This window comes from Tachyglossus aculeatus, chromosome X1 (assembly GCF_015852505.1).
Source record: "Tachyglossus aculeatus isolate mTacAcu1 chromosome X1, mTacAcu1.pri, whole genome shotgun sequence".
Classification (NCBI taxonomy): domain Eukaryota; kingdom Metazoa; phylum Chordata; class Mammalia; order Monotremata; family Tachyglossidae; genus Tachyglossus; species Tachyglossus aculeatus.
In genome coordinates, this window is record NC_052101.1 from 84,913,514 (window position 1) to 85,159,550 (window position 246,037).

Here is a 246,037-nt window from a genome sequence, read left to right on the forward strand (position 1 = left end):
GGGGGCTCAGAGAAGCCAGAAAGAGCATGGGCTCTTAGGTGAGAGGGGGAAGGAGGGGGGAACCCAGGGGACATTAGTGCTAATGAGACAGGCAGCCCGGAGAGCATTTTAATCTGCAGAGGTTCTACCCCTCCCACCCACACTCCTTGGATCCTCAATCAGGGCTGGGCGCAGCCTGTCCCCCGCTTCCAGGAAATGGTGCAGGGGCAGTGGGGGAGAAAACTACTTTACGGGGAGGGTTTCAACCTGGCTCCTGGGCCGGGGGGGGGGGGGGCGGGGGCGGGAGCGTGGGGGAGATGGTCACGGTCTTGTTTTTGGGGTGGGAAAGCTGCTCTCTTTTCATCCCCAGGGCCCCATCTCCCAACAAGATTTCCTGGAAGCTGAGGAACAGGCTGCACTGGCCCCCTGATTGAGGATCCGAGGAGTGCAGGAGAGTGCAGGCCGCCTGGTGGAAGCAGATGCAGATTTAAAAGCTCTCCAGGCCGCCTGCCTCATTAGTGCTAATATCTCTAGCGGAACCTATTTCCCTTCTTTCTCCCCCACCTCCCCTCCAACTGGCCACCTCCCTGCCTCTTCCCCAAGGGCAGGGAACTAAGGTTTTAACTGGGGGATTTCCCCTCCTCCCCCCACCACACGCACTGTCAAAGTTAAGCGCACCCTGTAGCGACCCACTCCTTGATCCTCACTCCCTCCTGCTGCCTGGAGTTGCCCCTGAGGGGCAGTGGAGCCTTGAGCTGGGAAAGGTCCCAAAGGGGCTGGGACTTCCTCGTTCCCAGGGTTGACACAGAGGCCTATAGGTGGTAGGGCATGGCAGTCATTCAGGGCAGTGCTAAGCCCAGGACCCGGCCAAGTCAAGGGAGAGGGCAGTTTAAGGAGTGGAAGGACCAGCACCACAAATTAGTTCTGCTTTAAAACCCTCACCCGCTCGGCCCAGGACACTGCAATGCCAGCTTTTCTACCCCTGAGGCTTTGTGCCCTGGGCAGCCACCCAACTCACACCACCCGGGTTAAGTCCTATCCTGAGGGCACCAATCTTTCAGTGCTTGGAACACCAAGGGCATTTAATAACACTTGACTGATTTAACAGCTCCTGCCAACTGCTCACTGGAGAGAATAAAACTGAGAAATCCTAGTTCTTGTCTCCCTGTGACCTGGGAGGGGTAAACGGCAAAAAGGTATTTTCCTCAGAAATAAGGAAGCCAAGCCAGAGACTTCCTGAGAAGAAGTGAAATTAGAGCAAAGGGAAGGCAAATAGAAGCCAAAACGGGACGTAGATAGGAGGAATTGAAACCAATGCAGAAATTTAAAAATTCTGGAGTTGAGATAGCTGAGCCCTTTCCCCCTGAATCCCCAACCCGGCCTTGGTATTTACTGAGTACTTACTGTGTGCAGAGCGCTATACTAAGTCCTTGCAAGCAGACATACAACAGAGTTGGTAGACATGTTCCCTGGGGTTATCCTGACTTTTATTTCAGAAATCAGAAGCATCTTACAAATACATCCTGGGCCTTGGCTTCTGTGTTCTGAGTGTGAATCTAACTGAATAAGCCCAGGCTCTTGGCTGCATTTCTTCAGTCTCCCAGTGGCAGGCGCATGTCACCTACAGTGTTATTGTCCTCATATTCATATTAACATTTGATGCTATGCAGAGCTAGTTTTACTTGGGGGGCGGGTGAGGGGGGAGAGAAAACAGCTGCCCAGGGTCACTATTTTTCAGGGATCCCCCGACTGGGGACAATCCAGTGAGTGATCCCCAGGAGTATGATTTGAGATGGCAAGTAGTTCTGGTCCTGAATATCCGTTATAATGATAAGGCTCTTTGGGGGATAAACCTCTTTGGGGTTAAACTTCTGTTTATCTTGCATATTACCATTACTTGAATGTACATATGGAAAGACTTGCCTTTGTATTGCAAAATAATCCCAAAATTTCCATGGGCCTGGAAGTGGCTCCTAGTCAACAGGCTGCTAAGGACAAGAGGGATGGGGAGGGCCTGAAGGTCCTAAGCCAATTCACAGGCTCAAATATCTGCCTGATCTAAAGTGAACAAAAAGCTTCCTTACAGAGTCTCAAAACTGGTGATATTGCCAGAGGCTGAGCCAATACCGGTTTAGGAATTGGGACTGTTTTCTGGGACTGGGGAAGAGAGTTAAATAGAAGGGAGACAGGAAGTTCAATGCATCTTGCTAGGAAAATGCCAAGGTGAGGGGGTCTACGTCGATGGAGCTGGTGAGACAAGTCACGAACAGCACATGAAAAAGGAGAACGAGCGAGAGAGACAGAGACCATGCTGCCAATGCTGGACTAGCTGATGAGCCGCTGAAACTTAGACTGTAGAACCCTAATACGGGAGAAGTCTAGGGAAGGAAAAGTCCAGGTCATTTATTTTATGTCATTTTGACTTAGTCCTTAGGCTGAATGATTTTCTGGTATAAATTTGTTGAATGCTAATTGCTGTTGGTGAATTTACCTAACACTCAAGCCTCATTTACTCTAGTAAAATGCATTTCATCTCTTCGTATGTAAGCTGATGTATCTGGGCCTCTTGAGTTCTGAGTATCCCTGCCCCTATTAGGGCCACGCTACTGCGGAAGGGGAAAGAAAACCCCGTAGGCCATAGAGCAGGACTTGGTAGTGAACCCCAGCTATTTTCAGGGCTGATTTGGGTGGGATGGCGTTCAAGATGCTGGATGGTGAGGGTGAATACTTAAAGGGTATAGAAAGCTAAGGACTGTGGGGGTGAAAAAACTCGTACAGGTTTGGAGTGGGGGATGTCCTGGCTGGTTCAGGCTGAGAATAGGTCAGGTGAGACCTTTGGGGATTCTAGCCTAGAAACCCCCACAAGTACAGCCCGTACCGTCAATTCTCCCCTCTAGCAAGCAGCGGGCTTCAGAGAATCCCCCCTGAACAAGATGTCCGGGCCTCGACTCACCCCCTAACTCCGGAAAAGCCCCTTCACTAGTGGTGCCAGTTCTGTGGGGTGGAGCCACAGGCCAAGCCTCTTTAGGAGAGGGCAACACTGATGCAAATACTAGAGGGTTAGGGCAGAACTATCCCGCCTTGTGAGTACCCACCAAAGTCCCTGGAGCCCAGAAGGAGAATTCAAGGGATTGCTTCAGTTCTGACCCCAGAGCCTACTGGATTGAATGCTTCTCCACCCAGATGGCAGGAGCTGGGATTTGGACCTGCGTGCATAGACATAGAAGTATCCCCATGGCTCTAGAGAGCAGCTGAGGGCCCTGAGGGAGAGGCCAGTCATCAATCAATCTATCATTCAATGTATCTACCTGGCCTACTGGATACAGAATGGGCCTGGGAATCACAAGGACCTGGGTTCTAATCCCAGCTCTGCCACTTGTCTGCTGCGTGACCTTGGGCAAGTCATTTCACTTTTTGGTGCCTCAGTTCCCTCATCTGTAAAATGGGGATTAAGACTGTGAGCCCCACATGGGCTCCAGTCTGATAACCTTGTATCTACCCCAGAGCTTAGAACAGTACTCGACATATGGTAAATGCATAACAAATACCATCATTATTGTTATATCGTACTCTCCCAAGTGCTTATTACGGTACTATGCATCCCAGAAGTGCTCAATATATATGAACTGATTCACTGAATGGTAATTATTGAGGGCTTACTCTGTGCAGAGCACTGTACCAAGCCCCTGGGAGGGAACAATAAATGTAATAGACATGATCCCTGCCATCAAGACTTTACCATTTAGTGGGGGAGACAGACACTAAGATAAATACAGGTTGGGGAAAACAATAGAGTTTAAAGATATGTACATAAGGGCTGTAGGAGGGAGGAGCTGGGGACTCAAGGGTATAGGTGACAGAGAAGTGCTGAAGAGGCAGGATGGGGGGATGGAGGGGTAATGACAGATTAGTCAGGGAAGGCTTCCTGAAGGAGATGTGATTTTCATAAAGGTATGGGAATACAGCCAAGGGGCCTTGGGGCAGCAGAATGATCAATCGAGCTATTTTTGAGGCCATTCAGGATGGGGGAGCAAGCTACTGGAGCCTGGAGGCCCATATCTGGTGTCACTGCCCATGCAAGAACCAGTTTAGTCCAGGAGGCTCCCAACCTCTTCAGACTAGAGGGCCCTGGGTTCATGGTTCATGTTTGCATAGAGCCCTTCTTTTGCAGTCTTACCAGATGGTACCTCTATTTAGCCCCAGATTCCTGCAAGGACAGATTTTGCACCAGTATCATTGCCAGAGTCATAGTGAATTCAGTTCAACGTCAAAACATAAATTGTCCATTTCTGTATTTTCAAAAACCAATTTTAAAATCAAGAATTGAATCTAAAAACAGTAATGTTTCTAATCAGTGATGCCAGAGAAAGTCAATATACAGAAAGAATGAAAACTGTCATGCCTTCTTATCTTCTTATGTAAAGCAGTGCCATTACTAGATTGGACCAAATGTCCACGTCATCTCTGGCAGAGGTGACAGATTGCAGTGGGACCCACAGGCTTGAGATTTACGGATGCCCTTTAATCAAGTACACTAACGTTTCTTCAACTGTTCATTGTCTTCCTTTTTCCTTACATTGGTGGAAGTCACACACCGCTTCATCCATGTCAGCTTTAAGATATCAAAGACAAAAAGCAACTCCCCAAATCCTGGACCACAGTTTAAGTGGAATGTGATTCTTGTGATTACTGACAGCCGATTTCCAAAAACAAAAAAGTCACACGTGCTGGAAGGTGCAGACTCAGGAAATATGACCGGTTAGGGTGGAGAAAGTGACTCAAGATCTCTGAACACTGGCAAAGCCATATGACAAGGAGTCTCTTCCCTAACTTTCATCATCTGTGTTCACCTCCTGATCAAGCTCCCTGACACTACTTCAGCACCTCTCCGAACCCTGCAATCTGCCCCAGCCCTCAGAAAGTTCTGGGTTAGAACCGTTTGAGAGTCCTCCTGCTGCTTACCATTAGAGGCCCTGAGAAAACTCCAACACGTCTATTTGTCCATATCTGTCTATCTGCCTCATCTCTTCCTTTTCTCCCTCCCCCACAACTCTCTCCCTCTTTCCCTCCCTCCCTCCCTCCCTCTCTTCTCACAGAGCACTGCAGTGTGTGCTTGGGAGACTACAATAGAGGTAAAAATACAAACCCTACTCTCAAAGAGCTTACAAACTAATGGGGGAGATGGACACCTAATTATTTACAGGTAGGAGGCAAAAGAGAATAGAAAGGTGGATAAGTGATTTAGATGTCTAAATATTAGAGCAGATAAAAATGGTGTGTGCCAAAGTTCTATGGATGGCTACGAGCATATCAATACTGAGGTAGGGGTAGGAGGGGTATGATCTGGGGAGAAGAAAAATTAGGGAAAGCCTCCTGGGGAGGTAGTATTTCAGGAGGGCTTTGAAGATCATGAGAACCATAGCCTGGCAGACTTGAAAGGGGAGAGAGTTCAAAGCAGGGGGCTGGGTAGGAGCAAAGGGGTTGGAGGTGAGAGAGACAAGAATGAGGGACAGTGAGAAGGTTTGCTTAGGAGGAATGGGAGAAGGGGGCAGCTAAGTAAGAAGGCGAGAGGAAGAAGAGCAGCCCAGCCATTCCAGGAGGTAGAGCCCTGCCAGCTCCAGGGTGGAGGGGTGGGGGGTTGGCGGGAGGCACAGAGCAACCTGGCACCAAAGGCAGAGAGAGCAGCCCAGTAGCTCCAGCCCCACTTGAAGAGGCCCTGGGTGGGATTGCTTCTCAAGCCCCTCAAAGCAGGAAAGAGACCTGGAGTGAAAGGGAAGCTGGCTCTGCGGAGTCTCAGGAGATATGTAGGATGGGCAGTGGAGGACTCAGGAGCGGTGATGCCTCTGTGGTCCTTCGGAATTGTGCAGACCCAGGAAGCTCTCAGACCCTGGCAGAGGCTACATCACGGTGGCAGTTCCCAGCCTCCCGTCTCCAGGAGACTTGGGCAGTGGCTCCTCCTCCCGCGGCTCATTCATCTGCCCAAAAAACTTGGCCAACTGCGTGGCCCTGAGCCCCTCCCGGAAATGCCAGGCAAAGAAGGCATAGAGCACGGGGTTGAGACTGCTGCTGAAGAAGGCAAGGGCTGTGGCCAGAGGCCTGTGGGACTCCACTGCCTTCTGCAGGGTGAGGGCCAAGGCTGCAGCTGAGGGCTCCAACAACAGGGAAGAGATGACTGTGAGGTTGCAGATGTGGAAGGGAGCCCAGCACAGGAAGAAAGCCACTACCACAGCTGCTACTAGCCTCTCTGCCCGACCGCTGCGTGGAGATCTGACCTGTCGGACCCTGCGGGCCACGCAGGTGGAGCACACGAGCAGGATGGAGAGGGGAAGGATAAAGCCAAACAACGTCTCTGCCACGTTGACTGCCAGACGCTGGGCCCCGCTATCATACACCTGCCTGGGACACCGGCCCTGCCCGGATGGCTCCACAGGAACGAGGAACACAAGGACGGGGCCAGCACACCCTGCGGCCAGGACCCAGGTGGCCCCCACCACGCCTGAGACCACCTTCGGCCTCTGCCACTGCTGCCAGGCCAATGGGCACCGCAGGGCCAAGCAGCGGTGCAGGCTGATGAGGGTGATAAGGAAGACACTGGCGTACATGCACAGGTAGACGAGGTAGGTGAGCAGGCGGCACAGCCACGAGCCCAGCACCCAGTGGCCACCGAAGACAAAGATCCAGAGGGGCAGCGTGAGCAGGGCCAGGAGGTCAGCCACGGCCAGGTGCAGGAGGAGGCGGATGGTGGTCGAGTGCTGGCGGAGCTGGGCTACGATGGTCCATATGACCAGCGCATTCCCAGGAATCCCCACCAGGAAGCAGGCCCCGAGGAACAGGCGGAAAACCAAGATGACTTCGGCCCGAGAGGTGGCTGGGAGGGCGGAGCTGCCCACTGTGGTGGTCGCATTGGAAAAGGCCATGCAGTCCCCTCCTGCTGGCCCACGGCAGGGAGGTTGGAGGAAGGGGAAAGAGGCAGAGCTGGCTTCCGGGCAGCTGATCCGGGCCTTCTCTCCGCGTCCTTCCGTGCAGGAGAGGCACAGTCCAACCGCAGAGGGCTCTGCTCTGGCCACAGGAAGAGATTCTGGCTGCAGATGCTCCAGCTCGGAGATTTCTCTGGCCAGGAGAGAGACAATCTGGTGTGGTTGCAGATGCTCTGGTTGAGGGGGAAGATCGTCTGGACTCAGTCATTCGACCCCTCTGAGGGGACTGGCGGAGGGGAAGGGCGTTTGAATTGGCTCTAATGTTCTCAGGAACGTGAACTTTCTCTCAGTTCCCTCTCCACCGGATGCTGTTCGTTGGGTGGCTGGGATCCAGGGGACAGAGAGAGGGGTGAAAGTGATGGGGGTAGGGGAGTGTCTTTTCTGGGCAACTATCTCCACACCCAGCCAGGGTGTGGAGTGGGACAGTAGTCCTGAGTCTCACTGATTATTCCCAGGCCCTTCTCATCTCCCCATCTACTGCTACAAGAGACTTCTGGGCCACCTAAACACTTGGGTAGTCATGCCTCCCTCAGCACTTGCATAGCTTTAAATGCCATGGCCTCCCCGTCTCTGAGATTCATCTGAGTGTCCATCTCCTCCACTAGGTTGTAAGCTCTTTGAAGGCAGAGATCGTATCTATTAATTCTTTTGTACTGTACTCTCCCAATTGCTTCCTCCAGAGCTCTGCACTCAGTAAGTGCTCAATGAACACTACTGCTTGATCAATTTCCCCTCCACCTGCAAGAAGGGCTTTCTGAAGCCGTACAGGTCTAGACAGAGCCACTCAAATAGGTCCATCCTGCTCTCCCCGCCCTGCCCTGCTCCCACCTCAACTTTATCTCACCCTCCTGGGCCTTACCTCACCCTGCCCAGTTGTGCCCTCCCTGCGACTCCTTGCTTGCTTCTCTCTGTCTTGCTTTATCTTATCCAACTCTGTCCCAACTTGCCCTGTCCTCCAGGAGCTTCCAGCCCGAACTGGGTGACTTTGACAGAGAGATACAATGACAACCAGAGACCTGCACAAACGCTAATCAATGTGAGCTGAGGTCACAGATGATTGGTCCTTAGGGTGGGGTGGGCCTGGCAGAAGAGGTGGGAGGGCACTATCCAGTGATCTCCCCAAGTCAGGAGGAGGAGGGCTTACCAGAGGAGGGGAGAGAGGGTGAATTGGGCACAGGGGGTACATTGGGCACACACACTACCCAATTATATGCCCCCTTCAGGTAGGGCCGCCCTTCCGCTCACCCTGGGGTCGGGGGCAGAGGGTGGTACTGAGGATAAGGGTGTTGGACTGAAGAGCAGGAACCAGGCATGAGTGAGGAATTTCCTCCCGCTTCATATCTGACAGACCACCATTCTCCCCATCTTCAAAATCACATCTCCTTCAAGAGGTCTTCCCGGACTAAACCCTCATTTCCCATAATCCCTTCCCCTTCTGCATCATCCTTGCAATTTAATTTGTACCATTTATTCACTGCACCCTCAGCTCTACAAACGCTTGTGTCCATACCCGTAATTTATTTTAAAGTCTGTCTCCACACCTAGAATGTAAGCTCTTTGTGGGCAGGGAACAGGTCTACCAACTCAGTTGTATTGTACTCTCCCTAGCACTTAGTACAGTGCTCTGCACACGGTAAATGCTCAATAAATATAATTGATTAATTGATCCACTGGCCCATGCCACTCTTTTCCTATTGTCTGCTTGTCTGTCTGCCTGGTTCTCTGGACTTTAAATTCATCTCTAGACTGTAAGCTCGTTGTGGGCAGGGAATGTGTCTTTCCCAAGTGCTCTGCACACAGTAAGTGATCAATAAATATGATTAAATGAATAGCTCCCCAACTGGCCTGCTATGTAGGTAATACTTCCCAATTCTCTTCTTTCAGATCCAATCCCAGCTTCCTGCTCCACTGGGACTTCCCTCTGGGGGAAGCCCCTCTGTTTCTGCCAGAAGCCTGGGACATCTGATTCCATTTCCCTTTATTTAAGCCCCAGACCAACCAGGTTTGTTTCTCTAAAGGTCAAACGAGGCCTCAAATGCCCTGCCCATCTTGCTTTGAGGAAAAATCCAGAACAAATTAACAGCAGGCAGTGCCAGGGAAATCAACCAGTCTGTTTCTTTATTTTCCATCTGCGTGCTTAGCATGCAGTAATTGCTCAATAAGTATGATTGATTGAGAAGCAGCAAGGCCTAGTGGAAATCAGAGGACCTGGGTTCTAATCCTGTCTCTTCCAATTACTTGCTGTGTGACTTCGGGCAAGTCACTTAACTTCTCTGTGCCTCGGTTTCCTCATCTGTAAAATGGGGGTTAAATAGCCATCCTCCCTCCTACTTAGACTACGAGCCTCATGTTGGGCAGGGACCATGTCCAAATTGCTGTGTGGTGACTGCCCTCAGAGGAACACACCCACAAGAGTAAACCACTTAACTAAGTCAATCAGGTGCTTTGGACTGATAATAAGCCTGAAGAAAGCTGAATTGCTCAGGCTGTGTCAGGTGGCCAAGGTTCTTGGGAGAGGGAGATGGAGTACCCTAGGAAATTAAGTGGTGATGTAAGCAGGGACCACCCCTGCTTCCTAGGGAGACAGACCTTTGTGAGGAAGTTGCGGGGGTAGGGCGGTCCAGTCCTGTCTCCAGCTCTCAATTCCCTTTCTGAGCAGTGGGGAATACTACTCCTCATTAGTCGGGGGTGAGACCCTGGAACCTTCCCGAGGGGATTGAACCCTCCCAGGAGCCAGAGGTGGCCACTGATCACAAGGACACGAGCGTGGGGCTGCACAGCTTCCAGCTTTATTGAAGTTCGCATGATGGAGTTTCAGTCCTTTACCCCCTTCTACTGCCTCCATCTTGGGCGGAGGGAACACAGCTAATCCGAGTCTGTAGTAGACCAGCACGGTTCACTGGAGCTGTCACGAGGACTCTGGGTTGTAGTGGAAATATCAGAGCCACTGTCCGGGGACTCTGAGCCAGGCTCCTCGACTCCTGTTTCTCCCCTCCCGGGGGTCGGATGCCCCTGGACGCGCTTCCTCCGCAGGCGCAGGCCGAAGCCGATGCAAAGTTTGAAGCGAACCGTCTCGGAGCTTAAGCTCTGGCCCGGGGGCCAGGGCTGCAGCTGGGGAAAGGCCAAGAGCCAGGCTCCCGGCTGGCGGCTGGCCAGGTGACTAGTGGGGCCCTGGAACTGGAAACAGGTTAGACACACTGGGTAAGCCAAGATGGGCGCCGCTTCCTGGCGGCCACTCCACAGCTGCTGCAGCAACAGTAGTTTTAGGTCACGGGAGATACGCCGGTGGCCGAGCGACTCCACCAGGCTCGCTATCAGGGTGGTGGGATCCCCAAGCTCCCGGAGATCCCCGATCTCCCAGGGCTCTGCCCCGCAGGCGCAACAGCCGTAAGCCCCATGCTGCCGACCGGCCCCCTGGCTCTGGTGTGGGAGCCCCTCCTGTCCCCTGGGGCTGGCCAAGGGATCACAGGGGAGTGGAAGGGGCTGGAGAGGAGGAAGCTGATCTTGCCGAGGGCAAGGTTCCAGGGGGATTGGTGCGATCTCCTGCTGGGGTTCGGCAGCCTGGGGTGGCATTTGCGAGAGACTCGAGTTGAATTCCAAACTTGGGGCTGGCTCAATTTGCAGCAGCTGGCTTGCGCCTGAAGATTGCACCTGCAGGAGAGGGGAGAGAGAGGCCCGGGGTCTGAGAAACTTGCAGTGATGGTGGTGGTGGGAAACGTGGGGATTGAGGGAGGACCCGGAGACCGAAATGCGTCGGGTGCCGGGGGAGGAGACCCGGAGACCAAAACGCATCAGGGGCAAGAGGGAAGTCTGGAAACAGAGGAATTTAGGAGGGTGGCAGTGGCAGAGGCAGAACGACCTGGGACGGTGGGAGTTCACTGGCCAGAAAAGCTTGGGATGGCGGCGAGTCCGGGATTGAAGAAACTTGGGTCTCGACGTGGCATTCTGGGTTCTGGAGGGCCTCGGAGCTGAGCGGCTGTGAACCTTGGGAGCTCTCGTTCCAGGAAGGGCCCGGAGACGGGAGGTAATGCCAAGCTAGGGAAAGGGGTAGGACCCCCGTGCAGCAGCCGAATCTCGGTCCTGGTTTGGCTTGCACTCCTCCGAGGAGCCGGAGCTGTGACTGGCTCTCAAGTTCCTTTCTCTTGCAATTTCTGGGTTGTTGCTCTGGGACTCGCTCCTCTGGGCAGGCCTGTTGGTTTTGGGAGTCTAGCGTCGAGAAACGGCGGAGCAGGCAAAGAAGACGCAGGAACCTGCTGGGGAAGATCCGAGGACCCCAGGCAGTTGGCTCAGATTCCTAACGCCACCACGCCAACTTCAGGATCGTCTGTGTTTCTTTCCCCCACCCCTTCCCTCCTCGTTTTGGGCCCCTTTCAACTTTCTTCCTGCTTGTGTGGCCCTCCCCTTCCAAACCTCTCTATTACTCACTCAAGGACTCCCCAAATCAGGCTCCTCAATTCTCCAGTGGATCCCAGAAACGCAACTGCTGGAGGGGAGAGAAAGAGAGTGCGACAAATGGAGAGACAGACCAAAGGACGAGGTCGCTAGGGGAGAAACACTGCCCTGTAGGGCCTGGTTCAAGAAAGGTGGAGGTGTCCAGGTGGCCGGGAAAAAAGAGGGATTGAAGCTGAGTGAGGTTCGAGACTGCTTGGGTAACACAGGGAGAGAGAAAAGGTGGCCCGAAGTTGTAGGTGATCAGAAGCCAGAGACCCTTACCCAATTGTTGATTCCTTCGTTTCCGTTTCCGAGTTTTCGGTGCCACATGACTCTGGAGGAGAGGAGGAGCCGGATCACTGAGCCGCCGCATGCCCAAACTCAGACCACCCTACCCATAGTGCACCTAGCCCCCAGCTTGTTCTCTACTCTTTAGCCATCACCATTTGTTCCCATAAATTCCTTATCCAGTCTCCTCGCCCCACCCCGCCCATATCCCACTGCTGGGTAGGGACTGTCTCTTTATGTTGCCAACTTGTACTTCCCAAGCGCTTAGTACAGTGCTCTGCACACAGTAAGCGCTCAATAAATACGATTGATGAAATCCTGCTCCCTTGGGGTCCTCAAATCCCAGGTTCCCTGCCTTCTTTCGCCACAGCTCAAGCAGTATTTCGAGTACGATAAGCAGGATTATGCACAGCACAAGGAAGCGAAAGGCTCCGGAGTTCAGGTTCTCTTCCTGAGGAAGAGGCCTCCACTCCGGGTCCATCTGGAGCTGCCAACTGCTGACTAGCCCACAGCGCGGGCACTGCAGCCTCCCAACGGTGACATCATAGGACCCCTGTGTTGACGTCACAGAGATCCATCACAAAAATGGCCCTGCGCTCTCCGAAGACTGAGCGTGTCTCATACAGAAAGACCCTCTTTCTGAACATCAATCGATAGTATTTATTGAGCGCTTACTATGGGCAGAGCACTTTACTAAGCGCTTGGGAGTGTACAATGCGGCAGAATTAGCAGGCACGTTCCCTGCCCATAATGAGTTTACAATCTAGAGGGGGAGCTTCCGTAAATCTTCCTGGATTTGTAGAGTATTTTGAGACTCTTTTATATGGTATGTGTTAAGAGCTTACTGTGTCAAGCACTGTTCTGAGAGCTTGGGTAGATGCAAGTTAATCAGATAGGACACAGTCCCTGTCCTACATGGGGTTCACAGTCGAAGTAGGAGGAAGAACCAGATTGAATCCCCATTTTGCAGTTGAGGAAACTGAGGCACAGAGAAGCAAAGTGACTTGCCCAGGGTCATACGGCAGGCAACTGGTAGTGCCAGGATTATTAGATCCCAGGTCCTCTGGCCCCCAGAATCCTGCTTGATCCACTCGACCATGCTGCTTCCTGATAAAATGTGATTTCTCTACCTAGGGATATCTGGATTTTTGGCTTTATACTACAAATATTGGTGAAACTACAATTCTGGCCCAATTTGCTTTCAGTATGAGCATTTGAGACCAAGCCCATTAGAATTTGAAATAGTTAATCTAGTAACACTACTAGTTTCTCCAAAACTCATTACAGAAGATGAGCTTCTCAGTTCATTCATCTTTACTCATCTGTGGGAAATAACTGCTTTTGACCGCATAGGCCTTGCTCCAATGTTCCTATTGTTTTCCTGCTCCAATCTGCCTAGTTGTGTGGGGGTCAACTGTTTGTTTTGAGGTGTTGTTGGTGGGTTTTTATTTGCTGTTAATGTTCTTTGTGGGTTTTGTTTTTGCTGTCCCTTTGATTTTCACAAGAAAGTGGAACGCCTCCCCCCCCACCACACACACACACAAGCACACAGCACCCAACCTGCAGCCCACAACCCCCCAGATAGACCAGCATTATTTATCCTGATATCAGATTATCAGGAGAGGAGGAGCTGTTATTTTCCTGGTCTTTAATGTTATTTTGGCGGGGGGTGGGGGGGGGGGTGTTCATTTCATGTTTCCTTATGTATTCATCACCAATCCTCCCCCACCCCCCTTATCCTTAGATGGTGAACCCTTTAAGGGGACAGGGTCTGTATCTAATTCTCTCCCATGCTTTCTTTCCCTAGCATATAGTTCAATGCTTTGCACACAATAGGTGCTTAATAAATGCTATATTGTTATTATGCTGTTGGAGCTGAAGCCCTGAGTACAAAGGACAACTATATGTGTATTGGTTTTATTAAGCAGGTGCTCAATAAATGGTTTTGATGATATAGAAGATAGGGATAGTAATATTGGGGATGATGATGGTGATGATCTTGATGCTAGGGATCGTCATGACGGTGGTGGTGATGAAGAAGATGGTGAGAAGCAGCGTGGCTCAGTGGAAAGAGCACAGGCTTTGGAGTCAGAGGTCATGGGTTCAAATCCCGGATCCGCCAATTGCTAGCTGTGTGACTTTGGGCAAGTCACTTAACTTCTCTGTGCCTCAGTTCCCTCATCTGTAAAATGGGGATGAAGACTGTGAGCCCCCCGTGGGACAGCCTGATCACCTTGTCACCTCCCCAGCGCTTAGAACAGTGCTTTGCACATAGTAAGTGCTTAATAAATGCTCTCATTATTATTATTATGATAGGGGTCATTTTGCTATCTCTCATCCCTCACTCAGGGCCCTCAGAAGGAGCGTTTGGGTCAAGAGAACCTATTTTCCCTGCCTAGGGTGAGGCCCTTTTCATCATCATCATCATCATATCAATAATCATATTTATTGAGTGCTTACTGTGTGTAGAGCACTGTACTAACCACTTGGGAGAGTACAGTATAACAGACACATTCCCTGCCCACAATGAGCTTACAGTCTAGAGGGGAGATGTCAGCTGTGTGACTCTGGGCAAGTCACTTAACTTCTCTGTGCCTCAGTTACCTCACCTGTAAAATGGGGATTGACTGTGAGCCCCCTGTGGAACAACCTGATCACCTTGCATCTCCCCAGTGCTTAGAACAGTACTTTGCACATAGTAAGCACTTGATAAATGCTATCATTATTATTATTATTAACATAAATACGTAAATTACAGATATGTACATAAGTGCTGTGGGGGTGGGAGGGGGGATGAATAAAGGGTGAAAGTCAGTGCAACATAGAAAAGAGTGGAAGAAAAAGGAAAGAGAGCTTAGTTGGGGAAGGTCTCTTGCAGGAGATGTGCCTTTAATAAGGCTTTGAAAGAGAATAATTGTCGAATATGAAGAGAGAGAGTGTTCCAGCCAGAGGCAGGACGTGGGCAAGAAGTCGGTGAGATAGACAAGATCGAGGTACAGTGAGTAGGTTGACATTAGAGGAGCGAAGTATGTGGGCTGAGTTATAGTAAGAGAGTACTGAAGTGAGATAGGAGGGGGCAAGGTGATGGAGTGCTTTAAAACCAATGGTAAGGAGTTTCCGTTTGCTGTGGAGGTGGATGGGCAACAACTGGAAGTTCTTGAAGAGTGGGGAAACATGGACTGAACGTTTTTGTAGAAAAATGATCTGGCAGCAGAGTGAAGTGTGGACTGGCATGGGGAGAGACAGGTGGCAGGGAGGGCAGCAAGGAGGCTGACACAATAATCAAGATGCAATAGGATGAGTGTTTGGATTGATGTGGTAGCAGTTTGGAGAGGAAAGGGTGGATTTTAGCCACGTTGCGAAGGTTGAACCAACAGGATTTCGTGAGTGGGTGAGCTGGAGTGGAGCAGTAGGTCATCATCATCATCATCATCATGGCCAGCTTCAGACATTTGGTAGTCTGGAGGCTGCTCCTTGACCAAGCACTCTGCTGCTGCCATCTTAGGGGCAGGAGGACATGAAATCCTGACCTCTGCCATCTTTATTTGGGACAGCACAGCCACCATTTTTGTGAGGGGCAGCACAGCTGCCATTGTCATTAGGGGCAAAGAAGCCACCATTTTTTTGAGGGGCTGCACCACTGTCACCACCATACTATGCCCTGAGGCAGTGTCTTCCCTCATTTAGTATTTGAAGTTGGCTCTGTTCATCATCATTGCAGTCAGTATTAATTGAACCCCTACCATGAGCAAGGCACTGTACTAGGTACATACAATAGAAGTAAAGCAAGCAGTCCCTGTCTTCAAGGAGCTCATAATCTAATGGGGGAGACAAATGGATATAAAATGCCAATAAACAATAGTAACAAGAATCATAGCATGGATAGAAATGATGAAAACAGACCTGGGGAAATTCAGAAATAAATGTGCATATAAGTGCTAAGGGGGTTGATAGGCTGACGTGGCCTGGAAGATGGGGAATTTTCAAAGAATCCAGGAATCTTGGGAGTTGGACTGGAGATGGAAACTTGGGGTGAGAGACTGGTATGATGGCATTTACTAAGCGCTTACTATGTGCAAAGCACTGTTCTAAGCGCTGGGGAGGTTACAAGGTGATCAGATTGTCCCAGGGGGCTCACAGTCTTAATCCCCATTTTATAGATGAGGGAACTGAGGCCCAGAGAAGTTAAGTGACTTGCCCAAAGTCACACAGCTGACAGTTGGTGGAGCCGGGATTTGAACCTGTGACCTCTGGCTCCAAAGCCTGGGCTCTTTCCACTGAGCCACGCTGGGAATCAGAGGAGTAGAACGGCCTAGTAGAAAGGACTGGGAGGCGGAGGACCTTGTTTTATTAAAAAAAAAAAAAGCATTAAATGCGTGCTGTGTGACGCTTCTTTAGATTATAAACCCAGCCCTGCCACTTGGCTGCTGTGTGACCTTGAGCAAACCACTTAACTTTTCCGTGGATCAGTTGCCTCACTTGTAAAATGGGGATTAAATATGTGTCGTTCCCCTTCCTTAGATTGCGAACCTCATATGGGCCTGATTATCTTGTATCTACCCCAGTGCTTAGTACAGTGCTTGCCGTTGTTGGGTAGGGATTGTCTCTGTTGCCGAATTGTACTTTCCAAGCGCTTAGTACAGTGCTCTGCGCACAGTAAGTGCTCAATAAATACAATTGAATGAATGAATAATAAGTGCTTAAATTATTACGACTGGGGGGCTGGGACCTTTGTGACAGGGTTAGAGTGAGGCTGAAGATGTGGTCATAGAAAAAGGACTGGGATGCAGATCCAGAGACAGGGCCAAGTTAGGGCTCTGGCAGGCCCTAGGCAGTGAAAGCCAGGGGGCTCCTAGGCCAAAGTTCATGGCCACCCTACTCCCCAGATTGCAATTAGCACCCTATGCACCCTTTCTTCCATGACATTGTAAAGGCTACTTATAAATGAGACAAGAGGCACTGTGGAGGTAAAAGTGGAGGGAAAGGGCGCTGTTAAAATTGGCCAGACAGCCAAAGAGTAGGAGAGTCAAGAGCTTTAGATGAGGCAAGAGATTGGATGCAACCACTGGACACAGTCCCATGAAACCACACCAACATGGTCCCTTGGGCCTGACAGCTGATGTGACTTTCTGGAAAGTGATCCTCATATTGGGCGGATTCCCCGGCTGATTTCTTTAATTGGAGGATTCCGCCAAACAAAAGTTGCCTGGAGGTCTTCCGTGGCTGAGGGAGTCATGAGTTGGCAAGCCACACTCCCCTTTACCTGGCACAAGCTCCGCAGAAAAGTTGGGGAAGGAAAGCGGGAGAGAGCACGACCTTGGCTGGGGGGGGTGGGGGCTGCTGCCAAGCAGTCTTTGGAAATGAACCCTGGTGTGAGGGTCCACCTGGCTCCTCTTGACGGATCAGCCCTATCCCAATTCATCCACCTTTCCAAGGACCTGCATAAGGGAGATAGTCCTGCCAGAGAAGTGGCGGCAGTGAATAGCAGCTCCACCAAATTGCTCTGTGATGTCACATGAAAGGGGAAGCAACAACACCAGCTTCTGTTTCACATCCTTGCCGACCTCCTCCCTTCCCACGCAAACATCCCCGACCACCATTTTCTGTTCTCCGCCTTCACATCCACTCTCTCTTGCCTGTTGATGGTAGCAATGGCATAGGGCTCTGCCTGCAGGTTTCCTCTGACAGGACGATCCGGCTACCAATGCAACCGGTGGGAGAGGTGCGGGAGGGCTTTATACTGACACACAAAGTTTCCAAGGCAGGTGGTGTCAGGAGCTTAGATGAGGTGTACTGACAGCCATCTCCTCTCACTCTTGCAGCCCCATTTCCCCTTGGTACATCCGTTCTCTGAGCAAGCCACGTTCTCCTCAGACCACTCTCTGGAAAAGGGCTGGATCAAATTCTCAGAGGTCATGGGAGGCCAGGCAGAGGGCAGTCCAAGGTAGCAGATCATAGGATCCAAAGATGGGAGGGAACATAAGAGAACAGCTGATCTACTGTCCTGCCTCTGGGCATGTGAATGCCTCAACCATCCAAATGGTGAGTTGTCTAAAAATATTGATCCTACCTTTCATCTGATGGCACCACGCGTGTGAAATATACTATGCACCCAATGCTCACCATCAACTAGTACAAAATGTAATAAAAAGATCCAAGAATGTTTGAAAACATAAAAATCTGGCATGGAGCTGTCATATTGAAATCAGTACTACAGTTGAAATCCCAACTCCTCCAGGAGACGCTTCCTGATTAATCTTCCTCCCCCTTATTGCCACTACACCACATTCATTCATTCACTTAATTGTATTTATTGAGCGCTTACTGTGTGCAGAGCACTGTAGGAAGCGCTTGGAAAGTGCAATTCGGCAACAGATGGAGAAAGTCCCTACCCAACAACGGCCTCACAGTCTAGAAGGGGGAGACAGACAGCAAAACAGAACAAGTAGACAGGTGTCAATACCGTCAAAATAAATAGAATTATAAATATATACATATCATTAATCAAATAGAGTAATAAATATGTACAAATATATACAAGTGCTGTGGGGAGGGGAAGGGGGAAGGGCAGGGGGAGGGAGTGGGGGCGATGGGGAGGGAAGGAGGAGAAGAGGATAAGGGGGGGCTCAGTCTGGGAAGGCCTCCTGGAGGAGGTGAGCTCTCAGTAGGGCTTTGAAGGGTGGAAGACAGCTAGTTTGGCGGATGTGTGGAGGGAGGGCATTGCAGGCCAGAGGTAGGACGTGGGCCAGGGGTCGACAGCGGGACAGGCAAGAACGAGATACAGTGAGGACGTTAGCGGCAAAGCAGTGGAGTGTGTGGGCTGGGCTGTAGAAGGAGAGAAGGAAGGTGAGGTAGGAGGGGGAGAGGTGATGGAGAGCTTTGAAGCCAATAGTGAGGAGTTTTTGTTTCATGCAAAGGTTGATAGGCAACCACTGGAGATTTTTGAGGAGGGGAGTGACATGCCAAGAACATTTCTGTAGAAAGATAATCCGGGCAGCAGAGTGAAGTATAGACCGAAGCGGGGAGAGACAGAGGGATGGGAGATCAGAAAGGAGGCTGATGCAGTAATCCAGTCGGGGTAGGATGAGAGATCGAACCAGCAAGGTAGTGGTTTGGATGGAGTGGAAAGGGCAGATCTTGGCGATGTTGTGAAGGTGAGACCGGCAGATTTTGGTGATGGATTGGATGTGTGGGGTGAATGAGAGACCAGAGTCAAGGATGACACCAAGGTTGGGGGCTTGTGAGATGGGAAGGATGGTAGTGCCGTCCACAGTGACAGGAACAACTACCACTAAAGCACTTATGCACATATCTCTATGCACCATTGCTCCCTCCTACCTGTTTTTAATTTTAGTGTATCCCCCCCCTGCCAGAATGTAAACTCCCTGAGGGCAGGGATCATGTCTACTAAGCGCTATTGTATTCTCCCAAGTACTTAGCACAGCGCTCTGCCCAGAATAGGTGCTCAGTCAATACTATTGATTGATTCATAGACTTTACTCTCTTGATGGCCTGCTGGGTGACCTTGGACCAGGCTTCAATTTCCTCATTGGTAAAATGGGATTAATAATGATGGTATTTGTTAAGCACTTACCATTAATGATATCTGCCTCTTCCAACCCTCAGAGGGTTGTTGTGAGGCTAAAAGGAAATAACTGATGGGAAAGTGCTTCAGAAAAATAGACAAATACCTGGCTAATTCAAGGTATTAATGTGATGTCAAGGCCCTGCTGAGAGCTCACCTCCTCCAAGAGGCCTTCCCAGACTGAGCCCCTTCCTTCCTCTCCCCCTTGTCCCCCTCTCCATCCCCCCCTTCTTACCTCCTTCCCTTCCCCACAGCATCTGTATATACGTATATATGTTTGTACATATTTATTACTCTATTTATTTATTTATTTTATTTGTACATATCTATTCTATTTATTTTATTTTGTTAGTATGTTTGGTTTTGTTCTCTGTCTCCCCCTTTTAGACTGTGAGCCCACTGTTGGGTAGGGACTGTCTCTATATGTTGCCAATTTGTGCTTCCCAATCGCTTAGTACAGTGCTCTGCACATAGTAAGCGCTCAATAAATACGATTGATTAATTGATTGATTGATTGATGATTACACTGTGGGACAAGACAGGGCTGAGGTTGCTGCTGCGGAAGACCAGGTGCTGACATTCCAGCTCAGCTACTTTGGCTCCTCCAGGCCTAAGACATTCCCACCTGTGCCAAATGTGACTGTGGATGAAGAGAGAACATATACAAAAACACCACTGTGGCAGCCATCAATCTCTCCATCCTGCTCTTCCTCTGATGCCACACATGTCAGATCCTCTTCCCTCACCCTAAAGAGCCCTTAGCCAGAGAAGCAGCATGGTCTAGTGGACAGAGCACAGGTCTGGGAATCAGAAGGACCTGGATTTTAATCCCAGCTCTGCCACTTGTCTGCCATGTGACCTTGGGCAAGTTACTTCACTTCTCTGTGTGTGTTATCTCACCTGTCAAATGGGGTTTAAGACTGTGAGCCCCATGTGGGACAGAGACTGTTCCCAACTTGATTTGCTTGTATCAATCCCAGAGCTTAGTATAGTGCCTGGCACATAATAAGCACTTAACAAATACCACCTTTTTTTTAGAGGGGAAGAGTGGAGGCGTTGTTAGTGATGGGTTCCTACTACAACCCAGCCCACCCACATCATTCCCCTAACATCAACCTACTCACTGTACCTCGATCTTGTCCATCTCGCTGCCGACCCCTTGACTATATCATGCCCCTGGCCTGGAACTCCCTCCCGCTTCATATCTGAAAGTCTACCACTCTTCCTTCTTTCAAAGCCCTCCTAAAATCACATGTCCTCAAAGAGGCCTTCCTTGACTAAGCCCTCATTTCCCTTAATTCCCCTCCCTTCTGCATCCCCTACGCAATTGCTCCAGGTCTGGAACATTAGGGGCCACATCCCTGCCATATGAGTGGCAGAACCACTCCAGCCAGGACATATAAGGTGGTGTGGGATCCACAGAACCAATAACTCACAGGTTCACTTTGGGGTGGCAGTGTTGCCTGGTGGAAAGAGAATGGGACTGGGCATCAGGAGGACTGAGTTCTAGTCCCAACTCTGCCTCTGGAATGCTGTGTGACCTTGGGAAAGTCTCTTAACCTCTCTGAGCCTCAGTTTGCTCTGCACATAGTAAGTGCTCAATAAATATGATTGATTGATTGATTGATTGATTTCCTCACCTGTAAAATGGGCATAAACTATGCCCAAGTGTGTTGTCCAGTGCTCTCCACACATTAAGCAGTCAATAAAAAATATAGTTGATTGATTGATACCTATTCTCCCTACCTTTCCTATATTCTCCCTACCTTTCAATCACATTTATTGAGTGCTTACTGTGTGCAGAGCACTGTACTAAGCGCTTGGGAGAATGTAATACAATACTAAACAGACACATTCCCTTCCCACAATGAGCTTACAGTCTAGAGGGACAAGCTTACAGTCTAGAGGGGAACTGATGCAGAAGGAAGGGCAAATAGAGGAAATGAGGGCTTAGTCAGTGAAGGGGGCCATGACAGGGATGTGATTTACATGAGGCTTGGAAGTCAGAAAGACCTGGGTTCTAATCCCTGCTCTGCCACTCACATGCTGTGTGACCTTGGGCAAGTCATTTAACTTCTCCATTCCTCATTTCCCTCATCTGCGAAAATAGGGATTCAACCTGTTATCCCTCCTACTTAGACTGTGAACCCCTTGAGGGACCGGACTACCTTGTATCTACCTCTGCTTCGTATAGTGCTTGGTCCACATACTCAACAAATACCACAGTTATTCTTAGGAAAGGATATGCTTTGGTAGATTTGAGGGTGGATTTGCATTGTCACATTGGGTTACCAATTTCCCCCAAAGACATAATGATTGTTTCAATTCAGTTTTTTACTTCTTTGTCTATTGATGGTTGCATCATTGGACAGGGTGCTGCCTAGGTAGATGAACTCAGAGACAGCTTTCAGCTCCATTCATGTGGCCCCCACCTTGGTTCTGGCATTTGTCATGTCCCTGCTTGACTCCTGTAACAGCCTCCTCACTGATCTTCCTGCTTTCACTCTCTCCTCTCTCCAGTGCGCACTTGGCTCTGCTGCCTGGATCATTTTTCAAAAGCAACGTTCTGCTTACATTTCCCCACTTCTCAAGAATCTTCATTGGTCATCCATTCCTCTCTGCCACATGCAGAAACTCCTAATCATTGGTTTCAACGTATTCCATCAGCTTTCTCCCTCTTACTTCTCCACACTCTTCTCCGACTCCACCTCAGTTTGCCCTCTTCATTCCTCTCTAGATAAGCTACTTAACTGTGCCTCATTCTTGTCTCTCCTTCCTCTGACCCCTTGCTCATCCACTTCAGTGGCAGTGGCAGCAGTAATTGTGGACGGGAGGGAGGAGGGAACGAGTGGGCCATCGGCACCTCCTTGGCCCCGGAAGCAGCACGATGGCCGGGCTCAGAGCAGGGGTGGGGGGGCAGGGAGTGAGGCAAGGCACTCAGTGGGTAGCTAAGTGACTGGGCAGGTGGTGAGTTGTGGATGGAGGGGCCGGGCTGAACCGGGCCAGGCTGGAGAGGTGCCCGGTGGGGCCATCGTGTCAACTCCAGCCCGCTGCCCTTCAAGGCTCGCTCTCCTCATGTCCATTGCCGAGGGAAGTCCGGTGCAGTCATGGCAAAGCTAGGTTCAGTGCCTCTGAACTGTTTCTGTTGGGACACCCACGCTGCATCTTATCTGCTTACCAGAGCCGTGTTTCAGTCAGTCTCAGTTTCCTCTCAGCACCGATAGGGAGTCAGATATCTCCTACATTCCCTCCTTTGACTGCCTTCCTGCTCTTTCTTGCCTTTCAGTGTCCCATTTTCCCCTCAAGAGCTCAGTTCCAGCCTCCAGTGCTCCCTTCTCAGCCGGCTCCCACTCAGCTGGTTTTCTTTGCTCTAGCCGTCTCCCTCTCAGATTTTTTCCAGTTTTATCTCCCCAAAGGCTGTATTTCTCCAGGAGGGGTGGCGGTCCCTGAGCCCAGGTAAGAAGGGGGCTTGAGGAGCCTCTTAAAGGGGAATTCCCCAAATTCCTAGTCTCAGGAGAATGTAGAGGAAGCTACCTTAGCCCACACCCTGCCGGTCATGTAGTCTGTCATCTCCGGGGAAGGAGAGAGTCAGGCAGGGAGAGGTAAGAAGAGGAGTCAACATGCTCCTTTCTTCCCAGATTCATCCCTCAGTTACCTCCTGTGTTGCTGCAACTCTGGGCACCATAGCTATCTGGTCAATGTGAGGGAGCATGAGACCTAACTACTGACTAGACTTTTAAGGGACATCTAGCTAGGAAGAGAGTCTAGCTGAGAGCAGAGAAGAGGTAGGCAGAAAGAGGAGGAGGAGGAAGCTGCAGCTAGGAGAGAATTCAGAGTAGGAAGAGGGGCTGCAGGAGCTGATCAGAGTCCCAGGACTAGTTCCTGCCTTTCCTCCTCACTTTTCAGACCTGCCCAGTTCAGCATGGGAAAACAGCAGGGAGGAATATGCATATTATTTGTCCTTGGGACCCCAGAGTTTGACTCTGTTCCTAAGTATGTGACCTATCCAACCCATAGAAACCTTGAGCAAGTCACGTAACCTTTTTATGCCTCCATTTCCTCATCTGTAAAATGGAGGCTCAATACATGTTCCCCCTCCAACTTGGACTGTGAGCCCCATGTGAGACAGGGACTGTGTCCAACCTGATTAATTTGCTTCTACCTCAGTACGTAGTATGGTGCTTGGCACTTAGTAAATGTTTAACAAATATCATTTTAAAAACCTGTTTTTATTATAGCTATTATTATAAGATGGCTACAAGGAGAATCCTGACCCCTATGAATAAGTTTGGGTTCAGCTTTCCCTCTCAGGACTTAGGGTATGGACATGAAAACAGGATCACCCTGTGAGGGGAATGGGCAATCTGATGAACCCCTGCGGTGAGGGAGTGGGCCAGCCCCACCCCCACCAAGAGATGAACCAACTGCTACATGCCCAGCCACTAAAACCACAGATTTAACTTCCTTTTCTCCTCATGAAATGGAAGAAACTGAAACTTTTTCAGCCTTCTTGGCTAGAACTTGGATTTCACTCCTGGAGCTCATGGCATTTCAGGGCTGAAATGGGGGCTCACAAACTTCAAGAGAGACTCCTGCCTTATCTGCATGATTCCACTGCTCATGGAAGGGGTCTGGAAGAAAAGGGTAGGGGGTTAGGATCCCAGAACTTCAGGAAGAGCTCCAGGCTATGGAATGGTGTGTGTTGGGGGTGGTCAGGGGAGGCGGTGTTGTTGTGGAGACATAATCCTTTCTGGGGAGATGCCAGGAAGTGGAAGGGGTTTTGAGCTCTTTCCCCATCATGTCTTTTGGGGGCTGTCAGGCTCCTCAGATAGCCCTGAGGCCCTGGTAAGGCTCGAATGCATGGAAGTGAGGGGGAGGAAAGGGAGAGTTGTTTGTTGTGGTGGTTTCATGTTCACGTTCTGGAGAGCATGTGCATATCTTCCCCACCCTCCCCAATTCCTGGGCATCCAGCCCTGTGAACTCCTCTCAAGGTTTCATTGCCAGATGTGCTCTCTGCCCTTTGGCCTCTCCGTCCTGTGTTCAGCACGCAGCTGTCTTAATGCACTATCTGATACTTTCTTCTTTCCTTTTTAGCCCTGCTCAGATCTCATCATCTCCCTGGGGCCCCTAAGCCTTCCTGGTGAAACTGAAGGAATGGAAAAGAGCCACCTGGCCCCTTGGTCCCCTCCCTCCCTGACAGGGCCCCTGTTGCCCCTAGCCCCACTACTACTCTCCCTGAAAGACTCCCTGAGCTGAGGCCCCAGAAAGGGGAGTGGGAGAGCAGGACTCTGAAAGGGCATGCCTGGCTCCCCTCCTCTGGCTGTTGATTCCAAGAATCCTCTCTCAGGTGAATGCTGTCCAACAATATTCCCCTGCTCATGCCCTGTGGAGCAGGGAGAAAGCTGGAGACTTGGAGAGACTGTAACTGACTGCTCCTATAGAGTATCAGGCCACAGCAGAGGCCCAGCCTCTAGGGCTGAGGGGGAAATGGCAGGTCTGAATATGGCAGGGACTAATTGTACAACTGGGCAGAATGACCAGGTCCCTTGGAGGGAAGACCACCAAAGCCCCCACCTAGAGGGCCACCTGTCCCCCAAGTCCAGGTAGGCTTACCCTGACACTGTCAGTCCAGGTCCCGGATCACACTTAGCTGTTCTTACCCTGAAGAGTGGCTGGATATTGGGTTGTCAAGAGCTCATCTCTCTCCTGCACCTCTGCCTTTTCCTCACTCTCTCTCTCTCCCCTGCCTCTTTTCCTTTCCCCCATCCTTGTTCCACTCCCTCTCTTCACCTGAACTGTGCCTTTTGTAATTGCTATTAAGGAACACGATCTCCTGGGCTAACAGTGTTCTTGCTATTTTTCTCTCTTTTCTTTCCTAGTGGGGGACTTCAGTATCATTTTGGTTGGCCGCTAAGACTCAGAACCGTTCCAGCATAAGATCAGGAAGTGCTGGAGCAGAGAGCATAGTGGGCAGAGGAGCAGCGGAAACTGGTTTGTAAACAGTTTAAAACTCTGTCAATTAAAGGAGTCATCCGCTGCGGCATCAAATCTGCCATGCTTGGTTTTGATCCATTTTGCCGACATCGAGGGGTCCCTGGCACCTGGGAATTCCCACCCTTCTGTCTGCTGCCTCATTCTCACACCAGCACTCCTCCCATTCTCTTGTCCCAAGTGGATCACCAATCCAGTGCAGATCAACAAACTCCCACCACCTAGCCCAAACACAGCCCAGGAACCCAACAAATCCCCTGAGGTAAGGTTAAAGAAGTGGAGGCCATTTCTTCTGGAAAAAAAGAGGCCTAAACAGGTCCGTTTGTCCACCTAGTAAAGGTGGCCAGCAGGGGTTCTAGGGAGATAAGGTAAGGAGAAGGGAGGATCTTCAGCAGGCAGACGGGCAGAGGTTCCACTCGTTAAGACAAGGCTGGAGCATATGCTTTGTGGCTGGGAAATTGCCCGGGTGTGCTAAATCCAGGGTATGACTGGGCATTACAAAGGCAGAACTGGATGGTGTCAAGAGTCAGGCAGACCAGTATGGCCCTGTGGCCATATGTACATAGATATGTACACATCTATAAATTATATATTATAAATTATTTGTATTAATGTCTGATCCCCCTCTAGACTGTAAGCTCTTTGTGGACAGGGAACGTGTCTACCAACTCTACTGTATCATACTCTCCCAGGCACTTAGTACAGCTCTCTGAACATAGTCAGCGCTCAGTCAATATGATTGATTGATTGATTGATTGATTGGGGCTGCAGACAGAAAACCAGCCAGCAGTCAGCCATTCAGCTCCATGGTTTCAGCTTCTTTTCAAGCTGCCCCTGCAATTAGCCCTGAGTAAAGCAAGCTGTGGCTCAATAAAGTCCCCTGGTATATGTTTTTCCTGACTAAGGGTCAGCTCGTGAATGCTGACAAATGCAAGAACAAATAAATTCAATACACGTGGGATGGCAGGGCAGCTTGATCTGTTCCTTCTACATCATTCTGGGAGAATAACTCTGAATGTGGTGGAATGAACTTCCCTATCGGGGAACCCAGAGAACCATGGTGCATATTTCCACTAGACGTTTGGGATGGAACATTGTTGGGGAATTCAGGAAGGTTCTTATGACATCAAATAATAGCATGTACTGGGCACCTATGGTATGCAGAGCCTGTACTGAGTGCTTGGGAGAGTACAATAAGAGTTAGCAGACATGATCTCTGCCCTCAAGGAGCTTCTAGTCTAGCGGGTATAGAGCACTGTTCTCAGCATTTGGGAGAATACAATAAGACCTAGTAGACCCGATTCCTGTACTCAAGGAGCTTACAGTGTAGAGAGACCATTTGGGTAGGAAACAGTAAAAAGTCAGAAGAACTGGTTATTCACATGCACATGCTATTGGTTAAGGCAGCATGATGGATTGGAAAGATCAAGGAGCTGAGAGTTGGGAGATCTGGGTTCTAGTCTCAGCTCTGCCATTGGCCTGCTGCTGCTGCTGCTGTTGCTAATTGTTAAGCGCTTCCTATGTGTCAGAATTATTCTAAGCACTGGGGTAGATTTACGTTAATCAGGTCAGACACAGTATCTGTCCCACATAGGGCTCCCAGTCTAAGTAGAAGGGAGAAGAGGCATTGAATCCCCATTTTACAGTTGAGGAAACTGTGACACAGAGAAGTTAAGTGACTTGTCCAAGGTCACACAGCAGGCAAGTGGTAGAGCCCTGGTCCTCTGACTAGGCCTCCACTAGGCCACACATCTCCTCAAGAGCAGCACGTTCTGTAAAGACCCAGAGGATGAGTGATTTTTCCAAGATAAAACAGAAGAAGATGCTGGAGATCATTTAGAAATGAAGTGCAACTGCACAGCATTGAAAGCATAATGTGCCCCCTCTGGTGGCCAAATGACTTACTGCGCTCCGTGACCTTGAACAAGTCACTTAGTTTCTGAATCTCACTTGTAGAAGATTCCAGCTCTCCCTACCTCTTAGCACACAGTAAGTGCTTAAAAGATAGTTGGTTTTTTTGAAAAAAAAAAAAACCGGAAGTACTACAGCACATGTTTTCCTTGTCACAGGATTGGTCAAGAGTGTCATTCCCGCCCCCACATGCTATAAAACTGACCAATCCAAAGGATCATCTCATCTGAGGGAGAGGAGGAGCCATGGGTGCACACTGACCTACTGAAAGAAGTGGCCTTCTTGACCTAATGACCGATGTCATATGCTCAGAAATGGTAGCTGCTGGCAGAGTCTAGTTGTGGAAATGTTCAGTACTGTATTAGAGGGAAGACTAGGGTGATCTCTGATGGACCTCACAAAATCTGGACAAGGAGATGCACGTGACATCACAAGCATCATGCCAGGCATTGCACATTCATTCATTCAATCGTATTTATTAAGTGCTTACTGTATCCACAGCACAGTACTAAGCACTTGGGAAGGTACACTACAACAATAAACAGTGATATTCCCTGCTCACAACGAGTTCACAGTCTAGAAGGGAGAGACAGACATCAATACAAATAAATGAAATGGCAGCTATATACATAAGTGCTGGGGGGCTGGGAGGGGGCATGACTTGATAACAACACAGGTGCTATTTTGCATAAGTAATTCTGAGTTTGACTGATGCTAAGAACGTATCCCGGGGAAGTCTCTGTGCCCCCCAGCCACTTGCCTCCTAGATCTGAATGAATTCCAGCGCCGTGCCACAGAATTCGGCTGCGGTTGCTGGTTGCTGTGAGAAAGGGAGGCTTGCCACTTCCAATGAATAGCTCAGTTGCAAAAGTGCCCAGTGTTCAATATCATTCAGGCCAGTGGACAGGCCAGCAGAAAACCAGACTGTCTTGTCTAAATCTGGACAAATGACCATTCAAGATGGAACTGAGATCAAAGCTACTGAAACTTTTCCTCTCAGGATTTGCTGGCTGGGAACAACATTTCCCAGACTCCAGAGACTTCTATTTCACTGAATCTTCTGGAAAGAGGTCCAATCAACAAGCAGGCAAGAGCCTTTAATTCCAAAGAGGGGCCTCTTCCACTTCTTTGTCCTACTTCCTCTTGCAGCCTGGTTGGTCATAGTCTGGGAGCCTGCCCCAGGTGGTGAATTGTTCAGGCCCCAGAGGGCAGGGATCATGTCTGAGATCAATAGAATGATAATAATAATAATGGTAGTATTTGTTAAATGCTGCCTCTGTGCCGAGGATTGGGAAAGATACAAGTTCATCAGATTGGACACAGTCCCTATCCCTCATCAGGCTCTCAGTCTAAGTAGTCAAGAGAACAGGCATTTAGAGCTTTGGGAATTTATGCAAGTCTCTGTATGTATTGATCCCTGGATAAATTAGTGGCTTCTAAGTTTGGAGATCTAGTTTAACTTTCCCCTTTTCCTCTCCCTGTGCATTAAACTAAACTTCTGAATCTGAGTTCTGAGCTCTCAAGATGAATTTCTCTCTTTTCCTCCCCGACTAACCCTGGTAGACCAGTTTTCACTGGACACCACGTGGATAGTAATTACAGTCCCGTGTCTTGAAATCTTGATTCAGACATTTTAAAGGACTCTAAGAATGCAGCACTAGTTTGTAAAATCAGGCTCTTTTTTTTCTGCCAAATCTTTCAGGTCTCATCAGATTGTGAGAAAACTGAGACCCAAGATGTTTTATTCTCACAATACTCACAAGTCACAGTCCTGTGACCCAGCTGCTCAATCATTTTTTATGGTGCTGTGGGGCCATCTCAATTATTTTCACCAAAATTTGACAGGAAGTATTAGGTTAGGCCCAAGAAGATGGAAACAGAAAAAAACATGGGATTTGGTTTTGAGAAAAGCAGTATGTATGGTCTAGGGGAGAGAACACTGGCCTGAGAGTCAGAGGACCTGGTTTCGAATCCCAACTCCACCGCTTATCTGCTGGGTGACCTGGGTCTAGTCACTTTGCTTCTCTGTGCCTTAGTTCTTTCATCTGTAAAATGGGGGTGAAATACTTGTTCTCCTTTCCTTGCGAGCCCCATGTAGAACAGGGACTGTGTCCAATCTGATTCTTCTGTATCTGCCCACAGAGCTTAGCACAATGCTTGACACAAAGTAAGCTCTTAACAAATACCACAATTATTATTACTCAAAAAAGGAGACCCCCTCAACCCCACCTTTAAGTGTCCTCTATAAGGTAGGGTGCCTGTCTGAACTGAAAACTATTAAAATTGGAAATGTGCTGGAATGGCCCTAAATCAGGAATGCACAAAGAAAGAGAGATGGAAGGAAAAGAGTGGAGTTGGATAATGAACTTGTACTTCCCAAGTGCTTAGTACAGTGCTCTACACATAGTAAGTGCTCAATAAATACAATTGAATGAATGAACTCAGAATTTAGGCCTACCCTAATTTGCAAGAGCTTGCCAGAACATACAAGGTGAAGTGAAATATTGTGCTTGGCTAAATTTAGGCACAAAAAACGAACCATAAAGCTTCCCAAGGTGAGCTATTTGAAAGCTATTCAGACATTTCAGTAAAAAGGGTTAATTCCTATTGATTTTCCGGGTGTTCTTTTGGACTCAGCATGGCCTAGTGGCCTGGAAGTCAGAAGGACTTGGGTTCTAAACCGGCTTTGCCATTTGTCTGCTGTATGACTTTGGGCAAGTCATTTAACTTCTTTGTGCTTCAGTTACCTCATCTGTAAAATGGGGATTCAGAATGTGAGCCCCATGTGGGACAGGGACTGTGTCCAACCTGATTAGCTTGTATCTACCCCAGCGCTTAGAACAGTGCCTGACACATAGTAAGCGCTTAACAAATACCATCACCATTATTATTATATATATGAGGCAATAGGCATTAGGCAATCCTGGAACTTGAGCTCACCTTGTAACCGATGACCTACACACAGATTATCTTAGAACCCTGACTTAATTTTTTTTTTCACATTATCAATCTGATTTCTATTTGTTGGGCATATTGATTAAGCGCCCACTGGGTGCAATGTAATGTACTAAGTGCTTGGGAAAAGCTTTTAAATGGGCCAAGAGGTCTTGGATGGGTGTGAGCAAGAGAGTGATGGCTGTGGTCCTGAGACAATGTCCAAACTGAACCTATCAATCAATTAATCAATCATATTTATTGAGCATTTACTGTGTGCAGGGCATTTGAGAGAGTACAATACAGCAGAGTTGGTAGACATGTTCCTTGCCCACAAGAAGCTTACAATCTAGTGGGGGGAGACGGTCAGTAAAATAAATTATAGATAGGACTGGCTGAGGCTCATTCTGCCAGTGTCTCTTCATTCATTCATTCAATTACATTTATTGAGCACTTACTGTGTGCAGAGCACTGTACTAAGCGCTTAGGAAAGTACAATACAACAATAAACAGACATATTCCCTGTCCAGGACAGACAGGGAATATGCCCACAACAAGCTTCACCCTGAGGGCCAGGAGAAGGAACTGCTGGGAGACCTAATAATAATAATAATAATAATGGCATGTGTTAAGTGCTTACTATGTGCAGAGCACTGTTCTAAGCGCTGAGGGGGGATACAAGGTGATCAAGTTGTCCCACATGGGGTTCACAGTCTTAATCCCCATTTTACAGATGGGGTAACTGAGGCTCAGAGAAGTTAAGTGACTTGCCCAAGGTCCCACAGCAGACCTGTGGCGGAGCCGGGCCTTGAACTCATGACCTCTGACTCCAAAGCCGGTGCTCTTTCCACTGAGCCACACTGCTTAATGGCATGGGGGTTGGGCAGCTTCTCTTCTAGGAGGCAAACTGGGCTGTCTGATGTTAAGGGAGCCACTGGAGCTCATGCTGCTAGTGTCCCTTGCCCCTGGGCATCAGGAGAAGGAGCTCCATGGCATGGGGGCTGGGCAGCAGAATGGATGGTTAATTGACTCCAATCAATCAATCAATCAATCGTATTTATTGAGCGCTTACTGTGTGCAGAGCACTGTACTAAGCGCTTGGGAAGTACAAGTTGGTAACATATAGAGACAGTCCCTACCCAACAGTGGGCTCACAGTCTGAAAGAGAACAAAACAAAACATATCTCCAGACATGCAGACATTAACAGACAGACAAACACAACTTCCTCAGTGCTACTGGCTTGATAACAGCCCTTCTACCACTGCAGTCTGGGCAGTTGGAAACCCAGCTACTGCTTTGCCCTGCAGGATTGGCTGAGGATACCCACCAGTTCCCCTGCCGGGTGCTTCCCGGAAGCTTCCTTTGCTGCACTGCCCCGTCAGAGTGGCTGTCCAGGGGAGCTTTGGGAAACAGCCTGGAAGTGGCCGTTCTGCCCGCTGAGGAAGAAGAAGAGTGGAGGGAGAGGCTCTCCAGACTCCTCCACCACTCCTCCACTCTCTGCTGCTGTCAGGTCCCTCCTCCAACCCGGTCCAAAGCCGAGTCCTAGTGGGTCTTGTCAGAGACTTCTCAGGTGGCAGCACGGAATCCCCAAATCTGTGGTCACCCTGCTTAAGGTGAGACAATGTCACGCTATGGAGACCAAAAAAGTTGTGTGGCATTGCATTAGTGATTTCCTCCCCCAACTCCCCCACCCCCACCTCCTCTCCCGCACTGCCTAAAACCTCTGCTGCCAAATGGCCTAGGGTAGATCCCAGACCCATAGGAGGGGTCAGATGCAATGCAAACATGATCCACAGAGTCCAAGGAACTTCAGCTATGTTCTTGAGGGAGCACAGAATCCATCCCTTTGGCACAGGATAGCTTCAGGGTCACGAAAATTGTTGTTACTCCAGAAGGGGCCCCGATGAGGTCATCTTATGGGAAAATGGAGAAAATGTAAATGACCAACCCCTGATATCAAATGGAAAATTCAGAATTAATGTCCTGAGGGAGGTTGTCATGGAAACAAAAATATTCTATATCTCTGAGATGGATTTAAACCACACTCCCATTGAGTTGCCGGAATCAATTATCTAAATCCAAGAAATCCTAGTCACAAACATGCTTATAGGCCTGATTTAGTTTAAAAAATACATTTTGCGATTTAACTAAGCAAATTGGATAACCAGGGTGGACATTCAGCATCTCACAAATGAGTTGAGACATTTGGCTGAGAAAGGAAAAGAGGCCAGGGTGAGGTTAAAGACTAAAGACTCCCTCACAGATGCCATAGATGTGAAAAAGGAGCCAAGCTTGATAGAATTGTTCAGGGGGTGATAAAATGGTTTAAAACATTATGAACTCAGGAGCCAGATTTATAAGAATATAATATTTACCTGACTTGGGAACTGGGATTAACCTTAACATCTTACACTTAAGTTATATGCAAAAACATTTCCCCTCCTTCAAATGCTGTCAGTACTTAAGGAATGCACTTATCTTGTCTCAAAGTGAACTGAGTAGCAGTTTGCCAGAAATAACTCTGAGCAGCTACAATATGATACTTATTACCTGTTTTTTTATGGTATTTGTTAAGTGCTTACTATGTGCCAGGCACTGTACTAAGTGCTGGGGTAGATAGGAGCTAGTCAGGTTGGACACAGTCCAAGGCCCACATGGAGCTCACTGTCTTAATGTCCATTTTGCAGTTAGTCAGTCATATTTATTGAGCACTTATTTTAGACAGAGCACCGTATTAAGCTCTTGGGAGAGTACAATATAACTATATAACAGACACATTCCCTGCTCTCAGTGAGCTTACAATCTAGAGGGAGAGACAGACAATATAAATAAATAAAATTACAGATATGTTGTCCTGAAATAGGGGACACAAGAACCTGGATTACTTGGATTCTGAAGTACTGTGCATGTGAGATAGAGTTGCAAAGATCATAACACACCCAACACAGTTAAGCAAGCATTTGACTTTATAATACTACTGCTACAGGGATTCAAGAGGGATTTGTTAGGAAAATTGCAGTCAATCCATAAACAGGGAGTTAGGAGAATAGGTCATAAAGAGATAGCTATAAAGGAGAAATAATACCATAGCAGCGTCCTTCCAGTTTGAGGGAACCCCAGGTTCTCAAGCGGATCTTCTGTTCTCAAACTGTTCCAGTCCCAGTTGTCCGGTTGGTTCTGGACCCAAGACTGAGGCTCAACTTCTTAGATCTTCCCACGGTCTTGTATATCATTTGACTGCCCAGCATGCCTGTGCAGCTGGGCCTCCAAGAGATCGACATCTCTTCCTGCCCTTGGCCCAGCGACTCTCTGCAGGACTGATAAGTGCTTTTGTGTAAGGCCAGAAATCAAAGTGTTAAGCAAAGTATGTGTTGGGCCCCCCAGGATGAATGGTCAGTACTCAGGCACAACACCCCACATTCCTCTGGTTAACCTTATATTTTCTTCCTGGAGTACAATGTTCTTGCGCAAAGCTGAGGCCTACATACGTATGTATATAAGTGCTGTGGGCCTGGGAGGGGGGATGAGTAAAGGGAGCAAATCAAGGCACCGACACAGAAGGGAGTGGGAGAGGAGGAAACGAGGCCTTAGTCAGGGAAGGCCTCTTGTAGATCTGCCTTCAATAAGGCTTTGAAGGAGGGTAGAGTAATTGTCTGTCGGATATGAAGAGGGAGGACATTCTGGGCCAGAGGCAGGATGGGGGCGAGGGGTCAGCAGTGAGATAGATGAGATCAAGGTACAGTGAGAAGGTTGGGATGAGAGGAGCGAAATGTGCTGGTTGGGTTGTAGTAGGAGAGTAGCGAGGTGGAGGGGGGCAAGGTAATTGAGTGCTTTGAAGCTGCTGATAAGGAGTTTCTGTTTGTTGTAGAGGTGGATGGGCATCCACTAGAGGTTCTTGAAGAGTGGAGAAACTTGACCTGAACATTTTTGTAGAAAAGTGATCCAGGCGCTGAGTGAAATATGGACTGGAGTGGGGAGAGACAGAAGGCAGGGAAGTCAGCAAGGAGGCTGATAGGTGGGATAACATAAGTGCTTGGATTAACATGGTAGCAGTTTGGATGGAGAGGAAAGAGAGGATTTTAGCAATGTCGTGAAGGGCAAACTGACAGGATTTAGTGATGGATTGAACATATGGGTTGAATGAGAAAGAGGAGTTGAGGATAATGCCAAGGTTACGGGCTTGTGAGATAAGAAGGATGATGGTGCTGTCTACAGCGATGGGAAAGTCAGGGGAAGAATAGGGTTTGGGTGGGAAGATAAGAAGTTCTGTTTCTGCAGATGAGGTAAGTGAGGCACAAAGAAGTTGAGCAATTTGCCCAAGGTCACACAGCAGACAAGTGGCAGAGCCAGGATTAGAACCCAGGTCCTTCTGACTCCCAGCCTCATGCTCTATCCACTAGGCCATGCTGTTTCTCGACCAAGCCTCTCCTTCACTCAAACGAAAATAGAGTGGATTGTACACAGGGGTTCTTTATTGCTGTTACATTTTTCATTGAGATCACCAGGTTGGGTTTGTGGAGACAAGGTTTCAGACAAGGCGTTAGCTTTCTAATGTGTGGCTCCTGATTGCCCTGAGAGTTTACATGATTGACAGCCTGAGGCTACTACTGGCCTTGCCTTTTCCCCTCATTTTACCTCCAGCCCTCTGGGGTTCTAAGGACTTCCTGTAAACCACCTAAGCCAATAGAAGGGTGTGGGGGCAGGATTGGAATGGCGGGAAAGTCTAGGATGCTCTCTGAATCAGGTTGCTGTGCTGCCAGCCAGGTTCCTGGGGTGGACTTTGAGGTGTGGATAAAGCACAGTTCTGGAAGTCAGAAGGACCTGGGTCTAATCCCGGCTGTGCCACGTGTCTGCTGTGTGTCCTTAGGCAAGTCATTTCACTTTTCTGTGCCTCAGTTACCTCGTCTGTAGAATGGGATGAAGACTGTGAGCCCCATGTGGGACAACCCGATTACCTTGTATCTACTCCAGCATTTAGAACAGTGCTTGGTGCATAGTAAGCACTTAACAAATACCAACATTATTATTATTATTATTATTCTTTGGGCCTCAGTTACCTCATCTGTAAAATGGGAATTAAGAGTGTGAACCCCATGGGGACAGGGACTGTGTCCAACCTAGTTAAACTTGAAGCTCCTCCAGTGCTTAGAACAGTGCTTGGCCCATAGTAAGTGCAAGTACCATAATGAATTCATTATTATTAGGTGGAAATAGTTGTTCATGACTCTTCTATTGTTTGTGGCATCTACACAGCTCCAACCCTCCCCTTCTAGACCGTAAACTAGTTGTGGGCAGGGAATGTGTCTGTTTATTGTTATATCATACTCTCCCAAGTACTTACTACAATGCTCTGCACACAGTAAGTGTTTAATAAATTGAATGAATGAATGAACCCTCAGTGTTAGATCGACCTTGAGGCTTTGGTTGGGCTCGTGGGGAAATGTGGCCCAAATGGAAAATTCTTTTAAAGCACTTCCCCGGACACCATTGTCTTATATAGGTACATCCTTTGAATTTCATATTTATTAGTATAATCAATCAATGGTACTTATTGAGCATTTACTGTGTGCAGAGCAATGTACTAAGCACTTGGGAGAGTATAGTACAACAGAGTTGGTAGACGTGTTCCCTACCTGCAATGAGCTTACAGTCTAGAGTATACATTCAATATGAGAAGCAACATGGTTTAGTGTCAAGATCACGAGCCTAGGAGTTAGAGGTTGTGGGTTCTAATCCCGGCTCTGCCACTTGTCAGCTGTGTGACTTTGGGCAAGTCACAAGTCACTTGGCTTCTCTGTGCCTCAATTACCTCATCTGTAAAATGGGGATTAAGACTGTGAGCCCCAAATGGGACAACTTGTTAACCTTGTGTCTTTCCCAGCTCTTAGAACAGTGCTTGGCACATAGTAAGCGCCTAACAAATACCATCATTGTTGTTATCATTATAATTCGGGACATTTTAATATATCCCAACTATAATTTTACAATGCAATCATTGAAAGCAACAGAACAAGAAGCAAAAGAAGCAGGTAAGAATGGTATATTTCCAGCTCATGTAGGGAGTTCATTCCTCCTACCAGAGAGAAGTTCAGAACACTGTTTGTTTTAAGGAAGCCCCTGGGATTGTAGAAAGGTAAAGATGGAACTAGAGTCCTCTTAGGGCTGTAAGAGCGCAAGGGCCCCTCTCTCACTGCTTTGGATGCAAGGGTGGGTAGCTGAGGCTCCAGAAGTGTAGGTCCCTGTGGCAGCTAGTTGGGCCTCTGAGGACTAAATAAGGTCCCAGTTCTTCTACAGGACACAGAGCTTGGATATTTTCTTCCTTCTCCTCCAGGGTGATCTACTGGTACCCAAAGCCGATGGGCTGTGGCAGCTGATGTGGGAGGTTGGTGGGCAAGACTGGGTTCTTGAGGCTGGGAGAAGCTTCATTTTTCAGATATGCCCTGGGGTGAAGGGGTGGGAGAGAGGGTGCTTGCTCCCCAATCACCGACAAGAGGTCTTTTAGCATTTGCTTAAATGATTGTTATTTGTGTACCTGCATCTGGGCTGAATATCCCAGATGGGAAGCTCCAGGAAGGCAAGATCTGGGCCTCACCTCCTAAAATAGTATGAAACCCGCTTAACCTCCGCAAACTCATAAAAATGGTGAACACCATGAAAATCAGCAACAAGACAGCTGTCTCCTAATTCCATACCAGCACTTGGCCTCTGGGCTGGAGACAGGAAGTCCTTAAAACATAATGAAAGAATGCCCGGGCTCACATGAGCAGCAGTGCAATACTCCAGACCTTAACACAAAAACAGCAAGCCCAGATGTGCCAGAGCTATGAACTGCCAAGACCAAAAGTGCCAAGGTTAAATCCGGCCAAGTCCCAACACAAATTAAGCACTGGAGATGGGATAGACTGCCAAGGTCTCCCTGCCAGCTTCCCCTCTCACATCCTCTGTGTTTGCCTGTGTCCAAGGGGAGAGAGAGGAAATTTCCTAGAGCTCAATCTCAAGAGAGGATAGAGAAACCTTGCCCGGGCTGCTACTGTGACCCAGTTGGTTTGAAGGTCTTTGGGGACCTAGGCTTGTCTCCCTTCCAGATAGGAGACAACAAAGAGGGTGTATGTGTCTAATACTCTTCTCCCCTCCTGTGTAAACATTTGTCTTCCCCATTCAATTGTGAGCTCCTTGAGGGCAGGGATCATCACATCATTATTTCTGTTGTTTGTTCTTCAGCACCTAATTCAGTGGCTCTGAACATAGTAGACACTCAATAAACACTGTTATCAATGATGATGAAACTCAGGACTCCAAGAGTTGTATAAGACTCAGAGAGAGGGGCCAGGGGCCAGAGAAATCCTCTTAATGAGCAATCCTCAGGCCTCTTTATAAGCACTTAAGGTCCAATGACTGGAAGTGACCTCCAGATGTCCTACAGGCAGGACTGCACTCAAGCCTTCCCAGACAAACAGCTGCCTGCACTTTTCTTAAGCATCTTGTAAGAAGGAAATTACCACATTATTCATTCATTCAATCATATGTATTGAGCACTTACTATGTGCACAGCACTGTACTAAGCACTTGGGAGAGTACAAACCAATAATTCCCTGCCCACAATGAGCTTATAGTCTAGACTGGGGAGACAGACATTAATATAAATGAATAAATTACAGATATGTACATAAGTGCTGTGGGGCTGGGAGGGGGGATGATTAAGGGAGCAAGGCAGGGCGATGCAGAAGGGAGTGGGTGGAAAGGAAAGAGGGGCCTAGACAGGGAAGGCCTTTTGGAGAAGATGTGCCTTCAATAAGGCTTTGAAGGAGGGAGAGTAACTGTCAGATTTGGAGAGGGAGGGCATTTCAGGACAGAGGTAGGAGGTGGGCAGCGGTGAGATAGATGAGATTGAGGCATAGTGAGAAGGTTAGCATTAGAGGAGCCAAGTGTGCAGCCTGGTTTGTGGTAGGAGAGTAGCTAGGTGAGGTAGGAGGGGCCATAGTGATTGAATGCTTTAAAGTCAATGGTGAGGAGTTTTTGTTTGATGTGGAGGTGGATGGACAACTATTGAAGTTTTCTGAGGACTGGAAACATGTCCTGAACATTTTTGTAGAAAAATGATTGGGACAGCAGTCCAGTTTGGGAAGAGACAGAAGGCTGGGAGGTCAGCAAGGAGGCCGATGCAGTTATCCAGGAGGGATAAAATGAGTGATTGGATAAATATGGTAGCAGTTTTGGATGGAGAGGAAAGGGTGGATTGAAGTTGGTTTGAAGGTCTTTGGGGACCTAGGCTTGTCTCCCTTCCAGATAGGAGACAACAAAAGAGGGTGTATGTGTCTAATACTCTTCTCCCCTCCTGTGTAAACATTTGTCTTCCCCATTCAATTGTGAGCTCCTTGAGGGCAGGGATCATCACATCATTATTTCTGTTGTTTGTTCTTCAGCATCTAATTCAGTGGCTCATCAACAGCCATTATAACCTTCATCAACAGCTTTTTGGGAGAATTTACTGTGTGCATGGTGCTAGAGAACACGCAATTGCAATCAATCAAATCAATCAATCGTATTTATTAAACACTTATCTTGTGTATAGCACTGTACTAAGTGCTTGGGAGAGTACAATGTAACAGATTTGGTAGACATGTACCCTGCCCACAAGGAGCTTACAGTCTAGAGAGGAAGACAGACATTAAAATAAATTATGGATATGTTCATAATTTCTGTGGGGCTGAGGGTGGAGTGAATAAAAGGTACAAACCCAAGTTCAAGGGAGACAGGGAGTAGGGAAATGAGGGCTTAGTCAAGGAAGGCTTCTTCGAGGAAATGTGATGTTAATAAGAGTTTGAAGATGAGGAGAGTGATTGTCAGATATGAAGGGGAAGGGAGTAAGTTGGCATTGGAGGAGCAAAGTGAATGTGCTGGGACATAGAAGGAATCAGGGTAAGATAGGAGGGGAGCAAGATGATTTAGTGCTTTAAAGCCAATGGTAAGGAGTTTCTGTTTGATGCCAAGGTGGATGGGCAACAACTGGAGGTGCTTGACGAGTGGGGAAACCGACCAAACGGTTTTGTAGAAAAATGATCTACAAATGATCCAGGGGAGAGACAGGAGTCAGAGAGGTCAGTGATGAGGCTGATATAGTAATCAAGGATGGAGAGGATAATTGCTAGGATCAACAAGGTAGCAATTTGGATGGAGAGGAAAGGGTGGATTTTAGTGACGTTGTGAAGGTGAAACCGACAGGATTTGGTGACATATTAAAATGACACCGTCCTTGCCTTTGAGGAAATTCCAGTCTCTGAGAGCTTTCATCTACCTTCCTTGGCAATGTCTTCTAGTGTCTGACAACTCATACTGTGAGGAAGTTCTTCTTGGTGTCTAACCTACAGTTCTCCTGCTGCAACTTAAGCACATTCTGCCTTGACTGGATCTCCATGCAAACTGAGAAAAACTGCACAAATCCTTTTCACAGTTGCCTTGCCAAGGTTCAAAGGCTGAAATTAAGTCCACCCTCAGGCTTCTTTTCTCTAATTAAATAGCAAGCCGAGCCTTTAATCTGTCCTTGAGGGGCTCATTTCCATCCTTTCAACCTTTCAAATATTCTCCAGCTCTTTCTGTAGCCAAGTGGCCACTGGGGACTTCCTCCAAGGAAGGCCTGGATAAGGTTAACCACAGAATGAGTTTCACTCTGTTGTTACTTGGGCACCCTGCTTATGTACCTAATGGACCACCTGTTGGAGGAAGCTAAGAGCTGCTGGATCCAAAGTGGAGATCTAAAATAACAACACAGCAAACTTTAACAGCAAATCATCCCTTTAACTTAAAAAGACATATCAGCTAAAGCAAGCCAGTAGCCAATAACCCTCATCCTTTCTTAGCGAAGCCAAAACAACAGTGTTTTCCCTAAAGGGCTTGAGTTGTCACTGTGCCTGAACAGACAGGGGACTGCGACTCTCAACACTGCCTGAGGGAAATCCTTCCTAATCCAGGGAACAAAAAGGCAGTCATCCAGGATCCTGGGGTAAGGTGGCGGGGAGACAGGAGAGACTGGGCCATCTGTCATTTCCTCTTGCCTCCAGAGGCAAGAAGCTAGCCGTTCTCCTTCCAAACTTCTCCCTAAATAGGTGGCAAGACCTATTCCTCAGAGATCCCCAAAGCTGTCTCACAGTGGATAGAGTGGTAGCCAGAAGAAATTGGGAAGACACTGAATCTGCTCCTCCTTTCCCTGAAAAGGCCCTTCTCATTGAGTTGGACTCCTTCTGTCCTCCTGCAGTCCTTTGAAGGGGCGACAACTAAAATTCCTGGGAGCCACTGAGAAACATTTACATTCAGATGAAGTCATTTTTGATGTAAATATGATAACAATAATGCCACAACGCATACATTTTCTTTCAAAATGACACATTTTCTTGAAAATCCTGAGCCTAGGGCGGCTGACTCTGTCATGTTCAGTGCTTGCAGGCTACCAGTTGGACAACCCAGCTCAATCAATAAATCAATTATATTTATTGAAGGCTTACTGGGTGGGTGCAGACTACTGTATTAAGTGCTTGGATGTGTACAATATAACAATAGAACAGACACATTCCCTGCTCACAATGAGCTTACAGTCTAGAGGGCTCAAATTAATGGTTTTGCACTGGCAGGTCTTGTTGCCAGAGGTCATGGAAGTTCAAGGGGCCCTAACAGTGCCGTTCCCCTCTCAAAGTGGGATCCTTGAGTCTGTGTGGACTAGGAGGGAAGAGCCTCTCCCCTGGTGAAAGAGGATCACCCCATTTAGGGGAGCCAAAGACCATCCAGACTGAGGCCCTTGGGTCAGAGTCCTGAGATCTGACTGGAAGAGGTGGTAAACGCTCACCAGACAGCTTTGGGGCCATTCAGGAGAGGCCAGAAGAGGACTGACTTTGGTTCCCAATGGCTGCCTAACCTTTCCTGAGCCTCAACCAGATAGGGTTTTTCAGACTGACCATGGGAAAGTTCTGAGATGATATGGCTGATCTGGGGCCCCCTTGGGCTCACCCCCTATTTGTCTGGCTATGTGGGACCAGTTTGAAGCCTATGAAGCCCGGATCTTTCCAGCTGTTCTCAGAAATTCCAATCAGTTTATGCCTCCTGGGAATAAAAAAGTAAAAAAATTTGTTTCCCACATTAGAGGATGGGCTCTGGGATAGGATAAATCCAAGTTCCTTGATCACTCCTTTTCCTTCTGAATCCTTCAATGGCTAATATCCTAGTCCCCTCAGCTGCTAGCTTATTGGTTTTTATTTATTTCATTTTCTTTGTTTATGATTTATGCCTACTTTCACTTTTCAGCTATTCTGTATTTATCAACGTGTGTCTCCTTGGCACCCCCATTAGACTGTAAACCCCTCAAGGGTAGTGATTGCTTCCTACATTCCTTCTGTATGTCTCAAAATGCTTGGTGCTTAATAAATACAGTTGATGATGATGATATAATTCTTCCAGATTCTGAGTGTTCACTTTTCCTCAATTGTTCTCCTCATCCCACTTACCCATCTTGGACCCTGCTGTTGGTCCAGCAAAAGGAGCACTGCTCTGGGAATCAGAAGACCTGGGTTCTAATCTTAGGTCCGGCTGTAGCTGATCAATCAATCAATCATATTTATTGAGCGCTTACTATGTGCAGAGCACTGTACTAAGCGCTTGGGAAGTACAAATTGGCAACACATAGAGACAGTCCCTACCCAACAGTGGGCTCACAGTCTGAAAGGGGGAGACAGAGAACAAAACCAAACATACCAACAAAATAAAATAAATAGGATAGAAATGTACAAGTAAAATAAATAAATAAATAAATAAATAGAGTAATAAATATGTGCAACCATATATACATATATACAGGTGCTGTGGGGAAGGGAAGGAGGTAAGATGGGGGGATGGAGAGGGGGACGAGGGGGAGAGGAAGGAAGGGGCTCAGTCTGGGAAGGCCTCATGGAGGAGGTGAGCTCTCAGCAGGGCCTTGAAGGGAGGAAGAGAGCTAGCTTGGCGGAGGGGCAGAGGGAGGGCATTCCAGGCCCGGGGGATGACGTGTGCTGGGGGTCGATGGCGGGACAGGCGAGAACGAGGTACAGTGAGGAGATTAGCGGTGGAGGAGCGGAGTGTGCGGGCTGGGCAGTAGAAGGAGAGAAGGGAGGTGAGGTAGGAGGGGGCGAGGTGATGGACAGCCTTGAAGCCCAGGGTGAGGAGTTTCTGCCTGATGCGCAGATTGATTGGTAGCCATTGGAGGTTTTTGAGGAGGGGAGTAATATGCCCAGAGCGTTTCTGGACAAGGATAATCCGGGCAGCAGCATGAAGTATGGATTGAAGTGGAGAGAGACACGAGGATGGGAGATCAGAGAGAAGGCTGGTGCAGTAGTCCAGACGGGATAGGATGAGAGCTTGAATGAGCAGGGTAGCGGTTTGGATGGAGAGGAAAGGGCAGATCTTGGCAATGTTGCGGAGCTGAGACCGGCAGGTTTTGGTGATGGCTTGGATGTGAGGGGTGAATGAGAGAGCGGAGTCGAGGATGACACCAAGGTTGTGGGCTTGTGAGACGGGAAGGATGGTAGTGCCGTCAACAGAGATGGGAAAGTCAGGGAGAGGACAAGGTTTGGGAGGGAAGACAAGGAGCTCAGTCTTCAACATGTTGAGCTTTAGGTGGCGGGCAGACATCCAGATGGAGATGTCCTGAAGGCAGGAGGAGATGCGAGCCTGGAGGGAGGGGGAGAGAGCAGGGGCAGAGATGTAGATCTGGGTGTCATCAGCGTAGAGGTGATAGTTGAAGCCGTGGGAGCGAATGAGGTCACCAAGGGAGTGAGTGTAGATTGAGAACAGAAGGGGACCAAGCACTGAACCTTGGGGAACTCCCACAGTAAGAGGATGGGAGGGGGAGGAGGAGCCTGCAAAAGAGACTGAGAAAGAACGACCGGAGAGATAAGAGGAGAACCAGGAGAGGACGGAGTCTGTGAAGCCAAGGTCAGATAACGTGTTGAGGAGAAGGGGGTGGTCCACAGTGTCAAAGGCAGCTGAGAGGTCGAGGAGGATTAGGACAGAGTATGAGCCGTTGGATTTGGCAAGCAGGAGGTCATTGGTGACCTTTGAGAGCGCAGTTTCCGTGGAATGAAGGGGACGGAAGCCAGACTGGAGGGGGTCGAGGAGAGAGTTGTTGTTGAGGAATTCTAGGCAGCGCGTGTAGACAACTCGTTCAACGTGGGTGAAGACTGCACAAGCACCCCTGACCGCCTACTCACTTGCTGCACTCTGTGACCAAATGGGAACATGACTGGCAAGGAAGAGAGTGGGCAAGTGGCTCTGTTCAAGCCATTAGCACTATCATCAGTTCCTCCATGCAGCTTCTTGGCCTAGAAGTCCCAGGACCAAAACTCACCTGTCGTTCAATGGGGATTAAGAATGTGAGTCCCACGTGGGACAACCTTATTACCTTGTATCTACCCCTTAGAACAGTGTGTGGCACATAGTAAGCACTTAATAAATACCATCTTTATTATTATTATTATTACTACTACTACAGGAGTGGCAAGGGTCAGAGGTAGGGACAATGAGGAGGGTGGGTAGAGGAGAGCTGCCTCCAGGCTCTGGATAAGTGCCTCAATTTCCCCCCACTGCCAAAGTAGCCAAGACCTCATGCCACCACCCTCGGGGCCCAAACAGGTTGGAGACAATTAACCTCGTGGGCTCTGTGTGCCCCCAGTCCCAAGGGCAGAGATCACACCTGCCTACTCTGCTACTCTTCTTTGTTGTCTGTCTCCCCATTCTAGACTGTGAGCCCGTTGTTGGGTAGGGACTGTCTCTATATGTTGCCAACTTGTACTTCCCAAGAGCTTAGTACAGTGCTCTGCACACAGTAAGCGCTCAATAAATACGATTGAATGAATGAATGAATGTGAGACTCACCTCTCTTGGGGCAAGCCATTCAAACCTTAGTCACCATGAAAGGTCTGGGTTATTCAAATCTGGCTCACAAAGCTCAATGGGATGACTTCTGACAGATTCACTGTGCCACCTCAGGGAAGATAATAATAATAATAATAATTTTGGTATTTATTAAGTGCTTACTATGTGTCGGACAGACACATGGTCCCACATGAGGCTCACTGTGAATGCCGTATGGGACGTGGACTGTGTCCAACCTCATATCTATCCCAGCACTTAGTAGAGTGCCTGGGACATAGTAAGTGCTTAACAAATACCACTGAAAGAAAAAAAACCACAGGGTAGAGAAGCGAGTCTTCCCATCCTGTCTTTCTCCAGAGTGACAAGGAGAAGCTGATGCAGCAGTGAGTGGCCCTAGCTGCTCCTCCAACATCAGAGCACTGAGACCCTTCACTCAGAGGACAGGCTACTCACCCCTCATACTGTCTGGGGCTTCCATCCTGCTTTGCTCCAGCGAGGTGAGGACAAGCTGATGCAGAAGTTTTTGGTATGTTGGAAAGGCTTGTTGCTGCTGAGTTGGTTGTCACTGTTGGAAAGTGGGCAGATGGGGCTGTCTGAGTGGCCAAGACCTTTAAATTCAGCTCCTTCAACCACAGTGCTCTGAAGCTTTTATGGTGTTTATTGTTGACATTTGACATCTTATGTTGTTTTTAACATTTCAAGATTTCCTTTTGTGTCCATTGCCAATCCCTTCCCCCTCCATTTTTAGATTATTGACCCCTGGGGGCCAGGGATGGTGTCTCATTCTCACGTGTGTATTTTTTTCTCGGCACTTACTACAGTGTTCTGCTGACAATAGGTGCTTAATAAATACTATTGAATGAATGGATGGATGGATGAATGAATGAATGAATGAATCCCAATCCAAGACTGTCTTGAGTAACTCAGTTTTGGCCCCCTGATCTTAACTGCTTGCCTCAGGCTATCTGCAACAAGCAATAACCCTCCTGGAGCTCATCACTCTCCCTCCTGCTCCACTGCCCCCCCCCCCCCCACCTTACTAAACTGTAATCTTGAGAGCAAAAAATCTGATCCACCATATCTACTGTACTGTATTCTCCCAAACAGTAAAGTGCTACGCCCACAGTAAATGCTCAGTAAGTACCTAAGCTCCTGTGCCCTCCCAAAATATGGATTTCAGTTAATAGAAACAAAGTCCAGACCTCTGGGGGAAAGATCAGCTTCACTGACACTCCTCCTATCTCTCTGACTGCTAAGTCTCAGTCTCTTTCGTGGGCTCCTCCTCTGCCTCCCACCCCTTAACTGTGGGTGTCCCTCAAGGTTCAGTTCGAAGTCCCCTTCTATTCTCCATCTACACACACTCCCTTAGAGAACTCATTCGCTCATACAGCTTCAACTACCACCTCTATGAGGATGATAACCAAATCTACATCTCCAGCCCTGATCTCTCTCCCTCTCTGCAGTCTAACATTTCCTCCTACCTTCAAGACAACTCTACTTGGTGTCCTCCCATCAGCTCAAATTTAATATGTCTAAAACAGAACTTCTTATCTTGCCACCCAAACCCTGTCCTCCTCATGACTTTTCCATTACTGTTAGACATCACCACCAACCTTCATGTCTCCCAAGCCTCTAAACCTTGGCATTATCCTTGACTCCTCTCTCTCATTCAACCCACATATTCAATCTTTCACGAAGTCCTGTCAGTTTGACTTCAGAACATTGCTAAAGTCTGCCCTTTCCTCTCCATCCAAACTGCTACCACATTAATCTAATCACTTATCTTATCCCACCTAGATTATTACATCAGCCTCCTCGCTGACATCCCAGCCTCCTGTCTCTCCACACTCTGCTCACACTCTCCATTCTTCACTCTGCTACCTGGATTATTTTTCTACAAAATCGTTCATGACCACATTTCCCACTACGCAAGAACCTCCAGTGGTTGCCCATTCACCTTCGCATCAAACAGAAACTCCTTACTCCTTACCATCGGCCTTAAAGCACTCAATCACCTTGCCCCCTCCTAGGTCTTTTACTACCACCCAGTCGGCACACTTCACTCCTCTAACACTAACCTCACTATACCTTGATCTCATCTATCTCACTGCCTACCTCTTACCCACGTCCTGCCTCTGGCCTGGAATGCCCTCCCTCATATCTGACGCACAATTGCTCTCCCTGCTTCAAAGCCAAAGATGAAGGCGCATCACCTCCAAGAGGCCTTCCCTGACTAAGCCCTCCATTTCTCTTCTTCCACTCCCTTCTACGTCATCCTGACTTGCTCCCTTTATTCATCCCCCCCTCCAAGCCCCATAGCACTTATGTACATATAGGGACCATCTCTATATGTTGCTAATTTGTACTTCCCAAGCACTTAGTACAGTGCTCTGCACACAGTAAGCGCTCAATAAATATGATTGAATGAATGAATATCTGTAATTTAATATATTTATATTAATATCTGTCTCCCACCTCTAGACTGTAAGCTCATTGTTATATTGTACTCTCCCAAGTGCTTAGTACAGTGTTCTGCACACAGTAAGCACTCAATAAATGTGATTGATTGACTGACTGACTGACTAGAAAGAAATCCTACTTCCTTTTCTTGGCTTCCTCCTACCAAACTATTTGGAAACCAATGAGTATTCTATCTTGCATCAGGAGCCCAGTGCAAACATCAAGTCACTGTTTCAGGACCTTCCTGATACCGTGGGGCCAAAGTCCTGACCTGAGAAACCAGAGACCACCAGGCTTCCCCCTTCCAACTCTTGATAAATTACCTCAGGAGTGACCATTCTTCCCCAGGCCAGTGTATTCTCAGGCAAAGATAAAGCTTTCAACCACTCACTTGCCTAGCCAAGAGAAGAGTTCTTAATCAAAATTTCAACTGCATTAGTTACAAGTTCTTAGGGGGAGAGGGAACTTGGTCAGCTGGAACACCCTCTCAGGAATCCTCCTTCCTTCACTGAGCAGTCATTTTAGAAAGTGATGAATTTCTGGAGAAAGGTCCTTCGCATATCAGAGCATGAAGTGACAACACAGAAGCCCTTAGGGTGAATAAAGGATGAATTTGTTTACATCGGTTTAAGCATCAGTAAAATCATTCCCATTCCAGTTCTTTAGTTGTGATTTATGTACACCATCTGCTTGTCCCCTCAAGACATGGACTTATTTCTCATACTCTGTGCATATAGGTGACACATGTCCATTCTGTAAGGTTTGGCATCCTTGTGTCTTTGTTCCCAGTTTTCCTAGCTGCAGTCATGTATCAAAGGAGTTTGTATCCTACTCTCTTTGTTCCAAATTGTATTTGGTTCCTGTGATTGGGCTCCCGTCTGGCTCCAAATAGTTTCTTAAGAGAGAATGGAATTTACTGTTTCCTTCTGGATTTGATAGGGTTTTTATAGCTGCCCTCCTGCCAGCTTCAAATTTAACTACACTGTATTCCCTAGTTCCCATTTGCAATTACATTCCTGCCTGATTCCCAATAACCTCTTCAGGGAATTTGGCCCATATTTCTTCCACCCCGTAACCAATTGACTAAACAGAAAATTTACTTTCAGAATCCAATAAAATAATGACTCTGAATAACTATTCCTCGATGATTACAGATTGAGAATGTTCCAAACACCATTCCATTTCCCACATAGAACAAAATGGAAGTGGTGCCAATTCGGCAATTGCACCAAGATATCTTACACCCCACTTTCCTCCCATCTCGTCCAACCACCAACTGAATGAAAATGAAATGTCCAACTCTTTTGAGTATAGGACATGCCAGAGAGCTTTTCACTGTCCTGGAGCACTGGCTTTGGAGTGCACGGGACCTTTCCTGAGGTTGTGCATTGTTGGGTTGTTTCTGTGTCCGAATATGTATGGATGTGTATGTGTTTGTGTTTGTATGTGTTTGTGCCTGTTGCCCTGCCTTCCCTGCTCCCTTCTCATTCATTCATTCATTCATTCATTCATTCATTCATCAGCATTTATTGAGTGCCTACAGAGAAAAAGTGAGGCCTAGTGGAAAGAATATGAGCCTTGGAGTCAGAGGACCTGGGTTTCAAACCTGGCTCCACCACTTACCAGCTGTGTGACCTTGGGCCTGTTACTTCACTTCTCTGAGCCTCAATTTCCTCATTAGTAAAATGGAGCTTCAATCCCTGTTCTCCCTCCCATTTAGACTGTGAGGCCCATGCGGGACAGGGACTGTATCCAACCTGATTATCCTGTATCTACCCCAGCACTGTACTAAGTGCACACACCACATACCACAATTACTATTATTGTTACTGTGTGCCAAGCACTGTACTAAGTGCTAGGAAAATATACAGTGAGCATTAGACATGGTCCCTAAACCCCATGGGGTTTACAATGGAATAAACCCAGGGGGAAAGGTGTTGACAGACACATATGGAAAGAATGAAATCATAAAAACAGCAAAACAAGATAAATCTTTGTCTCCCCTTTGTCTTTCTCTTGCTCTCTCTCTTTTACCCTTTCTCTTTACTCTGTGTCTCTGATTCTGTTCTCTAGCACATAGTAAGCGGTTAACAAATGCTATGGTAATTATTAATAATGTTATTTTTATCTTTCTGTCTTCAATCGTGCCTTTCGGGCCCCATCCCCCAAGAGACTCCTCTCCCTAAGCCCCCACTCCTGTCACACTTTGAGCTCCCGAAAATACAGTCACTTTACATCTAGGCCCCTCCCCCTCTGGACTGTAAGCTCCGGCAGGGAACGTGCCTACCAACTCTGTTATACTGTACTTTCCCAAGCACTTAGTACAGTGCTCTGCAGACAGTAAACACTCAATGAATACGATTGATTGACTGATTTGCCACCTTCCAAAGCATTGCTACTGCTTCGTGTCATGGATCTGCGCAACAAGACACAACTAAGGCAAAGGAGGCTCCATTGTACATTCTAGTCCCAGGGAGATCCTCTGCTATTATGTCTCTTTATGAAAACCAGTGGGTCAGGATTCATATTTTCATGGAAACTCCCTGATTGACTCAAATAAAATCCATCCTCGCAGGCTCACCACAGAACTGGTGGGCGTCCGGGGAGTTGGGAGTTGAAGGGAAAGCGAGATCCCATACATCCAGAGGATGAGAGTACAGAAGTGGAGGAGGCAGTGAGGGTGCTGAGCATTCAGGGCCTGCTAGTGACTGGATCCAATTGGGGCATCAGGCTGGAGCTGGTCCAGCAGCTGCTGGAGAAATCAAAACCACCAGAGTGGTTCTCAGCCACTTCCTGCAGAGGCCTGGGGCCAAGTTAACAATGGGGTTTACTGTCTCTTAAAGGAGAATAACTCTGATTCCCAGACACAGGAGGGGAAAGAGCAGAGCTGCCCCCTCATGGGGACCTCAGAGCTGCATCCACTGTGGGGGAATCTACAATGGGAAGCAAGAAATAAGATAAGGTAATCAATCAATTGTATTGATGGAGCCCTTTCTCTGTGCAGAGCACTGTATTCAATGCTTGGGATAGTACACTATAACAGAGTTGGTAGACATATTCCCTGCCTGAAGAGAGTTCATAGTCTATAGGGGGAGCCAGACATTAATATAAATATAATATAATTAATATAAATATAATATTAATATGTACATAAGTGCTGTGGGAGCATGGGGGGTGGGGTAAGGATAAGGAACTTTCTCCCCACATGGAACTCCCACCTTACTCAGTTCCACCAAACTACTCCCTCCCTTCCAAGTCCCCCTGTAAAGTTACCCTGCTCCAGAAGACATTCCCTGATTAATGCCCCCTCCTTCATCAGCCATCTTAGGCTGTATATATCTATTTATCTATTTGTTTGTTGGGAATTTATCTGTAATCATAGCAGTAAGTGCCATATTTGTTAAAGCACTTAGTATGTGCCAAGCACTGTACTAAGTGCTGGGGTAAATACAAGATAAATCAGGTCAGACACTGCAGCTGTCGCACATGGTGCTCACAGTCTAACTAGGAAGGAGAATGGGTATTGAATCCCCATTTTATAGGTGAGGAGACTGAGCCCCAGAAAAGTAAAGTGACTTGCCTAAAGACACACAGCAAGCAAGTGGCAGAGACAGGATTAGAACCCAGCTCCTCTGTCTCCCAGACCTGTGCTCTTTCCACTAGGGCACGCTGCGTCCTTATGATTTTGGCCATATCTATCTTTTCTATTATTCTTATACCTATTGCATCAACTTGTACTTCCCAAACGCTTAGTACAGTGCTCTGCACACAGTAAGCGCTCAATAAATATGATTGAATGAATGGATATTTAGCAATTTATGCCTAGGGAATACTGAAATGTCCAAAAGTGATACATAGGGTGGGAAATTCCCAATCTCCCTTCTCAGGAATCAGGCTCAGGCTTCCCAAGAACAGGCCAGGCCCCTGGACTCAGTACAGTTTGTCTAGGAGGTGCAGAGCTGAAACAGGAAATGCATTCAGAAAGCAGCACCTAGTTTGTCCAGAGAAGGATGTAGTTGGTGTCAACTGCCTGTCTGGGTCCTAGCAGCAGCTAAACTATACAAACAGGAGAGTCCCAGAGATGAGTCCCAAAACATGACCAGGAGGAAATCCCAAAGCTCAGTGCTCTCAAAGGAACCTGTTCTACCCCTGAGGCCCTCAAAACCCTGGTTCTAATCTCTAGGAGTGTCATTATTTGCTCAAGCATCTGGGTTAAATGAACCTGTTGGGACCAAAGGTCCTCGAAATCTGGATTGTTAGCCAGGGCAAGATTGGTGTAGAAGACCAAAGAGTTGGACATCACGATCCTGCGTCCCTTGAAAACTGAGAGGGCAACTTTGGATAAAAGAACTAGAGACACCAAGGGCAGCTGGTTTCTTGGGGAAACCATAAAGACAAACACCCTGCCCCTGCCTTAAATCAAGAGAACCCAAAATCTGACCCAAAGCATCCATGTGGACAAATCCTCCCAACATCCTTGTGAGTCAGTACAAAAGGATTATCTTCTCCCCACTTCCCAGACAGGTAAATTGAAGCCCAGAGAGCTGAATCGGTGCGGGGGTGGGGCAGATGCCCTAGATCATACAGCAAGTAGAGGGCAGTTGTAAAGAATACTCAGAACTTATCTCCCAGTTGTGAGCATTGTCTGATAGATGAGTGGTTCTCAATCAATCAATCAATCAATCGCATTTATTGAGCACTTACTGTGTGCAGAGCACTGTACTAAGTGCTTGGGAAGTACAAGTTGGCAACATATAGAGACGGTCCCTACCCAACAGTGGGCTCACAGTCTAGAAGTCTCTTGGCGGGGGTTGGCATGTGGGGGCTGGGAGTCCTCTGGTTTGGGGAGGGGAGGTGGGTGAGGGCAAGCAGATTGTCTAGTTTTTGAGGGGTACTCAGGGCTGTAGGATGCTGATCCAGTTCTCCTTGGGGTGATTATACTGAATGGGGCCTTAGCCTTCTCAGACATGGAGTTGGATGGGTGAGAATTGTCCCAAGAAACCAAAGGAATCCTTGCCTTAGACCTTTCAACATCCAAAAACATCCAAGTAGTACCAGCTTAAAGTGCAGAGTCTTCTGAAGGGGAAGAGGCTCAGCCTTCTTGAATCCTACCTACCCTTCCTGGGCCCAGTAACTACTGCATTCCTGCAGACAAAGGAATTGCCTAAGGAACTAACATGGTGGGGGTCCTGGAGGTGACCCAGATCAGGCCCACCTGAGGAAAGGTTCGTATTTCTCTGAGAAGATTGACTGAAGGATGTTTACTGGGGGCCTTGGGAGCTGGGAATGGAAGGGACTTCAGAGACCTGAGAAGCAGCTTTATTAATCAATCAATCAATCAATCAATCAATCATATTTATTGAGCACTTACTGTGTGCAGAGCACTGTACTAAGCACTTGGGAAGTACAAGTTAACAACATATAGAAATGGTCCCTACCCAACAGTGGCCTCACAGTCTAGAAGACTGTAATACTAATTATAATAATGGTATTTGTTAAGCGCTTACTATATGCCAAGCACTGTTCTGGTAATCAGGTTATCCCATGTGGGGCTCGCAGTCTCAATCTCCATTCTACAGATGAGGTAACTGAGGCACAGAGAAGTGAAGTGACTTGCCCAAGGTCACACAGCAGACAAGTGGCCGAGCCGGGATTAGGACCCATGACCTCTGACTCCCCAGGCGGTGCTTTTTCCACTAAGCCACGCTGCTTCTCTGTATATAGAGAGGTGCTATCTCATCACTACCTAATCCCAACTCAACAACCCCAAAATGCACTTCCAAGAGCTAAGGGGGCAGGGAACTATGGCAATGATTCCTTTGGGAGGGAGTAACTCAGTGGTTGCAAGCAATTGGACAAAGATGTGAGGAGCCCCTGAGAGTCTTGGACGTGAAGGATCAGCTCAGTCAGTGGGGCTAACCAAGATCAGGATTGCAGATGTCCTCAGTGACTCTGAATTTGCACAATTACCATGAAGTGAATCACCATGATGAGAGGTCCTTGGGGTCTGCTCCTCTCTCCTGAGACTCTCTCCTCCCTGCTCCTCTGGCTGTGGATCTTCCTTGCACTTGGATCCGTACCCTTTAAGCACTTGGTAGTCACCCCACCCTCAGTCCCTCAGCACTATGTACATATCCGTAATATATTTAATGTCTGTCTCCCCTGTAGACTGTAAGCTCCTTGTGGTCAGGGAACATGTCTACCAACTCTGTATATAACTGTAATTTATTTATCTATTTATGTATATTATGTCTGTCTCCCCCTCTAGACTGTGAGCTCATTGTGGGCAGGAATGTGTCTATTATATTGTATTCTCCCAAGCATTTAGTACAGTGCTTTGCACACAGTAAGTGCTCAATACTGAATGAATTAATTGAACTCTGTTGTATTGTACTTGCCCAAGCGCTCAGTATAGTGCTCAGCACACAGTAAGCGCTCAATAAATACCATCGGGTGATTGAATGATTGATTGGCAGTTCACATCCCCACAGTGATCCAGGATCTCCTCTCCTTTATCCATTCATTCATTCATTCATTCAATTGTATTTATTGAGCGCTTACTGTGTGTAGAGCACTGTACTAAGCGCTTGGGAAGTACAAGATGGCAACATATAGAGACGGTCCCTACCCAACAGTGGGCTCACAGTCTAGAAGGGGGAGACAGAGAACAAAACAAAACATATTAAAATAAATAGAATAAATATGTACAAGTAAAATAAATAAATAGAGTAATAAATACATACAAACATATATACATATATACAGGTGCTGTGGGGAAGGGAAGGAGAGGTAAGGCGGGAGGGTGGAGAAGGGGAGGAGGGGGAGAGGAAGGAGGGGGCTCAGTCTGAGAAGGCCTCCTGGAGGAGGTGAGCTCTCAGTAGGGCCTTGAAGGGAGGAAGAGAGCTAGCTTGGCAGATGGGCAGAGGGAGGGCATTCCAGGCCATGGGGATGACGTGGGCAGGGGGTCGACGGCGGGAGAGGCGAGAATGAGGCACGGTGAGGAGATTAGCGGCAGAGGAGCGGAGGGTGTGGGCTGGGCTGTAGAAGGAGAGAAGGGAGGAGAGGTAGGAGGGGGCGAGGTGATGGAGAGCCTTGAAGCCGAGGGTGAGGAGTTTCTGCCTGATGCGTAGGTTGATTGGTAGCTACTGGAGATTTTTGAGGAGGGGAGTAACATGCCCAGAGCGTTTCTGGACAAAGACAATCCGGGCAGCAGCGTGAAGTATGGATTGAAGTGGGGAGAGACAGGAGGATGGAAGATCGGAGAGGAGGTTGATACAGTAGTCCAGATGGGATAGGATGAGAGCTTGAATGATCAGGGTAGCAGTTTGGATGGAGAGGAAAGGGCTGATCTTGGCAATGTTGCAGAGCTGAGACCTGCAGGTTTTGGTGATGGCTTGGATGTGAGGGGTGAATGAAAGAGCGGAGTCGAGGATGACGCCAAGGTTGCGGGCTTGTGAGACGGGAAGGATGGTAGTGCCGTCAACAGTGAGTAGTGCCGTCCCCAGGCATCCCTGCTGCTTCTACTCCAGAAGAGCCCCCAGGACCAGGCTGAGCTCTATCTGAGCTGCCAGTACTGACCTCTCCAGAATCGCCAGGTCCTATCAATCAGTCCATCAAGCCATCTAAGTATTTATTGACCATAAGCTCCTTGTGGGCAGGGATCGGTCTAGCAACTGGATTGTATTGTACTTTCCCAAGCACTTCATAGAGAGTGCTGCATACAGTAACCAGTCAATAAATACCATTGACTGATTGAGGGCCTTCTGAGTGCAGAGAGCACTGAACTAAGCACTTGGGCAAATGCTAGAAAGTAAGAGACATGGTACCTGTCCTCAAAAGCCTCCCAATTTAACAACAGGGAAGAGTGACACACTAGCTGTCTACAAAAATTGAAAGAAACAAGCAACACTACAGCTGATGATAGCAGTATATGGGAGGATAAATAGAGATGTAAAGAATTATAAGTTAATGTGTCAAGAATGAACAAAAGGGTGTATAAACCTAAGGTGTAAGTGTAGCTGTTGAATGGACCCTCTCTGGGAAGGTGGAGCTTAATCGAAGAATGCCTTCTGGAGGACATAGGTTTTCGGGAGGACTTTGAAAATGGGGAGAGCAGTGGTCTGATGGATTTGCAGCGGGAGGGTGTTCCGGCTGGAGAAAGGGTCAGAGGGACAGTGAAGCTGCTTGAGAGCAATAAAGAGTGCAAGCTGAAATGTAGTAGAAGGAGAGTTGATAAGTGAGAGAGAGTCGATAAGTGGAGAGCTGATAGAAGGCCTTAAGGCTAATGATCAGGAGTTTCTGCTTGATGAGGAGAAGGATGGGCAACCACTGGAGGTTTTTGAGGGGTGGGGAGACGAGAGCAGAATCACTTTTAAGAAAGACGATCTAGGCAGCAAAGTGAAATATGTTCTAGGGAAGGGAGAGACTGGAGACAAGGAGGTCTGCATTTCTCAGAATCTGCAGTCTCCGACCTAGTCTATGTGGTTAGAGGATGATCAAATCTGGTGAGCGACTTGGTTTTTGTCCTGAGGGAGTTAAAACTGATGCCCCTCCACTGAAATCAAAGGCAATTCTGATGAGTGTTGGAAAGGCACACATACCAAGAAATATAATTCCCACTAAACTCAGCAGAGCATCAATTGGCAGAGGCCCCGGTCATGTCAGGATCAGCAATTCTCCATGGATCATGGAGAATGCTCCACAGACCCTGATTTGCCTTCCAAGAAGAAAATCAGGAAACCCAAAGGAATGGAGTAAATATTCCTGCCTTTATCTCTCCCTGCTTCTGTCCCCCACATCAAGTCACTGAGTTGCTCACAATTCCTTGGAGAAAACTCTGGGCTTAAAGGGCTTCAAGACTTGCCTGGCTCCCTCTTCTTTTATTCCATCCCAGCTCCTGCTTGCTGTTCTGCACAAACTAATCTCCTTATTGGCTCTCCCAGGGAATATTTTCTTGCCATCAATCCACTGCTCACATTATCCCACTTTGTCCTCCTCTCCCACCTCCTTCTGGTTTCTGGTCACCTTAGGTTTGAGTGTGTGGGTTACCAGCACTGAACTTTCAGATATATACAGGTGGCTTCTTGGTCTGTGATTGGACTCCTCTTAAAGAAAGGCAAATTCACTAAAACCCTAGAATATCCTCAAGCCACAATTGGCTGCCAGCAGAAGGCCGGTGTGTGAAATTGTGGACCAGGTAAGAATCAGGTAAGACCAGGTAAGTGCAGCGCATCAGCATCATTGTAAAACAGGTCAAGCACATGCCTTGAACTTACTTCCACCGAACTGCCACTTTAGCACTTAAGTACTCATAATAATAATAATAATAATAATGGCATTTATTAAGCACTTACTTTGTGCAAAGCACTGTTCTAAGCACTGGGGAGGTCCCACAGGGGGCTCACAGTCTTAATCCCCATTTTACAGATGAGGTAACTGAGGCACAGAGAAGTTAAGTGACTTGCCCAAAGTCACACAGCTGACAGTTGGCAGAGCCGGAATTTGAATCCATGACCTCTGACTCCAAAGCCCGGGCTCTTTCCACTAAGCCATGCTGCTCACAATCTCAGTAGCACTTATACACATATCTTACACATCCTATTACTTAAGCACTCACTCATGTAGTGTACATATCGCCATTTCCTTCCTCCTCCCATTGCTTCCGGGTAACTACTTCCTCTTTACCATCAGCTTTAAGGTACTCTATCAGCTCTCCCTCCTACCTTAGCTCACTGATCTCCAACTGCAAGCCAACCCACATACTCCACTCCTCAAATGCCAATCTACTCCCTGTACCTAGGTGTCATCAATCCCTCCACCGATCCCTTAGCAACATTTTCCCTGGGGCCTGGAACTCCCTCCCACTTCATATGTGACAGTCCACCACTCTCCCCACCTTCAAAACCCACCTAAAGTCACTTCTCCTCCAAGATGCCTACCCTAAGGCCTCATTTCTCCTACCAACCCCTCCCCCCTGTAGCCACAATGCACTTAGGTTTTATGGTGTTCGTTAAGCACTTACTATGTGTCAACCACTGTTCTAAGCACTGGGGAAGATACAAGTTAATTAGGTTGGCACTCCTTAAGCACATAAATACTCAGCCCAACATCACAGCACTTATGCACATATCTTTATACACTTTTATTTCCCCATCACTTATTTTAATGTCTGTCTCCCCCGTACACTGACAGTAAACTCCTTGTGGGTAGAGATTACCTTTATTAACTCTGTTGTATTGTACTTTCCCAAGTACTTAGTACAGTGCTCTGCACTCAGTAAGCAATAAATATCAGTGATGGATTGGTATTAAGTGCTTCCTAAGTGCCGAGCACTGGGTTAACCGCTGAGGTAGATACAATACAATTAGATTAGGCACAGTCCCTGCCCAACATAGGGCTTACAAATTTAATTTATCCCCATTTTACAGATGAGGAAACCGAGACACAGAGAGGTTAAGTGACTTGCCCAAGGTCAAACAGCAAGAGGCAGGGCTGAGATTAGAACCCAGGTCTCCCGACTTCCAGTCCCATTCTCTTTCCACTAGGCCATCCTGCTTCTGCAGTGTATGTATGTCTATGTCTCAGTCAATCAGTGGTATTTATTGAGAGTTTACAGTGTGCAAAGCACTGTACTAAGCGCTTGGAAAAGTAGAATCTAATAGATTTGTTAGATGTGACTCCTGACCACAGGGAGCTTAAATTATACATTACAAATAGGAGAAACTGTACAGCAGGGTGGGTATCAAAATGCTTAAGGGGACCAGGCAACAGATACATTCATCAAACTGAAGATGAGAATGATGATGATTTATTCTTCAGCAACAAGTTAAAGGTCGAGACTGACAAGAGAGTAAAACTAAATGTAATTAGCAAACAGAACTGGCAGTGGTATTGAGAAAAGAACTACAAGCTAAGACCCAAAGAAGCCAAAGACAGAGTACATCTGATGAATGAGTCACATTTGGCAGGCTAACGGAGCCAAATTCATGGAGCCCTGAGTTTGAGCCTGGCATCTGTATGGGTGACTGACCGGGAGAGACAGAGAGGGAGGAGAACACCGTCTTTTTAACCCACTGGCAGTAAAGACTGGTTGGCCCCTGAGTGCCTTGCCCCTGCCCCCACCCCCCCCTTGCCCCTCTCCTCAGTCCTGTCAGTACCCCTTCCTACATTCATCTTACCCCTCTCCTGTCCCTGTCAGTGCTCCTGCTCCACACCCACCTTCCCCCTCTCCTCATTTGTTACTGCCCCTGCCCCTTCCCCACTTTGCCCCCTCCTCATCCCTGTTGGTGTCCCAGTCCAACTCCCATCTTGTCCCTTTCCTCATCCCTGTCAAGGCCCCTGCCCACCCCCACTCACCTTGCTCCTCTCCTCATCCCTCATCCCCCACGGCCGTCCCTCCCATTGTCCCTTCTGCAGCCAGGCTCCCAGAGGAGGGTGGCTCTGCTGCTCTTCTCTCCCCCAGCTACTCCAATGGCTATAGGCTCTCAGGCTCTGGCTTTCCAGCTTCCGAATGCCACCTTCTCTCCTGCTCCTGATCCTGCTCTTCCTCCTCCTTCATAAAGACATAAAGGATGTCTTTATCTAGGGTAGACATCCATCTGCTTTTATAAGATGTATTGGCCTGTACCAAGTCACACACACCACCAAAAATTCATGTTGATGAAACAGAGCTAACTACTTACAGAATTCTGTTCCCTAGGTAGAACACGGAACAACAATGCAGTGGTAAACAAGGAAGGAGAAAAATGAATCATGAAAGCCAGCATATACTCTGGCAGAAAGTTAAACAGAGTGTGGCAGCAGCTTATCAAGCTCCATACCAAACTCAAGGCCTCCTGAGCTGTCGTTTGTACAGCAGCTGTGAGGCTATAGGTTCCTTGTGGACTGTTTTATCGTAGTCAGTCAGTCAATTGTATTTATTAAGAGCTTACTGTGTGAAGAGCACTGTAATAATAATAATAATTGTGGTATTTGTTAAGTACTTACTATGTGCCAGGCACTGTTCTAAGTGCAGAGGTGGATGCAAGCAAATTGGGTTGGACACAGTCCCCATCCCACATGGGGCTCACAGTCTTAATCCCCATTTTACAGCTGAGGGAACTGAGGCACAGAGAATTGAAGTGACTTACCCAAGGTCACACAGCAGGCAAGTGGCAGAGTTGGGATTAGAACCCACGTCCTTCTGGCTTCCAGGCCCATTCTCTATCCACTAGGCCACGTTGCTTCTCATCTGTTGTACTCTCCTAAGCACTTAGTACAGTTCCCTGCACACAGTAAGCACTGAATAAATACCACTGATTGAGACCTAGACCCCACATAGGTGCCGCATCCAGCCCCCTGAGTGGTTCTACTGCCAGCATTCAATTTCACAGTAAAATCATGAAGAACAAAGCATATGTGTGCGAACCACACAGCAAGTGAAGAACAGGGGCATGTGACTTGTGCCAGCTGAAATTTGGCCACCCCCAACTAGAACCACCCCTGGAAAGTGTTTCTGGGAGAAGGGTGAGTAAGTGGGGGCTAGCTGCTCAGGAAAGGGAGGGACAAGTGAGGTGGTGCTTCTCTACCTCACTTTCAGCTCTGCCACTTGTCTGCTGTGTGATCTTGGGCAAGTCACTTAACTTCTCTGTGCCTCAGTTATCTCACCTATAAAATGGAGATTAATACTGTGAGCCCTATTTGGGACAGGTACTGTGTCCAACCTGATTTTCTAGCATCTACCTATGTGACAGTGCCTGGCACATAGTAAGTGCTTAACAAATACTAGAGGGGTGAAGGTTAGGTAGGGAGTATAGACCCCTCTCCCTCCAAGAGAAGAAAGTTTACAGGAATACCGTCCTCTGATAGGGATGTCCCAGTGGACCTACCACATGGGATTTGTCCTCAAGATTTTCACACCCTAAATAGCCTGCCCCAGGGGATAGTGTGGTTCAACGAGTTATGGCCATGGGCTGAGAGTCAGAACCCCAGAGAGCCTGACTCCTTCTCTGACTCCTGACTGTTCCCTGGGCATGTCTCTTTCCATCTTCTTCCCTACTCCTCCTAATAATAATGGTGTAAGCGCTAACTATGTGCCAAGCATTGTGCTAAGCACTGGGGCAGATACAAGATAATCAGATCAGACATAGTATCTGTCTCACATGGGGCTCACAGTCTAAGGAGTAGGGAGAACAGGAATTGAATCCCCATTTTACAGATGAGGGAGTTTGAGGCACAGAGAAACTGACTTGCCTAAGGTCACGCAACAGCCCGGTGGTAGAGCTGGGATTAGAACCCAGGTCCTCTGACTTCCAAGCCTGTGTTCTTTCCTCCTCCCCTTCCTGACTTCCCCGGCAGGAGGGAAGAGAGACTTTGAGATCCAGAGGGGGAGGAGGCTGCAGACACACAAACAGATTCTCTCTCAGAGCAACTGTTCCTCTCACTCCCAGGTGTCCTGAGATCCAGGATTTGCCAAAATCTCAATGTTCACTATGGAACAACTGTAAGCCTGGCTTCAAAGAGAGGACGATCCAACCCAAGGGTCTCTCCCTCCACCCCGGGAAGATAGATGTCCTGAAGCACCTCAAGCCTGGGTTTCTGGCGCTCTCTGCTGGCTACTGATTTTTTTAAATGGTATTTGTTAAGCGCTTACTCTGTGCCGCGCACTGTATTAAGCACTGGGATAGATACAAGACAATCAGGTTGGACACAGATTTCTTCGTCATCATTTTTGCAGCAGTTAATTCTGGCAGAAATCCCCTCGATAGTGGACCCATCGCTCAAGTTTCATTGCTAAAGGCAGCAGATTCCCAACAGAGCTGGGAAGATGGGACAATAATAATTGTGGTATTTCATTCATTCATTCATTCAATCGTATTTATTGAGCGCTTACTGTGTGCAGAGCACTGTACTAAGCGCTTGGGAAGTACAAGTTGGCAACACATAGAGACGGTCCCTACCCAACAACAGGCTCACGGTCTAGAATGGGGAGACAGACAACAAAACAAAACATGTGGACAGGTGTCAAGTCACCAAAATAAATAGAAGTAAAGCTAGATGCACATCATTAACAAAATAAATAGAATAGTAAATACATACAAGTAAAATAAATAGAGTAATAAATCTGTACAAACATATATACACGTGCTGTGGGGAGGGGAAGGAGGTAGGATGGGGGGATGAGGAGGAGGAGAGGAAAAAGGGGGCTAAGTCTGGGAAGGCCTCCTGGAGGAGGTGAGCTCTCAGTAGGGCTTTGAAGGGAGGAAGAGAGCTAGCTTGGCGGATGTGCGGAGGAAGAGCATTCCAGGCCAGGGGGAGGACATGAGCCGGAGGTCGACGGCGGGACAGGTGAGAACAAGGTACAGTGAGGAGGTTAGCAGCAGAGGAGCAGAGGGTGTGGGCTGGGCTGTAGAAGGAGAGAAGGGAGGTGAGGTAGGAGGGGGCGAGGTGATGGAGAGCCTTGAAGCCGAGAGTGAGGAGTTTTTGCTTGATGCGTAGGTTGACTGGTAGCCACTGGAGATTTTTGAGGAGGGGAGTAACATGCCCAGAGTGTTTCTGCACAGAGATGAGCCGGACAGCAGCATGAAGTATAGACTGAATTGGGGGGAGACAAGAGAATGAGAGATCAGAGAGGAGGCTGATACAGTAATCCAGTCAGGATAGGATGAGAGATTGAACCAGCAAGGTAGTGGTCTGGATGGAGAGGAAAGGGCAGATCTTGGCGATTTTGCGGAGGTGAGACCAGCAGGTTTTGGTGACGGATTGGATGTGAGGGGTGAATGAGAGAGCAGAGTCGAGGATGACACCAAGGTTGCGGGCTTGTGAGACGGGAAGGATGGTAGTGCCTTGGTAGTGCCTAGGTATTTGTTAAGTGCTTACTATGTGCCAGGCACTGTACTAAGTACTGGGGTGGACACAAGCAAATAGGGTTGGACATAGTGCCTGCCCCCCATGGGGCTCACAGTCTCAATCCCCATTTTACAGATGTGGTACCTGGGGCACAGAGAAGTGACTGTTCACATTGAGTCAAGGCCAATGGTACCAATCCGGAAAAGATCCCCAGAATTTGGAGATTAATGTGGGATTAGCCAACCCCAGTGGCCACAAAACCCAATCTCTGTATAACACCTTCAACATTTACAGTTTGTGTACATGTGAGGGTACATACAGCATATCATATATTATATAATGTATATTTTATATATATATATAGTGTGTGTATTTGAGGACATATAAATTACTATTATTATAGCATTTATTAAGTGCTTACTATGTGTTAAGCACTGTTCTAAGCGCTAGGGTAGGTACAAATTAATCAGGTCAGATGTAGTCCCTATCCCACGTGGGGCTCACAGGTAATTGAATTCCCATCTTACAGTTGGGGAAATGGAGGCACAGAGAAGTTAAGTGACTTGCCCAAGGTCACACAGAAAAGCAATTGGCAGAGCTGGGTTTAGAACCCAGGAGTTCTAACTCCCAGGCCCATGCTCTTTCCAGGATCCCTGCCCTCAAGGAGTTTATGACCTAGCAGGGGAGACGGACACTAAAATTAATTACAGGTAAGAGGAAGCAATAGAATGTAAAGCTATGTACATAAATGCAGCGGTGAATGAAGTGAGTACCCAAGTGCTTAAGTGAGGCAAAAGGGCTGAAGTAGCAGTTGGGGGAGTAATAAGGTGTGAAGATGAGAGATTAATCAGGGAAGGCCTCCAGTGAATTCAGAAGGGCCTTAAAGATAGGGCGAGCAGTGGTCTGCTGAAGCAAAGGGAAAAGGTGTTGCAGTTAGGAAGAAGGACATGAGCAAGAGGTCACAATGGTGGGAGAGATGAGAATGAGGCATAGTGAGGAATGCAGTATGCAAGTTGGGGTCTCATGGGAGAGGAGCAAGAATAAAAAGAGAGGGAGAGTGGTGATTGAGGGCCTTAAAACCACTGGGTCAGGAGTTTCTGCTTGCTGTGGGACGGGATTCATTCATTCAATCATATTTATTGAGTGTTTACTGTGTGCAGAGCACTGTATGAAGAGCTTGGGAAGTACAGTTTGGCAACAGAGACAATCCCTACCCAACAACGGGGTCACAATCTAGATGGGCAACAACTGGAGGCTTTTGAGAAGTGGGGAGACTTGCGCACAGTGATGGTTTAGTAAATGATCTGGGCAGCAAAGTGAAGTATGGACTGGAAGGAGGAGAGGCTGGAAGCAGGGAGGTCAGCTAAGAAGCTGATAATAATAATAATAATAATTATGCTATTTGTTAAGTGCTTACTATGTGCCAAGTACTGTTCTAAGCACTGGGGTAGAAACAAGGTAATCAGGTTGTCCCGCATGGGGCTCGCAGTCTTAATCCCCATTTTACATATGAGGTAACTGAGGCACAGAGAAGTGAAGGGACTTGCCCAAGGTCACACAGCAGACAAGTGGTGGAGCCAGGATTAGAACCCACGTCCTCTGACTCCCATGCCCATGTTCTTGCCACTAGTCCATGCTGTAGTTGAGGTGGGATTTGACAAGTGACTAGACCATCTCAGTAGCTGTTTGGAGAGCGGGGGGCTCTGCAGGTGTTGGGGAGGAAAAAATGACAAGGTTTGCCAACAAACTGACTATGGGGATTGAGAGAGAAAGAGGAGCCAAGGAAAATTCCAAGGTTACAGGCTTCAGAGACAGGAAGAATGGTGGTGTTGTCAACTGAGATGGGAAAGTTAGGTGGAAGGGAGGAATTTGGAGGGAAGATGAGGAATCTAATTTTGGACAGACATCCATGTAGACATTTTGGCAAGATATCCCTGTAGAAATGTCCTGGAAGCAGGAGGAGATGGGAGACTGCAGAGGAGAGGTCAAGGCTGGCAAAGTAGATTTTGAAGTCATTCACATAGCTGTGGTAGTTGAAGCTCTTGCACACAGTAAGTGCTTAACAGATACCATAATAATTATTATTATTAAGTGCTTAGTACAGTGCTCTGCACACAGTAAGAGCTCAATAAATATAATTCACTGACTGATTGATCTGTTGGTTATAAAGGGGAAGGGAGTTCCTGGTGGGAGGGAGGATTGAGCCATACTAAGCGCTGGGTGGATACAAGCAAATTGGATTGGACACAGTCCCTGTCCCACGTGGGGCTCACAGTCTCAGTCCCCATTTTACAGAGGAGGTAACTGAGGCCCAGAGAAGTGAAGTGATTTGCCCAAGGTCACACAGCAGCAAGTGGCAGAACTGGGATTAGAATGCATGATCTTGGGAGAGTACAATATAACAGAATTGGTAGACATGTTCCCTGCCTGCATCAAGTTTACAATCTCGAGGGATCAGCACTCTTCCCTGTCTTCAAAGCCTTATGAAAATCACATTTCCATTAAGAACCATTCACTGACTAATCTTCCACATCACCACCCTATTCTCCAGCCTTAGTCCTTAGTCCTACTCCCTAATCAGGTAAGTACTCTTCCCTTCTGCCAATATATCCTTATACTCAGTTGTTTCCCATACCTGTAATTTATTTTAATGTCCATCTCCCACACTAGACCGTAAGGTCTTTGAGGGTATGGATTATGTCTACTTAAGCTATTGAACTTTTCCAAGCACTAAGTACAGTATTCTGCACACCCCAAGTGCTAAATTCCACTGATTGATTGATTGATTGATTGGGAAGGAGCTATCAGAGAGTGAACATTTGAAGAAGAGTATCAGGTAGGAAGAAGAGTACATGCAAGTGTTTTTATAGGGTGTGAAGAGATGAGACCAGAGGTGCAGGTGGATGGGATAAATTTCAAAAGCAAGCAGGAGATGTCCTCTTGAGAGAAGTACAGTGCTCTGCACAAACTAAGCTCTCAAAAAATATGATTGAATGAATTAATGAAGGAAGGAAGGCCAGGAAAGATGGAAGTGGATCAAAGTGGATTGAGGGAGGTGGCAGGTAAGGAGAAACTTGGGAAGGGAGGCTCATCAAGATATTGGGGATTTCGATTTTGTCAGCAAGTAGTTGGCAAGGTCACTGAGGTTAGAGAGCAGGGTGGTGGTGGAACTGGAGGTTTAAGAGGAAGTTAAATATCTGGAACGGTAGGTGTGGGCAGTGGACATGAGAGTCAATAACGAATTGCAATAAGCAATTAGATATACTGTTTGTATATCTAAATACATACTTATGTAGAGAGTATGTATTTGAGCGTTTATATATGTATATATATATATATATATATAGGGGAGACTGATGCTGAAGTAATTTGCAGGGAGGAAGAAGGAAGTGAGAGAGCTTGAGAACATAAGTGCTTGTGAGTGGCACAGAGTAAGAACTGAGAAGCAGCTTGGCTCAGTGGCAAGATCCTGGGCTTGGGGGTCAGATGTCATGGGTTCTAATCCCGGCTCTGCCACTTGTCAGCTGTATGACTTTGGGCAAATCACTTAACTTCTCTGGGCCTCAGTTCCCTCATCTGTAAAATGGGGATGAAGACTCTGAGCCCCACGTGGGACAACCTGATGACCTTGTATCTCTCCCAGTGCTTGGAACAGTGCTTGGCACATAGTAAGTGCTTAACAAATACCATCATCATCAACTGGGGAAAGCTTAGGTTGTGACTGGACTCTGGAACTTAGGCAACTTCACTGTTAGATCTCTGCAGGTGAGAATGAGTTTCAGATGGCCAAGGTCAGCCTGATGCTGGAGTTCCACTAACAGTGCTCTGCAGCCCTAACACAGGATTGGAGAAAGAAAAGGATTTGGTGGTGTGAGATTGACAGAGGAACAGGGGTGCAGAGGTGTTGAGTTTGGCAGAGAGGGTGGAGTTGAGGGTGGTCAGAAGAGAGGAATTTCAGAGTTGATGAGGTTGGGGATTGTACAGTGACTAGAAATGATGAGATTGAGCATGTATACAAGTTGGTGAATGGATGAGGTGAGGTGGGGTGGAGCAGAAGGTCAGTAGTGTTGAAGAGTGAGAGGAGGTGAATGGCTGGACGGTCATTGGGAGCATCCACGTAGATATTGAAGTCCCGGAGGATCGATGTAGAAATGAAGAAAGAAAGAGGGAATGTGAGAAAGTGGTCAAAATTATTCAGAAAGTTAGAGGAGGTAGATGATGTTGACCATGACCAGAACGGGTGGTAATAATACTAATAATAGTAATGGCATTTATTAAGCACTTAGTATGTGCAAAGTACTGTTCTAAGCACTGGAGGCAGATGGTATAGACTTTGAAGGAAGAGAGAGGGATTGAGGGGCTTCATGCAAAAGTAGTATTGGGGGGGCAAAGAAGCAGGCCAACTCCTCCCCCTTTCTCAGTCAGGGGAGGTGAGGCTCCCCCTAGATAGAGCAGCAGGTGAGACATCGTCACCCAGAGTTAGTCAGGTCTCATAGATGGTGAGGAGGAGCAGTTGAGTGGGTCAGGAACTGGTTGAGGATGAAGGGGAGTTTGCCCACAATGGAGCCAGGGTTCATCAGGCCACCTCTGGATGGGGTGGTGGGGCAGGGACAGGTAGAATAGAAATGAGCTGGCAGCACACACCCTCCATGCCTGATATTTAACTGAGAATATGTGTCACCAAGTATCGCACACATTGTTCAGATGGTTCCCAATAATATGGCTCTCCAGGGACGGGGACAGACAGTGAAGCCTGGAGGGAAGAAGTGAAGGAACCAGGCAGGGGAGAGCAGAGCAATTGATATACCAATCAATTGTATTTATTGAACACCTACTGTGTGCAGAGCACTGTACCAAGCTCTTCATTCATTCAATCATATTTATTGAGCACTTACTGTGTGCAGAGCGCTGTACTAAGTGCTTGGGAAGTACAATTCAGCAACAAATAGAGGCAATCCCTGCCCAAAATGGGTTCACATTGTGAAGGGGGAGACAGACATCAAAACAAATAAACAGGCATCAGTAGCATTATTATAAATAAAAAGAATTACAGATATATACACATAATTAATAAAAATAAATAGCATTATAATTATAAATATGTACCTATATACACAAGTGCTGTGGGGTTGGGGGGTAGAGCAAAGGGAGAGAGTCGGGGCAACGGGGAGGGGAGGGGGAGCAGAGGAAAAGGGGGGCTTAGTCTGGAAAGGCCTCCTGCAGGAGGTGGGCTTTCACTGGGGCTTTGAAGGGGGGAAGTGTGCTAATTTGGCGGATTTGAGGAGGGAGGGCATTCCAGGACGGAGGTAGGACGTGGGCCAGTGGTCAAAGGCGGGACCGGCAAGAACGAGGCACTAGAAGGTTAGTGCCAGAGGAGCGGGGTGTGCTGGCTGGGATGTAGAAGGAGAGAAGGGAGGTGAGGTAAGAAGGGGTAAGGTGATGGAGAGCTTTGAAGCCGATATCGAGGAGTTTGGGGAGCTCTTGGGACAGTACAATATAGCAGAGTTGGTAGAAACGTTCCCTGTCCACAATGAGTATAATGTGGGTTTGTGTGTATGTATCTAAATATGTATATATAGTACAGTATTGTGTGTGTGCGTGTGTGTGTGTGTGTGTGTGTGTGTGTGTGTGTATTTGAGGGCATATACAAGGGAGACTGATACTAAAATAAATCACAGAGAGGAAGGAAGGAAAGTGGCCATTTAAACGAGAGAGTTTGAGGGCATAAGTGTGTGATTGGCACAAAGTGAGAATTGGGGGAAACGTAGGTTGTGACTGGACTCTGGAACTTGGATGGCTTCACTGTTAGGCCCCTGCTGATCCCCCGTATCACAAGACTTGTTGGACTCTAAGCTTTATCTTTGATGTTGTTTTGAGTTCATTTATCATTTTGCCTTTCCTAGTGTGCCCGTTTCTAAACCCCTCCTCACCTTATCCTTAGATTGTGAGCCCCAGGAGGGTCAGAGGCCATGTCTAATTCTCACCAATGTTCCTGGACCCCAAGGGATTCCAAATCTAAGAATACAAAATGGATTCATAAACCTGTGAGCAACTTGTGAATGGAATGTCATTCTTTCTGAAGGCACAAGTGCTTCACCAGGCATTTCTCACACTGAGCAGAAGGCTCTACTTTGTGAGCAAGAAAAGATATCGGATTAAAGCAGTGAGCATGAAAGAATAGCAGATTGAAGCAGGAGTTTTCCATCTGTTTTAGAAACTATGCCCTTGAAGTCTGAAGGTGTCACCTGAAGACTGTGAGCCCCATGTGAGACAGAGACTGTGTCTGGGCTGGATTAACTTGAATCTACCCTAGCGCTTAGTAGAGTACTTAACACATGGTAAGCACTTAACAAACACATTTGTTAATTTCTTATTAAGTATCCTCCAAACATTTCCCCTTCTCTCCCTACCTATTACTTGGGGACACTGGCAGCAGTAGTAACAGTTTCCCTTTTCACTTGTTCCAGCTGCTCAAACTCCCTGGAGTTCTAAGCTCCTTTGGGAACTCGTCAAGAAACACTGCCAGGCAGCATGGCTAAGTGTGAAGATACTGGGAGTCAGAGGACCTGGGTCTTCATCCCAGCTCCACTACTTGCCTGTCGTATGACCTTAGGCAAGTCACTTCACTTTTCTGGGCCTCAGTTTCCACATCTCTAAAATGGGGATTTGATGCCTGTTCTCCCTCCTATTTAGACTGTAGACTAGGGGACAATAATTGTTACTGTATGACCAAAGAGAGGCTCAGGCCAGGATCCAGCCCCAGATTGAAATTCCAGTGTGTGAGCGGGGGTGGGAGGGAGGGAGAGAGAGAGAGAGAGAGAGAGAGAGAGAGAGAGAGAGACAGAAGCATTAACTCTGATTGTGGTCACCTTCAAAAGAAAGTCCCAAAATCAACTGTGCTTAGTGAAAAACACTAAGACCTAAATGCCTGCTCAGTGCTTTCTCAGGGCTGTATCTCCCCACCTTCAAACCCTTATTGAAGCCACATCTCCTCCAAGAAGCCTTCCCTGGTTAAGCCTTCCTCTCCTCTTCTCCTACTCCCTTCTGCATGGCCCTGACTTGCTCCCTTCATTCATCTTCCCTCCCAGCCCCACAGCACTTATGTATATATCTGTAACTTATTTATGTATGTATAGATATTAATGTCTGTTGCCCACATCTAGACTGTGAGCTCCTTGTGGGTAGGGAATGTGTCTGTTTATTGCTGTATTGTACTCTCCCAAGTGCTTAGTACAGTGCTTTGCACACAGTAAGTGCTCAATAAACACGACTGAATGAATGAATTAGACCTGTAACTCCCTGTAGAATGCCTACTGGACAGCAATTAAATTTAACTTCCTCTTCCACTGGACAATTCCCTTTTGAATTTCAGTGTTGGGAATGATTGCTGGCTGGAGAGACCTATGTGAGTTCCAGTGTCATGCAATGGAGAGAAGGCAGTATGTTATTTTTAGAAGAATGATACAGACAGCATAGTGAAATATGGTCTGGAGTGGGGAGAGACAGGAGGCAGGGAGGTCAACAAGGAGGCTGATACAGTAGAAGAGGCCAGATAGGATAAGTGTTTGGTGACACCGTGGTGACTGTGTGGATGGAGAGGAAGGGGCGGATTCTTGAGACATTATGAAGGTAGAACTGATAGGATCTGGTGACAGACTGAATATGTGGGTTGAATGAGAGAGATGAGTTGAGGATAATGCAAGGTTATATGCTTGTGAAACAGGTTGCTGATGTGGTCTACAGTGATGGAAAAATCAGGAGAAGGAGTCGATTTGGGTGGGAAAACAAGGACTTCTGTTGTGGACATGTTAAGTTTGAGGTACCAGTGGGAGATACAAGAAGAGCTGTCCTGGAAGCAGGGGTCAAAACCACTTTGGGCAAAACCATCCTTAGCATTTCTGTACACGATGATTTGCATTAATTACCAATTAAGCGCTTAATCATCTATATTGTCTTATGCTGTCGAGTCGTCTATGACCCATAGTGACGCCATGGACACATCTCTCCCAGAACCCCCCACCTCCATCTGCAATCATCCTAGTAGTGTAGCCAGAGAGTTTCCTTGGTAAAACTACGGAAGTGGTTTACCAGTGCCTCCTTTCCTGCAGTAAACTTGAGTCTCTGCCCTCGACTCTCTCCTGTGCCGCTGCTGCCCAGCACAGGTGAGTTTTGATTTGTAGCACAGTTTAGTGGAAAGATCGTGGGCTTGGGCGTCAGAGGAGTCAGGAGTCAGAGAGTCTGTGTAACCTTGGACAAGTCACAACTTCTCTGTACCTTAGTTAGCTCATCTGTAAAATGGGGATTAAGACTGTGAGCCCCGTGTGGGACAACTTGATTACCTTGTATCTACCCCAGCACTTAGAACAGTGCTCAGCACATAGTGAGTGCTTAACAAATACCATCATTATTATTAGCAGATTGCCTTCCACTCACTAGCCACTACTCAAGCAAGGAATGGAATGGGTATGCCTCTGCTTGTCTCTTCCTCCCAGAGCCGAGACTGGTAAAGTACTGGAAACTCTCCAGGTGCGACCCTGAGAGGGGAATCATCCATATATCCTCTTTCTATTCAGTTCTTTCTATCTGTAATTTATTTTGTAACTGTCTCCTCTGCTAGATTGTAAGCTTCTTGAAGGAAGGGATTGGGTAATCAAATTCTACTGAACTTTCCCAAGTGCTTAGTACAGTGCTGTGCACACAGTAGTTGCTCAGTAATTACTATTGAATGATTGATGGACTCATTGACTCAGTTTTAAACATGTTGCATTTAAGGTGCTGGCTTTCTCTTGCTCCATCCAAATCACCACCAAGATAGTTCAAGCATTTGTCATAGATCAGCCCTCCCCCTCTCCCACTCCATAGTATTTATGTACATGTCATTATGCTCTATTAATTCCTTCTATCTGTAATTTATTTTAATGTCTGTCTCCCGGTCTAGATTGTAAACTCCTTTGAGGGAAGGGATGATGTCTACTCATTCTATTGTACTCTCCCAAGCACTAAGTACAGTGTTCTGCACATAGTAGAAGCACCATACTATTAAATGATAGAAGCTCCCCACAAGGTGTGACTAGGTATAGTGCCTGCGTTCATTACACTCTGGATTTCGGGGTCTCTTCAACCATAAATATGCAACTATTGATGCCTCCCACCTCTCTCAACCTCTCCCTGACCGCCCTCCTCCCCCCTCTCTCCCTCTCTCTCCCCCCTCCTCTCTTTCTCTTCCTCTCCCTTCCACCCTCTCTCCCATCTCTGTGAAGTTACTGGTGGTTTTCAGCCCTAAATCCTGGCCCAAAACCCCCCCACTAGAATCACTTTAGGAGTGCCTGGACCCCAGTCAGCCTCCAATGGACCCTGAAGCCCTCCAATTCTCCCATTCTTCTAATGCAGATTTTGGAGGTGCCCTACCCACTGCTCCCCAAGTCCCTGCATCCCTATCACTGCCACCACTCTACAGCTGAAGCCCAGGCAGCTCCCTGAAGGCATAGAGGTCATGAGGGACAATCTTACCACCCTCATCCCGGGGCCAGCTCCTTCCTGTGTCCATGATTCCCCAGTCCACCTCTCCCCGGCTCCTGAGCTTGTCCTCCAGCCCCCACTTCAGGCGGACACCAAGATCCGATATCTCAACAATGCTTAATAAGTTCTTAACAAGTAACGAATGCTAACAAATCATTCACTCATTTATTCAATCATATTTATTGAGCGCTGACTGTGTGCAAAGCACTTGGGAGAGTACAGTATAACAACAAACAGACACATTCCTGCTCACAAAGAGCTCACAGTCTAGAGAGGGAGACAGACATTAACATAAATAAATAAATAGATGAATAAATTACAGATATATACATATGTGCTGTTCTAGTTCAGACCACCTTTTCTTGCATCTACTACTCCCCTCTGCTCCTCCCCCTCTCCCAGAACCCTTGATACCTCCCTGTAGGTATCCAGGGGCTCAGTTCTTCTCCACCTCAGGGGCAGGAGCCTCGCTTCCCCGGAGTCCTGGCTGCTGGGCCCTGAAACTCCAGGGATCCTCCCAGATCCCTCCCTGTGCCCTGTGTCTGTCCGGTTTCCACAGCACAAGCTCTCCCTGTGTCCTGCTCTCTCCCCTCAAGATGTAGTTATAATTTTATTTATTTATACTGTTGCTACTGATGCCTGTTTACTTGTGATGATGTCTGTCTCCCCCCTTCTAGACTGTGAGCCAGTTGTGGGCAGGGACTGTCTCTATATGTTGCCATCTTGTACTTCCCAAGCACTTAGTACAGTGCTCTGCACACCGTAAGTGCTCAATAAATATGTTGAATGAATGAATGAAGATGGCCAAGGTACTCTTTCTTCCCCCAATTTGGCCCCTCTACTTCCTCCCCAATCCCTCTCTCTGTTTGGTTCGGCTATGTCTTCAAGGAGGGGGGCCCCCTGAAGTGACTTTCCTGATTTCTCCCTCTTTCTCTGAATAATTATGGTTCTTGTTAAGCACTTAGTATGTGCCAAGCCCTGGACTAAGCACTGGGGTAGGTAGAAGATAATCAGGTGAGAAACCACTTGAGCTAATGGATGAAGCACAGTTCTGGGAATCAGAGGACCTGGGTTCTTATCCTGGTTCCACCACTTGTCTGTGTGTGACCTTGGGCAAGTAATAATAATAATAACAAGTTCCCTTCACTTCTCTGGGTCTCAGTTACCTCATCTATAAAATGGGGATTAAGAATGTGAGCCCCCGATTAGTTAATATCTACCTCAGTGCTTAGTAATAATAATAATGATGATGACAGCATTTGTTAAGCACTTACTATGTGCCAGGCACTGTACTAAGTGCTGGGTGGATACAAGCAAACTGAGTTAGACATAGTCCCTGTCCCACGTGGGGCTTATAGTCTCAATCCCCATTCTACAGATGAGGTAACTGAGGCGCAGAGAAGTTAAGTGACTGGCCCAAGGTCACACAGCAGACAAATGGCAGAGCCGGGATTAGAATCCAGGTCTTTCTGACTCCCAGCCCCGTGCTCTATCCACTACACCATACTGCTTCTCAGTACAGTGCCTAGCACGTAGTAAGAGCTTAACAAATGCCAATTTTTTAAAAAAAGGTTGAACACAGTTCCTGTCTCACACGGGGCTCAGAGTCTAAGTAGGAGGGAATAGGATTTAATGCTCATTTTACAGATCAGAAACTGAGGCACTGAGAAGTGAAGTGACTTGCCCAAGCTCACGCAGCAGACAAGGGATAGAGCTGAGATTAGAACCGAGGTCCTCTGGCTCCCAGGCCCGAGCTCTTTCCACTAGGCCACACTGCTACCCAAGTGTAGGGGCCACACTTGCTCATCACTGCGCTTCTGAGCCTTGTAAAAACCCATGCAGGATCACAACCAGACACATAATAATAACAACAATAATAATAATAATAATAATAATAATATTTGTTAAGCTCTTACTATATGCCAAGCGCTGTTCTAAGCACTGTAGTAGTACAAGGTTGTCAGATTGGACGCAGTTCCGGTCCCACGAGGGGCTCACAGTCTTATTCCCCATTTTACAGATGAGGTAACTGAGGCCCAGAGAAGTGAGATGACTTGTCCAAGGTCATGCAGTAGGCAAGTGGCATGCTCACAGTCACACCACACACGAATGCACTCATACACACACAAACACACTCAGTACATGCAGTCACAGTACACACGCATGCACTCATGCACAGTGACATAACACTCTTGCAAGCACACACACACTTACCCGCAGTATATGCACAGCCACACCACACACACATGCTTTCATGCATTCACACAGATACTAACTCACTCAACTCGCTCCCCCACAGTACATGAGGATGACCTAGCAGGGAGGCCAATTCGGGGTTGAGCTCTCTCTCATTCTTCTCCTCCAATCCAGTGTCCTCAAAACCCTCCCAGCTCCATGTCAGAGCATGACTGACTCGTGCCCCACCCTGGAAGTGTCTCTCGGCTGATGGGGCACGTAAACCCTGCCCACTCCACCCACGATTCCAGAGAGAGGGAGAAAAGGAGAGGGCCAAGACTCTGGAAGGGAATAGATCATTAGATCAGGGGCTGCAACTGCCCCATAAACTGCATCTGTCTGTGTGTTTTGAAGTCCGAGCTGTAGTCAGGATATTCCACAACTGCGATGTGCTGGAGACGGGCTCCAACTGAGCTATTGGGTTGGAGTTGGTGAAGCAGTTTTTAAAGGTGCCCAATGCCCACAAGTCCATCTTCACTACCTGCCACCATCCTCAGGGCCAGCGGGGCCTGGTTAATGCCTGAGGTCGCCCACAGTCTGTTTGAGCCTGATTATCCTAGAAGCCAGCACTTTGGGCTTGAAGAATGAAAACCCAAAGTCATCCCCCTCTTAATTCCTCCCAGGGCCTTGGGGAGAGGGTGCCAAGATGAGGTGAGGGGCAGGGACCCCAGAGAGGCAAACTGAAGGCCAGATCTGGGATAGGACTGGAAGCCAAGAGGTCCGGCTAATCCGAGGACCCTCCCTGGCTTGAGCGTTCCGGAGGGGCTGGGTCAGCTCTTGGGCTGGTTTAGAGGCTGCCTTCAGTGGGGCTTTAGAGACCAGTTCAGTCTGGGAACCCCAAGGCCACCGAATCCTATCCTAGCCCCCTTCTCCACCTCCAATCAATCAGGGATTTTTCTAGCCTGGGGAGACCAAGGTTCACCAATTGGCTTCCTGAACTGGCTTGGATGTTAGGAGCCTGGCTTACCCCTGAGTAATCAGCCCTGTTACAGATCAGATGTGAGAGAGGGGCTAGGAGGGTTAGGACCTCTTATCCCTCAGGCTTCCCAGGGCTCCCTCCAAACCCACCAGGGACTGTCTGCCCCAGTGATCTGGCTGGTGCCTCACCTATCAGCTCCTGCTCTCTCTCCCCAGGTGTTGAAGGAATTGAACTCCAAATACCCACAGGTCATCCTGATGCAATTAGGTAAGTCTCAGCCTGCAGGCCCTCCGTATCCCTGACCTTGGGATGGGGTAGAAGGATGGAGGGGTGCAGTGTGGGGATCAGACCACACTTTCCTTGGCTTTTCTATGTCCTCGGACTTTGGGTTCCTGTGCCAAAGAGGCTATTTCAGTGCTCTGCACACAGTAAGTGCTCAGTAAAATACCACTAATTGATTAACTAGCAAAAAGCAAGCTTCCCCCAACCATGGAAGTGATGCCTCTGGGAATACAGGGCATAGTGGTCTGGGCATTTTCTTTTGCAGTCGCATCTGAGACACTTCTTCTGTCAGCCCTACCCTCTGAACAGGGAAATAGGTCCCAGAGCAGCCTGTAATAATAATAATTATGGTACTTAAGTGCCTATTATGTGCCAAGCACTGTTCTAGATACTAAGATAGATAATAATAATAATGATGATGATGGTATTTGTTAAGTTCTTACTATGTGCCAAGCACTGTTCTAAACACTGGGGTAGGTACAAGGTAATCAGGTTGTCCCACGTGGGGCTCACAGTCTTAATCCCCATTTTACAGATGAGGTAATTGAGGCAGAGAGAAGTTAAGTGACCCGCCCAGTCACACAGATGACAAATGGCGGAGCCGGGATTAGAACCCACAACCTCTGACTCCCAACCCCGTGCTCTATCCCCTAAGCCACGCTGCGGTTGGACACAGTCCATGTCCCACCTGGGGCTCACAGTCAATCTCCATTTTACAGATGAGGTAAGTGAGGCAGAGACGTGAAGTGACTTGCCCAAGGTCACACAGCAGACACGTGGCAGAGCCAGGATTCGAACCCAGGTCCTTCTGACCCCCAGGACCGTGCTTTATCCACTAAGCCACACTGTTATCGTCTCAACCTCTGTTCCCTGGGCTGAAGTAGGACTCACACTCTGGAACCTTGGCCTGCTATACCACCCGTTATGGGAAGCCAAGATGAGGCCCATAGGAATGCAGAAGCAGCGAGGCCTAGTGGAAAGAGCACAGGCCTGAGAGTTAGAGGACCTGGGGTCTACTTCTACACTGTGAGCCCATTGTTGGGTAGGGACCGCCTCTATATGGTGCCGATTTGTACTTCCCAAGCGCTTAGTACAGTGCTCTGCACACAGTAAGCGCTCGATAAATACAATTGAATGAATGAATTAATAATCCCGGCTCCTTCACTTGTCAGTCGTGTGACCTTGGCCAAGTCACTGCACTTCTCTGTGCCTACATTTCCTCATCTGTAAAATGGGTGTGATATACCTGTTCACCCTCCTATTTAGACTGTGAGCAGCCATGTGGGGCAAGGATGGTGTCCAACCTGATTAACTTGTATGTACCGCGGTATTTAGAACAGTGTTTGACCCCTGGCAAGCATTTTGCAAATAAAATAGGAAAAAAATAGGTTTCAAGGAGGATGTCCTCTCTCTCTCCTTTTCTCCCTCCCTCAAGGTTCATGGGGGATCCTATATCTCCTGCTTCCCCTAAGATGTCACAGATGCAGCAAGTGTGCAAGCAGCAGGCCAGGCGGTGAGTGAGCAACTCTGCAGCTCTGGCCTCAATCTCCTGGTGAATAATGCAACAAAGAGAAGCAGCGTGGTCTAGAGGATAGAGCACAGGCCTGGAAATCAGAAGGACCTGGGTTCTAATCCTGACTCCACCACTTGCCTGCTGTGTGACTTTGAGCAAGTCACTTCAGTTCTCTGTGCCTCGCTTTCTCCTCTGTAAAATGGAGATTAAGACAGGGAGCCCCAGGTGGGACATGGACTGTGTCCAACCTGATTATCTTGTATCTGCTCCAGCGCTTAGTACACTGCCTGGCACATAGTAAGCGCTTAACAGATACCATAAAAAAAAATGCTGGCGTCTTCCTGAAGTTATCGCCGGAGGCCATCACTGAGCAGAATGTAGCCTAGTCCTACGACATCAATATCATGGGTCACCTGCTGTTGAGCCAGGTGAGTTGTGTACACTGCTGGAGAAGGGACACTGTTTAGGGACCAGCCACAACACTCTGACATTACACTGTATGATCTCCCACCTACTAGGGCAGAGCCCTGAACTGGAGGGAGGTAGAATAATAATAATAATGATGGCATTTGTTAAGCACTTACTATGTGCCAAGCACTGTTCTAAGCGCTGGGGAGGTTACAAGGTGATCAGGTTGTCCCACGGGAGGCTCACAGTCTTCATCCCCACTTTCCAGATGAGGTCACCGAGGCCCAGAGAATAATAATAATGATGGCATTTGTTAAGCGCTTACTATGTGCCAAGCACTGTTCTAAGCACTGGGGAGGTTACAAGGTGATCAGGTTGTCCCACGGGAGGCTCACAGTCTTCATCCCCATTTTCCAGATGAGGTCACTGAAGCCCAGAGAAGTGAAGCCACTTGCCCAGAGTCACACAGCTGACAATTGGCGGAGCCGGGATTTGAACCCATGACCTCTGACTCCAAAGCCCGGGCTCTTTCCACTGAGCCACGCTGCTTCTCTAATTCATTCCATCATATTTATTGAGTGCTTACTGTGTGCAGAGCTCTGTACTAAGTGCTTAGAAGGTACAATTCGGCAATAAGCGCTAAGCGTTAGGTGCTTTCTATGTGCCAAGCCTGTTCTAAGCACCGGGGTAGATACATTCATTCATTCAATCATATTTATTGAGTGCTCACTGTGTGCAGAGAACTGTACTAAGCGCTTGGAAAGTACAATTTGGCAATAAGCGCTAAGTGTTAAGAGCGTTCTATGAGCCAGGCCCGTTCTAAGCGCTAGGGTAGATCAATCCATTAATTCATTCATTCATTCAATCATTTATTGAGCACCTACTGTGTGCAGAGCACTGTACTAAGCACTTGGAAAGTACAATTTGGCAATAAGCGCTAAGCATTAGGCACTTTCTATGCACTAGGCTTGTTCAAAGCGCCGGGGTATTCATTCATTCAATCGTATTTATTGAGCGGTTATTGTGTGCAGAGCACTGTACTAGGCGCTTGGAAAATATAATTCTCTAACTGCTTCTCTAATTCATTCAATCGTATTTATTGAGTGCTTACTGTGTGCGGAGCACTGGACTAAGTGCTTGGAAGGTACAATTCGGCAATAAGCACTAAGCGCTAGGCACTTTCTATGTGCCAGGCCTGTTCTAAGCGCCAGGGTGGATACGTTCATTCATTCAATCATATTTATTGAGTGCTTACTGTGTGCAGAGCACTGTACTAAGCGCTTGGAAAGTACAATTCGTCCATAAGCACTAAGTGTTAAGAGCTTTCTATGTGGCAGGCCCGTTCTAAGCGCTGGGGTAGATAAATCCATTCATTCATTCATTCAATCATTTATTTAGTGCTTACTGTGTGCAGAGCACTGTACTAAGCGCTTGGAAAGTACAATTAGGCAATAAGTGCTAAGCATTTGGCACATTCTACGCGCCGAGCTCGTTCAAAGCGCCTGAGTATTCATTCATTCATTCAATCGTATTTATTGAGCGCTTACTGTGTGCAGTAGGGAGGAACTGGTGGGAAGGGCAGAGGATAAAGAAGAAACAGCCCCTGCCTAGAGCTAGGTAAAGGCATCATTTAGGAGGTGGGGTTTTTAGGTAAAGTGTCAAAGGAGGCGAGGGATGAGGTTTGATTAAGTGGGGATAGGGCATTGCAGGTCCCGGGGAATGCCATGTGCAGCAGCTTGGAGACAAGGGACTTTGTTTCGTTCATTCAATCAATCAATCAATGGATCAGTAAGCAGATTGGTCTGCTCAGAGCACAGAGCAAGAGGAGAGGTTTAGGTCTTGTGTCCCAAAATAGGAGGTAGGGGGGTAGTGGATGGAAGAGGGGAAGATCATGTCCCTGAGAAACAGCCCAGAAGGACATGAGGGTGGGGAGGGAACACTGGGGTGGAGGAAGATGTTTGAGAGGGTCAGAGATCGAGGTCTGGGCTACTGATGAGGTTTTGTGTCATCTTCTTCTCTCCCCCACCCCCACCTGCCATTAGGTGTTCCTGCCCCTGCTGCAGAAGGCTGCCCGGACGAGCCCCCAGGCCAAGCTGAGCTGTGCCCAGGCTGCCATCATCAACACCTCCTCTAGTATGGGCTCTACTGCTGTGGTAGGAGAATTGGCTGCCCAATATGCTCTCCCCTACTGCTGCAGCAAGGTGTGGGGGCTGGAGAGGGTGGAGGCCGGGGGAAACGCTGAATGGACTTTGCAGAACATTTTCCAAGGTCCCTCTGGGGCACTTCACCCCATTATTCAAGGTCCAGGGGACAAACCCTCCCCACTGGAGAAACAGAGACTGACTGAGGGCCTGAGGTGCTGAGGCCAGGAATAAAACACCGGTGTCCTGATTCCCCATCCTATACCCTGCCCACCCCTTCCTGACTGTCCCCTCCTCAGGGATACAGGGCCTCTCTCCACCCCCCTGGTAGTACCTTGCCACCAGAGTTCCCTAGAGAGGACAGGTTCCTGAAAGGGAGGTGCTCTGGATTGGGGGTGGGGGGAGGCCCTCTAGTCTAAGGTGGGCTCTGTTTGCTCTGAGAATATGGGACGGGGGGAGGTGACGAGACTGCTCTCCAATCCCATAGTCCACCTCCAGTCCGACTGGAGATCAGGGGATTGGGACCCATCGACCCCCGGCCCACGTCATCCCCCGGGCCTGGAATGCCCTCCCTCTGCCCATCCGCCAAGCTAGCTCTCTTCCTCCCTTCAAGGCCCTACTGAGAGCTCACCTCCTCCAGGAGGCCTTCCCACACTCAGCCCCTTCCTTCCTCTCCCCCTCGTCCCCCTCTCCATCTCCCCCAACTTACCTCCTTCCCTTCCCCGCAGCACCTGTATATATGTATATATGTTTGTACATATTTATTACTCTATTTATTTATTTATCTTACTTGTACATATCTATTCTCTTTATTTTATTTTGTTAGTATGTTTGGTTTTGTTCTCTGTCTCCCCCTTCTGGACTGTAAGCCCGCTGTTGGGTAGGGACTGTCTCTATGCGTTGCCGACTTGTACTTCCCAAGCGCTTAGTACAGTGCTCTGCACACAGTAAGCGCTCAATAAATACGATTGATTGATTGATTGATTGACTGAGATTTGATGGGGAATAGTGGGGGGCGGTGCAGTGGACGTGTCTAACCACAAGGTAGCGCCAACGTCCCTTACTTTAACAGACGGGTGGGGCGTTCGGGGGGGGGCGGCAAGAGAGCAGAATATCTGTATTACTGGTCAAATCATTGATCATCATCATCAATCGTATTTATTGAGCGCTTACTGTGTGCAGAGCACTGTACTAAGCGCTTGGGAAGTACAAGTCGGCAACATATAGAGACAGTCCCTACCCAACAGTGGGCTCACAGTCTAAAAGGGGGAGACAGAGAACAAAACCAAACATACTAACAAAATAAAATAAATAGAATAGATACGTACAAGTAAAATAAATAAATAAATAAGTAGAGTAACAAATATGTACAAACATATATACATATATACAGGTGCTGTGGGGAAGGGAAGGAGGTAAGATGAGGGGGATGGAGAGGGGGACGAGGGGGAGAGGAAGGAAGGGGCTCAGTCTGGGAAGGCCTCCTGGAGGAGGTGAGCTCTCAGTAGGGCCTTGAAGGAAGGCCCTACTTGTCCAAGTTGCCAACTTGTACCTCCCAAGCGCCCAGTCCAGCACTCTGCACACAGTAAGTGCTCAATAAATACGATTAAATGAATGAATGAATGAATGAGCGCTTACTGTGTGCAGAGCACTGTACCAAGCGCTTGGGAAGTCCAAGTTGGCAACACATGGAGACGGTCCCTACCCAACAGCGGGCTCCCAGTCTAGAAGGGGGAGACAGGGAACAAAACAAAACATATTAACAAAATAAAATAGAATGTGTACAAGTAAAATAGAGTAATAAATACATGCAGATATATACATATATACAGGTGCTGTGGGGAAGGGAAGGAGGTAAGGCGGGGGGGGGGGGGGGGATGGGGAGGAAGGCCTCCTGGAGGAGGTGAGCTCTCAGTAGGGCCTTGAAGGGAGGCCTTACTTGCCCAAGTTGCCAACTTGGACTTCCCAAGCGCTCAGTACAGTGCTCTGCACACAGTAAGCGCTCCATTCATTCATTCCATCGTATTTATTGAATCGTATCAATACACGGGATTGAATGAATGAATGAAGGCACGCCCTCCAGCCCGCCGGGGAAACGATGGTGGAGGGTGAGGGCCTCACTGTCGATGTCCTCGATGAGGCTGGCGGTCCCGGGCATGTAGTTCATCTTGTCCGGGCGACCGCCCGGCCCGCCTCGGGACCATCCAGCCCACTACTCTAGATAATAATAATAATAATAATAATAATAATAATAATAATAATAATAATAATGTTGGTATTCGTTAAGCGCTTACTATGTGCCAAGCACTGTAACTGGATGCCGGGAGAAACGTGTGCTGGTGGCCCACCTGGGCATCAGCAGGGTTGGCCCAGTGGAAAGAGCACGGTCTTGGGAGTCAGAGGTCATGGGTTCTAATCCCAGCACTGCCACTTGTCTGCTGTGTGACCTTGGGGTAAGTCACTTAACTTCTCTGTGCCTCGGTTCCCTCATTTGGAAAATGGGGATTAAGACTGTGAGCCCCATGTGGGACAACCTGATTACCTTGTATCTACTCCAGCGCTTAGAACAGTGCTTGGCACATAGTAAGCGCTTAACAAATACCATTACTATTATTATCAACACTAATGGTTTGGGGTGGATCGTCAAACAGCTTTCCTTCTAGTAACCCAGATTAGACCTTTTGTCTAGTCATTCAATCGTATTTATTAAGTGCTAATTGTGTGCAGAACACTGTACTAAGCACTTGGAAAGTACAATTCAGCAATTCAACCCTATTTATTGAGCGCTTATTGTGTGCAGAGAAAGAGAGACAGTCCCTGCCCACAGTGGACATCTATGAATTGATCCAAACCTCTGCTGATATTTTGGGCCTGTTCAACTTCCTGTAGTAACAAATTCCAAATGCTTACCACATGCTGTAGTATGTGGTAGACTGTGGTAGTGGTAGACTGTAGCCTGTGGTAAACTCACAGTCCTCCAGAAAGTGAGCTCATTGTGGGCAGGGAATGTGTTTGATGTTATACTGTACTCTCCCAAGCACTTAGTACAGTGCTTTGCACACAGTAAGCACTCAATAAATATGATTAATAATAATAATGCTGTAGACTGTAAGTTCCTGTTGACAGGAGTTGTGTCTACCAACTCTGTTGTACTGTCCTTTCCCAGGAACTTAGCACAATCCTCAGCACACAGTAAGCACTCAGTAAATACCTTTGATTTGATTGATTGCTGTGTGAAGAAGTGTTTCCATTGTATTGAATCTATCATTTTCAGGCCTCAACAGGTGTCTGTCTTCTTGGTGGTGTGGAATTTAGGAAAGAATTCTAGGTTCACCCTGTCCACCCCTGCATGATACTGTAGACTTCAATTCATTCAACTGTATTTCATTCGATCATATTACTGTGCGCAGGTCACTGTACTAAGTGCTTGAATCATGTCATCTCTCAGCCAGAAACTTTCCAGACTGAACAGTCCAAACTCTGTTACTCTCTCCTCATACAGAAGCTTCTCCATCCTCCTTGTCTTGATTGCCCTTCCCTGTACCTTCTCTGGATCTTTTCTGGTTCTATATCCAGAACTGCCCCCAGTGTTGCAGGTAGGTGCGTGCCATGGTTTTATGTAGTGGCCAAACTCGGCCTTTTATTTCATTTTCATTGTCTTCTGGATGATGTCCAGCATTTTGGTGGGCTTTTGGGCTGTTACTGCTGCTGCATATTGGACTGATATGAAAGAACAGTCAACAGTCACTCCAAGATGTTCCTCTTTCCTGAATCGTGACTAAGTGCTCTGAGCCTATCATTATGCATTTTTAATTTGGATTATTTTTCTCTTGGTGCAATTACTCTGCACTTGCCTACACTGAAGTTCATTCTGCCATTTTTTTTCAGCCTACTCACTCAGTTTGGAGGCCTTTCTGCAGTTTATCTCCACTTTTCTGTTATCTTTTCCACTTTTCTGTTACTTTTCTGTTCTCACCAATCTAAGGGTCTCCTATTGAGCAGGTCCCTCTGAACCCCAGCTTCTCGGCCTCTCTAACCCCACAGTGTGGCCTAGCGGAAAGAGCACTGGATTGGGAGTCAGGTGACCTGGGTTCTAATCCCAGCCCTGCCACTTGCCTGCTGTGTGACCTTGGGTAAATCACTTAACTTCTCTGAGCCTCAGTTTCCTCATAAGTAAAATAGGGATTAATTACCTGTTCTTCCTCCCCATTAGACTGTGAGCTCCATGTGGAACAGGGACTGTCTGATCTGATTGTATTCTATCTATCTGTGCTTAGCACAGTGCTTGGCACATAGTAAGTGCTTTAACCAATACCACAAACAGGGTAGGTGGCCCCTGTGAAGGAGCCTCAGAACCCTGGGTACGAACTCCACAGGGACTCCTAAGAGTTTCCAGCTGAGGGGCAAAGCCATTGTCTTCACCCACACAGTTTTTTAGGCTGGACTTCCAACCTCGCTCATTTCAGGTCTTCAGTAAAACCTGAGAACTTCCAAGCGGGACAGAAAAGAGCAAAGAGTTTCCAAATAAATAAGACTAATTATTGTTACTATATGTCAAGAAGTGTGCTAAATTCAGGGTAGATACAATACAATCAAACCACCATCCCTGCCCCATATGGGGTTCTTAGTCTAAGTAGGAGGGAGAAAGGTATTTCAACCCCTACTCCCTCTCCCTTCTGCCTCAGGCCCACAACACTTGTGTCCATATCCATAATTTATTTTAATGTCTGTCTCCCCCTCTAGACTATGAGTGTCTTGTGGGCAGGAAACATCCAGCAACTCTTGTACTCTCCCAAGAAATTAGTACAGTGCTCTGCACACAGTAAGCACTCAATAAGAATGATTGATCCATTTTACAGATGAGGGAACTGAGGCACAGAGAAATCAAGTGATGATGATAGTGCAGTGCTCCTGCACACAGTAGGCTCTCAAAAAATTTGATTGATCCATTTTACAGATGAGGGAACTGAGGCACAGAGAAATCAAGTGACTTGCCCAAGGTCACACAGCTGATAAGTGGTGGAGCTGCGATTAGGACCTGGTCCATGCTCTTTCTACTAGACCACTCTGCTTCAGTGAAACCGAAAAGACCCAAAATCTGGACCGACGTGCTAATTCTTCTAAGTCTTCCTTCTGCCACAAATGCCGTTCCTTTTTCTCCTCCTCACTCAAAATGAAGAGCTGGTACAGAGCCATCCCCCTCTGCCACTTCCCTTCAATCACTGAGGGTTTGAAAGTATCCTCAAGGAATGGCTGACTGTTGGAGAAAAACCTAGACCCATCCAACTAAATCCCAGTGCTGTGCTCCAGCAACCTGAAACCCTCAACTCATGACCCTACTGAGGGGCAGAAGACAGGTCCCCAGCTGGAAGAAATACTTTGGGCTTGCTGCTAATGTACCACAAACCAAAAGAAATCTAAAATTTCCTATTTATACTTTCTTCTCCAGTTACGAATCATTTAAAGACCGTAAACAGTTCCAAAGTATTAATTTGCCTACAAGTGGGGGTGGGGACTGTTCTGTAGGCAGGTTCAGCAGCTGAACATGCCACATGACGTGACTAAGGGAGCCCAGCTGTGTGCGCAGGCGCAGATATCAGTTGAGGCGGGTTAGATTGCAGATTTGGACTCGGTGGTTTGGTTATTGCATCGATGGCAACGGAAATATGCTTTTTCTGCCATTCAGCTGAATTTTTGGGCCCAGAGGTTTATTGGGTAAAATTTCAATTGCGATTTTTTTTTTTAAAGCTTCCACCCTGCCGTATTGAGGGGACCGGGACAATAACCCTTGGGAAGAGAGTTAAGATCTCCCCTGCAAAAAACCTTGTCAGCAGTCCAGGCTGGTCCTCTTGGCCAGCCCCCACAGTCAGAGCTGTTTTAGGGGGTCTTGTTTACGGATTTATGCCTCGTGTTCTCTGGCCCGGTAGGTGTCAAATCTAGGCAGCCCTGGGGTGACTGGAGTTAGGGTTAGTGGACCAGGGCCTACAAGATGGTGTGGGTTTGGCTTCCTGCACTGTCCTCCCAGGCCTCTCAGGGACCCCTAGCAAAGCCGGGGGTGGGGGTTGGGGGAGCAGGTGTATCCTCCCACAGCCTAGTCCGCGCTCCCCAGGGACGCTCAAGCGTTGGCTTGGAGGAACCCGTAGCCCTGCAGCTGCGTAAACTGGGGGAAGGGACTGGGGGTGGGGGGGTCCAAGCAACTGGGGGGGGGGGGGAGGGCAGCCCCTGGGAGGAGCTGGGTCTCCAACCCACCGATATAAACATGCACACACACAAAGCCCCCAACCCCCCCCGCCTACGGATGGGAACGGAAAACTCTGTGCAACCCAGGAGAGCGAGGTTGCTCCTTCCCAATGCCCTCCCCCAGCTTCCCATCCCTGCAGCCACTTCCTCTCTCGGGCCCAGGTTCATCTCTGTCACAACAAACATAGTTTAGGCCGGAGCAGCGAGGGGCGGCCAAGGGGCGGAGGGATGGCCAGGCGCCCAGAGTGCCTGATCCCCTCCCTGCTTCGGGGTTCACTAAGCTTGCTTCCTTCCCAGGGAGAGGAGGGTGGGGGCGGATTGGGTGGGGAGGGAAGGGGACCAAGGACCGCTTCCTCTGAGCCGGGGGAATTCTAGCTCCCAGTGTCTTCCCACTCCCCCCCCCAACCCCCTTCCACAAACTGTTGGGCTGGCCTGAAGCGCATTCATTAAGTCAATCGTATTTATTGAGAGCTTACTGTGTGCAGAGCACTGTACTAAGTGCTTGGAAAGTACAATTCAGCCAGAGAGAGAGAGAATCCCTGCCCACACCGGGCTTACAGGCTAGAAGGGGGAAGACAGACATCAAAACAAGTAAACAGGCATCAATGTAAAGATATAGAATTATAGATATATACACAAGTGCTATGGGGTGGGGGGGGGAGAACAAAGGGAGCAAGTTGAGGTGATGCGGAAGGGAGGGGGAGCTAAGGATAAGTGGGGCTTAGTCTGGGAAGGCCTCTTGGAGGAGGTGAGCCTTTAATAGGGCTTTGAAGGGGGTAAGAGTGATTGGCGGATTTGAGGAGGGAGGGCATTCCAGGCCAGAGGTAGTACATAGGCCATGGGCCGACGGCGGGACAGGCGAGATGGAGGCACAACGAGAAGGTTAGCACCACAGGAGCAGAGTGTGTGGATTGTGATGTAAAAGGAGAGAAGGGAGGTGAGGTAAGAAGGGGCAAAGTGATGGGGGAGCTTCAAAGCCAATAATGAGTAGTTTTTTGTTTGATACAGAGGTTGAAGACAACCACCAGAGATCTCTTGGATCACCTAGCAATGTGGGAGTCAGCCTGGCGTCATCCCATGGGGCTAAGGACCCAAAGCCCCAACATTTCCCTTTCCCTCCGGGGCCCCTCCCTCCCTCTCTTGTTCCTCCCCAGTTTATAAAGATAAAATCATTGAATTATATGTATTATACTATATTCTATCCAGTAGGTTCAAAAGGTGGTAATCAAACTTGAGTCTTTCCAATCCGTCCCTGCACGCACCAGCAGCAGGAGAAGCAGCTGGAAAGAGCATGGACCTGGAAATTAGAGGACCTGGCTTCCAATTCTACCTCCATTACTTGTCTGCTGTGTGACTTGTCCTCTGTGTGACCTTGGGTAAGCCACTTAGCTTAACTGTGCCTCAGTTTCCTCATCTGTGAAATAGGGATTCAATACCTGTTCTCCCTCCTACTTAGACTGCGAACCCCATGTGGGAAAGGGACTGTGTCCAACCTGATTATCTTGTGGTTAATACAGTGTTTGGTGCATAGTATTGAGAAGCAGTGTGGCTCAGTGGAAAAAGCACAGGCTTTGGAGTCAGAAGTCATGGGTTCAAATTCCAGCTCCGTTGCTTGTCAGCTTTGTGACTGGGCAAGTCACGTAACTTCTCTGTGCCTCAGTTACCTCATCTGGAAAATGGGGATTAAGACTGTGAGCACCCCGTGGGACAACCTGATCACCTTATAACCTTCCCAGCACTTAGAACAGTGCTTTGCACATAGTAAGCGCTTAATAAATGCCATCATTAGTAGTAGTAGTAGTAGTAAATGTTTAGCATATTAATTTGCAGCAGTATTTTGGAGCATGAAGGATCATGTCATAAACATTACTGATATTGTACAGTGTGTTACAAAACACTAGATCTTTCTCTAAATTGTGCCCTTTCTTCTGCAATGGTATTTCCTAGCTCTGCCCCTTCCTCTTCATCATTACAATCAGTTGGACCATGGCAACAGTCTCCCTACTGTCCTTCCCGCTTCCAGCCTCTTCCGTTTTCAGGCTCCGTCAGTCTCATGTGAATAGTTGTCTTGTGTGTTCAAAGACTCCACCACTGATGGTGAAGTTCACCAGTGGGCTTGTGGAAGACTGAAAAGGCCAGTGCGGGACCCACAGTCTGTCACACTGTGCACACACATAGACAGTCCCTTATGCTGTCACATTTGTAGCTTTGCAGTGCCTGGTGCTGTTTTCACTTAAGCCATTTTGTTCCACAATCCTTACAAAGCTACTGCTCCTTTCTGTGGCAACTATGACTCCCGGTCTTCAGCTACAATACCACATTATCTGATGCTTTGCTTTACTGTATACTTAAAAGGTTTCCTCTGCCCTTCTTGCTTTCGGTTTCCTAATTTCAGCTGTTTGGGCTGTTCGGAACATATTACTCCCATCCTTGAAAGTCTCCAATAGCTCCCTATTGCCTCTCACGTAGAGTAAAAACTCTTGACCATCATTTCAAGTCTCCCGAACAATTGGCTCCTTCACCTGCTATACCCCAGCTGGAGCTCTTTGCTCTTCATAAGAAAACCTAGCTATCCCTCGCCCTTGACTTTCCCACTTCCACTCCATTGCTCATGCCTTGCCCCCACCTTCTGGAATGCCCTTTCCACCCCTCAGCTCTGCCAAAACATGTCCTTTTCCACCTTTAGAACCCTCTGAAACAGCCACCTTCACCAGAGATATTTCCCGATTAATCTCCTAACTATTCCCACAAGTGCCTTAGCACTTATCTATCACTTTGTATATTTACTAAGTTTTTATTTATCCACTTGGATTGTTCGTTTTATCTCAGCTCATATTTTGTTAACTACGGTATGTTCTTTGTTGGAGTTTTCTGCTAACCTGGTTAAGTCTAAGATCCTTGATGTGCATATAGCTTTAATTCTATTTGTTCTGATAATTTTGACACCTGTCTACAGGTTTTGTTTTGTTGTCTGTCTCCCCCTTCTAGACTGTGAGCCCGTTGTTGGGTAAGAACCGTCTCTATATGTTGCTGACTTGTGCTTCCCAAGCGCTTAGTACAGTGCTCTGCACACAGTAAGTGCTCAGTAAATACGATTGAATAAATCCTGAAATATATTTCTGGGTTTGGATCCCTCACTCTTCTTCCCCCTACTCCACCCCTTTTCATCACCAGGTCTTCTTCCTTCCTCTGCCCACCTATAGACAGTAAGCTCATTGTGGGCAGGGAACGCATCTACCAACTCTGTTGTAGTGTACTCTCCCAAGCACTTAGTACAGTGCTCTGCATACAATAAGTGCTCACGGTTGATTGACTGATCGATTGCCCCTCTTGCATCCTTACTGGAAGCAGGCAGAGAGGAGCCTTGGCCTTGGGAAGGATGAGACTGAAATCTCACGTCCAGGGGGAGATTAGTATAGGTTGAGTTGGGAGGGTTGAGAAGGGACAGGTATTAAAGCCCCCCATCCTCAAATGTAAATGCCCCAGGCACACTCTCCTCACTATCCTGCTCTTCCAGGATCACTCAGACAGGGATAGAGGGTAGGTTCTTGGGAAAGTATACTTTTTCCCTGGGTGGCTACCCGACTCCCATAGCTGCTCAGCCCCAGTTTCCCCAGGCTACCTCCAAAAACACCCACCCACTAACCCACCTACACCCATGCATACACACACACACACACACCCCACACCTATGAGGAACCTAGTCAGGAGTCTGGCGTGGAAGGAGAGGGGAGGGAGCGGTAACGGCCCCTTTAATGCAGCAGGCGCCGGAGTGGCCAGAGGGGAGGTGGGGAGGTGGAACGAAGAGGAGGAATTGTGTCCGGGCAGCTGTGGGGCTGAGTCCGAATCGGCAGAGTCTGCAGATCAAGGAAGCAGCATCCAGCCTAGGAGGGGGCCAGAGCTGGGGTCGGCAGAACCGGTGACCAGGTGCAAAGAGATCCAGACAGAATCAGGCCTGGAGAACTCACAGTCACGGTGAGTGTGTGCCCACCCAAACTTGCCCAATCCATCGTCCTGGGGAGTTGTGTCTCCTCCCCACCGGGACAGGGAATGGCTGAAGGTGATAGGGGCCTTCAGGGGAGTGAGGGGGAGAGGCCCCTGGGCCAAAAGGTGTCATTTGTTGTTCAGTGAGGCTGTGGGCAGAGAGGGATGTAAGGTTCACTTGGGGAAGCCTGGTGCCCCAAACCAGTATTGAACCCCACGGAGCTGGACCCAGGAGACAAGGGCAGCCTGGGCTTACTGGCCCCCAAAGGCCATGGGAATGTGGTTGTCATGGTGAGATCAACTGTGGGAAGGGGAGTAGCAGGGGGAGAAGGTCACTGTAGAGTCCAGTCAGGTTTCCTGCAGCTGTTTGCTCTGCATGGGGCTGGACAGGCTAGGCTCCCACTCGGGGCGGTAATTCACTTCTGGACCCTCCTACCGAATCAGCCTTTTAGCCGGGAGGGGAGCTATATAAGCAGCATTTCCGATCTGTGCTATGCCGACGTGGTTGTGTGTTTTGGGGGAAGGGTCAGAACTGGACCCCAATCTTATCCTCCCACCCCCCAGGTCTGCCCCCAACTCTCAGACCCCTTCCAAAGCAGGAGAAATCTAAGGTCTGGTATTCCAGCAAGAGAGTTTGAGGGAACTCCTCTAAGTCTGATGAGGAAGGAGGAAGAGGGAGTGTTTTGTGGGGGGGCGGAAAGGGGGGGTAGGAAGGAAGGATGGATGGATGGACACAGTGTCCACCACACCCAGATCTCAGGCCAGAGTCTCCCCACCTACAAACACACTAGACAGGCCAGCTTCTCTGGGAAAGGGAACAGACTAGACCCCAGAGGAATAGCCTGGGACAGCTCTGATTTATCAGGGCTCCCTCTGGCTCTTCCATACTCCTCCCCATCTTCCTCACTGAGTGGTTCACCCAGTTCCAGCCTGGAATTTTAGTTCCAAATACCTGACCTCCTCCAAAGACATTCATGACCCCCCATCCCTACCTCCTTAGATATCTGCTACAATCCCCCTCACCTTGCCCGGGTCCCAATAAATAAGGGTTTTGAAACTAGTCAGGCTTGAGAACAGAACATATGCCCCAGCAGGATAGGGACATTCAGATGTTGTTTCTACAACACCATGTTCCCGATGCCATAGCTCATTATCTATTCAGCCTTCCCCACTGAGCCAAGAAAATATTGGCCTGGCTGGGAACCAGATCACCTAGGCAATCCTGCTCTGGGGGTCTCAGTTTCCCCAGCTGAAAAATGGGAAGGCTCTTTCCATAAATCTCTAAAGCCAAGAGAAGAAATGTGAGCCTGAGCTTCTAGGGGAAAGATCCCATGGAGCAAAAATAAGCATCAAGCTGCAGGACTCTACTAAACCTTTTTTTCTACAGGCTTTCCAGGAGCAGGACCAGGGTGAGGGGGAGATCTTGGACCTTAGCATTCTTTAGTCCAGGATGTGCCATGGACAGAGAGAGAGAGAGATATCTCCTTGGGGCTTTATGCAAAGTCTCTGCCCACGAGGCCCCTAGGATTGTCTGTACTAAAAGGGAGATCCTGGCAGAGAAGGGAGAGCTCCAGAATGGAGAGAAAGCTAAGCCCTGGGCCAGGCATCAGGAATGGTGGTGGTGGTAAGAGGCGGGTGGTGGTGGTAAGAGGGGAGTGGTGGTGGTGTCTTTTTCCCTTACCTCTAGGGTAGGCAGACCAAGGGTGTATATCAGTCTGCAGCCCCCTGGGGCAGGCAGGGTGCCAGGATCTTGGGTAAACACACTGCTGTTCCAACACCAATAACTTCACATTCTCTGCATGCCGACCCCATCCCTCCCTGTGACACACAAACACTCTCTCTCTCTCTCTCTCTCTCTCTCTCTCTCTCTCTCTCTCTCTCTCTCTCTCTCTCTCTCTCTCTCTCTCCCTCCCTCTCCCTCTCTCCTCCTCCTCCCCCCCCCCCCCCCCCCGCCCCGTACTAGAGTCTCCCATGCTGCACTCAAGGCTGTCCAGGGAGAGAGGGGGGAAGAGAAGACAAGAAGTAGATTCAGCTCAGGGGGCAGGGACACAGGCAGAGATGACCAAGGGGCCACCCCCCACAATGCCCAGCTTTGCCCTCACGGGGGCCTGAATGGGGTGGGAGCAACCAGAGTTTAACCCCAAGAATTTCATTCAATCGTATTTATTGAGCGCTTACTGTGTGCAGAGCACTGTGCTGAGCGCTTGGGAAGTACAAGTTGGCGACATAAGAATGCCTTGAATGAGCTTCCTGACCCAGATCTAAACCTCAGTTTCACAGGACTGAGCAGGAAGAGGCATACTGGAGTCGGGGTGGAGGGCAAGAGGGAACTTGAGGGATCCAGGACCAGCTTCCCTCTCCTTCCCCACAGAATCAAACCAGTCCCTAGGTATCAGAACAGGAAGGGGAGAGAAGAGAGAGGGCTACAGGGCCTAGAGTGTGTGCTGCCTGAAGAAAAGGGACACATCCACGCCATTGACTCTGCTGGGACCCCTGACTCCGTCCCCAAGCCCCCACTCTCTCAAAGTCCTGTCCACTCTGGTTCCACCCAACCCTACCCTCTGCCATCTCGCAAGAGGTCCCCTAGGCATCCAGCAGGTGGCAGCACTGGCCTGGAGAATGGGAGGGGCCTGTAGGGAAAGCCCTGGAAAGTGGGGTAGCAGGATGGGGAGGGAAGAAATGATCAGGGTGGCTAGCTGGTGGGACAGCGGAGGAGGGCAAGGCCTGAAAATGGAGGAACCGGGCCTGGGGAGGCGAGAAAAGGGGGGGGGGAAAGGGAGAGAAAGGGAGATTGTCTCCGTGAGGGAATAATTGGGGGGGGGGGGGGGTGTAGGAAGTGCTCTGTGGTATGGGGAGAGGGAGGCAGTCCTTGAGGGAAGGAGCTGCACCTCCCAGCCCCTGCATGTCCTCTTCTCTCTGCCTAGCCTCCCACAGCTCCCAGATATTTTTATTCATCTGCAGTGCTACCCTCCCCCTCCCCTCCCCACCCACTGCCTCCCCCCCCAGCCCCGACTCTTTCTCTGAGTCACCTGCCGCCACACTTAACCTTTTCCCTGCCACAGTCCCAGCCTGAGATCATCATCAATCGTATTTATTGAGCGCTTACTATGTGCAGAGCACTGTACTAAGCGCTTGGGAAGTACAAATTGGCAATATATAGAGACAGTCCCTACCCAACAGTGGGCTCACAGTCTAAAAGGGGGAGACAGAGAACAAAGCCAAACATACTAACAAAATAAAATAAATAGAATAGATATGTGCAAGTAAAATAAATAGAGTAATAAATATGTACAAACATATATACATATGAGATCTGTGGCAAGGGAAGGGAAATCGGCTGGACTTTCCGGGGAAAAGAGAGTCTTCTGCTGGACTAGATGGGACTACCTGACCTCCCACTCCAGGGGATCTAGGGATGGGGGCAGGAACACAGCAAAGCACCCACACAGCTCCCAGAGGCCTGGGGGTACAGGGAGGGGGCAGTAGTTTGAGAGCTGGGAGCCTGGCTCACAAAGTTTAAGCCAACCTAATGGAAAGAGCCCGGGCTTTGGAGTCAGAGGATCTGGGTTCTAATCCCAGTTCCACACCTTGTCTGCTGTGTGATCTTGGGCATTTCACTTAGTAATACCAATCAATCTGCGCATCAGGCAGGAACTCCTCACTCCCAGCTTCAAGGCTGTCCATCACCTCACCCCCTCCTACCTCACCTCCCTTCTCTCATTCTACAGCCCACCCCACACCCCCCACTCCTCTGCCGCTAATCTCCTCACCGTGCCTCGTTCTCGCCTATCCCGCTGTCGACCCCTGGCCCACGTCATCCCCCGGGCCTGGAATGCCCTCCCTCTGCCCATCCGCCAAGCTAGCTCTCTTCTCCCTTCAAGGCCCTACTGAGAGCTTACCTCCTCCAGGAGGCCTTCCCAGACTGAGCCCCTTCCTTCCTCTCCCCCTCGTCCCCCTCTCCATCCCCCATCTTACCTCCTTCCCTTCCCCACAGCGCCTGTATATAGGTATATATGCCTGTACATATTTATTACTCTATTTTACTTGTACATATCTATTCTATTTATTTTATTAGTATGTTTGGTTTTGTTCTCTGTCTCCCCCTTTTAGACTGTGAGCCCACTGTTGGGTAGGGACTGTCTCTATATGTTGCCATCTTGTACTTCCCAAGCGCTTAGTACAGTGCTCTGAACACAGTAAGCGCTCAATAAATACGATTGATTGATTGATTGATAATAATGGCATTTGTTAAGCACTTACTATGTGCCAAGCACTGTTCTCTGTGCCTCAGCTTCCTTATGGGGATTAACTCCTACTCCCTCCTACTTAGACCGTGAGCCCCATGTGGGAAAGATACTGTACCCAACCTGATGATTTGTATCTACCCCAGTGCTTAGTGCAGTGTCGGGTTATATAGTAAGTGCTTAACAAGTGCCCCCAAAAACAAAAAAGCCAGGAATGACCTTTCCAGCCTTCTCCCTGCCCCCTACCTTGCCCTGAGGGCCTCCTTGAAGGGGGGGGGAGGAAGTCACTGACTCTGGGATGGGCTGGGAGCTTCCTGTTGGGCAGCTAATCCTGACCTCTCCCCGCCAGTCAGGAGCCAGGACAGCACCTCAGGCCCATCCTCCAATCTGGGGCTTCTCAGAGTGCCAGGGAGTCCTTAAGCCTAAAGTCCCCAACTTGTCCTCCCTCATGCGAAGCCACTTTAACAACTGGGTCAGTGAAGGAGCTGCCCTGGGTACCCCTGCAACCTTCTCGACAGCCATACCCCTTCTCCAGTCTTAACACAGTGCGGCCACTGTCTGGGCTAAAACTAGCCCCAGCAAGTTGAGGAGGAGAAGCCATGCTCAGAGGCAGAGACGAACGTGTGTTCTGGGGAGCATGTTGGGGATCCAGGGGTGCAGACTTTGACTTCAAGGAGTCCCCTGGGCTTCCACTACCTTGGGCAACAGGGGAGCAACCTAGTGGAGAGAGCACAGCATTAGGAGTCAGGAGACCTGGGTTCTAATCCCAGCTCCATCATCATCATCATCAATCGTATTTATTGAGCGCTTACTGTGTGCAGAGCACGGTACTAAGCGCTTGGGAAGTACAAGTTGGCAACATATAGAGACAGTCCCTACCCATGCTTGACTGTTGGATGACCTTGGGCAAGTCACTTGATTTATAAAATGGAGATGAAATACCTGCTCTCCATCCTATTTTGAGTGCAAGCTCCATGAGGGACAGGGACTATGCCTGATCTGATTATACTGCATAATAATAATATGATGGCATTTATTAAGCGCTTACTATGTGCAAAGCACTGTTCTAGGCGCTAGGGAGGTTACAAGGTGATCAGGTTGTCCCACGGGGGGCTCACAGTTTTAATGGCCATTTTACAGATGAAGTAACTAAGGCACAGAGAAGTTAAATGACTTGGCCAAAGTCACACAGCTGACAGTTGGCGGAGCCGGGATCTGAACCCATGACCTCTGACTCCAAAGCCCGTGCTCTTTCCACTGAGCCACGCTGCATCTACCCCAGTGCTTTGCACAGTGTTTGGCACATCAAAAATGCTTAACAAATACCCCAATTATTATTACTGTGGTTGTTGTTATTGTTATTAGAACTTTAATTTGGCCCTACTCCCAAGACCTGACACTGGGTTTTCAACCTAGCTGAACTGCTAACTTCCTGGGTAAGCTGGTAGAACCTTGAGTCTCAGTTTTCCAGGTTTTGATCACTGCCACAGAGCAGGGAGGATAAAGAAGAGCTAGCCCAAGCTAGGGGTCAGGACCAGAAAGTAACATCACCACAGGGGTCCCATCTGAGAAGGGTAGTGGCAAAGGAGATAATATTCATTCATTCATTCATTCAATGATATTTACTGAGTGCTTACTGTGTGCAGAGCACTGAGCTAAGCGCTTGGGAAGTACAAGTCGGCAACATATAAGATGGTCCGTACCCAACAACGGGCTCACAATTTAGAAGGGGGAGACAGGCATCAAAAACAAAACTTGTAGACAGGTGTCAAAACCATCAGAATAAATAGAATCATAGCTATAATGCACATCATTAATAAAATAGAGTAGTAAATATGTACAAGTAAAATAGAGTAATAAATCTGTACAAATAATAATAATGGTATTTGTTAAGTGCTTATTATGTGCCAGGCACTGTACCAAGCACTGGAGTGGATACAAGTAAATTGGGTTGGACACAGTCCCTGTCCCACATGGGACTCACGGTCTTAATCCCCATTTTACAGATGAGGTAACTGAGGCACAGAGAAGTGAAACGACTTGCCCAAGGCCACACAGCAGACAAGTGGTGGAGCAGGATTAGAACCCATGACCTTCCGACTCCCAGGCCCGTGCTCCATCCACTATGCCATGCTGCTTCCCTGATCAATTCCCCTGGCCGCACATACACCTGCACAGTTATTCATTCATTCATTCAATCGTATTTATTGAGCGCTTACTGTGTGCAGAGCACTGTACTAAGTGCTTGGGAAGTACAAGTTGGCAACATAATACAAATATACATGAGAAACAGCATGTCCTAAAAGGGAAAGAGCACAGGGCTGGGAGTCAGGAGACCTGGATTCTAATCCTGGCTCCACCACATGCTTACTGTGGGACTTTGGGCCAGTCACTTCACTTCTCTGTCTGTAGTATGGGGATTCAATGCCTGTTCTCCCTCCTGCTTAGACTGTGAGCCCCATGTGGGAAACAGTGGGTCTAATCTGATTATTTTATATCTACCCCAGCACTTAACATAGTAGTTGTCACATAGTAAGTGCTTAATAAATACCACTATTATTATTATTGATAATAATAATCATGATAGGTAATTACACGTGTGCTGATCCAGTCAGACACAGAGAAACACATATGCCACCTGATACTCACAGACATGCAGCAGAGAAAGGCAGACTCGGGAGTTTTGGAAATGCCCTTTTGCCTCTCTTCCACCACCCTGCATTCCTGCCTAGATGGGGCTCAGCCAAAACCCTACCCTGCTAAAGGAAGTTGAGAAGCAGTATGGCCTGGTAGAAAGAGCACAAACCTGGGAGTTAGAAAACCCAAGTTCTAATTCTGACTGCCAATTTCCTGCTGCGTAACCTTGGACAAGTTACTTTAACATCTCTGGGCTTCAGTTTCCCCATCTGTAAAATGGGGATTAAATACCCATTCTCCCTCTCTCTTAGTCTGTGAGCCCCATGTAGGACCAGGACTGTGTCCACCCTGATTATTTTTATCTACCCCAAAGTTTAGTACAGTGCTTGGCACATAAGAGCTTAACGAGTATTGTTATTGTTAAAGACTGATACTTCTCATGTCATCGTGGCTCAGTGGAAAGAGCACGGGTTTTGGAGTCAGAGTTCATGGGTTCGAATCCCGGCTCTGCCAATTGTCAGCTGGGTGACTTTGGGCAAGTCACTTAACTTCTCTGTGCCTCAGTTACCTCATCTGTAAAACGGGGATTGGCTGTGAGCCCCCAGTGGGACAGCCTGATCACCTTGTAACCTCCCCAGTGCTTAGAACAGTGCTTTGCACATAGTAAGCGCTTAATAAATGCCATCATTATGGAGAAGCAGCGTGGCTCAGTGGAAAGAGCACGGGCTTTGGAGTCAGAGGTCAGGGGTTTGAATCCCGGCTCTGCCAAATGTCTGCTGTGTGACCTTGGGCAAGTCACTTAGCTTCTCTGAGTCTGTTACCTCATCTGTAAAATGGGGATTTACTGTGTGCCCCACGTGGGACAACTTAATCACCTTGTATCCTCCCCAGCGCTTAGAACAGTGCTTTGCACATAGTAAGCGCTTAACAAATGCCATTATTATTATTGCTATTTTGCCTTACTGGGAAGGGGAGCCCTGGATTAAGGTCCCCGAGAAGGGGAGTGAATCTCCCTGGGAAGAACAGGATCCAAGAGAGAAAGACAAAGTACAATTTGACAAAGGATTTGAAAGGACTAGCAGGGGTTTGGTCTCTCAGGTCCCTGAGGAACATATGGCGAGGGAGGAAGGGAGTGGAGTGGGCAAGAGCTGATGACCGGTTGCCTACTCTGCCTATTCCCATTCTCCATCCCAGGCAGGCTGGGTTGGGCAGTTCCTTCCTCTGACTAATGCCCACCATGCCTTGCATCACCCTGAAAAGCTGGACCCTCCCCTCCCACTTTGGCTAACTTTGGGTCTCCCAGGTTACCACCACCACCAAATATATATATATATATATATATAATATATATATTATAATATATATTATAATATATATTATATATAATATATAATATAACTTTTATATATATATATATATATATATATATATCAGAGTCCTGAATTCCTTCCCCTAGAGGATCTGCAAGAGATCAGAGAGTAATGGGCATGAGGTCCCCCTTAAACTTTCTTCAGACATCTCCTGTCTTGACATCCTGTTCTCAGCCCCAGCCTCAACTCTGTTAGCTTAGTTCCCTTGTTTCCTCTCCCTGGGCAGCCCCCTATCCACTCTCAAACCAAACCAGAGGGTAATAGGGAAGTCTGAGGAACTGGAAGCCGATCAGATCAACTATTCTGAGCCCCCTGGGGTAGGGAAGGGAGGAGTTTATCTGTTTGCCTGTGCTCATGGGAGTGTTTACATTTGTGGATGCATATGCATGGATGAGCATCTGTGGGCTTACACATATGTGTTTGCATTGTAGACTTGGATGGTTGCAGAAACATGAGTATGATGTGGGGGATTGTGTGTTTGCATATATATATATAAATGCACGGATGCAAGTGCATGAAGTGAAAGGAGCGGGTGGATCTCTGAGCAGCCCGTGGGAGGGAGTACCAAGACAGCCAACAATGCAGTCCTCTCCCTGGCGACTGGGTGGGCAGGGAGCTGGCGGAGGGTGCTATAAATAGCACCACTGCGGAGGGATATCTATCCCTCACACAGTTGGAAGAACCTCCCGCAACCCTGCATCAGTCACGAGTCTGGGGCTTGGCTGGAGGCCATGGCCTGCAGGGCTGGAGGCAGGGAGGGGGGAAGAGGCAGGAGGGGGTTTGCTCAAATGCAGAGACAATAGGTATCAAAGTGCATACAGCTAAGCCGGGAGGTCAGGGGCCCACACTGACTTCAGTACAATTGTCCAGATCCCAACAAGGAGCAGGGACTCCAACTTGAGGATACCCTCTCCAAGCCCTCACGGGTGTCCTCTCCCTCCACCTACTTTTACCAATGGAAACCAAGGTCAGGGGAGCTGGCTTGTGTGTGCCCCACAGTGAAGCCCAACTGGGTCATTGAACTCAGGCATCCAAGTCCCCAGAGTGGCCCACTGCCCTTAGCTCGGACTGTACCTTTCAGACCTTATTTGGGATTGAATCCTTTCCTGTCCGCACCCTGTCCCCACCTCCCCTTGGGCTCGCACCCCTGCACTCCCTCTTTCCTTCTATCCCAAGGACTTTCCCTGCTAGCCTCCCCCAGCCCACCGAGGCTCTCCTGCCCAGCCCCCCCGGTTTCCTGAGGCCTGGGCTGACGTTTCCGGCGGTGACCAAGACGGGGGAAGAGGCAGGGAGGGCCACAGAGACAGAAGCCTTTATCTGAGCGGGGCGGGAGGGGGCCTGCAGTGCTACTGGCTCCTCTCCTTTCTGGCTCCCTCCACCCGCCTCCCTAATGCTGGGGAAAAAGACAGAGGACAAATGGGGGAGGGGACCCAAGGGAGCTGCCTGAAGGGGCGGAGGAGGGGAAAGGCGATCCAACCAGAGCTGGAACCTGGGCCCAGGAGTTTGGGGGAGGCCCAGTCCTGGGATCAGAGCCTTTTAGACTGTGAGCCCACTGTTGGGTAGGGACTGGCTCTATATGTTGCCAACTTGTACTTCCCAAGCGCTTTTGTACGGTGCTCTGCACGCCGTAAGCGCTCAATAAATACGATTGATTTCGGTTGCTCCTGGAACCTGGGTGGGGGCAATAGGATGGAGGAGGCAGAATTTGGTTTTTCACCGATGCAGCCAGTCCCGGGCCGGAACAGGCCAGAGGGAGGGGCGTCGTCTTGTGTAGCCTGCTTCCCAAGCGCTTTGTACAGTGCTCTGCACGCAGTAAGCGCTCAATAAATACGATTGATTTCGGTTGCTCCTGGAACCTGGGTGGGGGCAATAGGATGGAGGAGGGAGAGTTTGGTGGGTGTCTGTAATTTCCCAGGTTTTTCACCGATGCAGCCAGTCCCGGGCCGGAACAGGCCAGAGGGAGGGGCGTCGTCTTGTGTAGCCTGCAGTCCCTTTATTTGGGGAAGGCGGAGCTGAGAGAGGCAGGGGTCGGGGGGCCCGGTGGGCGGCCCGCTTTGGGAGCTGGAGCTGGAGCAGAGGGCGGTGCTGCGGCGGCGGGAGGAGGGAGCGGGGAGGAGCAGGGGGAGAGGGAGGGGCTGGCCGTGGTGGCGGTAGCAGCAGCAGCAGCTGCGGCGCGGCAACGACAAGGCCTCGGAGCCGGCGGCGGGGCTGGCCGAGCAACGGGGGGCCGAACCCGGACGGGCCCAGAGGAAGGCGCTGAGCCGAACGCAGCACAGCCATGTGAGTTGCAAGGGCCGGGGGGCGGTGGGCTCGGCCTGGAGCGTCCCGGGGGCAGGAGCCATGGTGGGCCGGGGGCGGCGGTTCCGGTATGTATCCCCCGCCCGGCCTCCAGCGCCAATCCTCGCCGCTTCCCCCCTCTCTCTCTCCGGCTGATTCCCTTCTGTACCGTATCCCCCATCTCTTCTCCCCACCCCGGCGCCGTAGGATGGGGGTGAAGCTGGTGTGGGTGGGGTTGGTCATTGGCCAGCGATTGCCCCTCCTACGACCAAAAAGAGCTTCCAAAGCGGGCGGATCGTGGCCCCGCAGGCGTAGCGGTAGATCCGGTGAGAAGCGGAGAGGGAAAGGTGTCAACCGAACCAGCGGCTAACGGAGGCCCGGGTTTGGGGGTGTAGCCAAGCGGAAGTTTCCCCCCACCCGATCCCGGCTTCGGTGGCCGCAGCACCCCACCCTACGGATCCCTTAGCTGTAGGCTGGCTTTATGATGTGGGCCGAAGAGGGGGGAACGTTCTCCGGCAGGGCTATCAAGCTGGAGAGACAACTCTCTTGGTTTCATGCCAGGTTGTTCTGGAGGAAGGAGTGAGTCCCTTCTTGCCCTCACCCTCTTCCCGTGTTACCCACCCCTTCGCAGCATCCAGGCGCTAAGCAACTTGAGGGGCCAGGATGCTGTGTCCCATTACCTCCCCCACAGGCAGTGAAGGGCTCCCCTGCCCCCACTCCCCTCTGCAGTTCTCTTTGCAGAACTCCTTATCCCCTGTAGCAGCAGCTGGCAGGGCTGCGTGGGAGGCATAGCTTGCTGGAGAGACTGAGGGAGGTTTGGATCTTGTTCTCTTCCTCCCCCTATCTGGGTGGCACGGGGTTTGGGGGACATCTGTGACTGCTGGGGTGTCAAAAAGGTCACTCATTCCAAGCCAGAGATCTGAGCGGGAAGGCCGCCATCCACCCCTTCATCCTGGATGTAAGGCCCTCCATGGATTAGCTATGTCCCCCATTCCTGCCAGCCCAGGGAAAGGAGGAGGCAGGGATGAGCTAGCTCAGCTCCAAAGCCCAAGTCCCTTAAGCTGCGTGACGAGCCTGCAGGGAAGAGCCTGGGGTAGTAATTTAGGTGGGAGGACATAGGGAAGGGGTTGGTTGAAGTGAGGAATCTGGGGACACAAGGTCCCTCTGGTGAGGGAGGAAGCCAGAGTATCTGGGTCCATAGGAGAGAGATGGTTTTAAATCTCAGGACCTTCAGACAAAAAGGTTCTCTTATTCCCTGCCTACCCTGTGGCCCCGCTCCTCCCCCCGCCCCTCACTGCCCCCAGGGGTAGGTAGAGGGTTTCTCCAAACTGGGCTCTTAAGACTGGGCCTGACTTCAGGTGGTGGAAGAGGGTTGATGGGGAGGGCACATGTGCATATATGTGTCTCAAGGCTACATTGTGTGGGTGTGTTTACGTGTGAATGCGTCCAGCCTGCAGAGTGGAGGGTGGCACCATTAGGGGCTCTTCACAATTCCACTTCCTGCTCTAGGCGCCAGGGCCCATCCAGCATTAAACTGCCCCTCCCTTCCCCCATATCCCTCAGTGAGAAGCTTGCAGAGAAGGCTGGGCTGCCCCTTCCCACTGCCCTGGGGATAAACGAGCAGAGGGTAGGGTAGGGTAAAGCTAGAGTTGCTTTTACTTTTACACAAAGCTCCAATCACCTCACCCCCTTGGTGGGAGCTGTTCCACCTGCCAGCTCCCAGCTCCTTCTCCAGCCCACCTCCCTTCATTCCCCTCCCTTTAATGTGGGTGGGTGGAAAAATAGCATGGGAACCAGCAAAAAGCCCGAGAAAAAGAGGCCCATCCAGCCTCTTGAGAGCTCTGGGATCTCCCTTCCTTTGAATGGTCAACCCTGGGAGCAAGAAGGGAGCCTGCAAGAAACTGAGGCAGGGGGAGACCGTATTGAAGCCAAGTCTGGGTTCCCACCCCTCACTGTTTACTGAAGTTATTTCTCCCTTTCAAGGTTTTGTGCAGCCCAAGGGTTTAAGGGAGTAGGGTCTGGGCAGCTCAGCCCCTTCCCTCCCCCCATGTCTGGTCAGTCTCTGGCTCTGGGCTGAGGCCTGCAGCCTGGACTCTGAGCCTGGAAGGAGGGGACTAACAAGAGAAAAGAGGGAGGAGGGAGAAGCCGTGGGGTGGATGGGAAATGCACACGGCCAGAGTGTTAACCAGTTGAATTCCCCTCTGCTCTGCCTGCAAAGATTGCCAGCCTTCTCCCTCCCTCCCTCCCACACTCCTTCCTCACTGTTGGCTAAAGGCAGGAGGCAAAGCTGGGGAGGTGGGGAACAGTTGGGTGGCTAGGCCAAGGACTAAAAAGCTTTCGTGCTCCTCACTTTCTGCTCCAGCCAACTTGGCTCCGCCTCCTTCCCCCAATCTCTTTCCCTCAATGCCAGGTCACTTGCCTGTGATGTCTCTGTGCTGCCTCTCCCTCTGGCCCAACGTTCTTGTAGCAGGGGGGGGCATGGAAAAGCTGATGGACTGGGAGGGGTCTCTGCCACCTGGAGCCTCCGGCGTTGAGTCACCAGCTAGGCTTCTTATTGCTGGGCTTGAGCGCAGGAGACATCTCCATTTTGGAGGCCCTCGGCCAAGACCCCTTTTCTCCCTCCCTCCCTCTCTCTCCTTCCCTCCCTCCCCCACCCCCTCAGTACTGCCCCAGACAGAATGTGTGCAAGCAGGGGGATCTGAACCCTGACTGAAGCAGCAATCGGGTTGCATCAAAGCCTTTCTGACTTGGGCTTGGCCACCCAGCTGTTCCCCACCTCCCTGTCCCTGGAAACCAACCCTCAACCTTTCCGACAGCTATCCTCCCGCCCTGTGAACCTAGTTAATGGTGGAGGTGCTCAAGGCCTAGGCCCCGGAGTTAGGGTCTCTGCCAACAAGGCCAACTCTCCAGCTGGACCGACCTAGTGGAGGTTGGTAGTAATCGTATTAAGCACGTACTGTGTGCAGAGCACTGAACTAAGCTCTGGGAAATAATACCCAGGTGGGAATTAGACACGGTCCCTGGCCCTCAAGGGGCTCACAATCTAAAATACGAAGGGAGAGAGGGGACTGGTGACAGCTACATAAGGAGAGATAAAGACAATATAAAAACAAAAACAAAGATCAGTAGGGTACTGTGGCTAGAGGAACAGAATTTCAGGCTCCTCGAGGCTCAGAGTTCAGTCACAGTCACGGCCATAATATCTGCTCTGGCAACAGCTGCCACGGTCTTCCTGAAGTTTTGTGAAGACAGAAAGTCGATAGGACCCATGTGGACTGTTCTGGAAGGCGAGGGGGTGGAATGTGGAAACGCTTTGGACAGAAAGGTGCTCTGCCTATGTACGGTATTATTGTTATTAACTAAGTCTTATGAGTCCAGAACTTCACATCCTGCCAGGGACAGAATCTGGACTAGGATTTGGGCATCTTGCAGCCCACCCTGGCTGTTTGGTGAATGATGAAGATGTTGTAAAATGTTTCCAACCCAGTGCTTAGTGCAGTACCTGGCACATAGTAAATGCTATTTATTTACTTATATTACTTTCTGTCTCCTCCTCTCAACTGTGAGCTTATTGTGGGCAGGAATGTTTCTGTTGTTATATTGTAGTCTCCCAAGCACTTAGTACAGTGCTTTGCACACATTAAGTGCTCAGTAAATAGAATTGAATGAAGGAATGAAGGCTTAGAGAAGCAGCGTGACCTAGTGGATAGAGCATGGGTCTGGGGGCCAGAGGACCTGGGTTCTAATCCCAGCTCCGCCACTTGTCTGCTGTGTGATCTCGGGCAAGCCACTTAATTTATCTGTGCTTCAGTTACCTCATCTGTAAGATGTGGTTTAAGATTGGGAGTCCCGTGTGGGATATGGACTGTGTCCAATCTGATTAGCTTGAATCTGAATCTACCCCAGTGCTTAGTACAGTGCCTGGCACACAGTAAGCACTTAACAAATACTATTATTATTTTCATTAGAGGGCCGGAGGCTGGACCATGTTTCTGGTGTATTCAGGAAGTGGGGAAGGGGACTTAAACTCTATCTTGGAGTCTAGCATTGTGGGGAGTGGCTCCTGCTATACCCACCCCTAACCAAAGGCTGAGAGGGAAAAGTTTGTTTGCTGCCCCCTCCGCCTCCCAGATTTTGCTGCATGTCAATCACAGGGTTTGGGGAAGTCGCCATGGAGACGGAGCGGAAGAGAGACCAGGGGTCGCTGGGGTGGGAGGCAGTGCAGGCGGGGATCTGCGACTACTTGCCAGCCAGGCGGTTCCGGGAGCAGTGGACAAAGGGTCCGGGGCTCAAGAGCCTCTGCCCTGGCCTTGTGACTTGGGGTTTAACCCCAAGAGACTGGAGTCCTATCCCCGTTGTTACAGGCTCGGAGATCTGGGCACTTAACCACCCTACCGTCCTTCGCCTCCTTGGGACAGACTTCGGTCTCTGTCAATCAGAATCTCCCTTGACTGCAGTTTGGGGTTAGAAGTTAAATCAATCAGTGGTAGTTATTGAACGCTTACAGTGTACAGTACAGCAGAGTTGGTGGACACGTTCTCTGCCCACAACGAACTGACAGTCTAGAGGACGGGCTAAATCAGGACGCCTGTGTTCTGTCTTGTGCTCATTCCCAGGGAAAGGCCATCCATACCCCGCCCCTCACTCCCTCAACCCATGCAGGAGACGTCAGTGCTGGATTACCCGGGGTCTAGCCTGCGAATAAGGGACCGGATTCGAATCCGCTTTACCGTGCCTGCTGGGAGGGGAGGGAACTCCGGCGAAAAGGCTACGCGCCCACGCTTGTCTTATAAATAGTGGCCTCTGTTTATATCCAGCTCCGGCCCGCCTCCTGGGTGGGGCCAGAATTCTGTAATTAGACCTTCCCCCAAACCCCTCGGGTCCTTTAAGGGGAAGAGACCTCAACCTGGCCCTACTATTCGAGGGGCCTGTGCATAACTGGGAGAGATGGGTAAACCCTCTCCCCACCCGCAGGCCGTGGCCGGATAAGTGGGCAACGACAATGCTTTTGCCAGGCTCTTGGCTCCGTACCCGGCACTCCCGCTGCCACATTGCAGGCGGCAGGTGGCGGTTCCTCCCATGCGGCGCGTGCGGGTGGCACTGGGCTCAGGCGGTCTGCCAACTGTTACGTGATTAGGGGCCGGGATGGGGGGGGGGAGGCCGGGCACCCGGGAGGCAGCGAAACCATTGACTTCTCGAACTCCTCTCCTCGAGCACCAGGACCTCCTTGCTTTCACTCCAGGAGTCTAACCCAGGGGCAGGGAAGTGAAAAGCAACAAGGGACAGGTATCCTACTGCCGCCTCCCCGGTTCCATCTGGGATCCGAGGTCCGCGGGAGGAAGAGGAAGGGGGACCCCTTCCCTTTGATCGCTCCTCCCCACCCTGGGCACTGCCACCCGGCCTTTGGTCCAGTCTCCAGCCCCTTGTTTAAACTGCCTACTTAAATTACCTCAGTCAGAGAAGGATTGGTGACTTCAAGACTTGGTGACCAGAAGGAAGGCAGCTGTGCCTACTCCCATTTCCATCCCTGTTCCTTTCTTTGGGGCTTAAGGATGCAGCCATCATCCGTACCCCACAAAAATTCTGATCCCCCCCCCAGCCACCCCGCACACATACACCTCACCCTATGCCCATTAATACTCAATCCCATCTCCAAAGGCCATGTACCCCAAGCACCAGACCCAGTTATTTCTTCACCTGGCCCCTGCCCTTTTGCCCCCTCACACTGCACTTTCTTCACCTCACTCTGTCCACCCCTACACACACAGGCACGCCTACTGATTTTGGAAGTTTAACTTTCAACCCTCCTTTCTTCCATGTAGGCTCGGGAAAGATTAGGTTTGACTATGGTCATTTCAGAAAGAGAAACCAGGCTCCCCAGCTTCTAGTCTTCGACCCAAAAGGGACTATTAATCCAACCCAGTTGACAGCGTCATTTCCCCCCCCTCCCCTTTCTCCTTCTGGTTCTTCCCGCGTGTTTCCCCCCCTTCGCCCCCCCACCCTCCCTTCCTCCTTGTCTGCCCTTGTCACCTTCTGGCCTCCTGCCCCACGCCCCTCGGGCCTCCCTGGAGCCTAAAGGGTCTGAGTCAGGCTAGGAACAGCAGGAACTGGGCGGGGGTGGGGGGTTGGGTTAAGTCGGAGAAGAGAGGAGGAGCCAGATCCAAAGCTGAGTTGTGCTGGGCCAAGACTAGAAGAGGGCCAGGGAGAGGGCACTGCCAGGCCGGGGGCACTGCTGGGACAGGCAGGGCTGCCACCCAACCCCACCATGAACGGGAGGAAGAGAGGTAACTGCTTTGTGGACACCCCCTCCCCCTCTGCTCCCGGCCCGGGGCGATGGCTCACAGCCAGAGAAGCTTGGGAGCCAAGGCTTTGGATGGGCAGTAGCTCCAGGGGGTAGGAGTAGGGCCCAGCAGAGTGATTTAGGGGATCTCAGCCTGGAGGACCCTTTGGGAAGAGAGAGGCTAAGGGTGCCTCTCCTGTTGGGGTGAGGGGGGCTGGTGGTGCTCGTCAAAGTCCCGGGAGTCCCGGCACACCCACCCCGACCCTTTCTGATCTGATTTGGGTTTTGGGGCTCTAATACTCCCTGCGACCCTAGAGAGTTGCCAGACCCCTCCCGTTCCTAGATCCCAGAGGAAGGGTCTCTTGTTTCAGGGTAGGAAGGGGGATTCCCCCAGCAGAGCCCATTTCCCCGGGTCTGACTCCCCACGTCCCCGCATCCTGTCAGGCAGGTCTGGAAACTTAGGGGTCCCAGCAGCTGGGGTAGGGGAACCATCCTGCTTTTGGGGTGGGGAAATCCGCAGAAGGGGAGGGTGTCTCTCCCGGAGCTGTAACTGGAGCCAATCCAGGAGCAGGGAGAAGTCCGGCCGGTTTCGGGAAACCCGCCCCGGCCTGCTCCTCAGGTCCAGAGCTGACTGGCTTCCCTCCAAACCTGGGTGGGGGGCGGGGGGGGACGCTGCTCCCCCGTTTTTGCCCCCTACACTCACACAGAGCAGGGGAATGGGGTCCCTGTTGAGGGCTTCTGAGTGGGACCAAAAATCCACTCCCTCAGGACTATGTTCTTGCTCCAGGGAGGCAGAAAGTCGGGCGGAGAGGGGCTGTGCTCCTATAACAACCCGGAACCTCCTGGGATCTGTGAGCGGTATAGTTGGGGGCTCCCTCCACCTCTACTCCCAGATACTGGGTGGTGGTGGGGGGGGGGGGGGAGAGAGATCCCCACTCCTCCGAAGCCTCTGCAACTCCGAACATGTCAGATAGGTGACAGAAGTCGAGGGGTGCTGAAGGGGTTGGGGTTCGGTTCTGGGTTTCCCCCATCTGTCCCTACATACACACACCCACACACACATACATATCCACCGCGCGCCCCCCTCACCCCTCCCCGTAAACACACGTTTCCTCCCATTCTTCAGCTTCACGTCCGCTCCTTCCCTTTCCTGCTCTCCCTCTGACCCGCTGTTGTGCCTCCCCTCCCACCCGCCCAACCCCAACCAACCCTTTGGTTGGCGGGGGGGGGGGGTTACTTGGGGAAGGGGGAAGGGATCATACTTCCACCCCCTCCCCACCTTCGACTCCGCTTCGGTCAGTGTTCCCACCTGCCCCGCTTCCACAGGTAACCAGGTTTCCAATCCCCAGAGCACCCCCGCCACCCCCATCCCACCTCTCTCTCCATTGCAAACCCCACCTCTTCCCCCCAACTCCCTCCCTCCAGGGCTCCGGGAAGCAGCACTGAAGAAGTGGGGGGGGGGGGGGCTGCTGAGGGCAACTGAGAAGGCCCTCACACTCCAGCTGGAGAGTGCCCAGGTCTGGGCACTTGAGGCGGGGGGGCAGCTAGGCTGGGCGGGGTTGTTGTTATTTGGGAGCCCCGTGTGAGGCAGGAAGTAGAGCCTGGGAGGGCCTGGGAGGGGCTGTGCAGTTTGGTGGCTTCGCTGCCCAGCCGGCCCTATGATTACCTCCTTACCATACTGACTTTGTTACTGCCACTTGTCAGCTTCCGTCATTCGTACTTCCTTACCTGACCCCCTCCCTCAAACAGGTAGGGAAACTGAGGTAGAAGGCAGCTGCAGCCAGTCGGACCTGGAGCTGCAGCTACCACCCCAGAGTGGTGAAAAGGGTGCTGGGGAGCGGGGAAGAAGGGTTTGGGGGATGGGAGCCTTGGCTCCTAATCTGCCTTCTGGGATTTGGGGAACTGGGGTCCTAATGCCTCCAGCTCCAGAGCATCCCTCCCACCTTGCTTCCCCACCGCTCTTCCTCTCCCTGAGCACTCTTCCTCTCCCTGAGCGGATTACCCCTCCTAATACCAAGGAAGGTGGGGATTAAGCTCAGAGCTGGAGGGGGACAGTTGGCTTGGAAATGGGAGAGCTGGACAGGAGTGAAATCTGCTGCTACCCACAACCTTTTTTACTCCGTACCTAATGGGAGAGAAGAGTGACAGCTGAAGTTGGAAACTGCCTGCCCCTCCCCTTGAACCTCGAGCCCTCTTCCTGCCCCACAGCCCTGTGAGAGAAGAGGCTCCAGCCAGGATGAAGGGATCCTCGGATTTACTCTTGATTTCTGGGTGGGTATGTCGGGGATGAGAAAGGCTCTCCAGTTCAGCCACCTCACTCCAGCCTCTCCCCCCCTCCAACCCAGGGAGTCCCTCCCGAACCCACTCTATGATGTCCCTGTCTGTGCGGCCTCAGCGTCGGCTTCTCAGCGCTCGGATCAGTAGGAGCCAGTCCTTCGCCGGGGTTGTCAGCACCCAGGAACGAGGGCCCAGGTATAGTGGCAAAGCAGGGGAGCAGGAGGGGGACCAGGAACTGGGCTGGGGCAACCATGCCACAAAGCCAAGCATGGGATGGGGCTAGGGAAACAGGTAAGGGGTGAGATTGGGCTAAGTGAGGGAATCGGGAGGGTATGTGGGGGTCACGACCAGGAGGAAAGGTACAAAGGGGTACAAAAGTTTGGGCGGGGGGCTGAAGGCAGATAGAAAAGGATAGACGTGGGACTCAGGAAACTGGGAGGGTGAGGCAGAAGCATCAATTAGTGGTATTGAGTACTTATGGGCAGGGCACTGTTCTAAGCGCTTAGGGGAGTACAATTCGTCCTTTTTTGTATGGGGAAGGAAAGGTAGGCTGGAGAGGTTGAAGAAGATTTACCTCCAGTGTGTGCTCTCCCTGCTCACCTCCCTCCACCCAGGAGCCTGCCTGTCTTCAGTCCACCTATACCCCCGCGCAAGCCTCCTGTAGTTTCGCGGGTCTCCAGAATGTTCTCCATGGCCCACAAGACCCCACCACCAAAGGTGCCACAGCCTGAGCGGCTGGACCAAGTGTACGAAGCACTCAAGAGGGGACTAACGTAAGCACCAGGGATCTTCAAGACCCCCTCTTCAGCACACCCTATTACCTCACATATCTGAGATCTCTCCCTTTTCAAAACCTATCTAGGGGAGGCCCTCCTACCCAGCATCTTTTCTCACCCCTGATGGGGTCCCAGAAGCCTGGACCCCAAGGAGGCCCCCTCAGTTAGTCAGAATTGTGCCTTAATTTCCCCTCTGGGAAGCAGAAATTGGGTGGGGGGATCAGAAAGGGGCACATTAGCCCCTGGGGTGGGAGACTGTGCTGCAGAAGCTGTCCCTGTCACCCCCCACCCCCAATTCTCCTTCCCCCCAGAATTCTGTTCCTGTTCTTCCCCACCCTGATACCCTCACCCCCTGCCCAGGGCCTATCTGGAAGTCCATCAGTTGGAGCAGGAGAAGCTGAACATCCAGATCCGTGAATCCAAGAGGAATTCCCGGCTGGTAAGTGAGTTGCCTGAACCCCATCCAAATCTAATACCAGGGAATCCAGGCGCCTGGAAAAAGCAAGTGATTTCCTGCAGATACATAGGGCCTGTTGGGTTCACTTGGGGAGCAGCACCCCCACACCCCTTTCCAGCCAGGGCTGGAGTCTGAGGAAACCTCCCCACCTTGGGTGAGACTTCTTTACCCAGAATTGCTCCCCACGTGCGCGCACACACACACTGTGAGCCTGTTATTGGGTAGGGACCATCTCTGTGTGTTGCCAACTTGTACTTCCCAAGCGCTTAATACAGTGCTCTGCACACAGTACATGCTCAATAAATACGATTGAATGAATGAACACACACACAAACACACACACACACACACACACACTACCCCCCCCCATCAACCCCACTCCTTATGTCCCTCCCCGTCAGATCCTGATTACAGCTCTGTTCTTTCCTACCACAGGGCTTTGTCTATGATCTTGACAAGGTGAGTAGGGCGAGTGGAAGGGCAAGGGGGTGAATGTCAGAGGGGTCGGGGGAGGTGAAGACTTCTTCCGCACCCCATCCCCGCCCCCCAGTGCCTATTTCTCTTCCCAGCAAGTCAAATCCGTTGAGCGCTTCCTGCGACGGCTTGAGTTTCACGCCAGCAAGGTGAGGGATGGGAAGAACCTGTGGAGCTGAAGCCAGTCGTCTCATGTCTGAGTTCCTTCCCCATCATCCCTTCCCTCCCTGTCCGTCGGGGCCTTGCACAGACAACTGCAGCCCCAGACAGGATGGACAGGGGGCTTCCTTGGGCTGCTCTGTGCCCTCCCCACTCCCTGCCCCTGCAGCCAACTGCCGCCTCACTGCACTGAGAGGGGCCTGGCCAGCAGAGGAGGAGAGGACAAAGGGGGATGGAGGGATAGGGACATCTACTCTGAGCCCTGCCCTCCCCCCCGCCCCCCGACCTTCCCTCTCCCCGCCAGATCGATGAGCTTTACGAAGGATACTGCATTCAGCGAAGACTTCGGGATGGGGCCCAAAACATGGTGCGGGCATACAGCACGGGCTCCCCTGGGAGCAGGGAGGCCCGGGACAGCCTGGCAGAGGCTAGCAGGGGCCATCGTGAGTACATGGAGGTGAGGAGGGGCTCGGGACCCTGAGGTGAGGAGGAGCTCGGGACCCTGTGAGATCAGATATGTGGGGGTGAATATTCTGATTGGAGGTCAAAGTTGGGACAGGAGAGTAACACTAAAAATAAGGAGATTGGTGTGGGGAATGGGGGGCAGGCAATATAAGGAGATGTTGGGGCTGAAGAGAGCAAGCCCTGATATCACTTCTCCCCCCTCCCCCTGCCCTCTAGAGCATGTGCCTCCTGGAGAGTGAGCTGGAGGGTCAGCTAGGGGAGTTCCACATCAAAATGAAAGGTAATTTTGGCCAAGGGGAGGAACTGGGGGAAGGGCCAGAAAAACACTTGGAAGGGAAAGGGGCTCCTTGGGCCCACCCCCACACCCTCACTTGGTTCTCTTTCTCTCTCACTCTCACTCTCTTTCTATCTCTCTCTCCATTAGACTATAAGCTCCTTAAGGAGCTTACCTTAGTGTTTACCAACTCTGTTGTACTGTCTTCTCCCAAACGCATAGTTCAGTGCTCTGCGCAAACAGTCCATGCTCATTAAATACCATCGATTGGTTGGCTGATTGATTTTACTCTCTTTCTCTCCACAGGCCTGGCTGGCTTTGCCCGGCTTTGTGCTGGGGACCAGTATGAGGTACGGAGAAAGCTCGGCCCCTGTGTGTCTGGATGCCCCTGTCTGTGGGTTTCTAGTCTACCTGTGCCTTGTCACTCTGAGACCCTGGGCTCTGAATCCTCAGCTGCTCCCTTTTCTGGGGTGGGAGGCAATGAAGAGAGGGGAGGGATTCATTGACTTTCTCACATAGCCTCCCCCCTCATTTTTTCCTCAGGTCGGTCCTATAAGTAGGAGGAGCTACCCTTAACCTCCTCTTGCATGATTTTTTTGTGTCCGCCACCAGATCTGCATGAAGTACGGGCGGCAGCGCTGGAAGCTGCGAGGCCGCATTGAGGGCAGCGGGAAGCAGGTGTGGGACAGTGAAGAGATGGTCTTTCTGCCTCTGCTCACCGAGTTCCTCTCCATCAAGGTAATGGCTTGCCTTCAACTCCGCCCCAGCCCGACTCCAGACCTCCCTTTTCACCTAGGTCACACCCTCCTTCCACCAAGGTTACCCACTGCCTCCTCGTTCTCACCCATGTGCCTTTCCAATTTATACTTCCCTCCCCCACTTTCTCCCTTCCTCAAGCCCAGTACCCTGTTTCTGCTCCTCATTTTACGCCCCTTGGACTCCAATATGGACCTCAAGAACCCTAGACTCTGCTTTGCCACCCACCCACAGGTCTTCCTCCAAACTGACCCCTCCCCATTCTCCCAGTAAGCTGCCTTCACTCTTCAGCCCTAACTAACCTCAAGCCTCCCTTCTATCCCTCTTCCACCACGCTGTGCAGGTGACGGAGCTGAAGAGCCTGGCAAACCACGTAGTGGTGGGCAGTGTGGCTTGTGAGACCAGGGATCTATTTGCGGCCCGACCGCAAGTGGTGGCTGTGGACATCAATGACCTGGGCACTATCAAGCTCAGCTTAGAAGTCACCTGGAAGTGAGGATCCACCTGAGGGGGACTGACCCTGGGAAGAAGGGGCGAGGACGGGTGGCGTTGGCTGGGGGGCGGGAGCAGGCACAGGGAACATAGTTGGTCTGAGGGGAATAGAGCAGGGAAGGAGTGAGATGGGTGGGAAGAGGAACCCCAGGAGGAGAGGCAGAAGGCCTGGGGAGACTGGTCTGTTGCAAGGGACAGGAGTGAGAGAGGCCCCGGGGAGTCGGGCCCCAGTTGGGTCAGGAACCGCTGCCCTTGACGTTCCCATCTCTCTCCCCAACCAGCCCCTTCGACAAAGACGACCAGCCTTCAGCTGCCAGCACAGTCACCAAGGCCTCCACGGTCAGCAAGCGCCTCTCCGCCTACAGCCAGAGCCCCCCTGACACTCCCTCCCTGAGAGAACAGGCCTTTTATGTGAGTGCGCCCCCTCCCCCCCACATCCCTGAAACCTGCTCATCCCCACTGCCTTGCCCACTCCCCCGTTTTAGGAACAGCCTCCAATGTGTTGCTCTCAAATCAGCTTTGTCCCTTGGGGTGGTAACGGAGCCTATGGAGACATCAACTTAGAAGCCTCTAACTCTAACTCCTTTGGCTCCAGTGACCTCAGTTCCTCTCTCTTTCTCCTGTAATGTCCCTAGAAATCAGCTATGAGGTGGAAGGGAAGGGTGATTTAGCTAAATCCAAGGGTAGGAAGAGGGAGGGAGGAACCTGTCCCTGCTCTCCACCCTCCCACCCCCCACGCCTTGGGTCTCCCTTTCTTCTAGAACATGCTGCGACGTCAGGAGGAGTTGGAGAACGGAGCAGCCTGGTCCCTGTCATCTGAGTCATCTGATGACTCGTCCAGCCCCCAGCTCTCTGGGGCTGCTCGCCTGGCTCCACCTCCCCGGCCGCTGGTCCAGCAGGCTGCACCTCCTGCCATCCATATTGCCTTCTCGCGGCCCGAGCCCATCCAACCCAAGGGTCAAGGGGTTACCCCGGAGGAGGAAGAGGAAGAGGAAGAGTCTCCAAGCGCAGCTCCAGTCACCGGGATGGCCAATGGGCATGCGCCCTACAGCCGGACACTGAGCCACATCAGTGAAGTCAGCTTGGATGCTGTACTGACCGACACCCACCTAGGATTGGAGCCCAGCACCACTGAGAGCTTAGCCAGAGGGGAGCCAGACTGGGGCCCTGCTCTCGTGCACCATGTTCCCTTACCCTTGGACCCTGCCCCCCTGCACACTGCCCCCTCTCACCCAGACCCTGCCACCCTGCACACCGCCTCCACTCACCCAAACCCTGCCCCCCAGCACACTGCCCCTTCTCACTCAGACTCTGCCCCCCTGCCCAACGCCCCCTCTCACTCAAACTCTGCCCCCCTGCCCAACGCCCCCTCTCACTCAGGCTGTGCCCCACTGACCACCACCCCCTCTCACCCAGATTCTGCCCCACCCACTGCCCCCTCTCACTCAGGCTCTGCCCCCTCGCCCACCACCCCTTCTCACCCGGACCCTGCTCTCCCGACCACCTTCTCCTCTCACCCAGACCCTGCCCCCCTGACCACAGCCCCCTCTCACCCAGACCCTGCCCCCCTAACCACAGCCCCCTCTCACCCAGGCCCTGCCCCTCTGACTACTGCCCCCTCTCACCCAGACCCTGCCCCCCCGACGACTGCCCCCTCTCACCCAAGCCCTGCTCCCTCAAAGCCAGATTCTGTCCCTCCGCATGCAGGCCCTGTCCTCTCACTCTCAGAACCTGCTACCTTGAGCCTGGGCCCTACCTCTTCACCCCCAGGCCCCTCCAAACATGAGTCTTCCCACTCAGACTCTGCTACTTTGCATGCAAGCTCTGTTCCCTCATACCCTGTCCCCTCAGAACCTACAGACACCTGCCGGGACCCCTCCCCCTTTCACCTAAATCCTGCCCCCTCTCCCTGTCTCCCAGAGCCTGGCTTCTCCCTGTGCCTTGGGGCTCCAGGAGAGCAGGAGGAAGCTCAGGAGGCCGCTGTAGAGGCCGGAGCCCCCCTCCTCCCCATTTCCCCTAGCGGGACAGCTGAGAAGGGGGTCAGAGAGGGCTTGGCTCCCATTCCCTCCCCTTTCCAGGCGGGGCCAGTGTCCCCAGGAAGGACCCAGGCTGGGCCGGCGGACACCCCCCGGGTGAAACCTGCAGACTTAGGGCTGGAGGAGGCCCTGAGCACCCTGAGCTCAGCCCTGGATGACTATCGGGGCCAGTTCCCCGAGTTGCAGGGCCTAGAGCAGGAGGTCAAGCGGCTGGAAGGCATTCTCATGGTATGGCCAGGGAGAGCAAAGCGAGCAAGAGGGGGCAGGGGAGGGAGAGGGCTCTGGGGTACAGACTCAGCCCTGATTGTTCCCGCCCGTCCCTCCAGCAGAGACAGGGAACGTCCCGCAGCCGAGCCTCCAGCCTCAGCCTCACTGTGGAGCATGCCTTGGAAAGTTTCAGTTTTCTCAACACCCCCGATTCGGACTCTGATGCTGACCTCAACACCGAGGAAGATGGGCTGGGAGCCCCGGCGGACCCGTGAGTAGGGGCTGGGTGGGGTAGAGGTGCGGAGGGGCTGAGGCAGCCCAGGAAGGGTGGAGGGGCAGAACATCTTGACTTAATTCATTTGCTGGCACAGTCTGAACACTGATCCTGCTCAGTCCCTGCAGCCCCCGCCAACCCCCGGGCCCCTCTCTCACCCATTTAGCACCCAAACTGGATTTTTGGTCTTTTCCACTCCCATTCCCCCATCATCCACCTTGGCCTTGCCCCTTGGTTCCCCTTCTTCCTGATTGCTCCGAAGGGATCCCAACACCACCCTCACCCCCACCCCCACCGTATTCACCCCTCTCCTCTCTTGCTGGCTTACCCTGCTGCCTGCAGACATGGCCAGACCTCCCTCTCTTCCTCAGTCCTGTTCTGGACCTCTCGCCACCTGCCAGACATCATCACCCAGGTGTCCTGCCTCCAACTACCAGAGACCGAGCTCTTCACCTGCCTCCTGAGACCCTCCCATCCCTTCCCCAGCCCGGCCCTGTTGATTGGAAGCCATGGCCCCTGAGCTCAGCTCCCCAGAGCTGGCTCCATCTTCTACCCAGCACACACCCTGGCAGTTATCAGGCTCCCCCGTTCCTGACCTCAAGACACCTTTCCATGCCGTCCCTCTCGTTACGGCCCCACCGCCCCACCCTCCTCAGGTTCACCGGCCCCCTGCAGTCCCCTTCCCGCAGTCGGCCCCCTCGCCGCCAGCCCCGTTCCCTCTCAGCCTATCCCAAGCGCCACCGCCACAGTCCTCTCCTCCTGTCGTTCTCAGCACGCCACTAATCTCTGCCTATACCCATCCCCAACCCCCTCCTAATTTCTACACACCATCTGCCTCTTATCCTTCTTCCACACCATCTCCTCTGCTGGGAACCACGCCAGCCCCCTTCCTTGCCCTGTCTCAGAACCCACCTCTTCCAGGAAGACCGTTCTGACTCAGCGATGAGCCGGTTTCATGCGTCTCCATGAGACCATAAGACATGCCATTACTGGGTCAGACCGATGGTCCGTCCAGCCCAGTGTTCTGTCTGTCTGGCCATCTGATCCTCCCAACTTGTTCTTTCCTGTGAGAGTGGGAACTGTGTGTCCCTGGAGCTCCTGGCAGCGTAGGATTGGAAGAGGGGAATCACGGCAGGCCTGGGTGGCGGGCATTCAATAAACATGATTGATTATGAGGATGACTCTGTAATATGATGGATGCGGGGGATTTTGCTAGGACACTGCACATTGGGAGGACGGATGTATGGGGAGGGGAGCCGATCGGGGTCATCACATGCTTCTTTCCCTCAGGCAGCTGAGTGTCTTGGGGCTTGGGCTTGAGGCCAGGGGTAGTGTCTGTGAGGATGGGCCAGACCCCCGGACCCCCGACCCCCTCAGTACGGGCTGCGAGTCCCTGGACGTAGCCCTGGTTCTGCATCTGCAGCATTGCAGCCGACTCCTGCTGGTGAGGCTCCTGGGTAGGACCCTTGGTCCTCACTACCCGACCACTCCTCCCTTCTCGCCCTGCTGTCTAGCTGCCCAGCCTACCCAGCATGTTTTGCTCCTCCCTGACTGCCCCTGCTGACACTGACAGCACTACATTCTGATGCTGTAGTCTCCTTTGCCCCATTGCCTCTTGGAACCCACAATCCTCTGGGCTCCATTGTCTGCTAGGACTTGTAAGTCCCCAGGTTCTGGGGCCCTGGCCCCCCGACCTGTTTTTGGTGGGCTGAGTTGAATCCACCTTTGCCCATGGCTGAGGGTCCCCTGACTTGTTCCTACAGAAGCTGGGCACCTTCGGGCCACTGAGGTGCCGGGAAGCTTCGGCGCTGGAGCGGCTGCTGCGAGAGGCTCAGGTGCTAGAGCTTATGTGCCAGCTCAGCGGGGGCCAGGCAACCGCAGCCACCTCAGCTCAGGAAGGTAAAGGCCCCATCCAGCCCCTCAGGACCCTGCCCCCTTCCCCCTCGGAAATTTGGCTCCCTCCATTCCCTGGGCTTCTGACTGGCAGGTCTCTGTCCCCACTCCCAAACACTCTGCTCTTTTCCCCCCAGGGTTCCAATCCCGCAAGACTACCCCCTGTCATCCAGGTTTCCACCCCTTTCCCCGAGGATGCCGCTTCCCCATGGCTCCCAGGATTTGAAACTCTCGAGCCCTGATCCCACAGGACTCCATCCCGAACCCCAGGGCCCCATCCTTCCATTCCTTAGGCCTCCGGATCCCTCCTTCCCTCCTAATTCCCGGAATTTCCCCCTCTCCCCCCTGTTTTCTCCTCTTCCTCCACCCCTCCTTCTCTCCCTCCAGTGGTGCAGTTCTCCATGCCGAGGCCTGGCTTCCTGCCCTTCTGGGATGAGTGCGTGGAAGGCTCGGGACTATTTGTCTGTCCTGCAGAGCGCCTCCTTCGCACCTTCTGCCACCAGCACGGTCCCCGCCTGGCTCCCCGCCAGCCAGGCCTGCCCGAAGCCGGTGAGTGGGTACCTAAGGACCCCCTAGCCCACTTGTGGGTCTCCTTCCCCCAAGACCTCCTCTCACCATCTCCCCCGTGACCTTTCCTTCCTCATTCCCAATCACTACAGTTCCTGTCCTTATCAGCCCACTCCTTTGCCTTGCTCCCCCTCACTCCCCACCCAACTGTCCCTCCCCAGTGGGCATGAAGCTGCTGGAGGATGCACTAGGGGAGCGCCTGCCACGTCGGCCTAGCACAGGTCCTGGCCCCCAGATCACCCTGTTCCAGTTCTGGAGCCACATTGAGGCCCTGGGTCCCCCATCTCTGGAGGCCTTTGCCACTGAAACTGCAGAGGAAGGTAAGACACCCTTTCGACCCCCACTCCCCCAAAACGCACACACACTGACTCTTCCTCGTGAACCCCAACTGAAACCTTCACCCTGGCTCCTGGCAGTTCCCCACCAAACCTCTAACTTAACTCCTCTGACTTTCCTCCCCCAGCTCTGCACACAAATGCACACCTGCAGATACACTGACCTGCTTACCCTCACTTGTACGCCTGAGAAGCCGCGTGACTTAGTAGAAAGAGCACGGGCTTGGGAGTCAGAGGTCGTGAGTTCTAATCCCGGCTCTACCACTTGTCAGCTTTGTGACTTTGGGCAAGTCACTTAACTTTTCTGTGCCTCAGTTACCTCATCTGTAAGATGAGGATTAAGACTGGGAGCCCCACGTGGAACAACTTGATAACCTCTCCTCCTTCCCCTCCCCACAGCACCTGTATATATGTTTGTACAGATTTATTACTCTATTTATTTTACTTGTACATATTTACTATTCTATTTAATTTGTTAATGATGTGCATTTAGCTCTAATTCTATTTGTTCTGACGACTTGACACCTGCCCACATGTTTTGTTTTGTTGTTTCTCTCCCCCTTCTAGACTGTGAGCCCGTTGTTGGGTAGGGACCATCTCTATATGTTGCCAACTTGTACTTCCCAAGCGCATAGTACAGTGCTCTGCACACAGTAAGCGCTCAATAAATACGATTGAATGAATGAACGAATAACCTTATATCTACCCCAGCGCTTAGAACAGTGCTTGGCACATAGTAAGCACTTAACAAATACCATTAATATTATTATTCGATGCACTCACAAAGAAATGCATACACAGGCACATGCATGTAGTCCATCACCACATACTCATACACACAGATCCCGTCTACGGAGACCCAAGGCGGTCAGTAGCCCTGAGCGTTCATCAAGGGTTGTTTTGCCTCCACTGCTACTGTCTGGAGCAGCGCTGGTTCCCAGGGCCTAGGTGGTCCCTTGCTTCCCCTGGAGCAAGGGAGTTATAGATGGGAGTTGGCGTGAGGCTCCATCCGTGGTCATGAAGCTCTCCCTTTCCCATGGAAAATCTTCCAGTCTCTCCAAAGGGGGAGGTGCTCTGATCTCCCCCTGCCACTCTGATCCCCTGGGACCCCCTTGACTCCCTATATTCTCCCTGGCCCTATTTGGACCCTTCCTCCCATGGCCTTTGATCCCCATGGCTTCCCCTAGCTCCTACCTGGGCTTTCTAGATTCCCCTGCCCCGCTGGTTTCCCTGCATCCCCTTGACCTTCCCACAAGTGCCCTCTTGACCCTCATGTCCCCACAGTGGTGTTGGTGCGTAATCTTCTGTCGGATGACCAGGCTGTGGTGCTGCGGGCCCTGCAGCGGGCACCGGAACAGCAACTCCAGAGAGAAGGGCTGCGGGCACTGAGCTCCCTGCTTGTCCATGGCAATGGCCGAGTGATAGGTGCAGTGTCCAATCAACTGCGCAGCCTGGCACTCGGCCCCATCTTCCGCCACAGGGTAAGGGGGTGAGGAGGAGGGTGGGGGGCGGGGGGGAGAGGGAGGATCTTGGGGTCAGGGGGCAGGTGGGTATTGGAGCTCCTGAGCTTCGCCGTTGCTGCCTTCCTCTTCCCCTGCTTTTCCCCATACTTACCCACATTCTGCAGGCTCTGCTGTGTTTCTTGGACCAACTAGAAGATGAGGAGGCCCAGATCCGTGTGGCTGGCTGTGTGGCTCTGGGCTGTCTCAGGGTAAGAATGAATGCTCCCTGCTTACCTGCCTGCCTCCCTCCCTCCTCATCTGCTGCCACTCTCTCTCCTTGGGCCCATTTTGATGATGATGCTGGTATTTGCTAAGTGCTTACTATGTGCCGAGCACTGTTCTAAGCGCTGGGGTAGATACAAGGTAATCAGGTTGTCCCACGTGGGGCTCAAAGTCTTTAATCCCCATTTTACAGATGAGGGAACTGAGGCACAGAGAAGTCAAGTGACTTGCCCAAGGTCACACAGCAGACAAATGGCAGAGCCAGGATTGGACTCTGCCTACCCTTGTCATGTCTGCCTCTCTGCCAGCCATTGCCCCCCCCCCCCCCCCCCCCCCCCCCCAGTCTCACTGCTCTGTCCCTCCCTCCCCGACTCCAGGCCCCAGAGGGCATTGAGCCGTTGGTGTATCTGTGCCAAACTGACAAGGAGGCAGTGAGGGAAGCTGCCCGGCAGGGTCTCCTTCAGTGTGGTGAGTCCTGGCTCTTCCTGCTCTACTCACCCCTTCCCCACCTGAGCCTGATTTGGGGGATACAGGGAGGGCAAGGTGGTTGTGTGAGGCAGCGGGGTGGGCGCAGAAGGGGACGCCAGTGCGGGATCCTGACTGCCGCATCCTGCAGGACGCCGGACGGTGGGAGGGACAGGGAGGATGACCCAGAGATCGGGTGACGGATGCCAGGACTGATGGCCATGACCTGCTGTGCTTGCAGGAGAGGATGGGAAGTCTGCGTACCGGCGGCTGGAGGAGTCGCTGGACACGCTGCCCAGGATCTTCGGGCCGGGCAGCATGGCCAGCACTGCATTCTAAGCTTTGCTCCCCACTGCTTGCTGACCACTGTCCATGGGCATGGCACCAGGATCGGGGGGCCCCCACTACTTGCGCCCTTTTTCCCCTGTTGCACATCCTTCAGGACCATGGTCTTACCCATTGGCACCGCTCCCTGCCCAAGAGTCCCAGCTCCTGGAAGCTGGAAGGAGGCAGTACCTGCTGGGGAAGGCCAAGACCCAGGCTCCGGGGTTCCCTAACCTTATACAGATGTTCTCTATGATATAAATCTCTCTAATATATTCTCCCATGTCCCTTTGTCTCCAAGTGTCCCGTACAGGCCCACCGGGCCCGGGATCCCCGGTCGCCCTTGCCTCGCCTCTATCTCCACCCAACCCCTATCCTCCACCCTGTCTGGTTTTGTATTTTATTTACGGAGTTTTGCAAAAAATAAAAACAAAAATCCCTTTCCTATTCCATGTTGCTTGATTCCTGAATTTGTCTGTGGCTGAGTGGTCCTACGTGTCCAGATACGCAAGCATGTGTGCGCCTTCCGTTCTGAGCAGTTGTGGGTGTTGGGGGTGCGCCAAACCCTCACCCGAATGATATTTAACAGTCGTTTTGTCTCTCAAGCTGCCCAGTAGAGTGAAGGTGTCAGAGATGGGTCAGCTGTGATGTTGGCATGTGCCCAGGCCCATCCCAGTCTGCATGGGCAAACCCAGAGGAAGCATGGATGCGGGCTATGTGGCAAGGGGAGAGAGTGAGCCAGCTCCTGCTTCCCTGGTCATCCTGAGTCCGGAGCATAAGGGCCCTAGGGGTCCGAGCTCCTGGCCTCTCCACCCGCAGACGTCCGGCACTACTGATTGCTAGACAAGAAGTTACCGTTCTCCCTCCTACCCCCCAAGCGGATTGGGTAGGATCTAGAGAAATATATACATTCTGCCCCACCCAGCGGGAGAGTTTTGCACTCTGAGCCCATCATCCTTCATCTTGTCCATTGCCTAGGGCCCAGTGCCCTTGGCAGGTCAGTTCCCCTAGATCCTGGCACTGAAGAATTTGGGCAAGAACTGAAGACGGTTCTGTCTCCTGCTCGTGCCCAGGGACGTGACCTGGGCCCTGTTCCAAGGCAGCCCCAACTACAAGGTTAGGGACCAAACCAGGAGGAGGGTTGGAGAGATTGACTTTTCTTCTACCGTCCCGGCGGTTCCCTCTATGTCCTCTTTGAGAGGATTTGAGAGGAAAGGGGCGGAGGAAGCCAAGAAGAGGAAGAAGAGGCTGAGGGGAAGGAGAGGGAAGACATTCCCCAACAGCAAAATCTTAGCATGGCCTCCAGAGGGCACCAGAGCCCCAGCCTGGTTCCTCAAGGGTCAGGGCTTTGGGCCCCTGAGGACTCTTCTGCATGGGGGTGGAACTCCATAGGACCCTCAGAGGAGGAGGAGGAGGATGGGAGAGGGGCAGGAGAGAACTGGAGGAGAAAGGGGAGGTGGAGGCAGGGGAGAAGTGTGTCCCCATACTTGGGTTGGGGGGCACAGAGTCAGCCCAGGAGAGCAGATGCGAGAGGGAGGCTGGGGGAGAAGGCATCAGGCAGAAGGTGACGGAGGCCTCAAGTCCAAGGTCAAGGATCAGAATCAGTCTCAGTCAGGGAGGCCAACTGGTCCTGGAGGAGTTCCTTTCTGTCTCCTGGGGGTCAGGCTGGGAGCCCAGGCCGGACAGGAGAGGCAAGAAAAGGCCTCTTTTGCACCCAAAAGGTGCTCAGTACTGCTGAGGAGAAAGAGGCACCTCATCAGAGATGGAAGATGACTAAGGATGAGAGCGAGCCTGTCGAGATGCCCGCAGGAAAGGGAAGGAGGAGGAGGAGGAGGAGAAGTTGTTGGAGACACAGAAGCAGTAGCTGGAGAGGAGGGTGAAAACCAGGCATCAGAGGCACACGCAGCCCAGGGAGAAGAAGAAGAAGAATCTAGGCTCCGTTATCAGCGGCAAGGAAGAGGCCCAGGAAGAGAAGACGGCTAGGAAGTCCCCAGGATTTAGTCCCCTTTTAGACTGTGAGCCCACTGCTCGGTAGGGACTGTCTCTATATGTTACCAACTTGTACTTCCCAAGCGCTTAGTACAGTGCTCTGCACAAAGTAAGCGCTCAATAAATACGATTGATGGTGATGATTTAGTCAAGTGGAGGTCAGCGGATACCTTGGCCAGGCCAGTTCCCAGGGAGCAGAGAGAGTTGGAGCGGCTTGATGGGGACCGTGGAGCATTAAGGAAGCGGGATAACAGTGGTTGGGTTAGGAAGTGAGTTGGGGAGGTTGAGTGCTGATGATTAGGGGAGATTTCACGGGGGAAGGATCTGGGGAAGATAAAGAGGCAGGAAGAGGAGCGAAAGTAATCAAGATGAGGAGGCAGAAGGCTGAGGGTGAGGCGTAACATTGTTTACCAGAACAACTGTCCTCAAGCGAGTGGGTGTCAGGGCAAGTGAGCATGGGAGCCTTAGGGCAGCTCATGGGCACCCAAGAAGAAGGCTTGTTTGTCCCTCAGGGAACATAGCTGCCTAAAGTTGCTTGAACAGACCCGGTCCTGAAGAGCTGTGGAGCTGGAGCCATTCTTGCTCAGCAGCCCATGGCCACTGCCCTACCACAGCGCCTTTCATGACTGGGTGCTCAGCCCTGGGATAATCCAGAGGAAGTGTGGCTCTGGCAGAGATCAACTCCAGCCACCAGGATGGAGTCCAGGGAGAGTCAGTCAAATTCATTCATTCATTCAATCATATTTATTATGTATATATGTTTGTACATACTTATTACTCTATTTTACTTGTACATATCTATTCTATTTATTTTATTTTGTTAGTATGTTTGGTTTTGTTCTCTGTCTCCCCCTTTTAGACTGTGAGCCCACTGCTGGGTCGGGCCTGTCTCTATATGTTGCCAACTTGTACTTCCCAAGTGCTTAGTACAGTGCTGTGCACACAGTAAGCGCTCAATAAATACGATTGATGATGATGATGATTTATTGAGCTCTTGCTGTGTGCAGAGCACTATAAAGTACAATTTGGCAACAGAGACAATCGCTTGGAAAGTACAATTAGGCAACAGAGACAATCCCTACCCAACAACAGGGTCACAGTCTAGAAGGGGGTAGACAGACATCAAAACAAGTAAACAGGCATCAGTGTAAATAAATAGTCTGCATTGGCTGCCATAGGGAGGGTTGGAGAAAGGAGAAGACAGAGTTCCTGCTTTCAAGGAGTTTACAGTCTAATGCGGGAGATGGGGCAGATTCACAGACTTACAGACCCAAGCAGAAACATATAAACCAAATTTAGGGATGGATTGCCCAGGGCTGAGTCCAGAGTCATGTGGAATTAGTCCGGGTGCCGAGGGACCAGATCCTTACTGAGCGTGGGTTGAAGCTACCGTTCATCTCATGTCCCAGAAGCCATTAGTCTAGCATAGCCCATGCCGGCTTTGTTGGTAGGCTCTGATTAGATGAGGTAACAGGGAGGCTGCTGGACAGGAGGAAGAACTCGGGGGCGGGGGGGTGCTACAGGGAGCAGGGGGAAGGCTGGAGAAGGAGGAAAAGGCATTGGTAAAGCTGGGCCTGAGCTGAACACAGAGACCCCGAGGTCAAGCACATTTTCCTGGGAAGCTGCAGGCTTAGATCTCTTGGTGGAAACCTGGTCCACCCATTGTAGCTCTTCACGGGCCCAGGCCTGACCCCATGGGTCTCCACTGGGCTGTACCCGGCGAGGTAGGGCAAGCCCACTCCTCACTTGGAACCATTTTAGACCAAGGGGGTGGGAGAAGAGCTGAGGAGGGAAACGACGATTTTAGTTTCAGTTCAGTTCTAGTTCAGCTTGAACTAGGCTAAACTTCAGAGAAGCAGGGTGGCCTAGTGGAAAGAGCCCTGGCCAGGAAGTTAGAGGACCTAAGTTCTAATCCTGGCTCCACCACTTGCCTGCCGTTTGACCTAGGGCAAGTCACTTAACTTTTCCATTCCTCAGTTTCCTCATCTATAAAAAATGGGGATGAATACCTGTTTTCCCTCCTAAGACTGTGAGCCCCTTTTGGGCTAGGGACCATGTACGATCTGATTAACTTGTACCTACTCCAGCGCTTAGTCCAGTGCTTGGCACACTGTAAATGCTTAACAAATTATCATTATTATTATTATTGTTATTTTCATTCCTCAGGCTAGTAGGTTGGGCTCCTGCATTCACTGAGGCTGTCCTGGGAGCCCCTCATCTACCTTGCACCCTCAGGGACAAGAATGAATACGAAGCTTCTATTTCTTCCTTTCTCTCTCTTCCCGCCTCTGAACTTCCTGAGAGGGAACTTCCCTGGAGCTGGGGAGGGAAGAGGGAGCAGAGTGCTTTCCAAAGTGGGCTCTGCTCTGTAGCACTTCTTCTAGGGATTGGACAGAGCCTGAGGTTTGTTTGACCCCAGGGACGGGGACTGGGGGATCACCAGGCCCCCTGCTCACCAGAGTGGCAAGATGGAATCACTAAACACTGCAGGGTGAGTCTACTGCTGTTTGACAATGCACTCTAGCTTCTTGCAGCCAGGCCCTTCTCTTGCTCTGTATAGCTCAAACCTCCAGTCCCAGAGCAGAGACCTCAACAGATCATCTCATCTACTACCCCTGTCCTGTCTCCTGCTTACTTCCCCTGCCTCATTTTTTAATGGTATTTGTTAAGTGCTTACTATGTGCCAAGCACTATACTAAGCACTTGAAGAGTTATTAAAATAATCAGCTTGGACACGGTCCCTGTCCCACATGGGACTGCCAGTCCAAGTCAGAGGGAAGAGGATTCGCTCCCCATTTTACAGATGAGGTAACTGAGACACAGAGAAGAGAAGTGACTTGCCCATGGGCACAAAACAAGCAAGCGGTGGAGCCCGGATTAGACCCCAGATTCTCTGATTCCCAGTCCCTTGCTCTTTCCACCAGGCCACACTGCTTCTCTCCCCCATACTGCTCATTCCCCAACACCCTTAAAGGTAGAGTGAGCTGCTGTCAAGCCTCTCTCTCCCTCCCTCTCCCCCCCCCCCCCCACCACTCCAGGAAGATACAATCAAGAAACCCCCAAGTTGTGCCACTGTAAAATCCACGTAAAATTCACTTTCTGGTGTCCAAGCTCACTTGGTGTGGTGGGGTAATGATCCATGGGCCTGCCCCTCTGAAATACCCAGGTTGCCCTTGTGGCTGGAAGAACAGGCGGGTGCCTGGCTAGGGTCTCCTGCTCCCCAGCTCTGCTCCCCACCCAGCAGAGTGAAGAAAAGTAGCGGCAGGAACCAGCCCAGGAAGCACCTGCTGGCACTATGCATTAAGTAGGCTCCTCAGCAGCCCAGCGGTTAAACTGGTTTGGCTCCACAGCCAAAGAGGACTGGAGGGACAGAGCATCAGGTTCAACTCCTGGTCCTTTGGTCAGGGAGAAGCCAAGCTGGAGAAGAGGCCAGGAGGGTGCTGAGTCCGGCAGAGGATCCCCAGTACACCATCTGAGCGTCCCCCGCCTCCTTGGGAACAAGACACAGATGTTAACTGTAGGTACTGGAGCTCCTGTCGGAGCTGTAGGATGGGGATTTTATGTGACTGTTTGAGCTGTGGAATTCGGCTCTGATTAGAGGCCAAAGGGTGTGTGTATGTGTTCGGGGGATGGGGGAAGGGATGGTACAATCTAGAAACAACCAAATAGTCCATGGCAGAGCTATGATAAGTAATATGGGAGGGAAGGAAAGTTTAGCGGAAGGAACAGCGGGTGCTAGGAAGGAAGAAGGGGAAGGATCTGCCTCAGTCAGTCCATCTTATTAATAATAATAATAATAATGGTACTTGGTCAGTTCTTAGAACGGTGCTTGGCACACGGTAAGCACTGGGATAGATGCAAGTTAATCAGGTTGGAAACAATCCCTGTCTCACGTAATAATTAATAATAATTATGGTACTTGTTAAGCGCTTATTATATGCCAAGCACTGTTCTAAGTGCTGGGGTAGATGCACGTTAATCAAGTTGGACACAGTCCCTGTCCCACATAGGGCTCAGAGTCTCAATCCCCATTTTACAGATGAGGTAACTGAGGCCCAGAGAAATGAAGTGACTTGCCCAAGGTCACACAGCAGACGAGTGGTGCAGCCGGAATTAGAACACATGACCTTCTGAGTCCCAGGCCCAGGCTCTGTCCATTATGCCATGCTGCTCACACTCATAATCTCCATTTTACAGATGAGGTGACTGAGTCCCAGAGAAGTTAAGTGATTTGCCCAAGGACACACAGCAGACATGTGGCCCAACCAGGATTAGAACCCAGGTCCTTCTGATTCCCAGGTCCATGCTCTATCCACTAAGCCATGCTGCCTCTACCCTACCACTGTACTTGGATGACTGTGTAAAGAATATTAAGCGTACAGAGATAGAAACGCATAAGGGACCCGAGATTAAGAGGTCACATATGGTTTAAGATTTCTTTTTATTAAGATTAATTTTGAAAATGACTTTGAAGTGGCCAACACAGGTTTAAGCCAGCCTGAATATGTCTAGTGAGTTTTCTGGAATATGCTTGTGCTGTGATGGCCATTAAATAAGGGTCAGTGTTTCAATTTGCAGCTGACAAGTAAGCAATGTAAAACTGAATGGGGACTCTTAATTCGTGGGTCACGCTATATATGCACCACAGAAATATCTTAGAGTATACAGGGTGGGAACTGCCATACAAGAGGCTATTGGCAGGCCTAGGCCAATCTGGATGGGTCTCTGAAGCCTCTAGAAGGAAGTTGTAGGGGGCAGGGAGGATGGGGAAGGAAGAGGAAGGGAAGAGAAGATTGGAGCAAGGGGTTTTCAGGTTCGGGCAAGGCCTCAGTCAAGGGTCTAAGGGTCAACTGTTTAGCATTCTGTAGAATGGGAGATGGGAAAGTAGCTGGTGTTCCCTGGAGATGGAGACCTGAGAGGTGGAGGGTGGGGGAAAGAAGCAGCGTGCCCTAGTGGAAAGAGCCCAGGCCTGAGAATCAGGGGACCTGGGTTCTAATTCCAGATCCTCCATGTCTCTGCTGAATGACCATGGCCAGTCCCTAAACCTCTCTGGGCCTCATTCGTAAGATGAGGATTCAACGCTTGTTCTCCCTCCTACTTAGACTGTGAGCCCCATGTGGGACAGGGACTGTGTCCAATCTGATAATCTTGTGTCTATCCAAATGCTTAGTTCAGTGCTTGTCACATAGTAAACACTTAATAACACAATTATTATTAGAGGGGAGAGAAGGTCAGCCTGAATAGGAGAGAGAAGTCAGGGAAGCCAAGTGACTGGTAAAGAGCTGTGGGGTGTGGGGAGAAGGAGAGGGAATTCCTGATGGAGGACCCCACTTTCCCCTCTTTTTCTGGGGAACCCCTGCAGAGACTGCCTGACCAGTTATCCAAGAGATGGTGCAAGGGGCCTGTTCTTGGGGGTGGGAACTCTCTGGAGGGACCCAGGGGAGGGACAAGTGAGTGGAAGGATGACTTTAGGGAGAGAAGAGTAGGGCCTGGTATTTATTTGTGAGGGGGAGTGGAAAGAAGTACTTCATGTGGAATTAGGCCCAAGGTGACAAGAGAAAAAGGCATAACATTGAAAAGTCTGATGACAAAGGATCTTCAAGGGAAATTTGGGTAATGAGAGCTCAGTAGATGCCCTACCTCAGTGGACCAAGGGACTGAGAGTCTGAGAAATCAAGCGAGGATGGAAGGGAATCCTTTCCATGCCTCAGTCGGTCCACTGAGATGGGGACCAACTGAGGCACAGAATGGATTCCCACCCATCCTCCCAAGAAGAAATGCCCCATCCCATTCCTATAACTATTAAATATTTACTGGGTGCCCACTGTGGGCACTGCCAAGGGCCCAGAACAAATCGAGGCACAGCCCCATGGGATGACCAGTCTGCTGCTTAGAATTGCAGCTCAGAAGCCACTTATTCAATCCATCCCCTCCCCCAGCATTTCCCTTCATTACATTATAACCAGATGAGGCCTGAGTCAGTCCTCTTCCACCTCACCGTCCTTCTCATCTTCCTTGGTTGGCTTGGAACGGCACCCTGGAGAACCACCCCCAATCCAAGGAAGATGCAGAAAGAACAAGATGATTGCAGACTTCTTTATTGCTTTGCTGTTCCCCTCTGCTTTCCAGAAACCCCTTGCTCTCCTTTCCCCAACTGCACCAAATGCTGGCTCAGAATTGCAATTTTCTGGGACAGTGTGATGGTGGAGACCACTTTCTGACTTTTCTGACCACTTTCTGAATAGTTGGTCGTACCTTATGTCTCTGAAGTCTGGCTAGGCAAAAGGCAAACATTAGCAGACCAGAGCATAGCACAGAGTAGTTACATTGGGTGAACAGAGCCAGAACACAAGGGAGTTGACCCAATCAATGTCGTATTTATTGAGTGGTTACTATGTGTCTAGCACTATACTAAGCACTCAGGAGAGTACAATACAACATAATTAGCAGACCCGTTCCCTGCCCACAACGAGCTTACAGTCTAAAGGAAAATTCTCCTCTTCTTCAATGAGGTGAGGATGATGTCCTAACTTCTAGAAGATGTGCCTGCCAGACACATTCCAGTTTCTAACAGCAGAAAGATTCAAACTCAGTCACCTGTCAAGAGAACTACCCCACCCTGGGCACTTGGGGAAATTCTCCTCCAGAGAGATAAGGCTTCTTGAGGAAGGACTCGGATCTCTCTCATGCAAACAATCCAGGGAACAACACCCCCCCACCCCCACCCTTTTTTAAATGATATTTGTTAAGCACTTACTATGTGTCAAATACTGTTCTAATAGATACAAGTTAATCGGGTTGGACACAGTCCCTATCCCACATGGGGCTCACAGCCTAAGTAGGAGGGAGAACAGATACTGAATCCCCATTTTACAGATAAGGGAATGGAGGTATAGAGAAGTGAAGCGACTTGTCCAAGGTCACTCAGCAAGCATGTGGCAGATCTGGGATTAGAACCCAGGTCCTCTGACTCCCAAGCCCTTGCCCTTTCCACTAGGCCATGCTGCTCCTCGAATCCTGAAACCCAGATTGATTCTCTGAGTCAGAAAAACGTGACCACCCTAGGGTCTCTATCTGGGAGTACAGAGCCCCTTACCCCTGGAGAACGCCTACCCCCAGAAAGAATTTCAACTGCAGCTGGGACTTAGAGCTGCCTGACTACCAGAGGCAAGAAAAACAGAGATGGACCTGGTGAGACACAAACAGGGAAATGAAACGGGATCCTGAGAAGTCTCAGGGAGCCCATGACTCTTCAACAGTAGCAGGTGGCGAAGAGAACTGAGTCAGTCTCCTGTGCTTGGGGGCAGATGCTAGCATTTGGGAAGGGCTATTGTTGGAGCCCTGGGTGCGAGGATAGGGCCAACCTGCTACCCACAGAGGACAGGCCATCTTGTATTAATATGGGAACTTCCACAGAAAAGTCCCTGCCAGAAGGAAATGGGGAAACACGGAATAGCTCAGGGGCAACCAGATTGCGTTGCCTGGTGTATTCCCAGAGCATGAGTCAGGTCCCCAGCTCAGCCAGCAAAAGCTGCTCTAGTTCTGAGCTAAGGCTCAGGAGCAAGTTGACAGGTTCAATCAATCAAATTTACTGAGCACTTACTGGGTGCAGAGCACTCTACTAAGCGCTTGGGAGAGGACGATATAACAGAGTTGGTAGACACGTTCCCCGCCCACAACAAGCTTACAGTCTAGAGGGGAAGACAATTAATATAAATGACAAATATTGGACCTAAGTGCTGTGGGACTGGAGGAGGAGTGAATAAAGGGTGCAGATCTCAGTGCAAGGGTGATGCAGAAGGGAGTGGGAGAAGAGGAAACGAGGGTTTAGTCGGGGAAGGCCTTTTGGAGATGTGCTTTTAATAAGGCTTTGAAGGTGGGGAGAAACGATTGTCTGTCAGAGGTGAAGAGGGAATTCCAGGCCAGAGGCAGGACGTGGGCGAGAGGTCGGTGGTGAGATAAATGAGATGGAGGCACAGTGAGCAGGTTGGCATTAGAGGAGCGAAGTGCGAGGGCTGGGTTGTAGCAGGAAATCAGGGAAGTAAAGTTGGAGGGGGCAAGGTGATTGAGTGCTTTAAAGCGGATGGTAAGGAGTTTCTGTTTGATGTGGAGATGGATGGGCAACCTCGGGAGGTTTCTGAAGAGTGTTTATTGAGCACCTGCTGAGTGAAAAGCAGTGTACTAAATGCTTGGGAGAGTACAATCAAGGCAAGCGGAGAAGCAGTGTTGCCTAGTGGATAGAGCACAGGCCTGGGAGTCGGAAGGACCTGGGTTCTAATTCTGGCTCTGCCACTGGTCTGCTGTGTGACCTTGGACAACTCACTTAACTTCTCTGTGCCTCAGTTACTTCAGCTGTAAAATCAGGATTAAGACTGTGAGCCCCATGTAGGACATGGACTGTGCCCAACCTGATAAGCTTATATTTACCCCAGCGCTTAGTACAGTGCCTGGCACACAGTAGGTGCTGACCAATACCATAAAAAATTTGAGATTAAGACATAATGTCTGCCCACAAGGAGCTCACACTCAACAGGGAAGACAGACACAGAATAAATTACTGACTAGAGGAAGAATACTGGAAAGATGGCAAGCTGAATAAATGGTATTTATTGAGGGCCTACTGGGTATAGCACACTCTACTAAGCCCTTAGGAAGGACAACAAAAGCAAAATACACCTTCCCTGTTTACAATCCACTGGGGGAGATACAAAACATTTACAAATAGCAGGCATGGCGGGGTAGGGGGTGGTGGGGAAGAAGAGAAGCGGCGTAGGGTGGTGGAAAGAGCCTGGACCTGGAAATCAAAGGTCCTGGGTTCTAATCCCTGCCCTGCCACTGACCTGCTTTGTGACTTTGGGCAAATCACTTCACTTCTTCGTGCTTCAGTTTCCTCACCTGTGAAATGGGGGTTCTCCCTCCCCCATTGACTGTGAGTTCCATGAGGGACAGCGACTATGTGTGACCTGATTACCTTGCATCTACCTCGGTGCTTAATACAGGGCTTGGCACCTAGTAAGCGCTCACCAAATACCATTACAAATGCCACTATAAAAGAGAAGAATCAGTTAGAGAGTAGAATGTATATGCCAAGATGAAGTACCAGAATAAATGACTGTACAATTATTTATTTGCAAATACAAAAGTGGATAGACGTTCTCCCATTGGGAACGACGAGGGATGAACCTTGGTCTTGTGACTTTGGGACCGAGAACCCGCTCTGAGGAAATGATTCTAGTGCTATCATCATCATCATCATCATCATCATCATCAATCGTATTTATTGAGCGCTTACTGTGTGCAGAGCACTGTACTAAGCGCTTGGGAAGTACAAGTTGGCAACATATAGAGACAGTCCCTACCCAACAGTGGGCTCACAGTCTAAAAGGCTAGTGATTTACATAGCACCACTCGCGCTATAACATCAGTTGTGTTCCTACCGGGGCACGGAGAGTAACAAGTGAGTAGGCGGGCAGAGATGCAGCAGACCGCGATGTGAGAGCAAAGGTTATTGAACAGATAGGACCTATTTATGTCTAAGGTAATGCTGTACTGTGGCACTATGACCTCGCAGGCAGGTAGTCTCCGCGGACTCTGCACCCCCCAGGTTAGCCAGTTAATCTTCAGGATTCCTGTTGGGCCTGCCCACTTCTAGGTAGTTGGGAACCTTCACCACTGATAGCATGGCCCCAGTTGGCATTCAACTGAGAGTAGAACCCAGATCTCCTGGTTCCCAGAGCCAGGCCCTTTCCATTGGTCCAGTAACAGAGTATTCCGAGCGAATAATCGGAATAAATAATCGTCTGTACAATGATTGTGCAGAGGATGGATATAAATAAACGCAGACGTGCTAGAGGTGGCAATTGGGTTGATACGAGCCGGGGTGTTGGGAGTTACTCGGGGAAGGCTTGTTTGATGAAGTGGGATTTCGGGAAGTCTGTAGGATACACACTTTAATATGGAACCATATAATCATTTGTTTACATCTACTGTCTTCTCCATTAGAGTGTACGACATTTTAAGGCAGGGATTTTACTTTATGTTTTCCCAAAGCCTAGCAGTGTTCTGCAAACATTTGACGCTCAATAAATACTTTGCCAAGAGGTAGTGTAGCCTAGTGGAAAGAGCACGGAACTGGGAGTCAGGGACTTGGGTTCTAATGCTCATTTTCCCCACTTGCCTGCCATGTGGTCCTGGGCAAGTTGCTTAACCTCTCTATACCTTAGCTTCCCCATTTGTAAACTTGGGGTGAAAATCCCATTCTCCCTCTCCCTTAGACCGTGAACCCTCTGTGGGCTACCCTAGTGGTTAGCGCAGCAGTTGGCACCTAGGAAGCATTAAGCAAATACCAGAGCTGTGATTTTGCTAGGCATCTCTCCACATCTTGGAAGTGTTCTTGGTTATTTTACACTCTTTTCTTGGTCTTTAGCTGTTGTACTTCGAAGGAGTGAGATTAGTAACTCATTTACCAGGGTCATTTGGGAAGAGCACTGATTCTGCAGAGGAATAGGCAGGATGGACTGACAGCGTGCAGCGTCCTTCATATATTCTAGAGCCTGAAAAAAGATGATTTGGGAGGGGAGCATGTTTGTATTGCTGGGTATTGATTTAAGACAGCAGGACAGAAATGCCATTCTAGGTCCCTGAATAAGGCACTGCATTGGCAGGAAGAGCTATTAAAACCTTTCTGCTGTTCGCAGGCTTTGCTTTTCTGTTTGCTGCTGGTTGCTATAGATGAAGTTGGTTGTGAGCGGGAGCAGCGCACTTGACCCGAAGGTCCCCAAAGAAAGGCCCTTTGGCAGTGATTGTAAAGTTGGAGTGGACCCGGTTAGCTCTGTGGGCGGCCGAGGTTGGCAACAGCACAGTTCCTTTCGACACCTTCCGCTGGGCAGAGCTGGGAGGTTGGTCAAAGCTGACTCTCTCGGTACTTGCTCATGCTACTCATCAATCAGTCAGTGAATCAATTGCTGATATATATGGAGCACTTACTCTGTGCAGAGCACTGTACTAAGCTCTTGGGAGCAGACAGTACGTCAGAGTTGGTAGACACTGTCCAGTCTACAGGGGGAGAGAGATGTTTATACAAGTTAGTTCATATATATTAAGTGCTGTGGGGCTGAAGATCCATTGCTTCAAGGATACAGATCCTAATGCATAGGTGACGCAGAAGGGAGAATGAGTAGGGGAAATCAGGGCGTACTCAGGAAAGGCCTCTTGGAGGTGTGATTTTCGTAGGGCTTGGGGCTGGACCCACGAGGCCCCAAATAAATCAATAAAATCAAATAAATCATTAGTATTTATTGAGCAACGTGTGTACAGCCCTATACTGATCCCTTGGTAGAGTATAGTAGAATGAGTAAACATGGTCCCTGTCCTCAAAGAGCTTACAATCTAGCTGGGGGTGAGGGCGGAGGGGTAAGACAGACACTGAAATAAATTACAGATAGGAGGAAGTAAGAGTGTGTGTATGTATATATATACATATACATATATGTATACACAATATATATGCATACAATGTATACTATATATATATATATATATATATATATACACACACACACACACACAAAAGTACTTAGGTGTGTGAAAGCACCAAAGCGACAGTTGGGGAGGATATTAGCTGTGAGGAAAAAACAGGTGGAGGGGACTAGAAATTACTTGGGGATGGTCTCCTGGAGATGTGATTTCAGAAAGACTTTGAAGATGGGGAGAGCTGTGATCTGTAGCTGTGAAAGGGGAGGGAATTCTAGTCGGGGAGGGGAGGTGGAGGGAAACTCTAGTTAGGGATCGGCAGTGAATGAGGTGAGGCAACAGTAGGTTAGTCGGAGAAGTAGCATGGCTCAGTGGAAAGAGCGCGGGCTTTGGAGTCAGAGGTCACAGGTTCAAATCCTGGCTCCGCCAGTTGTCAGCTGTGTGACTTTGGGCAAGTCACTTCACTTCTCTGGGCCTCAGTTACCTCATCTGTATAATGGGGATGAAGACTGTGAGCCCCACGTGGGACAATCTGATCACAGCGCTTAGAACAGTGCTTTGCACATAGTAAGCGCTTAATAAATGCCATCATTATTGTTATTATTATTATTATTAAGTACAAAGTCTGCGAGCTGGGGTGCGGTGAGAAATCAGTGGCTAAGCGGGATGGAGAGGGCTGAGGGCCTCGAGGCCAATGCTCCAGTTTCTACTTAACGTGGGGCGGAATGGGCGCCGGCTGGAGGTATATATACATATATACCTGTATATATGTTTGTACATATTTATTACTCTATTTATTTATTTATTTATTTTACTTGTACATATCTATCCTATTTATTTTATTTTGTGAGTATGTTTGGTTTTGTTCTCTGTCTCCCCCTTTTAGACTGTGAGCCCCCTGTTGGGTAGGGACTGTCTCTATATGTTGCCAATTTGTACTTCCCAAGCGCTTAGTACAGGGCTCTGCACATAGTAAGCGCTCAATAAATACGATTGATTGATTGGAGGCATTTGAGGCGAGGATGGCTGAGCAGTTTAGGCGAGAGGGCGGACCTTGGTATCGCCCCCCACTCCTCTCAGGGCTTCCCTCCCCGGGCCTCGATGGCGGGGCCAGGCGGGGGACCGCCTCAGCCGGCTACCGGGCCCCGAATAGGGCTGAAGGGCGGAAAAAGAAGGGAGGAAGGGGGAGGGAGGGGAGGCCCGCTCGGTGACCCGGATGACTCTGCGCTCGCGGGCCCCACGCGCCATTCGGCCCGAGCGGGCGCGTGACGCTTGGCGTACCCCATGACGCCATCGCGCCGCCATTTGAAAGTTGGCGCCCGCAGCGGCTTCCCATGATGCCGCGCGCCCCCTCACCTTTACTCCCTCCCCCCCCCCGCACCCTTCTCCCTCCACCGCCGGCCAGCTTCCCCCCCCCCCCCCTTCCCTTATCAGCACCAGCAGCACCGGCAGTCCCGACGCAGGCGCATTGCGCCGCGCGGCCGCCATTTTGTGTCCGAGGCTGTGGAGCGATTAAACCGTGCGCGGAGCTGCTTGTTTCCGAGCGGCGGCGGCGGCGCTGGGCGCGAGGCGGCCGGAGCGGGCCGGGCGCGGCCGGACGGCCCGGGCAGCCGGAGGAGCGGGCGCCGTGGGGGGTGTGGCGCGGAGGTAAGGGGGGAACGCGGGGTTTACAGGAGGTTTCGCGGGCCGCCTCTAGGTGTCACGATGGGGCCGCTCCGGTTGGCGCTGGCTGCAGCCCCGGCACCATCCGCCGCCGCCGGGGGGTGTTTGTCTCCCTCTATCGTCCCTGTTGTGGCGCCAGCCGCCGCCATTTCCCGACCGCTCGGCCTCCCGCCGCCCCGGGGCCGCCGCGCGGGCGGGGCTGGGGTCAGTCGGCCGGCCGGCCGGGCTGCGGTCGAGTTGCGAGTACCTCAGGCCCCGACTCCATTTTCCTTCCTTTGTCTCTTCCCCGGCCCGGGCTCCGTCCGGTGGCCGAGCCCGGCCCGACCCCCCCCGCTTCCCCACCCCGCCGCCGCCGCCGCCTCTCCCTTGCGCAGCAGCCCCCCCCGCCCCCCGCCGCCTTCGGGGCCAAAGAACGACGGTTCCCGGTGTTTTTCCTTCCTTCCTTCCCCGCCCTGGGAACCTCGGGGCCTCGATCCCGCCTCCGCCGCGCTCCTGTCCGTAGGGATTGTCCCGGGCCGGGCCCTCACGCCCACCGGAGTCCCGCCGGGTGGGGTGGGGGGGGGTTCGGCCGCCCTCCCGTGCGCCTCTTCCGGGCTCGGCCGTCCGTCTCCCCGCCGATGGCGTCAACGGCTTTGGCCTCTTCCCGCTGCCGGCCCGTCCGTGCCGCCGCCGCCGCCTCCTTCGTCTCTGTCTCCTTCAGAGTGGCACAGGCGGCGCTGCTGCTCTGAGGAGAGGGACCCCGAGAGCTCCCTCTGCAAAGCAGGCTGAGCAGCTCCACGGATGCAGACATGAAGAGCGGGGAGGGGGGGGGGGGGAGGAGGCGGGAGGGAGGAGGGCTGAGGGGGGGGGGGGGCGGCCCGGCCCGGTGCCATATACCCACCACACCGCCGTGAGCAGGGGCTGCCCCTCCGTGCTGCCTTCCCCACCCTCACGGCAGCCCTAGACCTGAGGTAATCACCCGGGCCTAGCCCACCCGCGCTAAAACCGCGCCCGAGACAACCCGCAGGCGGACGGATTGTACCGAGCCCGGGCCTACCGACTGTTTTTTAAGTTGTACCTCGCCCCCCCCAGTAAGCGATTCTGAAGAAACAGGCCTCCTGCCCGCGGGAGGGCTGCTCCACGTCCCAGGGGAGCCGGCAGCCTCACTCGGATCGAGGGGAATCCGGGGGTGCAAATCAACTCTCAATAAAGTATCACTGGGAATTGGCAAGGCGCCACGACTCCCTACCACTCTCCCCCCCCCCCCCCCCGCCGCCCGCCCGCCTCGTAATTGTTGACTTCGCCCTGAAGTGGGACAAGGGAGCCAACCTTATATTTTTGACCCAGCTGCCATAGCCTGAAGTCTTCTAGATGGGTGCGTTGTAGAGCGCTTACAAACGTGGAATTGCACCCATCTCTGTTTCTAGTAAATCAGCTTCTTACAGCAATGAGTTATATATCCAAGGTGCGCTTTCACTTTTTGAGAATAAACTGGAAAATACAAACTGCCTTGGAGTCCACTCTGCTCAACTTGGCACCTTCTACGTACATCTTTAAGCCCACCGCATTTCCTCATCTACTTCTCCCTCACAAACCCTAGTGCTTATTTCCTCTCCCTGGGTTCTCCTAGGCCTCTAACTTCTAATTAGGGTCAGGCACCTCTATTTCTAAACGCCACAGCTCTTTGAGGTTCTCTTAGAGGTCCTCAACTGAGCATAAAACTTGTCGAGGTGCTGGCTGTCTTTCTGAAGTGCAGTTTCAAGACCAAATCTGTATTTCTGCTGCCCCAGCATCTACAGCCGAGGTTAATGTAAATTGTTTTGCTCTGGAAGCAGTCTGATTCTGAGAGTAGCTGAATAGTTTAAATTAGGGGTTCTGTATAAATCCACCAAACTTGATATCCACCCTTTTTGAACAGTATCTTCCTGTTCATCAGTAGATTCTTTTTTTTTAGCCTCGAGATTTTTAAAGCTACCCCTTCTTTTGAACTGTTTGAAAAGATTGGTATTCCTAGAAAATGGTAACAGCATGAAAATAATAATTTAGAAGATGTTTTGGAGGGCCTGTAAGGACCTCTTCCAGATGAGTTTCGCTTTTCGATTGTCTCTTCTCCACAGCCCTTAATCTGTCTTGGTTACCTTTTAAACAATTGAGATGGGGAATGTACTGACCACCTGCAGTAGGTTGGTTTGTTAGGTATTGGCATTGCCCATAACTTTTCTGGGAAGGTGTAAACATGGCCTCCCAGTTCTGCAGCTTTAGCTAATCTCGACTTTATTTCTTCTTGTCTTGAAATATTGCAACACTCTTTTTGCTTCAGCTCTCTTTTTTTAAATGGGGGTGGGGTGTAGGATAGCATTTTGTGCTCATCGCTTTGAAAGGGCAGTATCTTGATATTGTGATTGTCGTCATTCTTAGCTTTCCCAGAATAGGAAACTGAGAAGTGGAATGCCAATGCTTGAACTCCCGAGTCTAATGCCCAATTGATTGCAAAAAATATTAAGTGCTTACTGTCTCTGTATGTTGCCAACTTGTACTTCCCAAGCGCTTAGTACAGTGCTCTGCACACAGTAAGCGCTCAATAAATACGACTGATGATGATGATGATGAACCAAGTTCTGGGAAGAATAATACATTGATCTTGATGTAGACACAGCTCCTTCCCATAAAGGGTTCAATCCAAAGTTGGAGAGGATAGGTTAGGGTAAGGGAAGCAGGGTAGAGAAACTGACTAAAATAAGATAATAGCAACAACAACCGTAGAGCAAACAGTTGGCAGCTAATGAGAGAGGAGAGTATCCTTGATTTCCTCTGGTCATATGGGGCAAAGGATCGGTCCCATCCTTCTCAGGATCCTAAGGTTAGGAAGGTGACAATTTTGCCTTCCCTTCTCTTTTGGGGACACTGGGGCTTCATTCCCAAACTAGCCAGCCAGAGGTTGGCGACTCTCCTTCTAGACTAAGCTTGTCATGGGCAGGGAACGTGTCTACCAACTCTTATATTTTACTCTCCACAGTGCTGTGTACACAGCAAGCGCTCAATAAATACAATTCACTGATCCGGTAACCCCATTGGTGGGGAGGCTTTAGACCTTGTAGACCCTCCCTCTTGGATTTGGCCAAATTATGGGTACTTAAAAAGATCGTCATCATCATCATCAATCGTATTTATTGCGCGCTTACTGTGTGCAGAGCACTGTACTAAGCACTTGGGAAGTACAAGTTGGCAACATATAGAGACAGTCCCTACCCAACAGTGGGCTCACAGTCTAAAAGGGGGAGACAGAGAACAAAACCAAACATACTAACAAAATAAAATAAATAGAATAGATATGTACAAGTAAAATAAATAAATAAATAGAGTAATAAATATGTACAAGCATATATACATATATACAGGTTATATATATATATATATATATACACACATATATATAAAGATAAAAAGTTTTGAATTTTCCTTCAATCGAATTTATTGAGCGCTTACTGTTTGCAGAGCACTGTACTAAGCTCTTCTCATATACAAGAACCTTAGCCAATAAAGTGGGCCTAGTGCATTCTGTATGTCTAACAGCATAAAGGGAGGAAAGATGAATTTTTTTCAGTCCACCCGGACCTTTTATGACCAGATTTTTTCAGCGTTCCATTTCTGTATAACTTTTTCAGGATGATTGATGAGCTGGTTTGAATTCTTATACTACTCAATCAGTAGTACTCTTTTGAGCATCTTCTGGGTGCAGAGCACTGTACCAAGTGCTTGAAAATACAAAAAAAAGTTAGACAAGGGCCTTACCTTCAAGGGGTTTACAATCTACTCGGTTGAAGTGTCATAGTCACCCATAGCTTTGAAACACGGAATGATGGGGCCCATTTGGCTTATTTTTATTTTTTCCCCTCCTTCCCATGTCCCAGTTTTCCAGTCTCTGGTAATAACAGTAATAATGATGGTGTGTAAGCACTTACTGTGTGCCAAGCACTGTACTAAGTGGTGGGGGTAGCATCGTGGCTCAGTGGAAGGAGCAAGGGCTTTGGAGTCAGAGATCATGGGTTTAAATCCCAGCTCTGCAGTTGCCAGCTGTGTGACTTTGGGCAGGTCACTTAACTTCTCTGTACCTCAGTTACCTCATCTGTAAAATGGGGATTAAGACTGTGAGCCCCCCGTGGGACAACCTGATCATCTTGTAACCTCCCCAGCGCTTAGAACAGTGCTTGGCACATAGTAAGTGCTTAATAAATGCCGTTATTATTATTATGCATGATAATCAGGTTGGACACAGTACCTATCCCACATAGGGCTCACAGTCTTAAGTGGGAGGCAGGACAGATATTGAATTTGAGGAGCTGCTGACACCACCCACCATCCTTCCTTTCCCTGAAACCTGCAACCTTAGTGTCCTCAACTCATTGTTTTTCAGTGCCCATATCAATCGTTTATCAAGCACTTACTGTATGCAGACTAATGTACTGAGGGCTTGGGAGAGTACAATATAAAAGAATTGTTAGTCATGTACCCTGCCATCAAGAAGTTTACAGTCTAGAGGAGGAGATGGACATTAATATAAATAAATTACAGATATTCATTCATTCAATAGTATTTACTGCGTGCAGACCACTGTACTAAGTGCTTGGGAAGTACAAGTCGGCAACATATGGAGACGGTCCCTGCCTAACAACAGGCTCACAGTCTAGAAGGGGGAGACAGACAACAAAACAAAACATGTAGACAGGTGTCACAATTGTCAGAACAAGTAGAATTAAAGCTATATGCACATCATTAAAAATAAATAGAATAGTAAATATGTACAAGTAAAATAGAGTGATAAATCTGTACAAATATATATACAAGTGCTGGGGGGGGGAGGTGGAGAGGAAAAAGAGGGCTCAGTCTGGGAAGGCCTCCTTTAGGAGGTGTGCTCTCAGTAGGGTTTTGAAGGGAGGAAGAGAGCTAGCTTGGGGGATGTGCGGAGGGAGGGCATTCCAGGTCAGGGGAAGGACATGGGCCAGGGGTCGACAGCGGGACGGGCCAGAAAGAGGTACAGTGAGGAGGTTAGCGGCAGAGGAGCGGAGAGTGTGGGCTGGACTGTAGAAGGAGAGAAGGGAGGTGAGGTAGGAGTGGGCGAGGTGATGGACAGCCTTGAAGCCGAGAGTGGGGAGTTATGAGTGAGGAGATATGTACATAAGTGGTGACAAATCCAAGTGCGGGAGCGATGCAGAAGGGAGAGTAGAGGAAATGAGGGCTTAGTTGGGGAAGGCCTTTTGGAGGAGGTGTGCTTTTAATAAGACTTTGAAGGTTGGGAGGAGTGATCATTTGTCAGATATTAAGGGGAAGGGGAGTTCAGGGCAGGTGGGACGTGGGCGAGAAGTTGTTGGCAAGATAGAAGAGATGGAGGTACAGCTAGTAGGATGGCATTAGAGGAGTGAAGTGTGCCGACTGGGTTGTAGTAGGAGATCAGGGAGTTAAGGTAGGAGGGCACAAGGTGGTTGAGTGCTCTAAAACATGTAGTAGGGAGTTTCTGTTAACAGCCTCTGGAGGAGTGGGGAAAGATGGACTGAGATTTTGTTGAAAAATGATCTGGATGGATAGCAGAGTGAAATATGGACTGGAATGGGGAGAGTCAGGAAGCTCAGCAAGGAGGCTGATGCAGTAATCAAGGTGGGCTAGGATAAGCGCTTGGATCAACTTGGTAGTAGTTTGGATGGAGAAGAAAGGGCGGAGTTTAGTGATGTTGAGAAGGTTGAACCAACAGATTTTAGTGACAGGTTGAATGTGTGGGTTGAGTGAGAGTTGTGTTGAATAACACCAAGGTTACGGGGTCGTGAGACGAGGAGGATGGTGGTGCTGTTTACAGTGATGGGAGAGTCAGGGTGGGGGACAGGATTTGGGTGGGAAGATGAGTTCTGTTCTGGACATGTTAAGTTTGAGGTGAAGGCAGGACATCCAAGTATAGATGTCATGAAGGCAGGAGGAAATATGAGACTGCAGAAAAGAAAGATCAAGCTACTTCTGCATTCAGACCCATGTTAAATTTTGCCATTTCCTCATGCACGTTACATCCTGTATCCTTCCATTCCTCCAGCCAGATTTTCCACCTTCAATCAATCAATGGTATTTATTGAACTCCTACTGTGTGACACACACTGTTTGGTAGAGTACAATAAAAGGCATGAGCTCTGTCCTCAAGGATTTTACAGACATTAAAATAATTTAGACAGAAGGAGGAAAGGGGGATATAGGTATGTGTTAGTGCTTAAATAATAGGGTATGGAAGACATGTACATAGGTGCTATGGGTGGTTCAGTACACCAGTGTGTAGGTGGTGCAGAAGTGCTAAAGTGGCAGTCGAGGACTATAACCTGAAGAGGTGAGACTAATCAGGGAGGGCCTCCGGGAGGAGAGATTATTTCAGAAGGACTTTGAAGATGGGCAGAGCTGTGATCTGTTGAATTTGAGGAAGTTGAGGGGTGTTAGAGGTCAGCGGCTGGCAGTAGAAAAGGTTGAGGGACAAAGAGTAAGAGCTGGGGTGTGGTGGGAGAAGGGAGTGCGCAGGGAAGAGGAAGAGAACTGACTGTCCTTTAAAAATAATAATAATAATTATGGTATTTGGTAAGTGCTTACTATGTGCTGGGCACTGTCAGGCTACTGTTCTCCCTACCTTCAAAGCCCTTCTAAAATCTCATCACCTCCAACAAGCCTGTCCCTCATTAAGTCCTGATATCCATCAGCCACCTTTAGCACTTTGGTATGTATTTATACCCTTCCTTATTCCATGTATGTATGCATAATTTAAAAGTCCCTGTGTCCTTGGAACTGCACTACCCTATCAGAATTGGGCTTATCGTCCTCCAAAATTCCCGTCTCATGTCCCCACATACATCCCCCCCCAAAAAAACAACCCGTCACTTCATCAACTTGCATAAAGGTTTGGACGTCCGTTCATGTATTGAGGCTGTATTGGCGGTGAAAATAAAGACCAGATCTGAGTCGGTCTAATGTTCTCCATTGGTCTCCCCAACCCCTTCTGATCAGGTAATTGAGAGTTTATTAAGTGGGGCACAGATTCATAAGAATGAAGGAAGGTTTCTGGGGTGGAGGGAGGGGAAAATTGGAGAGAATAGAGACCATAATCCTAAATCAGTCCCTTATCTTTGAAGTGCCTTCTGTTCTTGTCCCTTATCACTTTGAGCCAAGGAGTAGCAAGAGCCCTTTCTTTCTGAGATTGCTGTGCACGCAGGGATCAGTTTCTGTTTTTCCTTGAATATCTAATTTCTCAATAAAAAGACCAATTATTTACATATTGTGTTTTTTTTCCCCTGGGGATAACTGGTGTTTAAGTATTTGAGTGGTGTTTTACTAGGAACTTGTAGAATCCAGAGAACAGCAGTGCTTGATAAACTTTCTCATTAATCTATCGTTTTGTGTGACTTAGTATAGCACACACACATGCAAAAATACCTTTCTTGCTCTCTTGCTTTCCACCAAATAGCAGCAGGTCATTTCAGTTGTTTCTGTAATGTGTAGTTAAATTAAAATCAGCTTTGCATTTTGTGAGGGTTTGATAGTTGCTCACTTCTATAGCTCAAATGCGTACCTCTGAAAGTTTGTACAGTATGGACTTAGTTTCTTTGCTAACCTCTTTTTTCAATAGAAGTTTATGCAGCATCCGGTGATCTCTTGATCCTACAGCCATAATTTGCTGTTTTTGTGGATTTTTTTTGTTAGCTCACAAGGTGTTTGGGACTAATATTTCATTAGAGTAAAATATGACTAAGCAGTGTGCTTTTAGAATGTTGGGGAAAAAAAACAGTGGCAAACAATTTTTTCTTAAACTTTCTTGATCTAGTTGTAAAGCCTAGTTTCCACTTAAAAGTGAAAATTCACCTTTTAAAGAACAGACCAATCAGGTATAAAGTCATGGAGACTGTAGTATAATCAAATTCAGTAGTATGAATATTTTCTTTAAGATGCAAGTTCCGTATCCTGTAAACTGTAAACTTCTAGTGGGCAAGGAAAATGATTACTAACTTTATTGTACTGTACTTACTCAAGCTCTTAGTTCAGTACTCTGCACACAGTAAACACTAGTGGATAGAGCATGGACCTGGGTTCTAATCCCGGCTCTGCCACTTGTCAGTTGTGTGACCTGGGGAAGTCACTTAACTTTTCTGTGCCTTAATTTCCTCATCTGAAAAACGGGGATTAAGACTGTGAGCCCCATGTCGGACAGGGACTGAGTCCAACCTGATTAGCTTATATATCTACCCCAGTGTTTAGTACAGCAAATAGTAAGCGTATAACAGATACCATAAAAGGAGAAATAACTCAAATCCCGTGATATACATTCAGCATAGCAAATGTAAAGTTGCAGTGCTATTTCTGATTTACTGCATTCTCTTATCCATTATAGGAAATTTTATGTGTGTGTAGGGGTTTTTTGTGTTTTTAGTTTTCTGGGTTTTTTTTTTTTAATAAAGATAACCATCTCCTCATCCCCAAGTATGTAACTGCCTTTGGGATCCAAAGCTACGTCCTTGAAAAGAAAGGAAACATTTCGCCTATCCCCTTTCTGAAAAGCAGCTGCTTTTACTGTTAGGTTGTGGGTGGGTGTGTGTTGTGGTGCAGGGAAGCGTATTATTGTGTGGCAACCAGTAAATAATTTAACGTAGCAAATCAGGTTGCTGCTAATTCCTCTGAGGTCTCTTGGTCCTTTTTTAGCCCATCCTACACGCCCCCATCTCCCAAGCTATTACACCCATAGGAGAACACCTCTTTCTGGATGTCAGTCATTTACCCATATGTTTTAGAACAATTTAGAATAATTGTTAACCTTAACGGGAAGGTAAGGTGTAGTGACAGAGCCCGGGATGGGGATTCAGAAAACTGGGTTTTAAGCCCATCTCTTCCCACAAACTGACTCTGCAGGCACAGTAAGGTATTGTGAGTGTTTCCTACTTCCTTATCTTTGAAAATGGGAACAATCCAACCTGATTCCTTCCTGCCTTTAGTATTGGTAGTAGTGATAATTGAGGCCTTCCTTGACTAAGCCATTGTTTTCCCTACTTGCTCTCTATACCTTAAGCAATTCTGATACCCCAGCCCTACAGCTCATAAATACATGTCATTATATTCTGCCATTTCCCCTATCCGCAACTTATTTTAATGTCTATCTCCCCCTCTAGATTAAAGTCCTTGTGGACAGGCATCATGTCTACCAACTCTACTGCAGTCTTCCAACCTCTTAGTACTACCCCACTCAAAAGCCATTGATGGTATTTAAGTGCTTAGTATGCGCCAAGCACTGGGATAGAGTACATGCAGATTGGACACAGTCTGTGCCCTCCAGGGCTGTCTCAGTCTAAGGGGAGGAAGGGAGAACAGGAATTTAATCCCCATTTTACAGATGAGGAAATGGAGACACAGAGACGTTGTTAATTGTGGTATTTGTTAAAGTGCTTTCTATGTGCAATGCAGTGTAAGTGACCTGCCCAAGGTCACCCAGCTTGGGTGATCTTGGCCCAAGGACTTCTGCCACTCACAGCATGTGAGTCGCAGAACCAGAATTATATCCCAGGTTGACTCTTGACTCCCAGTTCTGTGTTCTTTACACTAAGCCGCATTGCTAGCAATATTGCACTGAAGTATTGCTTAAAGAGATGGAAGCTTCAGTGCTGGATTATACAAAGACCACCATTCAACTGGATAAGGATAGTTTACTATTCTTTTCACTAATTTGTACCTGGAATTTCTAAAACTCATGCCTCAACCCAGTAGCTTGTTGCATTGGGGAGGAGCCATCAGTAGGCCAGAATTGTGTGGTTCCCAAAATAACTTGTACCCTGCAACTTCTTTTGGCAGGGTGGAAAGGGAATGCATACTAATGAATTGCTCTGAAGAAAAGTGAATGGTGATGGAAAAGGTTTTTGATTCAACCAGCCTCCCAAACAGCTGGGATTTTTAAGGGCCCTTTAATTTTGTCCTATGTTAACTTTTTCTGGACTAGATTTATTGATTACTTGTCATCATGGAGCTACTATCAACTTAGTAAGCGCTTAACAAATGCCATTATTATTATTATTAGCAGATATCCAAAGAAAGTGGAGCCACTTCTTCACTGGTCCCACAGAGTTGGGGAACTTTCCTTGAGGCTGTCTCCCATGCAGCCGATCTAATCAATCAATAGCATTTGAGGGCCCACATGCAGAGCACTGTACTAAGTCTGCTTGGATAAGTAGGCAGTTTTCTTATAAAGTGATGAGGCGAATTTGGGGAAATAGCCCCAATAGGCCTAGTTTAGTGGCACAGGATACCAGATGAGGATAACAGTGATAGGTTGCGGGTGGGACTTTGTTAGACATGATTAAGACCAGGAGAAAACAAGTTTGTGTAAACTTAAATTTTGGGGATGGAAGACTTTGAGTGAATGAAGACTTTGTTTAGCTCAAGGAGAAAATAGAAATGCATCCTGTTAAACTGTTTTGCTTTTTCCCCTCAGAAAAGAAAATCAGGTGTTGGGGAGAGTGACAAAAACCGAGAGGGTTGCATTGCGATCCACAAGCAGGTACTTTGCCTATGGGCTTTCTGACTTTTCAACATGGTGTTTTATGTTAGATTATACCATTAATAATACACACGCGCCCATCTGGCATCTTCTGTTGTCTTCGGGATTAGAAGATGGTGCTGCTGATGGTGAAATGTACTCATGGGTTTTGATGTGACTGAAGAAAATCAGTGCAAGACCAACAGTCCCGATCCTACAAGGGCAAATCCTGACTTTCTCTTGTTGGTTTTGCTCCCTGTCATTGTTTGCATTTTTGCCTTGATGTCATGATACTCATGAAGCTTCTGCTCAAAAACAGCCACTCCTTTCTTGATTGCAGTGTGGCAGATTGGCCTGTTTCCTAACATTCAGCTGCGGTGCTGTATTGTCTGAGGCTGCTCTTCACTACATTCTTAAAGTGCGTATTCTCCATTTCCTATCGGTTTCCTCCCCCTTCTCCCCTGACTCATCATCAATCGTATTTCTTGAGCGCTTACTGTGTGCAGAGCACTGTACTAAGCGCTTGGGAAGTACAAGTTGGCAACATACAGAGACAGTCCCTACCCAACAGTGGACTCTTGCTTTCATTCACCATACAGCAAGCAGCTATTAGAGAACTCTACTATTATGCACATGTCCCTCACAGCCAAGATGTGTTGAGGTGAACATAGCTTGAAGGGAGTAGCCTGACTTCACTTGAAGACCTCTTTGGCTGTGATCCTTTCTTGCTACTTAGTGTTGAATGTAGGTTACATTGATGGGATTGCCCAAGGAGGCAGATGTCATCTGTGGTGAATTCACAACCTTGTAGGAGGTGGTTCCGCGCTGTAGACATTGGGTTTTATCACCACACTATCCTGAAGAAACGTTACTGACCTTGAGTGGATTGTTTGTCCATCCCTGTCTTGTTGTTGAATCGGCGGACAGTGAGTGGACTGCTCTGGTAACAATTCACTGATGGCATTTAGTTCCGTATGGCCAATGAAGATCTTTAATTGTGTGTAGGGATTTTCCTGGTGCAGGCTGAGGGCATTATCATGTTTTCTCCCAACTTCTTGTCTAGCTGGCCCCACAGAACTGTTCACAATCATGTGCATGGCTGCTAATGTGTGCTCCTGCATGGACCTTTAGGGTCTAATCAGCAGTGGGGCCTAATAGAAAAAACCCAGCCCTGTGAGACAGAGGACTTGGGGGCTAATCCTGGCTCTTCCACTTCCCTGATGGGTGACCTTGGGCAAGTCACTTCATTTCCCTGGGCTTCAATTTCCTCCACTGTAAAATGGGGACTCAATACCTGTTCTCCCTCCTACTTAGCGTGTGAGCTCAATGAAGGACAGGGGTGGTTTCTGACCTGATTATCTTCTACCTACCCCAGTGCTCATTACAGGGTTTGGCCCATACTGAGAGCCTAGTTGTTGTTGTTGTTGTTATTCATGAATGACATCTTCCAGGAGGGATCAACACCTTTTCAGGCACCAGCGTCTTGGTCTCTTGCTTCTTCCATGGATGTGTAGGAAAAAGTTGTGTTTAACTCAGTCAATTGTATTTATTGAGCACTTACTGTGTGCAGAACCCTGTACTAAGGACTTGGGAGAGTACACTGTAGCGGAGTTGGTAGACACATTGCCTGTCTACAGTGAGCTTACAGCCTAGTGGAGGAGACAGACATTACTATAAATTTTGGATACATACACAAGTGCTGTGAGGTGAGTAAAGTGCGTTTCCAAGTGTAAGGATGATGCAGAAGGGAGTGAGAGAAGAGGAAATGAGGGCTTAGTTGGGGAAGGCCGGGAGGAGATGTGCTTTTAATAAGGCTTTGAAGGTAGGTAGAGTGATAGTGTGTTGGATATGAGGAGGGAGGGCGTTCCAGGCCAGAGGGAGGACGTGGGCGAGGAGTCGGCAGCATGGTAGATGAGGTCGAGGTAATTGGTTGGCATTACATGAGCCAGGTGTGTGGGCTGGGATGTAGAAGGAAATCAGAGAGGTGAGGTTGGTAGGAGGGTGCAAGGTGATTGAGTACTTTGTAGCCAATGGTAAGCAGTTTCTGTTTGCAGAGGTGGATGGACAGCCACTGGAGGTTCTTGAGGGGTGGAGAAACATGGACTGAAGGGTTTTGTAGAAAAGTCATCTGGGCAGCAAAGTGAAATATGGGCTGAAGTGGGGAGAGAGAGGGGGCAGGGAAGTCAGCAAGGAGACTAATACAGTAATCAAGGCGGGATAGGATAAGTGCTTGGATTACCGTGGTAGCAGTTTGGAGAGGAGAGGGTGGATTTTAATGGTGTGAAGCTTGAACTGACATGATTTGATGACAGACTGAATGCGTGGGTTGAATGAGAGAGATGAGTTGGATAATCCCAAGGTTATGGGCTTGTGAGACAGTGAGGGTGATGATGATGTTTACAGTGATGGGAAAGACACCGGGGAGGACAGGGTTTTAGTGGGAAGATAAGGAGTTCTGTTTTGGACACGTTTGAGGTGTCAGGGGGACATCCATGTAGAGATGTCTTGAAGGCAGGAGGAAATGTGAGATTGCAGAGAGGGAGTAAGATCAGGGCTGGAGATACAGATTTGAGTATCATCCATGTAGAGATGGTAGTTGAAGTCATGGGAGCAAATGAGTTTTCCAAGGGAGTGAATGTAGATGGAGAATAGAAGGGGACCCAGAATTGAGCCTTGAGGGACTCCCACAGTTACTGTGTGCAGAGCACTGAACTAAGTGCTTGGGAAAGTATAATATAGCAGAGTTGGTAGGCACACTCCCTGCCAACAATGAGCGTACAGTCTGTCGTTTCAATTTTCTCAGTAAAGTACATGGCCAGGTCATTAGGGGCAAGAGATGGGGTGGGGGAGACGGGGTTTGAGGCGGGAGTTGAACATGTGAAACAACTGGTGAGGGCAGTGGGCATGGGAGTCGATAAGGATGGAGAAATACTGTTGCCGGGCAAAGGAGAGGGCAGAGTTAAAGCAAGCAAGGTTGAGTTTGAGATGGTTGACAGGGTTGGCCTGTTATCTGGGTTTCCTCCAGCAGTGCTCTGTCTCATGCATGGGAACAAAGGAAGCAGAGTGTAGAGGTGATCCAAGGCTGTGGGTTCATGGTACGTGATCAATGAAGGGATAGCGGAGCGGGTAAATTGGGTTCAGTAGAAAGGGTGTTGAGGGTGTCAGTTTGGTCGAGGGAAGGTAATTTGGGTATGGAGACTAAGAGGGGCATGGTGGCTTGAGAAAATTGGATGGAGTCAAAAGTTTGGAGGTTTAAGGGGAGGGGTTGTGTGGGATAGAAGGCAGGTGAGGAGGTTGTGGTCGAATAGAGGGATTTCAGGATTGGTGAGTGACGAGATTGTACACTGACTAGAAATGATGAGATCAAGTGGGTGAGGTGGGGTGGAGCAGGAGGTCAGTGGAGTTAAAGGAGTGATAGAAAGTGGGCAGTCGAAGGGTCGTCAGGAACATTCATGCAGATATTGAAGTCCCCAAGGATCAATGTAGGGATGGAGAAAAAGAGAAGGAGTGTGAGAGAGGAATCAAAATGGTTCAGAAAGTTGGAGGTGGAACCAGAAGGGGCACCTTTAGTCCTGATGCCTACAACAGGCCATTCCATGAATGCAAAAAGCACTATTCCAAATAACTTGGAGTAGTCTCGGGATCCTGGACCTCTGAAGGCCGGCAGGGAAATTTACTTAGTAGCTTTCCAAAGCCCAGATTTGCTGAAGCTTTTATAAGGTCTGTCAAGAAGTATAGCGGTCTTGGTGTTCCTCGCTGCACTTCTGATTCTGCTATACTGTAAAAATCACGTCTGTTGTGATCTAAAGCCATATTGGTATTCTGGGAGTGTGATGTTCTTCAGTAAAATATGGTGTTTAAACATTATGTGTGTCATTCTGTTGTAACTTTCCGAGCTTTGACTGAGATGGTAGTCTTCAGAACTTTTGATTATCAAATTCTAATGTAAAAAATTAGGGCTGTAGGCTAAAATGGCCATCATGAAGTTTGTGCTGATTGGAGACCTCCCACTACTAATGCTCAAGTTCTAATTCTGGATTCACTGACCTAGGGCAAGTGACTTCTGGGCCTCAGCACCTCTAAAGGGTGGTGGTTAGAAGTAGGTAATAAAATTAATTACTAAATGCCACTCACCCTTTTCCTTTAATGCTACTTTGCCAAGTTGATTGTCTAGTTGCCAAAAAGCTGGCTTTAGAATATTCAGGGTCTACATAAGGGAGAGCAACCAGTGGCAGTTAAATATCTCAGATTATGTGACTACACTCTTTACCACTTATCACACTTAACTGTATGAGGGCATATAGAAATTGAGGATTTAATTGATTTCAGAAGAAAATAAGATTGTTCCTGACTGTAAATTGTCATTCTGGAAATGCTCTCTTGGTTTAACCTTGGGTTTTTTTTTATTTGTTTGCTTTCTGTAGAGGATACATATAATTGTAGAGATTGATCAATCAGTAGTATTTATTGACTGCTTACTGTGTGCAGAGCACTGTACTAAGCACTTGGGAAGGTACAATGCAACAAAGTTGGTAGATGTGATCCCTGCTCACAAGGAGCTTACAGTTTACAGCAGTAATAGTATTTATTGAGCACCTACTGAATGCATTGTATTAAGTGCTTGAAAAGTACAACAGAAGTACAGGGCACATTCCCTGCCTACAAGGCGCTTACAGCCTAATAGCATAGACAAATATTCACAAACAGTGGAATAGGAATAAAATAGCATGTTTGAATAAACACAAACAAGGGTAGCCAAAAAATATGTATGTGCAAGAGGCTAGGGTTAGGGTTAACCTGAAGGCTTTATGAGATTCAGGGTACTGATGAATAGTTGGAGACAAGTTAGTAAAGGTGGGAGAGGGTGAGAAAAGTGGATCTGGGGAGGAAAGGAGTTCCAGGCCTTGGGGACTGTGTGAGCAAGCGCTTAGTACAGTGCTCTGTGCTTGATAAATACCGCTGATCAATTGGAGGTGGACACGGCAAAGCAGGTGCTGAGCCAGTATAACTAAATGTAGGATCTTAAAAGGAATCTGTCCCTGATGAAGCATCCTCTTAAGGGTTCTGACGGTCTAATACCAATAACCTGGATAAAGGAATTGATTAGAGCGCCAGTGGTGTGTGCAGAGCCACCCACAAGTAAAGGTTCTGCTGGGGCACAGAGTGCAGTGAGCAAGGCAGCGGGCCGGGCAGGGTTGCAGCATGGTGCTGAGGCAGTGCCCTAGCCCAGTTGGTGGTTGTCTTGGTAACTATTGCATTATATGCCATTCATGTTCACTCTCTTTTTAGGATTCCGCCTGTACAGGAATGGACGAGGATCTCCTTTCTCCCAAGTAAATTTCCAGTGCTTGGTCTCCTGAGATCAGATGTCTAGAGGTGTTAGGGTAGTTCCTTCTTTTCAAGGCTGAAGCTACAACAGGCTGGATTCTAAGTAGCTAGGTCAAACTTGTTGCAAGTTTGGTCACATTTGCTGCTTTCAAGCTGTGAAAGTGTCTATTCCTCATCTCCAGCGGACTGAGAGTTTAGAATCATTTATTTTGCTGCTCCTTCCAGAAGTGTGTGTGAAGGCCCATGGGTCAGTTCTTGTCCTGGTGTAGCTCCATCAATCAATCGTATTTATTGAGCACTTACTGTGTGCAGAGCATGGTACTAAAGTGCTTGGGGGAGAGTACAACATAACAGAGTAGGTAGACACATTCCCTGCCCATATTTTGGGAGAGCTGGAAAGTTGCATATTTGTAGGCTCTACCTCTTGATTACACAACTAGCATTATAAATCAGGACATTACAGCTGGCTAAGCAGTGTAGAGATTAGAAGCAAAAGCCTTCAGAGGATTCCCCTGTATGCCAGAGAGGTAGCTACATTTATCAAAGCAGTTGAACTTCCTGAGGGTTGACAACAGGAACAGACTGCTGGGAGGGAGGAGGAATGTTTTTTTGGAAGGGTCCAAGCTGGAATGCCCAAATAATAGGTGGGTTTTAAAGTGCTTAGAGCCCAAACTACATCTGAAATAGTTTATCTTTGAATAGCAATCTTTCCCCTCTTAAATTGGAAAAATCTTTGGATAAAGTAGCTTGTGAACCAGGCTTGTGAAAAGTGGCTTGTGAACCAGGAGTTCTGTTTTGCCTTGGTCCCTTTGACTTTTTAAGAGGCAATTTTTGCCTTTGATACTTAAACGGTGATACCTGCTCCTTATAGAATGGCTGTGAGGATTGATTTGATTTACATATGAATTAATTACACAAGCTTTGCACTGTCATGTTTTTGAATTCCTATGGTCTACTAATGTGAAAAGAACCAAAATTGACTCTATTGGGATTATTCTGGTTTCATTTAGTGTCTAATGGGGCTTCCATCCCCTGTAGAGGACACAGAAATGAGAAGTCCATCTTTTATGAGTAACCTAATAAGCAGACATTTTAAAAAAAGACTCAGAGTATGTCACGTTTGATAGCCGGATACTGTAATTGGTCATACAATTTTAAAACCTTTTAGCTTTGACCCTTTTCTGGCTTCTTTTCTGAAAAGAGCCACCAATTCCTGAATGAAATAATGAGGCTCAGTGCTTAAATCTTTACCTTTTGAGCTTAAAACCCACTGTTTGCGAAGGATTTTGCCACCTTATTTTATGATGTAAAAGTCCTCTTTGAAACTTGATTACCTCTTTTGTAGGCGAAACCTAGTCCATCTCCTGTGAGCTATTACCAGACTTGCTCTTTGTAATTCACCTTTCAGTGTTCAATGAACTCACAAGTGCTAAGTAATGGATCATCCCCTTCATTTTATGGGGGTGGGGGTGGTATTCCTTAATTTTTACTTTGTGCCAGGCACTATACTAAACACTGGTGTAGATACAAGCTAATCAGTTTGGACACAGTCCCATGTCCCACATGGGGCTCACAGTCTGTATCCCCATTTTGCAGATGAGGGAACTGAGGCACAGAGGAGTTAAGTGAGTTGCCCAAGGTCACACAGCAGATTCTTGGTCCTCTGACTCCCAGGTTCATTCTCTTTCCACTAGGCCATGCTATTTCTCCCTTCTCTGGGAAAAGTTCAATGATCGTTTGATCTTCAGCTCCCCACTCTAGTTTGTATGGTGTCATGCTAAATAATTCCTCATTCCCTCAGTAGTTATACTTTGGGGGTCTTTTTAGGGTTATTTATGAAACACCTCCCTATTAACTGACCAAGCTTTTTTAATGAATATGCCACATCTATCTTTTATTTCTTACCACAAAGCACTTAGATTTGAGCCAAAAATTAGTTGAAATCACATCCAGACTATCTGAAACACTGAATCTGGAATCACATTTTTGTAATTCCAGTATATGGTCTCTCTTAGAGGCTTAAGCTGCATCACTTCAGGTAGTTCAGTAGTTTCAGGATATTTTTACCCTTTGGTTATTTCAGGTCTCCTCAATCACTTACTGCAGACTAGCCCAACCCATTTCAAATGTTATGTTGTGGTTTTCTGTTGAGCGCTTACTGTGTGCCAAGCTCTGTATTAAGTGCTGGGGTAGATGCAAGATCATCAGGTCCCACATGGGGCTCACATTTTAAGTAGGAGGTAGAACAGGTATTGAATCCCCATTTTGCAGATGAGGGAACTGAGGTCCAAGGAAGTTGTGACGTGCCCAAGTTCACATAGCAGGCAAGTGATGGAGCCAGGATTAGAACTCAGTTCCTAAGAGTCCTCTGACTCTTAGGCCAGTGCTCTTTCCACTAGGCCACTTTGTCAATCAATCAGTTGCATTTATTGAACATTTACTATGAGCAGAGCACTGCACTAAGCACTTGGGAGAGTAAAGTGTAACAGAATAGGTGGAAATGTCTCTGCCCAAAACGAGCTTACAGTTTGGGGGGTGGGGGGGAGACAGATATTAATATAAATAAATTAAAGATATGTCCGTAAGTGCTGTGGGGCTGAGGGAGTAGCTAATAAGAGGTGCAAATCCAAGTGCAAGGGTAATGCAGATGGGAGTGGGAGAAGAGAAATGAGGGCCTAATCAGGGAAGGGATGGGGTTTTGCACTGTCTCCAGTCATGCATTAGTTAGAAGCAGCCAACCCTGCGCTCAGCTGACAGCACGGTCCGGAACTGCCTTCACCCAATCCTCTAAGTGGTGAACATTGAACACCAGGGAAGCAGCATGGCCTAGAGGAAAGATCTCAGGAATGGGAATTGGGATACCTGGGTTATAATCCCAGCTCTGCCACCTACCTGTTCTGTGGCCATGGGCAAGTCAATATCTATGTGCCTATGTTTTCTCATCTATTTTTTTTTTTAAGTGGGAGAGAATTAATTAATTCTTCTTCCCCCTTAGATTGTGAGCCCCATGTGCTGGGACTGCATCTGATCTGCTTGTATTGTATCTTCTCCAGTACTTAGCATGATGCTTAGCACATAAGTGCTTAACAAAGGCATTATTATTATTATTGTCATCGTCATCAATCAATCAATCGTATTGAGTGCTTACTGTGTGCAGAGCACTGTACTAAGCGCTTGGGAAGTACAAGTTGGCAACATATAGAGACAGTCCCTACCCAATAGTGGGCTCACAGTCTAGAAGGGGGAGACAGAGAACAAAACCAAACATATTAACAAAATGAAATAAATAGAATAGATATGTACAAGTAAAATAGAGTAATGAATATGTACAAATCAATCAATCAATCAATCGTATTTATTGAGCGCTTACTATGTGCAGAGCACTGTACTAAGCGCTTGGGAAGTACAAATTGGCATCACATAGAGACAGTCCCTACCCAACAGTGGGCTCACAGTCTAAAAGGGGGAGACAGAGAACAGAACCAAACATACCAACAAAATAAAATAAGTAGGATAGAAGTGTACAAGCAAAATAAATAAATAAATAAATAAATAGAGTAATAAATATGTACAAACATATATACATATATACAGGTGCTGTGGGGAAGGGAAGGAGGTAAGATGGGAGGGATGGAGAGGAGGACGAGGGGGAGAGGAAGGATGGGGCTCAGTCTGGGAAGGCCTCCTGGAGGAGGTGAGCTCTCAGTAGGGCCTTGAAGGGAGGAAGAGAGCTAGCTTGGCGGATGGGCAGAGGGAGGGCATTTCAGGCCAGGGGGATGATGTGGGCCGGGAGTCGACGGCGGGACAGGCGAGAACGAGGCACGGTGAGGAGGTTAGCGGCGGCAGAGGAGCGGAGGGTGCGGGCTGGGCTGTAGGAGGAGAGAAGGGAGGTGAGGTAGGAGGGGGCGAGGTGATGGACAGCCTTGAAGCCCAGGGTGAGGAGTTTCTGCCTGATGCGCAGATTGATTGATCTGCGCAATTCATCATCATCATTATTAATACCATACTGCTTTCAAAGAATCAAGAGAACAAGTTTTTGTAATCAATGGTATTTATTGAATACAGTGTGCAGAGCACTACATTGAGTGTTTGGGAAAGTACTGAACAGTGAGGTTGGTAGGCACGATCCCTGCCCACGAGGAACTTACAACTAGAGGGGGGAGACAGACAGCAAGTAAATGGAAAAGCAGCGTGGCCTAATGGATAAAGCATGGGCCCTGGAGTCAAAATCACCTGGATTTTAATCCCGGCTCAGCCACTTTTCTGTGCTGTGTGAACTTGAGCTAATCATTAACTTCTCTGTGCCTGCTACCTCATTTGTAAAATGTGGATTAAGACTGTGAGCCCCGTGTGGGACAGGGACTATGTCCAACCCCTGATTATCTTGTATCTACCCCAATGTTTAGTGCAGTGCCTGGCACATAATAAGCACTTAAATACCATGAAAAAAAATGCACCCAAGTACTGTTGGTGGAAGAGGGGGTGTACAGATATGATGCAGATGGGAGGGGATGATGAGAGATCAGACAGGGAGGGCTTCCTGGAGGAGATGTGATTTTCATAGGGCTTTGAAAATGGGGAGAGCAGGGGTCTGTCAGCTGTGTAGTGGGAGGGATTTCTAGTTGGGGAGGAAAGTGTGAGCAAGGGATCAACTAATTGAGGCACAAGAAGTAAGTTGATGTAGAGGAGCGGAGTGTGCCGACGGGTTGTGGTGGGAGAACAAGGATAGGTAAGAGGAAAGAGCTGATTGAATGCCTTAAAGCCTAGGGTGAGGAATTTCTGCTTGATGTGATAATAGGTGGACAGCCACTGAAGGTTGTTGATAAATGGGGAAGTGTGTGCCGGACAGGGCTTTTTTGTTTTGTTTTTAATTTTAAGAAAAATGATCCAGGCAGCAAAGGGGAGCGCTAGAGGCAGGGTGGTCAGTGAGGAGGCTGATGCAATAATCACTATGGACTACGACATGTGCTTAGTCCACAGTGGACAGGGTGTGGGAGGGAAAATGAGAAGTTCAGTTTTGGACATGTTGAATGCTTGGAGGGGGTTTGAGGGGGCTGCGGCGGCACGTTAAGTAGCAAATGCATAAGATGAGATTCCGGCTTTAGGATTTCGCTCAGTTCTGTCACTGTGTTTGGGGTGGCATGTGATAGCAAAATTAGGGAATGTTCTTCTGATAAAGGGCATCTATCTGGATACTGTGATGCTGGAAGAAACAGTTGTGATGGATTCATAATATACTAGACAGCTTTCAACTTTGCTTGGCTACTATTCTTTTGTCTTTCTCAAATGTGCTTATAATTCAGTGAACACTTGGGTAGTTGTTGGCCCAAGAACCGCCCGTTCTTCAGGACCCTTATTAAATGCCCACCTCATTTTGTTGCCTGTCTTTGTAATTTCACCTTGTTGCTATCCAAGGGATTTCACCACAGCGCTTAAAATTATTATAGTGTTCAGTAGCATGAAACTTTCAGAAGACAAATCCTAATGGAAAATCGTTTTTATCCTTAAGATTCCTAGATCGATCAACCAGTTGTATTTGAGTGCTTACTATGTACTGAGCACTGTGCTAAGTGCTTGGGAATGTACAATATAACACTACAACAGACACAGTCCCTGCCCACAGTGAGTTTACAGTCTAGAGGGGGAGCTTACTCACATTCATGTTCACAGCACTGCTGTTAAAATTATTATTATTTTTTGAGCGGGGGGGAGTGAATGAAGGAGGAATTAACACGCACTCTGAGATCTTTTAATTGTCCATCATAACTGACCCCATAGGTGTGAATGTGGCTGAAAAGTACTGACCTCATTTTGTGGATAAAAAGATAGGCCATCGTGGTGCTGTTTGATATTGTCAGTGCCTGGTACTATGATTTCCACTTCTTTCATTCTCTCAAACTCTCATGCCTCCCAGGTTTCAGCTGTGGTGATGTAAAACTCTTCCCAGCTTCTAGGTCCTTTGATTTTTGCTTTTCAAATGGTATTTGTTAAGTGCTTACTATGTGCCAGGCACTGTACAAATTGCTGGGGTAGATACAAGCTAATCGGGTTGGGCACAGTCCCTATACCACATGGGGCTCACAATCTTAATCCCCATTTTACAGATGAGGAAACTGAGGCATAGAGAAGTGAAGTGGCCTGCCCAAGGTTACATAGTAGGTCCTTAGGCTCTCAGGCCCATGCTATTTCCACCAAGCCACACTGCTTGGGAGAGTACAATATAACAAAGTTGGTAGACACGTTCACCCACAGTGAGCTTACGGTCTAGAGGAGGAGACAGACATTAATATAAATGAATAAATTACAGATATGTACACAAGTGCTGTCGGGCTGGGGGAGGGATGAATAAAGGGTACAGTCCAAGTGAACATCAAAGATCGTGCCTATCCTTCTGTGCAGCTGGTCCAGAAGAACTCTGGTTCTCCTCCTGTAGCCTGTAAGATCGTTGTGGGCAGGGAATAATAGTAATGATGATATTTGTTAAGCGCTTACTTTGTGCAAAGCACTGTTCTAAGCGCTGGAATATGTCTGCTAACTCTATTGTATTGTGCTCCCCTAAGCACTTAGTACAGTGCTGTGCCCATAGTAAGCGCTCAGTAAAAACCCTTGATTGGTTAGCATTTGGAGAGCAGTGAGATGGCACTGTAGTTTCTACAGCCTGATCTTTTACTTTCTTTTCTCGATAGTGGTTTCCTCCATGTTTGTTGATCTGAGCAGTTTTGTGCCATTACTTCTGAGTGCTTTGCCACTTGTTCAGAGTTTTGATTGTAGTAGTTGGAAAAAGTGCCGTGTCTTCCTGAGTTGGTAGGTTTTTGTCCTTTGGGAGTCCTCTTTGACTATTCAAGATGTGTTCAGAAGACTATTAAAATACCATGGCCATCTTTACAGGATTCCTCCCATGTCTGTTTCGAAGAGAGAGCCATCCTTACTCTTAAGGTGCTCTAATAGTGGGTACAAGACCATCTAGCTGCTTTAGTGGTGTAGAGAAGTCCTCAGTTTGGTCTGCATAACTGTTTCTCTTCAGCATTAGCCTCCCACCACTTGCCTGCCGTGTACCTTAAACTTTGTCATGATGTCTAAATGTCTTTTTGCCCTGGAGCGGGGTGGGGGGGAGTGGTCAGGTGATGAATATCATTCTTTCGAAGAGCATTCTTCATTGCAGATTGTCATATGTGTGGTGATGATTGTGGCCAAAGCACTTTTGTTTTGGTGGCAGAGTCGGTCAGAAGGACTTGGGGTCTAATACCGGCTCTGCCACTTATCTGCTGAGTGACCTTGGGCTAGTCACTTAACTTCTGTGCCTCAGTTACCTTATCTGTAAAGTAGGGATTATGACTGTGAGTCCCATGTGGAACAGGGACTGGGTTCAACCTGATTATCTTGTATCTACCCCAGCGCTTAGTACAGCGCCTGACACATAGTAACAAATACCACAGTTACTATTATTATCAAGCGTAACATCACAGGTGGTCACGTAAGTCTTCCCAATGTGCCAGAAGTGTGATTCAAATAACTGCCTGATTCCAGTGCCTTGTAGCCATCTTTGTGAACAGTCCATCAGGTGGCCTGTCATCATTAGTGGTATTTATTAAGTGCCCGCTGCCTGCCAAGCACCGTGCCAAGTGCTCCAGAGCATACACACGCAAGGCGGCTGCACTCAAAGAGCTTACATATCGTCTAATGGGTGACCAGGCAGACAGATCAGTTTCAAATAGTGGGAGCAGGGGGAAGGACAATAGAGCAGGAAGTAATATACAAGTATCGATTAAAAGTAACGGAATAAATGAATTAAAGGGCTAATTTTTACTTGAATATATATTCTTTGGGATGGGCTAATAATAAGCTGCGGTATTTAAGCGCTTACTATGTGCCAAGCACTGTATTAGGCACTGGGGCTGATACATGATAATCAGATCAGAAACGGTCCCTGTCCCACATGGGGCTCACAATATGAGGAAGGGATAACAGGTATTTAATCCCCATTTTACAGGGGGTAAACAGAGGACCAGGGAAGTGACTTGCCCAATGTCACACATCAGGCAAGTGGCAGAGTCAGGATTAGAACCCAGGTCCTCTGACTCCCAGTCCCTTGCTCTTTGCACTGAGATAGGCTGCTTCCCTTGTGCTCTTGCTTGCTGCCAGCCATCTCATCAAATTGTGTATTTTTTTTTTCTAATCCTGTCTCTGCCACTTGTTTGTTGTATGACCTTGAACAAGTCACTTCACTTCTCTGGGCCTGTTATCTCATCTGTAAAATGGGGATTGAGACTATGATCCCCACATGGGATATGGACTGAGTCCAACTCAATTTGCTTGTATCCACTCCAGCGCTTAATACAGTGCCTGGCACCTAGTAAACACTTAACAAATACCATGATTATTACTATCTAGAGTGCTACCACATTGATCCAAACAGTTATACTATCGCACCTTGATTACTGAGTCAACCTCCTTGCTGACCTCCCTGCCTCCTGTCTCTCCCCACTCCAGTGCATACTTCATTCTGCTGCCCAGATCATTTTTCTACAAAAAGGTTCAGTCCATATTCCCCCACTCCTCAAGAATGTCCAGTGGTTGTCCATCCACCTCTGCATCAAACAGAAACTCCTCACCATCGACTTTGAAGCACTCAATCACCTTGCCCCCTCCTACCTTGCCTCGCTTCTCTCCTTCTACTACCCACCTCTAAAGTGAACCTGCTCACTATACCTCGATCTCATCTATCTCACTGCCAACCTCTTACCCACGTCCTGCCTCTGGCCTCGAACACCTTCGAGGTGTTCATATGGGACAGACAATTACTCTCCCCACCTTCAAAGCCTTATTAATAACACATCTCCTCCAAGAGACCTTCCCTGACTAAGCTCTCATTTCCTCTTCTCCCACTCCCTTCTGTGTCGCCCTTGCCCTTGGATTTACCCCCTTTGTTCACCCTTCCCTCAGCCCCACAACACTTACGTACATATCCGTAATTTATTTATATTAATATCTGTCTCCCCCTCTAGACTGTCAGCTCATTGTGGACAAGGAACATATCTACCAACTCTTTTGTTGTATTGTGCTTAGTAGAGTGCTTAAGAAATGTGATTGATTGACTTGCCCGAGGTCATACAGCAGACAGGTGACGGAGCCGGGATTAGAACCCAGGTCCTTCTGACTCCCAGATCTGTGGTCTATCCAATAATAATAATAATAATAATAATAATGGCATTTATTAAGCGCTTACAATGTGCAAAGCACTGTTCTAAGCGCTGGAGGCTATGCTGGCTCTCATTTCCAGTGAGAGTAGTCAGAATAGAGCGGACATTTATCCATGAGTGCTAAGGAGGGTGGAAATCAGTTCAGAAGTGCTGGAGTTGGCTGAAGGGCTGATATAGCTCAGGCTATATCAGGGATTGTGGCTTCTGACCCTGTCTAAGTTCCCTAAGTGCTCAGCACGGTGCTCTGCACGCAGTGGGTACGCAATCGATACTATTGCCTGAGAATAGTGCAGGCAATAAGAAAACCCCCCCACCAAACTCTACAGAATTGGGATGAGACGGTGTTTCGGTTGTGGCAGTAGCTGCAGATGTGATAAACTGTGCCTTCTTGCCAGGCTCTTCCAAAGAGAGTGCAGAGGAACAAGAAAACCATGCCTCCGTTGGCTGGCAGTAAGCACTAACCTTGTCGTAAAGAGTGGGTGGATGCGTTCTGGCAACAACAGTGGTTGCCCATGCCCTACGCATGGGCACCCTGCTAGCCCAAGTCCCACTCCCCCAACAGCTACCTCCCCTGCTCTCCCAGGCTAATCAATCAGTGGTATTTATTGAGCGCCTACTGTGTACAGAGCACTTGGGTGAGAAGAACACAACGGAGGTGGTAGACACGTTCCCTGCCCACAGTGGACTTTCAGTCAAGAGGGTACTTCCATGGCTTCTGAAGGTCAGGGGTGCTGGGCAGAGGAGAGTGGCTGGAGGGCCAGGACAGCGACTGTAAAATCCAAAAGCAGGAGTACAGGTGAGTGCAGCTAGTCTGCAGCCCTGTCTGGAGACAGTGCTTGGGAAACGGCAAACAAGGTCCTTCGTGGTAATGTGCATTTCACGGTGGTTTTTTAAATTCATCAAAGTGCAGCCTTGCACCTAGGAGGGAAGCTGACCGTGCCAACTCATTATTCACAGGGTGGCAGACTATGGGAAAGGAATGTGGGACGGAGCTGACTGGCTTGGAAAATGACCAGAGAGGCTTTCAGGTCAAAATGCCTAGGTGAACTGCCTAGGACAGAGCAAAAAGAGAAGGAGGGAAGTAGTTCTGAGGCAGGAAATGGCTCCTGTGGTCCCACTTCTTAAAAAAGTTGGCAGGAATAAGGAGGAGGTCCCTAGAGATCTTCGTGTCCACCCCTGAAACAATGTTCCCAGGACACAGTCCTCTAAACTGTAAGCTTGTTACAGATAAGGAAGCAGCATGGCCAAGTGGAAAGAGTTGGGGCCTGAGAGTCAAAGGACCTGGGTTTGAACCCTGGCTCTGCCACTTGTCTGTGGTGTGACCTTGGGCGAACTATGTCACTTCTCTGTGCCTCAGTTACCTCATCTGTACAATGGGGATTAAGACTGTGAGCCCCACGTGGGACATGGGCTGTCCAACCTGAGTAGGTTGTGTCATTTAGTACAGTGCCTGGCACATAGTAAGCATTTAATAAACGCCATTAAAGAAAGGTCTACCAACTCTGTTGTACTCTCCTAAGCACTTAGTATAGTGCTCTGAACACAGTAAATGTTGAGTAACGCAGTTAATACAGATGTCAATCAATCAGTTGTATTTATTGATTGACATCTGCATTAACATCAGAGAAGTAACGTGGCTCAGTGGAAAGAGCACGGGCTTGGGAGTCAGAGGTCATGGGTTCTAATCCCGGCTCCCGCTGCCTGTCAGCTGTGTGACTTTGGGCAAGTCACTTTTCTGCGCCTCAGTTACTTCATCTGTAAAATGGGAAATGGGGATTAAGACTGTGAGCCCCCGCGTGGCACAACCTAATCACCTTGGATCCACCCCAGCGCTTAGAACAGTGCTTGGCACATAGGAAGCACTTAACAAATGCTATCATTATTATTATTATTAACTCTGGCAAATAAATCTGAAAAATATTTTAAGGTTTTTATTATGTGCCTGGTGCTGCATCAGTCGCCAAATTATTGCAGATTAATTACTATGAAAACTCAAGCCTTTAATATTGAAGCCACAAGCTAATCTGAGTTTGTGCAAAGAAATAACTTCCTGATATATGTATCATCTCCCCCACCCCCGGGTGGTGTCATTTTAAGGCAGCCTTCTGCTAGGGCACAAGGAAAAACTGGGTTCTAATCCCAGCCACGTGCTGGTTTTGTGACCTTGAGCAAATTCCCTTAACTTTTTCCTCAATTGCAAGATGGGGATTCACTGCCTGGTCTCCCTCCTCCTTCGGCTGTGAGCCCCATGTGGGACAGGAACTGTATCTGATTCACTTGCATCTATCCTGCTGCTTGACCCACAGTAAGCATTTAACAAATACCATTTAAAAAGAAAGGCAACACCTATGAGACTTCTGGGGCTAGGAATCAGACCTGGCTACAGAAAGGTGTCTGTGCTGTCTCCTTTCCCACCCCTGTTCTTTGCCTCCCTGAACCATGAGGAACCATGGTGCCTGAAACTGCATGTTTCAGCGATGGATAGGAATAACTGCACATCAGGTGTGTGTGTGGCAGTCCTCTTTTCTGTCACTCTGCCCATTCACTCCCAGCTTTCTAAAGTCAGAGTGGGCCAGTCCCCACATTTTCAATGCAGGCCAGTTTTGCTGAGGGTATCAGTAGCCTTTTCAGTGTGAAGAGCTGGCAGGCAGCTGACATAGAGGTCAAATTTGGATGAGAGAGAGAGAGAGAGGAGGGGCTCACTGGGAGAGATGCGTCACAGGAGCAGAAGTCAATGATACGGCACACTTCGTGGCAGTAGACTTCTGATCTAAAATTTAAAGTTCCTTCTTCACAAAAGCATGAGAACCAGGCTGCACGTGCTGGGGGTTGCTTGTAGCGTGAGGTGAGAAACCGTGACGAGCTTGGGTAGAATGTGACTTTCAGGCCTTATGCTGCGTATTTCTGTCACCGTGCAAGGGCCATGCATTTATTTGGCTTCCTGGTAGGACACTTGGTTCTCATTTGTGCTTAGTTTTGTGTGTGGGTGTCTTTCTAAATTACATTTTAAGATTTGGATTCCTGGGCTCTTTAGACTCAAATTATAAATGTGGCAAAATTCAAGGTCACAGATTTGAGCTTTGAGTTTGCTCTGTACAAAGTGATCTCCTGTGTTTGACTTCTTTCCTACAGTTTTTATGGACTGGGAAACAATTATTATAGTAGTAGTATTTGTTAAGTGCTCATTCTGTGTCCAGCACTGTTGTAAGCATTTGGGGTAGATACAAGTTAATCAGGTTGGACACGGCCCCTGTCCCACATGGGGATCCACTATAAGTAATCGGACAAGTGAATCATTGAGTGCTTCAACGTCCTGTAGCTTGTTGGTGGCCTCTGAATTCCTGATCCATCCCTTCCTAGATCCGTGAGTTCCCAGGGTTTCTGGATGATTTCTATTCTTATTCAGGGGCCTGCCAAGCACAGCCCCCACCTTTAAGGGCGTACCTTTCTCCAGACACTGGCTGGAGGCCATGGGACATGAAAGAAGGGAAGACTCGAAAAACAGTAAGTACAGGTCTGGCATCTTCTATTTTACAGGGTGGTCTAGTCCTGCAAGTGCTATACCCTCTCTCTCAAATGCCAGTTATATGGTACTAAGAAAATGAATTATGATCTATGTTTTGTCTAAACCGCATCCACCTTCACTGGCTTGGGCTGCTCTCGTGCTTCTGAAACCAAGTGATGCTAGCGTTGACTTCATCTCCTGATACTGCTGTCATAAGAATGCAGTCGGCTCTGTTGCTACCCCTTTTAAATAAAATGTGATGGCGGAATTGGAGGATGCTGTTCCAGCAGCACTCCTTATGGGTAGGTTGCAATGTAGTGTCAAAAGACACAGGTGTGGCATCAGGCATAGGGTGAGGACTAAAATGTGCTTTTTCCTTAATGGAGAGTTTGTCAAGAACACAGCTCCTGGGTTATAGAAAACCAGTGTATTTGGTTTGAGAAAAACAGGTGCATTCACTCCATAAACACTCATCTTTTCATGCTCTCATATCTTCCTTCTACACCCTCCCTTTTGATCCACACCTGGAAGGACCATGTAGCCACACAGTGGAAACTAAAAACTTAGAGAGAGCATCAGTTAATCAGTCAATCAATCAGTGGTATTTACTGAGCCCTTACTGTGCACAGAGCACCGTACTAAGTGCACGGAAGAGTACAATACAACAGAGTTGGCAGACGTGTTCCCTGCCTCCAGTGAGGTTACAGTCTAGAGGGAAAGACAGACATTAATATACACAAATAATTTGTAGTGTATAATTTGTAGATATGTCTGTCAATCAGTCTTGTTTACTGAGCGCTTATTATGGGCAGAGCACTGTAGTAAGTACTTGGGAGAGTACAACAGAATTGGCAGACACATTCCCTACCCATAATGAGCCAACAGCCTAGAGGGGAAGACAGACATTAACATGAACAAATAAGTAATGTATAAGATATAATTTAAAAATATGTGCATAAGTGTCGTGGGCTTGGGGGTGGGGCAAATATCGAATGTCCAATTGTCACAGATGGGAGTGCATAGATGACACAGAAGGAAGAACAGGCCAGGAAAAATAGGGCTTAATCAGGGAAGGCCTCTTGGAGTAGATGTGACCTAAGTAATATTTTGAAGGTGGAGAGGATGTCGATCTGGTGTGTATGGAGACGGAGGGTGTTCCAGGCTAGGGAGTGGATGTGGGAAAGGGGTCGGCAGCAAGATAGACGAGATCAGGGCACAGTGAGTAAGCTGGGCACTAGAGGAGTGGAGTGTGTGGGCTGGGCTATAGTAGGAGATTAGTTAGGCAAGGTAGGATGGGGCAAACTGAGTGATCTAAAGTCAATGGTAAGGCGTTTCTATTTGTGGAGGTGGATGGGTAGCCATTGGAGACTCTTAAGTGGGGAGGCATGAACTGAACATTTTTGTTGATAAATGATTCGTGCAGCAGAGCGAAGTATGGATTGGAGTGGGGAGAGATAGGAGGCAGGGAGGTCAGCAAGGAGACTGCAGTAATCAAGGCGGGATAAGATAACGGCTTGGATTAACATGGTAGCAGTTTGAATGGAGAGGAAAGGGTGGATTTTAGCACTACCGTGAAAGTTGAACCAACGGGATTTAGTGATACTTTGAATATCTGGGTTGAATGAGAGAGGTGAGTCAAGGGTAACGCCAAGATTACGGGCTAGTGAGACAGGGAGGATGGTGATGGTGTCTACAGTGATAGGAAAAATTAGGTGGGGAGACTGGTGGTCTGATGTATTCAGAGGGGGAGAAGTTCCAGGTCAAAGAGAGGCTGTGGGAAAGGAGTTGGTGCGGTAGATGAGATCTGAACACAGGGAGGAAGCGGGTTCTAGAAGAGCAAAGTGTGCGGCCTGTGCCGTAGTAGGAGATCGAGTGCTTTAAAGCTGATGGTATGGAATTTCTGTTTGATGTGGAAGTGGATGGGCAACCTTTGGAAGTTCTAGGGGGGAGATGTCTAAGAGGAAGGGACACAGTCCTGAAATTCCTCATTTGTAACTGCTTTTCATGAGCCTCCCTCGGGGTTTACTTTTCTCCATTTCCTGTAAAGCTTCCTTCTAATTTTGGTGAATTTGTTAGCTTAAGTGAATATTTCCTACCTTTAAAGGTGGTTGAACATTGGAATGGGGGGACGAAGTGGAATCCTCCTCACTGGAGACCTTTTAAAAAATAGGATAGACTCGCATGTGAGACAGTTTGGTCCTATATAAAGTCTGGTATAGAGCTGAGGGCATATCAGTTCCTATGAGTGCTGTACTTCATCTTTATCTGGCCCGGGGAAAAGATGTTCTTCAGATGAATGGCCAAGTTAAAACCAAATGAAAATACTTTTGTGCGGTCTGCTTTTCTACCCCTATTCCTGAAGCAAGAGTCTTATAAACTCCTATCAGGGTATGAGCTCCTTATGGGCTGGGAACATAGCTCCTGTTTCCAAGCACTTAGTGCAGGGGAGGCAGGAGGCACCAGATTTGAGTGAGGAGGAGGTTTCGTGCAGGGGTAACCATGTGTGCAATGGATCTGAGATAGTGGAGTCATGAGGTACACATATGTACTAAATCTCTCCGTATGAAAAATGTTGCCGGCTACCAGGTTAACATAATTAGCAGTTTTCACAAGTACAATCAGTATGTTTATCCAAAAACGTCATCACCTCCCTCCCGTCTGCCTTTGCCCCGTTCACCCTCTTGTTCTACCTCCTCTTGACAACAGCAATGTGGAAGTTAGAATTACCAGAAAACTGGAATGTCCTTTGTGTGCAAAGAGGTTGCAAGTATGAATCTTCCACTTGGTGGGAGTAAGGAGTGAGAGTAAGGGGAAAAGAGAATTTTTGCGGCTTAAAGTCTCCCCCACCTCGCCAGTATCTTGTTAATAATGCTAGCCTTCTGACTAGTTCCTTGTCCTGGAAACATTTTAAGAACAAAATCCATTCGTCCTCAGATATGAGACTCTGGCTTTCCTTCAGGAAACTAATTTTGCAACATGAAATTGAAGTCTTTATGCTTTGTGTTGGAGGTAAAAAAAAAAATGTTGAATGCCCGTGACACTTCCGTGTAGCCCGTTCTCTGGTAGCCTATTTTTTCACCACGTGTTTTGGATTGAATGTGGTAGATGGATTGGGGAGCAGGTATCTGCATAGAATGGGACGATGTGGTGTTAGGTGCCATCAGTAGAACCATTTCTTCTATCAGGGTGTGAATTACCGCAGTGAAAATTTTCCTTAACCTGGAGTTCTTCAAAAATGCAGCTTAGGTGTTCTAGGAACTTGTCTGCCGTGTGACCCCAAGGGGTCACAAGTCACTTAACTTGGGCAAGTCACTTAACTTCTCAGTTGCCTCAGTTACCTCATCTGTCAAATGGACATTAAAACTGAGCCCCATGTGGGACATGGACTGTGTCTAACTTGATTAGCTTAGTAAACAGTGCCTGGCAATTAGTAAGTGCTTAACAAATACCATAAAAATAGCATTATTAACAACAAGTTCAATGCCCTTTTAGAGTATCATATGCAGAATTAAGTCTCAGATGTGCTTTCCTTGTCACTGACACTACACCTTAAACACTTCAATTTGGTGGGAATCCTGTCAGAGGGAGAACTAAGCAGAAGGGGTGGGGCAGTAGGAGACTGATTGTAACGTGAGGGAAAACTGAAATGTAAATATATTCTTATTGGGTTGGACAGGTAGGTGAACGTGAGAGAGCATGGCTACAGATTTTAGAATTGTTCGATGAGTTGTAAATTGAGATGCAGTTTAGACAAACGTAGCAAGGGATAGTTTCTTTTGGGAAGGGTCTCCTGGAGAAACTGTAAAAGTTCATTACTCAAGGCCTCGCCTGGGCAGAAGAACACAGATGAAACCTGTGAAGTCTCGTGTAGTGTACCATTTTAAGTCATGTTTGCCATTGGGGTGGTGATCTTTGGGACCCATTTCACCGTTTTGAAGTAGGCTATTTAGGATTAGATAATAGAGGAAGAAGAAAACTAGCTGACTTTCGTCATTACGATTCTTCTCATGATGGAACCAGTTATACATTATAAATATCATGGACTTCTCCAAGTCTAGGAAAGAAGATTGTGGTGAATAAAATAAGGGTGAGAGGAGCAGTATGGACTAACTTTTTTGGGGTGGGGGGAGGTAAAGGGGCCAATGTAGACTGGAAAAAGTTATGCTAATTAATGCCATGAGCCAATTTTGAAGCTGGGGCATGACATGATATTTTGCAGGAAACTGCCTTCCCAATCTGTATTCTCCAGCAGACCTCGGGTGCCACCATGTTTGCTCTTCTTGCATCTGCTTGGGGTCTTTCTCCCAAGCACGTTCACGCGTGTCCAATGCAAGCTTAGTTCCGAGGCACACCGTAAACCCGGGGACAGGTATTGGAATGCCTTCTTCTCTTGGGGCTGGTGATGGAGGGTGGCGCGTATCCAGAAAGTGGTCCCTAAGTTTTAGGGATGTCTCAAAACATAGGAGCTTGGTATGCACTGGTCTAAATCAGGGGTTGGCCACCATTTGGGGCAGGAGGACGAAATGAAATGAAGGCTTGGAGCAGTTGGAATGCAGAGAGAGAGAGTCAGTCATACCACTTAAACGCTTATGAAAGTAGCCTACGTCATTGTGAGACTCTTAATGGTTTGGAATGCCTCATCTTCCCTCACCCCTGTGCACTGGCTACGGCTCTTTGGTGTTATGGGACACCCCCCCACCCCCCACGGTGCGGGCCCGACCCCCCAAGTCCCCCAGGGTGCCTGGGCCCGGGGGTGGGGGGGTGGGGTGGGGGGTGGGGTATACAGCACCCACCCCATGTGGTGGCGGACCTTGGGCAGACAGGCTGCCTGCTGATTCCTCCCATCTTCCTACCCCCAGCGATGGGCCAGATGGATTCCAGCGACCCTGCGCCATCTGCCGTGGCTTCTAGGTAGGTTGCAGCGGTTGTGCCATGTACATATTGTAGTGGCACCCCACTTTACGGTCCCTTGTCCCAAAGCAGCAGCCTTTAAATGCCCCCAACTGTTTTTGCCTAACTTGTGTCCTCTCCCATTTTGTGTTGGAAGTGTTTACAGATTTGATCCTTCCGGCAGACCTTATCCAGCCTTTCTCTTTTGTGTTTGTAAAGGAGGCGGAAATGGAAGGTGAGGCAGTGGAAGCCATTGTCGAGGAGTCAGAAACGTTCATTAAAGGAAAAGAGCGAAAGACTTATCAGAGACGCCGGGAGGGGGGCCAGGAAGAGGACACTTGCCATATAGCACCGAACCAGGCGGACGGAAGTGATGTGGTTCAGGATGTCAACAGCAGCGTGCAGATGGTAATGATGGAGCAGCTGGACCCGACGCTTCTTCAGATGAAGACCGAAGTCATGGAAGGCTCAGTGCCTCAGGAAGCAGAGGCAACCGTGGATGACACGCAAATCATAACACTCCAAGTTGTGAATATGGAAGAACAGCCTTTAAACCTCGGGGACCTTCAGCTTGTTCAAGTACCTGTCCCGGTGACTGTACCTGTTGCTACCACGTCTGTGGAAGAGCTTCAGGGGGCTTATGAAAATGAGGTGTCTAAGGAAGGCATGCCGGAAGGGGAGCCTATGATCTGTCACACGTTACCTTTGCCTGAGGGGTTCCAGGTGGTTAAAGTGGGAGCCAATGGTGAGGTGGAGACGCTAGAGCAAGGAGAACTTCAACCTCAGGAGGATCCCAATTGGCAGAAAGATCCAGACTATCAGCCTCCAGCCAAAAAAACAAAGAAAACCAAAAAGAGCAAACTGCGTTACACGGAGGAGGGGAAAGATGTCGATGTTTCAGTTTATGATTTTGAAGAGGAACAGCAAGAGGGTTTGCTGTCCGAGGTCAACGCAGAGAAGGTGGTTGGCAACATGAAGCCTCCGAAGCCAACGAAGATTAAAAAGAAAGGTAAATTTTTAAGGAGCCTCCGGTCTCCTTGATCCTGGCCTGAAGCCCGATATTTCCGGTCACGGAAGGGGCAAACTGCACACTCTCGGCGGGATTTTTATTTTGAATGAAACCTTTGGGTCAAAACCTGTAGCATTGCTAACTCTTCCAGATCGAGAGCACTTTGAGGTTTTTAATGTCGAGGTGAGACGACATAAACCCATCTCATTTCAACACTTTCGAAAATGTGGCTAGGTGTATTTGCATGGGTTATTATGGGACAGAAATTCCAGAATTTTGCTGCAGCAGAGCTTGGGCTCAATTATTCCACTTTGTGCTTAGGTGTAAAGAAGACATTCCAGTGTGAGCTGTGCAGTTACACATGTCCACGCCGTTCAAACTTGGATCGTCACATGAAAAGTCACACCGATGAAAGACCACACAAATGTCATCTGTGTGGCAGAGCTTTCCGGACAGTTACCCTACTGAGGAATCATCTTAATACTCACACAGGTGTTGTATAAGAAAGAGATTTGCCAAATGTCTAAAGGGCAGGGGAATGTCTCTGTGTCTGTATGGTAAAATGTGGGCTTTCAGTGTTGCCGGCTGAGCTGGACAGCTGGTTCCAAAAAGTTGCAGCAGAAAGAGAATAAGTGTGGTACCCAAGTGCTTGCTGTTATCCTCAGTGGCTTTTGTTGAGCGCTTCCTGTGTGCAGAGCACTGTCCTAAGCATTTGGGAGATTGCAGGACAACAGAGTTGGTAGACACATTCCCTGCCCACAGTAGTGTACATAAATAATTTATAATATATAACTTATAGATATGTACAGAAGTGCTGGGAACTTTTGTGCTGAGCATTGTACTAAGCGCTGGGGCAATATCAGAGAAGCAGATTAGACACCAGCCCTGCCCTACGTGGAGGTCCCGGTCTCAGTGGGGAGGGAAAGATGCTTTTTTGCTACTTGTGGGAGGAGAAGACGGTACAGTGATTTGCACTTAGTGCCTTGCACTGGATCATCTCGTACGTGCTTGGTCTTGAGCTCTCTTAAACCTCACAGGAGACCTCCTCTCTTTTGTCTTTCAGGTACCCGCCCTCATAAGTGCCCAGACTGTGACATGGCCTTTGTGACCAGTGGAGAATTGGTTCGGCACCGCCGTTACAAACACACCCATGAGAAGCCATTCAAGTGCTCAATGTGCGACTATGCCAGTGTAGAAGTGAGTGTTTCTCCTTATTAGAGCAGAACTGGACTCTCTTGCTGGAAATTGGCATCTAAGACACCATGTATTTGTAGTGGGATTCGTCTTGTTTCTTCTTCCCCTTCCCTCCCTCTGCCACCATGTCACTTGCCTGGTTTGCAGTGTAGACAGTTCTTAATTAAAAAAAAAAAAACCCAAAACCTACTACTTGATTTCTAAAAATTTACAGTAACTTAATTTATAAAATAGAATTTGGAAAGACATTGTCATCTGGTGTTCAGGTTCCTGTTAATAGATTATAATCAGTCAGTAGTATTTTGGGGGTGCCTGCTGTGTGAAAAGCACTGGGTTAAGCACTTGGGAGCATGCAGTAGTATTTGTAGACATGATGATAATTATGGTCCTTGTTAAGAGCTTACTGTGTGCCAAGCAGTGTTCTAAGCACTGAGGGAGATACAAGTTATTCAGGTTGGACCCAGTCCCTGTCGCACATGGGGCTCAAAGTCTTAATCCCCATTTTACAGATGAGGTAACTGAGGCCCAGAGAAGCAAAGTGACTTGCCCCGTGCCTCACAGTGGACATGTGGCGGAGCGAGGATTAGAACCCAGGTCCTTCTGACTCCCAGGCTTTTGCTCTATCCACTAAGCCGCACTGCTTCTGCTGACATGACTTGACCTTGCCCACGAGGAGTGTCCAACAAGCGGGCGAGACAAACACCAAAGTAATTTACAGATAGGAGGGAAATGGGCAAGTGGATATGTTGATGAGTGCTTAAGTGGGCGTGTGCTGAAGGTGGCACATAAGTACATAAGTGTGTGGCTGGCACAAAGTGCCGGGGTGGTACTTGGTGAGGATAAAACTGGGGGAGAGGAGAAATGAATTGGGAAAGTCTTCCTGGAGGAGAGGTGATTTCAGAGTCAGTCAGTATTTGTTGAGTGCTTACCTGTGTGCAGAGCACTATACTAAACATTTGGGAGAACATGATGCAACAGAGTTGGTAGACACATTCCCTCCCCTCAATGAACGTCAGAGGGGCCTTTGAAGAAAGGGGAGAGTAGTAGTTTGGCACATATGAAAGGGGCAAGAGGAAGGACATGAAACAGGAAAGGTGAGACACACAGCACACAGGCAATCTTGAGGAATAGAGAGTGGAAACTGGTGTGTGACTGGAAAGTGCTTCAAGACCTACTGGTCAGGAGCTGGCGCTCTGGGTGAGTCGAATGACATCGTAAGCAAATGATTTGGGCAGCAGAGTGACGTATGGCCTAGAGGGGTGAGACTGGAGGCGGGGAGACCAGTGGGGAGGCTGATAGTCCTCTAGTTGGGGTCTGACCAGTGCCTGCCTGCACTCAGTGTGGTGGCCGTTTGGCCAGGGAGGAAGCGGCAAATCCTGGCACTGCTGTAAAGGAAAGACTCCCTGAGTGTGGGAGTTGAAAGAGGGAGGAGTCAAGGATAAAGCCACCATTATGGGCTTCAGAGACACGGGGAGCTTGGTGGGGTTGTTGAATGAAATGAGAGAGTTGGTAGAAGAGAGGGTTTCCTACACTCACTACATTCCTAGGGTAATGAGTTCTATGGTAGGTAGATTTCCCACGTTGAGCCATCACGCTGACTTCAGTGACTTGGGAACTTTTTTATTTTATGGCTACCATTTTGTGTTCACTTTCTCTACCCTTCTGCCCAGTGGGCTCGTCACCGAACTACAGAGGAGTCACGAATATGCCTCCTGCACCCCACCAGCTATTTCTTCTATACCCTAGTCCGCTTGGACCGTAGCTTGAGTGGTACAAGGTGGTATGTAAGAGGAGGAGTTGCAGAGAGAGAGAGAGAGAGAGAGAGAGAGAGAGTGTGTGTGTGTGTGTGTGTGTGTGTGTGTGTGTGTGTCTCATTCAACTGTAAAATGCAACAGTTTCCAGAAAGGTATGGGGTCCTCTGTGCTTTATAGGTGCTTCCCCTGCACCCACCCCCTAATTAAGGGTGCCATAATTTTTAAGGAAAAAAAATGGCCTCCTCTTATCCTAGTCTTTCGTACACTAGAAGTTTCGACCAACCAATTGGGCTACCATGGTCAGCATCTGTTGCTGACAGAAATCGGGACCCCTTCCTCGGTGTTAAACAGTATTTAATGCTTGTGTTTCAGGTCAGCAAATTGAAACGTCATATTCGCTCTCACACCGGGGAGCGTCCATTCCAGTGCAGCTTGTGCAGTTATGCCAGCAGGGATACTTATAAGCTGAAAAGACACATGAGAACTCATTCTGGTATTCATTCACTTTCTGATTGTTCTTCTGCATAGATCCATTTTATGTCCAAACTCAGCAAATGTATGCAGCATTAAAATTTGAGTTGGATACAAGAGGGCCTCTCTGTCCAATGTTTCTGAATCCACCAGGTGAAATTTGTGTTGAGGAATATTTTTTTCCCTGCTCAAACCTTTTCAAAGTGAGGGAGAATAAGCAGAAAAATGCACAGTATCAGCTTCTGTTGAGGTAACCCGACTGGGTGGGCTTTACAGATCTCGACCTTTAGTTTGTGGAAAAGTTATGGGCCGAATCAAGATCCAAGTGCTAAGAGACAGCCTGGGGCCAAGGGAAAGGGTGGTGAGGAGAGTTGAGTGTGTAGGGGTAGGTAGGTGCAGGGGTGGAGAACGGAGAAGCAGTGAGATGTTAAAATGGCCTTAGGGCCCCGCCTATAGTTGGGGTGGTTGTTGCCGGTCTTTGGAGGCTGCTAGTCGGTGCACGCAAATCTGGACAGTGACCTTCGATTATTGAGTAGTTTGTGTGCAGTCAATCAATCAATCAATCAATCGTATTTATTGAGCGCTTACTGTGTGCAGAGCACTGTACTAAGCGCTTGGGAAGTACAAGTTGGAAACATATAGAGACAGTCCCTACCCAACAGTGGGCTCACAGTCTAGAAGGGGGAGACAGAGAACAAAACCAGACATATTAACAAAATAAAATAAATAGATATGTACAAGTAAAATAAATAGAGTAATAAGTATGTACAAACATAAATACATATATACAGGTGCTGTGGGGAAGGGAAGGAGGTAAGATGGGATGGAGAGGGGGACGAGGGGGAGAGGAAGGAGGGGGCTCAGTCTGGGAAGGCCTCCTAGAGGAGGTGAGCTCTCAGTAGGGCCTTGAAGGGAGGAAGAGAGCTAGCTTGGCGGATGGGCAGAGGGAGGGCATTCCAGGCCAAGGGGATGACGTGGGCCGGGGGTCGACGGCGGGACAGGCGAGAACGAGGCCTAACGGTGAGAAGATTAGCGGCAGAGGAGCGGAGGGTGTGGGCTGGGCTATAGAAGGAGAGAAGGGAGGTGAGGTAGGAGGGGGCGAAGTGATGGAGAGCCTTGAAGCCGAGGGTGAGGGGTTTCTGCTTGATGCATAGGTTGATTGGTAGCCACTAGAGATTTTTGAGGAGGGGAGTAACATGCCCAGAGCGTTTCTGGACAAAGACAATCCGGGCAGCAGCATGAAGTATGGATTGAAGTGGGGAGAGACACGAGGATGGGAGATCAGAGAGAAGGCTGATGCAGTAGTCCAGACGGGATAGGAGAAAACTTGAACGAGCAGGGTAGCGGTTTGGATGGAGAGGAAAGGGCAGATCTTGGCAATGTTGCGGAGCTGAGACCGGCAGGTTTTGGTGACGACTTGGATGTGAGGGGTGAAGGAGAGAGCGGAGTCGAGGATGACACCAAGGTTGCGGGCTTTGAGACGGGAAGGATGGTAGTGCCGTCAACAGTGATGGGAAAGTCAGGGAGAGGGCAGGGTTTGGGAGGGAAGACAAGGAGTTCAGTCTTGGACATGTTGAGTTTTAGATGGTGGGCAGACATCCAGATGGAGATGTCCTGAAGGCAGGAGGAGATGCGAGCCTGGAGGGAGGGGGAGAGAGCAGGGGCAGAGATGTAGATTTGGGTGTCATCAGCGTAGAGATGATAGTTGAAGCCGTGAGAGCGAATGAGGTCACCAAGGGAGTGAGTGTAGATCGAGAACAGAAGGGGACCGAGAACTGAACCTTGGGGAACCCCCCCCGTAAGGGGATGGGAGGGGGAGTAGGAGCCTGCAAAAGAGACTGAGAATGAACGACCGGAGAGATAAGAGGAGAACCAGGAGAGGACGGAGTCTGTGAAGCCAAGGTTGGATAGCATGTTGAGGAGAAGGGGGTGGTCCACAGTGTTGAAGGCAGCTGAGAGGTCGAGGAGGATTAGGATAGAGTATGAGCCGTTGGATTTGGCAAGCAGGAGGTCACTGGTGACCTTTGAGAGGGCAGTTTCCGTGGAATGTAGGGGACGGAAGCCAGACTGGAGGGGGTCGAGGGGAGAGTTGGTGTTGAGGAATGCGAGGCAGCGCGTATAGACGACTCGTTCAAGGAGTTTGGAAAGGAATGGTAGGAGGGAGATGGGGCGATAACTAGAAGGTGAGGTGGGGTCAAGAGGAGTTTTTTTAGGATGGGAGATACATGGACATGTTTGAAGGCAGAGGGGAAGGAACCAGTGGAGAGTGAGCGGTTGAAGATGGAAGTTAAGGAGGGGAGAAGGGACGGAGAGAGAGATTTCATGAGATGAGAGGGAATGGGGTCAGAAGCACAGGTGGCCGGAGTAGCACTTGAGAGGAGGGAGGAGAGCTCCTCTGAGGATACTGCTGGGAAGGATGGGAGAGTAGCAGAGAGTGTTGAGAAGAATGAGTCTCAGGTTAGTTTTTGTGCAGGCTAGTTCTGTCCAACCTGCCTACTAATTCCATGTCTCATCCCCCTTAAGGTGAAAAGCCCTATGAGTGTTATATTTGTCATGCTCGGTTTACCCAAAGCGGTACTATGAAGATGCACATTTTACAGAAGCACACTGAGAATGTGGCCAAATTTCATTGTCCCCACTGTGACACTGTCATAGCCAGAAAAAGTGATTTAGGTAAGTTGTTTTTTGTCTCGATGTTGTCATGGTGTTTCATTTCATCTCTCCTTATGTGGTCTGTCACCTTTTAGATTGTGAGCCCGCCGAGAGTCAGGGACCGGGTCCCCATCTGTGTACTCTTTCCCGATAGTCCAGTTCCCCGTACTCAGCGAGCGTTTGAAGAATGCTGTTGCCACTGCTATTACTAGTAGTTACAGGAGATGAGACCTAGTAAAGAGTTGTGCCAGGATGGTTAGCTTTCCATCCTGTGATTTGGAATTTCTCAAAAAACTGGTTGTAGCCTCTATTGCAAACTTTTAAGAGCTCATCCACATGAAGTGGCTAGTAGTAGATGTGAATCCTGAAGTGTTTCGTATCTCATCGCAAACATCATTCATTCGTTCATATTTATTGAGCACTTACTGTGTGCAGAGCACTGTACCAAGCACTTGAAAAGTACAAATTGGCAACGTATAGAGATGGCCCCTACCCAACAACGGGCTCACAGTCTAGAAGGGGGAGACAGACAACAAAACCAAACAAATAGACAGGTGTCAATACCATCAGAATAAATAGAATTATAGCAGTATACACCTCATTAATAAAATGGAGTAATAAATATGTACAAATATACACAAGTGCTGTGGGGAGGGGAAGGGAATAGGGCGGAGGGAGGTGGGGCAATGAGGAGGGGAGGAGAAGGAGAGAAAAGGGGGGGTTCAGTCTAGGAAGGCTTCCTGGAAGAGGTGAGTGCTCAGAAGGGCTTTGAAGAAAGGAAGAGGGTGAATGGGGTGAAAGCTCCTTGCTACTAGGTGAACTGCATTATAATCCCAAGAGGGTAGGCCTGAAGAGATTCATTCATTCAGTCGTATTTATTGATCACTTACTGTGTGCAGTGCACTGTACTAAGCACTTGGGTGAGTACAGTAATAGACACATTCCCTGCCCACAACGAGAAAAGGTGATATTCCGTTTGTATTTTCCTTAATTTATTTTTCTTTTTTTTTCCCACCCAGGTGTCCATTTGCGAAAGCAGCATTCCTACATCGAGCAGGGCAAAAAGTGTCGTTACTGTGATGCTGTATTCCATGAACGCTATGCCCTCATTCAGCATCAAAAATCCCACAAGAATGAAAAACGTTTCAAGTGTGATCAGTGTGACTACGCCTGCAGACAGGTAAGCTTGTACACGACTCCCAGGAGTTCCAGAAGACGGAAAAGTACCTACTCCTAGTGTTTCTGAACATCCAAAGGGTGTGCTTCGTTACCTTATATTGCACAGCATCAAGGAGGAAAAATTTTCATCTCTCTCTGTCATGGCAGGAGATTGTCTAAAACTGACAGCTAATCAAACTTGATGCCACCTTCAGGAAAAGTCCTCTTTTGAATGACAGCAGCAGTGATGTCGTTTTGAATAGGTGCCTTCTGGGGCAGACTAGCTTCCCCCTGCCCCCAGTCTTAGAGTGTGGTTGGATGTCAAGAAGACATCTCACTGTGTTTCCCCCCACAGGGATCCTTTGGTGCTCCTGCCAGGCACAGTTCTAGGCAGGGTGGGGCAGGGAAAACAGTGGTGACCATTGGTGGGAATGTTAGGAGGAGTGGGTTTAAGAGGGAAGTGCACCTCAAGTGTCAAACATTTCAATGGTCTGCAGTGGGAAAGAGTTGTAAACTGCTGCCCCAGGAGGCAGAGAGAGTTGCAAGAAGCCTCCCTGTTTTTATACTTTGAGAATGGTAGCTAACTCTTTGAGCCTTTGCCTTCCAAATGGAAAGTGCATCTAAGCATAAATGGACTTCTCTGTCATGTCCTCAGTGAGGTTCCTCATATTGAAGAGTAGTGGAGGTTGTGAGATAAATGGAAGAGACACTGTGGTAAACACTGCTACCAAGGATCAGTCTTTGAAGCTATTTCTCTGCTCTTTCTCTCTCGCTCAGGAACGGCACATGATCATGCACAAGCGTACCCATACTGGAGAGAAGCCTTACGCCTGTAGTCATTGTGACAAAACCTTCCGCCAGAAACAGCTACTCGATATGCACTTCAAACGTTACCATGACCCTAACTTCGTCCCTGCTGCCTTTGTCTGTTCTAAGTGCGGTAAAACATTCACACGCCGGGTAAGTGCCAAGATCTCGCCTGCAAACTTATTTCTCTTAACATGCGGCCTAGGTCTTTTAGTTCTATGAGTGCCCAAAAGTTCACTCCCTAACCATTCTTAACCAGTCCTTATCACATCTTCTAGACTGTGAGCCCGCTGTTGGGTAGGGACCGTCTCTGTATGTTGCCAACTTGTACTTCCTAAGCGCTTAGTACAGTGCTCTGCACACAGTAAGCACTCAATAAATACGATTGAATGAATGAATCTTCCGTAGCAGGTTGGGATTTGGGTGACCTTGATTGACTGCATATTAGGCTTCTTTGAAAGGCAAAACAAAGGGACCAACTAGGTCCCTTCCAGGTTTGCTTTGCTCTTTTCCTCCTTCCTGGACTTTATGAACGATATGTAGAAATTTTTACTATGTATAACCTTGCTCACTTAGAGGTGCGTTATTGTATTTCTTTTTTATTTTTAAAAGCTAAAGAGTAGTTTTTCTTTCTCTGATTAGAACACCATGGCTAGACATGCTGATAATTGTACTGGTCCAGATGGCGTAGAAGGAGAGAATGGAGGAGAAACCAAGAAGGGTAAACGTGGGAGGAAAAGAAAGATGCGCTCTAAGAAAGAGGATTCCTCTGACAGTGGTAAGAGATTTGCTGGCTGGTCCGTCCCCGTCCCCCCCCCCCCCCCCCCCCCCCCATCTCAGAGCTACACAAGTTGGACATTCTGTGGAACTGATTTCCATATCTTTAAAGCAGGCCATTTCCTATCTTCAACCCAGGTGTGAGCCCATTTCTGATGTGTGGTGCTCCCATCTGCCGAGATGTCGGGGAGCGTTGGATTCGTATCCATATTCTAAGTCATGTGGGGGGGAAAAACTTAAAATATAGAAATACAATGACTAAAGTTGAGGCGAAACTGTCAGAAAAAAGCAGAATCTAAATTCTTTTCCATAATCCTAACTAATGAAGTCAAGCTCAGTAACTAAATTAATTGTAAGGGGATTAAGGTTTTGAAAGGACCAAAAAGCAGTAAGTAGCAGTAAGCAGTTGCTCCCTCCCACCCGCTTCCCTTCATAAAACTACGTCTGGGGCACAATTCCTGATAGGCCTTGGGCTTCTTGATTGACAACTGCTACCTTGGTCAGACAGTTTGATATCTCTTCCTGGTTTCACTTCTCTCTTGGGAGTTCTGCCACGTTTTCTTTTCTAAACTTGGTTCCACTTTTTGAGCAATAAAATAGTTATCTTCTCAGACTATATTCACAGATAAATAGGGCAGTCAAACTTCCTAACTTTGGGTTCTTTTGAGTCAGAAAGATTGGCTAATATCACTTGCTCTTATTGGCTAAAGGTTTGCAATTTTATATGACTGACTCCTGGGAGGGAGTTAAAAAAAAAATTGGAGGACTAATTATGAAATGTTATTTCTTGGGTAAAAATTGGGTTTAAATATTGGATTTTATTTGACTTTTTGAGTCACACCCAACAGCATCTGCATGGCAAGTGTTTGCTGATTAATATTACTCCTTTCTGGCATTAGCCAATGACTGAATGAGTGCCTGACCTCGCAGCTATCTGTTTGCATCATGGAGTCTCCCGTTGGGAGTGGTCGATGAGCTTCGGCCCTGAGACTTCAGAACCAAGAACCTGCATGAAGGAATTGATTTTAGTGCTAGCAGTTCGTGTGGCAATACTACACTCTCGTACCTGCCTGCTGTGTTCCCTGCACAAGGGCCCGGAGTGCGAGCAAGTAAGCAGCAGACGGGTGCAGCACACAACAAAGAACATACGGAGGGGTTTTTTTGTTAGTTTTTTGTTGTTTGTTTATTTTTACATGCAGGTCCTATTTATGGCCAAAGCGACTGCAGCCTAAGTAACCTTTTTGCATGCATAGCCGTGTTACGGCAACTTTAGCATTCGCATCAGTGCAAAGCATAACTCTACCTAAATTTTGGTTTTGAGGTGCGGGTTCTGTAAAAGTGAAAGAAGAATGAATACACACATATTAGTGATAAGCAACATTTGTCAAGTTCCTGTTGAGGAAATTCCAGAGACAATACCCAGGAACTCCAGGTGGAGAGAATGGAAATCTTCCCTGTTTTTCTCCGCCCAAATATATTTTTTGATTCATTTCTAAATGATCAAACCTTGCAGATGCCACTTTCCAAAATATGCAGACTGCAATCAGTAATAGTGGGGATGAATTCTGACCAGTCATTGCCCAGATGTGTTAAAGCAACTTGCAGGCCATGGCTGAATAAGATTGTAAGATCCTTGGGCAAGAACGGTGTCTTCTATTTTTATCTGTTCCCAAGCACCTGATAGTACAGTACCCTGTACACAGTAGGTACTCTGCTGCTGCTGAAGGTGGATTTGTAACTTCAAATGCATATTGGCAGTTCAAGTGGAAAGGAAGAACTTAAAATTTTAAGAACTTTGTTATCCCCTTCAGGTTTAATCCTTCCTCCCCCTTCCCTACCCCCCCCCCCCCAAATTTAAACTATTGGCAGGGGGTGCCCCACCTGCATTCCCTATTAAGCCTCCCCTCGCATAAATCCATGTCCTTAGCACTGCCCTCACCCTGCTGTTCTGTCTCTCACACCCCCACCTCTGGACAACTTCCAGGTACACTTCTTTTGTTCCAATGCCTGTGCAGCAGAGCGCTGTTAGCGGAAATCTAGGCACCAGGCTGACTGACATCTACCCCTTCCAATTCACCCTCACCTGTTAAAACTCCGTCCCTTCTTCGGTTCAGCAGTGTTGTTTCTCCTCCCTCATTAATACCCGCCACCCACTCCTGAAGTCCCCTCTTCCCCTCTCTCTTGCCCCAGGTAACTTCACTGATTACTTTGTCTATTAAAAATTGAAACCAGGCATGCACTCCCCTTTACTCCTACACCCACATTCTTCCTTGTCAGTCATCTCTCAAGGAGGTGTCTTGCCTGCTTTCAAAGTGTTTCACCTCCTCCCTGTGTCTGACCCATCCCTCTCCCCTTTTAACAGTACTTGCTCCTGCCCTTCTTCCCTTTCTAACTGCCATCTTCAACTACTTACTCTCCGATGGCTCCTTCCCCTCTATCTTCAAACATGCTCAAGTCTCTCATGCTTAAAGAGCCTTAGCTGGAGAGGGCTGTAGAATCCAGAGTCGACCCTACTCTCATTCCTATCCAAGCTCCTTGAATGAGTCAGATACACCCTTAGCCTCCATTCCCGGTCAGTCTCCTCTACTGCCCCGCTGCCATCTTGTTCCCACCCTCTTCATGCTGCTGAGACTGACCACACTCTCCATGGTCACTGTTGACCTTCTCCTTGCCAAACCTGATGGCCTCTTCTAATCTAATCCTCCCTGACCAGTCAGCCACCTCTTCCTCCACCTCATACCCACAGACATAATAATAATAATAATAATAATAATAATGGTATTTGTTAAGCGCTTACTATGTGCGAAGCACTGTTCTAAGCACTGGGGGGATACAAGGTGATCAGGCTGTCCCACATGGGGCTCACAGTCGTAATCCCCATTTTCCAGATGAGGTAACTGAGGCACAGAGAAGTTAAGTGGCTTGCCCAAGGTCACACAGCTGAGAAGTGGCAGAGCTGGGATTCGAACCCATGACCTCTGACTCCCAAGCCCGTGCTCTTTCCACTGAGCCACGCTGTAATAGTATTTATTTTATACTTACTGCGTGCAGAGCACTGTAGTAAGCACTGGGAAAGACTCCATGGGTGGGAACTAGTTCTGGTTAATGTCCCTTGCGGGAGGTCTCACACTTGGGGCTCTGTTTCGGGTCCCCTTCTCTCCTCACTTTGCACTCGCTTCCTCAGCAGGCTCATGGGCTCCCCTGACTTCAGCTCCCACCTCTGTGGCTGTCTCCCAAGTGTATTTCACTAACCCCAACTTCCCTTGCATTTCTGCATGCTTCCAGAATACCTCCACATGTGGTAGTCCTGCTGACACCTAAAGATCACCGAAAACCAAACTCCTCCCCTCCCAAATCCACTTCTGCCCACACTTTTCCCCTCAACAGCGCTACCATCCTCCCCATCTCTACCTGGTATTATGCTTGACTCCTTGCTCTCTCTCTCACCTCTCTCAGTATGTCACTAAATCCTGCCAGGCTGTGGTCCATAACATCTCCTGGATCCCCTGCTTCCTCTCCATCCAAACAGCCACCACTCTGGTCCAGGCATTCATCCTGTCCCGGCTACACTCCTGAATGAGCCTCTTCACTGGTCTCCCTGTTTCCAGTCTCCTGTCTCCAGTCTCTCCCCTCTCCAGTACGTACTTGACTCTGCTACCCAGATCATTTATCTAAATCTCTCCATGCCTAAAAAACCTTCAGTAGTCACCTCTTCCTCTCCACATCAAGCAGGATCTCCTGACCATTGGCTTTAAGGCACCCCATCAAGCTCTCTTACCTCTTACTTGAAGCAGCATGGCCTAGTTAGTGGAAAGACCACAGGCCTGGGAGTTGGAGGACCTGAGTTTTAATCCGCTCTGCCACTTGCCTGCTGGGTGACCTTGGGTAAGCCACTTCACTTTTCAGTGCCTCAGTTTCCTCCTCTGTAAAATGGGGATTCAGTTCTATTCCCTCCTTCTTAGACTATGAACCCCATGTGGGACAGGAACCATATCCAACCTGATCATCTTCTGTCTACCACAGCACTTAGTGTGGTGCAGTCTACTGTTGAAGCTCTCACTTATCCACCTTCCCAGTTTCTTCTTCCACCTGTCTGTAAGTGTATTTCGTCATTTACCTCTAGTGAATTCCTCCGAGCACTTAGTACAGTGTTTAGCACATAGTGGGCGCTTGCTAAATAGCAATCTCTTTAAATCCAGATCCCATGGAGACGAATCATATAGATGTAATTTCTGGTATTCCCTTTCACGTCCATTCGACATGCATAAAGGCACTTTTTTACCCTCCTGTTGCTTCAGCAGAGGGGACTTCTCCACTCCTTCCTTTCCCAGCCACCAAAACTGTTGTTATAGGACTGGCAACGATGTAGCCATCCTAAAACAAGAGAAAAGGGGGAAGAAAATAAGCAGAGGAGGGGAAAAAAACAATAGTACTGACCACGAAATGAGCTTCAGAGACAGGTCGCTAAACTACCTGTAAGTAGGTGCAACAGCTGTGCACTTCTAATATGTCTTGTGTGCCGGGTGTTGGAGGCCGGCTTATGCGCCAGGGAGAGAGCAGCAGCTCCAGCATCCTGCCACTGGAGAGTTGCCTACTTCAGACAAAAATGTACTCGGAGTATTGCGTTTTTGGAAACCACACTTTTGGTTGATCACCAGCCTGACATTTTAGGGGTTATCGAAGATAATCTATAAACCACAGAGCCATTTTTCCTGAGACTTTTTTTTAAATGGCATTTGTTAAGCGCTTACTATGTGCCACGTGCTGTACTAAGCATTTGGGTAAACACAAGCTAATCAGGTTGGACATAGTCCACATCCCACGTGGGGCTCACAGAGTCTTAATCCCCATTTTTTTACAGATGAGGTAACTGAGGCACAGAGTAGTTAAGTGGCTTGCCCAAGTTAACACAGCAGACAAGTGGCAGAGCTGGGATTAGAACCCAAGTCCTTCTGATTCCCAGGCCCTAGCCACTAGGCCATGTCTTTCGGCAGCTTCCTTTCCCACTGAATTCTTCGACGGTGAGCCCAATCTGATTCCCAGTGCTTTATCCACGAGGTCATGCTGCTTCTCCTTCCACCTGGGTGGTTTTACCTCTCTGTTAGGCCAGAGTAACTGGACTTCACTCAACCCCTTTAGGGAGCTGCAGGGCTTCCGAGTTATGGCTGCTCAATTTCTGACTAATAAAAGAAAGGAATCTCTGCCTGTGTTTGTCAGTGAACCAGTGGTTTGTTGTGATGTTTTCCTGGGGTGCTTTTTTATGCAGAAATTACTGAATAGCTAGGCCCCATGTACGATCGTCCTCAACAACAGTGAGTGCCTATGGTAGACAAGACCCTGGAATAAAGGCTAGTGTTTGGGGAGTCATAAGTGGGTTCCTATGTATGGTGTGCAGGATTTGAGGTCCCATTGTGTCCCAAAGGGTTAAATTCTCCCAGTTCTGTTGCTGACCTGAGTATTCTGTATCTACCCCAAGGCTTAATACAGTGCTTGGCACATAGTATATGCTTAACTAACACCACGTTGCTGCTGCTGTTCTCCCATCATGCAGGGATTGTTTCTCACAAAAACCCACACTGTAGCATTCACCGTGTCCAGTGCGGGCACCTGCACCAACGGTTCCTTCCAGTGCTGCAACATGTTATATCCAAATGAGCTTGCTGGGGCAAATGTTGCCTTGTTCCCTAATGATGGTCTAGCTAAAATATGTGGTGCAAACATCTGTTCCAGCAGAATGGAGTGTATGTTAAATCTAATACTTTTTGTCTGCTTCCGCCCTTTAAGCCTGCAGTTCTGAAGATTCGTCTGATGGGAAAATCATTTAAGCCTCGTGTTTTTTTTTTATGGTATTTGTTAAGCACTTACTGTGTGTCAAACACCGTTCTAAGCTCTGAAGTAGATGCAAGTTCATTCAGTCATATTTATTGAGCTTACTGTGTGCAGAGCACTGTAATTAATTAGGTTGGACACAGTCCCTATCCCGCAAAGGGCTCCCAGTCTAGCATGGAGAACAGGAGAATTGAGGTACAGGAAATTTGTTACTTGTCCAAAGTCACACAGCAAGCATTTGGCAGGGCCGGGATTAGAACCCAGGCCCTCTGACTCCTGGGCTGGTGCTCCTCCCACTAGGCCACGCTGCTTCGCATTCTGATTAATTTGGGGGATGTGGGCTACTTTTGAGTGTTGTTAGCTCATGATGGCCTGGGAGTCAGCAATCCCAACACTCCTGCTAGAGCTGAGCAGAATGATATGCCAAACCACCCCATCTGGCTTACTGGCTACTGTCTGCGTCACTCTTCTCCTCCAGGCCCACCACAGAGAACCTAGGCGTGTACGTGAGTCTAGAGGTCAGAAATGACCCTCTTGGCAACAGAGAGAATGGAGAGAGTGTGAACCTACTGGTTATTCACAAGCTCTTTCTGCCTCCCCTTTGGCTGAAGCTCATTCCTGTTTCAGTCCCAGAGAATTCCATAGTTACCCTAAGCCAAAATTGCAACTTAAAGAGGATGAGGTATCCTCTGACGTAAAGCATTTTGTCGTATGGTAAACTTACTGTGAGCAGTGAGCAGCTAATTTAGGATGAAACCTTTGCTATTTTGCCAGTTTCCTCTGTAACCAGGGTGAGTTTGATCCACTACAGTGTATATCATTACTCTGTGTGGCCATTTTGAAATAGCCATTAATGGGGGCCTCTGCCACTTTTCTTGGGAAGCTGCTCCAAACCAAGTCTCCCCCCACCCTCTCTTTCTAATCTCATTACTTTGTAAAGTTACTAAATTCTTGCCGTAAGTCAGCTTATGTAAGCCAGGTTCTAATAGTAATAAAATGGTATTTGTTAAGTGCTATGTGCCAAGCACTGTTCTAAGTCCTGGGGTAGATACAAGGTAATCAAGTTGTTCCATTTGGGGCTCCCAATCCTCATCCCCATTTTACAGATGAGGTCACTGAAGCACAGAGAAGTTAAGTGGCTTGCACAGGGTCAAACAGCAGACAGGTGGTGGAGCTGAGATGAGAACCCACGTCCTCTGACTCCCAAGCCCGGGCTCTTTCCACTAAGCCACACAGCTTCTCATTGATTTCTATTGACGTATGTTGTAAGCATCCTAAAATACAGGATCGATCGATCATTTTGAGCACTTATTCTGTACAGAACACTGTACTAATCTCTTGGAGTTAGTTTGTAGATGAGATCCCTGCCCTCAAGGAGCTTGCAGTCTAGTAGTAATGGTATTTATGAAGCACTTACTGGGTGCAAAGCGCTATACTAGATGCTGGGAGAAGAATACACAGGTGAGCATTAGACAGGGTCCCTGGCCCTCACGGGGCTCACAGTCTAAGAATTCAGTGGGGAAGGAAGCTGCCGACAGACACGTAAGGACAAAAGAAAGCAGTAAAAACCCCAAATCAACATAAAAAAGCTGAGGACAGCATTAAATACAAAATAAAGTGTAGGGTTCTGTGGCTAGAAGAGCAGTTGCAGGCTTCTCACAGCACAAGAGCTCAACAGGCCCTGAAGTCTGATGGGCAAGATTGGTGAGGTGGGGTGAGCGGGCTTAGCTTGTGCAGAGGAGTAGGTATTGGGTCAGGAGAGGAGAGATTAGCATCACACTGCCTGGTAGGAGAGCCTTGTGTGGGCTGAGATTCCTGGGCTGGACCCAGACCTAGACTCGAGAGGGTAAACCTGTACCCAGGCCTCGATCCCCGCCAGGCCCTAGAGGATCTGGCCTCCCTGCCAGCTGGGGCCTATACACTCCCAGTAGACCATGCTTGGTGGAAGCCACTGCTCCCCTAGACCGAAGTAGGCCAAAATAGGGTCATGTTGGCCCAGCCTGTGCTCTGGTTCTCTGAATAGACCGTGATCTTCAGAGATCCAGGAAATGCTAAGTCCCAGGAGCCATCCACATCTGCTTAAAGAGGTCGCAGATCTAATTCTGTCAATCAACCAGTGGTATTTATTGATTGCTTACTGTGTGCAGAGCACTGTACTAAGTACTTGGGACAGTACAATATAACAATACAATACAGAATAACGATAACAATTTTAAACGTGCATTGATTTTTGTCTCCCCACCCCCAACCCCGATTTGACCCTCCTGAGTGAGCTGGCAATAACTCATCCTGGGTCAGCAGACAGGAACAAGTGATGGGGCATTGGTGACTTTTTGATGAATTTTTCCAGACAAAAGGGGGTTCTGGGCCATGGGTATTTGCAGGTGCTTTGGGGGCTCGAACTTCGATGGACCAGACTATAACACCAAAAGGGAGGATGAGGGTAGCTGGAACTTCCTTGTTTTATGGTACTCAGTCTTACACTTACTCTGAGCCAGGTGCTGGGGTAGATACAAGAGATTCAGGTTATACCTGACCCACATGGGGCTCAGAGTCTTAAGTTGGAGGGATGTTATTGTGTATTTCTCCCTGTCTTCACCTTACGTTGAACTTTGCAAATTGTTTTGCTTTCTCCTTACACGTCCGTCTCTCCCCACCCTCCTACCCCGCAACCTTAATTCCTAGATTGTGAGCCCTTTGAGGGTCAGGGACCCAAACTCTCCCCTGTGTTTCTTTTCCCAGCATTGAGTGCCATACTCTGCATGCAGTAAGTGCTTAATAAATGACTGATCAATAAATACTATTACTACTACTACAGAGCCATCATTTCATAGAGCAGGGAGCCTGATCACTTTCCCAAAAGTGCAACTATGAAACTCCAACCAGAATTTTAGTTCTCCCTGCCAAGGGCCTCATGAACAATCAAGGGGTCTCTCATGAAGACTCCCCTGGGAGCAAAACCTGGTCAAATGCTAATGTTCGATCTTTTGAGTGGCTGCAGGAGATCGTAAGGGTTTGTGACAGAACAAGGTAAAATAAATAGAGCTGAGGGAACTTAAACCAGAAACCGACCCAAGGCTTTGAGAATGGTTTCCCAAGGGAGTGTTGAAATTCTCCCACCCGTTGCTTAGTATTTAGGGCCGCGCAGAGAAATGAAGTCTCCCTTAGTGGCTTGGCCCCATCTTGACCTCAGGAACACAGGGTTCCCCCCCCCACCCCCCACCCATTTCTGAGGATCAAAGAAGCTAGGTGAAAGTAATAGTCAGATTGTTTATCCACATATTCGTTAGGCATGCGTGTTTTCTAAATTGAAATGTTCGTTTAATGCTAAGTAATGACCCCCACTTAGGAAATTAATGGGTTCCAAAAGGACTTTAGGTTTCCATCTTTCTGGGCCAGTATGGTATATCCTGTCATGCTCATACATTCTCTGTAAGTGATGTCCCATTCAAACTCTGTGACGTAAGAATGTGTGGGGTATTCCAGGCCCTGGCCAAAATCCAGCAGGGGCTTAAAAAGAATGGACTTTTCCCCAACAGAGCTTGGGGGAGGTTCTGTGGAAGCAGACTCTGAGTAAACTGATGGCTCTGTGTTTCCTCCCTCTTCTGATCCTCCCATCTTTCAAGAAGAAAATGCTGAACCAGATCTGGATGACAATGAAGATGAGGAGGAGACAGCAGTGGAAATTGAAGCTGAACCAGAAGTAGAGCCAGTGACTCCAGCCCCGCCGCCAGCAAAGAAACGGAGAGGAAGGCCACCCGGCAAGGCCAACCAACCTAAACAAACCCAGCGTAAGTTGCTGTGCCTGTCCCAGAGGGAGACCTCATGCCCTCTGCAACTCTTCCGTCCCCAGTGCAGGCACACAGGTTCTTATTTAGCACAAGAACAGTCTCTGAAATCTGCACTTTCCTTTAATCCAGAAAGAGAGTCGGTTAGGTTGGCATCGGGGGGGAACGTTTGAAAGCCGATTCCCATGGAAACCGTCCTCTACTTCAGGCTAGGAGAGTGGAACCTGTTTCCATGGGATGGCTTATGCTGGACTCGTGTAAGGTGGGGTGGGGTCCTTCACTCAGGCCAGCAAGAGGGGAGCTGATTTCAGAGTTTAATTACGTGGAAGAGTGAAGAAACTCTGTGTGTGGTGGGGGTGGGGAGGCTTCTTGGGGGAGGCAGGGGTAGCTGCTTGGTTTTTATGTGGGTGCGAGTAAAGAGTTTTAAATGGCTCAACGGCTGTCTAAATCTAATGAAGTGACCGTGCTTTGAAGAACTGGACTAAGGTGAGTTGCCCCAGGACTAGCCGCTAGGTTGTGGCAACAAGTTGACAGGACCATGGAAGAGCGGCCTGTAGAGAGAGAGAAGCCGGGTCTCTTCTTTTGAGGAAATATTCAGGTTTCTTAAAGAAGGGCTTTAGAGATTGGCCTCGCAAGTTCAGCATTTTGCTTTTGTGAGTGTCCCCAGGGATAGTGTTTGTGCATTCTTTCAGACTGTCAAGAAGCAAAGTAGGGCACAGAATATATTAGAGCAGGCATCACTAAAGTGTGCCTCCTCATTTCTAACATCTCCGCGGGCTTCTTTTGAAAGCTTGAAGTCTCTTTTTTTATTTTCCTATGTATTTTTCTTTCGGGAAAAATCAAAAATTATTTTTAGAAGCCATTTTCTCTTCTACTCCCCCCATCAGCCCCTCTCTCTGCTTAAAGTCTTTGGGGAGGTGGTGGCAGTAAAGTGGCTCATTCCCAAAGCATCTGCAAACATTCCTGAAGAGTGGAGCATGACACTGTCTTTATGGGGCCAGCCTGCACTCTGGTTATTCGGGAGCAAAGTAGAGGACGCTAAGACAGCGTGAGAGAGAACATCCAATTTTGGGATAGGTCCCGTCTCTCAAGATGCTTTACGTCCTTCTTCCCCAGCTGGGTCAAATACCCAAGGAAAGCAGGGTTTGGGTTGCCTGGTTCAGGAAGTGTGTGAGGGTGGGTCTCCCCACCCCTGTGTTAGCTGGGTCTCTGTACAAATGAGCACTGCAAGGCAGTGGATGGGAAAACAGCTTTGTTCTGCTGGAGTGTTTGTAGTATCCTTATCCTTCTAAAGGAGCAAAAGAAAGCCAGTTTCATTCATCCATTAAATGCCTAGCAGGGTCTTTGTAAGCCCAGACTCCTCCAAAACATTGCCCCGCTGCCTGCCGCCGTAGCAGCAGGCTGTCCCCCCCATTCTCCCTCGCACCATCCCCCTGCAGTGTTCCTGGGAGCGGCTGACTTAAATGGGGAGATGGGGAAGGAAGTTTGGGGCCACAGGAGACTTCTCCCCCTGTAGAATGTAAGCTTGTTACGGGCAGGGCACGTGTTCGCTGATTCTGTTGTATTGTGCTCTCTCAAGTGTTCTGCACATGTGCTCAGTGAGTGCTGTTGATTGATTGTTTTAGAAGTCACCTCACGACTGCCGTTGAACTTTTTTTGTTTTTCCTTTGTTCCTCTTTTCCATCCCCACTGCTAGCAACAGCAATCATCCAGGTGGAAGACCAGAACACTGGCGCCATTGAAAATATCATAGTTGAAGTCAAGAAAGAACCGGATGCAGAAGCAGCCGAAGGGGAAGAGGAGGAGCCACAGGCAGCTGTAGCAGAAGCTCCCAATGGTGACCTCACTCCGGAGATGATTCTCAGCATGATGGACCGGTGATGGAGGAAAGGCTGTGCTCGTTGACTAGACTGGCCTGGGCTGTGTTTCAGCGGCTCCAATCTATTTTCTTCCTTTTTATTATGTTTCTTGGCTTTGGGAAGTGCATCATTTTAGACCATTTTACCAAAAGTACTGGAGAGTCAAACTTCAAAGATCGTGGGAGATGTTGGCTGGTTTTTCCTTTGTTGGTTTTTTTGTTTGTTTGTTTTGTTGTTGTTTGTTTGGTTTTTGTTGCTTTTTTTTTTTTTAACTAGAACTTGCCATTTTATGTTAGCGTTTTCAGGTCATGATACTGAGAGTGACTTTTGAGGCCTAGAGGGTTTTCTGTGAGGTGCTCAATGCTTTTCTGCTCAGAACTACACGATTGTGGTCCAACGACAGTGTTGACACACGACCAGTTTTAATACAGAAGTGGAGAGACCGAAGCCCTGCGTTCAGTATGGCAAACCACTCCAGCGGTGCCACAAGGCTTCCCGAGATTCTACGTCATCCTCCCAAGAGAGTTTTTAATTGTAAATGCAGACATGGGAAAAGGGTCGTAGACTTTAACCCATTTTTGTTTTGGCTTTCCCCCTGACTTCCTACGGTTCGGAGTCAGCCGCACACCAGTAGTATGGCATGCTACGATTGGTTTCTGTCATGAGCACTTTGCTTCTTGGCAAAGTATTTGTAATGGTCAAGCTTGTAAATAACTCTTTTTTGTTTTCGTTTTGTTGGGTTTTTTTTTTTAACACTTTAATCTTTTCCATTAAGAGGTTGGACAGAATGAGTTAGATCCAACATTTTAATTCCTTGCAAGTGAATTGACAACAGATTCAGTAGTGTGTGACTGTGGGCAAAAGCTGTCTGATAACCAATCACAATTACTTAGGAAAGAAAAGGTGCCCAGGCTGTCGCTTGCTGAGTAACAGAAGTCACAAGGGCAATCTTGATTCCGAGCACTTGGGGCTGGCATTTGAAACTTGTTTAATTCTCTTCCGTTCTGATTTCACACCTAAACTTTCTTTGCTCTATTTTGTAGCTGAATTTCGTTTCATGACTTCTATGGTGAAAGCAAAGTGGCAGTTGTAAGTGGGGTCCAGTTCCCACTGCCGCCCTGGAAATCTGGGCTGGGAAATCTGACTAGGTCAGTCAAATTTTAAATTATGGCTCTTCAAGAGAAATGTGAAACAAATACAAAAAAAAACCAAACAGAAGATGCTTGTATATGAACTGTCACATGTTAAAATATGTAAGCTTTTTATAGAGCCAGTCTTGCTGATTTCAAACCAATTTTTTCTTCTCTGTATCGCTTTTAAGAGAGCTATCAGGTTAGCTACCAGATTCTAGGTTGATGCATTTTTGTACTTAGCTGTACTGTGTGATATTTTTCATTATTTTAGGAAGCCGTTATAAGAAACGTTATAAAATATGTAATGGGGGGGGGTTTGAAAGCTAGGATGGTGAATATACTGCTGTACAGCTAATAAATAATAATGGATTAACATGTGCTCATGACCACTGGCTTCGTTTGAACTGTGTAAAAAGAAGAACCCATTGCCTGCCTGATACATTTTGTTGCCCGTGGCCGTCCTTCAAGCTGTGCGCCAGCTGCCTCGGGCTAGCGTGTCCAGGTTTTGTTTTCTTCCCTACGCTCGATCAGCATGCCGTGTCCCTTGGCGAGGCGGTATCTGCGCTGGCATATGGACAAACCGGGTCACATGCCTCCCATTTTGAGAAACCTGCCTGGAGTTTAATTCTGGGAAGCGTCAGAGGGTCGAGGAAAGTGGACTGAAGGAACGGTTTCCAAGTGCCCTCCCCACCCTCCCTGTTTGGTGAACTTATGGCAGAAAGGGCTGGTGTAATAGGATGTGTTTAGTTCCAGTCACCGGAGCCCAGAGTGGAAGTTCGGCAAGAACTGGGTAATGGACTCCAGGGAGAGAGGTTGTATCTCTCTCTTCTCTCTTCTTCCTCTTCCCTCCACCACCCCCTTCCCCAACTCCCCAGGGGGGCATTAGGGGAGAAGTGGAATGGACATCTTCTAGCTCCCTTTGTGCCCGCCCCCTCCCACCCCTGCTCCCTATACTAGGCCTTTAGGAACTGGTCTGATGAGGTGTCTGTCTGGGCTCCACCCCTTCTCACCAGGTCATGGGCTGTGAGAGCTCATAGAGTGGTGAGAACTTGAGCTTACAGTCTTTTTACCAGGGATGCAGGAGTCTTTTCCGTGTTCTTTTTTTTTTTACTGTCCAGTTCACCCCAAAGGAGAGCTCCTTTGTTGTGTTGTACTCTCCCAAGTGCTTAATATAGTGGTGGGGACATAATAAGTGCTCAGTAAATGCCATTGATTGATTGCTCCCTCTTCCTGAGAAATCATTCAGGATCCAGACCTATTGACTTCCTCAATTTGCCCTGTTTTCCCTTTGGTCCTTTTTCTCTGTCCGGTCCTTCGTACTGGGGTAGAAAACTTTTCTCCTGGTGTTTCCTTTCCAAACTGATGTTGGTGGTATTTATAGAGTGCTTACTGTGTGCAGAATGTTATATTAAGCGCTTGGGAAAGTACACTGAGTTGGTAGACGTGATCCCTGCCCACAGAGAGCTTAGTCTGCAGACCCACAACCTCCCTTTCAGTCTCCCATTTATTTCACTAAAACGATCCCAGTTCTCCAGATTGGGTCTGAGTCACATAGTCAACCTTCCTTCACTTTTTCTTTACCTTTTTCCCCCTTCATCGCTTAATACTCACCTTACTGGTGTTTCCTGTCCTGTGTTTGGGATACAGGTGCCTTTGGCCTTTGCCAACTCTAACCCGTAAGTCCCTCGGAACCGCTTCCCTGCTTTGCTGCCCGCTAGCTGTGCTAGCTTGGGTTCTGATCAGCGTTCAAGCATTCTTGAGCTTTCCATCTGCTGTATTATGTAACATTTACTCAGCACCCCAAGAACACAGAAAAGAAAGTCTATTCCTCAGAATCCTCTAAACCTTTCCCCTTCCAACTGAGGCTCTTGCGGTGATTTTCTCCTGTGTAGATTGCCACTTATTTACAGTTGGGGCCCATGTTTGTTCAAACGTGTATCCTTCCTGTCCCATTCCGTCCCGGTTGCCCAAGTCGGTGCCGTCGTCTGAATCACCAGCATAATTACCAGCCGTCCCTGCGAGAAGGCGACGAGGTACTGAGGCCAAGACACCTACACTCACGCACTCTTAATCTTTGCAGCTTCATTGCTTGGTTTTCAGTTCACATTAGAGTGGCGTTGCTTCACTGATTTTATTAATTTTTTCGAGAAACGTTGTTCCTCCATTCTGCTCCCTCCCCAAATTCAGCGCGTCGTTTGGAGTCTTTGGTAGGCTCACGGAGTGATTGGGCTTGATGAGTCAGTTGTACCTTCCAGGCTCTTAGGAGTGCCTGCATTGTCCCAAACACTTTCCAGTGTTCCTTTATGTAGCCCAAGGCTGGGTCAGGCCAGAAGTGTCCATCTTCCATTCTCCTCATTTCCTTTCCCAGTTCTCGGTCACAAAGCGATGCACCGTGCCAAGCACTTGGGAAAGTACAACAGAAGCACGGGACTCGTTCCCCGCCCACAAGGAGCTTACGGTCAAGCAGGGGAGACGCGCGTAGAGATGTTATAGACTGTACAAGTGATTATACGTGTACACACAAGTCCTGCAGAAGAGGACGAAAAGGTGCTGGAGGTGGCAGTTGGGTTGATATGACTTGGGGAAGGCTTGTTGGAGGAGGTGGAATATTGGGAGGGCCTCAAACTGGGGGAGCTCTAGTGTCTCGGATTAGTGAGGTAGGGAGTTCCAGGCCAGGGAAACAGTCTGAGTGTGGTGGGAGGAAATGCCTCTACCAATTCTGTTTTATTGTACTCTTCCAAAGTGTTTAGTTCAGTGTACTGCACAGAGTAAGCACTCAATAAGTATCACTGGGAGCGCCAAGAGGGAGGAAAAGTTAGAAGGTTCGTTTGGGAGGAACAAAGAGAACAAGTTGGGGAGTAGTGGGGGAAGACAATAGATATACATGGTAGAGGGAATTGGGGGTGAATTGGCGGAGAGCCTCGAAGCCGATTGTGAGCTGTTCTTTGCTATGGAGGCATATGGGAAACTGGAGAGGATTCTTTTAGAGAAGAGATATGAGATGAGCAAAGCGAGAAGATGAGTGCAACAATGTGGCATATAGATTGGAGGGGGAAGAGGCTGGAGATGGTGAGGAGGCTGATACAATAGCCTAGCTATGAAACAACGAAAGCTTGTCTCAGGGTGGTGGTAGGTGGGTGGAGAGATGGGCAATTGTGGGAAATGTTGGGTTGGAAGACCCAGAAGGATTTAGCAGCAGGTTGAGTGTGAAAGCTGGAAGGTAGTTGAATGATACCAAAGTTGTGTCTTCTGGGGCAGGGAGAATGGTGGTATCATCCACAGAAATAGGCAAATTAGGAGTGGATTTAGGAGGAAAGATGAGTAGTTCAGTTTTACACACAGGTGTGAGGTTCCAGCGGACATCTGAGTGGACACATTCCGGAGGCCAGAGGAGATGAGGGATTGTAGGCTAGGTAAGAAGTCAGGAGTCACTCGTATTGAAGTGCTAGCTGGAGCCATGTGAGTGGATGAACTCCTCGAGAGTGGTGGTAGAGTGAGAGGAGTAAGGGACTCAACGACGCTGCCCACTCCCCATTTTGAGTATGGGACAAACTTGGTGGAATATTGAAGGGCCTCTGGGCCCTACTTGGGAGTAAGGGGGGCTAGTAAAGGAGAACAGAGAGGTAGAAAGGAGGAGGGAAAGGGCAAGGGGAGAGTGGGAGGAAGAGGGAGGAAAAGGTGCTCACTGGGGCTTCTCTTCCTCCACTGGTGATTTAGGTTCTTGACAGGTGGCTTGGGTTAGGAGGGGTGTGGAGCACGGTTGTTTGGGACTTCTGCGTCACAGGTGACCCCCTCCACCCAGAGCGGCATAGATGCATCCAGCAAGAAAGCAATCTGGTCCCTGCTCCAAATTCCCATGTATAGGAGCGGTCTACCTCCTCGGAAACCACTGGGAACAGCCATGGGACACGTGTCCCTCTTGGCTGTGCAACCTTTGAGCCGCGGTACCGATGTTGGCGAGGCACCACGGGCTTGGGGGTCCAGGTAAAGGATACTCCACAGTCGAAGGGCTGCACAACCAAGCAACGCTGTGCCGGTTGATGAGGCCCAGGCACCCCCGTGGATCTCAGCAGAACCGCTGGCACAAGGCCCCCTTCTTGTGAGGATTTGGAACAGGGCTGAAATACATTTGCTTCTCAGCCCAAGTGTGCCTGTGACAGGAGGGCTGTGGAACTCTGGACCCTGAGTTGCCCAGGCAGCAAAGACAGACATTTGGGCCCTCCTCACAGGGTCCCTGGGGGTGGGGGGTACTTCCTACACTCAAGAAGTGGCGACAGCAACCTCGACTTCCACCACCACCTCGTCTTCCTCCTCCTCCTCCTCCCCTGCCATCATTTAGCTCACCCGAGGCTCCAGTTTGGATAGCCTGCTTTTGGTCCGACAGCTGCTCGTTGATGGCAGCAATGAATGAGTGACAGGTTCGGGATGGGGAGGCAGCTCCCTCCCCCTGCCATTGGCCCCAAGGCCGAGGCCGAGAGCAGCTCCAGTTGGCTTTGTGGTCTGGTGAGGGCAAGGGGAAGGCCTACACTTTCCCGAACCAGGCTGGAGGCTAGCAGAGAGCCAAGTGTAGAGCGAGCTACCATCTTGGTTCTACTGCCAGCTCTTTGGCTCCAAGAGACTGGGTGGGCCAGTTATTTCCTGCTCAAAGAGCTGTGGAGGGGGCCTAGGGGACCTGAGGACTACGGTGAGGGGCTACCTACAGAGGAGCTCTGTGAGACGCTTTCCCGGTGCCTGGTGTGACGACTCGGCCATTCTCCAGATTCAGTTTACTGTGTTATCCCACTGCTCTGTGGCCAAGGTTTCCCCTTCCTCCCTAGTGTGGTTTCTAGCTGCCTACTCTCTGTGGGGCAGTGGCTGTCTACTTGTTTTGTTGTCTGTCTCCCCCTTCTCAACTGTAAGCCGGTTGTTGGGCAGGGATTGTCTGTTGCCGAATTGTACTTTCCAAGCGCTTAGTACAGTGCTCTGCACACAGTAAGTGCTCAATAAATACGATTGAATGAATATCAGGGGTCTTGAGTTTGGAGACTTGAATGAACCTCTGTGTTTCCCTGGTGCTCAGGGCAAGTTTATCACCCTGTATCTTTCCATTTAAAATCCTTAACGCCCTTTATCTTGCCCCTTCCCTCATGGAGGAGCTTCAAATATGCGTATGTGGTGTGGGGATAGGGGTGAAGAATGTTGAAGTGATTGATGTTTGAGTTGTTTTGAATTTTTTTTTTAAATGGTATTTAAGTGCTTACCAAGTGCCACGGGGGAGAACTAGAGAAGTGGCGGCAGCCCGTCTGCTGCTTGGACACCTCAGTGTCCAAGGTACAGGTTGTACACAGTCCATGTCTCATGTGGGGCTCACAGTCTTTTCCCATCTTACAGGTGAGGTTACTGCGGCACATAGAAGTAAATTGACTTGCCCAAGGTCACACAGCAGACAAGTGGTAGAGCCAAGATTAGAACCCAAGTCTTCTGACTCCCAGCCCTGTGCTCTCTCCACTAGGCCATGTTGCTTCCCAAGTAGGAGAGCACTGGGATTTCTCCACCACCCACCCCATCCTGCTTTTGTGTGGAAATAAGTGGCTAACAATAATAATAATTATGGTATTTGTTATATGCTTACTATATGCCAAGCAGTGTTCTAAGTGCTGGAGTAGATAATAATAATAATGATGGCATTTGTTAAGCGCTTACTATGTGCGAAGCACTATTCTAAGTGCTGGGGGGGATACAAGGTGATCAGGTTGTCCCATGTGGGGCACAGTCTTAATCCCCATTTTACAGATAAGGTAACTGAAGCTCAGAGCAGTTAAGTGATTTGCCCAAGGTCACACAGCAGACATGTGGCAGAGCTAGGATTAGAACCCATGACTTCTGACTCCCAAGACTGGGCTCTTTCCACTGAGCCTTGCTACTCCATCCCTGTCCCACATGGAGCTCACACTCATCCCCATTTTACAGATGAGGTTACTGAGGCACAGAGAAGTGACCTGCCCAAGGTCACACAGCAGGCATGTGGTGGACCCAGGATTAGAATCCTGGTCCTTCTGATTCCCAGGCCTGTGCTCTATCCACTAAGCCACGCTGCTTTTGTTACCATTTTTCTGATGGCAGTGACGTTCCAGGCTGGAACCCTCTTAGAACCACCTTCTAGAGCCTGTTGTTGGGTAGGGACCATCTCTATATGTTGCCAACTTGTACTTTCCAAGCGCTTAGTACAGTGCTCTGCACACAGTAAGCGCTCAATAAATACGATTGAATGAATGAATCTTAGTCTGGGTCCACTTGAACCCAGTGGATTGTCCTCAGATTTCCTTGACTTGTGTAGTGCACCTGGGATAGCTAGATGCCGGCAAAACTGGTTTGGGCCTCCTGTCTTGTGGGAGGACGTGGAATAGGTCTGCTTCCCCACTCTTCCTCCCCATCAACCCCCTTTAGAGGTTCGGGGTAGCCTCAAAACAGCCCCACATTGACTGACCCGGCCCTCCCTGAGGAATCTTCCAGTTCCGCCCCTTCCTCCCCACCCAAATTGCTACCAGCCTGGTACAAGTTGTGATCTTGCCTCAGCTCAACCACTGCATCAGCCTCCTCACGGGGCTCCCGGCCTCCAACCTCTCCCGGGCCCAATCGCTGTTGCATGGATGGATCATCTTCCCAAAGCATTGCTCAGTCCACATCTCTCCTCTCCTCCAAAACCTTCTCCTGGGCTCTGCGTCTCTCCACATCAAACAAAAACTCCTTATACTTGGCTTCAAAGTTCTCCACCAACTTGCCCCACTTACATATCATCATTAATGATGTTTGTTGAGTGTTTACCGTGCAGAAAGCACTGTACTAAGCACTTAGGAGAAAATACAACAGAGTTGATAATATTGAGTGCTAACTGTGCAGAGCACTGTACTAAGCATTTGTGAGAGTACAATATAACAGAATTAGTGGACATGTTACCTAACCATAATGCACTTAGAGACTAGAAGGGGGAGACAAAATACTGTAAGTAAACAATTTATAATATGTAATCCATAGATATCTGCTGTCTTCATCCACTACTCCCCAACTCTCTGTCCCCACTCCTCCCAAAACAACCTTCTAGCTGTACTTCACTCTGAGTTCTCCCCACCCCACCAATCTGACAGACCACTGCTCTCTCCCATTCTGAGGCCCTCCTAAAATCCCAACTCCTCCAACAAGCCTTTCCCGAGTAATTTCCAGGACCCTTGTCCCCAGCACTTTTGCATCTGTACATTCAATTACTTAACTACCTTATTTGTAAATACTTGTTAAGACCATCTTCCCCACATTTAGAGTGTAAGCTCCTTGAGGTAGGGATCATGTCACTTTCCATTCATTCAATTGTATTTGCTGAGCACTTACTGTGTGCAGAGCACTGCACTAAGCTCTTGAGAGAGTACAACAATAAACCCCACATTCCCTGACCACAAGGAGCTTACGGTCTAGAGGGAAACTTTGTCCTGTACTTCCCCAGCATCCAGTATAGTGCGCTGCACCAAGTGGATAGATGCTTAATAAATGCTATCACTACAGTTACCTCCTCAACCCCCTCAAGCAGTATCTTCCCTTATCTTCTCTCCCCTAAGGACTCTGATTCAGTCTGGTTCTGCCCCAAGCCTCATGTGGTTGTGGGCAGGCTCCCACCCGGCCTAAAGGCATAAGTGGGGGTCAGAATCTCTGTCTCACTCACTGGGTTGTAAAGTTTTGCCAAGTGTGGGAAGAAAATGACCTGACCTCTGTTCTTGTCCTTGTCCTTGACGTGCAGGTTGGCTATAGTGATAGATTCTCAGCCCAGCCCTTCCATTGGAATGGCATATTTAGAGCATCTGCTTAGGTTTATGTGCTCTTATGTGCCCTAGGATCATAGAACTGCCTCCAGGGCAGGTGACTAAACCATTCTGTCCTTGATCTCCAGGGATGGAGTTTCCTCCACCTCCCTTGCTAGTCTGATCCTGCTCTTCTCCCTCTAATAGTCAGGGAGAATACTATTGTCCAAATGCAATCTCTCATTCAGTCCTCAGTGCCTGGGAAAACGGTCGGCAGCAGTACTCACCGTGGTTCTCTTTTACTTCTCAACTTTCCATTTTATTCTCCTGCTGAGCCCATCCCTGACCTCCACAAGTGTGCCCTGGGTGTAGAAGTTTTTGTTGTTGTTTTTTTTTAAAAAAGGGCAATTTCCTTTGAACAGGGACAGTGGTGAAGGTCGGGCTATTTCACTGCCACATTTTAGCCATGGTTTAACAGCAGCTCATACCTTCCCCCTCTCTCCCTCTCCTAATCTCCCAATATGAACTGGGAGGTGTGCGATATGAGCGTGCTTCTAACCATTGACTCCTTAGATGTCTCAGTGGCAAAGATGGTAGAATGACTGCAGGGGTTGGGTCCTAATAATAACAACTGTGGCATTTGTTAAGAACTTACTATGTGCCAAGCACTGTATTAAGTAGATACAGTATATGCAGATTGGACACAGTCCCTGTTCCACATGGGGCTAACGGTCTAAGGGAGAGGGAGAAGAGATTAAACTGAGGCCCAGAGAAGTGACTTGCCCAAGACCACACAGCAGGTAAGTGGCAGAGCTGGGATTTAGAATCCAAGATCTCTGAATCCCAGGCTCTTTCCACTAAGCCACGCTCCTTCCTGAGACAGTGAACTTCAGAGTTTGCTCAAAGAAGCTGCTGAGCACACAACAAAGCAGACTCAGTATCAGCTTTAGCCAAGATCTCTTGCCTTGGACAGCCTTTGATAAGCTTAGGAGCTGGTCTTGCTTCCAGGTTATTATTAATTCTGTACGGGCTTTGGGTGTAATGTGCCTGCCTGCCAGCTCTCAGCCTTTTCCCATAGCAGCTGCTTACCTGTTGGGACAGGTGCCCTTACCTGAGCCTTGGCAGTAGGAGGTGGGTGCCCTGCCCCCCTGGAACAGAAACAAGGCTTTGGGGCTTCTTGGTTTTTTTGGAGGGGGCAGAGGGTGGTTATGGTATTAAGTGCTTATTATATGGCAAATAAAATTCTAAACACTGGGGTAGGTACACGTTAATTAGGTCAGACACAGTCTAAGTAGGCAGGAAAACAGGCATTTTAATCCCCATTCTACAGTAGAGGTAACTGAGGCACAGAGAAGTTAAGTGACTTGTCCAAGGTCACACAGCAACCAATTGGCAGAGCTGGGATTAGAAGCCAAGTCCCCTGACTTTCAGGCCTATGTAATTTCCGCTAGGCCACGCTGCTTCTTACCCACACTGGTTCTGCCTAGGGTGGAAACGCAGGCAAGAAGGCAGCTTCCCTCGCTGCCACTCTATGATGAGGGAATACGGAGGATGTCTCCTGTGCTGCGTGCCCAGCCCTGAGAGCTAGGAAGGCTGGTCTGGATCGTACCTGCTACCCAACTTCGGCGGCAGCAGCAGCAGTTTGCCCGCTCACTCCCTTCTTTGGCTCTACCCATCCCTTCCTTGGTGCAAGCGGAGCCGGGCAGCAGAGATCTGGGTTTGCTGGGCTTGCTCACGCAGTCTAGGTAACAGAGTCGACTTGCAGGAGTCCCACTAGATTCTGTAACTCAGGAGGTGGGCAGCAGGCAGCTGACGGGACAGAGGAGACAAAGATGTCCCTCGTTAAGGAGGCTGGAGAAGCAGCTGCAGGCAGGGGAGGGGTTTCAGTGTGAACGACAGTGCTGGGAGATGCTATCCAACCCCATCCTATCCTGACTTTGGCGGGGCGGGGGGAGAGGTGCGAGCTGCCTTTTTGTCCGTCTCACAGCACCTTCCCTGGGCATTAGATAAACTTTAAAGGAGCTGTGGCAGGGAGAGATGCCCTGGAGCCCAGGCATAGGGGAAATAATGATTACGGCATTTCATTCATCCATTATGGCATTTATTAAGCGCTTACTATGGGCCAGGTGGCTTTAAGCAAAGAAAGGAGGAGACGTGAGGCTTTCCCCTCTAGGCCTTTGGCATCTTCCTCCCTGGATCTCTTCTACTAGGGATCCAGAACCCAGCCCTCGCCCCTCCAGGGAGCTCAACAGCACCTGTATATATGTATATATGCTTGTACATATTTATCACTCTATTTATTTATTTATTTTACTTGTACATATCTATCCTATTTATTTTATTTTGTTAGTATGTTTGGTTTTATTCTCTGTCTCCCCCTTTTAGACTGTGAGCCCACTGTTGGGTAGGGACTGTCTCTATATGTTGCCAATTTGTACTTCCCAAGCGCTTAGTACAGTGCTCTGCACATAGTAAGCGCTCAATAAATACGATTGATTGATTGACTGATTTGAGGAGAATCTGCGCCCAGCTCTGCTTCCCCGATAGAGAAACAGCTGTTAGGGACCGCCTGGTGGGCATTGCCCTCTAGTGTCCCCCGAGGAAACTGCAGCTTTTAGCCAGGGAAAGGGGTGCTGAGGTGAGGGGAAGGGAGCACCTCTGGCCTTGGAAGCGCTTGGAAGAGTACAATACACCGGAGTTGGTCGACACAATCCCTGCCCTCTAGAAGTTTACAACCTAGAGGAGAGACAGACAAAACGAATTACAGCTAGGGGAAGGAACGGACTATAAGAATGCATCCAAAGGTGGTGTGAGCCTGGGAGGGGAGTGAGTATCAAGCGTCAGAGCAGGGACACAAGTGCAGAGGTGACGCCAAAGGGAGGGAGAACAAGGTGGGGGAGATGAGAGGTTAGTCAAGGAAGACTTCCTAGAGGAAATATGATTTTATTAGGGCTTTGGAGATGGGGAGAGGGCCTAGGACAGAGTACCCTCTCTTGGGGACAAGCTTCCTGCTCTTCTCCCTCTACAGTCATCATCATCATCAATCGTATTTATTGAGCGCTTACTATGTGCAGAGCACTGTACTAAGCGCTTGGGAAGTACAAATTGGCAACATATGGAGACAGTCCCTACCCAACAGTGGGCTCACAGTCTAAAAGGGGGAGACAGAGAACAAAACCAAACATACTAACAAAATAAAATAAATAGAATAGATATGTACAAGTAAAATAAATAAATAAATAGAGTAATAAATATGTACAAACATATATACAGTCAACCCATTGGGGAGCTCATTAATTCTCATGGTTTCTTCTATTACCTCTTGAGAGGATTAATAAGAGCCCTGAGGGCAGGGATCCTTTCTACTTATTCTACTCTACTCTTCTTAAGTGGTTTAGGCTGTGAGCCCCTTTTAGACTGTGAGCCCACTGTTGGGTAGGGACTGTCTCTATATGTTGCCAACTTGTACTTCCCAAGCGCTTAGTACAGTGCTCTGCACACAGTAAGCGCTCAATAAATACAATTGATTGATTGATTCTTAAAAGCTTAGTATTGGACTCTGTATGCAGTGGGTGCTCAGTAAATGCTACTGATTAGCCTTTGTAATCAGATCAATCAATCAATCGTATTTATTGAGCGCTTACTGTGTGCAGAGCACTGTACTAAGCGCTTGGGAAGTACAAGTTGGCAACATATAGAGACAGTCCCTACCCAACAGTGGGCTCACAGTCTAGAAGGGGGAGACAGAGAACAAAACCAAACAAATTAACAAAATAAAATAAATAGAATAGATATGTACAAGTAAAATAAATAAATAAATAGAGTAATAAATATGTACAAACATATATACATATATACAGGTGCTGTGGGGAAGGGAAGGAGGTAAGATGGGGGGATGGAGAGGGGGACGAGGGGGAGAGGAAGGAGGATGCTCAGTCTGGGAAGGCCTCCTGGAGAAGGTGAGCTCTCAGTAGGGCCTTGATGGGAGGAAAAGAGCTAGCTAGGCGGATGTTGGGAGGGAGGGCATTCCGGGCCAGGGGTCAATGGCGGGACAGGCGAGAACGAGGCACAGTGAGGAGATTAGCGGCTGAGGAGCGGAGAGTGCGGGCTGGGCTGTAGAAGGAGAGAAGGGAGGTGAGGTAGGAGGGGGCAAGGTGATGGACAGCCTTGAAGCCCAGGGTGAGGAGTTTCTGCCTGATGCGCAGATTGATTGGTAGCCACTGGAGATTTTTGAGGACATTAATCAGATGTCCTGCTACCTCATCGTCCCTGTTCCCCACAAACCAAAGTCATCTGTACCATCCAATTTCCCTTTTTCCAGGTGCAGCACCATGATCCTATCTGCCCTCCACAATCGAAACCTTGGTATAGTCTCTGACCCTCTCTCTCTCTCTTTCTCTCCCTCCCTCCCACTTAGTCAGTAGCCAAGTCCAGCCTCTTCCTTCACCACACTGTCCCTTCATATCCAACCATTCCTTGCTTTCCTCCCCATGTCCTCACCTGTCCAGCTCCCAACCTGGGTGTCTGTAATCTGGCCTCCCAACCCCTCCCTCACTCCACAGTTTTCTACCCCCAGCAGCTCAAACCATCGTCAGTCAGTGGTACTTTTCTACTGAGTGTGAGGTACTGTACTAAGCACTTGGTGTGTAAGAGAGTACATCAGAACAGTGATACATATTTTCTGACCTCAAAGAGTTTACAATCTAATCTTCATCCCAGCCCCACCCTCACCCCCAGCCAGACTCTCCCTCTGGATCAATAACCCCACCCCCTTTCCATCCCAAACTTCGGCCCCCTCAGCCAGCGCCCTCCTGAAATTACTGTTCCGGTAGCTGCATTCTCTCAGATGGCTAGGGCTTTCACTACTCTTCCACCAGCAGGCCTTGCCCTCCCTAGCTGCTGTCCCCTCCCACTCTCCTCCACCCCACACTTTTCCTGTCCCCAAAATTTTGCCCAGGTTGTCTCAACCCACCGCCTCCCTGCTCCTGTCCTCTTTCCCTTTCTTTTCATCATGGCTCAAAGCTGCTGCCTCCTCCCCCTGGTTGACCCCACCCTGCTTTCCTTCCCAAGCTCCGGCGGCCCCCAGCCAGCACCCTCCTGAAATTACTGTTCCGGTCGCTGCACTCTGTCAGATGCAGCATGGCCCAGAGGGAAGACCGTTGATCTGGGAGTCGGAGGACCTGGATTTTAACCTCATCTCCTCCACGTGCCTGCTGTGTGACCTTGGACAACTTCAATTCTCTGCGCCTCAGTTACCTCGTCTGTGAAATGGAGATTAAGACTGTGAGCCCTTCATGGGAAATGGATTGGGTCCAACCCGATGAGCTGTCTACCCCGACGCTTAATACAGTGTCCGACACATTGTAAGCGCTTAAATACCATTTAAAAAATTAGATGCTCTGAAAGGGAGGCGTGATCTGCCTAGGTTGGACTCTATCCCTGGGGGCGGCGGGGGGCGGTGGGGGGGAGTGGGGGTGGCTGTGCAGGGGATGAGCAAAGTCCAGGCTGGGAGGGGGGAGGGGGCAGGAAACCGCCTGCACCTTCCGCAGGAGGAGGAGCAAGTGGTGAATAACTGGTGGGGGGAAGAGAGGCCTCGGGCTTCCTGTCCCTGCCACGCTCGCTTGCTCTCTCGCTCTGCCGAGACCTGACTGCCCCCGGCCCTGGCTTCCCCAGCCCTACCACCGAGCTCAGCCCCTTCAGCAATGGCCCACCTAACCGAGGGGATCTCCTATGAGTTACAAGGTCAGTCTGGTCCCCTTTGGGTACCCCTTCCCTCTCTGGCTCCCTCCCAGAACAGGGCCCCCCCATCCGGCACTGGGGCCCTGCCTGTCCACCTACCTGCCCAGGGTTCCTGTGTCCTTCCAGGGAAGCTGCTTCAATTCCAGTGCTGGACCAGGGGACTGAGGTTGCTGGGCAGGAAGGCCACTATGAGAGACATAGGGATCCCACTATTCTCCCTTTCACAAAATGCCCCCAAGGACCCAGTTTCTCTCTGGCCCTATCTGGGGACTCTGCTGCTTCCTCTCTCCCTGAGCCCCAGTCCTCCAGACTTCCCCCAGTGCCCCCACAGCCCCTCGGTTTGGGCTGCTAATCAGGGCAGAGGACATGGAGCTCACCCTCAGAGTTTCCCCTGACTCGGGCTTTCCGGCACAGAGTGGGTAGAGCTGCGGATTCTGAGCTTGAGCCTCCACGTTCTGGGCTTCAGGATCTGGTTGCTGGGCTCCAAACCCTGGGTCTTGGGCCAATCTCGGCCTCCAGGATGACTAGGTGGCTGTGTGGCGGTCCCACAGATGCCATCACCAGGTTCCTGTGGCCCAAGGAGGTGGGGCTGCTGACGGCCGTGCAGCTGCAGGGGAAAGTTCAGGCTGAAGAGCGTGTCCTGGTATGGAGTTGGGGGGTGGGGTGGAGGGGCGTGCGCATGGGCGGAGGCGGGGAGGGGGGACAGAGGGTGGGGGGACACACGTCTCTTCCCCAGCAGTCCCTACAAAAAACCTAACCCAGTATATTTTCCGGTGCCTGACCTCAGCCTGAATTCTGACTAATGTCTAATCCCATGACCCTGGGGCCATGCTGTTTCCCTGCAGGCACTACTGCCTTGGAGAGCCTATCTGCTTCTCTCTGCCCTCCCGGTGCGGGTGAGTTCCCAGAGCCCCCTGCCCCGATGCTACCCTTTTCCCACTCCAGCCACCCCAGGCCCCCTGTCCCCGACCCCCTTCTCCTGAGCTTAGCCAGGGGTTGATCCAGGGGTAGGGGTGGGCTATTGCAGGTAGACACCACGTTCAGTTACCTCGAGGTGCGAGAGATTGGACTGCGGGAGACACCCCCCCAGGTAAGTTTCTGTAGCTGCTCCTCCTCCCTCCCCACCCTGCTCTGAGAAATTCCCTGATCCAGAACGGCCCGCCATCCTCCTCCCCTCCCTGATTCAACGTTGCTTCCAACAGAGGCACCCTGAATTCCATCCCTCCCCCAGGCTCCACCCCACGAGCCCTCGGGAAATGGAGGACAGGTCCTGAAAGAACTGGGGAGGGGGTCCATCCTGTCTCCCCCTCACAGCTGACCATCGAAACAGAGCCACTGGTGCTGAGCCTGCGGCTGCCTGGACCTGGAGTACTGGAGCAGGCTGCCCTGCATATCGCCACTGCCATCAAGAAAGTCTTTCCAGAGTCCTCCCTGGGGTGAGTGGCTGGACCCCTATTTCGGGGGCGGGGGGGTGCAGGGGGAAGCTTCTTCCTGGGCCCCTACCGAGCCCTGTCCCAAGGCCCTGAGCTTCAGCTAGCTCAAGAGTGGCGGCCCTGGGCATAGACCCAGAGTGGGACCTCAGGCCAGGGGCTAGCAAGTTGTCTTCCTTTTGACTGTGACTGTGAGTCCTGCACAGGGTGGACGGGAGTACTGCCCTTGGGGTGGGGGGAGGAGGGGAGCGGGTCTCTGACACCCCAGCTCCTCCCCCTGCTAACCCTCTCCCAGGAAGCTGTTCAAGATGTCCCCTCCGGCCTTGTTGGCCCGGCTGGAGCAGCGGAGTGGCGCCCGGGAGGAGAAGGAGCCCGGCGGGCGGGGGCCGTGTGGTGAGGGAGGGGGCAAGGGACTGGGAGCCAGAGGGTGGGGGCTGGCTCTGGAGTAAAAGCAGGGGCTTGAGCCACAGCTGCCTCTTCTGTGTCTCCCGGGATGAGGTGATCTGAGAGGAGGAGAGGCCCAGGGAGGGAACTCGGGGCAGTAGGCAGAGAGGGCGGGAGAGGAGAGAGAGGGAGGAGGAGGGAGGGAGGGGAAGGTGGGTTAGGAAGTGGGCCCAGTTTGGCCAAATCTGCCGGTGCCTTCTCAGGTCCCAAGTATAACTGTCTCTATTCCCATCTCTCTCCCTCTGACTCTCTCCCTCTATGAACTGGTCCATCCTCCAGGTGGATTCTCGGAGACGTACGCCGCTCTGTGCGATTACAATGGGTTCCCTTTCCGGGAGGAAATCCAGTGGGTGAGCTGGGCTGGGCTGGCAGGCCTGAAGGGGCAGGTTGAGGGGGAGAGGTCATTGTTGGGGGAAAGCACCTGTATTGGGAGCATCCATCTCACAGTTGGGGTGGCAATCTCAGGAGCTTTTACTCACCTGCCCCCAGTGCCTTCTCCCATCATCCCACTCTGTGTGTGAGAGAGAAAGAGAGCAGTGTCTGCAACTATTCTTTTATCACACCTTAGGAGGTCAGAGGGTGGCTGACCGTGGAGAGATTGGGGTCGGTTGACCTGGGGGGTGGGGGTTGATTGGGAATGGGCATGAGGAATGACCCAGTGGGAGAAAGTGGGTCAGACTGTGGTGGGGAAGTTTGGCCCCTGGGGGAGAAGGAGTCAGGATCAGGCAGGTGGTGACCCGGATTTCCACATTCTTGCTTGCTTGGCCCAGGACGTGGACAACATCTACCACAGCCAGGATTGTCGGCACTTCCGACTGCGGGACTTTAGCCACTTGCACAGTCGGTGAGAGTGTGTGTGTGTGTGTGTGTGTGTGTGTGAGAGAGAGAGAGAGAGAGAGAGAAATTGGGTGGGCACGGGGTGGGGGAGGAGACAGCAGGTCTGGAGGGTCAGGGAGGGAGTTCAGGCCCAAGGACTCCAGCTCAACCCATCCTCCTGTGCCTCAGTTTGCACCCTGCCCTCTCTGCCCCAGTACAGAGCAGGGGGTGAGAGATGGGATTGATGGGTCCATCTGAATCCTGCCCCCAACTAAGTTCAGGAAGGTCTTTCATTCATTCAATCATATTTATTGAGCACTTACTGTGTGCAGAGCACTGTACTAAGCACTTGGGAAAGTACAATATAACAATAAACAGTGACATTCCCTGTCCACAATGAGCTCACAGTCTAGAGTGGGGGAGAGACAGACATCAATACAAATAAAATTACAGATATGTACATAAGTGCTGTGGGGCTTGGAGAGGGGAGAGCAAAGGAATAAAATAAAATTACAGATATGTACAAATGTGCTTTGGGGCTGGGAGGGGGGAAAAGCAAACGGAGCAAGTCAGGGTGAGGCAGAAGGGAGTGGGAGATGAGGAAAAGTGGGGTTTAGCCTGGGAAGGCCTCTTGGAGGAGATGTGCCCCCAATAAGGCTTTGAAGCAGGGGAGAGTGGTTATCTGTCAGATTAGAGGAGGAAGGATGTTCCAGGCCAGAGGTAGGGTGTGAACTAGGGGTCCCAGCTGGAGTTGGATAGTGACTGCCACCCTGTCTCCCCTCCTATCTCCTCCTGCCCACATAGGGACATGGCCCTCAGTGTGGCAGCCCTGTCCTACAACCCATGGTTCAACCGCCTCTCCTGCAAGGACTTCAAACTGGTGAGTGTGGCGAGAAGGGGGCAGGGTTGTAATAGTATGTATTAAGCACCTACTGTCTGCAAAGCACTCTACTAAGCACTGGGGCTAAAATAATCCACAGGCGAGCAGCTAGGGGGTCAGAAGGAGGCTGGAGGAAAGAGGAAAATGTTGGAGGAGACAGGGAGCCAGGTCTCAGCTTAGCCATGGGCTGCCCTCTCTCCTAGAGCCTGGAGATCTCGGAGCAGATGCTACACATGCTGAGTAAATCGGTTCGGCTGGAGGAGCTGGTGCTGGAGAACTGTGGCCTGAGAGGGTGAGGGTGACAGGGGGCCAATATCCAGAGGCCTGTGTATTCAAGGACCCCGGATGTCCAGGAGCCTGGGCCTCTGGGTGTCCATACGTCTGGGGGGTCTGAGCGTCTGGATGTCCAACTGGAGGTCTGAGTGCTGGTGGTCTTTGCAGAGACTTTGCGCAACGCCTGGCCCAGTCCCTGGCCGAACATCCCCGCTCAGCCCTCAGCTCCCTCAGCCTGGCTGGGAACCTGCTGGAGGACAGAGGTGTGACTCTAGACCTAAGAAACTCTCCCCACCCCAAATTCTCCTCCCGCGATTCCTCTGCCAGGACCCCTGGTCCCACTCCCCACCCTTGCCCTCCTCAACATCCCGAAACCCTCTGTGCTGGACCCAGATGCCCTGCTTCTGTTCCATACCGTGTCGGGAAGACACTTCTAGAGGCTCAAATCAAGGAAGCAGTGTTGCCTAGTGGAAAGAGCATGGGCCCGGGGGTCAGAAGGACCTAGCTTCTAACCTAGGTCCTTCTAATTCTGACTCTGCCACTTGTCTGCTGGGTGATGGAGGTCACTTAACTTCTCTGTGCCTCAGTTACCTCATCTGTAAAATGGAGATTTTTACAATAATAATAACAATAATGATGATGACTGTAAGCCCTATGTGGGATAGGGACTGTGTCCAACCTGATTTGCTTGTATCTACTACAATGCTTAATACAGTGCCTGGCACGTAGTGAGCACATAACAAATACCATAAAAAAAAAAAGAGAGGGCGGAGTGGGGAGGGCTCCCTGTCCCTTCCCAACTATTCCCCTCTGCCCACAGGGGTGGCTGCACTGAGTCGGTACCTGGAGAAGCGGCCAGGGGCTCTGACCACCCTCAACCTGTCTCGGACTGGGATGAGCACCAGAGGTGGGGGGTGCTGGGCACCGGAAGGGGAGCCGGGGATGGGGTTGGGTGAGCAGGGAGGTTGGGGATCCATGAAGTGTTTTGTGAATGAGGCATTAGGAGGCAGCCACCTCCCCTCCTCTGACCTTTCTACTGCAGTCAAGGCCTTGGGCCCGAGCCCCAATCTCCCTGCTCCAATTCAGACTCCCCTGACCCTCCCTCCCTCCCTCACTTCTTCTCTCCCTCAGTGGACAGATGCACAGCACAGAATAGAGCAGGGAACCCAGCTAGGAAAGGGTTGGGACTCACCATTAAACTGACTCTCTTCTTCCCTCTACCCACCGGTGCCCCACAGGAATGAATGCACTGTGCCAGGCCCTGCTCACCAATCCTGCTTTTGCCTCCTCCCTGGGCCACCTTGACCTCTCAGGCAACCCAGGGGCATTGAGCACCGAGGATTCTGGGGTGAGTGATGTCCTGGGGTCCAAGCAGAAGTGAAGAGCGAGACCCGGTTGAGGGAGGTGGGGCCTGGGCAGGGTGTGTCCAGTCTTGGGAGAGGGAGGAATGAGGGTGGGTCTAGGATCCCCATGGTGGGAAAGTGTCAGGGCAGCTCTCCACCCCCTCCTCAAACCCCCAAAGAGCCTGCACTGCTTCCTGAGCCGTCCCAATGCTGTGACTCACCTCAACCTCTCCGGGACCGACTGCGCTCTGGACACGGTGAGTGTTGGGCCGTTCCTGGGAGGGGTCTTCTGGGGCCAGACAGCCCTGGATCTGGGCCTGCCACCCCAGGGAACTCCCAAGTCCAGGCCTGGCAGCCCCCTCCCAGCTAAATCTAACCCAGATACATCCTTCCAAATACGCCTCACTAGATCGCCTTCCTTCATCTCTATTCCCCTCCTCCCCCCACCCCAGATAGTCCACATGATGGTCTCCCATTATATCCTCCAGCCCCTTTCTCATAGCTTCTGGGAGGTGGGACAACTGTCTGAGACCCCTATCCGTGGCTGTGCTGCCCCAGGGTCAGGAGGGGGTAACCTCATCACCCCCATCTCACCCCCATCTCATCACTCCCCCACCCCACAAGCTCTTCGGTGCACTGTCCCGTGGCTACTGCACCAGTCTCAGCCACCTGGATGCTTCAAGAAATGTCTTCTCCCACACGTGAGTGTGAATGCCCAATTCCCTGACCTCCCCTGACCCCTGACCTCTCCATCCCCTGAACACAGGTGGGGGTCGGGGGGAGACCCTGGGAGACCAACAGAGTGGGGGTGAGGGGTGGGGAAAAGAAGTGGGGTCCAGTGTGGCTGAGCCCCCCAATCTCCCAAGAAGAGAAAGTGACTAGGGTAGACAGGGGTGGGGAGAGGTGCTGGAGAAAAGACCTTATATCCTTTGGAATGGAAAAGAAGTAGATTTTTTTCTGACCTGGGACCTGATCTTGTCCCATCCCAGATTGCTGTTCTCGGCCCCCCACACACAACTGATGCCCCCTGCACTTCCCCCCGCCCCCCCCCTTCACTCTCACCTGCCCCCAACGAGCTGCTCCCTGCTCTCCCCCAGGCGGAGCCGGGTGGCCCCTGCTGCCCTTCAGATCTTCTTCAGCCTGGCGGGGGGGTTACACCACGTGGGCCTGGCTGGTACCAAGTTGCCGCCTGAAGCACTCAGGTTGGTGGCTACTCTCCCTGGGGGCAAGGCAGCCGAGGAGAGAGACAAGAAGAGAGGTTTAGGTGGTAGGGGGGATTTGGGTGATACAGGGGTGGCAGCAGCGGTTGGGAGAGGAGGATAGATTAAGCAGGGTGGGACAACTGGGCCTGTCCTTCCTGTGGAAAGCCATTTGCTCCTTTCTCTGTTTTCTCTCCTTTTCCCATGCTCTCCCCTCCCCTCCCCTCCCCTCTTCTCCTCCAAACCCCAGGGCTGTGCTTCAGGGCCTGGCCTTCAACACTCAGATCAGCGATGTTCACCTGGACCTGACCTCCTGTGAGGTGCGTGAGACCCAGCTTCCAGCCCCTCCCAGCCTGACTGAGGCTGGAAACCAGGACTCCAGCCCCTCCGCTTTGCAGACTGGAGGTGGCCCATGGTACCCCAGCCCATTGCAGGGGTTGAGCTGGGGGAAGATTCTTGGTGTCCCAAGCTCAAATATAGTAGGCATGTGGGTGGCTGCCCTCGAAGAGTCCAGGGCAGCCTGGGACTTGAGACACTGCCTCCCCTTCTCCTAATCCCCTTCCAGCATCCCTCCAATCAATGAATCACCTCTCTGCCTTCACCCTCACCATCTGGGTCACCCCTGGCACAGCCCTGGCTTTACCCAGCCTTACTCCTGCCCCGCAGCTCCGCTCGGCTGGAGCCCAGGTGATCCAGGACCTGATTTTTGATGCCAACTCAGTGACCACCCTGGAACTTTCAGACAATGGTGAGCCCCTCTGGCTGAGGGGGCCCAGCCCTCTTCCCTTATCTCCCCCGCATGGGAGATAGGGGGCCGCCCAGAACCATGCAAACACGGGGCTCTACGCCCCCCGGCCCCACTTCCTGTTACCGGGTTCTGGAAGAAGGACCCCTCCGACTCTACCCTCCCAGTCGGTAGGGGAAGCGGAATGCCCGAGTTCTTGCCCTGGCTCCACTGAAGCCCCTCGGGCTGCTTCCGGGAAGGTCCCTGACTCACTCCTCAGTCTTCTCTCATGATGCCCAGTCTGGGCCCTGGGGCCGGTCCAGGTCCCACCCTCCAGCCAGCCCCACACTCCAACCCTGCTTGGGCAGTCTGGCCAGGGGAGGGACTGGCCCAGAGAGGGGGCTGGCTGGCTGGCCTGGGCAGGGGGCTCTCTGGCCAAGCTGACCAGCCAGGGGCCCCAGGGTTTGACTCGGACATGGTAACCTTGGTGCTGGCCATTGGGCGGAGCAAGTCGATCCGGCACGTCTCCCTGGGGAGAAACTTCAACATCAAGTCCAAGTGAGTACCCTGCTTTCCCCCTACCCACATCGCGGCTCAACCTCCCTCTCTTCATCCCTCCACCATCCCCTCCCTGAAATCGGGGAGACCCAGGAGCCCTTGGATTCTCCTTCACCTGTGGGAGGGGCCCGCTAGGATGAGGATGCTGGAAAAGGGGGGAGGGCATGGAGGGGTCACTGGGCTGCTGGTCGACCCCCCCTCCAGCTACTCTCCTCTTCCTTCTCCTCCTCCTCTCTCCCTAGAGAGTCCCTGGATGATGTTCTGCACCGCATTGTCCAACTGACCCAAGACGATGACTGTGTGAGTTGAGGGCTGGGAGGATTGTGGGGGACAGAGGGAAAGAAACACACTGCGGGCTAGGACCCCAGGGATACAAGTTGGACCTCAGCCTTGTGTCTAACTGTGGAATGCCCAGTGCTGGGGGTGGTTATATAGTCTGCTGCTTGATGCCTTGTTCCTCCCCACCCCCCAACCTTAGCCCCTGCAGTCCCTGTCAGTAGCTGAGTCCCGGCTGAAGCTGGGTACCCACGTCCTGCTGAATGCACTGGGAAGCAATACCAGTCTAACCACTCTGGACATCAGCGGCAACGCCATGGGCGACCCGGGTGCCAGAGCACTGGCCAAGGCGCTGCAGATAAACACCCGACTCAGGTGGGTGGAGGGAAGGGGAGGGAAGAGAGGGGTGGGAATCCAGAGGAGAAAAGAATGGGGACAGGGATGGGTTGGTATGAGTGTGAGGGCCTGCTGAACCGGCTGATTCCGGTTTCTGATTGATCCATCACCGTCTCTCTCCCTGTCGCTGCACCTCTGTCTCGCTGTGTCTCCGTCTGTGTCCCCCCTCAGGACAGTGATCTGGGATCGGAACAACACGACTGCCCAAGGCTTTCTGGATGTTGCCTATGCCCTGGAGAGGTTTGGCCCCTGCTCCCTGCCCCTTCACTGCTCCCCAGTTGTTCAAAGCCCTCCCAGCCTCCCTCCCAGGTTCAGGACACGAGGGTCTCTGCTCAGGCACATTGAGACTTGGGCAGGGCCCTTCTGTTTCCAGACCTCAGCTTTCCCTTCTGGAAGGAGGGGAGAAGTCTCCAATGTCCTCAGCCTTTTCCCCACCCTATCAGTCTCCTCTGTCCCTTCTTCACATGCTGCTGGCGACCCCATCCGCATCTCAAAGAAGGGGCTGAAGGGGCAGCTGGGAGAGGCGGGTGGGGTTGCAATGTGTTCCCTGGTATTTGTTGAGCATCTACTGGGTGCAAATGTGGGGGTGGGGGAATGGAGGCAGGGAGGAGTTGGGAGGTCCGGAGAAAGGGGGCGACTGGGCAGTGGGCAAGAGGAATGGGGATGGGGGAGACCTAGCCTGGGGCAGCAGACACAGGGCTAGGCGAAGAACCTGGAAGACCGTTCAGGCCTCTGGAGCCACTACCCCCTGTGCTCTCCCCAGGAACTACACGCTGAAGGCCATGCCCCTGCCTCTGAGTGATGTAGCCCAGGCCTATCGCAGCTGCCCGGAACGGACAACTGAGGCTGTGCACCAGGTAACGCCTGGGGTAGGGGGGCCGGGACAAGGGAGCCTGGGCCTACCTGAAACCCTGAGCCAACCCACTTGCTCCAGAGCTGGAGCCCAGCTGGTCCACCCTCGCCGTCCCCCTAGTCGGTCCTGGCCCTGACTTGGCCCTGCCCCCCTGGCCTCCGTGTCCCCTCCTCCCTTCCCCCTGCTTGTCTCTTCACCCCACGTGTCCCTGTCGCCCACAGATCCAGGCCTGTCTCCTGAGAAACAACCACACACGCCGGGCATTGCCTGACCATGCCTTCCGCCTCCAGCAGGGCATAGTCACTAGCTCCTCTGAGCAGGTCAGCCTTTCCCTCCCCCCGGCTCCCCTCCCAAACCCCTGGGGGCAGAGAGATAGAGCAACTCAGTTGAAGAACCCTCTAGGACAAGCAGGGTATGGGGGCACAGCCTCTGTGCTTGAGCCGGTAGGAAAGAGGGTTGGGGCAGAGAGCCCGTGCCTGGAGAAGGATGGGGAAAAGGGGTGACTGGGGGAAAGAGAGGAGGAGGAGGAGGTGGGGGGAAGGGGAGAATGGAGGGAAGGGCACTCGGGAGGGGCTGAGGGAGAGGAGGGCAGGAAGTTGAGGTGGGAATGGCTGGCGGGGAGGAAGAGGCCAGGGAAGCTTTCATGAAGGAGTTGGGCGTGAGGAGAGGCCTGGAGAGGAAAGGATGCTGTGTGAGGGCACGCCCTCAGGGTCCAGGCTGGTTTTGGGGTCTGCTCCCTGATGGTCTTTGAGCCAGGCTGGAGGCCTCAGTGGTGGCCTAGTGGCAAGAGCACTGGCTTGGGAGTCAGAGGTCATGGGTTCTAATCCCCCCTCTGCCACTTAATAATAATAATAATGATAACGGTATTTGTTAAGTGCTTACTATGTGCAAGCACTGTTCTAAGTGCTGGGGTAGATGCAAGGTCTCAGGTTGTCCCACATGGGGCCCAGTCTTAATCCCCATTTTACAGATGAGGTAACTGAGGCACAGAGAAGTCAAATGACTTGCCCAAAGTCACACAGCTGACAAGTGGCGGAGCAGGGATTACCCGGGCTCTTTCCACTGAGCCAGTCTGCTGTGTGACCTTGGGCAAGTCACTTAACTTCTCTGGGCCTCAGTTACCTCATTTGTAAAATGGAGATAGTGACTGTGAGCCCCATGTGGGACAGGGACTGTATCCAACCTGATTACCTTGTATCTCCCCCAGTGCTTAGCACATAGTAAGTGCTTAACAAATGCCACAATAATAATTATTATTATGGCATCTGTTAAGCGATTATCATTATTATTGTTATTATTATTTGACCCCGGCATCCAGGCTGGGAAGGAGGGGCAGGAGGCCAAGTGAGCAGCTGCCTGTGCCCTCTCTCCCCTCTCCTCTTCCCCTACCCCAGATGGTGAACGAGATGTGCGTGACAGTGCAGGAGCACATGGAACTGCTGGGTTGCTGCCCGGGCAGTCAGGCTGAGGCTGCCCTGCTCCAGGCCGAAGATGCCATCCGGGATGCCAACTTCTCCATCAGTGTGAGTCTGCCCACATTCCCCTCTGCTGTCACACGTGGGGGTCACTGCTAGAGACCCTGCATGTATAGAAATGCCAGGGTCAGGCCTGACCCAGCCTGGCCTTGAGCCAGTTGCGGGGGACCGGTGAGGAGGGGAGGGATGGACCAGTCCCAGTGGGGCCAAACCTCACTTTCTGGGGAGGTGGGAGTTGGGAATGGGTGGGTCACCCTGTGGACTGATGAGATTTGTAGACCCAGAGTGCTCAAAGGGATTTTAGTGGATGTGTGATCTTTGGGCACACAAGCAGGTTGTACTGGCCCCTCACTGCCACACTAGCCCAAGGTGGCCCAAAAGGGGAGGGAATTCACCTGACACACTGAACCTCTGGGAGTGTCCTCTGTCCCCACTCACCCACCCCCCAGGCCCCATCTTCATCATCATCATCAATGATATCTATTGAGCACTTTCTGTATGCAGAGCAATGCATTAAGCGATTGGGAGAATACAATACAACCGAAGTTGGTAGGCACGTTCCCTGCTCACAACGAGCTAATAGCCTAAGATGGGGAGAGAGACATTACCCAGCTTGTGGCATTTGGGCCTGAGCTGGGGGTCTGTGAGGGGGAGGACACCAGGGCGTTCTTCCAATCCCTTCCCCATTATTTCTTACTACCCTCTTCCTCCCTCTCTCCCTCCCTGGGACTCTCCAGATTCTGCCTGTTCTGTATGAAGCTGGGAACGCCCCATACCACAACAGCCGACTGCAGCAGAAACTGGAGGGCCTCCTGGAAGAGGTGGGCCAGGCCTGTCACCAGGAAATCCAGGTGAGACCTTTTTCTTCCCTTCTATTCGGGTACGGAGATACCTTCTTGCCCCCGACAACATCCCCTGCCAGCTCAAAGACTTCTGCCAGCAACCGAGGTTCAGGGCAGGAACTGAGGGCACCACTGACAGCCATCTCCCAGGTCCCTCTCTCTGTGTCTCCCAGCCCCTGTCCCTAAGGGGTATCTTTGGCAGCATTCTCTGTCCCTCTGTCATCGGAGGTGGCTGTGCTTGGGCTGGTAGGGGTACCCCAGTATCGAAAGAAAGCCCACAGGGGCTGACCCAGCTAAGCAGCCATGACCTACCATTACACTGTGAACGGGTCAAGCATCATCTTGGGATCACCAGCCCCATCTTCTACTACCACATAAAAGGCAGACATCCTTGATGTACCCATTATCTAAACAGTGGCATCTCACTGGATTTGTGTATGGAGAAATCAGTCTACTAGCGCTAAAGCTTTGCTTACTCCAATGCTGCTTCTCTGGGGTTAGGGCCATGTGAGGAGGATTCTCCAACAGCTCCTTTTCGGTGAGCTGAAATGGGATGACTGAAAGCGAGGGGAGACAACGGGTAGGTTTACAAGATAGTAGAGTGCCAAAGTGCAGCCTCGGACGGCCCCACGTTGGAGGGAGCCGACGGAGGTAGACCGACCAACCTGGCAGGCTGCAACCCGGAAAGGAACGGCTCTTTGAGCTGAATCTTCAAGAGGGTTGTGGGAATTAAGAGCCAGTGATGCCAGCTGTTGAAAGCAGCAAATATGCCCCCCCAACAAAGGTCGATCTTTGTATGTACACAATACAGTTGGGATGGTCCACCCCACCTTGGCCTTTTCACCTTCCCTCGTCCCCATAGTCTTAGATATCTGTCTGTCCCTCCCCTGTCAATTGTTTCTCTCTGTGCTCTCCACACCAACAATTTCCCCAGTTCCCTTGCCCTCACATCTCCATGTCGCTGTGTTCACAGACCTTTGTGCAGGCCACGCTGGACACCACCCAAAGCCTATGCCCATGGGTGCTGCAGCGACCGGGCCGGCGGGAACAACTGGGCAGTGCCATCTCCAGCCAAGTCAGCCGGCAGGACCACCTGCGACTCAGCCTTCTACTAGAGCAGCTGCTCACCGATGTCTTCAACAAGCTTAAGTGGGTGGACAGGGGCGGGCTGGTTCGGGACGGAAGGTTGCTCCTGAACCTCTCCTTCCTATGGGAAGCAGGCTTTAGTTTCTTTCCTATGTTCCACCTCTGCATCCTGGGAACTCTCCCAGGGTCAGGGATTTGTCTCCCTTTTCTAAATATGGGCAGACCCTGCCCCCTGCTTCTTGGAATTGGTCGTGGGGCTGGTGGGGAGCAAGGGGGAAGGGGTTGTCCCGAAGAAGAAGTCCCCTCCATCCATTGGATCATGGAATTGTACCTGGAGAGCAGAGAGGGTCCTGGGAGTTTACTCCTGTAAAATCAGTACCTCAAAGAGGGAAGCTAAGCTTTGACAGGTCTTTCCCAGAACCAGGCATCACGTTCTCCCCTTGTGTCCCATAGATTGGAAAACAAATCGAGTCTGTGGCCCATTTTAGTCTGATCCTGTGCCCTTCCCTCCACACCAGTAATAATGGTGTTATTTATAAAGGGTTATGTGCCCAGCACTGCGCTGAGCACAGGGTAAAGATAATCAGATTCGAGACAATCCCTGTCCCACATGGAGCTCACAGGGCAAGAGGTGGGGAAGGTATTTTATCCCCCATTTGACCAATGGGGAAGCTGAGGCAAGGAGAAGTTAAGTGACTTGGCTGAGATCACAGAGCTGAGCCTAGAACCCAAGCCTCCTGACTCTCAATCCCGGGCTCTTTGCACTAGGCTATGCTGCCTCTTGGAGTAGACTCAGCTCTGCCACACTGCGTGTTTTCACTGTTCATTCATGCATGCATTCATTCATTCATTCAGTCGTATTTATTGAGCGCTTACTGTGTGCAGAGCACTGTACTAAGCACTTGGGAAGTACAAATCGGCAACATATAGAGATGGTCCCTATGCGAAAAGTGCTGTTTGAGAATTAGGGACCAGTCTTCCGACACCCCGCCCTATTCAAACACAGTGTGGCATGACGTCAGAAGAGATGGTTGTGTCAGATACAGGGTCAGTACTACAGTGTGAGTTTTCCTTACCACGGGGTTTTGCAGGAAGGTGAGACGTACACTACAGGAGACGTATTTCAGTCTATAATGGGAGCCCAGAGAAACTGTTTTGGAAATACAGGCAGTCCCTGGAAGGTGAAAATGATCTCAAAGGAACCATGTTATAAATGGGGGATTGGTTCCTGAACCAAGGCCACATATCTGCCTAATCCAGACCTCCCTGCCTCCTGGCTTTTTTTTTTTTAATGGTATTTAAGTGCTTACAATGTGCCAGGCACTGTACTAAGTGCTGGGGTAGATGCAAGATGGGACACAGTCCATGTCCCACTTGAGGATCACAGCCTCAATTCCCACTTTACAGATGAGGCAACTGAGACACAGGGAAGTTAAGGGACTTGCCCAGGGTCACACAATAGACAAGTGGAGGAGCCAGGAGTGGTATTTATTGAGTGCTTACTGTGTGCAGAGCACTGTACTAAGTGCTTGGAAGAGCATAATGTAACAGTGTTGGTAGACACATTCCCTGCACAGATCAAGCTTACAGTCTAGAGGGGGAGACAGACATTAATATAAATAAATTATGGATATGTACATAAGTGCTATGGGGCTGAGGGAGGGGTGAATAGAGCGGTCAAATCTGAGGTTAGAACCCAGGTCCTCTGACTCCCGGGCCATGATTTTTCCACTAGGCCACGGTTCTCTCTTTCTTCCCCTCCCAGCCCTCCCAAAACACATCTTTGTCACATCTATCTCTCTGGGAAGCTGCATGGCATAGTGGATAGAGCACAGTCCTGGGGGTCAGAATGTCATGGGTTCTAATCCCGGCTCCGCCATTTGTCTGCTGTGTGACCTTGGGCAAGTCACTTCACTTTTCTGTGCCTCAGTTACCTCACCTGTAAAACGGGGATTAAGCCTGTGAGTCTCATGAAGAAGAGGGACTGCGTCCAACCCAATTTGCTTGCATCCACCCCAGCACTTAGTATAGTACCTGGCCCATAGTAAGCGCTTAACAAATACCACAGTTATCATCATTATTATTATTTACTTCATCGCTCTCGGTCCCCTCTACGGCTTGTGGACCACAGCCCGCCTCCTCCTCCCAACCCATTTCCAGGGGCTGCCAATCCAGGGGGCCAGGGTTGGACCAGGGCAGGTTGTGGGGAGGGTGGGTGACAGAGGAGGTGAGCAGAGGAGAAGGTCCAAGTCAGCAGCCCCTTTGGCAGCCCTCTCTTCTCTTTGCTCTGACTGCCTCCCTTCCCTGCCTGGCCCCTGAAGGAGGGAGCTACGGACTGCAAAGGGGAACAGCAGAGGCGGAAGCAGCCGCAACAGCTGTTTCAAAAAAAAATGAACCGAAAAAGAACCAGAGGGGCTGTAAGGGGACAAGAGAGGATAATAACAATCATAATGATAATGACGGTATTTGTTAAGCGCTTACTATGTGCCAAGCACTGTTCTAAGCACTGGGGTAGATACAAGGTAATCAGGTTGTTCCATGTGGGGATCACAGCCTTAATCCCCATTTTACAGATGAGGTAACTGAGGCTCAGAGATGTGAAGTGACTTGCCCAAAGTCACACAGCTGACAAGTGGCAGAGGCGGAATTAAAAGGGAAGGAGGGTGGGTATTGCTGTGAGTGTGGGTGGGATATTCAGATGGGGGTGACTGGGGGTGTGCAGCTGGGGAAGGGGGTGTAGTTGCATGTGGAGAGGTGGTTCCGGGGGTCCCTGTCCCTCTTGACTGGAATCTGACCGCTCCCTTCTTTTCTCCTTGTCCGCCCCCTCACCACAGTGAAATCAAACTGTCAGTCACTGCAGCGGTGGCTGAGCGCATCATTGATGAAGTGGTGGAGGACTTGAGTGCGGCGCAAAGTGGGCTGGTAAGCCAGGCTGGGAGAGATGAAGAAAACCGGAGAGGTGGAGGGGAGAGGGCAGATACCTACAGGGTGGGCTCTGGTGGTTAGGTCCCTGACCTCTGTCCTGAGCTCCAAGGCACTTCCCACCGTCCCCCCCCATCTCAGCCCCTTCCTAGCAGGGGCAGGAAGTCAGGGGATATCTAGGGGAGGGGTGCAGCCTGGACCCCTGCACCTCCCCTGTCTGGCCCTGCCCTGGGTCCCATCTCTGTCACAGTGTGATTCTGCCAACCATTTCAGGTGGAGAGCCTGTCCCAGCTCACACCGGAACTGCCCCCTTCTCCTCTCCTGCCGGATGGCCCTGAAGATGAGCTTACGGCTAAGAAGTGTCGAGCCCCACAGGAAGGGGCTGAGAGGAGCTTGGCAGGGGAGGAGGTGAGTGTTGTCTTTGGGGGTGGGAAGCAGAAGGGGCAGGAGACCAGGAGTGGGAGCTGGGTGGCTCCTCCTACCCCAAGATCCCCCTCCTGCCCTCTAGGGTAGAAGAAGAAGGCTGGAGGGTGGGATCCAGGGCAACCAAGCCCCTGCCGCCCTGAGCTCCTGCCTCCCAGCCATCTCACTTAAGTAAGATTTGAAAAATTCTCAGTCCCCCGCCTCAATTCTAAGCATAGAATTCCAGTATTCCTGGAATTTCTAAGGAGCATCTTCTTCTGAGCTTGTATCACTAAACTTTCCGGTCTCCTGCCCAGATTTATCATATACCTCAAATTCAGCATTTAGGATTCTTGAAACCTCCCCCCGCTGAATTCCGAAGTGCAAACCCCACCAGATAGCTTGGGCATCCCAATATGCCTCGGGCCCCAGTGGCCCAGTGGAGGTGGAGGGGAACCATGCTTGGTCGTGTGGACTGAGCCACTGTTCCCTCCTCATCTCACCAGGACAAAGTCGCCCAGTGGAGGAGGAACAAACACAGCCGAAGCATCCGGCCTGCTCCCGCCGTCCAATGTAAGGAAGGCCATTTTCCCAGCCTGGATGAGCTCTCTGCCCTGTTTGTATCCAGAGCAGGAAAGGTCGGACAGGTCAGGGGCTGGGTTAGGATGGTGTGGTGCCTCACACCCCAGATCCCGCTCCGGATTCCACCCCAGCGGCTCCCGTAATACTCCAGCACTTAGGAGGAAAACACCTCGCCCCAGGTGGCCCCAACCCACTTCACTCTCCTCATCTTTTCCTTCCCTCAAGGAGGGAAGCAGAAGGAAACAGTTCTCTCAGGCTGCTGGCACTGCCCTGGAGGTCTGGGCAGCCCTCTGACTCCCACCTCCTCCCTTCGTTTCGTCTGGGGTGGGCACTGTTTAGAGAAGGCCAGAGAGGTAGTGTGCTCTGCTGCCAGGGGCTGCTCTCAGGAGGGAATGACTAAGGAATGCCATCTGCATGCAGCCTTGCCTCTAACCTTGATCTTAGGAGGGTATACTGGCCACCAAGCCGGAATCCATTCTCTCCAGGATTCCTGGTTCCCAAGCAAGCCGTGCATGTCTACAGATCAGGCAGGGCCTGATTCTTGTCCTCCCTCTTCCCCTGTCCCAGTTGCCCACCAGGGAGCAACCAACACCCTACCATGGCAAGGGACTGGAGTGGGGTAGCCTGGCCACTAACTGCATCTGTCCCACGAAGTGCCACCTGCTCAGAGCAGAGTGGGAGTTTGGAGGGAGGAGTGTGGGTGCATGTGTGAGAGAGAGAGAGAGAGAGACTGAGACCACTGCTTCGAAGTCACATTCTGAATAGAATGGGTGCTTCACCTCCTCTCCGCATCTTTCTCAGTCCTCTGCCTCCTGCTTTGTTCCCCGGCAACCACCACCTTGCCTTGGAGTGGGTGGCTGGGTTTAGTCCCAGGTCAGGTCTGCCCTCCCCCACGGGAATCCTCCCTCCCTCCCCCTACAAATCCCCCTTTCCCCAGGCCAGGACTGCTCCCCAATTCCTCAGGCACTAGAACAGGGGCTGGAGGGAAAATTAGAGGGAAGTTTTTAGGCTGCGAGCCCACTGTTGGGTAGGGCCTGTCTCTATATGTTGCCAACCTGTACTTCCCAAGTGCTTAGTACAGTGCTCTGCACACGGTAAGCGCTCAATAAAAACGATTGATTGGTGGGGAGGCTGACAGGGGAAGAAGTTAGGGGCTGAGGGGTGTGTGTTGGGGGGGCGGGGAGGAAGACTGGGAAGGAGACGGGATGGGGGGAAGGAAGAAAAGGAGATGGAGGGATAACTGATCGGCTCCTCCGCCTAGAACACATGGCAAATGTCACTGGGTGGGGAAGAGAGGGAGAAGAGGGAGGGGGCGCCTGGGTGGGGCGGGGCTTGGCTTCACCCCCCCCCCCCCTCCCGTTCAGCCTGCTCTCCCCCCTCCCTTCCCGCAGGTCCGTCGGAGGAGCTGGAGCCGGCGTTGGCTCCGGAGGAAGATGCGGAGCCGGCGGGCGGGCAGCCGGCGGGGCTGTCAGTCAGCTGCTCCCCCGGCAGATCCCGCCCTCCCCCGGCCCCCACCAGCCCCGGCCCCGTCTCCGCCGCCGGCAGCCCCGCAGCTCGGCAGCCCCCTATGGACTTGCCGGCCCCGGGCCCGGTCCTGGACCACCCGACCCGGGCCAGGCCCAGACCTCGCCGCCAGCACCGGCAGCCGCCCGGCCGCTTCCATGTGAGTATCCTCGAGCCCTCCCACCTCCCAGTTCCTTGCAGCATCCCCGAACCCTTGGGGATGGGGGTGGCGGGGTGCAGCCGGGCTCAGCGTTGCCTTGGCAACGGGCTGGGGGGATGGTGGGGACCCGTGGTGGCTCTGTCGTGGGGGAGCAAAGTTCGGGGAGGGGAGTGCGGGCAGGTGCGTGTGTGTGCGTGCATGTATGAAGGTCTGTGTGCGGCTCTTCGGCATTCTCAGCCCGTGCCTACCTTTATCTGCCTGTGTGTACGTTGCTTGTATATGTTATATTCTGGAACTTCGTATCTATCAGCGTGCGCCTATGCGAGTCTGCCGTATGTGATTGTGTCCGCCTGTGTGCCTTTATTTATGCGTCTGCGTGGCTGCATCTCTGCCTGAACGTGTCCTAGAGTGTAGCTGTACAAGTGCAGATTTCTCGGCCTTTGGGTGCATCTTTGCCGCTTCTCAGTTGGGGGTGGTATGTGTGCTGTCTATCTGTGTTAGTGGGTGTATGGTATCTACCTCAGTGCTTGGTACAGTGCTTGACACATGTAGTAAGCATTAAAGAAAGCTTATTATTCTCATTATTATTATATGTGTCTGTGTTTGTGTGTGTGTATGTGTGTACAGTGCTTGACACATGTAGTAAGCATTAAAAAAAGATTATTATTCTTATTATTATTATGTGTCTGTGTTTGTGTGTGTGTGTGTGTGTGTGTATGTCTGGGTCTCTGGGTGTGTCTAAATGTCCACATGCATGTGTCTGTGTGCGCGCGGTGCGTGCACCCATAGCTGCATATCCTCGGTGGTTGGCCCTGAAGATTGTGTCCTAGTTCCCTCTCCCCTCGAATAGGCAGTATTGAAAATGCTGGCTTCATTGCTCCCCTGCTGGGCCGGGACCCACTGGCTTCTAGTGCCCTCGGCTGAATCTTTCGGGGACAGACCAGGCCCCTCCCAGCCCCATGCCCAGCCCCTGCCCCTTCTCCAGATGGAGAACTGCAGCCGGGTACCGGGAAGAGAGTTGGGTGGGGGAGCGAACTGGGCGAGGGAGCCGAGGTCCCGAGGGAGATGCTGCTGGGGCTGGGACTGGCCAAGGCACCAGGAGTTTTCCTGGACAGCTTTCCCGTTTCCCAGGGGGGAATGGCCGAGGGGGCTCAGGAAATGGAGGGGCCGCTTCGGAACACCTGAAACTGGTCCCCTAGCAGGAGCTCTCAAGAGTGGAGGGAAGCGGTGGGATCATGAGAAAGTCTTTGTGAGCACCTGGGGGGCGGGCTATGCTCATATGCCCTGGATATCTGCAGTAGGACTTGAATACAAGACCCAGCTGCCCGGGGTCTTGTACAGGGGTAGATGGAGGCAGTTACAGCCCAGGGTGATGGTGGTTGGCCAGGGGGGAGTGGAGGGAATGGAGAGGACACTAGAAGCAGCTTCCGTCTCGAACTCCTTCCCATGCTCACCCTACCTGCTTGCTGGGGGCACCTTGGCCCAAGGGCAGGAAAACTGAACCCAGGAAGTTCCACTCTCCTTGTAACCTTGGCCCCATGGTAGAATGTGATGTGTGTGTGATTGTGTTGGGGGGTTGGAGGGAAGTGGTGGCCGGGGGAAGAGGGTCAAGCTTGAGGCAGAAGCTCCAGAAAGCAGCCCGCCAAGGAACCCAGGGGCTGAGGCAGGAAGGGAAGCAGAAGTCCTGTTCCCCCATCCACCCCTCAGTTGGCTGACTTCTCTGAAGCAGGCCCCTGGCGACCCCAGGCTGCCCATTCCTGGGCCTCAACCCAACCCCAGATAGCTGTTGCAGAGCTCTGGGGAGAGGGGAGAACTCTGCAAGGTGGGAGTGGCAGGGGTGTGAGCATAGCTCTGCAAACTGGAGGTGGAATGGGTTGGGGGGAGAAGTACCCACCAGCTAGGACCCTCTCTAGCTACAGAGTGGCTTGTCTCGGGGTAGTTGAGAGGGTTGGAGCTGTGGGAAGATGAGACAAAACCCCAGACAGGGAACGTCCATTCCGCACTCCCCAGACCCGGTCCTGGGGGTGAGGTGGAGACAGGTTTCCTCTGGCTGTGGATCTTCCCCAGGTTTTCTGCCGTGAGCCCCTCCCCGACGGCATCTGCTTCTTCCCAGTCACCCCCCCCAACCTCCCATTTTCACTCTGAACTCCAAATCCAATTTCCCCTTCGGCTTCAGAGAACTACCCGAGTCTAATCCACCGATTCCCAGGAGCACTCCCTCTCATCCCTTTCCAGCTCAGACCAGCTGTCTTCTTTAGGCACTCTGGTCCTTGCCGGGGAGAGGGGGTGTGCGCCTTCTCCTCTGCTGCTCCTGCCCTAGGATGATTCTTCCTTCAGAGTACATGCAGGGTTGGTGTGGAGTGGTTGGGGGTGGGCGGTGCCTGTAGCCAGTTGGGTCTGCCCAGGATGGCCCTTCGGGGCAGCTGGAGGAAGACTGTCAGCTGGGCACTGCAGGAAGGAAGTCGTGGTGGAGGGGGTTGGAGGAGATGCCGGGAGTCTGACGCAGCATGAGGGGAGGAGGGGAGGAGGAGACAGAGACCGCAGGGAACTTCACAGGCAGATTCCCTCGGATGAGGGGGAAGAGTGTGGATAACCGCGTGTGCGTGTCCGCGTGTGTGCACGGGCGCGCGTCTGGGACTGCATGCGTGTGAGTGTCCGTAGGTGTATGGATGTGTTTCTTCTCATCTTCCCAGGATCACCTCCTGACCCCCCACCCCACCCCCCCGGCGCCCAGCCTTGCTGGCCAGATCCAGGGAAGCCAGTCCCTTCCCCCCCGCCCCCGAGGCTTCAGGAAACATCGGGGATTGGCCCCTTGGACATCCCCTCTTCCCAGGCCCGGGCTGGAGCAGTTGGCACTTCCTAAGGCCGAACCAGGGCCAGCCAGGGGAAGCTGCGGTCCACCGGCTGAGGAAGCTGTCCTTGGCCAGAGGCTCAGATCCCAGGAAGGTTTCCATTTACTCCCAGGTGCCCCCGGCTGTCCCCGAGGAGAATGGGGCAAGCACACGGGTGGATGAGGGTGTGGAGGAGTTCTTCTCCCGGAGGGTGATACAGCGGGAGCGGCTGTGAGTGACAGGGTGGGGGGGGGGCAAGTGAGTGGGTTGGTGACTGGCTGGGGGGGGGAGGGACTGGGGTGTGGGGGTGCTGGAGGAGCTCTAAGTGCCCCAGGCCCCCCGGGGAGAGCTCCGTCCCTGCTCTCCTGCTCTCTGGCCCAAATGGCCCCACGTGGGGAGGGAGGGTCGAAGTGGGGGCTGTCCCCCACCTGCTGGGACTGGCTACCGGCGGGGGGCATGGGACACAGGCCGGGGTGGGCGAGCAGGGGCTGTGGGCCCCCCCAATGGAGCTCCCGGGCATGTCCCCCCACAGCCTGTCCACCTTGGGCGCGCCCCCGGACCACACTGGCCCGTCCCCGAGTGGCCGCACGCTTCGGAAGAAGCTGGGGACCTTGTTCGCCTTCAGGAAGCCTCGGTCAGCGCGGGGTGGGAGCAGCCGGGCCGAGCCAGAAGGGAGCCCTGGGGCTGCCCGGGGCCGCAAGGCCACGCTCACTGACCTGCTCCGGCCGCCCAGCCGGCCCGGCCGTGGGGATGAGGTGGGGGGCTCTGAGGGAGGGCCCAGCGGCACCCCTGACCCTGCCCGTCGGAGTCGGCCCCGCTATGCCCGTGATGGCAAAGCCCAATCCCTGATCCTGCTGCCTGGGGACGAGGAGGAGGCATTAGGGGTGCGGCCAGACAAGGTGAGACCCCCCCCCCCACCCGCGCCCCCCACTTCTCCGCCTCGTTCCCCTGCTTCTCCCCTCGGCCCCTCCCTCAGCCCCAGAAGGAGCGGCCCAACTCTTTCATGCCCCATTATGTGTGGGGAGAGGGCAGCTGCTAGAGGCAGCACGCGACCCCCACCCCTCCGCAGCCCGCCTTCCAATCGGGGGGGGGTTGGAGAAGACAAAACTACCTCTCTCTAACCTTTCACGTCCCCTCATGTGACAACACAAGGCAAGGACAATTGATGGGGGGGAGAAAGAGGAAGGCCACCCCAGGATCGCTTAGATCCAAGCTAAGCCGTGGGTGGGAGGAGGCTCCCAGGACCGGATCCCCTTCCCTACTACGATCCCCATTTCCCCTACAGCGGCGGCCCCTGGAGCGGGGGGATACGGAGCTGCCCCCCTCGTTTGAGCAGCGGGTGCAGGTGATGCTCCAGCGTATTGGAGTGGGCCGAAGTGGGGCCGAGGCCAAAAGGAAGCAGGTGAGGGGAGCGGGGAGCAGGGCGTCTGGGGGAAGGGTCAGGGTCGGATGCGGGTCCGGGGGCGGGGAACCGATCCTCTCGGGTGAATGGTCAGAGATGGTCCTGAAAAATGGCAGCAGGTTCGAGAGAGGCTCAGATCAGTTCATGAACCAGTGATCCATGAGTTACCGGAGGGATATTTTGGGATGTTGGATGGTCCCTCCTTCTCTCCCTCCCTTCCTTCCCTTGAGTGTTCATGTCAAGGAGGGCGACCATCCCATAGTTCCTCCAAGGATCCTGTGTTAGAATGAGCATTGGTCTGACCCAATAATATAGTGCTTACGGCCTTGTCCTCCCACCTACTACTCCTCACTCTCCCACAGTGCAAAGATGGGGAGATCAAGAAGGCTGGCTCTGATGGTGAGTGGGGTCTGGGGTGGGGTGGAGGTGGGGGGAGATCCGAACCAAGAAGCTAGCAGTGCAGGGAGACCTACCAATGACTCTCCCCAGCCCCCCCCACCCCCCGGCTTTAGCCGCAGGGGTCAGGCCTGGTGAGTTGGCAGTGGAGGGAGAGGGGAAACCAGATGGGCAGGGACCGTTCTATCTGGCCCTAGAATGGGGAAGGAGTCACAGGTCAAGATTGGGAGGAGGGTAGAGGCTAGTGAGCTGGGCTGCTTAGCTCCAAGGTCTTCTAGGTGACATCATGGACAGCTCGACCGAGTCCCCGCCCCTCTTGCTCAAGTCCCGCACCCACTCAGTCTCTGCAGGTACAGGCTGGAGGGGGTTTGGGTCGGGGTGTGGGGGCCTGAGGAATACCTCAGGAACAGGGAAATCGGGTGTGGGAATTTGGGGAGTACTTCTGCTGTACTCCCCCTGCTAACCCACTCCTCCCCTGCTAACCTCCCTTCTTTGCAGACCCGTCATGCCGCCTGGGCCCAGGGAGCCGGGGGGCCGGTCAGGGGGGCTGGAAGGCGCTGGGGCAGCAGCTGAACGCAGAGCTCCGGGGGAGGGGCTGGGAACGGGCCGCATCACCCTCTCGGACTCCCTCCCCTGCTCGCTGCCCTGCTCTGCTGCAGCCAGAGCCTAGTCCCCTCCATCCCAGCCTGGCTCGGGGCTCCCCCGCTCGCAGGACCAGCAACGCCGGGGACACAAGGCCCCCCCGGCAGTTGGGCCCAGAGGCCTGGAGTGAAGGTATAGTGGAAAAGGCACAGGTAGAGGGGCAGGGATGTGCCTGTGGGCTGGGGGGAGTCACCCATACTAGCATGGTTTCCCTCTGCCCCCACCGCCGCCTGCCACTTGCCCCTGTTCCACGCAGATCTGACCCCAGGGCCTCGCAGGAGGTGGGAGGCAATGGACTGGACTAGGAAGGGCTCACATCTCTGTTCCCCCCGCAGACAATCGCCTGACGCCCCACATCTGGGGAAGGGCTCCAGCCGCCCGGCGAGCCGTGTCCGTGCACGAGGAGCAGTTCCAGACACCGGCCTATGGGACGGTGCCGGACGGTGAGCTGGTGCCTCTCTTCCCCGCACCGATCCTCCCTGCGGGCCCGAGGGAGGCCAGTCCCGGCCCCCACCCCCAGCTGCGCTCCCCTGGCCCTCTTCTGGCCCTTGCTGCAGCCTCATTTCTCATTACAGAGAGTCAGGTGCCCATGCGGCTCCAGCGCTCACCTGTCCTCAAACGTCGACCCCGAGCTGAGGTCTCACCTGCAGCTTCCCCCTCGTTGGGTCTGGGTAAGACGGTGGGATGGCAGGGTGCAGTGGGATGGCAGGGGGCAGGGGGCGGGGCAATGCCAAATGCTGGGGCTGGAACCCAAGGTCCAGCTAAGGGTTGCTCCCTCAGGGCGAGGGCTCCCCTTACCCCAGCTGCTCCCTTATCCCTCCCAGGTTCAGCCCGGGACCCGGAGCACCGCCGGCCGGGGCCCGAGGAGCCAGATGCCCCCGCGGGCGGGACGGCCCCAGCCGGAGAGCTGCCTTCTGGGCTAGAGCCTCCCCCCACCAGTCCTCTGCTCACCGGCACCAACCGAAGAGCAGAGAGCCCTGACCCCTGACCTCTGACACCAATGCCGCATGAGATTATTTTATTAAAAAACTAAACTGTCTGCCCTGGGACGAGCCCCCTGACTGCGGGGAGGGGAGAAAATAGGAATGAGACAGGGCAGGTCCTCACCCCTGTCTCCAGCCCAATTTGGGAGTGCACACCCATCAGGTTAGGCCTCGGCTGGCTCCTGCTCCGTCAGCACCTGACAGGCCCAGGCCAGAAGCTCTTTAGTGATCCTGGAGAGAGCAGAAGCCCAGGTCAAGGGGGCGGGGGGTGTGGTGGAGGGGGCGAGCTCTGGAACAGAGCGCTCTTGGAAAAATAGAGACTAGGCCCATGAGCTCCACAGCTGTGGCTGGACTGCAAATGAGGACACTGAGGTCGTTCTGGCCTCAGGACTCCAGGGGGTGGGAGGAGGGGGGGAGGTCACTCACCTGGTGGCCCTGACTTCAGCGCACAGCTGAGTAGAGGGGATGGGGTAGTGGTACTGGAAGGAGGAACCATCCTTGTGATGCTGTGGAGGGGCCTAGGGGTGGGGGGGAGAGAAAGAGGTGGGAAGATATGGTGTATGGTGTTTCCACTTGGTCCTCCCCCAGCCCAAGCCAGTCACCCACGCAACCAACCCCGCAGATTATCCAATGGCATCTCACCCTGGCCGGGCTGCCCTGGGGGAGACTCCCCGGGGGAGGAGCAGCTGTTCCGGGCCCATCGGCTGCAGTGTCCCGGACCCTCTTGCTACTGTTGTGGCCCACAAACTCCAGCATGGGCATCAGGCCTCCACGCCTCTTGGCTCCTGGCGTACCCACACCCTGGGCTCTGCCTGCTGTTGCTACTTGCCCCCCAGAGACCTGCCCACAGGCAGGGAGGGCAGGGCTTCCTCCCCGGCCCCTGACATAACTGGCGGAGAGAGCAGCAGGGTTCCCGGTCCTCTGGACCCGGCCCACGGGGGGCAAAGGACTAAACGAAGGGGACGTCTGCTCGGGAGAGGCCACAATGTCAAAGCTGCGGCTGCCCTGGGATGGATGGCTTGTTTCAGCGATGGCCGCCAAGAGCAGGGCTTCTGGAAATAGACAACACCACACTCAGAGAAAAGACTCCCCCGAGAGAGGAGGAGGAAGAGGACGAGGGGGAGGAAGTAGGCCTCAGGCCGGACCAAATACCTCCGGCCACTATTCTGGCCAGAGAGAGTCACCAGCTGGGGCCAAGAGAAGTTGTGATGACTCCAATCCCTTTACAGGCTCCCCTCCACAGGAGTGGCCCCACTCTCATTCCTCGAGAAGTACACGAGTTCCTGCTGCCTCTGGAGGATGGCCATCATACCTCCCTTCCTTCCACTACTCACCATCAGAGGAAGAGGAGGAGGAGGAGGAGGAGGAAGAGGAGGTGGTCAGGACGAGGGAGAGGCAGGGGTGCAGACTCCAGGGGTGGACAGAGGTCCTCTCTGGGCTCGGGAGTGAAAAACGGCACTCCAAGTCTTGAGGGGGTCCTAGCGGGAAAAAACAGCCATTCACCCTCTTACCAGGGACCTGGGAAAAGACAGCTGTGCCCACCACTGTCCCTGCAACAGGGGCTCCCGCCCCAAACCGGACCCAACCCAACCCGGGGCCTGACCTGCCCCCGGGAAGCCAAGAGCCGCCTCCTCCTCCTTGTCGGTGCAGAGCCGCAGAGCCGGGACCGTGAAGACAGCTTCTCCCTTGTTGGGGTGGAGAAAAGGACATGGCCCCGTTCAGGTCCTGGACGGGGAGGAGAAGAGTGCGAGGGCCCTGGGGGGACATCATCGTTTCCCTCTGACATTCCACCCCCAACCTGGGAACCCACCCAGCTTTTGGCTTCCAATTTCTGCGGTTCCCATCCCCGAGACCGACCTTGGCATTCCTGCGGGCAACTGCCCAGTGGGTACAGAGCACTTCCTCGGGGGCCCCTTCTGGTTCCTGCAAGTCCAGGCAATCCTGGGCTAGCTGAGTCAGCACCTCCCGCTGGCCCTCATGCATCTCCTCTAGCAGCTGGGACAACGCAGTGCCTGAGAGCGGAAAGGGAAGCCGGGAAGGGCTGGGAGTTGCTAAGGAATGGACCCCCGTGGCAACAAGAGAATCTCACCCTAGGAATTCTTCCCCCTCACCAGCTCCCCCACCCTATCCCTGGTTCAATCGCCACAGCTCTGCTGCTCTTAATGGTCACGGTCCCCAACTGCCCCACCTCAGGGATTTCCTAACTCCCCTTTCCCAGTCCCTATAGGTCCCTAAGTACCTGAGCTTGGAAGGTTTCTCTCTTGGAGCTGTTTTCTACAAGGAAAGAGCAGAGTTTGGCACGGCGGGGGAGGCACGCCCTACGATCCATCAATGGTATTTATTGGGCCCTTGGTCCAGGGCTCCGCCCAGAGAATAAGTGCTTGGGAGAGTACAAGAGAGTTATCAGACTCAATCCCTGTCCTCAAGGAGTTTTCAATCTAGTGGGAGAAGACAAACTCTAGGGGGAAAGACCAAAATAATAATAATAATAATAATGATGGCATTTATTAAGCGCTTACTATGTGCAAAGCACTGTTCCAAAAGCACTGCTATTATTGACCATGAACGGTTGTCAATCTGGCAAGTCTTCCACCTCTGATCACAGAAACGGGCCGCTTACCACCCACCCTAATGGGTAGCTGGAATCTCGTAACACCCCTAGCTTGCCCTCGAACCACCCGCTTGCGGATCACTCGCTCAAATTCTTCTGGAGGCCATTTGTTTCATCTGCCCGCACAACTTCCTCTGGTAATGAATTTCATCACTTAGGGTGACCCCTCTCCCTTAGAGTGGACCACACTAGGCTACGAGCTGGAGACTCCCTTCCTCCCTTCAAGGCCCTACTGAGAGCTCACCTCCTCCAGGAGGCCTTCCCAGACTGAGCCCCCTCCTTCCTCTCCCCCTCGTCCCCCTCTCCATCCCCCCATCTTACCTCCTTCCCTTCCCCACAGCACCTATATATATGTATGTTTGCACATATTTATTACTCTATTTATTTATTTTACTTGTACACATCTATTCTATTTATTTTGTTAATATGTTTGGTTTTGTTCTCTGTCTCCCCCTTCTAGACTGTGAGCCCACTGTTGGGTAGGGACTGTCTCTATATGTTGCCAACTTGTATTTCCCAAGCACTTAGTACAGTGCTCTGCACACAGTAAGCGCTCAATAAATACGATTGATGATTGATTGACTCTTGAGGTCCAGAGCTTGGTGCTGGGATCTTTAGGGAGACGCCCCCCCAGCCTTCTCCTTGCCCCCGAGCCCCACTCACTGCCACAGCTCGTCCAGTCGCCTGCGTATCACGGGGTCCTCTTTACTGTCACAAATCCCAGAACTCCATCTCCTGGGGACACAAGGCCTTTAGCACCTTTTACCCCAGGGAGCCCAACCCGTCACGGAAAATGGGGACCCCTGCCTCCAGGAAAGGGGATTAAGCCAAGGACGCGGGGAAGGGGGAGACAAGCCCATGAGACAGCGGAGAGGGAAGAAAACGATGCTTTACCGGTCAGCCGGCACCTGCCGGGGCTGCTCTAGAGGCAACAGGCTGAAACTGTGGACAATCAGATAGAACTCCCAGTCCTCCTGAAGGGGAGGGATGGCTGGGTTAGGCACAACAACAGAAATCGGCCCCTCCCTCTTTACACGCCCTTCCCCTCAGGCTGGTAGGCCTAGCCAGTCCCTCCCTGTCAACAAGCTCTTCTATCTGTCCCACTCAGCTCTCCCCTCCACTCACCAGGCAAGGCCCCTCCTGGAGAGAAACGGTGTACTCCTGCAACACAATCAGTTGTCCCACTGCTCGTCGGAATCCAAACTGCTTCTCCTCCCTGTGAGGACCAAGCCCGTCACCGACAGTGAGAGGAAACTGGGACTAATTGGAACACGGCTTCGGCAAGCACATAAGAGGCGGCACAGGTGTCCCGGAGCGAATGGTTCAGAGGCACCAAACCTCGCTTCGCCATGGCCACGCCAGACTTCCCACTGCCACGGGAGGGATGCGCGGGTTGGTGAACACGTGGAGCGCGAGCCTTGCTAGGGCAGTGGGTTGGAGGTGACCCAGTGGCCCCACAGGGCATCTCTCCAGCCCGGACTGATTCAGCCCGTCCCCTCCACCCGCACCTCATCACCCACCCAGTCACTCGGTTACCCATCGCACCCCTTGCCGTGCTCCCTCACCCCCACCCGGCCCCGAGCCCAGCCATCGTGCTGCTGCCGGGGCCGAGGAGGCGTCGACGGCCAGCTCACTCCCTCCTCCCTCCCACCACCGCCGCCGGCCACCGAGCAGCGGTCAGGGGACGTGACTGGAGAAATTTCTGTGGAGGGCGGATAGCCCCGAGACCCACCGGGATGGCACTTGACACCCCCCGCCTCAGTTTCCCCCAACCCCCCCAGACTTTGGGTTCAAGCAGGTGGGGCCAGCCCAGCTCTCTAGCCTTTGCCAGACCCAAATTGCAGCTCCGTCTCCAACTGGGAAATGGTTGGCTCAGCCCTAACCCACCCTCCCACCTGGAGGCAGGGAGAACCGTTCCCGGTGCAGGGCAAGTAGGAGAGGGACGGGGTCCCTTCCTGGGGGTTTCTGCCTCCTGCCTAACAGATGGGAGCTGGGGTGGGGTGGAAGCACCCGGCCTCCAACCCCCAGCGGCCCCTCTTCCAATTTTTACATTGCCCCTGCGTCAATCCTCTTCAGCCCGGGGCAGCAGCACGTTCCTCGGCATTCCCGGTGTAACCTGCATGACCTCATGGGTGTACAGGCAATACTTTTTTTAAAAAAAACTTCCACCCCTGCCCATCACACACGCCCCAAGGTACCACTACTCACCAAGATGTACTGCTTGTGGCTTCCCCGGTTATTAGGCAACAGACACAGCAGACCCCATCAGACACACGCACCACATTCTCCGAACCTGGCCACTTTTTGGCCCCTTCGGCATCCTGCACGACCTGCTCACCACATATTTGTTAGTTCAGTGACGCTTCCTGCATCCCTCTCGCTGATCAATTCATCAATTAATCGTATTTACAGAGCGCGGAGTGTCCTGCTCCCACCACGGTAAAGGTGGAGACCTGAGACAGGGTACGAGACCTAGACTCCACAGGTGATCGGGCTAGTTCCTCCAGGGACTAGCCTGGTTAGCCCCCCTGCCTCCATACCGGGCGAAAGGGTCCTCCGGAGCCACCCCAGGGCCCTCCTTCCATCCCCTCACCTCCAGCAACTGCCCAGGCAGGGGTCTGTCGGACCAGCATCCATTGGAGTTCAGCAGCAACTCCTGGATCCAGGGCTGCAGGGCAAGGTTCCCCGAAAAGGCCATTGGCAGAAAGGTATATGGGAGTGGGGCTAGAAGTCCCTGCGGACAAAGGGGAGGGTAGACTGTGAGCCCACTATTGGGTAGGGACTGTATATGTTGCCAACTTGTACTTCCCAAGCGCTTAGTACAGCGCTCTGCACACAGTAAGCGCTCAATAAATACGATTGATGATGATGATGAGGGGGGGAGGGAGGAAGGGAAGGAGAGAGGGGAAGCAAGAGCCCCTCCAGCCAGGTTATCGGAGTTAAGGGCACCCTGTGGCTGAACTGAATCTACGGACACTTGGGTCCCTAGTGCATATGCAGTGCATATTTACTATTGTATTTATTTTATCAATCAATCAATCGTATTTACTGAGCACTTACTGTGTGCAGAGTACTGTACTAAGCGCTTGGGAAGTACAAATTGGCAACACATAGAGACAGTCCCTACCCGACAGTGGGCTCACAGTCTACAAGGGGGAGACAAAACCAAACATACTAGCTTTAATTCTCTTTGTTCTGCCAATTTGGCCACCTGTCTACATGTCTGTTGCCTGTCTCCCCCTTCTAGACTGTGAGCCCGCGGTTGGGTAGGGCCCATCTCTATACGTTAGCGACTCGTACGTCCCAAGCGCCTAGTCCGGTGCTCTGCACACGGTAGGCGCTCAATAAATACCGTTGAATGGATGAGAAGGCTCTCCTCTTGGACACTCCTTCTCCCTCCCCTCTCGTCCTGGGTGTGATAGCTTCCCTCCCCAGCTCCCGGTGTCCCCCTGGTTCTCCCCACCGGCCCCGAGACCCTCTCTCACCTAGGGGGACGATGCGGGGAAGGCCAATCCCGGTGTCAACTGAGGTCCGGGGGAGCAACGGCGACAACCGAGCTCGGCCGCTCGCTCCTCCCCCGACCCCAGGAAGAGGAAACGGGCCCGGGGAAGCGGAAGCCTCGGTCGACCAGGCCGCCCGGCGGCCGCCCCGCCTCCCTGCACTTCCCAGTCTGGCCGCCGGGGGGAGCCCGCGAACCCTAGCGATTGAGCGCTTACCGCGTGCACAGCGCTGTACTAAGCGCTGGGGAGAGCACGCTGGAACACCGCACGCATTCCCTGCCCTCAACGAGTCTAGAGTCTACAGTCGGCGCTTGGCACCTAGTAAGCGCCCGCCTCCCCCACATCAATCAATCGTATTTATTGAGCGCTTACTATGTGCAGAGCACTGTACTAAGCGCTTGGGAAGTACAAATTGGCAACATATAGAGACAGTCCCTACCCAACAGTGGGCTCACAGTCTAAAAGGGGGAGACAGAGAACAAGACCAAACATACTAACAAAATAAAATAAATAGAATAGATATGTACAAGTAAAATAAATAAATAAATAAATAGAGTAATAAATATGTACAAACATATATACATATATACAGGTGCTGTGGGGAAGGGAAGGAGGTAAGATGGGGGGGATGGAGAGGGGGACGAGGGGGAGAGGAAGGAAGGGGCTCAGTCTGGGAAGGCCTCCTGGAGGAGGTGAGCTCTCAGCAGGGCCTTGAAGGGAGGAAGAGAGCTAGCTTGGCGGATGGGCAGAGGGAGGGCATTCCAGGCCCGGGGGATGACGTGGGCCGGGGGTCGATGGCGGGACAGGAGAGAGCGGGGTACGGTGAGGAGATTAGCGGCGGAGGAGCGGAGGGTGCGGGCTGGGCTGGAGAAGGAGAGAAGGGAGGTGAGGTAGGAGGGGGCGAGGTGATGGACAGCCTTGAAGCCCAGGGTGAGGAGTTTCTGCCTGATGCGCAGATTGATTGGTAGCCACTGGAGATTTTTGAGGAGGGGAGTAATACGCCCAGAGCGTTTCTGGACAAAGATAATCCGGGCAGCAGCATGAAGTATGGATTGAAGTGGAGAGAGACATGAGGATTATTAGTATTACTATTATTAGTAGAGGGGGAGACAATTAATAGAAATAAACCAATTACTGATGGAGACAGAAACGCTGTGGGGCTGGAGGGGGGGGGGATGAATAAGGGGAGCAAGTCAGGGGGTGGAAGAAGAGGAATGGAGAGCTTAGTCAGGGAAGGCCTCTTGGAGGGGGAAGCAGGGGGAAGTCACTGTCTGTCGGATTTGGGGAGGGAGGGCGTTCCAGGCCGGAGGCAGGACGAGGGCCAGGGGTCGGCGGCGCAGCGAGATAGATGAAGTGGAGGCACTGACAGTGAGAAGGTTAGCATTAGAGGAGCAAAGGGTGCGGGCTGAGTTGTAGGACGAGAGTAGCGGGGTGAGATACGAGGGGGCAAGGTGATTATTGTGTGCTTTAAAGCCAATGGTGAGGGGTTTCTGTTTGATGTTGAGGTGGATGGGCACTGATGACATTTCTTTAAGTGCTTACTATGTGCAAAGCACTATTCTAAGCAGTGGGGAGGTTACGAGGTGATCAGGTTGTCCCACAGGGGGCTCACAGTCTTAAGCCCCATTTTACAGAGGAGGTAACCAAGGCATAGGGAAGTTAAGTGACTTGCCCAAAGTCACACAGCTGACAGTGGCGGAGCTGGGATTAGAACCCATGACCTCTGACTCCAAAGCCCGGGCTCTTTCCACTGAGCCACGCTGCAATGACTGGAAGTTCTGGAGGCGTGGGGAAGCGTGACTTGAATGGTTTTGGAAAAAAACGATCTGGGCAGCAGCGTGAAGTATGGACTGGAGTGGGGAGGCTGGGAGGTCAGCAAGGAGGCTGATACAGTAATCGGGGGGGGGGGAGGGGGGACAGGATAAGTCCAGCGCTTAGAACAGTGCTTTGCACATAGTAAGCGCTTAATAAATGCCATCATCATTATTATTATTATTATTGGATTAACAGGGTAGCAATTGAGACTGACTTGGACCTGGACTTGGGCACCCAGCCCACCTTCCGTAGCCCAGCCCGCTACCTTCCGTGGCCAGGCAATCAATTACTGGTATCTATTGAGCACTTACTGTGTGCAGAGCACTGTTCTAAGTGCTTGGGAGAATACAGTACAACAGAGTTGAGAGGCACGTTCCCTGCCCACAATGAGTTTACAGTCTAGAGGGGGAAACAGGCATGAAAATCAATTACAGTTACGGGAAGCAACAGAGTATAAGAACATGTATATCCATGCCGGGGAGCTGGGCTGGGTATCAAAGTGCTTAGGGAGTACACTCCCAAGTGCATAAGTGATCCAGAAGGGAGGGAGAATAAGGTGAGGGGATGAGAGGTTAGTCAAGGAAGGCTTCCTGGAAGGGATGTGAGTTGAGTAGTTAGTGCTGCAAAGATGGGGAGAGTGGTGGTCTGTCAGATTTGGGTGGGGGGCGGGGAGGGGTAGAGAGGGTTCCAGGCAGACGGAAGGACTCGAGCAAGGGGCTGACGGGGAGAGAGATGAGGTTAAGGCACAATAAGTAGGTTGGTATTAGAGGAGCAAAGTGAGCTGTGGGTTGTAGTGGGAGAGGGGTGAAGATGATAGGTAGGCAAGAGAGAGCTGATTTAGCACCTTAAAGCCAACAGTGAGGAGTTTCTGTTTGATGCAGGCATCAGGTTTTCAGCTGGTCTGTGCCTTGGCGGTACTTGAGGGCACATCTCCAAGAGGCCTTCCTAGACTAAGCCCCACTTTTCCTCATCTCCCACTCCTTTCTGCGTTGCCCTGATTTGCTCCCTTTGCTCTCCCCGCCCCACCCCTAGCCCCACAGCACTTATTTATACATCTGTAATTTTATTTATTTGTATTGATGTCTGTCTCCCCCGCCCCAGACGGTGAGCTCGTTGTGGGCAGGGAATGTCACTGTTTATTGTTGTATTGTGTGTTCCCGAGCGCTTAGAACTGTGCTCTGCACACAGTAAGCACTTAATAAATGTGACTGAATGAATGAACTTTTGAGTCCTATCAAAGTCAGTGAGGCTGGATTGAAGAGGGAGGCTCACCCAGGTGGAGGTGTTGCTCATTTGTCCTGCTCCCCCCCCCCCCCCCCCGCCCCCTACACACCACTCCCTTTTCCAAAGCCTTCCAGGCTACAGCCCTATTAGTGTATATATGTCTATGCCAGGGTACTGGGGAGGAGGTGGGGTGAGGTCGAATGGAGAAAGAGAGAGAGAGTTATGTGAGAAAATTTATCCTGGTTTTAGAAGTCAAGAGTACCTAGAAGCAGCGTGGCTCAGTGGAAAGAGCCCGGGCTTTGGAGTCAGAGGTTATGGGTTCAAATCCCAGCTCTGCCAATTGTCAGCTGTGTGACTTTGGGCAAGGCACTTCACTTCTCTGGGCCTCAGTTCTCTCATCTGTAAAATAGGGATTAAGACTGTGAACCCTCCGTGGGACAACCTGATCACCTTGTAACCTCCCCAGTGCTTAGAACAGTGCTTGGCACATAGTAAGTGCTTAATAAATGCCATCATAGTAGGCAATGGTTTTCACCTTTCTTACAAATGAGATCCCCAAACCCAACATAACGCCAGTCTCACCTCCACAACATAGCCAAGATCCGCCCTTTCCTCTCCACCCAAACCGCTACCTTGCTGGTTCAATCTCTCATCCTATCCTGACTGGATTACTGCATCAGCCTCCTCTCCAATCTCCCATCCTCCTGTCTCTCCCCACTTCAGTCTATACTTCACGCTGCTGCCCGGATCATCTCTGTGCAGAAATGCTCTGGGCGTGTTACTCCACTCCTCAAAAATCTCCAGTGGCTGCCTGTCAACCTACGCATCAGGCAAAAACTCCTCATTCTCGGCTTCAAGGCTCTCCATCACCTCGCCCCCTCCTACCTCACCTCCCTTCTCTCCTCCTACAGCCCAGCCCGCAGCCTCCGCTCCTCTGCCGCCAACCTCCTCACTGTACCTCGTTCTCGCCTGTCCCGCCGTCGACCCCCGGCCCACGTCCTCCCCCTGGCCTGGAAAGCCCTCCCTCTGCACATTTGCCAAGCTAGCTCTCTTCCTCCCTTCAAAGCTCTACTGAGAGCTCACCTCCTCCAGGAGGCCTTCCCATACTGAGCCCCCTTTTTCCTCTCCTCCTCCCCATCCCCCTCCTCTACCTCCTTCCCCTCCCCACAGCACGTGTTTATATGTTTGTACAGATTTATTACTCTATTTATTTTACTTGTACATATTTACTATTCTATTCATTTTGTTAATGATGTGCATTTAGCTTTAATTCTATTTGTTCTGATGACTTGACTCCTATCCACATGTTTTGTTTTGTTGTCTGTCTCCCCCTTCTAGACTGTGAGCCCGTGGTTGGGTAGGGACCACCTCTAGATGTTGCCAACTTGTACTTCCCAAGCGCTTAGTACAGTGCCCTGCACACAGTAAGCGCTCAATAAATACGATTGAATGAATGAATGAACTACAGCATTGCCTAGCATAAAGAGCATGGGCTTGAGAGTCAGAGGACCTGGGTTCTTAACTTGGCTCTGCCAAGTGTTTGCTGTGTGACCTTGGACAAGTCACTTAACTTCTGTGCCTTGGTTCTCCTGTTTTCCCTCCTGCTTAGACTGTGAGCCCCATGCGGGACAGGGACTGTGTCCAACGTAATTAATTTGCATCTACCCCAGCGCTTAGGACAGTGTTTGACACATAGTAAGCACTTAACAGATACCATTAAAAAAATATCACATCCTAACCTGGGGGGCTCTGAAGGGGCTACCTCAGAGGCGGAGGCTGGATATGGTATAACTGACCCTATAACATACAGACCAACTACACGCCACATCTCTAGACTCCTTGCAGGCAGGGAATGTATCTACCAACTCTGTTGTATTGTCCTCTCCCCAGTGCTTTGTACGGTGCTCTGCACAAAATAAGAGCTCAATAAATACCATCGGCCTGTTGCATGACCTTGGGCAAGTCACTTAACTTCTCTGTGCCTCAGTTTCCTCATCTGTAAAATGGGGATTCGATGCCCGCTCTCCCCCCTGCTTAGACTGTGAGCCCCATGTGGGACAGGACTAGACTACAAGGAGGTCATCGGTGACTTTCCAGAGTGCGGTCTTGGTGCAGTGGAAGGGGTTGAGTGTATTGGGTCAAAAAGAGAGTTGCTGGAGAGGAAATAAAGGCAGTAGGTGTAAATTACCTGTTCCAAGATGTTGGGTAGAAATGGGAGCAGGGAGATGGGATGCTAACTAGAGGGGACCGTAAGGTCAAGAGAGAGCTTTTTTTAGAATATGGGAGCCTTGAGTGTCTTTGAAGGCAGAGGGGAAGGAGTCCCCGGACAGTGAGAGGTTGAAACTAGCAGTGAGGGAGGGGAGCAGAGTAGGAGCAAGAGACTAAAGGAGGTTAGAGGCACAGGTAGAAGGGGTTGATTTGGAGAGCAGACAGGAGACTTCCTCCTGAGAAACAGCAGGGACCCAGAAGAAAGACGAGGAAGCAGCAGAAGGTTGTTGTTGAAGGACTTGATGGCTTTGATTTTACCAACAAAGGGATAGGGAGGGAGATGGTGGGGGTGATGGGGGCTCCAGGAGGAAGTCGAAGGTTTGGAAAAGTTGGTGGGGGTTGTGGGCATGCTAGTCAATGAGGGAGCTAATAGCAGTAGTAATAGTATTTATTAAGCGCTTACTGTGTGCAGAGCACTGTATTATTATGTGGAGGGAAAAGAATATACAAGTGAGGGTTAGACATGGTCCCTGGCCCTCCAGGGGCTCACAATTTGAAAATATGTTGGGGAAGGGTCTGGCGATGGGCACAACAGGAAAGATGAAGTAAGCTGAATACCAAACGACATAGAACACCACATACAGTACATGGTCAGAGGAGATGTATAGGGGTTTCACCACCCGTCGAGAGGACGGTTAGGACCAAAGTTCTAAAATAAATAGAGGCTGCAAACCGCTGCTGCACAGGGCATGTCGGGAATGGGAGCCTTGGATATCACGATGGAAAGGCGGCAGGGATTCCCGGAGGTTTCGCTCGGCAGCCTGGTCGAAGGAGTAGAGAAGTCTATAGTTGACAAGCAGAAAAAACAGAGCTGAGTTAAAGCATGGCAAAGTGAATTTGTAGTGACAGAAGTCAACGCGGAGCCTGGAGTTCCGCCAGCTGCGTTCAGCCACCCGGACTCAGGAGAAGAAGCAGACTGTGGCAGTGATCCAGGGCTGTTCTTGGAGATAAAGAGAGGGACAAAGGAATAGTGGGGCAAGGGAGTTGAGATTGGTGGAGAGGATGGAGTCGAGGACGTGTATTTCCACAACTGGGGATGGAAGGTCCGCAGGGAGTCCAGGGATGAGAGAGTCTGGGATAGGGAGGTCAAGTGAGCCTAGAGTACAAAGGTCAAAGTAGAGTGAGGACCAAATTCAAGGGACAGGGAGTGGAAGTGAGGTGGCAACATAGAAGACTGTAGTCGCTAGGTGGTAAATTGGAGCTGGTGAGGTTAGAAATGAGGCATTGTTTGGAAGTGACTGGATCGAGCACGGGTCCATGACGGTGGGTGCCAGAGGTAGAGTGTAGTGAGAAGTCAGAGGTGGTGAGGAGCGAGAGGAAGTGAGTGTCTGGGGGATCAGCGGGATCATAAACACAGAGGTTAAAGTCCCCAAGGATCTCAGAAGAGAAGGGAGTGAAAGGAGGAAGGTGAGCCAAACATCAGAAACCATCCAGAAAGGCAAATGTGGGACCAGGAGGGCAGGAGATGACAGCTCACCTCCTCCAGGAGGCCTTCCCAGACTGAGCCCCTTCCCTCCTCTCCCCCTCGTCCCCCTCTCCATCCCCCCATCTTACCTCCTTCCCTTCCCCACAGCACCTGTATATATGTATGTACATATTTATTACTCTATTTATCTTACTTGTACATATCTATTCTATTTATTTTATTTTGTTAGTGTGTTTGGTTTTGTTCTCTGTCTCCCCCTTCTAGACTGTGAGCCCGCTGTTGGGTAGGGACTGTCTCTATGTGTTGCCGACTTGTACTTCCCAAGCGCTTAGTACAGTGGTCTCCACACAGTAAGCGCTCAATAAATACGATTGATTGATTGATTGATTGACAGCACCTAAGGGCTGTAGAAGGTAACAGACACAGACGATGTGGGAACCCCGTTCCCAATGTCCTCTAGGCACCCTCACTTATTGAAGTTGCTCCACCCCATCCTCTCCCAGGGCCCTGCAGCAGCTCCCCAAAGCAATCCTCCCTCGTCCGGGCTCCTGCACGAGGCAACGAGGGGCACCAGAATATGCCCGAGGTAGGGAGGGAGGGGGAGGGGGTGGGATGCCTGGGTTCACCTGTAGTCTTGACTCAGGCCTGGGGCTCCACCAGGCCCCCCTGTACCTATTCCTCCCTTGATCTAGGAGCTGGAAGGAAGAAAGGTAGACAGCAGGCTGCACTTAGGATAAGAGAGTTCGGTCCTTTCCTAGGTCCTTTCCTCTCCCCCTCGTCCCCCTCTCCATCCCCCCCATCTTACCTCCTTCCCTTCCCCACAGCACCTGTATATATGTATATATGTTTGTACATATTTATTACTCTATTTATTTATTCATTTTTTTCGTACATATCTATTCTATTTATTTTCTTTTGTTAGTATGTTTGGTTTTGTTCTCTGTCTCCCCCTTTTAGACTGTGAGCCCACTGTTGGGCAGGGACTGTCTCTATATGTTGCCAATTTGTACTTCCCAAGCGCTTAGTACAGTGCTCTGCACATAGTAAGCGCTCAATAAATACGATTGATGATGATGGTGACTAAAGCAAAGGCCTCGGACAAAGCCAGCCTGGGCAGCGCTGGGAAGGCGGGGCTGCAGGCCCGGTTGGCCAGTAGATGGCGCTCCAGGCCAGGAGAGCAGGTATTCCCTGGGCGAGGCCCGAGTGAAGTTTGGCCAATCTGGCCTCAAGGGCTTCATTCATTCATTCATTCAATCGTATTTATTGAGCGCTTACTGTGTGCAGAGCACTGTACTAAGCGCTTGGGAAGTCCAAGTTGACAACATGTAGAGACGGTCCCTCCCCAACAACGGGCTCACAGTCTAGAAGGGGGAGACAGACAACAAAACAACACATGTGGACAGGTGTCAAGTCATCAGAATAAACAGAAATAACGCTAGATGCACATCATTAACAAAATAAATAGACATTCCTCAGCTACCCTGGGAGGAATGATTCCATCTGGGGCCGATTAGAAGGAAGTCGGGGTGGTGGGGGGGAGGAAGAGAAAGCAGGATGGTGTAGTGGATAGAGCACGGGGCTGGGAGTCAGAAGGTCACGGGTTCTAATCCCGACTCCGCCACTTGTCTGCTGTGTGACCTTGGGCAAGCCACTTCACTTCTCTGGGCCTCAGATACCTCATCTGTAAAATGGGGATTGAGACTGTGTGCCCCACGTGGGGCAGGGACAGTGTCCAGCCCAGTGCTTAGTACAGCACCTGGCACACAGCAAGTGCTCAACAAAACACCATAATAACGATGATAATAATAATTATTATTATTAATAGAAAGAGTGGGGTGAAGAGGGAGAAAAGAAGGAGGGGGGAAAGAGGTTTAGTTGAGCGAGGTCATCTTTGGTATCTGATCCCTGAGGGCTGAACTTTTCCGGCGGGACACCAAGCGGGAGATTGACCTCTAAAGAGTTAATGGACCAAGTTGTGCTCCTCCCCGGCGTTAGAGGGAGACCCGGGAAGTGTGACTCAGTGGGAAAAGCCCAGGCTCTGGAGTCAGAGGTTATGGGTTCAAATCCCGGCTCTGCCAATTGTCAGCTGTGTGACTTTGGGCAAGTCACTTCACTGGGCCTCAGTTACGTCATCTGTAAAATGGGGATGAAGACTGTGAGCCCCCCCAATGGGACAACCTGATCACCTTGTAACCTCCCCAGCGCTTAGAACAGTGCTTTACACATAGTAGGCGCTTAATAAATGCCATTGTTATTATGTAGAGTGTCCCCTGACTCTCCTTAAGAGGAGGCGGAGTCTGTCAGCGTCGGCCGCCTGCCGCGGGGGTTATTATGCTCCGAACCCTAGTGGGGCGTGTGAGCGGAGGAAAGGAGAGGTCTCGATGGCCTGAAGGTAATGTGTGTAAGCTGGGCACGTGTGGGTGTGGGTGCGGGCGCACGTGCCGCCGCACTCCCGACTTTATTGGCGCTTCGGACGCTATTTACAGTGTAATCTCGCCCGGAAGCTGTAGACTCTGGGAACTGATACTCCTGGGCCTCTCCGCCCCGACTTTCCCGATCACGCCTCCTGGCCCAATTTCGGGGGTTGCGGGGGCTCGGTGGCATCCTGTGCACTTACGTGCCTATCCGTAATTAACGTCTATTTCTCCCCCCCTCCCGCCCCCAAGACTGTAAACTCGTTGTGGGCAGGGAACGTGGCTCCCGACTCGGTTGTCCCTTCTTTCCTCTCCCCCTCGTCCCCCTCTCCATCCCCCCGTCTTACCTCCTTCCCTTCCCCACAGCACCTGTATATATGTATATATGGTTGTACATATTTATTACTCTATTTATTTATTTATTTATTTATTTTACCTGTACATTTCTATCCTACTTATTTTGTTGGTATGTTTGGTTCTGTTCTCTGTCTCCCCCTTTTAGACTGTGAGCCCACTGTTGGGTAGGGACCTGTCTCTATGTGATGCCAATTTGTACTTCCCAAGCGCTTAGTACAGTGCTCTGCACATAGTAAGCGCTCAATAAATACGATTGATTGATTGATTGATTGATTGGTTGTCCTGCCCCCTCCCAAGCGCTTCCTACGGTGCTGGGCACACAGTGAGCGCTCAGTCTATGCCACCGATCTCCCCATCCGGATTTTGGGGAAGAGTGGGGGCCAGGTTCTTCTCGGAGATCATCATCAATCGTATTTATTGAGCGCTTACTGTGTGCGCAGAGCACCGTACTAAGCGCTTGGGAAGTACAAACTGGCAACGTCTAGAGACAGTCCCTACCCAACAGTGGGCTCAGGGCCCGGTGGGGCGGGCCGCTTCGTACCCACCGGCCGCGGTCCCGAGCCTCCGTTACCTAGGCGTTCCGGCCGGCCGGTTGCTTAGGAGGCAGGCGGGGGGGACGTCACAGCCAGGGCGGTTCCTCGCCTTCCTTCCCCCCCCGGCCCATTTCCCTCCTCCCCTTTCATCCCTCCCCCCGCCATGGCTTCCCCCCCCTCGCCCGTCCCGTCGGTGATCCCTTCAAAGGAGGAGGGCGGGGCGCCACGGGAGCCTAGGAGCGGAGCCCCGGGAAGCCCGAGGGCAAGCGAGGGGCGGGGCGAGCTCTGCTGCAGGGAGCGGGGCGGGGGCAAGCGAGCCAGGGAGGGGAGGGACTTGGAGGGGGCAGAAGGGGCGGAGCGGCGCGGGGCCGGGCCGTGCACCTGCGCCGCGGGCTGCCTGGGCCCCATCTCCATCCTCTCCATCCCCATCCTCGGCCCCGCCATGGCCAAGCTCCAGCGGACCCCGGCGCGGGGCTCGGACACCATAATCGAAGTGAAGAGCAAAGTAAGGGCCCCGAGCTTCCCTCCCACCCCGGCCCCCCGCCGTTCCCCCCGCCCTCCTCACCGCGGGCGAGCCGGCAGGCTCCGGATTCCGCCCGGCGGGAATCCCTGCTGCCGGCTCGAGGCCCCCGGGGCCGGGCCCGGGGAGAAGGGAGAGAGGAAGAGGGAGGGAGAGAGAGGAGACAGAGAGAGAGAAAGGGAGAGACAGGGAGCGAGAGAGGCAGGCCGGGGGCCAGCTCCTCCACCTCGGAGGAACATTGGAGGAAAGCGCGGTGCGGTGCGGTGCGGTGCGGCGCGGCGCGGCTGGGCCTTGTTGGCCCGGGAGCCCTTGTTTGCTCCCCTCCACCCCACAGCTAGCTTGTCCCCCGGGCCCTCCTGCCCCCTTAGGGTCTCCCCCCTTCCGCCCCCAGTTCCTCCTTTGACCCTTCCACGCCCTCCCAACCTCTGAGCCTCCCCCTCTTCCCCGGGGATCTGCCCCGGCCCTTTGGGTCTTGACCTGCCCACCCCCTTCCCCTCCCTCTCCCCAGTTTGACGCTGAGTTCCGTCGATTTGCCCTGCCCCGCGCCTCGGTTGGTGGCTTCCAGGAGTTCTCCCGGCTGCTGCGGGCCGTGCATCAGATCCCGGGGCTGGACGTACTGTTGGGCTACACGGATGTGCATGGCGACCTGCTGCCCATCACCAATGATGACAACCTTCATCGTGCCCTGGCTTCTGCCCACCCATTGCTGCGCCTCCTAGTCCAGAAGAGGGGTGAGGGTGGGGGGTTCGGGGAGCTCTGGGGAGTTACGGGAGAGAGGTCTGTTGGGCTGGAGGCCCCAAGCTCCACCTCACCCACCCTGGGCACCACCCTGCGGGCCCTGCACAAACGGAGGTGGTGGTTGCCTCTGGTAGCGGAAGGCTCGGGTTGCCTTAGTCTGTGTGGGGCTTATAGGGGCCGAAGGAAATCTCGTCTTTGTGTAAAAGACCTACAGACTCATAACCGGCTCCCTCACTAACGGGACTTGGGGGCTCTTGGCTTCCCATCCCTGAGAAAGAGGAAGGAAGGATTTGGGGACCTCTGGGATAGATGGATGGCCGGGGGACGGGGGGGAGTCAGAGGAGGGTTAGACTTGCCCTCAGGACTGACCTGGGAGCCTGAGGGAGCCCTCTCTCCCCTCCCTAGCCCCTGTTTGGGGGCTGGAGGGGGAAGCCCTGC

General features: G+C 50.3%; 6 protein-coding genes and 1 non-coding gene across 21 annotated transcripts in view; 4 read left to right on the forward strand and 3 right to left on the reverse strand.

Moving 5' to 3' along the window:
• Positions 1 to 9,729: 9,729 nt before the first annotated feature.
• PRR30 (proline rich 30) lies at positions 9,730 to 12,166 on the reverse strand. Of its 5 annotated transcripts, none has more exons than XM_038740243.1 (5): positions 12,031 to 12,166; positions 11,670 to 11,721; positions 11,382 to 11,436; positions 10,813 to 11,206; positions 9,730 to 10,607 (listed from the first exon to the last, which is right to left on the reverse strand). In XM_038740243.1, exons 1-5 carry the CDS (start codon positions 12,154 to 12,156, stop codon positions 9,822 to 9,824), a joined length of 1,413 nt encoding a protein of 470 aa, XP_038596171.1. In that variant the 5' UTR covers positions 12,157 to 12,166; the 3' UTR covers positions 9,730 to 9,821. The 5 variants fall into 5 exon arrangements, with proteins under 5 accessions (XP_038596171.1, XP_038596170.1, XP_038596169.1 ...); XM_038740242.1 differs by having other exon boundaries at positions 10,813 to 11,209; XM_038740241.1 differs by having other exon boundaries at positions 11,382 to 11,439.
• Positions 12,167 to 69,682: 57,516 nt separating this feature from the next.
• On the reverse strand, positions 69,683 to 69,820 carry LOC119920485. Its single transcript, XR_005448227.1, has one exon. It is a non-coding gene; the product is annotated as a small nucleolar RNA SNORA7 (small nucleolar RNA).
• An 18,607-nt stretch (positions 69,821 to 88,427) lies between these two features.
• On the forward strand, positions 88,428 to 119,729 carry RIPOR1 (RHO family interacting cell polarization regulator 1). Of its 6 annotated transcripts, none has more exons than XM_038772212.1 (22): positions 88,428 to 88,508; positions 107,671 to 107,797; positions 108,217 to 108,375; positions 108,739 to 108,817; positions 109,271 to 109,294; positions 109,405 to 109,458; positions 109,773 to 109,925; positions 110,150 to 110,213; positions 110,514 to 110,557; positions 110,820 to 110,945; positions 111,307 to 111,455; positions 111,737 to 111,866; positions 112,217 to 113,719; positions 113,818 to 113,969; positions 115,263 to 115,416; positions 115,736 to 115,871; positions 116,253 to 116,414; positions 116,594 to 116,752; positions 118,052 to 118,248; positions 118,395 to 118,478; positions 118,869 to 118,959; positions 119,198 to 119,729. In XM_038772212.1, exons 2-22 carry the CDS (start codon positions 107,694 to 107,696, stop codon positions 119,293 to 119,295), a joined length of 3,822 nt encoding a protein of 1,273 aa, XP_038628140.1. In that variant the 5' UTR covers positions 88,428 to 88,508; positions 107,671 to 107,693; the 3' UTR covers positions 119,296 to 119,729. The 6 variants fall into 6 exon arrangements, with proteins under 6 accessions (XP_038628140.1, XP_038628142.1, XP_038628143.1 ...); XM_038772214.1 differs by lacking the exon at positions 88,428 to 88,508 and adding an exon at positions 98,942 to 99,048; XM_038772209.1 differs by lacking the exon at positions 88,428 to 88,508 and adding an exon at positions 105,190 to 105,329.
• A 14,545-nt stretch (positions 119,730 to 134,274) lies between these two features.
• Positions 134,275 to 190,656, forward strand: CTCF (CCCTC-binding factor). Of its 6 annotated transcripts, XM_038772154.1 has the most exons (14): positions 144,893 to 144,937; positions 145,257 to 145,334; positions 167,169 to 167,318; positions 167,809 to 167,860; positions 168,059 to 168,848; positions 169,170 to 169,340; positions 169,912 to 170,045; positions 172,169 to 172,289; positions 174,791 to 174,940; positions 175,939 to 176,099; positions 176,855 to 177,037; positions 177,527 to 177,662; positions 187,117 to 187,281; positions 188,975 to 190,656. In XM_038772154.1, exons 5-14 carry the CDS (start codon positions 168,068 to 168,070, stop codon positions 189,157 to 189,159), a joined length of 2,187 nt encoding a protein of 728 aa, XP_038628082.1. In that variant the 5' UTR covers positions 144,893 to 144,937; positions 145,257 to 145,334; positions 167,169 to 167,318; positions 167,809 to 167,860; positions 168,059 to 168,067; the 3' UTR covers positions 189,160 to 190,656. The 6 variants fall into 6 exon arrangements, with proteins under 6 accessions (XP_038628084.1, XP_038628082.1, XP_038628083.1 ...); XM_038772155.1 differs by lacking the exons at positions 167,169 to 167,318; positions 167,809 to 167,860 and having other exon boundaries at positions 144,899 to 144,937; XM_038772156.1 differs by lacking the exons at positions 144,893 to 144,937; positions 145,257 to 145,334; positions 167,169 to 167,318; positions 167,809 to 167,860 and adding an exon at positions 134,275 to 134,388.
• A 13,082-nt stretch (positions 190,657 to 203,738) lies between these two features.
• CARMIL2 (capping protein regulator and myosin 1 linker 2) lies at positions 203,739 to 228,249 on the forward strand. Its single transcript, XM_038772680.1, has 40 exons — positions 203,739 to 203,778; positions 204,327 to 204,418; positions 204,621 to 204,671; positions 204,803 to 204,865; positions 205,090 to 205,211; positions 205,501 to 205,598; positions 205,929 to 205,999; positions 206,420 to 206,493; positions 207,270 to 207,345; positions 207,549 to 207,637; positions 207,787 to 207,881; positions 208,439 to 208,525; positions 208,857 to 208,966; positions 209,141 to 209,218; positions 209,586 to 209,662; positions 210,059 to 210,163; positions 210,411 to 210,480; positions 210,827 to 210,908; positions 211,346 to 211,442; positions 211,685 to 211,742; positions 211,921 to 212,093; positions 212,286 to 212,354; positions 212,878 to 212,971; positions 213,189 to 213,287; positions 214,362 to 214,490; positions 215,180 to 215,293; positions 216,258 to 216,433; positions 219,205 to 219,292; positions 219,566 to 219,700; positions 220,201 to 220,267; positions 221,668 to 221,939; positions 224,904 to 225,001; positions 225,303 to 225,669; positions 226,056 to 226,172; positions 226,535 to 226,571; positions 226,847 to 226,918; positions 227,067 to 227,342; positions 227,546 to 227,653; positions 227,786 to 227,881; positions 228,035 to 228,249. The coding sequence occupies exons 1-40, from the start codon at positions 203,739 to 203,741 to the stop codon at positions 228,196 to 228,198; spliced, it is 4,386 nt and encodes a 1,461-aa protein (XP_038628608.1). The 3' UTR covers positions 228,199 to 228,249.
• Positions 228,212 to 234,375, reverse strand: ACD (ACD shelterin complex subunit and telomerase recruitment factor). Its single transcript, XM_038772681.1, has 13 exons — positions 234,290 to 234,375; positions 233,398 to 233,538; positions 233,013 to 233,134; positions 231,930 to 232,020; positions 231,699 to 231,778; positions 231,468 to 231,539; positions 230,433 to 230,467; positions 230,051 to 230,205; positions 229,797 to 229,878; positions 229,528 to 229,671; positions 228,836 to 229,245; positions 228,620 to 228,711; positions 228,212 to 228,424 (listed from the first exon to the last, which is right to left on the reverse strand). Exons 2-13 carry the CDS (start codon positions 233,500 to 233,502, stop codon positions 228,358 to 228,360), a joined length of 1,455 nt encoding a protein of 484 aa, XP_038628609.1. The 5' UTR covers positions 233,503 to 233,538; positions 234,290 to 234,375; the 3' UTR covers positions 228,212 to 228,357.
• Positions 234,376 to 244,745: 10,370 nt separating this feature from the next.
• The window catches only part of PARD6A (par-6 family cell polarity regulator alpha), a 4,401-nt gene continuing 3,109 nt past the window's right edge, over positions 244,746 to 246,037 (forward strand). The window contains exons 1-2 of the mRNA XM_038740706.1: positions 244,746 to 244,846; positions 245,370 to 245,592. Of these exons, the coding sequence (XP_038596634.1) occupies positions 244,784 to 244,846; positions 245,370 to 245,592 (286 nt within the window). The 5' untranslated portion in view covers positions 244,746 to 244,783. The remainder of the gene's footprint in view (positions 244,847 to 245,369; positions 245,593 to 246,037) is intronic.

What these genes read in the sequence shown, in the direction of transcription:
- PRR30 (XM_038740239.1), bottom strand. Translation starts at nt 12,156, where the DNA reads ATGGACCCGGAGTGGAGGCCTCTTCCTCAGGAAGAGAACCTGAACTCC. An exon ending in TTGAGCTGTGGCGAAAGAAG is followed by an intron (nt 11,722 to 12,030) that starts GCAGGGAACCTG and finishes CCTCTCCTCCAG; the next exon opens with AGTCATGTGGCACCGAAAAC. An exon ending in CTGATTTGGGGAGTCCTTGA is followed by an intron (nt 11,210 to 11,381) that starts GTGAGTAATAGA and finishes GATCTTCCCCAG; the next exon opens with CAGGTTCCTGCGTCTTCTTT.
- RIPOR1 (XM_038772209.1), top strand. An exon ending in GGCTGGAAGGCATTCTCATG is followed by an intron (nt 113,720 to 113,817) that starts GTATGGCCAGGG and finishes CCGTCCCTCCAG; the next exon opens with CAGAGACAGGGAACGTCCCG. An exon ending in AGCCACCTCAGCTCAGGAAG is followed by an intron (nt 115,872 to 116,252) that starts GTAAAGGCCCCA and finishes CTCTCCCTCCAG; the next exon opens with TGGTGCAGTTCTCCATGCCG.
- CTCF (XM_038772152.1), top strand. Translation starts at nt 162,922, where the DNA reads ATGAAAGAAGGGAAGACTCGAAAAACA. An exon ending in TCATCTTAATACTCACACAG is followed by an intron (nt 169,341 to 169,911) that starts GTGTTGTATAAG and finishes TTTGTCTTTCAG; the next exon opens with GTACCCGCCCTCATAAGTGC. An exon ending in AGCCAGAAAAAGTGATTTAG is followed by an intron (nt 174,941 to 175,938) that starts GTAAGTTGTTTT and finishes TTTCCCACCCAG; the next exon opens with GTGTCCATTTGCGAAAGCAG.
- CARMIL2 (XM_038772680.1), top strand. Translation starts at nt 203,739, where the DNA reads ATGGCCCACCTAACCGAGGGGATCTCCTATGAGTTACAAG. An exon ending in GAGAACTGTGGCCTGAGAGG is followed by an intron (nt 207,638 to 207,786) that starts GTGAGGGTGACA and finishes TGGTCTTTGCAG; the next exon opens with AGACTTTGCGCAACGCCTGG. An exon ending in CAAGAAGGCTGGCTCTGATG is followed by an intron (nt 226,572 to 226,846) that starts GTGAGTGGGGTC and finishes AAGGTCTTCTAG; the next exon opens with GTGACATCATGGACAGCTCG.
- ACD (XM_038772681.1), bottom strand. Translation starts at nt 233,502, where the DNA reads ATGGCCTTTTCGGGGAACCTTGCCCTGCAGCCCTGGATCCAGGAGTTG. An exon ending in TCTTGGCTTCCCGGGGGCAG is followed by an intron (nt 229,672 to 229,796) that starts GTCAGGCCCCGG and finishes TTTTCCCGCTAG; the next exon opens with GACCCCCTCAAGACTTGGAG. An exon ending in CTCCTCCTCTTCCTCTGATG is followed by an intron (nt 229,246 to 229,527) that starts GTGAGTAGTGGA and finishes GTCTATTTCCAG; the next exon opens with AAGCCCTGCTCTTGGCGGCC.